At 42.4% G+C, this 288,358-nt stretch overlaps 4 protein-coding genes and 1 non-coding gene across 7 annotated transcripts in view; 1 reads left to right on the top strand and 4 right to left on the bottom strand.

Annotated features, from left to right (window-relative positions):
* Positions 1-36,661, bottom strand: part of HADHB (hydroxyacyl-CoA dehydrogenase trifunctional multienzyme complex subunit beta) — a 40,246-nt gene extending 3,585 nt beyond the window's left edge. Inside the window, exons 1-15 of one of the 2 annotated variants that reach the window (XM_004447548.5) lie at positions 36,527-36,661; positions 28,229-28,303; positions 28,074-28,118; positions 25,751-25,850; positions 22,597-22,641; positions 18,703-18,802; positions 14,491-14,578; positions 13,145-13,332; positions 12,545-12,725; positions 11,859-11,980; positions 8,843-8,922; positions 8,716-8,763; positions 7,802-7,889; positions 7,367-7,441; positions 6,790-6,954 (exon numbers count right to left, since the gene is read on the bottom strand). In XM_004447548.5, the coding sequence (XP_004447605.1) occupies positions 6,790-6,954; positions 7,367-7,441; positions 7,802-7,889; positions 8,716-8,763; positions 8,843-8,922; positions 11,859-11,980; positions 12,545-12,725; positions 13,145-13,332; positions 14,491-14,578; positions 18,703-18,802; positions 22,597-22,641; positions 25,751-25,850; positions 28,074-28,118; positions 28,229-28,295 (1,392 nt within the window). In that variant the 5' untranslated portion in view covers positions 28,296-28,303; positions 36,527-36,661. Of the gene's footprint in view, positions 1-6,789; positions 6,955-7,366; positions 7,442-7,801; positions 7,890-8,715; positions 8,764-8,842; positions 8,923-11,858; positions 11,981-12,544; positions 12,726-13,144; positions 13,333-14,490; positions 14,579-18,702; positions 18,803-22,596; positions 22,642-25,750; positions 25,851-28,073; positions 28,119-28,228; positions 28,304-30,021; positions 30,062-36,526 lie in introns of those variants that run through there. The other variant, XM_071211910.1, reaches the window with a different exon arrangement.
* A 205-nt stretch (positions 36,662-36,866) lies between these two features.
* On the top strand, positions 36,867-90,666 carry HADHA (hydroxyacyl-CoA dehydrogenase trifunctional multienzyme complex subunit alpha). 2 transcript variants are annotated; one of them, XM_004447547.5, is made up of 20 exons: positions 36,867-36,993; positions 43,051-43,092; positions 43,186-43,256; positions 44,454-44,587; positions 48,791-48,929; positions 50,609-50,728; positions 51,932-52,034; positions 61,849-61,971; positions 62,438-62,556; positions 64,885-64,941; positions 65,703-65,812; positions 70,690-70,824; positions 72,703-72,874; positions 84,703-84,789; positions 87,031-87,171; positions 87,617-87,685; positions 88,350-88,545; positions 89,226-89,340; positions 89,917-90,062; positions 90,149-90,666. In XM_004447547.5, exons 1-20 carry the CDS (start codon positions 36,927-36,929, stop codon positions 90,292-90,294), a joined length of 2,292 nt encoding a protein of 763 aa, XP_004447604.1. In that variant the 5' UTR covers positions 36,867-36,926; the 3' UTR covers positions 90,295-90,666. The 2 variants fall into 2 exon arrangements, with proteins under 2 accessions (XP_004447604.1, XP_023444702.1); XM_023588934.3 differs by lacking the exon at positions 44,454-44,587.
* On the bottom strand, positions 77,646-77,783 carry LOC111764296 (small nucleolar RNA SNORA70). Its single transcript, XR_002796944.1, has one exon. It is a non-coding gene; the product is annotated as a small nucleolar RNA SNORA70 (small nucleolar RNA).
* Positions 85,437-104,778, bottom strand: GAREM2 (GRB2 associated regulator of MAPK1 subtype 2). Its single transcript, XM_004447546.4, is given in 9 exon segments — positions 85,437-93,373; positions 93,376-94,004; positions 94,445-94,614; positions 95,436-95,521; positions 95,524-95,666; positions 95,668-96,398; positions 97,370-97,500; positions 101,904-102,044; positions 104,579-104,778. Coding segments are annotated over 9 exon segments (2,523 nt in total). The 5' UTR covers positions 104,691-104,778; the 3' UTR covers positions 85,437-92,993.
* Positions 104,779-136,643: 31,865 nt separating this feature from the next.
* On the bottom strand, positions 136,644-252,489 carry RAB10 (RAB10, member RAS oncogene family). Its single transcript, XM_004447549.4, has 6 exons — positions 251,687-252,489; positions 191,907-191,967; positions 157,121-157,259; positions 144,969-145,058; positions 143,823-143,924; positions 136,644-139,139 (listed from the first exon to the last, which is right to left on the bottom strand). Exons 1-6 carry the CDS (start codon positions 251,811-251,813, stop codon positions 139,056-139,058), a joined length of 603 nt encoding a protein of 200 aa, XP_004447606.1. The 5' UTR covers positions 251,814-252,489; the 3' UTR covers positions 136,644-139,055.
* Between the last annotated feature and the right edge of the window lie 35,869 nt (positions 252,490-288,358).

The raw sequence follows: 288,358 nt of genomic DNA, 5'->3' as shown, positions 1-288,358 counted from the left end.
GGGGAGGAAGGGGAGAGAAATTAAAAATAATAATAGGGAAGCAGACTTGGCCCAATGGATAAGGTGTCTGCCTACCACATGGAAGGTCTGTGGTTCAAACCCTGGGCCTCCCTGACCTGTGTGGAGCTGGCCTATGTGCAGTGCTGATATATGCAAGGAGTGCCATGCCACTCCTACACAGGGGTGCCCCCACGTAGGGGAGCCCCACGTGCAAGGAGTGCGCCCCATAAGGAGAGCTGCCCAACACGAAAGAAAGTGCAGCCTGCCCAAGAATGGCACCGCACACACGGCGAGTTGACACAACAAGATGATGCAACAAAAAGAAACACAGATTCGTGGTGCCACTGATAAGGATAGAAGTGGTCACAGAAGAATACACAGTGAATGGACAGAGAGAGCAGACAACTAGACAACTGGGGGTGGGGGAAGAGGGAAGGGGAGAGAAATAAATAAATAAATAAATCTTTAATAATAAATCTTAAAAAAAAAAAAAAAGAATGTTCTAATATGACTTCCGGGAAAATAGTGGACTAGAAAGACACGAGACTCTCTTTTCCTTCAGAAAAATAACTAGAGGACAGGCTGAAACATAGAAAAAGATCTTCTAGGGTTTAGGACACCAGGCAAAGGCTGAATACTGCCCAGAGGAGAGAGGGACAAAGGAGGGAAATCGGGACCATGGAACAGAGAGATGAAACCAGCCCCACACTAAAGACACTTCAGAATGCTACAGACAAAGGTGCCTCCACTTTCCTGGGGATCTACCACCCCAGGAAAGGGGAGAGAGAGGGACAGAGCCTAAGGCTGACTCAGCTTCTGACCCATAAATATGGCCTGCTGTGTCCTAGGAGCCCTTCCAGGCTGGGTCGGGCCATGCCATTGTTTGCCTTGGGAGCCAGCAAAGGGCTAAAGATATGCAACCCTCCCAATCTCTTTCTCTACTAACCCAGACTGATTGTTAAGGACTCAGGGGACCAGAAATATTTCCTAGTCAGGAAAAGGGAGAGGGCTGCCAGAGAAGGCTGGAGAATTTTCTCAGAGAAAGTTTGAATTACAAGGTTCCTAGCCTCCAGACAGAAAGCTCTATCACACTGATCCTGTCTGTGTTGCAACAGACTCAGACCAGGCATTGAACTGAGTGCTGTCAAAGAGCACCATCTGCTGGCAGACCAAGGAAGTGCATGTGAAAAAATTATAAATAGGAGAGGTTGTTCTGGCCTCTAATAGCATCCATTCCCAAGGCCCTAGGAAGCGAGTCTACAACCAATTACTGGGTCCAGTGCCTGGTTTTGAGCAACCAACAGGGACAACCCTAACAATCCAGGTTGAGCCAAGAATCAAAAAGCAATGGTAACACACAACCTCCGGCTACTAAATCCCTACAAGAGAGAAAGAAATTGAGCATCTGCATAAACTACATCCTAATCAGATGCCTAGAGATCAGCAAAAAAATTGAGCCATACTAAGAAAAAAGAAGACATGGCTCAAGAAAAGCTCATATCAAAGACCCAAAGATGCAGAATTTGAGAGAACTAATCAGTGAGATGCGCAAAATTTCCAAAATCAAATTAATGAGTTGAAAGACAATATGGTTAAAGAGATAAATGACATCAAGGAAAGACTGAGCGAACAAAAAGAATTTGAAATCCTGAACAGAAAATTAACAGAGCTCAGGGGATTGAAAGACACAATAGGTGGGATAAAAAACACATCAGAGGCATAAAACAGCAGACTCGAAATGATAGAAGAAAGAATGAGTGATATGAGGACAGAACAGCTAAAATTGAAGAGAGAAAAGAATGGAAAAAATTGAGCAGGGGCTCAGAGAGTTGAATGACAACATGAAATGCAGCAACATACATGTAGTAGGAATTCCAGAAGAAGAGAAGGGAAAAGGGGCAGAAAGAGTATTTGAGGAAATAATAGCTGAAAATTTCCCAACTCTTATGAAAGAAATGAACTTACATATCCAAGAAGTGCACTGTACCCCAATCAGAACAAATCCAAATAAACCTACTCTAAGACACATACTATTAGAATGTCAAATATCAAAGATAAAGAGAAAATTCTCAGAGCAGCAAGGGAGAAGCAAACCATCATGTACAAGGGACGTTCAGTAAGACTTAGCACAGATTTCTCTTCAGAAACCATGGAGGTGAGAAGACAGTGCAATGATATTAATACAATTTTAGGATACTGGAAAGAGAAAAACTGCCAGCCAAGAATTCTTTATTCAGCAAAATTGTCCTTCAAATATTAATATGAAGAGAAGTAAAAAATATTCACAAACAAACAGAAACTAAGAGAGTTTGCAAAAAAGAATCCACCTTTGCAGGAAATATTAAAGGAAGCCTTAGAACCTGAAAGAAAAAGACAGGAGAGGGAGGACTGGAGGAGAGTACAGAAAAAAGAATAGCAGAAAGGATAACCAAAAGAGGAAAAAGACAAAAATGTGAAATGACATTGAAAACCAAAAAATAAAATTGTGGAAGTAAATACTGCATTTACAGAAATATCATTGAATGTGAATGGATTAAACTCTCCAATCAAAGGATACAGGCTGACAGAATAGCTAAAAAAACATGAGTCATCCATATGCTGCTCAGAAGAAACTCTCCTTAGACCCAGGGATACAAAACAGCTGAAAGTCAAAGATCAAAAAGATACTTCACACAAATAGTAACCAAAAAAGAGCAGGGGTAGCTATACTAATATCAGACAAAACAGATTTTAAATGCAAAAAAGTTACAAGAAATACAGAAGGCCATTATATATTAAGAAAAAGGACCACCAGGAAGATATAATAGTCATAAATACCTATGCACCTAATCAGGGTGCCCCAAAATACATGAGACAAACTCTGGCAAAACTGAAGGGAGAAAAAGACATGTCTACAATAATCACTGGAGACTTCAACACCCCACTCACATCATTAGGTAGAATAACTGAACAGAAGATCAATAAGGAAACAGAGAACTTGAACAATATGATAAATAAGTTAGACCCAAGAGACATACATAGAATGCTGCATCCAAATTCAATGGGTTATACATTCTTCTCAAATGCCCGTGGATCTTTCTCCAGGATAGACCACATGTTAGGGCACAATGCAGCTCTCGATAAATATAGGCAGGAAAAAAGTAAATTCACAAATGTGTGGAGGCTGAACAACACACTCCTAAATAACCAGTGGGTCAAAGAAGAAATTGCAAGTGAAATCAGTAAATATATTGAGACAAATGAAAATGAGGACATGGCTTATCAAAACTTAAGGGATATAGCAAAGGCATTCTTAAGTGGGAAATTTATAGCCCTAAATGCCTATATTAAAAAAGAAATAAGAGCTAAACTCAAAGATTTAGTTGAACAACTAGATTAACTAAAAAAAGAATAGCCTACCAATCCCAAAGCAAGCAGAAGGAAAGAAATAATAAAGTTAGAACAGAAATAAATGAGACTGAGAACAAAAAAAAAAGGAGCAAAAATCAACAAAACCAAAAGCTGGTTCTTTGAGAGGATCAATAAAATTAACAAAACCCTAGCTAGACTAACAAAGAAAGAGAGAGAGAAGATGCAAATAAATACAACAAGACATGAAAAGGAGACATTACAACTGACCTCACAGAAATAAAAAGAATCGTAAGAGGATATTATGAGAAACTGTATGCCAATAAACTAGACAACATAGATGAAATAGACAAATTCCTAGAAATGCACAACCGACATACACTGATGCTACAAGAAATACAAGAACTTAACAAACCAATCACATTTTTAAAGAGATTGAATCTGTCATCAAAAATCTTCCAGCAAAGAAAAGTCCAGGGACAGATGACTTCATAGGTGAATTCCACCAACCATTTCAAAAAGAATTAATACCAATTCTGTTTAAAGTCTTCCAAAAAATTAAAGAGGAGGGAAAATTACCCAACACGTTTTATGAAGCCAACATCACCCTAATATCAAAGCCAGATAAAGGTACTACAAGAAAAGAAAATTACAGACCAATCTCTCTAATGAACATTGATGCAAAAATTCTCAACAAATTATTTGCAAATCGAATGCAACAACATATCAAAAGACTTAAATGTCATGACCAAGTGGGGTTTATTCCTGGTATACAAGAATGGTTCAACATAAAACACCACATTAACGAATTGAAGGAAACACATGATCATCTCAATCAATGCAGAAAAGATATTCAACAAAATCCTTTTTTTTTGATAAAAACATTTCAAAAGATAGGAATAGAAGGAAAATTCCTCAATATGATAAAAGGCACATATGAAAAACCCAGAGCCAACATCATACTCAATGGGAAAAGGTTGAAAGCTTTCCCTCTAAGATGTGGAACAAGACAAGGATGCCCACTGTCACCATTGTTATTCAATATTGTACTAGAAGTTCTGGGTAGGGCAATTAGACAAGAGAAAAAAAATCAAAGTCATCCAAACAGGAAAATAGGAAGTAAAACTCTATTTGCAGATGACATGATCCTGTACTTAGAAAATTCTGAAGTATCAATGACAAAGCTACTTGACTAATAAATGAGTTCATCAAAGTGACAGTATACAAAGATCAACATGCAAAAATCAGTAATGTTTTTGTACACTAGTATTGAACAATCTGAGGAGAAAATTAGCAGGAAAATTCCGTTTTCAATAGCAACAAAAAGACTCAAATACCTAGGAATTAATTTAACAAAAGAAGTACAGGACCTATACAGAAAACTACAAAACAATGCTAAAAGAAATTTAAAAAGACCTAAACAAACAGAAAGATATTCCATGTTCATGGATTGGAAGAATAAATACCATGAAGATGTCACTCTTATCCAAACTGATTTATAGATTCAACGCAATACCAATCAAAATCTCAACAACGTAATTTACAGAATTAGAAAAGGCAATTACCAAATTCATTTGGATGGGAAAGTGCACCTGAACAGCCAAAAACATTCTAAAAAATAAGAACAATGTGGAGGAATTACACTGCCTGATCTTGAAACATATTACAAAGCTACAGTGGTCAAAACAGCATGGTACTGGTATAAAGACAGACACATCGATCAGGAGAATAGAATTGAGAATACAGAAATAAGCCTTCACCTATACAGTCAACTGGTTTTTGACAAATCTATCTAGTTAATGTTAATGGAACAAAACAGTCTCTTCAACAAATGGTGCTGGGACAACTAGATATCTATAAACAAAAGAATGAAAGAGGACCCCTCTCTCACTCCCCATACAAGAAACGTGTAACTCAAAATTAATCAAAGATCTAAATATAAAAGCCAAGACCATAAAACTACTAGAAGAAAACGTAGAGAAAAATCTTCAAGACCTTGTAATAGGTGGTAGTTTCTTAGACCTTATACCCAAAGCACATGCAACAACGGGACCTCCTCAAAATTAAACACTTTTGCATCTCAAAGGACTTTGTCAAAAGGGTGAAAAGGCAGCCAACTCAATGGGAGAAAATATTTGGAAATCACATGTCCAATAAGGGTTTAATATCCAGAATATATAAAGAGATGTTACAACTCAACAATAAAAAGACAGATGACCCTATTAAAAAATGGGCAAGTCTTGAACAGATATTTGTCCAAAGAAGAAATACAAATGGCAAAAAAACACATGAAGAAATGCTCAGCATCACTAATGATTAGGGAAATGCAAATCAAAACTACAATGAAGGGGGAAGCGGACTTGACCCAGTGGTTAGGGCATCTGTCTACCACATGGGAGGTCCGCGGTTCAAACCCCGGGCCTCCTTGACCGGTGTGGAGCTTGCCCATGTGCAGTGCTGATGCGCGCAAGGAGTGCCCTGCCACGCAGGGGTACCCCCACGTAGGGGAACTCCACGTGCAAGGAGTGCACCCCGTAAGGAGAGCCACCCAGAGCAAAAAAAAAGGAAGTGCAGCCTGCCCAAGAATGGTGCCACACACATGGAGAGCTGCCACGACAAGATGACTCAACAAAAAGAAAACACACATTCCTGTGCCACTGACAACAACAGAAGCGGACAAAGAACACACAGCAAAATGGACACAGAGGACAGACAACTGGGGAGTGGGGAAGGGGAGAGAAATAAATAAAAATAAAATATAAAAAAACAAACTACAATGAGATATCATTTTGCACCTATCAGAATGGCCACTATTAAAAAAACAGAGAACTCCAAGTGTTGGAGGATGTAGAGAGATAGGAACACTTATTCACTGTTGGTGGGAATGCAGAATGGTACAGCCACCGTGGAGGACTGTTTGGCAGTTCCTAAAGAAGTTGAATATAGAGTTGTCACGTGACCCTGCAATACTCAGAACTGAGAGCAGTGACACAAATAGACATCTGCAAACTGAAGTTGATAGCGGCATTATTCATGATTGCCAAAAAGTTAGAAACAACTTAGGCATCCATCAACAGATGAATGGAGAAACAAATCATGGTCTATTCACACTATGGAATATTATGCACCTGTAAGAAGAAATGAAGTCGTAAAGCATATGATAACATGGATGAACCTGGAGGACATTATGTTGAGTGAAGCAAGCCAGACACAACAGGACAAATAGTGTATGACTGTATTACTATGAACCAAATATATTGTGTAGTATGTTGTATGATTCTAGTTTTAATTGTTTATATTTTCGATTATTAAATGTACAAAATAAAGTTAAAAAAAAAAAAGAATGTTCCAAAGCAAACTAAATCAAAGGTTCTTGAAATGACCTTCTTTAATTAAAACAAAAAACAAAAAACAAAAACCCACAAAGCTGTTGCGACGTACCTGCCCTCCAGCTGCACAGGCGGCCACAATGCCATACTGGCCTCCGTCCTTCCGTAACCTGTTGGCAGCGGCCATGACCAGCCGGCAGCCAGTGGCTCCAAACGGGTGTCCCAGGGACAGCGAACCACCCCAGTTGTTGAACTTCTCCAAAGGAGGCATTCCGACCTGGCTCCCACAAAGATAAAAACAAATATAAAGATGAGCTTCCTTAAGAAAACAATCAGGCCAGGCTTTTCGTAGTAGGAAGCAATGGAAAGAGAGGGTAGTTACAACTTTAGAAACACCACAAAGAATATTCTTACAAAAGACAGAAACTCTACGTTGATTCTGAAAGCCAGTGGCCTATTTTTCATCTAACGCCAGAATGAGAAGAACAAAAGACAATGTAGAGTTGTGCTTTGAATTTTGCTGAAGGATTTCCAGCAAATATAGTAAACTAAGAAAGAAATATATTTAATGAATCAGAATTCTTCATAAGAAGGAGAAGCTATTCTTTTCAAAGTCTCACTAACAAGGAACTAAGCTCCAATATTAATGTGCTTTGGGAATTCAAACATATTTTTCAACAGAAACCTACCTTGGTTTTCCTGCCCATGTAGTTTTGTGCAAACCAATCAGAATCCATGGCTTTAAAATTAGCCAAAATCTGACCCTAGAGGGAAAAATAATTCAATAAGAAACTTGTTATTAATGTATATCTTGGCTTTCTTTTAGGTAGGGGTTTGTCTAATTTCAGAGTTGAGCAAATCTTTCAATCAATTTCCAGAAGAAATGTGCTCATGAAACGATTTGGTACCTTTGCAGGGTCTCTAAGAACTATCCTCACAAGGTATGTCTTTCAACACCTGGTTCCCTCCCCTTGGATTCCTCCCAGCAATGTAGGTCAGTTACACTTAAAAGACAAAGTTCCACTCTATTTTATGCACGTTACAAGCCTTGCCTGGCTTTCCCACACACATGAACTACATTGTTGGATTATGACCCTCCAATAAGTGTCTTTAAAATGACTTACTGAGAAGGCTTCATGAAACTCAAAAGCATCAAGATCATTCATTGTTAATCCTGCCTTCTCTAGAACTTTTGGAGTAGCATATGTTGGTCTGAAAAGAAAAAATAAGAAATAACTTAAAACTTTAATTTTTCACCTAAGAGGTTCTTTGTATTCCCCAAACTGAGGTATCATAATGCCCCACGTTCATTTATTCATTCAGTGATTCTACTTTACAAATATTTATTAAGTGCTGGGGATGCAGTAGTGAATTGAGCAGACATGACCTCTGCCCTTAGGAAGTTTACATTCTAGAGTCAGGGAAAGAGATAATAAACAGGTAAACAAACAGACAAGATAGATGCAGATTGTGATCATCAATGTCAGGAGGAAATGAAACAGACAAGAACTGAGGGAGGTCTCTAAAGACAGGCTGGTCAGGGAAGGCTGCTTCCGGATGGCATTCACTCTAATACTGAAGGGTAAGGAGAAGCTAACAATGAGAAGAGCTGGAAGAACAGAGTTCAAGGGGCAAGGCCCACGAGAGGGACGGGCTGGTCTGAAGGGCAAATGGAGGCCAGTGAGGCCAGAGCCTTGAGGGTGAGGGTCTCGATGTTACGAGGCTTCTATCAAAGGCCAGCAAGAACATGGGGTAGCAGGTTATAGAGCAAAACGAAAAAATGCCTGTGACATCTTGATAAAGGTAAAACACAAAGTTCTACCTGCATATAATTATAAGTAAAAAGTTTAGGAAAAAGTAACCCCAAACTGTAAAATGATATACAAGCATCAAGGATTATTACTATTTTAACAAGAACTAAACAACCCAATTATGAACTCAGGGCTTCCTGTGCTTTAAAGGTGGTGTAATAAATGGGGGTAATCTAAGCAATATACACACTTTTGATTGTAGCCCAAGGATATATACTGTTACTTACCCAAGTAAAAGTTGATCTTTTGGATCCTGAGATACATACACAAAATCCCTAGGTGAAAAATAAAGTGGTTAGCTTCAGTAATAAAATATAGAAACCAGAAGCAATTCATTTGAATGTTTTGCTTTACCTCAAATAGGCCTTGGGCTTATACCCCAGGGCCAGAGCCTTTTCCTCAGCCATAATCAGCATTGCAGACGCACCGTCGGTCTGAAATGTTAACCAGAACAATAATGTTCAATTCTTGAACCTGTTGAAGGGCTTTCTACGGCCATCTTCTATATCCTGTTCTTGAATCTATCAACTAATTACACAGCAATTCAATATAACAAAACATTTCATTTTATCCATCCTTAAATCACAATTCAAACACATACACTGACACATATTTGGAGGAAGAGGGTAGAGGGGCTTGTTTAAAAAATACCATAATTATAAAAATAAAGAGACTAAGTAACTTAAGAAATATATGTTCATAATAAACTTAAACCAAAGTGTTTTGCTTTGGGGCCAGAATATGAAGTCTTTTAGGACTTAAAATGATCTAGCTTCTAACATCTGACTATCTAATTACCTCCCTAATTTCTACCTAAATAGATCCAATCCATTCATCTGTGCTATTTATCTATTACATTTTCTGGGCTGATTCTCAGCCACTTCCTGCCTGTGGTTGCTAGGTGATTTCTGTTTTATAAAGAAACCAAAGCTAGAAGAAGAAACAGGCAGGCAGCTCAGAGTATTAGAAATACCATCTTCCCTCTGCTTTTTCCCAGGTGGCAGTCTAGAAGGTGGGGTACAAAGAGTTACTATTGAAAGAAAATCCTTTACCATTACTTCAAAAGAAAGATTTTCAAAAAAAAGTAAAAATTCCAAAGGAAAGGGAATTACCCTGTACAGTTTGCAAATTCAAAATAATTTCTATCACATTCTATCGTATGCTCACAACTCAGCAACTCTGTGGCCACCTACAGGGTGGTTGTAGTTTGGAAACAGGTGAATGCACATAATAAAATGTTTATGGACATCATGCTATAGTACATTCAATGTGCCATTGTGCAGATGTGCAATGAATGTAGTGCAGTCACATGTTTCCAAAACGTGTCATGTGTGTCCTCAGATAATTTGTGTCTGATTTTCATTGAATAAACCTGCACCTTAAGTACACCCCATGAGAAGTAATCAAGGGAGTTCAGAGCTAGCCAGAGTGTAGCCCTTAACATCCAGTCCAGTTTTGGAAGTTATCTTCTAACCAGTCCTGCACCCACTCTGGCTTACTGGGGGTTAGACTGGGGGTGGTACAGCATTCTGTTCAAACCGCTCCAGGAACCCCTCCTCTAGCCCATCAAAGGCAGGCATTGATTAGCCACTTGCCATGGTCAAATACTTCAAGCCTTTGCTCATGTTTCCAGACTCTATGGCCACCTTATAAACACAAACCAAATCCCATTTCAAGTAACTCTAAGGTTGCAGGATTTTAAAAATAGAACCAAATTTTTATTATGCTGAATTCAGATTCAAATAAATGGTCATTGGCTATGATTTGACAATCTTTTTGTTAGACCTTTATTGCAAGGTTTTAAATATATATATAAAGTTTTATTTATTTATTTTTTAAAGATTTATTTATTTAATTCCCCCCCTTCCCCGGTTGTCTGTTCTCGGTGTCTATTTGCTGCATCTTGTTTCTTTGTCTGCTTCTGTTGTCGTCAGCGGCGCGGGAAGTGTGGGCGGCGCCATTCCTGGGCAGGCTGCACTTTCTTTCGCGCTGGGCGGCTCTCCTTACGGGGTGCACTCCTTGCACATGGGGCTCCCCTATGCAGGGGACACCCCTGTGTGGCACGGCACTCATTGCGCACATCAGCACTGTGCAAGGGCCAGCTCCACATGGGTCAAGGAGGCCTGGGGCTTGAACCGTGGGCCTCCCATGTGGTAGACGGATGCCCTAACCACTGGGCCAAGTCCGCTGCCTGCCTTCTTTTCCATGTTGTATACCACTCCCCAATTCATACCCTGTGCTCCAACCAAGCTATTGCCAGAGAGGTCCTTGCTCCCATACCTCCTTGGCAGTACATTTGCTGCTCCTTGTGGCCCTTTTTATCCTTCCTGAATTGGCCTTTTCTCTTCCTTTGCGACTTGCTACTCAAGTGTTCCCTCCTCTGAGAAGCTGCTCTGACTCCCCAAGCCTGGTCAGAGGCCCTCTATGTATCCTCCTCGACAGCCTGTGCTTCCATCCATCACAGCACTTTCTCACTCTATTACACTTGACTGTTCTTTTGATCTCCAGTGCCTAGCAGAGGCAACAAATGTTTTGACTGAGTAAGAGAACAGCGCTCTGTATTTGTACGGTGGCTGGGTTAGGTGGTTTCTAAGGTTTTAAAACGATGATGCTTCTGTTTTTTGTAATCCTACTTAATTAATTGTAGCTTATATGACTTAGCATTTTCCCCCCAACTCTTCCAGTTCTTTCCCCCACTCCAAATAGTAGCAGAATCCTTAGTTAAAACAGTAAGTCACTGTGACTGGTGACTGATCAGCAGATCTTGCACTAACCTGTTTTTCCAGAAGCCTGCGATGGCATCAGTCTTCCCCAAACTGCCTAAACACCCCTATATGGATAAGTCCTTCCCACCTTGCAGAAAACATGTTCCTTTAGGATCTGTTTCCTGACCTTTGGGTTCATTCATAATCCACTGCATTCCTTGGAAAGCAGCTCCCTCCTCCAGATGCATGTAAACATGCCCCATAAAAGACTGCCCTCCTCTGGCAGTGAGTGCAGATATCAGACCCGGAAAGCCATCTTTCCTCCCTGCCACCAAAGACGAGGACTAGGCCATGGCTAGGCTAGGGACTACCTCATCCTCCTGCCACCAACGATGAGGACCCCATGTCACCACCTAAATAAATGCTCATTACTCACCAGGCCAGATTTGTCTGAGTCTTTCTGTGGTCTGGCATATCCCTGTCAGTTTGGCAGGAAGCTGTTGCTTCACACAGCTCCTTGCCATAACTGGGACAAACATTATCTTTATCATATGCTCTTTTTTTTTATCGTATACTCTTTAAGCTTCAAATAAATCTATTTTAGGCTTTTCCATTGAAAATATACAAATATAAAAGTCAAGACTAAACACAAATATTATAGATACCAGGAAAGAAGAATTTGCAGCTGTCACAGTGCCATAGGGCTTGATGAAGGCAGGTTTTAGCTTGGCCATCTGCTCCAGTGAGGAAGGACGAATGCCATTATCTTTGGTAACTGTATCTTTTCCTATAAAAACACAGACTTTTTAACTCTAAAGAACTACAAGCATTAAGTATCATCTCTAGAGAAATGTGCCTTAAAAATTACAAGAACAAATGATACGTAAAATATACCTATTCACTAGGAAGGGTGCCTTTTAAGGTTTTCAAGGTAGTATAAATTTTAAATACTTAGGACAACTGGGAAATAATCTAAACGATTTAACAGAAAAAGAGGACGTGCTCTTTTCTTAAGGCATTTATTCTTCTTTGGCTATTTCTATCCAGAAGTCATTTGAGTCAGAAATTTACAAAATAGGCATGTACATAAAGAACTAAACTATATCAGGAAGTTCTATTAATAAAAGGAGCCCCGCGGCAACTTCTCTTTTCAAACGTTTACCTGTGGTAACAATAGAAATGGAAACCTGAGTCCACGTTGAAGCATGAAGGCTGAGTTTCTTGGGGAGAGAACCACATACTTGAAAAGGCAGTGAGGTTTTCTGAGTTTTAGGACCAACCCAGAGCTCCCTGCCGAGGATCACTGAGCACTCGCCTCTACAAAAAAAAAAAGCTGAGTGAACCGTTGTACCTGGAACTTTGAAGGGGACCACGTCAGAGAGGAGTCCTTCATCCTGCGCCTTCTTGGCCAGACTGTGGGACCGCAGTGCGTATTCATCCTGCTCCAGTCGGGAAACGGCAAAGGCTGCCGCAAGGCGGTCTGCAGAGTGGCCCATGGTCTCGCTGGTGGAGAACTCGGCCACGGCAGGGAGCTGGGGAAGGAGACGGGAGGATCGGAAGCAGTGACCAGGTGACACACGTTACACCTGTCGAGGGTTGTCCTGTGTTACTTGGAAAAGATAAGATCTGCTGCTGGTTTACAATCTCTCAGTCAAGATCAAGACCTGGATGATCCTGGTGAGCAGGATGTCTCTAAGGAGGCCTTACACATTCAAGTTCTCTGACCACTATATATACAAACACACACACACATGCATATATATATGTATGTATGTATGTATGTATCTTTTCTTTTTTTGCATCTTGGCCAAATAATTAGCCCCTACCTATAACTAAGAGAATCCACAACTATTTGAGTATCCCAGAGCCCAGAGTCCCATCTAATGTGAAAGCTCTGCAGAGAGATGCTTTGGAAACAGAAGTTTTATCTGTACAAGTTTACAAGTCTTACCTCAGGTGATAGAAAATTCAGTCGGAATTGAGAGAGTAAAGACAGGCGTTGACCCAGAGTCTTGGCCTTATTGAGATCAAGCATCATTTTCCTCATTTTCCTTGAATGACGAATAGGGACGTCGGACATTAGCTCCACACCACCCGCCACGACCACGTCGCACTGGCCAGAGGCAATCAAGCCGATACCTATAGGGCACAGGTGGGCCGTAGATTAACATCGTTTGCAGAAAATAACGTACTTTTGGTGATTTCAGCTTTTTGATTAAGAAGTTGTAAAATAGTTAGCATTGTACAACACCGGTGATTAAAATTTTCCATTTTCCCGAGGGAATAAGATAGAATGCTAAAAAATGGCTGAAAATACATTGTATATGTCAGAGAAAAACAAGCTTCATTCAGGCCACATGGACATCAACTTCTAGAAATACCCATGAGACCAACTCTCAAACAAATCACATTGTAAACCACAGAATATTTTGTACATTTCAAATGTCCCCAATTTTAATTTTCAGAAGTTTTTTTTCCCAAGGAAGAGAATTTTAACTTTGACTAAAATTTTTACTTATTTATATCACTCAGAGAAGTTCTAGCATTTGAGATGTCAGGCAGACTCCCTCCCTTTTTATGGCCACTAGCCAGTAGCAGCCTGTGGCTCTAACTGAGAGGAGGTCACCCGCTGCAGAGGGTGGAGGACACCCTGGTGGCTGGCTGCCTGTGGCATTGTCCCCTGATACCGGTGAGGTGGGCAGACTGCCCAGCCTGGCCTTGATGTCACAAAAAGAGCACCATTTGTGCATTCTCTCAGGCATCCTGTCTTTTCACACCAATGGCTGGTGTCACAAAATGTTCCACAATTTTGCTAAATGCCACTAATTGCAAAAATGTCGAGGATCTGGGGAGATAGTGAAGGAAAGAGACATACCCTACCTCAAGAGGTGATTTTTAACTATAGGAATGGGGAGGATCTTATTAGAATCACCTGCAGAGCAGATTTGAAACTATTCAGAACCCAGGTCCTGAAGTGCCCTCCCAGGGACACGCCCTCCTGGGACACGCCCTCCTACGGACATGCTGCAACCAGTGACTGTCCCTGCTGCAGCCAGTCACATTCCTGTTTGAGAAACATGTGAGTGACTGTGTTTCTTAGGCAGGGAGAGTGAGGAGAAGGTTGAAAACTGCTGTCAACAACCAAATTTTTTAAATGCTGTTTTATTTAAAAATAAAATACAAATTCAGAGATTTGTGCTAATCATTTAACTTCTGTTAAAAGATGAGCTTTATCTGAGCTCATAAAAGACAAAGGAAGCAAGGTAAGGTATCCCTTCTGCTTTCAGGCAAGCGTACCTGTGGTCATGGCTTGGTTGGAAGAGATGCAGGCCATGGTGACAGTGTGGGCAGGAGTCTTGTCGGAGAAGCCAGCTCCAAGGGCAGCCTTCAGGAAACACAGTGCACGGTCACTTATAAAGGAAATGCTGCAAGTAAATGCTGCTTTAAGCTCTCCTCTGTGTGGTGCATCAGGGAAGGGTTCAGCTCACTATTCTACATATATCTTGAAAATAAAATTAAGCTTAGTGCAAAAAGGGTTGACTGACTTTTAATGTAGCTATTAACTGACAGGCAGTCTGCAAAATTCCTGGCACCTTATTTCTTTTTTTTTAAACTTTATTTTGTACCTTTAATAATTGAAAATATAAACAATAATTTAAAAGAAAAAGAAAAACAGTTGAATAAAAATATACATCCCTCAATTAAATGTACTAAATACATATAAACATTTTTTAAAAATCATACAATATGTTACACAATATATTTGGTTCATAGTAATGCAATCGTACAGTATTTGTCCTTCTGTATCTGGCTTGCTTCACTCCACCCTATTTCTTATGTGGGATACAAGGCTGCAATGCTCTTCTATTTCACTTAATTTCTTAGCAGTGCAGAGACTTCAAGCATAGAAATATATAATTTGATTTCAACCTGTTTAGATTTTCACATAAACTAAGTAAAACCTGTTAAAGAAAGTTCATGGACTAATGAAATACCTTCTGGGGGTAGGATCCTTTCGCCCTGTGTCCTTGAAGTTGTAAGGCTGAGGAGTAAAGCAAACCTGAAAATAATCTCTCAAGAACTGATCACTTTATAAATAGAGTTTCCACTCAGGTGCCCATCCTGCCTTCTAGCATTTATCCTCACTGCCAGTTCATCTCTCTCACCAGGGACTATCTGTATTTCAGACAACTCAACATCAATTCAATGCAAAGTTGAATTGGAAAGCTTGTCAAATATGCAGGATCTCAAGTTGATGAAAGTAATTTTGGAAGACCACCTGAGCCACAAGTGATCTCTAATAAAAATGAGGATAAATGGAGCGGTGGCTCCCGTGGCCGCCTCTCTCCACCCCAGGTCACTGCCACCTCTACCACTTTTAGGCCCAGCTGCCTGAAGAGAAAAAGAGAAAAAGATAGAAAAAGAAAGAAAAAAAAAACAAAAACACTTTAAAATCTTAAAAAATAAGTTAGACCAGTAAACAACTGGCAAAGAGAAATCTGGCTGGGATGAAGATATAGTAGGTGCTTCCAAAGAGAATAATTTGAGAGGTCTTGAGATAACAGAGGTCAATAATTAATCTTGCAAATGTGGACTCTATATGATGGCGTGGTAAAAGTCAAACATGAAATGACAATACCTATTATTTTACTATACTATTTTTTTATATTATTATACTATACTATTATTTGTTGGGAAAATTATACTGTCAAAAGACAAACAAAACAGCCAATGCCTGATTCCATTTTTTTTTGATTACATAAAGAATTAGTGTATAGGTGCAATTATAAAATAGTTATTTTGTATCATTTAAATTTCACTTTTAAAATAAAGCTCCCAACTCTCTCCTCACTATTTACTATGAAATTCTGGTTCCCATTAAGGAGAATTCATTTTCAGTGGCCTTTTTCTGAAACTACTGAATTACCCTCAGAAAACAAGGCTCTTCTATAATCTGGTAAAATAAATATGTTGCCAAAGCCTGAAGTAGAGTAGTTGTTTTTTTTTTTTAAAAGATCTTTATTATTTATTTATTTATTTCTCTTCCCTCTCCCGCCACCCTGGTTGTCTATTCTCTCTATTTGCTGCGTCTTCTTTGTCCGCTTCTGTTGTTGTCAGCAGCACGGGAATCTGTGTTTCTTTTTGTTGCGTCATCTTGTGTCAGCTCTCCGTGTGGGCAGCACCATTCCTGGGCAGGCTGCACTTTCTTTCGCGCTGGGTGGCTCTCCTTACGGGGTGCACTCCTTGCGTGTGGGGCTCCCCTACGCGGGGGACACCCCTGCGTGGCACAGCACTCCTTGCACGCATCAGCACTGTGCATGGGCTAGCTCCACACAGGGCAAGGAGGCCCGGGGTTTGAACTGCGGACCTCCCATGTGGTAGATGGACGCCCTAACCGCTGGGCCAAGTCTGCTTCCCTAGAGTGTTTTTTAATTCATGCTTACCTTTACACTTAGACTATCTTTAGATGATTTACCATTCTCTATAGAAATAGCAATGTTTTATGGTAGTGTACATGCAACATGGCTGTGTGCTGGTCTTTCTTGATAAGCCATCAGTTAAGTACCCAACCTAAGCTTTATCTCTATAAAGCTTAGACAATGTGCTGAAAACTGTCTCCTGGCAACTGTATGTCGGCCTGTCAACGTACATTCTTTCACAAGGGAGTGAGAGGCAAGTCTTGGGGGCAAGGGAGCAGAGCTGTGTGGTGGAGCAAGGAGCATTCTGAGGTCACAACGGCCTGAGCTTTACAAGGTCCTCTCTAGTCACATTAACCTTGGCCCCACCTGACTTTCAGGACTGGAGGAACTTTAAATAGCAGGGGTTGCTGGTGACCCTTGTCTGCATGCTTCTACTTAGACTCTGAGTAGCTCTCAAGGCCAGCTTAGGCTCTCGCCCACAAAGGGGAGAGGAGGAAGAGGGCTCCTAGTTAAGCAAGAGAGCAGGGAAATATGCGGAGGTTCAGGAAACTCTTTAGGATCTCTTATTAACATTATCAGTAGACAAGAGGTCTGAAAGAAGTTTTTTAGCTGGCAGTTATGTTAGCTTTTAGGCCACAGTGAAACTTTAAAACTATGTTCTCAAATCTCCTCAACCCAGCCTCTCCCTGCAGCCCCTGCAAAAATTACCTGGAGCTCAACACAACTGGCCAGAGAGAGGGAATCTAACTCATGGCGATCAACAGCTGAGATTTGCATATGGATACAAAATTTCCAGAAAAAAATTTAAGGAAAATATTATAGTTTTAGTTTTGAGAGAGAAACAGAAACATGGAGAAAACAGAAACATTTAATATTTACTTTTTAGGTGCTCTTTTAAGTGTCATTTTGTTATTTTCAGAATATAAAAATGTATTAAGAGTAGCTTGATGTGCTTGTGAAAGTGTCACATTCAATACTTTTAGAAACGTAAAGATCCAGAGGAAAAGCAAAACAAAACAAAAAATTTCAGAGGGAAAAACTTCTTCCTGTTCTTAATGAATTCTATCCTGCCCCCCTAACAATGTACAGTCAATTTTTGTGGGTTTCGGTAATATCATGCCTTGGTAGTTTTGACACTTATTGATAGGCAGAAACTGGGGCAGAACCAGCACTTTCACCCGCTCACTGTTTCTTCTTTTTTGACTGACAGGGATGGAAGTTATCCCTTCACTGCAGCAACAGAACAGTAGACAAGCACAGACTGGAAACAAGGAAAAGATTTCCCAGCACGAAATGGGCTTGGGAGCCAACTTTAGCCAAATAATCACTTTTGAACTGAAACGAGGTCAGAAGATATGTTTGGACTATCTTTTGGACATCTGTAGACATGGCACAGAGATTTCAAGGCCTGTGGTGATCTAGGTTGCCAGTAAACACTCCATGGAACTGTGCCAACTAGGGCAAAGGGAAAGAACTTTTTTTAAAACCTGCCTTACGTGTCATCTAGTTGAGGGGAAAACAGTGAATGAAAGACTAACTCCAATTAAAAAATTCAAGTTATGAAATATGTTCTTTGCACAATATTGAAAATTTAAATTAATTATAGACACCACGAAGCCATATCAAGAGTAGCATCAATCACATTTTGCTGTAATATCTATTTTCCTAACACCAGAGGCAGCCAGATTAACATTTCCCAACCAGCTCAAATAATAGATACTACTTGATATGTAATTCCTTTAAATATTAAATCACATTCATTATTCAATATGAGTATATGTGTTCAGAGTCTAAAAAATCTAGTTCGATTTGAAGTGGTAAGACCAAAGCAAGCACAGGAAAGCATAAAAGCAGCCTCCTTCCTCCCCTTGTGGTTTTCATGCTAATGATGACGCTGCTTCCTACTGCATTAGCCTACATTGGGCAGGAGAGATGGTGAAGACTCTTAAGTACCATTTAAATTCTAAAATTACATATTAAGCCAAATGAAACTTTACTTAATGGATTTTAAAAGTAAATTCTATTGGTTGAAATTCACATGTATTCTCCTCTCAACCTTTTAAAGCAAGATAAAGTTTGTTTTACTCACCTCTCTAGCAACATTGCTTGTCTTTACTTCCTGAATAACTGTACCAAAGATGATATAATCAACAATTTCCTTTGGCACACTGGTCTGGTGCAACAAACCCCTGAGAGCAGAAATCCAATGCAAAGAAACATTTCACATATCAGACAATACTATATAGATCATCATATAAAACATTACACTTCTTTAAAAAGATTAGTCTTTAATTTAAACGGGTAGAGACTGTATCATTTCTTTAATTCCACAAGTTTTTGGCACTGTATCAAAATAAGAATTGAACAGGTGTCTACCAAGGTCAATAATTGATACTCTAACTGGCAAAAGTTAGAGATGCGAAGAAAAAAAAAAAGTTAGAGATGTGGAATCAGAAGTAATTTTGAATAGGATAAAAAAGATAAGTAAACATGTTCATGTCAGTAGGAACCAAAATTTTCAGTACAAAAAGAGAAAGAACATAAAAATCAAAGAAATGAAGTAAAATCCCAGATATGATCAATTTTAATTGGAAATATCAATATAAACACATGCTGTTAAATAATATCTATATTTATCTAATTCTGCCCAATGGTGGAAACTAGAACCAATAATGCCCCAGGAAGAATAAGTACAACTTACCCCCCCAGACTTGGTTTCTAAAAGTAATATTATGCCCTCTTAGAAAATAAGTGAGGCAGTAAAAATGGTACACGGGTGAAAACATTTGTCAGAACTCAAATCATACATTTAAAATCTGTCCATTTTATTGTATGTAAATTTTAGCTAAAGTAATAATAATATTGTATTATTAAAACTCAAAAGGAACACAAAAGCCATCTTGAGGGAGTTTCTGCAAGCTTTGAAAAAATGTCTAAACTTCGTTGTAATACAATGAAAAACTAAAAATCTGTACATCCCTATCATGAAAATAAGAAAGAAAGAAAAAAACAAACACCAATGGAAAGCTGTGCTTTACTGGAAAATGCTAGCTGACATAGTGTAGGGGAAATAATAAAATTAGAAAAATCACAAACTAACTGATTCAATCAATGCTAAAACCATTTGGTATAAGGTTTTCGGGGATCGATATTTGCATGGTGCTAAGGTATCACACACTTTACAGATTATTTAGTAATTGCAGAGGGAGAAAGGGACCTTTACAATCCAAAGATCTGACAGTCTGACCTTTGACCCAGAGGAGATCTAGCACAAACATCACCTGCCCCTGAATGTGATGCAATGTGAAGTACACTGCCTTACCCATCAAGCATTCTTGCCAAAAAATGTGTAACCTGAATCTAAGCAAGTCTCTAGACCTCACTTCCTGTATACAGGAAGATCAGAGGAGAGGAAAGAAACATATCATCATGAGAAAACACCCAGAATGAGGGACATTCTATAAAACTGCTGGCCTGGACTTTTCAAAAAGTCATTGTTCTGGGGGAAAAACAGAAAGAAAGTGTTCTAAATTAAGAGAGACTAAAAAGATATATTCATTTGTGATACGAATCTTGATTGGATCCTGGGTTAAAAAAACCTATTACAAAAATAAAAGACAGTCTTAGAATAATTGGGGGGATTTAAATATGAACTGGCTGTTAGAAGTTACGATAAAGTCACTGTCATTATCCTGGCTGTAATGATGGTAATGTAGTTAGCATAAGGTCCTTGTTCCTAGGGAATAAATGCTAGAGGGTTTAGGAATGAAGAGTCTTAATGTCAGCAACTAACTGTCAAATGGTTCAAACCATAGAGATATCGCAAACATGGCAAAATGGTAACCACTATTGGATATAGTGGAGAGGATTTAGGTGTTCGTTGTAGTATTCTTTTAATTTTATTGTACATTTGATATTTTTCAAAATGAAAAGTTGAGGAAACTTTTTTTCCCATTTGGTACATAATAAACAAAAACAAAAATCCACTGAACTTGCAAATTTCCAGTCTGGGACTGTATCAGAAACAAGAAAATAAGTTGACTTTGGGGAAAGACGAATTTTGATTTTTGTTATCCTGGACTTAAGGTGTCTTTAAAAAGGTCAAATTTAGGACTTGGGACTCTTCTACTTAAAATAAAAAAGGTTAAGATTTTTAAAATAAGCAAATTAATAGAGACAAAAAGTAGATTAGAGGTTACCAGGAACTAGGAAGAGAGCAGAATGAGGAGTTATTGCTTAATCGGTAGAGTTTCCATCTGGGGTCATATAAAAGCCTTTTTTTAATTTTTGAAAAAGTCTTGATAATGGATGGTGATGATGGTAGTTCAACATTGTGAATGTAATTACCACCACTGAAGTATATACTTAAAAATGGTTAAAATGGAAATTTTGTGTTTTATATATGTTACCACAATTTAAAAAATAGATGAGATTTTTAAGGGAAAGCATGCATACAGAGGAAAGCAAAGCTCTAAGGGCTGAAACTTGCAGAATATCCTTAAAAGGGAAAATGAGGAAGAGATTCAGTAAAAAAAAAAAATAGAGAAGAAACAGGAAGATGGGTGGAAAATCATAAAGGTGCAGCAAGTAAGAAGTCAAGTGAAGACAGTTTGGGGAAGCAGATGTGGCTCAAGTGATAGAGCTTCCACCTACCATATGAGAGGACCTGGGTTCAATCCCTGGGGCCTCCTGGTGAAAAAGGAGAGAAAAGAGTGCCCGTGCAGCAAGCCAGTATCTGTGCAAGTGCCTGCGTGGTAAGCCAGTACCCCACGCAAATGAGTCATGCAGCAAGATGATGACATATCGAGAGAGAGACAAGGGGAGAGTCAAGGTGAAGTGCAGCTGAAACCAGGAACTGAGGTGATACAATTGACAGGGAACCTCTCTACCCATCAGAGGTCTCCAGGATCGAATCTTAGAGAAGAGAAAATGAGAATAGAAGACAACACAGACAGCAAAAACAGCAGGGCGGGAGAAGAGGAAGGGGGGTAAATAAACAAATAAATCTTAAAAAAAAAAAGTTTTGAGTAGGGCTGACAGTGTGATAGTGTCAAATGCTATAGAGGCAAACAGACTGAAGTCTAAGAAAGATTGGTGCATTCAGTGATTACAAAGTCATTCATTATAAGAGATGCTTCTCTAACATGCTAACTTTGGAGGAATGGGAATGGAAACTGGATTATTATGAGATTGAGGAGAGTTAATGGATAATAAGGAAAGAGAACCAACTTCACTCATTCATGAAGTCTAGCAGGAAGAGAAGAAACAGAAGCAGAGCTGGAACGGGCAGAAAGATCAACGGAAAGGTTTTTTCATATTTTTTAATGTAATATTAAAAAAATGAATAAAGACCAAAAAAAAAAGAAAGGTTAAGAAAGGCACATTCATACCAACAAAAAAAAGGAAAGAAAATGACATGATGCCATACATGTTATTTCCATCACAGAAACAGCCACACATTTTATAACTTTCACCAAATGATTCATCCATCTCAATCTCATTTACCATGTCTAATTTTACATTTTTAATTGGTTTGTACATGAATCTCCAGGTTTCTCTCTAGGCTTCTTTCTAGATTAATATTTGCATAGTCTGTTTAGCTACCCTTGATGATAATTAAGATCCTGGGTAAGTCAATCATTAAACATATGAATTACGTTCAGGTTGGTCAATCTAGTCCTATATTGTTTACTGAAATCACTTATGGCTAGGTTACTCACTAAAAAATAATGTCATATCAAGAGATTTTATTGTTAAGCCTACAAAATAAAGATCACTGACATTCACCAGCTGCTTGAATTCAAGTAGATAAAAAGGAAGAATAAATGAATCTTGGAAAAGCTAATTAGTGTTTTTTCTCATCACATAAAAGTTAATATACCTTAAATATGGAAATTCTATTAATGATGCTATTTTAAGTGTAAACACTGGCGGAAAGTATCTTTATTGAAATAAGAACTCAAGTGAAACTATATTTACTTACGTAAGGGCTGCTCTAGCCAAGTCATGTGGCATCAGTTCTTTATATCTAGGGAAAGAAAACAAATAACTTAAGCTAAAAGCTTTAATAAAATATTTTTATTCTATCTGAAATACCCTTAAAGAGGTCATCTAACCAATGCAGCTAGAACTGCCCTTGATGGATTGCCAAGGCAATCCATCACTTCAAATGGACAAATAGTGAGACATTTACTGTCATCCTTAAAAATCTGGAAAGCCTTAACTCCTAATGCACTTACTAAGAACGTAACAAAGGGTTGCCCAATATCTTACTGTTCGGTATGACACATGCTAAATATTCTTTTAAAAACTAAATTCTAGCTTTGAAATTCTTTTTTTCATTTTATTTTTAAAAATTTATTTGTTTTATGATTTCCCAAGAGACCTGGGGAATTTATTAAGGCTTTTTTTAGGAAAGTACCAGAGATTGAACCCAGGACCTGGTACATGGGAGGCAGGTACTCAACCACTGAGCTACGCCCACCCTCCAAAGCATTCTTTTAAAAATTTTTACTTTGAAGTGATTGGAGACTTACAGAGGAATTAGAAAGCTAGAACAGAGTTTCTGTATGTCCTTTACCCAGCTTCTTCTAATGCTAGTATCTTACATAGTCATGATGCATTTATCAAAAAAAAAAAAAGAAACGAACACGGGCACAAAACCATTCACTAAACTAAATCTTCATTATTTAGATCTCATCAGTTCTTCCACTAAGTCCTTTTTTTCGTTCCTGGACACCATGTCGCACTTAAGCCTTAGGTCTCCTTAGTCTCCTCTACTCTGTGACAGTTTCTCAGCCTTCTCTTTTCTTTCATGACCTTGACACTTTTGTGACAAGGGGAAGTGACTTTCTCATCATATCATCTCAGGGAATACATGACATCAACATGCTGTGGTACTCATGATATTCATCAGATCAGTTAGTTAAAATGGCATCTCCGTTTTCTCCACTGTAAAGTTATTATTTTTCCCTCTGTAGTCAATCTGTTAGGAAAGTCACTAGGTCTGGCCCACAGTCGAGGGGAGGAGAATTAAGCTTTCCTCCTAGAGCAAGAAGTATCAAGAATTAGTGGACATATGTCAAGATCATCACAGCAATTAATAGATATTTGGAGGAAGATACTGAAGGCCATGCAAATATCCTTTATCTTAACATTTTGTCTACTAGTTTTATATATTTGTTAGATTCTGCTTGCAGCAAATTACTACTGTGATTCTAATGGTGATTTATTTATTTCCTCATTCTTCTGATTTGTCCTTTTCCCTCATTTACTTATTCCATCATTTATTTAAATCTCAATGGACTCGTGGATATTTATTTTAATCTTTAGATTTTCATCCAGTGCTATTGTAATTTTGGTATTTTTTTGTTCTAGCTTTGGTCACTGGGAGCTCTTTGAGGTTGGTTCCTGTGTCCTTTTGACATGCCCTCTCCCCCCCCCTTTTTTTAAAGGGATTCCTTAATTTTTGACACTACACAGTGCTCTAGGTTCATCTTGCATTTTCCCTGGCCCAGTTCTACAATCACCCAATCCTCTAAGAAGCCCTGGTTCCTTTTAATGAAGAATGATAGTAGAAACCAATACCTGGGTGTGACTCTTTTATTCATTTATTTTTTTAATGTCAGCAATAAATTCCCTTTATTTTTTAAGTCAAAGATTTGACCATTGGATTGAATAAGGAGATTCATTCTTTACATTTCTGAAAATTAAGACTTAAATTCAAAAATATTTTTATTTTCATTCTGGATCACAGAGGAATCATCAGTTTTCCAAATTTTTCCTAGGTAAAGCCATTTTCTTCACATTATAACATAATAATTTGGGGAAAAGTTGCATGTCAATTTAAAAATGCCCAAACCATAAATTATTTCTCATTTGACAATCTTTATTCCCATGTTCCTATACATGCCTCACATTCGCTTCGTGGGTCTCCTGAGTCCCACAGATGGTCTAGTCCTAGGAATGCTTCCCCAGTGCCCCCAACCTCTAAGAAGAACTTGGTCTTCCAAATAACACTCAAATTGAAAGCAAGCTTTCTTCAAATTAAACAGAAAAGATCTTTTTCCCCATAAATCTTCTATTTATAGAAGACTTATTTGCCACTTCAAAGACTGAACTGTTTCTTTCTGATAAACACTTCCCTCTATTCCTTTTTAGTAACTTTTATTCTTTATATGAATATTAGGTTAAAATACTTTTTAATCATTCTACCCCATTAACTCTCATTTCTTACATTACTCAAAGTTTTCTTCTTTTTCTCTGTGCCACTAAATTGCTTATGAGCTTTAATTCCTTCCAATCAGGATCTTGAGTTCAACTAAAATACAACAGCAACAACAAAAGGAGCAGACCTTACACTAATGTACTGAATAGCTCACAAACTTCATGCAAATATGAATTATCAAAGAACAATTTAGGCGAGGCGGATGTGGCTCAGGTGATTGGGCTTCTGTCTACCATATGGGAGGCCCTGCGTTTGATTCCCGGGGCCTCCTGGTGAAGGCAAGCTGGCCGTGCTGCTGCGGAGCTTGATGGCAAATAGTGAGCACAAACAACAAGGGGGGAGAGAATAAAAAAATGAAATAAAATAAATCCTTAAAAAAAAAAAAAGAACAATTTAGTTAATAACAAATTCTTGGGATTTTCAAGCTGGACTAGGATGATTCTTGCCCTATACACTTGGGATTGTGCGATGCTGGGGGTCTGGAGCAACCCTGCCAACTTCAAGTCTCATTATTCCCAGGAGGTCAAAGCAGTGGGTTACGGGTCCTTCAGAATGCCCACTGGCCCACATCCTTACTACTCAAACTTCTGAGGAGGTGAGAAATGAGGCGCTCCTTCCATATAAGTAAAGTCCCCCTCTGTTGGAAGCCAGCTATCTGGACCCGTACTAGGCTTTCAAAACAGCTGTTTCAAGCTACCACTACACTAGTCCTGTTCATGAGAAAGGATGAAAATCAAATTTTGCAATATTATTTCACTGCTTGCTTGACTTAGCTATGTTAAGTCCATGAAAATGCTATCCATAAATTAGTCCACTAACAGTTTCATTACTTAGTGAGTTAATTTACAAATTTCACTTTTAGAAGTGCTTTAAAAGAAGGAATAAATACCCACAACCGTTTCATACTTACAAAGTGCCTGAGAGTAAAAATGGAGTGCGAACACCATCTACCACCACGACATTCCTTACATTGGGCTTGGCTAAGGTCTTCTTCGATTTGGTCTGGGCGGCTTTAAGATAAAGTTCAAAGAACTATTCACTAGAATATATGAATTCAGATGTCTTTTTATATTTTTAAAGGTAGGTATTCTAAGAAGAATGACATGATTCAATGCCAAGTAGCATTTGCCATTTCCCACAGCCACTTTGATATTTTAAAAAAAGAAAGGCTAAGAAATTGACTAGCCTTTACAGCATTTAGAGGGAGTGTTTATCAGTTAGCCAATCCCAAGTTTTGGAGTTGGGAGGCGTCTTTGAGGTCATCTAGTCCAGTTTGCATGTTTGCAAATGAGAAAGTTTTTGCAGAGCAAGACCCAGAACCATAAATTTTAATCTCCAATTCAGGTTCTTATACTACATTGCTACTGTGTGCCCACAGCACTATGGAATATTAAACAGAATCCTTGAGAAAATTCTGATGTAGTTAGGAGCCAGCATGCACATGAAACATAGTAGGAATTGTGTGGGTGACTGTTGAATACATAATGAAAATTGAACATTATTTTTTAAATGTGGCTTTTACAAATAGTTGAGTTACTTTATAATATGCTAAATTTTTGCCCTAGAGGTAGTCATAGAAGTTCAGAGGCAGTAGGTACAGACAACTTTAGTTTTCAGAGAAGGTTTTACCAGGACGTGAAATCTGAGCTGGGCCCTGAGGGATAGGTAGGAATTAGATACAATTAAAATCAAAGCAGGCATGTGAAATATGAATATGGGTAAAACTGTGGGAAAAAAATCAAAGTAGACAAATAAAAGAAACACTCTATAACAACTATATAACAACTGCAATAAATATACATATAAAATACATGGCATAACCATTATTTCATCTGCTTTGATTACACATGCACACATTTTTAATCATCTAATCAGTCAAAACTGCCATCAAACACTTGCATTTCCTGTCCATCAGATGATTAAAAACATCAACAGATCCTTCAGCCTTCTATTCTAATTCCTCCATCCTAACAGCTTTGTAAGCAGGGATAGCCACATGAGCATCAAGATAAATAAGTTATAAATTACTGTAACTTAAAACCTGCATGGTACAGGCACACGCCTAATCTCTCCCCTCAAATCAGATGGTCACATTTCTTTGTCTTATCACGTGCCTTATTGTACCACTATCATGAAGGGTTAAGACAAATTACTTATGGGACACTGTATTGGACACTTGGGGATACAAAAATGCTCGTCTCACAGGGGCATGCAGTATAATTGAGGAGGCAGAAACAAACAAAACAATTAAAGAGCAGTATAAAGAAGAGCATTCTAAGTGCCAGATGTATGCTCTGCTACTAATGGCACTCAGAATGACCTTCTCCCAACTGTCTGGGATCAGATCTATCTGTGTGACTTTGCAAAGCAAACGCCTGGCTGAACATCGGAATTAGGGAAAAGGTGAAATGTGACACAAAGGAATTATTTTTTAGGAGCCTAATAGAAATCTACATTCTGGTTAGAATTTAGAGGTCATAGGAAATACATTTGTTACATGATACTATGCAAATTCTGATTAGGCAGCAAACCTCTGAGAATAAACTATAAAACGATAGAGGCTAACAAGACTAGAACTATTATATTTCTCTCTGAGATGAAGGTACTAAAGCGAAGGAAAGTAAAGTGACCACTTCAAGGCCACACTACCCAAAAGAGGTAGAGCTGGAACAGAGACCAGCTCTTCCAATCCTGGCAAGATGCTTTTTCCATTAGGCTATTACACAAGTAGGAATACTGGAATGAAACAAAAATTAGGAGTTACAAGTCATAAGAAGACATTCATCACTGGAAAAGCCTATCAGTAATTGCAAAGATAAAAGTACCATCTGGCTCAAAAATTGTGATACACTTATTGCTTATGTAGGTTCATGTAAATGATATATTTCAATAAAATTTTATAAAAAATTAACCAAAAGAGTGTTGGTAATCTAATAGTCTCCAGGACTGATAGCCAGGAAGTGAATAAACTGACCATCATGTTTCATGGAACCTCCACGACTCCATCAGGCTCCAAATCCCCTGGTGACATCCCCAAGCCTGACCCTATACCATGCAGGGTCATTATTGATTGACTCTACATCCTTTTAATTTGAAGCTAAAACTGATGTTTGTCTTGGTCACAAAAAGGGAAGAATCAGTAAATTAGTTTTGTTTTTGATTTATAGTTCATGAATGCAGAGACTGGAATCTGACGATTAAATTAAAAATGTTTATTTTATAAATTATTGTACCTGGGGTAGCTTGCAGCCGGGAGGAACAGCTCAGAGGTCTGATAGCTGGAAGACAAAATAAACTGGTTTACAAAAAGCAATACAATTCAATATTTGTATAAGATCTTTATAAAGTCAAACCCAATCTTTAAAAAGAAAGGAAAAATTAAACTTACAAAATTGGAAAGCCCATTTTGATATCGTGGGAAGAGTTTTTTTAGTATAAGTCAGGAAGGAATTCATTTTGAAATCTAAAAAGAAAAGAAAAATATATTTTGGGTTATTTGAACACTTTATAGCTTATACTGTAGCCTATCATCTCTGATAACCTCATCCATGGCTACTACAAAATACTATAAAATTTAATCTATTACCAACTATCCTCCCCCTAATAATATTACATTGTGCCAAACACTTTTCTAAGCATTATCACATCTAATCACAACAATCTGTAAAGTAGGCATTATCATTATTTGTAAGAGAGGCAAAAGGAAACTGAGGCACAAAGGGACTGAAAGGCTTGCTCAAAGACCCAAAGCTATACAGGGCAGAGCTGGGACTGTGCTAGCTACAGAGTTTGTGCTCTTCTCTACAAACAAAGGGGTAGACGTACTGCTGCATGATCATGAAATCACCAATTTTCTGATTTTTGAAGGTTATATTGTGATTATGTAGAATGCAGAGTGGGATGTTTGTATCTGAAGGAAATACAAACTAAACTATTCAGGGATGGGGAGGCAGCATGGCATCATCTTACTCTCAACAGGCACAGGAAAAAAAAGTTCTTTGTACTTGTAACTTTTTTATAAGCTTTATATTGTTTTAAAATTTTAAAAAATGAAAAATCTACATATAAAAATCAGTATGTATAACATGGTGAATCCTGTGATGGAAGATGGACTGTGACTAACAGAACAAATATGAGAACTTTCTCTCATGAACTATAAGAAATGTAAATGCCAATTCAGGGTGTTAATAATTGGGTGGGTTGGGGGTAAAATACATCAAATGTAAGATACGGGCTATAGTTAATAATACTAATATTTTGATGATGCACTTTCATAGTTTGTAACAAATGTTTCATACCAATGCAAGGTGTTGCTGGTGGGGTGGTGTGTGGGAGCCCTGTAGGATGATGTGCATGTTTGTGGAGCAAGTTCACACCTTTTACTCTACGCTTAGTAGTTACGTATGTTCTTGTAAGAATGATATACTTCAGTAAAATTTTTAAAAATGAGAATAGAAATATTTAAAATATATTAACCAACCCCTTCCAATTCCTAATAACTAGTTCCTAGGATTCAATAAGAAAAAATCCAGCAGACACAAAGGAAAGGATATGGACACACTGTTCACAGAAATGGAAATACAAATGGCTTTTAAATATATGAAAAGATGCTCAGCCTCACTCATTAGAGAAATGCCAATTAAAACCACACAGAGATACAATTTTGGACTGGGCAAACTGGCAAAGATATGCACTGTGTGGGTCGGAGTATGCCTGAAGAGGCTTTCTCATGTACGGCTGCTGAGAGCGCAATCCCTCTGGAAGGCAATTTGGCAGTTATCTGTCAAAACGACAACTGCACCTAACTTTTGGTCCAGCAATTCCATTCCATGATTATTACTTGCACACATGGGACATGACCTGTGTCAGCACTGTTTATAATAGTGAAAGATCAGAACAACCAGTGATAGGGGATTGGTTAAGAAAACCATGCTACACCCACTCAAGGAAGTATGCAGCTGTGACGATAAGATCATGATTATGTACCAGTATGGAACCATTTCTAAGCTACATTGTTAAGTGAAAGCAGCAAATTGCAAAATAGTGTGCACAGCATGCTGTCATGTTAGAGAGGAAAAGTAATATATACATTTCCTTCTATCTGTATCAAGTATCTCTGGAAATATAAATAAGATGTTAAAATAATATTGAGGGGTGTGGATGTGGCAAGAGGTTGAGCACCTGCCTCCCACACGGGAGGTCCCAGGTTCCGTTCCCAGTGCCTCCTGAAAAAAACAAAAACAAACAATAAACAAAACAAATGAAAAAACGAACTCAGGGAAGCCAGTGTGGCTCAGGGGTTGAGCGCTGGCTTCCCACATATGAGATCCAGGGTTCAATGGCCCCTGGTACCTCAAAAAATAAAACAAACGAAAAGAATTGGCTGGAAGAAAGTAAATTAGGCAACTAAAAGGACCAGTTTCCTAGTTAAATATAATTTCTTAATTTTTGAAACATGTTTTAACTTAAAAAAAAAAAAAAAAAGGATATTTTGAAAGATTTGCCTATGAAGGTCCTGGTAGCCAGCCTTGAAAAACATGTCCCCCAGAAAACAGTTCCTTCCATCTGCCCCATAAGATCTAAGCCCCTTCTCAGTCTAAAGCAGAGTGGGCATCACCATCCCCAAATCCTCAAGATTAAGGAATGAACAAACATACGTGGGAATGCAACCATGGATCAAAGTAGACTTATTATTGTAGTAATAGAACTTGTAACATTGATATAAAGATGGTGGCTACCAGAGGTTCTGAGGGGAGGGGAAGGAAAGAACAGGTGGAACAAAGGGCATTTTTAGGGTATTAGAATTGTTCTGCATGAGCCTGCAATGACAAATACAGTCCATTACACATTTTGTCAAAACCTATAAAATTGTACAGTGCAAAGTAGAAAACAAAATGTAAACTGTAGACCATGGTTGGTAGCAAGGCTTCTGTATTTGTTCATCAATTGTAACAAATGGACCACACTAATGTAAGATGTGATTAATAGGAGAAAATGTGAGAGGGAAAGTGTAGGGTATATGGGAACCCCCTATATTTTCAATGAACTTTTCTGTAGCCTAAAACTTCTTTAAAAATAAAATTTTAAAAAAAGTACCAATTCAATGCTCTGCAAAAAATAATTAGCCGATTATTAATCTTTTTCTAACAGTTACAACAGAAGAATCATTATTTGTTTTACAGGACTCCTTTTTCACAGCCCTATAAAGAAGCAAGGTTTAGTTTTTGTTTTTGCTTATTTGCTTGCTTTTAGGGTCTAGTTGATCTGACCTACAAAAGAACAAATGCATATAATCAAAAATGGAAACAAAATTCAGCAGAAGACAGGAGTATATTTACTGGATGAAAAATCTAAAGAGCCCTGAAAATTTCCATAGTGTGAGTTAGATACTGTGCTAACCGATAGCTACCTCCTAGAAAAAGCCTTTCTGGCCAGCTAATCTAAAATGGCCTCTCCCCATTATTCTCTATCTTCCCTACATGTATTTACAGTATATATCTTGTTTATTTGTGTACATGTTTGTTATATTTTCCTAACTAGGATTTAAGCTTCAAGAAGTCTGTTTTATCTACCATTAAGCTTTTCAGTACTTAACCCAGTATTGGGCACATAGCAGGAACTCAATAAACATTTATTGAATGAAAAGAAAAAAAACAAAACAACAACAAACAACTGGCCTCCAATAAGCCTCACCTCTTGGTAGTCACACCCTTATGTAGCCTTCTCCCACATTCTATCACAGTTGGTCTGGGTAACCAAAAGAATATGTCAGAAGTGATGGTATGTACCTTCTGAGATCACCCTATAAAAAGCACTGCAGCTTTTGTCTTGGCCTCTCTCTCATATCACTCTGGGGGAAGCCAGCTGCCATGTCACAAGCAGCCCTGTGAAGAGGCCCACGTGGTGAGGAATGGAAGCCACCTGCCAAAAACCATGTGCATGAGCTTGTGAGTGGATCCTCTAGTCCAGTCATGCTTTCAGGTGACAACAGCCCTGGCCAACACTTGACTGCAATCTCACTAGAAATTCTAAGTCAGAACAACCCAGTTTAGTTGCCTCCAGATTCCTGATCTTCATGAGAGATAATAAATATTGTTTTAAGCTGCTAAAACATGCCCATGAGATGGTTTCCAGAAGCTACTAATGATTCCATAAGAGTCTGGGATACAAAGTACCTGAAGTCAGGGCTTCTTAACTAGGGTCCATAGATGCCTGAGGAATCCATGGAAAGATGTCAGGGGGTCTGTGAGCTTGAACTGAAAAAAATCAACTCTAATTATCTTTATTTTCTCTGACCTCTGATATTGAGTGTCATGAAACTATCTGCTGTTACATTCTAAGAAAGAGTCTGTGGTTTTCACCTGACTGGCAAAGGGATCCATGGAACAAAAAAGGTTAAGAACGCCTGCATTAAGTAAACATCATACTGAAACAAAATTCATGAAAATAGTCAAGACATTTTGAAAAAAAGAAAGGGAGACTTTGCTCTAATAGATATCAAAACTTTCTATAAATAACAGATCTGATTTAACACTTAAAACATCTACACAGCAAAAATTACTAAAAATAAACTTAAAAGGCAAACAATAGAATGGGGGAAAATATTTACAATATGTAAAAAGACAAGAGTTAATACCCATTATCTAAAGAAAACTACAAATTATAGGAAAAAGAGAACCAATCTATAATGGAAGCTGTGGCTATCGCCCCAACATCCATTCTACCCCATTGTGTAATTGCCATATGGTTTACATGGGATTTAGCCCAGCCCAACTTCAGGATTTAAACCAATTAGAATAATGTAATTCTTTGCCAAAATCCCTGGTTCAGGTAATGAGGCCTAAACCAATCCATCAGTGCATAGTGTTTCCTTGATCACCAGTACTGATTTAGGGTGGACTAGTCAGTATGGCATTCAAGACTACTCCCTGGAACCTTGTGACACGAATCTTCTTTCCTTCTGAGGCTTGACACTGCTATAACAGTTTGCAAACATGAGGAAGCAAGCCTAAGGAGACAGCTGGCCCCAAAGGAGGACAGAGAAGAGAATTTCAGGGAAGGAAATGAGACCCCTGATCAAATCACACATTCCATCCAACCACTGTACTGTTCAGTTCTGTGAGCCAAGAAATCCCCTTTAATAATTTTCTGCTCTTGAACTGAAAGGCTCCTTTCTGATAGATGACTGAAAGGAAAAATGTACAAATAAGCAATTCATAGAAGAAATAAAAATGGCCAACAAACAAAATTAAAAATGCTCAACCTCAGAAAAAAAAATTTAAAAATTGAAACAAGGTATCATGTTTGGCTTATCACATTGCCAAAAAATAAAAAATATGGTTAATACCCAATTCTGGTAATAATGTTTCTAATTAAATAGAAACTTTTATATACAGTTGATAGAAGTGCAAACTGTTACAGCCTTTTTGAAAGGCAATTTGTAGTGATCTATCAAATTTTAAATTATGAATCTTTTAGCAGTTCTCTTATAAGCCTCTAACCTAAAGAAATACTCAAAATTGTATGGGTAGCACCATTTGTATATTGGAAGAGTGGAACTAATCTAAATGCACATCAATAAGAAATGGTTAAATAAATTATAGTGCAAACAGCATGGGACACTATTCAGCAGTTCAGAAAGAAAAATGCAACATAATGATACACAAACACATGGAAAGATGTACACAATACACATCAAATGAAAAAGCAAGCTGCAGAACAATATGTATAGTAAGACCCGATTTTGTGACAGAAAAAAAGAGAAAAGAAAGTTCACAGCTATGAGTCTGTATCCAGAAGAGATAGAGGGGCTTATATTTTGCATTCTTATGTTCTTTTATCTTTTTACAGTGAACATTTTTTATGTACAGCATAATTCTAGTTTTGTTATATATATAACAATATCCAAATGCATTAAAAATGTCCAGAAAAATACATAGCAAAATGTTAGTAGTTATCCAAGAATTATAGATGTATTTATTTTATATAGACTTTTGTATAGTTTTCTTTTTTTTTTTTTTTTTTTAAGGCCCAGGGATTAAACCCAGGACCTCATGTATGCAAAGCAGGTGCTTAAACTCTGTGCTACACCCACTCCCCTTTTTTATTTTGTGGGGTTGTTGTTGTTGAATTCCCCTTTAATAATTAAATTTCAAAAAGGACCGAGCAACCTACCCTCTGGGAGGCTGACCTTTATTACCATTTGCTATAAGCTTCAGAAAATGGAATTTTGACTCAAGGATATTTGGAGCATGGAAACTCCAAGGCAGGGTAGGCTTTGTAGAGTGTGGAACTATGGAAAGATGCATGAAGTTGCAGGCACCTGGGAGCAAGAAATTGAAGAAATAGCTAGGCAAGTTATGAAAGCAAGATGGGATGGCTCTAACAGTTCCCGGTTGTGGTGTAAAGGGTAAGAGCACAGACTGCCTGAGGACAAAAACTGGCTCCATCCTAGCAAGTTACTTGACCCTTCTCTGCCTTAGCAACCTAGCTAACTCCAGTTCTTACCTCATAGGTTTGGTGTAAAGATTAACTAAATTGTGTATCTCAGAACACTGCCTGAGACACAGAAAGGTTTACATGCTATTATTGCTATTACATGTTAGTACATATGTTATACTGCTATTCTTATATAAGTATTACATTACTATAGAATAACATACATTATGTATTACTATATTGCTACTATAGAATATATATTATATTGTTGTATTGCTTTTATTATTATTAGTGGATGAGATATAAATGTATTTAGTTCCTAATCTGTATAAGCCATTGTACTAAAGTACTGAGGATCAAAGAAACACAACATTTTTGCCCCAAAGGAGCTTACAAATTTGTTGAAAGTGTAAGGCCCAAAAAAGCCAAGAGGAGGGAAGCGGACTTGGCTCAACGGTTAGAGCATCTGCCTACCACATAGGAGGTCCACAGTTCAAACCCAGGGCCCCCTTAACCCATGTGGAACTGGCCCACATGCAGTGCTGATGTGAGCAAGGACTGCCCTGCCACACAGGGGTGTCCCCTTATAAGGGAGCCCCACATGCAAGGAGTGCACCCCATAAGGAGAGCCGCCCAGTGTGAAAGAAAGTTCAGCCTGCCCAGGAGTGGCGCTGCACACACAGAGAGCTGACATAGCAAGATGACGCAACAAAAAGAGACACAGATTGCTGGTGCCGCTAAAAACAATAGAAGCGGACATAGAAGAACACACAGTGAAAGGATACAGAGACAATTGGGGCAGGGGAGGGGAGAGAAATAAATTTAAAAAAAAAAGTCAAGATAAATCAGGGGCTGCCAAACTACAGTTGATGGGGTTCTAGCTTAGAACAATTTGTACATGTTTAAAGGGTTGTAAAACAAAACAAAGAAGAATATACAGAGACCTTTGAGGGCCTGCAAAGCCTAAACTATTTACTTTCCGCCCCCTTACAGAAGTTTACCACCCCTCATCTAAATAATTAGTGCTACATGGAATGTGGTGCTGAAGAGAGCATTATGTGGCCAGGAGGCAGACCTTGAACTGTAAAAATCTTTTCAAGTTGAAGAGCCTATGGAGGCCACCACAAATCCTTTTTGAAATTTCCTAGGAGGCGATCACCGGTCATCCAGTTTCTGCTCAAAGTGTTCACAGTGATAGGGGACTCTATTTGACCTGAGTTTTAAACAGAAACCTCCCTCTTTCTTTCCATACTCATTTCCGTCTCAATTTCCCTGCCATTTTCCCCCTGGCCCTTCTTGATTCCTCTCTTGCCCAACATCAATCTGGTGATGAGTGCGTTCAGGTTAATGAGACTCAGAGACTCAGATCCTGGCTTCTCCATCACCAGAAAATGTCTCTACTCTTCTTTGAGCTTCCCATACTTCATTTGGAAAATGGAAAAAAAATATACAAAGTTTAGGGTCGTCAGGATTAAAAGACACGGGATGAAAATGCCTGGAGCACAAGAGGCCCTCAAAATTACTTCCTTTTGGAAGGAATCGCTTTATTATTCACAGGGTTGTGGAGCATAAAAAGCTGCTGCCATGCAGCTCAGAGGTCTTGACTGGGAATTGGTAGACCTAGGTGCTAGTCCTATTTCTATCACCTGTGACCTTGAGTAAAACCACTCAGTCTAAGTTGGGGACTTCACTTTCCTCACTGATAAAGTGAAGAGGGGGAATGACCAGATGATATGCAGGTGCCCCCTAGATTTGAAAATTCCCCTGTACCCCTAGATCTCCAGGCAGGAGCGAAGAATGTCTCAGCTCCTCCCACACTCGAGTCCCCAAAAGTTACATGACCGAGCTCCATCCTTTAGAGGAGAAATCCGGGTAGACCCGGTGGTCCAGTTGTGAAGCTCTAAGGCCGATGACCTGGCTACAGGTAAACAATAAACACTTCAGAACAGCCCAGGGGTGTACACCGACACAAAGGATTCGCGGGGATAAGTTAAAAGATACAGGTGACACCGATGCTCACAGCTACAATGAGAAGGCTAGCCCAAGTTACTGCTCTGATGCTAGTCGTTCCCGGCACCGGACGCCTGGCCCGAGAAGCTGCCTTCCACTCCCCCGAATGCGAGGCTCCCAGGGAGGGGAGCCTTCTGGCCAGTGGCCACAGGCCCCGGCGCAGTCTATGGGAAAGGAAACGTGGCTCTCGCCCGGAGGGGAGGTCAAGCAGACAGCCGAGTGCAAAGCACCGTCTTACCTCAGCTCGCTTCTGCTCCGACTCCGGCTTCTAGCAAACTTCAGACCCAAGTGTCAAGACTCGGCCAGGCCAGGGGGCGGTCCTGCCTGAAAGGACCCCTTCCCCCAACACCCAGGGGACTTCGCGGGCCTCGCGGGCTGCCCGCCGGCTGCCTGACTGGAAGGCGCGGCTCTCCGCCCCCTCCTCGACGACCCTCCGTCTCCTGGAGGAGAAAGCAGCTTTTCCGCCCTGTCAGCCGGAAGCCGAGGGCAGGGCTGAGGCGCCGGCGGCAGCTCGGTACCTGGATTTTAGTCAGGCAGTACGGCGGGTTTCTGGCAGGGGTCAGGCTGTGAGAAGAAAAGTCCTCTGCGCAGCTCGCCTCACTTGCAGCTGTTTCCACTTTCGTCCTCTTCCGCTCAAGATGGTGGCTTCCCGGGCAATTGGCAGCCTTAGACGCTTCGCTGCCTCCAGGACTCTTCGCTCCCCAGGTGAGGCCTGGCGGAGGGCCCCGCAGCCCGGGGTAGAGCTCCTGCGGGGACCTGGGCGGCCCGGGAGCGGCGTCTCCCACGGACGGATTTCTCCCCGCCCCTGTCCGGGGCACCCAGTCCTCGCGATGGTCGCTGCCCTGGGACCCCGTCCCCTGCGTCCTTGTGAAGGGACTGTCGCTTCCTCTCCCACGATTCCGAGTGCCGCGGCGCTTCCAGGCCCCAGAACCCCTAAATCGGATTTCTGAGTCCTTCCCACCCCGGGCCTGGCATTTTCCTCCTGTCTCCGGTGCCGCACTTGTGGGCTCACGCCCTTCTTCGTAGACCTGGGTTCCAGAAGAAAGGGAACCCAGTCTGTCAGATAGTTGTGTCTTCACAGCACCTTGCCGGTAACCGGCCGTGCAGGTTACTGCCCCTCCGTTCTCCTTTGCTTCCAAACCACTTTTGTACCTATGACCACTTTTCAGTAGAGTTCGGCTGTTGCACAGAGCCATCAATCCCAGTGTAAACGTATAGTATGTACGGTGACTTTCAACGGGAGGTTCAACAGCTTGCTGGAAAACTTTTTTTTTTTTTTTTTTAATACTCAGATGTCTTGTAACTTAGAAAATACAGTGCTAGATAATTTAAAGTACGTTTTCTAATTTTGTTTTTGACGATTCCCAATCAGCCTGCATTAGCTATGTTGTCTTTTTAAACTGGAAGTGGAAGGGTTAAGAGGGATGATGCTAGAAACTGAGCATTCTCCCATCTCAAATCTGTAAGGTGAAAAGTGACTAGTTAAATTCTTAGTTATGTGAATGGTAAAATAATAGGAAATGTCATGTGAAGTAGAGACAAATACCTTAGTCCTTAGTACAGTACATGGTACATATTTAAACTTGATTCACTTCCCTAATCCCATCCCTTTCCTGGGGTTGAATTTTGATAAAAGCTCTTGGTTCTTACAACCAAATTAACGTTTTCCGATTTGAAATTTGTGTCAGCATAATCCATTTATCTCCACTGACAGTAGTCTTATGACATCTTGTAGTTATTGCCTTGAGCTAAATTACAAAGATGATTAAAATGTAGGCCAAAGGTTACCCTCTCTTTGGCTGGCACAGTAGATGTAGGCTAAGGTTCACCAAGCTGCTGTAAAGTGAGCTCTGCTGATTTGGGTTCCCAAAAAAACTTGCACTCAAGTTCATTTACTTTACTGTGGTTTGGAATTCTTTTTCAAATATATTTGTATATTTACTTATTTTCTGGGTTTTTGTATCTGTTGATTTAGAGGAGTTGTGTGTGCATGCATGCATACGTGCTTAGGCAGCAAAAAAAGGGCAAGCAGGTAAGCGTTGACATGGTTTAAACTGTTGGCTGTTGAGCACCAACCAGTTGTTTCAAATATTTGATCTTAAAATTGCATCCAAAAAAAAAAAGATAAATTCAAGAAAATTAAAGAAAATTGCATCCTCTGCACAAGCCCCCATTCTTGCTTTATTTTCTTTTCTTTGTTTAGTGACTTATCTTCCAACATTTATCTACATATTTATTGCTTCTTCTTGGTGTGTGTGTGTCAGTATTTATTTGCACCCCATCCCTCCCAATGTTCATTCTCAACATCTTTTCCCACTTTAATCCACCTTGCCCTGCTTTATTTAGAATTACCTGTTTGCTTGCCTCCCCTCCTACTGGAATTTTTACTACTTTATAGGCAACCTCCTTTTTATGCCAGGTCTATTTTTAGGAGGTACCAGGGATTGAACCCAGGACCTCATACATGGAAAGCAGGTACTCAACCACTGAGATACACCCTCTTCCCTCACCCTTTCATTTATCTCTACTAAGTAGGGACTGATTCTTCTCAGATGTCATTTTCCTTATTGCCCTAGAATGTAAGCTCCATAAAGACAGGGATTTTTGCCTTCTGGTTCTCTCCAAGTGCCTAGAACAGTGCATGACATGTGGTAGACCACAGTAGTTTTTTTTTGTTGAATGAATGACTATGAGTGCATGTTGAAAGAGATTACAGTTTAATTAGGAAAAACTACTGCAGATGCAAGGATTAGAGAACAAAGCAATAAATAGAGATCACAATGCAGGCACACAAGGGAAAATTTGTAGATTAGATTCTGAGGAATGGGAATCTGGGGAGTGGGTGTAGCTCAGTGATTGTGTGCCTGCTTCCCATGTACCAGGTCCCAGATTCAATCCCAGGTACCTCCTTTAAAAAAAAAAATCTGAAGAAAAGGCTTTGTGGAAGACGTTAGAGCAATGATAGAGAAACAAAGAAGGAAGAGTTGTAAATACAGATGACAGATTTCAAGTGATAGGCAGAGAAGGGAAGTATATCCTTAGTGAAGTAGAGGCACTGGAGACTGAGGCTATGGTGAGCTTTTCCTATCTTATTTACTGTAGTGTAGCACTTTGACTTACAGGTACTCTTACAGTCTTACTTCACTTTTATTTCTATCTTTATAAAACACCTGAAGTTCCCTATGAGACTTCTTTGTTCAGGTCATACAGTTGAACCCAAGTCTTTTGACTCTGAAGCCTTTTGTCTGTACTAGTGCTAGCAGGCCTGGCTTGGATTGCTTAAAGAAGAAATGCAGACAGAACTTGAGATCGTGCTAGTCTGATTCTGATGCCATCTGCAATGGTTGCTTTTTTTTCCCTCCTCAATAATATGTGGCATTGCCTTTCACACCAGTATAAAGCTGCTCTTTTCTGTGCTGCTTCTTACTTTCTCTTAAAGAACAGTGAGATGGAGAAAATGAGAGCCTTGGCTATTACTATTGATGGTCCTCCCCTGTCCCACACCATCACGTTGTGGTTCCGAAATGCCCATTTGTTTACTAACTACTTCAGAGTCACCTTTTAAAAAATACAGATTCTAAAGCCTGGCCCTCTTACTTACTGAATCTGTGGTTCTAGTTTAGGGCCCAGGAATTTATGGAATGTATTTTGAACCTCCCTGGCTGCTTCTTATGCCCAGCTGGGTTCTAGAGTAATTCCTTGCTCCTACTCTGGGAATCCCTATCCAACTGGATATATTGATAGTTTATTTGGTTCTGCTTTGGCCACATGTAATAGTTCCTAGCTTCAGAAAGGTCCTTATCTCCTGACCAAATAGAAGGCCACACTCAACTTGGAACTGAGTCTGGCTCCAAGATTTGTTTCTAAATCACATAAAAAGTATTTTGAGTAGAGTTGATATTGCTGTTTAAAATTGCATTTAGAATATACATTAAGTGACCAATGTGGTTTGATTTTATTTCCATCTTGTATTATAGTACATGCTAGGGCAAAGTCTTAGACCCTTGTTTGACATCTCCCAAATTCTGAACTAGATGAAGGAAGGGGATTTGGAAATGGAGAATAGGCATGGAGAAAGACAGTTAGTCACAGACTCATGGAAAAGCCTAGCTACTGAAAGATTGCTAGGAATTTTAACTTTTTTTCCCCCTTTTTTTAAGTAATCGCAAGAAACAAAACTGCTCCTACTCACTCTCTTATGTTAGGTGGGCACTAGAATTCCCCCGTATTCCTTATCTTCTACCCAGAATCCAGATTCTGAGACCCTCTTCTGGGCTTCTCTTGTGTAGTTTATGCTGATTATCTCTTTCCTGCACTGCCAGTGAGCCCGAAGCAGTGAAGAGAGAAAAGGGAAGGAGAGCAGCTGGTCTTTGTTGTACAAGGAGTAGGAGTGTAGACTTTTTCAGCTAGAAATGCTTGTGCATGACCCCACTTTAAAACGTTTTCTCTCTATTCTTCTTGACCCTTGTAAAAGCCCAGTGCTTCTAAGGATTGGACCCACAGCAAGCCAGTCAGAACGGCTAGGAGAGACAAGAGCTGGCGTAAGCGTGTAGAGCCTGGTGTACAGTGTTTCATGCCTGGTCAGGGATTGCCAGTTAGTTTTGCAGGTATTTCAGGTTTTTTGGGGGGTTTTTTTTGTTTGTTTTTATTTCAGGTTTTATAATTAGAACTATGAGACTGAAATTACTTTAACTTCTGCTTTAACCTCATTCTGATTTTATTGGTCCTACTCTTAGAAATAGATAGCAGATAAGGTGTTTATAGGGGAGTTTTAATGCTATAACCTACACTTTGAGCAACTTTAGTTGATGGATAGTTGTGTATATTCCTAACTTTAAAATAAAGTGAAGCAGAGAATGTTTCCTTAATAATAGCCTTTATTGCTCTTTGATTTTATTTTTTCTTAAGATTTACTTATTTCCCCTTCCTCCCCCATCTTAGTTGTCTGTTCTCCGTATCTATTTGCTGCATCTTCTTTGTCCGCTTCTGTTGTCAGCGGCACAGTAATCTGTGTTTCTTTTTGTTGAGTCATCTTGTTGTGTCAGCTCTCCGTGTGTGCAGCACCATTCTTGGGCAGGCTGCACTTTCTTTCACGCTGGGCGGCTCTCCTTATGGGGCGCACTCCTTGCACATGGGGCTCCCCTACGCGGGGGACACCCCTGTATGGCAGGGTACTCCTTGCATTCATCAGCACTGCGCATGGGCCAGCTGCACATGGGTCAAGGAGGCCCGGGGTTTGAACCATGGACCTCCCATGTGGTAGATGGATGCCCTAACCACTGGGCCAAGTCCGCTGCCTCCTTGATTTTATTTTTGATAACACTGTAAAGTTCTTCTCCAGAAAAATACCAGAGGATGTGGCTGGAGAAGATAGTTGGGATGTATCTGGAATACATTTGGACCTGACATTATAGATTGCTTTGTAGGTTACTTACTGCCTGGTATATTCGTTTTCCTATTGCTGCTGTAAAAAAAAAAAAATGCCCACAGACTTAGTATCTTAAAGAATACAAGTTTATTATCTTACAGTCCTATAAGATAGAAATCTGATGTGGGTTCCACTGGGCTAAAGTCAGAGTGTCACAGAATCACATTCCTTCTGGATGCTGGAGGGGAGAATCCATTTCCTTGCCTTTTCTAGCTTCTAGAGGCTGCCTGCAGTCTTTGGCTCATTCTTGGCATCCTCCTTCAAGGCTGGCAACACTGGGCGGAGTCCTTCTCACACTGCCTTCGTTCTGGTTTCCTTCTGCCTTCCCCTTTGCCCTTTGTGTGTACATTGGGCCCACCTGGATAATACAGGATAATCTCCCTATATTAAGGTCAGCTGATTAACATCCTTAATTCCACCCACAACTTAACTAATTCCCCTTTGCCATGTAGGCTAATATGTTTACACATTCCTGGAACTAGGACTTGGACATCTTTGCGAGGATGGAGAGGGCATTATTTTGCCTACCACACTTAGTATCGAAATAATTGTGTTGACCTTACAGTTGAAATGAAAAAGATATGGTAGTGGTGACAATAATGGCCTAGAACGCATTGTTCTGATCTTTATTTTTTAGTAAATTCTATTGTTACATATTACAGGTGCTGTAGAAATTCTACTTTGCAAAATAAGTTTTTCTTTTCCTCCCCCTACCCTGCTGTTTTTGCTGTGTCCATTCGCTGTGTGGTTTTCTGTATCTATTCTCTTTTTGTTTCCCCTTCTTATCTTTCTCCTCTAGAATTCACCAGGATTTGCTCCTGGGGACCTCTGATGTGGAGAGAGGTTCCCTGTTAATTGTGCCACCTCGGTTCCTAGTTTCTGCTGTGCTTCACCTTGACTCTCCCCTTTGTTTCTCTTTTGTGTTGTCATCATATGACTGCATGACTTACTTGCGCGGGCGCTGGCTCATTGCGTGGGTCCTTGGCTCACCGCGCAGGTCCTTGGCTCACTGCATGGTCCCTGGCTTGCTGTGTGGGCAGGAATTGGCTTACCACACGGGCAGTCACATGGGCACTCAGCTTGCCATGCGGGCACTCAACTCTCCACATAGGTACTCATGTGGACTCTAGGCTCACCATGTGGGTACTTGGCCACAGAGGCATTCGGCTCACCACGCGGGCACTGACTAGCTGCACAAGCACACTTTCTCTTCTTTTTCATCAGGAGGCCTCAGGGATTGAAACTGGGTCCTCCCGTGTGGTAGGCAGATGCCTTATCACTTGAGCCACATCCGCTTCCCTGCAAAATAATTTTAAAATACCATTTTCTTACAGGTTATGTTTGCCGTGACTTTACAGGATCCCCTGCTTCGATGGGTAAGTCTAATTTCTTTTTGACATGCTTATAAGGGTTTTTAGATTTAGTTGGCAATAAACACGTTTACAAATAAATTTTCCTTCTCTTTCTAGCCAGAACCCATATTAACTATGGAGTCAAAGGGGATGTGGCAGTTGTCCGAATTAACTCACCCAACTCAAAGGTACCTCATTTAACCTGCTGCAGTTTAGTTTTACTAACTACATTAATGAATCCAGTCCTCAAAGGGAAAGAAAGAAATCCACCTATCTAGTAATAATCTTATATGGACTTACAGGTTGGACCATTGAACTAGTTAGGGTTTAACAGATTGTCCAAGGAAGTCAGAATTCTGTAGCAGAGGAACAAGCTGTGTTTATAAGAATCACAACTTGCCTTCCCATCTTATAGAAGTTACAAAGTCTGCTTTCTTTATTATGTGTCTGACCTCGTGGTTATTCATAGTAAATTGGCTGGGTTAAATGTGGAAAGTTGGCTCTTAAGCTTCCTGAAGGATCTGATTGACTCAATGCAGTTCACATACTGAAAGTCAAGTTCTTTTGAAAGTGGAACTTCGTTTGTTTTTGGCAGCTTCTGGAAAGCATGCAGTATTAGTACAGTCTTTTGCCAAGAAGAGCTTTGTTGCAGGGACTTGTGATTTTCTCCCATCTAAAATTGGCACAAAGATTTGATACCTCAGAAATCTTGTAACTAGAGGCCTAGGTAAATAAAAAGATGACCTAGATGGAAGCAATTGACACCTCTTACAAATTAAGGAAAATAAGAGTCATTCCATTTTACTCAAGTAAATCTAGCATCCACTGATTGAAACATAAGTTGTTTTTTATTTTTCAGATTTTTTTTTTTAGTTGAGCATTTTTCCTGAACACAGAAATAATACAGGCCTATGGTGGGAAATGTTAAAACCACAAAAAAATTATAAAGAAGAAAATCATTCATAATTCAAACCCAATTTTAATACTTAATCCAGTTTCAACAAGTAATTTTTATAAAGTTAAGATCACACGGTATGTCTAATTTTGGTTCCTTTTTCCCCCTTGTTATACAATGTGTTTTCCATGCCAGTAAACATTTTCAGATTATTTATGGCCTGCATATGATTCAAACTCTTGAATATGACCCTGAATTCCTCCTTTGGCTTGTCCTAGTTTTCAAGGGAGGGGTACTTATAGCTGGCGAAAGCTGCCTGAACAGAAAGATGCTGGGTTTTTTGCTTTTTCTCTGCCTCTCTTTCCGTGCTTCTAACAGTCTGTTTTTGCTGGATAAACATATTTCCTATCAAAATGGCATTTGATGATGATACATACATCTGGTACTTTGAATTTAAACATTTAGATTTGTATGTATTTCCCTTTGACAGGTAAATACACTGAATAAAGAACTGCAGTCAGAGTTCTTAGAAGTAATGAATGAAATCTGGGCTAGTGATCAAATCAGAAGTGCTGTCCTGATCTCATCAAAGCCAGGCTGCTTTATTGCAGGTGCTGATATCAAGTAAGTTTTAGGAAATTTGAAGCCATCTTTTATCTTGGCCAGTAGTATATTTCTTAGGCTTAATAATTCCTCCTTAAGAAGGTAGAAAAAAATTCCCTGAAAGTTTTTTGTTGTTGTTGCTGTTTTCATGAGTATAATAAAGTTGATAAAATAGAGGGACTTGGTGCTTAAACCAGGTGGTACATATAATCTTTCCTTAAAGAATTTGAAATCAGTTCAAGGAGGAACTTAAGCAGAATATGTCAATAGCATAAAAAGTACTCTCAAATTAAATTAACAATGAGATGACATTTACCCATCAGACTAACAAACATTTAAAAGTCTGAAAATACTACGTGTTTAGCAAGAACTTGGAGAAATGAGAAAAGTAATATATTACTAGTAGGAATGCCAATTGTTACAGGCGCTTTGGAGAGTTATTTGGCAGCATTTAGTAAAATTGACAGTGCTGCACATATCATATGATATACTCTTGTAGGTAGGTAATAAACTAAAAAAAATCTCTTCCTTTGTTCATAAGGACTCATATCCAAGGATGTTCAGTCTAGGGTTTTTTTTTTTCCTGTTCCCCCCCTCCCCTCCTGGTTGTCTGCTCTCTGTGTCCATTTGCTGCGTGTTCTTCTGTGTCCACTTGGATTCTTGTCAGTGGCATCAGGAATCTATGTCTCTTTTTGTTGCATCATCTTGCTGTGACAGCTCTCCATGTGTACAGCGCCACTCCTGGGCAGGCTGCGCTTTTTTTTCCCCACCTGGACGGCTCTCCTTATGGGGCGCACTCCTTGTGCATGGGACTCCCCTATGCGGGGGACACCCCTGCGTGGCACGGCACTCCTTGCACACATCAGCACTGCGCGTGGGCCAGCTCACCAAACGGGCTCAAGGAGACCCTGGGTTTGAACCCTGGACCTCCCATGTGGTAGGCGGACACTCTTTATCAGTTGAGCCAAATCCACTTCCCAAGTCTAGTGTATTTTAAAATAATGAAGTTAAAGCAAACTAATTGTTAGTCAGTAGGGAAATGGTTAAGTAAAATATAGAATATTCACATGATAAAACACTGCAAAACATTAAAAGGAATTGACTAATCCACAACATAACAGTAGATCTCAATGTAACCTTAAGGTAAAAAAAAGCAAGTTGCAAAATGTTTCATAAAGTATATTTACAGATGTAAATATATATGGTTGGTCTGGAAGGATAAAAGTGGTTGCGTTGGGGGAAATGAAGTAGGTAGGACTGGAGGTGGTGCTCACAGACTAACAGTGTTTAAGGAGGGGAAGTGACATCCATTGTTAGTTTAACAGGTTAAAATGTTAACAGTTGTTAATTCTGTCAAAATATGGGTATTGGTCATTTTATTCTTTTTGCTTTAGGCAATGATAGCCAGCATTATGGGCTTAGTAGTTTGTACTAATGTTTTTAGTACTCATGTTTTTTAAAACTTGGATCCACATTGGGTGTCTTTTCTTGTTTATGTGCAGTGATTAGAAATTAATAGATTCTGGTTAGTTCATGTTTATTTTGCTGCTGCTTCACAGTTATTTGAACCTAGCAAGACACTAGCACCCTAGCAGTGGTTACCTGTGTCCTTAGGAAAACTCATGTAGCTTCTGTAAGGTGAGCTGAGCAACTCCCCATTTATAAAATGACAAAATATTTGTGATCCTTGGTCAAAGGTACAAAATCTAAACCTTAAATGTGTTCAGAAACAAAATTAAGTAGTAAATGAAGCAAACTGAAATTAAGGGACATTGAATACAATATTATTGTACAAAATTCTTTCAGTCATGAAATGATATATTTAAAGTTTTAAGTAGAGCCCCTTAAACAAATTGAAAACTTTTTTGGGGGGGCTGTCATTTTTTTTAAATCACTTAAAGTACAATTAACCATTTAAAAATGTAAAATTCAGTGGCATTTGGTGTATTTGCAGATGTTGTGCAACCCACCAGTTCTGTCTGTAATTTCAAAACCTCATCACCTCATGAAAACACCCTATATTCAATAAGTAATCATTCTTCATTGTCCCCTCCCCTCACATTCCCTGGTAACCTTTAATCTGTTTTCTGTTTCTATGGATTTGTCTCTTCTGGATATATCTTGTAACAGGAATCATACCACATGTCACCTTTTATGTCTGGCTTCTTTCACTTAGCGTAATGTTTTCAAGGTTCACCCAAATTGTAGCTTGTATCAGTACTTCATTCCTTTTTATTACCAAATAATAGCCATTTTATGGATATACCATAATTTGTTTATCCATTCATCCATTGAGGGACGTTTAGGTTTTTTGCACCTTTTGACTATTATGAATAATGCTGCTGTAAACATTCATATACAAGTTTCTGTGTAGACATATGCTTTCATTTCTCTTGGGTATATATACCTAAGAGGGATAATGTCATGTGTTTTGTTTGTTTGTTTTTTTAAAGATTTATTTTTTATTTATTTCTCTTCCCCCCCCCCCAGTTGTCTGCTCTCTGTGTCCATTCGCTGTGTGTTCTTTTGTGTCCGCTTGTATTCTTGTCAGCGGCACCCAGAATCTGTGTCTCGTTTTTGTTGGATCATCTTGCTGCGTCAGCTCTCCGTGTGTACGGCGTCATTCCTGGGCAAGCTGCACTTTTTTCACACTGGGCGGCTCTCCTTATGGGGCACACTCCTTGTGCGTGGGGCTCCCCTACGCAGGGGACACCCCTGTGTGGCAGGGCACCCCTTGTGCACATCAGCATTGCACGTGGGCCAGCTCCACATGGGTCAAGGAGGCCCAGGGTTTGAACCGTGGACCACCCATGTGGTAGGCGGATGCTCTAACCATTGGGCCAAATCCACTTCCCAATGTCATGCTTAACTTTTGGAAGAACGCAACAAACTGTTTTCCACAGCAGCTACACCATTTTTAATTTCCACCTGCAACGTATAAGGGTTCCGGTTTTTCCACATTCTCACTAACACTTATTTTCTGTTTTTTTTTTAATTGCAAAAAACGGTGTGGATGTGAAGTGGTGGTATATTGTTGTGGTTTTGATTTGCATTTCACTAATGGCTAATGATGTTGAGTTTAATGTGCTTATTGGTATATTTTCTTTGGAGAAAAGTCTATTCAAAGTCCTTTGCCCATTTTTTAATTGGGTTATCTGTCTTTTTGTTATGAGAGTTCTTTATAAAATATTCTGGATATTGAACACTTATCAGATACATGATTTCCAAATACTTTTTCCCACAATGTAGGTTGTCTTCACATTCTTGATAGTGTCCTTCTACATATGAAAGTTTTTCATTTTGATGTCATACAGTTTGTCAGTTTTTTTCTTTTATTGTTCATGCTTTTGATGTCAAATCTAAGAATCCACTGCCAAATCTGAGGTCATAAAGATTTATCCTTGTTTTCGTCTAAGAACTTTAGAGTTTTAGAGCTTATGTTTACATTATTTTTTGCTGTTATTTTGATTGCTGTTAAACGAATAAATACCTGATAGTGAAAATGTTTAATCTGATAAAGATAATATTTACCAGAAGATAATTTTCTCAGGCAAATAGTTTTGTAATAGATTTATTAGAACAGCAAAAATAAATTTTGGAACACTTGTTTTATGTTCTCTGGATCCAGAAATGTTAAGACTTTTTTAAGATTTTATTTTATTTCTTTCTTTCCCCTTCCCCCCATTGTGTGCTCTCTGTGTCCATTCACTATGTGTTCTTCTGCATCCACTTGCATTATCCTACAGCACTGGGAAACTGTGTCTCTTTTTTGTTGCATCATCTTGCTTTATCAGCTCTTGGTGTGTGCAGCTCCACTCCTGGGCGGGCTGCACTTTTTTCATGTGGGCAGCTCTCCTTGCAGGGCGCACATATTGCATGTGGGGCACCCCTACGCAGCACAGCACTCCTTGCGCATGGCAGCACTGTGCGTGGGCCAGCTTACCACATAGGTAAGGAGGCCCTGGGAATCGAACCTGGACCCTCCATATAGTAGACAGACGCTCTATAAGTTGAACCACATCTGCTTCCCACATTAAGACTCTTTATAGCAGTGATGTTGCTGATATTAGTGCTTATTCATATTTGAGGCAAAATCATCCTTAAACTTCTAAATATCAATTCCAAATATTGATAGATGATATATAGTGGATGAGTAATTCAACAAAGTAGGCTGTAGTTTCATCTTTACTTTTTTCTGTTTTCTACTTTTCATGAATACTTCAGCATGATAGCTGCTTGCAAGACCCCGCAAGAAGTAACATATTTATCGCAGGAAGGACAGAAAATGTTTGAGAAACTTGAGAAGTCCCCAAAACCTATTGTGGCTGCCATCAGTGGATCCTGCTTGGGAGGAGGACTTGAGGTATATATTATTCCAAAGTCAATGATGGGATTCATCAGCAGTAAACCTTTAGGTAGATATTCTTTCACTTGAGAAAAGTACTCAGAAGGGATTCAACTTTCTTTTTAGTTGTCAAACCTCTGGATAAGTTTTAATCTTTATTCTGTCACTAACTACCTGTATGGCACAGAGCAAGTGAACCATCGTGTCTGAAGCATATTTTCATTTATAAATTGAGACGGTCTTGCTAGATCTCTCCAGTCCCTTTCAGTTATTAAAAACCTGGTTTACGTTTGCAGGGCAAATATTCAGAAGTGATCATGCTCCTGAGCTACTTAAGTCTAGTTGGGACACATAGAACATAATATATGTTTAAGTATTTTGTGAATAGTAAAGATGAGAAATTATATAAGATTTGAGAGAAGAGATGCTCACTTGATAGAAACATGTAAAAAGGAAAGGGGGAAAGAAAGTAATATTTATTAAGCATTTATCATGTGTTAGGCTCTATGATGGTTAATTTCATGTGTTAGCTTGGCCAAGTTATGGTGTCCACTTGTTTGGTCAAGCAAATACTGTCCTAATTGTTACTGTGAGGGTATTTCATGGGTTTAAATCATTAGTCATTTGATTTCATCTATAGCTGACTACATCTACAGTTAACAAAGGAGATTGTCTTCAGCAATGAGAGAAGATTCAATCAGTTGAAGCCTTAAAGGGAGAACTGATTTTAGCAGTCAGAAAGAAGAATTTCTCTCTTTACTTCAGCCAATAAGCTTCTCCTGAGGAATTCATCAAAACCTTCATCAGAGTACCAACTTACGGCCTGCCCTACAGAATTCAGATTTGTCGATCCTCATAGTCATGTGAGCCACTTCCTATAATACATCTCATAATAAATTTGTGTCGTTTCTGTTTCCCTCAAGAACCCTAATACATGACTCTATACAAGACGTGTTCACATACATTAATTAAAGTATTAAGGTTTTCCAGAGAAACAGAACTGATGGGATTTGTATGTATGTATATACTGTGTATATATAATGTAATTATATATATTATAATGTGTATGTATGGGTATTAAGAGATTGACTACAAGGAAATGGCTCACATGACCACGGAGGCTGACAAGTCCAAATTCTGCAGGGCCACATGCAGGCTGGAAACTCAAACAAAGTTGATGTCAAAGTTCATAGTCCAAACTCCTCAGGGGAAGCCAGTCAACTAGAAATTCCAGCAAGAACCAATATTGAAGCTGAGGCACAAATTTTTCTGACTGCTAACCAGCAAAATTAAGGGAACCTGTGCCTGGCCTTAAAAGATGGACAGCATTCCACATCTGACATTATGAAAGCAAAGGCAAGGATAAGCAAAGCCTGTTAGAACACCATAAATAGACCAGCCTGTTTAGAATAAAAAGTGTCTATAGGACACAAGGCTTCTTAACCTGGGACCCAGATAAAATTGCATATGCTTCCATAGCTTTCATCGGATTTTTAAGGAGACCTGCAATACCAAAAAAGGTTAATAATTTAGGGGGAAAGTGTGAAATAAGACGAAAAAGGTAAACTGTGGAAAGCATCAAATGCCAGCCTAAAGACACATTTCTGCTTCATAAGTAATCTTTGGATCTTCACAAGTCCTAAAATGTTATAAAGTTACATTTTCTGACATTTTTATTTTCTTTCATTTGTTTGAAGCTTGCCATTTCATGCCAATACAGAATAGCAACAAAAGATAGAAAAACAGTATTAGGTACCCCTGAAGTTCTGCTGGGGATATTACCAGGAGCAGGAGGTACACAAAGGCTTCCCAAAATGGTGAGTTTAAGACCCCTTTTTGAAATGTATGCCACTTTAGATCTATTTCTTGTGCATAGTATGGGTAGTCATTGTAGAATTTGGAAACCAAATAATATGTAAGTATATAGGATCATTGACAAATTCCTGGTATTTTTTTGTTTCTTAAATTCCACAAAATTATTGATCTAGGTCCTTTATTAGATGCTGAAGAAGGATAAAGATAAGTAAGATACATGTCTTGCCTTTCTCAAGCTTATGGTTTAATTTGTTCCTTCTCTGCACAGTACCATCTTACCAGTTTTTCAAATCTATGGACCATAGTTCACGATAAATATACGAAACAGACCCTTTTACCCATTATCTGATTGGGGTGATCCCATTGCTGTTTTATATGGAGCCAAAAGAAGCCCGTCAGTCTTTTGAATTCTTAAGGAGAAGGGGAGGACAGTCATATTTGGAAGCTACAGAACAATCTTAATATAATGCTTGAGGGCCCACTGAACCTCATAACTTCTAGTGCTGTAGGTTCTTCAATGAAAATGAGGTTCAACAGAAATAACTCTGGAGGGAAGTTGATAAAAATGGGCATAGAAAATTAGTAATGTTTATGGTGTTAATTTTCTGATAATAAATTGTTTGCCTTCTTTCATTGGAATGTCAAGAGAGTTCATTGAGGGAATTAATAAGCCTATATATGTAGGAAATATTTGCTGAAGTTTTTTTTTAGCTCTAGTTAGTATTTGAATCTTGGTAGCCATTTCTCTAATAACCCACATGAGAAACCCTTGTTGAGTTCAATTTTCATTAAGCTTAAAATTCTGTCTAAAGGTATTGTCACAAGTTTTAGGTGTCTCAGAGTCTCCCATTAGTAATATACTTATGCAGAAATTTTAAATATTATATAAATGATAGGAAACTCAGAATGACAAATTTTTGATTTTAGGAAACATATCAATATAATTTTCCACCTTAGCAGTTCTTTAAGACAAGAGTGCTACTCATTGAGTTAAATGAAGAGGTAAAGACATTTTAGCTTCAGCTGGAGATTTCTAATCCCAAAACTTACTTATAAATGTATCATTGTATAAAATGTAATTTACTGATATATAGCATAAAAATCTGGTTTGACTTGTATCAAAATTTAATTTGCTCATTTTAATTACTTATAAACTGTAGCTATTACTCTGATTTTTTCTCTATACTCTGATCCTTGCTTGCTAGGTGGGTATGCCTGCTGCTTTTGACATGATGCTGACTGGTAGAAATATTCGTGCAGACAGAGCAAAGAAAATGGGACTAGTTGACCAATTGGTGGAACCCTTGGGTAAGTGTTAGCTCAGAATTGGGCTATATAAAGTTATTTTCTTGAGTTCATCTCTAGAATATTGCATAGAGTGAAACTTGAACTCTAAGAAATGAGTCATCCATTTAGGAAATGACACTTTCTAAAATAAATTATTCTCGAGAAGCGGATTTGGCTGAACGGATAGGGCATCCACCTACCACATTGGAGGTCGGGTTTGAACCCAGGGCCTCCTGACCCATGTGATGAGCAGGCCCACGCGCAGTGCTGATGTGCGCAAGGAGTGCCCTGCCACACAGGGGTGTTACCCGTGTAAGGGAGCCCCACACACAAGGAGTATACCCCATAAGGAGAGCCACCCAGTGCAAAAAAAAGTGCAGTCTGCCTAGGAGTGGCGCTGCACACACACAGAGCTGCTGCAGCAAGATGACGCAACCAAAAGAGACACAGATTCCCGGTGCCACTGACAATAATATAAGCAGACACAGAAGAACACACAGCGAATGGACACTGAGAGCAGACAACTGGGGAGGGTGGGGAAGGGGAGAGAAATAAAAAATAAATCTTAAAAATAAATTATTCTCAACATGATCTGAATTTGTGTTTTACATCAGAATCATGTTCATTACCCTTTTGCATTTTTAAAAATCATCATTATTGTGATGTCATTTACATAATAAATATACCAATTTTAAATGTACAGTTTGAGTTTTGAGCAATGTATATAGTTGTATAAATACCAACATTATCATAAGGTAGAACATTTCCATTATGTAGCTTTTTGCATCTTCATTTAGCATAATGCTTGAGATTCATCTGTGTTGTTGCATATGTTAGAAGTTTGTTCCTTATTACTGTTATTCCTTTGTGTAGCTATGTCATAATATGCTTATCCATCCACCAAATAATGGACATTTGATTTACTTCCGGTTTAGGACTTATAGCAGTTTGATATGGTTATGAATTCCAAAAATAGATATTGGATTATGTTTGTAATTTGGTTTGTACCTGGCTATGATTAAGTTATGATTAGGGCTTTTTTTTTTTTTTTTTTTTTTAAGATTTATTTATTTATTTAATTTCCCCCCCTCCCCTGGTTGTCTGTTCTTGGTGTCTATTTGCTGCATCTTGTTTCTTTGTCTGCTTTTGTTTCTTTGTCCGCTTCTGTTGTCGTCAGCGGCACAGGAAGTGTGGGTGGCGCCATTCCTGGGCAGGCTGCACTTTCTTTTCACGCTGGGCGGCTTTCCTCACGGGCGCACTCCTTGCGCGTGGGGGCTCCCCCACGCGGGGGACACCCTTGCGTGGCACGGCACTCCTTGCGTGCATCAGCACTGCGCATGGCCAGCTCCACACGGGTCAAGGAGGCCCGGGGTTTGAACCGTGGACCTCCCATATGGTAGACGGACGCCCTAACCACTGGGCCAAAGTCCGTTTCCCGATTAGGGCTTTGATTGGGCCACATCATTAGGGCATTGAGTTCCCACCCCTTGATGGGTTGGGACTCACAGATAAAAGGCATGGCAAAGGCCAGGGTTGAGGATTTTTGATGTTGGAGTTTGATGCTGAAGCCTTAAGCTGGAGCACCAGAAAGTGAGTACACAGAGGAAAGAGAAGCCAGCCCCAGGAAGGGAGGAACCCAGGAAGCCTGAACCCTTGCAGATGTTGGCACCATCTTGTTCCAACACGTGAAACTGGACTTTGGTGAGGGAAGTAACTTATGCTTTATGGTGTGGTATCTGTAAGCTCCTACCCCAAATAAATACTCTTTATAAAAACCAACCAATTTCTGGTGTTTTGCATCAGCACCCCTTTGACTGATACAGGGCTATTCTGGGTAAAGCTCCAATGAACATTCATCTACAAGTCTATATGTAGACATTTGTTTCATTACTTTTGGGTAAATATCCATTTTGTTGGATTGGATTGTTCATTTTCTTATTTGAGTTTTGAGAATTCTTTCTATATTGGGCAGACAAATCCTTCATCAGATATGTAATTTGCAAGTATTTTTTTCCAGTCTCTATTTAGTCTTTACATTCTCAAAGAGCAAAGGTTCTTAATTTTAATGGTCCAATTTATTACTTTTCTCTTTTATGGATAATGCTATTGGTGTTGTATATAAGGAATCTTTTTCTAATCTAAGAGCACATGTATTTTCTCCTACATTTTTCTTCTGGAAGTTTTGTAGTTTCAGCTCTTACATTTTGATTTGTGCTCCATTTCAAATTAATTTTTGTATGTGATGTGAGGTAAGGATTGAGAATTTTTTGTTTTGTTTGTTGCATAGGACTATCCAATTGCTCCAACACCACTTGTTGAAAAGACCGTTCTGTCACTATTGAATTACCTTGGCACCTAGGAGTCAGTACTTGGATTTCCTCTTTCCAAATATCTATGTCTTGTCTTTTTTTTTTTTAAGATTTATTTATTTATTTATTTCTCTCCCCTCCCCCTGCCCCTGTTGTCTGTTCTCTGTGTCTATTTGCTGCATGTTCTTCTTTGTCCGCGTCTGTTGTTGTCAGTGGCATGGGAATCTGTGTTTCTTTTTGTTGCGCCATCTTGTTGTGTCAGCTCTCCGTGTGTGTGGCGCCATTCCTGGGCAGGCTGCACTTTCTTTTGCACTGGGCGGCTCTCCTTATGGGGTGCACTCCTTGCGCATGGGGCTCCCCTATGCGGGAGACACCCCTGCGTGGCACAGCACTCCTTGCACGCATCAGCACTGCGCATGGGCCAGCTCTACACGGGTCAAGGAGGCCCGGGGTTTGAACCGCAGACCTCCCATGTGGTAGACGGATGCCCTAACCACTGGGCCAAGTCTGCTTCCCAATGTCTTTTCTTATGTTTCTTGATTACTGTGGTTTTATATTAAATCTCGAAATCAGATAGTGTAAGTTCTCCAATCTAGTTCTTCTCATACAAAATTGGTTCCTTTACATTTACATATAAATTTTAGAGTCTGCTTATCAGTATATACCAAAAGCCTGCTAGGATTTTGTTTGGAATTGCTTTGAATCAATATATCAGTTTTGGGAGAACTGACATGTTTAAAATAGTTAAGTCTTTCCTTCAATGAACATGGTATGGCTCTAAATAAGATCCTCTTTAATTTCTCTCAACATGGTTTTGTAGCTTATAATGAACAGATCTCACACACATAAATATTTCATAGTTTTAGGCCATTGTAATTTTTATTTTAATTTCTCATTATTAGTTGCTGGTATATAGAAATGTAGTTGATTTTTGTACATTGAACTTATATGATGTGCTGTGATTTTGCCAAACTCATTTTTAGTTCTGGTAGCTTTTTTGTAGAATCCTAAGAATTTTATACATAGATAATCATATTGTTTGCAAGTAAAGACAGTTTGATTTCTTCCTTTCAGTCTGTGTGCCATTTCCTTCTTTTTCTTGACTTACTATAATGGCTTAGACCTTTAGTAGAATATTGGGTAGAAGTGGTTAAAGCAGACATTGTTAACTTAATCTTGGAGGGAGAACATTCAGTGTTTCACCATTAATTAGGAAGGTCGATATGTCCTTTATTAACTTGAGGAAGTTCCCTTTTATTTATAGTTTGCCAAGAATGGATGTTGAATTATGTCAAATGCCTTTTTATCCCCCTCATCTGTTGAGATGATCATTAATTTTCTGCAATTGAACCAGCTTTACGTTCGTGGAATAAACTACACTTGGTCATGATGTATTATTTGTTTTGTATATTGCTGACTTAATCAGCTAAAATTTTGCTACAGGTTTTTGTGTCTGGTCATGAGGGATAAAGGTTTTAGGGATAATTTCTTTTCTTGCAATATTTTTGCTTTGTGTTGGTATCAGGGTGTATTAGACAGCTAAAGGAAAAGATCAGTTTACAAACATAATCCAGTGTTTCTTTTTGGAATTCATCAATGATATCAAACTGCTGCACTCTACCCTCTGAATTCCAAAAAGACACTATTGAAAAAAAAAACCCTTAAGTTAGCTACAATGCAAGTACTAAATCATACCACAGTCAATTTAAAGAAATGCAGTTTGTCCTGGGGCAAAGTCCTATCTGCTATAGACCTCTGAAACTTACAAAACAATTCATTTACTTGCAATATACAAATGGACAGAGAAAGGATAAAGATTTTCATTACAATAAGGAGAAATTGGGAGGGAAACATGAGTCACATGGGTTCTCTACAGTTCAGTAAACTTGCAGGGCATCCTCCATTTGATTTCAGTCTTAGAGTCATTCTTAAGATAATGGTTTCTTCTCCTTGGGGCCTAATGGGGCCCACCCTTTCCACATGCTTGCCCAACAGCCATTTTCTTGGTTCCATACTCATCAAGAATCTGGGTGTTGACCAAGCTCCAGACCTCTCCCTCCAAGAGTATTGGGGTGATTGCCACACCTTACGCAATCTTTGGATTAGAGTCTTAACCCCCCTAGTACAGTGATGTGAAGACATCATTCCCCCTAACCCTTGGCATACATACAGGCTCAACCCTCTCAGAGCAAGGAGTTGACCGCCTGGCCTCCCCTAATCTTTGGGGGACAGGTCCACCCCCTCAGACCTGTGGGGTGCTGACCTTAACCACCATAATCCTCAGGCAATGTGTTCCACCCTCTCTGTACCCTGGGGCAGCAAAACTCCCAGAACATCAGACTGGAACATCCACCTCTTCAACTGCTGGGGCAAACTCACTGTCTCTGTACCCATAGGTAGGGTTCTTCTTTTGGCCCAAGGTGATGTCCTAATTCCAGATCTCAGCTTCCATGGTTTTCCTTTTAAAGCTGTTTCTCCTTCATTCTCTCCTTTCCATGTTCTTTTTATTCCAGGCTGACAGTGGTTTTTTCATCCAGCTCTTTCAAAAACCTTGTTGGTTTAGCGTGCAGGAAGCAGGGGTCCAAGCCATCAGACAGTAAGACTTTCCACAAGTCTTTCCAACATAACTGCATCTTCAATCTTGATTTACCAGTTCCAAGTTTAGTTCAGTCCTCCAATTGGGCACTTTCATCTGAGAGCTTGATTTTCAGAGGCTTGGAATTTCCAGAATCAGTTTCTGTTTCCTTTGTGCCCAACAGTTCAGTCCTTAGTGTCTCTCCCTCGTCTAGCATTTTGCTATAAGCTGCAAGCAGAAGCCAAACTGCATTCTCCAGGTTTACTTTGGAAATTTCTTCAGCTAAATGCCCAGGGTCACCATTTTCAAATTCTGCCTTCCATAAAACATGAGGAGTTAATCTTGCTAAGTTCTCTGTAACTTTAAAACACAGATCGCCTTTCCTCCAATTTCCAAAAATAGTTTACTCATTTACTTTTAAGGCATCATAAAAAGTCTCTTTAGCATCCATAATGTTAGCAACAGTCTTTTCAAAGCGATCTAGGCCTTTTCCCTCAAGCGTCTCACAATTCCTCCAAAAAATACCCCTTACCCATTTATAAAACCATTCCAGCATTTCAGTAATTGCAAAAGCACTTCCCCACTCCTCGGTACCAAATTCTGTATAAGTCAGCCAAAGGGGTGCTGATGCAAAATACCAGAAATTGGTTGGCTTTTATAAAGGGTATTTATTTGGGATAGGAGCTTACAGATACCAGGCCATAAGCATAAGGTACTTCCCTCACCAAAGTATTTTCACATGTTGGAGCAAGATGGCCGCTGACGTCTGCCAGGGTTCAGGCTTCCTGGGTTCCTTTTGGCTCAGCTCCTGTTTTCTCCACAAGGTCAGTGTAGACGATGAGCCTCTCTAGGTGTTGCCTCTCCACAAGGTCAGCTGTAGACCATCAGGCAAACCGCTCTCTGTCTCTCCCTGGGGCTCCAGCTTCAGCATCAAACTCCAGCGTCAAAACTCCAACATTAAAAGCCCTAACTCTGTCCTTTGCCATGCCTTTTATCTGTCAGTGGTGGGGACTCAATGCCCTACTGGCACAAGAGGTTTACATAATTACTTAACCAAGTAAACCTATGAATCTAATATAATCTAATATGCCCAGAGAAAAAGATCAGTTTATAAACATAATCCAATGTTTGTTTTTGGAAGTCATCAATAATATCAAACTGCTACACAGGGTACTGCTAGCCTCATAATTGAGTTGGGAAATATTCCCTCCTCTTCAATTTTCCAGAAGATTTTGTGTAGATTTGGTATTATTTCTTCTTTAAATATTCGATAGAATTCACCAGTGAAATCTTATGGGTTTGGAATTTTCTTTGTTGGAAAGGTTTTTTCAGCTGTGAATTCAAATTTCCTTAATTAAAGGTGCTCTATTTCTTGAGTGAGCTTTAGTAGTTTGTCTTTCAAAGAATTTGTCCATTTAAATTTATTGGAATAAAGTTGTTTATAATACTTCCTCATTGTTCTTTTAATATGTTTATACTCTGTAAAATGTCTCTTCTTTCATTCTGGTTTTGGTAACTAGTGTCTTCTCTATTTTTGTCCCGATGAGTCTGGCCAGAAATTTATCAATTGTATTGATCTTTCCTAAGAACAAGCTTTTGGTTTCATTGACTTTCTCTGTGGTTTTTCTGTTTGCTATTTTATTGATTTCTTTCTTTCTGCTTCTTTTAGGTTTAATTTGTTCTTCCTTTTCTACTTCCTTAAGATTGAAGCTTAGGTCATTGATTTTAGGCCTTTTCTAATAAAAGCATTTAAAGCTACAAATTTCAGCATTGCTCTAGCTGCATATTTTAATAAGTTAGGTTTTCGTTTCCATGCAGGTCAAATTATTTTAAAATTTCCCTTGTGATTTTTTTTTCAATCCATGTGTAGTTAGAAATATATTGCTTAATTTCCAAATATTTGAGTTCGTTTCAGATTTCTTTCTGTTATTGATTCCTAGTTTAATGCTGTGATCAGAGATCATACTTTGTTTTACTTTAATCATTTTAAATTTATTAAGATTCATTTTATGGCCCAAAATATGCTATCTTGGTCAGTGTTCCCTGTGCCTACGTTAAAAAAGAAAATCTCAAAACATTTCTTTTGGTTTGGGCTTCATGTATTTTGAAGCTTTTTTATTAAATGCATACACATTTAGGATTGGGTTATGTTGTCTTCTTGGTAAACTGTCTCCTTTATTATGAAATGCTCATCTTTATCCCAGGTGATATTTCTTATTCTATTAATAAAACCACTCCAGCTTTCTTCTGCTTAGTGTTTGCAAGGTATATATTTTTGTATCCTTTTCTCTATCTGTATCTTTATATTTATACTGGGTCTTTATTATTATTATTATCATTATTATTCATCCTGACAATCTCTGCCTTTTAATTGCAATGTTTAGGCCTTTTCATTTAATGTATATAGACCAGTCAGAATTCAAACAGAAGCAGAACTAGCAGGAGACATATATTAGGAAATTTATTGCAAAGAATTGGTTTATGCTATTGTGGGGACTGGCAAAGCAATTCCAAAATCTGTGTGGCCAGCCATCGGGACGAGCAGGTTGAAACTCTCAGGTGTGGATGAAAGCTGCTGTCCAGAGGTGGAATTTTTTCTTCCTCAGGGAAACCTTAGCTCTGTTCTTAAGGATTTCAATTGATTAAATCAGACCCACGCAGATTATCTAGGGGACTTAACCAAGATCAAAGGACCATCACAGTATATATCTGTATCTATATAGTTAGGTTTAAATAAACCATGCTACTTATTTTCTATTTGTCTCATCTGTTTGTTCCTTTTTTCTTCTTCCTTTCCTATGTGTTAACCCTGGAAAGTATTTAGCCTACTCCTTAACAGTGGGTCTTTCCCCAGCCTCAGATGTACAGCAACACTCAGCCAAAGTTTGAGGGGACCCTTATGTAACTTATGTAACTCTCTAGCACTCTTTTTGTGTAGTAACTGCTCTCTAGTATCCTAGCTCACAAAATTCAGTTACTCTGGCCTCTCTGCAGAGTTGCATCATGACTTTCATGGGCCCTTTGTACTTTTGCCATTCAGAGATTTGGGACTTAGTTCTTTATCATCCTTACCCCACAGGTTCAAAATAGGACAGATTTTTTTAAGGGGAGATTGGTTTTGTATTTATTGCAGGCTACTCCCTTATGGGGATTTTGTCTCCTGAGCACCTCAATATTGCACAAGATTGCTTTTCTGATTTCAGCCACCTCCTCCTCTACTGTGGCTACTCCAAGACTTGATTGAGAGCCTGGTGGTTCTGTTTTCTCGGCCCTCTAAATTCTAGTCTTTTTTTTTTTTTAAAATACACGTACACACACATACATACACTCTCTCTTCCTTTCTCTCTCATTCACTTATTTTTAAAAATATTTATTTCTCTCCCCTTCCCCTCCCACCCCAGTTGTCTGTTCTCTGTGTCTATTTGCTGAGTCTTCTTTGTCTGCTTCTGTTGTCAGTGGCATGGGAATCTGTGTTTCTTTTATTGCATCATGTTGTTGTGTCAGCTCTCTGTGTGTGCGGCGCCATTCCTGGGCAGGCTGCACTTTCTTTCACGCTGGGCGGCTCTCCTTATGGGGCGCACTCCTTGCGCTTGGGGCTCCCCTACGCGGGGGACACCCCTGTGTGGCAGGGCACTCCTTGCGCGCATCAGCACCACACGGGTCAAGGAGGCCCAGAGTTTGAACTGGGGACCTCCCATGTGGGAGACAGACGCCCTAACCACTGGGCCAAGTCCGCCGCCTCTATTCTACTCTTTAGATTTCTTGTTTTTTTTTTTTTAGATTTTTAAAATTTATTTATTAAATTCCCTCCACTCCCCCAGTTGTCTGTTCTCTGTGTCTGTTTGCTGCGTCTTGTTTCTTTGTCCGCTTCTGTTGTCATCAGCGGCATGGGAAGTGTGGGCAGCACCATTCCTGGGCAGGCTACACTTTCTTTCGTGCTGGGCGGCTTTCCTTACGGGTGCACTCCTTGCGCGTGGGGCAGCACTCCTTGTGCGTGGGGCAGCACTCCTTGTGCGTGGGGCAGCACTCCTTGCGCGCATCAGCACTGCGCATGGGCCAGCTCCACACGGGTCAAGGAGGCCCGGGGTTTGAACCGCGGACCTCCCATGTGGTAGACGGACGCCCTAACCACAGGGCCAAGTCCATTTCCCTTTAGATTTCTTGAGCGAAACACTTTAGTCTCCTGCCTCAAGCAGATTCAGAATCTGGGAAATACCTTTACATATACATTGTATATTTGTTGCGGATCTCCTCCTCTGTAGCAGTGCTGTGTGTTCTAAACATCATGCACTGTGAGAGATTTCACTCTACTTTTCTGGCCCAGCCCCTCCAGTCTTCTCTACCACCTTAGAACTCCACGAATTTTCTATGGGGGAAACTGGCCTTGTATTTGGTTTCTTCTAGCTTCTAATCTGTTGATATATGACCACTAAACGCTCCAATAGTTTTACTTTCCCCTAGTAGCACCCTTCTTTTTGTGCAAAGTCTAGTCTGGCCCATTTCCAAAAGTATCACATGTACATGCCCAGGAAAGAAAATGGCAGCAATCATCAATTCACATTGGTGAGGCTCTTCTGTCTCTGGAATTTTAGTTCATCTAGTTCTTGTTGCTTCCACAGTTCCTCAGTGCCTTTAAAAATGAGATTTCTGGAATGTATTCATTTATTTCCATGTTACAGCAAGAGTATGGCCCTCATGAGATATACTCTATAACCTACTGAGAAGTGGAAGCCAGACACAGATGGGTTAAGACCTTGTTTTCTACCTAGAGGTTGTTGTTGCGTGTTGCTCAGTGTGACTTCCCTTCCTTGAATCCGTAGTTCTTGATCAGCCACTGCCAGTCACAAGTTTGAAATGGAAAGCTATGCTGAAAGTGGGTGCTAGAGCCTTTGGCTTGGGCATGCCCAGGTTTTGGCCTGGTTATCATTCCAGTCTCTTGTCATTTTTGCAGGACCAGGAGTAAAACCTCCAGAGGAACGGACAATTGAATACCTAGAAGAAGTTGCAGTGACTTTTGCCAAAGAACTGGCTGATAAAAAGATTTCTCCCAAGAGAGACAAGGGATTGATGGAAAGTGAGTCTCATTTTTAAAGAACAAAAGCAAAGCTTCTTTCCTGGGAATTTAATTTTTTTGCTAAAGATTGGAAATGAGGAAAAGGTAAATGTATTATTTATTCTGAGCTGAAAGGTAGCCGTAAGGGGCATGACAGCTCTACTCTGGGGTCAAGTTCTAAGCTTTAACGCTAGTGAGTTAAAACAATTCTTATAAAATTTTGGAAAATTCTAAACATTAATACAAAAGTCTAATAGTATAGTGTAATAAATGCTCATATATGCCCGTTATCCAGCTTTAATATTTATCAAGTAATGAAATCATTCTTAAAGAAGTGCTCAGGTTGAAGTTTAGATCAGCTGTACCAGAGTAAAGGGCACTTCTCTCAGATAGCTAGAATTATTGCATTTTATGAAGTTTACAGAACAAACCAACAAGGGAGGCTAGGCTTTTTCCAGTCAGCATCTGAAAGCATTTTACCTTACAGAACTGACGTCGTTTGCGATGACTATTCCATTTGTCAGGCAACAAATTTACAAAAAGGTGGAAGAAAAAGTACGAAAGCAGACCAAAGGCCTTTATCCTGCACCACTGAAAATAATTGATGTGAGTCTTTACCCCATATTCCCCACATTTCTCATGGTTCTTCTCTTCGTATAGAGTGAAACTATCTCCTGTGATGTGTATGTCAGTATTAAAGCTCTTAATTCTACTAAAATACTTACCAAAATTTGAGAAGAGTGTAGCAGGCTATGAGGGCTCATATAAAGTGATATATTTGGGGAAAATTAGTGCTAGACATATCCATTGGTTGATGGATTCATAACTTTCAGTTGTAAGCCAGGAAAGTAACCTAAGTCTCATCAGTAGAACAAGGCCAATGAGATGTTGAGTGTTAACTGAGAGATAGTTGAAACAAAACTTATGGCCATATTCTGTCCTTAGTTAAAACCATTATCAGTTTCTAAAGTGTCTCATAGACTTCACATTGATCTAATTATAAACAAGCTGTAATGGATATGGGGAAGTTCTGAAAGAGATCAAGAAGGAGATAGTTAAAATGATCACAGGGTTGAAAAAATTTTTGTGTAAAGGTGAACATTGAAACTTAGAACTCTTCAGTCTGGAAAGTCCAAGATTATGAACACATGGGGGAGCAGATATAGTTCGAGCAGTTGAGCACACAGATGGGACGTCCCGGTTTCAGTCCCTGGTGCCTCCTAAAAACAAAAACAAAAAGCAGACAAACGAAAAAAATAACCAGCTCGGAAGCTGATGTGGCTCAGTCATTGAAAACCAGCTTCCCACATAAGAGGTCCCAGGTTCAATCCCCAGTTCCAATACCAAAAAAAACAAAAAACAAAAAAACACCAAAGGATCAAATGCTTCAAAATTGAGAATAGTTCAGTCAACAAATATTTTTTGAGTAGAAGACACCTCAGTATATAAAATATGAAATGTGGTCCTCTCCTTGCTTTTGTGGGCTGAGGTTAGACACATATGTGTGGCAAGGCAGATAGCAGTTATGAGAGACATTATAAGGCAGCACAGGATTAATTGTCAGATAATTGGGATAGAGGGAATATTGCTAAATGTTCAGAGGAGGAAACAATCACTGTGAGCCAGATTGCTAAGGAAGAGCCTCCTGGGATTTGACTTGAGCCCTGAAGAATGTGTTCAGAATAGGTGAGGGGAAAGGATCGCCAGGTAGGGTAAATATATTTGAGCAAAGTCACAGAAACAGGAAAACGTGAGGCTTCTTCAAGAAACTAAATGCAAGACCAGTTTTCGTAGAGGGATAATGAGATGTCTGCAAAAAGGCAGATCAAAACTAGATTTTTAGAAGATTATCAGTACTGAATTGAGAAATTTGACCTTTGTCCTATATAGATTATAGAGAGCTGTTTTCATGGTAGTGCATAAAATGGATTAGATGAAGAGACAAATTTGACCAATGATTAGGAAGCTATTTTGGTAATTTGGGCTTGAGGTTCTAGTGAAACCTGAAATAAAGTAGTAAAAGTGAAAATATAAAGGTAGTAAGATACTTGCCAAAGAGAGAAGATGAATTAAATTTTAGATGTATTGACTTTTGGTTTTGTAAGAAATTCAAACAACAGTAGTTTGGACAGAGAAGACAGGGTTAGGGATGTAGGTCCATCTATTCATTTTTTGAAATTTGTCTTAAATTGACATGAATTGTGATGATTAAGTGCAGGATCATTTCTTTATCTTTTACATTTCCTATTGCTATCCAAATGTTATTTTTTTTTAAAAAGATTTATTTATTTATTTAATCCCCCCCCCCCCCCCCGGTTGTCTATTCTCTGTGTCTGTTTGCTGCATCTTGTTTCTTTGTTCGCTTGTGTTGTCATCAGCGGCACGGGAAGTGTGGGCAGCGCCATTCTTGGGCAGGCTGCACTTTCTTTTGCGCTGGGTGGCTCTCCTTACGGGGCGCACTCCTTGTGCGTGGGGCTCCCCTACGCAGGGGACACCCCTGCATGGCACGGCACTCCTTGCGCGCATTTGCCTACATTTGGAGAACAGAAGGGAAGCTGGAGGAGTAATTTAAGCAGGAGGGAAGGTGGTTAAGAGAAAAAGGTAAGCATGTTATACTCAGAAAGGGGTCATGACCCCTTTTTCTCTGACAAATAAGAGGATTCAGAGTTGGATATGGAGATAGGGTTTGAGCTTTAGAATACCTTTGTTCTTTTCTTCTTTTCATGCTAATTTACAGTTATGCTGGGCTTATCGGTAGCCCAGACTGGGAGAATTAAGTCAGTTTTCAGCAACCAGGCACTCAGTCCTCTTTTCTTTTTCACCGCAGTCTAGACTTTTGACTTACATTTTAAAGGCTAAGACGACTGTCATTTTATTCAACATTATTATACATCTTGCCAATCTATTCCAACACAAGTACTATATGTCTTTTAGGTGGTAAAGACTGGAATTGAGCAAGGGATTGAGGCTGGCTATCTCTCTGAATCTCAGGTAAAGTTATTTCCTTGCAATTTTTAATTATTTATTATATTATAGAAGAATCAAAAATCTAATACTGTGTATAAAGCTGAAAAAAGAGATAGTTTCCAAATCCTATAAAATATTTTCTTTTTCTTTCAGTAGTTATTGTTTCTTAGGATTAATCTGAGTGAACAGTAGGTGCTAAGAAGACCCTAGTAGTCTGCAGATGTTTGAAATTACCCTTATTTTTTAAAAATCTCCGAGCATCTTGACCCTGTTAAAACAGGATGTTAAGAATAGGTGTTTATGATAATGAGGATAGAACTAGAAATTGCAGGAGCAGAGTTACAATCCTTTCAAAATGAACTCACTGGGAGAAGTTTTTTGTCCTGCAGTTGGGCTGGTTTTGTTGTGATAAAATAAATACTATTAGTAGAAAAGTCTGTTCCTTTTTGGGACCTAGTGATGAGTCTTTGAATCCCAGACTCTTTTTTGGTGAGTTAGAAAACGAAAGCTATGGTAAAAGGTTACCACAGCTTCTTAATGTAGAGAACCCGAGAACTCTTATATCCAGAACCTGTTCCAAAGCAATAGTCAAAGTGCTACAGATGAAGAAGAGAGAAGGAAAGGCACCTGAGCAGGGCATGAGCTTCTGCAGCCCCGGCGCCTGCCCTCAGAGCAGCGAGGGCTTCTCAGTGTTCCCCCTGCTGCACGGAGAGACCTGAACTGAGGCAGTCCATGTCACCCAGGCTGGGAAGATCTACCTTCTCTTGTTCCTTTTTACTTTTCAGCAATTTGGAGACCTTGCAATGACCAAAGAATCAAAGGCCTTGGTGGGACTTTACCATGGTCAGGTCCTGTGCAAGAAGAATAAATTTGGAGCACCTCAGAAGGATGTTAAGTAAGTTAAACCTGCCTAGGAAGCCCTTGTGACTTTTACAGTGTGGCATAGCTTATAGATGCCTTTGAAAACCTACAGGGCTAGATTAATATCTTAATTCAGTCTTGCACTAAACCTCTTCTCTCCTCACCACAGTAGATCCCTTAATCCTACCAAGTACCTTGTGGCATTTTAAATTCTGCCAATTCTGAATGTTTTCTAAACCCCTCTTGTGGCTGCTATATTAAAGAAGGCTTTTGTCTTGCTGTCTTAGAAGTCTGGTTTAAGTCCCCTTCCTAAAATAAACAAGTATGTACTGTTTAATGATACTACCTAGCCCTGTGACTTGAGTTACCATCTCTGGGTGTTCACACTGCTTCCTCATGAAAAAACATAAGGCCTCACTGTAATTGTTAAAGTCTTATCCTTCTTTTAGCTTATAACCTAATAAGCCTTTGAGATTTTACTTGTCTGTCTCATGTCTGTTCTCTTCAGCCAACTGCCTAAATGGCTCTATTGCAGCTTAAGTTTAATAATGCCCCTAAACCTACCTTCTAGCTCAGTAGTTCTCAACCTAGGAGATTCTGTCCCCCACTTCCACCCCACCCCCAAGGCACATTTGGCAACGTCCGGAGACATATTTCGTTGTCACAGCTAGAGAGGGGGAGATGCTGTTGGCACCTAGTGAATAGAGAGGCCAGAGAAGCTGCTGCGCATGCTAGAATCCAAAGCACAGTCCTCAGAGCAAAGAATTTTCCTGCCCCAAATGGCTGTAGTGCTGAGGTCGAGAAACCCTCTTTTAGCTGAATCATTGTGAGACTAAAGTCCAAAGTAGAAGATAAGATGGATACATGGTCAGTACCTTGCATTCATTGATTGGCATAAATTACTTCCACATTGTAGTAAATTAATGGTGACCACTTAAATCTATATTTCTTCACCCATTCTGCAAAAATCAGATTAACAAGGAAAACACCCATTCTATTTATGCAGCATAAATAGAAGGCAGAGAATGCTGCTAAATGGTAATAGTGTAAAAGGGAAACTTTGTTGTGACAGGGAATAAAGGAAGCAAGAGAGAGAAAGCAATTAAGAGGTTCTGTAGAATTCTGCAGAACCACAACCCATAAGACAACCAAGTCCTACTCCTGCCCACCTCTCTATCCCCCACTTCTCCACATACAAAAATAATGCTGTCAGTTAAAGAAACTGTGCTTTACAACAGAAGAGGGTCCTCTTAAACGAACTCTCCTTAGCCACTCCAGATTCTTATTCTTATCAGCCAGCAACCCTTGCTGTTGTTCCAGGTGAGGATATGTACCAACTACACAAAAAAAGACAGGCAGGCACCAGCCATGTGCAGCTAATAGAAGTAGAAAAAAGGAAATGAGAATCAAAATACTTAAGCTTATGAAACTTCTCCCCCCTCCAAAAAAAACACAAAAAAACAAAAACCACAATGCAGAAGGAAACTGTAATGGAACACCCCCAAACTTAAATATCCTTAAACAGATGGAAAATTAAATATCATCTGTAGATAAAGAAAAAAAATACCTCTAAGGGAAAAAATTTTAATTCAGAACCAAATGGACAGAAAAACGAGGTGATAGAAAGTAAGAGTTGAGGGAAACGGATGTGGCTCAACCAACTGGGCTCTCATCTACCATATAGGAAATCCAGGGTTCGATGCCCAGGGCCTCCTGGTGAGGGCAAGCTGGCCCATGTGGTGAGCTGGCCTACACAGAGTGCCGGCCCATGCAGGAATGCCACCCTGCGCAGGAGTGCCACCCTCTAGGAATGCCACCCAGCACGGAAATGCCGCCCTGCACAGAAGTGCCAGCCAATGTGGAGAGCTGGTGCAGCAAGATGACACAACAAGAGACACAGGAGAGAGAAAATAAGAAGATGTAGCAGAACAGGGAGTTGAGGTGGTCCAAGAGAGTAATCGCCTCTCTCCACTCCAGAAGGTCCCAGGATTGGTTCCTGGAGCCGCCTAATGAGAATTCACGCAGATACAAAAGAACACATAACGAATGAACACAGGGAGCAGACAACAGGGGGGATGGGGGGTGTGGGGGGAGAAATAAATAAATCATAAAAAAACAAAAAACAAAAACAGAGTTGACCTAACTTGGGAAAGGAACTGAATAATAAGGTAACATCATCTTAGAAATGAAGGATAAAATATAAGGTGTAAGAATAGGCTGAAGTGAGGGATAGAAAGGAAGCCAGCGTAAAGGAAGCCTAGGGACCCAAGGCTGGAACAGCAGGAGAGGAGCTGGAGAGCAGGGGAAGGAAGGGGATCAGGTCATATGAGGCCTTATAGGTCAGGGGAAGAAATTTGGATATCCTTCTCTGTGTAAATGTACATTGGATTTTAAGCAGAGCAGTGACATGATTGGATGTGTATGTTTAAAAACATTGACTAGGTGAAGAATGGACTAATTCGCTTTTAATGGTGTTCAAGAAGAGCAGATGCCCCCACTTGACATAGATGTGCAATGGACACAACCAATCCAATGTCCACAGAGAAAATGTGGCATGGGTGTGGGAAGGGTGGCCATGGTGGCTGCTGGGTGCGGGGAATGGGAGGAAGAGATGAGATGGGGAGGCGTTTTCGGGATGTGGAGTTGTCCTGGATGGTGCTTCATGGTCAATAACGGGACATTGTAGATCCCCCCAGGGCCCACTGGATGGAACGTGGGAGAGTGTGGGCTATGATGTGGACCATTGACTATGGGGTGCAGTGATGCTCAGAGATGTACTTACCAGGTGCAACGGATGTGTCATGATGATGGGAGAGAGTGTTGCTATGGGGGGAGTGGGGGGTGGGGGGGTTGAATGGGACCTCATATTTTTTTAATGTAATATTTAAAAAAAAAAAAAAGAAGAGCTGATAGGTTAGGGGACGACTTACCCATTCTTCCATGTACCTCTGAAAGAGGTTGAGAAACCTAGCTGTGAGTGATACTGGGACAAATAGCAAATAACAAATAAAAATTTTGTTTTAAAAAAAAAATAGGTTGAACCAAAATTTAATGAAGAACATTGAAGACAGGGCATCCTCCTTCTGCTTGCTCACTTGCTTCCATCTCTCTAGGCCCCTTCTCTCTCTCCTTTACTGATAATTCTCCTTCCTTACCTGTTTTCTCTGTTTTAAAATTACATTTTATACAAATGATACATCCCTTTTCTCCTTCAAAAAAGCTATTATAAATGAGGTTACATATTTAATGATACTATTATGTGCTTATGGTTTAAATGTTTTAATATAAAAGGTATTGTAAGAATCTGTCACTTGCTCTTTTTAGTAGTGGTACAGCTCAGGTTTATATCAGTTAATTCATTCCTTTTAACTACTATATTAAACTATTGCCCAACTAATGGATTGGTAACTGCTGCCAACTTTTCATTAGGAACACTGAACAAGACCACTCCTCAAAGCATGTATTCTTGTACATACGCACGTTTCTCTACAGTAGATACTGAGAGGTAGGATTCCTATGTCAGAGAGTGATTTTTGGTTTTAGTAAATTTGTCTTCTGAAGTAGGGCAGAGTATACTTCCATCAGCCATGAATGAGAGAACCAATTTTATACAGCTGACTGAAACTTAAAATTTTGCCAATCCATTGGGGAGAAACTGTTTTGTTTTAATTTGTGTTTTCCAGAATATTAGGAAAGTTGAGCATCTTTACTGGCAATTCATTTTCCTCTGTTGTGAATTGCTTTATATCCCTTGCCCATTTTATTGGGTTGTTGTTTGTCTTTTTAAATTCATATGTTTGCTCTTCATAGTTCCCCTGTAGTCAGTCCTTTGTCTGCCATGTATGTTGCAAATTTCTTCCCATTTTATGGTTAATTTTGTGGCATCATTTGTAAAATAGAAATTTTTTATTTTGATGTGGTAAATGTATCAATCTTTTTTCAGTTCTTTATGTTTCTTCACCCCATTTTTTTCAGTCTTCTATTTAACACTCAACATATACATTTTAAAAATAAAAGTTATTAAAGTATATCTTTCATATATAAATGTACATAAACAATAAGTATATAGTAAAAGTTGCGAACTAACAAAACAAACTTGCATATCATCATGCAGGGCTCCCATACATTGCCCTACCACCAACACCTTGCACTGTTGTCACCACATAAACGTTTGTATTATTTTAAAGCATTTGGAAAATGCTCCCAGAACATGAAATTAGAATGTGGTTCTCTTTGAGTGGCCCTCAGAAAGCTTTGGATTTAATTAAGTAATGCACATAAAGCCCCTAGGGAATACTAAAGGGGTAAACCAAGTAGTCCTGACAAGGTCAAGAGGAGTTCAGGGGTGAAAAAGACTGGAATGTGTGTGTATGGGGTGTTTGAGGGAGGGTTAAAGTCTGGAAGCAAAGACCATCGAGGAGATTTTTGAACTGATGGAGGTGAGAGGTGGTAAAGGTAGAGTTTAGATTGGTAACTGAGAGGACAGAGAGAAGAAAAGAGCATATTTCAGTAGAAATCAAAGATGACTAGAAAATGGTAGAATGACTAAAAGTAGTTGGTAAAGGAGAGGTTAGTCTTTGGGCATATTACTGGAAGTTGGATTTAGTATGGAAACAAATAGTCACATTGACTGAAGCATAAATGAGTTTGTTTTCGGTGATCTCCAGACATGACTGAAGAGTAGTATAATTTTGTCTTCTTGGGTAGACCAATTCTTTTAGCCCAAATGGATTTTTGCATTTAACTGTTAAAATAAATCATTCATTAAAGTGTGCAAGTAAAGATTATTTTGAAACACCTTATCATGCTTGCCTTAGTTGTTTTTTTGGATGAGAACTTGGAAAATGTTCCTACTTTTCCTGAAATGAGTGAGAGTTGTTTACCAAAAGTCATTTCATCCTTTCCTTTCAGGCATCTAGCTATTCTTGGTGCAGGGCTGATGGGAGCCGGCATTGCCCAAGTCTCCGTGGATAAAGGGCTAAAGACTATACTTAAAGATGCTACAGTTGCCGGGCTAGGCAGAGGACAGCAACAAGTGTACAAAGGGTAAGCCTGCTCCCGGCCTTGTCTCTTCTTTGCCAGGGGTTAGATTGTTTTTGTTTGTTTTTCTCCCTCACAGGCTCCTTTTTCCTGAACCATACTATAGTTAAGCCAAGTTTCGGGTTGTTTTTTTTTTGTTTGTTTGTTTGTTTTTTAGAAACTCTAATTCCTTCTTTCACTTCACTTGTTACACATGTTATAGACCATAACATCTATGAAGTCTTTATAGTCTTTGAGTGTGGAAGGGAAAACTTTATCTGTTAGATATTTTTAAATGCCATTTACCTTACACTTTGGTATCAGATGACTTTCTCAAGTTTGTGAATTTTGGTACAGTTTCCAATTAGTTGCTTTATTGTTTTAGAATGCTCAAACAGTATAACTCTGTATGTCCCTTGAGAAGACTAAGAGATTACCACCGGAGGTATTTGTGAAGTGACTGCATGAATTTGGAGCTGGGGCCAGAACTCTGGAACCTTGATTCCTTGACTGGCCTTACTGTAGACAAGTAGTTAACTGGTTTGGTTCCACAGAGTCTGAGATTTTACAGACAATGTTTCCATCTTGCCTCTGAATTAAAGGGTGAAGAGCATTCTCCTTCCTCACTCCCTCCCTCCCAACCCCCCACCCCCAAACACATACACACACACACACACTGCCTATTTTACAGTGGGGACAGTTGGAGCAGCAGCTTGGCCATGGTGGGAATTGGTTTCAGCACAGTTCTTTCCTCAAATATAACGGACAAGCTGGCTGCTAAATAATAGCATTGCCCTGAGACTAGCATCTAGGGGTCACCAGGTAGCTTTTCACAGTCACCACCATGAGAAATTGCTGCTCTAAGATAGCCTCTTCCCTTTGACCTCCTTTGGGTACAACTGGGCCACGTTTCCCTTTTTCACCTCAAAAACATCATACTCTTCAGATACCCCACACCATACTGCTGACTCGAGACATATATCCTGTCTTGGAAACAGTTTCATTAGATAATTTAAAATGTTTTCCCCTGACAAGCATCTGGCTTGCTGACTGCTACTAGAGTCATCTGAAACCAAGTGAGTTGAACCTTTCCTTTTAAAACCTTAATTGAATGTTTCTTTGAACTTAACCTTGTTGCCTTTTTCTTTCAGTTAAGGAAATTAGGGGTTTAGTATCATTCTTCATTTGGGGGAAATCTCTAGGTCATTCTTTCTGAATGTGTGATCAGCATGAAACCTAAGAGAGCCTGTTTTCCTCAGCAATAAAAAATAATCAACATGTCCGAGTAGCAGGAATCCTTAGCTCCCTACAGAAAAGAGGAAACCTAAAGTTAATATTTTTATGTAATCAGTACTGTGTGCTACTAGGTGCTGTGTGGGAAGTGGATAGAGAATGTCAGAAATAATGCTTGGTCTCTATCTCTAAAAAATTACATCACAGAATGTAAGCAGGCTTTAAATCATGTGGTCAAGGACACCCATTGTCCATTACCCCTATTGTAGAAAGAGAATTACTAGAGCTGCCCTTACAGTATGCCATTCTGGTATTCATGTTATTTACTCCGCTTGGCAAATTCAACCGTTTTATGAGTTGATGCAGTTTGTATAAGTTACGCATATAGAAGCATCTTGTAGTGGAAAGCATATGGACTTTGGGGTCTACCTGACTTTGAAACCCAGTACCCTCCCTAAATAGCTACTTGATCACGAGTCCATCTGAGCCCTTTTGAGCAACTCAGCTCCCTCAAAATGAAGTAATATAATAAAGAAATTTAAATAAATAAATAAATTCTTAAAATGGAGTTACTTTCTCATAGCACATCATCTGGCCCATGGATACTCAATAATAAATGTTAGTTTCCTTTTCTTCCCATCTGAATAGGAGTGTGTTTTTTATTTTTCCTAGATTGAATGATAAAGTGAAGAAGAAAGCTCTAACATCATTTGAAAGGGACTCCATTTTCAGCAACTTGACTGGGCAGCTCGATTACCAGGGTTTTGAAAAGGCAGACATGGTGATTGAAGCTGTGTTTGAGGACCTTAGCCTCAAGCACAGAGTGCTAAAGGAAGTCGAAGTGGTAAGTAAGGGGCCTGCTCAGCCTGAATCCTGGTGCAGTGAGTGAAGGGCACTGAGACAGAGTGGTTTTAAAGAAACTATAGGAATTCGTAGTTCTTTTTTATAGAGCTATTTCCAAACGTAAGTTTTTCTGAGCCCACGCACACTGAATTTATTAAGGTCAACTCGAAGTACCAAGGCCATTTTAGGGGAAAGATCTTTCGGAGGTCCAACCTCCCATTAGCAATAAATTCCTTCTGACCTTTGCTTTCTTTGCAAGAGAGTTTTAAAGTTGAATCTGACTGACATGACAGACCTTCAAGGATTAAAAATGACCTTCCCTTTTTCCCCACAGAATTAAACAAAACTCATTCCTTTGACACTCTTCACAGGGCATTGTTTCTAGATCCCTTGCTGCCGTGGTTACCCTCGTCAGTACCTTTATCATGTCTCAGTGTTAGCCACACTTAGTGGCTTAAGACAACAGCTCTTTATTTTTTCACAGTTCTGCAGTTTGGACAGAGCTCAGAGGAGACAGTTGGGCCTTTACTCCACGTAGTGCAGTCTGGGGTCATCATGGAGGGGGCTCCCCCATGTGACCTCCCTCTACCCGAAGCCCTTGGCACTCAGGAGTCTAGATGGAGTTTCTCTACAGCGTGGCTGCTGCCTTCCAAAAGAGCAAAAACAAAAGCCCCTGGACTTCGTAAGGCTGGGCCTGGAACTGGCAGCATCCCTTTCGTGCATGCTGTTGGTCAGAGCAAGTCACAAAGCAGTCCAGGTTCAGGCGCAAGGGAAATAAACTCCGTCTCTGGACTGGAGGAAAGGCGTGTGCATACAAGGAGGCGGGAGACTGTTGCTAGCATCTTTGGAGATTTTGGGCTGCCCCTCAGAGGGTTTTGCCACTGACTTTAGGCACCCTATTGTTATTAATGCCCCTCACTGGCACCTCATGTTACACTTTTGACTAACTGAAATCATGTGATCTTCGTCACAAGTTTACTGCCAGGCAGGTCTTGCCATCAAGTGCCTGCACTGTTCTCTTCTCCCCTCTGTTCTTTTTTAAATCTTAATGCAGCACTTTACCTTTCTCTCTATTATAATTGGTCTTATTTTACACTCAGCTTTTTAGAGTGTTGAATGTATCCTGAACCTTGATTTTTTTCTCTGATGTTAAAGTTTTTACTGTCCCAGATAGGTGCAAATTCAACAAGGGTGCCTTCTATGTTTTTCATCCAAGCATCTGAATATAAACATGAATAAGTTGGGATTATGGACAAAATGCTGAGGCAGTCTGTATTAGAGACTGTACTATAGATTGATAAAGCTAATATTAATAGTTAATACTATTCATGCACTATAGATATAATTATAGTTGGTTTTACAGTTTGTCTAAAACACACTGTATAGGAGCTCTTCTATGTTTTATCTTACATGAGTTGCAAAAATCAAAAGGCTTTTGATGAACATGGAGGAATAGTGTCCTTGTTAATTTCTAGAATCAAAGAATTTCTGAAAGAACCAAGATTACTTTTGAGAATTGTGGTAAGAATAAAAAATATTTTGTATATTAATAAAATGCAAAAATATAGGCTTTTTGACATGGTTACAACAATAAAAACATTGTATAGAATGAGGGAATCATGCATTTTTATAAAAATTTTAGCAATGTATATTATTTAACACAAAATATCCAAGGTATCATTTCAACAAGTAACCAATATAAAAAAGTATTGAGGCATTTTAAAATTATTTTCTTCATACTAAGCCTTCATGTGCATGTGTGTGTATATATATATTATATATACATATACCCTTTTTTTTTTTTTAAAGTAGTTGTAAGGTTACAGAAAAATAGAGTTCCCATACACACCACTATTTCTAACACCCTGCATTAATGTGGTACCTTTGTTAAAATGGATGAAAGAATATTATAATAATTGTACTATTAACAGTAGTTCACAGTTGGCATTGGAGTACCCTGTTTCTCTGTACAGTCCTATGGTTTTGTGGTTGTTTTTGAATTTTTATTCTAGTAACATACATACAACTTTAAAAATTCCCATTTTTATGCATAAATGTATAATTGACTGCTTTTAATTATGTCCACTATGTTGTGCTACTATCACCATCATCCATTACCAAAATTTTTCGATCACCCCAAATAGAAACTCTGTACCAACTAGGCATTAAATCTCCATTCCCTACCCCTACCCTGGCCCTGGTAACCTATATTCTAGTATCTGACTCTTATGAATTTGCTTATTCTAATTATTTCATATCAGTGAGAGCATACAGTATACTTTTATGTCTGGCTTACTTCACTCAACATGACGTCTTCAAGGTTCCTCTGTTCACATGTATCAGTAATGTCTTCCTTTTTATGACTGAATATTTCATTTTATGTACATACTATACATTGTTAATCTGCTCATCAGTTGATGAACACTTGGGTTGCTTCCATCTTTTGGCAATTGTGAATAATGCCATTATGAATACAAATATACAAATATCTGTTCTAGTCCCTGCTTTTTTTTTCTAAAAGGATCATTTTGATCATGATTCCTTTTTTTTTTTTAAGATATATTTATTTATTTCACCCCCCTCCCTCCATTGTCTGCTCTCTGTGTCCATTTGCTGTGTGTTCTTCTGTGTCTGCTTATATTCTCATTAGGTGGCTTCAGGAACCGATCCTGGGACCTTCTGGAGTGGGAGAGAGGTGATCATTGTCTTAGGCCACCTCAGCTCCCTGATCTGCTGCATCTCATATTATCTCTCCTCTGTGTCTCTTTTTGTTGCATCATCTTGCTGTGCCAGCTCTTCATGTGGGCCAGCACTCCTGCGTGGGACAGTGTTCCGCCCAGGCCAGTACTGCGTGCAGGCCAGCACTCTGCATGAGCCAGCTTGCCTTCACCAGGAGGCCCTGGGCACCAAACCCTACCTCCTATATGGTAGACGGGAACCCAATTACTTGAGCCGTATCTGCTTCCCTCAAATCCCTGCTTTTAATTCTTGAGATATATACCTAGAAATGGGGTTGCCAGGACATGTGGTAATTCTGTACTTTCTGAGGAACTGCTAAACTGCCTTCCACAGTGTCTGCACCATGTTACATTCCCACCAACAATGAATGAGTGTTCCTATTTCTCCACGTCCTCTCCAACACTTGGGATTTTCCATTTTATTAATAGTAGCCATTCTAATGGGTGTGAGATAGTATCTCATTGTGATTTTGATTTGCATTTCCCAATCAGCCAATAATGTTGAGCATCTGTTTTAGTTTCCTCATTGCTAAAACAAATACCATGCAGTGGGTTGATTTAAACAATGGGAGTTAATTGGCTCACAGTTTTGAGGCTAGGAGAAATACAAATCAAGGCACCATCAGAGATGCTGTTACTTACACTCAAAATAACTTACTACCATCAATATCCATTTCCAAACTTTTATAATCAACCTAAATAGAAATTTTATACAAATTAAGCTTCAGGTCCACATTCTCTATCCCTGATAACCTGTATTCTAGATTCTGACTCTATGAGTTTGCTTATTATAATTAGTTCATATCAGTAAGATCATTCAATATTTGTCGTTTTTGTCTGGCTTATTTCACCCAGCATAAGGTTCTCCAGTTCATCCATGTTATTGCATGCATCACTACTCCATTCCTTTTTACAGCTGAATAATATTCCATTGTGTGTGCATATACCACATTTTGTTTATCTATTCCTCAGTTGATGGACACTTGTATTGCTTCCATCTTTTGGCAATTGTGACTAATGCTGCTGTGAACATCAGTGTGCAAATACCTGTTTGAGTCCCTGCTTTCAATTCTGGGTATACACGTAGTAGCAGAATTACCAGGTCACATGGTAGTTGTATATTTAACTTCCTGAGGAACAGCCAAACTGTCTTCCACAGTGGCTGCACCATATTACATTTCCACCAGCAGTGAGTGAGTGTTCTATTTCTCCATATCCTCTCCAGCACTTGTAGTTTTCTGTTTTTTTGGGTTTTTGTGTTTTGGTTTGGTTTGGGTTTTTTTGGTAGTAGCTATTCTAGTGGGTGTGAAATTGTGGATTTGATTTGGATTTCCCTTATAGCTTGTGATATTGAGCATCTTTTCATGTGCTTTTTAGCCATTTTTGTTTTGTTTTTCTTGTGCTATCTTTATCTGGTTTTTATATGAGGGTGATGTTGGCCTCATAGAATGGGTTAGGGAGTGTTCCCGCCTCTTCAATTTTTGAAAGAGTTTGAGTAGTATTGGTGTTAATTCTCCTTGGGTTGTTTGGTAAAATTCCCCTGTGAAGCCATCTGGTCCCAGGCTTTTCTTCGTTGGAGGGTTTTTTGTTTCGGTTTTTTTTTTTTAGATGGACAAGAAATCATTTATTGGAGGGTACAGGTCGGGTGAGGGCAGGGCTGTCAAAGCCCTCACAAGTGCAGGGCCCACCACTTGTCCAAGGGGCCACGATTGGGGATGTATTTCACCCCACAGCCATCTGGGATGAGGCGTTTCTCAACCACCATGTCTTCGAATTCATCAGCATTGAACTTGGTGAAGCCCCACTTCTTGGAGATGTGGATTTTCTGGCAGGGAACTTGAACTTGGCCCTGAGCAGCGCCTCAGTCACTTGCTCCTTGTTCTGAAGCTTGGTGCTAATGGACATGATGACCTGGCCGATGTGGACCTGGGCCACCATCCCCTGAAGCTTTCCAAAAGCACCTTGCATACCTGTCTGGAGCCTAGATTGGGGATGGCACAAGGTCACAGACAGGACCAGCAATAGGCAAGGAAGGACTGTCTCCAAGGTCCCTTATTAGGGCAACCCATACAGGCAACAGGGCACATACACTACCAAAGAGGCTGCTGTCTGCAGCCACTGCACATCGGGCCCCCACAAGGAGAGGGGGCCAGTCGGTTTAATTGGCTGCAGATGTTGGAGGGTTTTTAATTACTGATATTTTGATTACTGATATTTGATAACATTGTTGGTCTGTTGAGCTCTTGTTCTTTTTGAATCAGTGTAGGTAGTTTGTGTGTTTCTAGAATTTGTCCATTTCCTCTAAGTTATCTAATTTGTTGACATATACTTGTTTGTGGTTCCTTTTATAATCCTTTATTTCTGTGGGATCTGTAGTAATGTCCCTCCCTTTCATTTCCAGTGTTACTTATTTTTTTCTTCTCTCTCTCTTTATATATATATACTATATATATAATAAACTAATTTTAAAGAGGTTTTAGACTACAGAAATGTTAAATCAAAAGTATAAGGGATTCCCGTATATTCCACCCCGTCCCCCTCCCACATCTTCTCTATTGATAACATCATACAGTAGTGTGCTGTATTTGTTAAAATTGATGAATAAATATTGAAACCTTGTTACTAACTAAGGTCTATAGTTTACATTGTGGTTTACAATTAATTCCAATACCCTAAAAATGCCCTATGTACCACCTATTATTCTCTCCCCCTTCCCTCAGAATTTCTAGTAATTACTATCTTTATGTCAGTGCTACATGTTCTTCTGTTACGACAATATTAGTAAGTTTACTTCGTCCATGGTTGCATTCCTCCCTTATGTTTGTTCATTTCTCAGCCTTGACGATTTTGGGATGGTGATGTCCACTCTGCCTCAGATGGAGAGGGCCTTAAGTCTTATGGGACAGATGGAAGGAACTGTTTTGCTTGCAGTTGAAGATACTTTGTTTTTTGGGATGGGGTTGTCCATCATCATTTTTTTCATTATCCTGAGTGAGTCTGATGAACTAGAGGAGATAGTGGCTGCAGCTCTTCTGAGATTCAAGAGCTCAACCAGCATATGAACAGACCAAAGATTTAAGTCTCAGACATATATTTAAGTAGTTTAGTGCTAAATATAGGCTCAAATAAAGGAGGTAGAAGAATCATGTGTAGGAAAACCAAGAATGAGTCTCTGTTACATTGGGGAAAGGTAAGGTCCACTGACAGGGTGCTGATTTCATGAGGTTGTGTGCCTTGTCTGTAGAGTCCAGCTGGCTCTAGAGCTCCCAGGAGCACCCTCATTTGAAGCTTTGTTTACAGTGGCAGTTAACACCTGAGACATGCGTCAGTGTAACCTCTGGGATAAGCTTCTGACTCCTTTTGAAATCTCTTAGCCATAAAAACTCTTTCGTATTTAATGATTCCCCCTTTTAGTCAAGGTCTTTTTCCAGACACACTGCTGATTGGTGCTTGGTATTAAACCCTCAGTGCCGGGGAGGCTTATTCCCAGGAATCACGTCCCATACTGGGGATGGTGGAGGGATCGTGTGTTTATTTGCTGAATTTTGCTTAGAGAGAGGCCATGTTTGAATAACAAGGAGATTTTTCATGAGGTAACTCTTAGGCAATAGTTATTAAGATAAGTTTCAATTTTACAAGAATAAGGTTCATAGTTACGTGCATTAATATTGAGGGCTTGACATGCACAGTGCTGATGCGCACAGGGAGTGCTGTGCCACACAGGGGTGTCCCTCACATGGGGGAGCCCCATGCGCAAGGAGTGCACCCCGTAGGGAGAGCCACCCAGCGCGAAAGAAAGTGCAGCCTGCCCAGGAATGGCACCACACACACGGAGAGCTGACACAACAAGATGACGCAACAAAAAGAAACACAGATTCACAGAGAGCGACAGCTGGGGGGTTGGGTAGAAGGGGAGAGAAATAAATAAAAAATAAATCTTAAAAAAATATTGAGGGCTTGGCATATTGGTCTGTTATATTTTATTAGGCACTGCCTATTTATTCAAGAGATTCTTGCCCCTCTATTTGAGAACATAGCAGAACTCCCCAGGATATGTCCTTGCTCTTTTTTCCTTGTCAGTTTAGCAAAAGTGTGTCAATTTCATTGATGTTTTCAAAGAACAAACTTTTGGTTTTATTGATTATTATTTTATTATTGACTATTTCATTTATCTCTGTTCTGCTCTTATTTCTGTTACTTCCTTCCTTCTGCTGACTTTGGGTTTACTTTGCCCTTCTTTTCTTTGTTCCTCCAGGTGTGAGTTTTGGTCACTGACTTGAGATCTTTTTTTTTAGGTACTGGGGATTGAACCCAGTACCTCACATGTAGAAAACCGGCACTCAACCACTGAGCCTCATTGGCTCCTCTGAGTTGGTTTTTTTGATTGTTGTTTGTTTTTGTTCTTTTAGGAGGCACCTGGAACCGATTCTGGGACCTCCCATGTGGGAAGCATGTGCCCAACTGCTTGAGCCACCTCCATTCCCTCTTTCCTCTTTTTAAATGTAACCATTCAGAGCTTAAATTTTCCCTCAGCATTGCCCTTACTGCATTCCATAAGTTTCGATATAATATGTTTTTGTTTTCATTCACTTCATGATATTTCCTAATTTCTCTTGTGATTTGTGCCTTGATCCATTGGTTGGTTAAGATTACATGTTTAATTTCTGTATATTTGTGAGTTTTCAAGTTTTTGTTATTAATTTCTAGCTTCATTCCATTGTGATCAGAAAACATTCATTGTCTGATTTCAGTATTTTTTTATTTATTGAGACTTGTTTTGTGACCTAACGTATGGTCTATCCTGGAGAATGATCCATGTACACTAGAGAATAATGTGTATTCTTTTGTGGTTGGGTGAAGTGTTCTATATATGTCTCTTAGATCTGATTGGTTTAAGTATCATTCAAGTCTTATATTTCCTTACTGATCTTCTGTTTAGATGTTCTATTGTTGAAAGTGATTTATTGATACCTACTACTAATGTAGAATGGTCTCTCTCTCTCTCACATCTCTCAGTATTTGCTTCATGTATCTTGGACCTTTGCTGTTAGGGGCATATATGTTTATATGTCTTCTTGCTGAACTGACCCCTTTATGTGTACACAGTGACTTTCTTGGTCTCTCATAAGTTTTTGACATAAAGTATAGCCACCCCAGCTCTCTCTGGTTACTACTTGCATGGTATGCTTTTTTCCATCCTTTTCACTTTCAACCTGCTTGTCTTTGGATTTGAGTTGAGTCTCTCGTAAACAGCATATATTTGCGTCATGCTTTTTATCTATTCTGCCAATCTCTACCATTTTAGTTATATTGCAGGGCTTTCTTCTGCCATTTTGCTATTTGGTCTTTGTAAATCTTTACACCTTTTTTGACTTCACTTCTTCTGTTAATGCCTACTTTCATATTTGTTTGATTAAAAAATTTTTTATTATACTATTTTGAGTCCCTTCCCATTTGTTTCTGAATGTATTTTTCCTATATTTTCATTGTGGTTACTGTGAGACTAACATTTTACATCCTAAATCTGTAATAATCACCTTTAATTTGATACCAGCTTAGCTTCAAGAGCATATACATACTCTGTTCCCATAACCCTCTGTCCCCTTACCCTTTTTTTTTAATTCCCCCTTCCTTTGTGGCTTTTTGTGTGCTCTCTGCTATCTGTGTCCACTCACTGTGCGTTATTCTCTGTATTTATTTTTATTTATTTCCCCTCCCCACTTGAAGCTTGCTTGCTGTCTGCTCTCTGTGTCCATTCGCTGTATGCACTTCTGCGTTTTTGCTTGTCTTCCTTTTTGTTGCATCACCCTGCTGAGTCAGCTCTCTGCAGTACTTGCAGGCCAGCAGCACTCCAGGCTAGTGGCTCTCGGCAGTGCACAGGCGAACCTGCTTTCACAAGGAGGCCCCAGGATGTGAACTTAGGACCTCCCATATGGTAGATGGGAACTCAACTGATTGAGCTACAGCCGCTTCCCTGTCCCCTTACCTTTCTGTTGTATTTTTTACAAATTATATCCTTATACATGTTATATCCAAAACCATAGATTCACTATTAATCTTTTTTTAAGATTTATTTTTCCTCTCTTTATTGTTTACGCTCGCTTTCTGCTGTGTTTGTTCATTGTGTGCTCTCAACGTCTGTTCGTCTTCTTTTTAGGAGGCGCTGGGAACTGAACCCAGGACCTCCCATGTCGGAGGGAGGTGCCCGATCACCTGAGCCACCTGCACCTTCTGCTTGTTGTGTCTCTCATTGTGTTTCTTCATTGTATCTCCTTGTTGCATCATCCATTGTGTCAGCCACTGTCTTGCTCATCTTCTTTAGAAGATGAACCCTGGACCTCCCACATGGTAGGCAGGTGCCCAAGTGCTTGAGCCACATCTGTGTCCCCATTATTACTTTTCATGCCTTTGCATTTTAGAACCTGAGAGGAATAAAAAGTGGAGTTTACATACCAAAAAATAAAGTGTCACAGTCAGTACTGTAATTATAAATAACATTTATAATTACCCATATGATTAGCTGTTACTGGAGGTCTTGGTTCTTCAGTCCATTGTCTAGTGTCCTTTCTTTTCAGTCTGAAGAACTCCCTTTAGCATTACTTGTAGGGCAGCTCCCTCAGCTTTTGTTTTTCTGGGAGTGTCTTAATATCTCCCTCATGTTTGAAAGAAAATTTCACTGGATATGAAATTCTTAGTTTGAAATTGTTTTATTTTAGCACTTTTAATATTCATCCCACTGCCTTGTTGCTTGCATGGATTCTAATGAGAAATCAGCACTGAATCTTACTGGGTTTTCCTCAAACATAATCTGTTACTTTTCTCCCATAGCTTTCAGAACTCTCTCCTTGTTCTTGGTGTTAGTGTTTATTTACTATGTGTCTGGACCTGATTCTCTTTGAGTTTATCCTGTGCCTGTGTGGGGTTCGTTGGGCTTCTTGAATGTTATTTTCCTGTCTTTAGTAAATTTGGGAAGTTTTCTGCCATGTTTTAATATTCCTTCTGCCCCTTTCTCTTTTTCTTCTGATTCTGGGACTCCTGTCATATGTATACTGGTACACTTGATGTCCCACAGGTCTCTTAGGCTCTGTTCACCTTTTTTTATTTGTTCTGTTTTCTTTTTCTTCTTCAGCCTGAATCATTTGAATTGTCTTGTCATTGGGATCACTGATTTCATTTTTCTTCCTCCTCCAATCTGCTATTGAAATCCTCTAGGGAATTTTTTTGTTTTGCTTTGTTTTTCTCTCATTATTTTTTCTTTTTTTATTTTTTGTTTATTCTTTTTTTTTTAAAGATTCATTTCTGTCCATTTCTCTCCCCTTCCCCCCCACCCCAGTTGTCTGTTCTTTGTGTCTATTTGCTGCATCGTCTTCTTTGTCCGCTTCTGTTGTTGTCAGTGGCACAGGAATCTGTGTTTCTTTTTGTTGCATCACCTTGTTGTGTCAGCTCTCCCTGTGTGCGGCACCATTCCTGGGCAGGCTGCACTTTCTTTCACGCTAGGCGGCTCTCCTTACGGGGCGCACTCCTTGCGCATGGGGTTCCCCTGCGTGGCAGGGCACTTCTTGCACGCATCAGCACTGCGCATGGGCCAGCTCCACACGGGTCAAGGAGGCCCAGGGTTTGAACCGCGGACCTCCCATGTGGTAGGCGGATGCCCTAACCACTGGGCCAAGTCCGCTGCCCACGAGGATCATTTTTTAAAAGTCTTTGTATGGTATGTCTAAAGTCTGGTCCTCTTCATGGATGGTTTCTGAATTTTTATCTTGTTCCTTTGGATGGGCCATCATTTCCTATTTATTTCTTTGTCTTATAATCCTCTGATGCACACTGTACATTTTAATATGTTAAAGTGTTAACTGTGGAATATAATCCCTGAGCCATCTGTTCCTTAAGTTTATATCCAGCTAGTGAGATGAGAAAGGTTTCCTTGAATTCCAGGAGCTAACAAAAACAAGCCAAAGAGCACCTTTCACAGATTTTGCAACTTGATTCTGCTTTGGCAGCTGGTTTCCTTCAGAACTTAGCCCTCTTACCAAGATGAACCTTTGGTGAATGCGAAGTGCAGGGTCCTCTGTCTTGCCTGAGCCTGAGTGCAGAGCTGGAACCTGGTTTTTGTCCTGGGCTTGTGCTTGCTGGTGGCCTTAGGAATGCCGCAGTTACAGGCTGTAGGCATTCAAGTGTCCCCTCCTTTTTACACCTTCACCCTCTCTTAGGGGCTTTTTTGTATGCCTTAATGCAGATAGTCCTTTGCCTTGGGCTGCTTTGAAGTAATTGTTTCTTACAGTGGTTTAGCTGTCTTGTAAGCTGCTTCTTTGGTTTAGGGCAAATTCTGGAAGGGGTAACTGGAGACAAGTTTCCTGGTCAGTCTTTCTGGCTTCCACCAAATAAACTAGCACTGACATATGGGCACCTCTGTGTGCACATAGGGGAAATGGGCAGGGGCCCACAATCTGAGCACAGGCTGAGGGCACGGGGAGGGGGCTAGCAAGGGCCAAGAGCTTAGCCTACCATTTTCAGGCTGCTTTTTCATGATTTGGCACTAGCTCAGTTACTGCAACCCTTTCGTTGTTTTCCAGAGTTGAGAAAGATGGCTCTGCCATTTTTTGCTAGTTGTTCAAGGATTCTGTCGGAGGACAGCATTTTGGAGTGCCTTATGCCACCATTTTGGCAGAAGTTAAAACAGGCCAGTTCTGGCTTGTTTTTGTAAAGGTGAAGGGTGGGGGTGTCATACTTTCAGACTTGAGGACAGATCCAAACAAGAAGAGGGACTGACACCCAGGTTTGGTCTTGAAATGAATGAGACTTTGGTTCAAGGCTGTCTTTCCTGTGATTATCTTACCCAAGGTGTAGCCTCCAGTTCGTATCAGGTGACCTTATGATGGGCCCTAACAAGAGGAACCCTGAGAGTAGGGACGAGGACAGTGTCAGCACATTCACTCACCACCAAAGCCACTAAGTGGCCTGCATATCTACCATCTGAGCAGTTTTGGGAGAAAGGGTGGACTGGGCCCAGGTGTCTCGGTTGCCTGGCCCTGGAGCCTGCAGTCATGTCCCAGGTCTGTATGACACATTCTTAAATGTTTTCCCTCTGCAGTTGATTCCAGATCACTGTGTCTTTGCCAGTAACACATCTGCTCTCCCAATCAGAGAAATTGCTGCTGTCAGCAAAAGACCTGAGAAGGTAAGTTCTGAATACAGGGAAACCCTGAAATGTCTTATTGCTTTAGGCTCACTTCCTGAATGCTTAGACCCTGAGTGGGGGGAAGGGCTGGTGGAGATTACGAAGTGCAGTGGATGGGGGTGTTGTAGTCCCAAAAACCAGGCACAGAAAAGCCCAGTGTGCAATACAGGAATAAGTGAGGAACTACTAAAACATACCTTTAAGGGGGATTGGCATCCCTAATGGGTATTCTTTTTCAGGTTCAGACTATAAAACCTAGCTCCATCCTACAACCAGGCATTGAAGAATAAGCCCTAAAATAAAAAGGGTGTTCCAAAAAATGGCCTCTGCTACAGAGTAGATTCTAGTGAGTGTCTAAGACAGTCCATTCCAGATCCAGGAGTGGAGGCTCCGGGGGTGTGGTGGGAAGCTTTCACCATGGGTTCACTTAGACTTTCCATCCAGGACATGAAATGGTTGGGTGTAGAAACAATTTCAATGAGTATTTGGAATGATGCTTTGAAATGTGTCTCTGGGCTTCTAGCATCTACCAGAGTAATTAAGGGAAATGAAATCATTCAAGGAAGAATTAAAAAACACCGGACTTCTGGAGGATATCTAGTAACCAGCCAAAGGCAAGCAGGACACAAAAAAGACCTTTAAGCAGCTGAAACTGTTAATACAAAGTCCATGTATTAAAAACACAAAGTCTATTTATTCTTACTTGTCCAGGTTTGCTAATACAGGGTAATCTCCTTTCCTGGCACATAGCAGGTTAGAAGTGATATGGGGCCTCATGGAGGCAGGAAAAAAATCTTAGGGAGAAGTGGCAGCTGATAGTCAGCAGCATTGAAAATTGATAAAGGTGGGAAACGGACTTTGGCCCAGTGGTTAGGGCGTCCGTCTACCACATGGGAGGTCCGCGGTTCAAGCCCCGGGCCTCCTTGACCCGTGTGGAGCTGGCCCATGCGCAGTGCTGATGCGCGCAAGGAGTGCAGTGCCACACAGGGGTGTCCCCCGCGTAGGGGAGCCCCACGCGCAAGGAGTGCACCCGTAAGGAGAGCCGCCCAGCGCGAAGGAGGGAGCAGCCTGCCCAGGAATGGCGCTGCCCACACTTCCCGTGCCGCTGACGACAACAGAAGCGGACAAAGAAACAAGACGCAGCAAATGGACACAGAAAACAAACAACCGGGGGAGGGGAGGGGAATTAAATAAAATAAAAATAAAAAATCTTTTAAAAAAAAAAAAAAAGAAAATTGATAAAGGAGAAGCTGTTGTTCATTTGATGCTCACTTCTCAGTCTCCTCAGTGGAGTGGACCAAGCCTCCCACTTTGCAGTCCCAGCCTCCAGGTATCTTGGATATATAGCTTTAATCACCTGCTTGCCTAATATCATTCATAGAAAAGTAAGGCCAAAGGGTCACAAGTAGGGTGGCCACCCATCTCCGTTTGCCTAGCACTGAAGAATTCCCTGGGACCTCGGACCTTCAGTGCTATGGCAGGGAAGTCCCAGGCAATCCAGGATGAGTTGTACCTCAGGCACAACTTTCTTGAGCAGTGTAACCCCATTTTATTTAGTGATTACATGGGTGTATCTATGATTGTCAGAACTCATCAAACTGACCACTTTAAGATCTGTGCATTTTGTCAACCTACAAGTCATGGCAATAAAGGCTCATTCCTTCCACTCACGAGTACTGAGTCTGAGTCAGGCCCTACCTTTAAGTATTTTAGGTGTAAGTTTAAAAAAAAACAAGTGGGGGTTTAAAAGCAACTTTGGGTTGATAAGTTTATGTAACGTGTGACTTGTGTATTACATAATGGTAAGTGGGAAGGCTTTGGGGACGGGCAGGCCTGTGGTGGAATCCCACTCTCTCATTTCCTAACTGACCTTGCGCTACTCCTTGTACTTCCTGATGCTTTGGTCCTCATCTGGATAATGAGATGGTCCAGTTCACAGGGTTGTAACAGACCACATGTAAAGAATATATGGTAAATGTACTGAAGAACAGGTAGATGATTAGAATTCTATAAATGGTAGTATTATTAGCTATCCCTTTAGCTAAAGTGGGGAGAGAAAAGTCAAAACTACAATGATGAATTTAACTTCTTCCACAGTTGTATTGTGGAGACTCTTGTTAGTTTAATGAAGTGGTTCTCAAACTTCAGCATGCATCAGAATCGTCTGGGGCTGATTAAAACACAGCTCTCAGTTTCTGATTCACCTTCCTCAGTCTGCTTGGCTTGTTGTTCCCTTGCCAGGTGATTGGCATGCACTACTTCTCTCCTGTGGACAAGATGCAGCTGCTGGAGATTATCACAACTGAAAAGACATCTAAGGACACAACCGCTTCTGCTGTAGCAGTTGGTCTCAAGCAGGGGAAGGTCATCATTGTGGTTAAGGTGAGAAGCTGGCAACTGGGGCAGATTTTGAAAAGTTAAGACTCTTTATGCCTCTAGGCTCTTTCATAACTGGTCTGTGTTAACTATTCTGGGGTAAATATATACCAGCTTTTGATGTGTTTTTCCCCCTGGGTTGTCTATTGTATGGACAGTGGTATGACCCTGTGCAGCTACATTGGGATAGGAGTGGGGAGGGTCTGGATATGGCAGGGACCCCGTCGCTAACCCAGACCTCAGATGACCAGGAAACTCAATGCCATGCTGGTTGAGTCAAGCTCTGTTGCTCCTGGGAATAGCTTCCCTACAATTTAATGCTAAGCATTCTGATTGAGATTATAAATCACCTTAAATTTTGAAATGATATCTGGGAAATGGAGACTGGTTTCAGACTCAGATAGTACCAGCCACAGAAAGGCCCCTGAGCTCACGTTCTCTCCCTTGGCAGGATGGACCTGGCTTCTACACCACCAGGTGCCTTGCCCCCATGATGTCTGAAGTCATCCGGATTCTCCAGGTTGGTACTGCTCTCTGGAATGTTGGTGGCATTTTCCACTCCTGAAGTCCATCCACCAAACTGTTCATGGCAAGATGAGGAACAAGCTTCCCTCTCAATACTAACTCCAGAAGGCCCTTTTGTGCCTTCCCATTTCTGTATAGCAGTGAGAAGTCCTGGGGCTGATGCTGTACTGAAATGGGCTTACATTTAGTTCTGTTCCCTTAGCTTTCTCACTGTGCTCCCTAAGCCAGAGGACTCTCTCCAACCTCTTCTTTGCTGTCTGCTTCTGCCGCCCACAGAGCCCTCCAGTGCCATCTAGGCCATTTGCTGGCAGGAAAGGGGGTAGACCAGACAAGGGGATCACAATCTTGAGAACTAAGCCCCATCCGCCATGAAGCCAAGTTAGTATTGAGATTCAAAATGGAAAACAAGAAGGAACAATCCGTTCATCTCTAAACCTCGTTAAACTGCTATCGGCTAGGGAAGGCTCAAGCATTACGTGGGGTTCCCTTCTCTCTTTGGGCTCCCCTGAGTGTAAGAGTCCCAAGCCTGGTCCTGGCCAGGTGACACCCAGAAAGGAGGTGGGTTTTGTACCAGACTGTGACCAGAGGCAGCATTGGGAGCTCTCGTAGAGAGGATCTGAGATGGCCTTCCTCTGAGCTCCGTCTCATTCCTCATTCAGGAAGGAGTCGACCCCAAGAAACTGGATTCCCTGACCACAAGCTTTGGGTTTCCTGTGGGTGCTGCAACACTGGTGGATGAAGTTGGTGTGGATGTAGCTAAACATGTAGCCGAAGATCTCGGCAAAGCCTTTGGGGAGCGGTTTGGAGGTGGAAGCATAGAACTGGTGCAGCAGATGGTATCCAAGGGCTTCCTGGGTGAGTAGCCTCAAGGAAACCTAACTAGCACCATTAGTTACAAAGTTTTGAGCAGTTTCCTTAAACTAAAGAGCAATAGAAACCCCATATGGAAGAGAGACATAGAGGCCTAGACATAGAGGCCTCTGTCGTGGAAAATTTCCAAAATGACTTCATGAGAGCCTCCTCTTAGGCTGGGCCTGTAGGTTGTAGACAGAGGGCAGAACTCTGACCTGGGGCTCTGCCATCACCTGAAGCAAGCCATGCCAGACCAACAGGCATGCTTACCTTGCCCAAGATTTTTAATACATTTATGCTACTGAAGGCACAAGATTTAACATGGGGCCAGAGTAAAATCTCTAAATACCGAGAATGAGGCCCACCAAGAGGTGGCTTTCTCTCTTGGCAAAGTAGCAGCAGAAAACGACCTGGGCATCCTGGGGTCTGGTGCTGAATATCTGGACATTAAAACTCACCAGGTGCTGCCTTTCTCATCCAGACACACAAATTTCCAAGCTCCAGGAAACACCAGATCTTTTCTCCATCTCTGCCAACTCTTGTGACAGAGACTAGATTCCAGGGTGAGACATACAAAGTTAGGAATAGCCAGAAAGGCTTCAGCTTTATAGCAAACCAGCAGAGAAGAGAATTCTTGGGCCGAACTCTGCAAATTTGTAGCTTGTGATTATTGCTTCTTTCAGGTCGCAAGTCTGGGAAGGGCTTTTACGTCTACCAGGAGGGTGTGAAGAATAAGAATTTGAATTCTGACATGGATAGTATTTTGGCAAGTCTGAGGTTGACTCCTAAGTCTGATGTGTAAGTCGGTTTGGGTAGCTAATGGCTTCTCAGCTCAGAGCTTCTCAGTCCCTCTTGCATTTTCTGTTACGGTCACCGTACCTGAACAGGAAGAACCTTCCTGACACTGGTGTAGTACTTTACACTTCCGAGCCCCTTCACATACCGCCCTGCTTTCTAGCAGGCATCAGGTGAGAACTGCGGCCCAGCCTTGTTAAGACCCCTGCTCCAGCCTGCGCTGTGAGGGTCCCAGGAGCCCCGCTGGGAAGGCAGCTTGACCTAAGCCCCTTTCCCTTCCCCTCCCAGATATGTTATCACATGTAACTGACAGTTGCTAAAGTTTTGATTACCTACTCTGTGCCAGGCTCTTTCTGGGTGCTCACACGCAGGTTAATTAGGGCCAGGAGCCCACTGCCCTCTTTTTCCAAGGGAAAGGCTGGGATGCCTGGGCAGCATCGCTTCCACAGAGCTGGATGTGCAGTACAGGCTGTGCCTTGGGGCTCCACCAGCGCCAGCCCTCACTTCACGTTCTGCACCTGCAGCGCTTGCGTCCCTCCCTGTACTCTTCCTCCACCTAATGTCTCTTCCTGTCGGCAGCTCCTCTGACGAAGACATCCAATTCCGCCTGGTGACAAGATTTGTGAATGAGGCGATCCTGTGTCTGCAGGAAGGGATCTTGGCTACGCCTGCAGAAGGCGACATTGGAGCAGTCTTTGGGCTTGGCTTCCCCCCTTGTCTTGGAGGTCGGTCCTGCAAACTGAGAAGTTATCTTGCTTTACTTAGTGTTCCTGTTGCCATCTCCTCCGCTAAGTCCTGTTTCTCCACCTAGGGCCCTTCCGCTTTGCGGATCTGTACGGTGCTCAGAAGATTGTGGACCGGCTCAGGAAGTACGAGGCTGCCTACGGGAAACAGTTCACCCCATGCCAGCTGCTGATCGACCACGCTAACAACCCTAACAAGAAGTTTTACCAGTGAGCAGGTCTCGTGCCCTGCTCCGTAAGCTCACTAACCCGCAGCTCAGGCAGTGCTGGCCCTCCATGAGAGTGGCATCGAGATTTCTCCAAGGAACCAGAAGGAAACAAACTCTGACATCAGGCTTGCTCCTTGATCAAAGTGCCTTCAGCTGTGACCATCTTTCCCTCCTGTTGGAGTCCTGACTGTGAATTAGATTTTGCAGTCCATCTTGGAAAGCAGAACCCACTGAGCTCATGATTTCATGAGGCCCCAGGTGGCAGCATCTCTGGAGCCGTTTTTACTGCCTGTTCCTTCCTGGGAGGCTGGTGGTGGCGAGGGCGGTTCTGCACCCAGCCAAACATGGTAACAATAAAAGCCAACTCTTTATCAGCCTCTCTGCCTGCTTGGTCCTCTTTCCTGTCTTTGCCCTTCTGGTTTAAACTCCTCCTTCAAGGAACAAGCTGGAATAAAGCCCTGTACTTTGAGGTAAGACCCTGCTGGGAGAGCTCAAGGCAGCACCTTAAAAAAATGACCGTGATGATAGAAAGTGAAACTTTTTGAGCCCACACTGTTTAAATGCCACTTAACACACAATGCCTGCAGAGGTCAGCTGGAGCAGCTAAAATGTAACCAGTCTGGCAAGCCAGGAGGTGAAAGACTAGTCCCCAAAACTGGATTTCCTCACTGCACGGTTTTACCCAGGCATTTCCTTGCTGTGATTCTAGCTGGCACACACACGCCCCTTAGGGTGTTTGTGGGCATGTTGGAGTTGAGCAGAGGCAGTGATGCTGCCCTGATGTTGAAAATACCCCACACCTCATGGCTGCACGAGCGCACAGAGATGGGTGTAAGTCACCAGTTCCTGTGAGCAGTACAAGGGGGCCGACTCAGCCCCCACCGCCACTCCACCGTGGCTTTGACCCTTCCCTCCTCTCACCTCCCTGGTGTGGAAAGTTCCTGCCTGCATCCTGGCAGAAGCAGTGCCCAGTCTGAGTAAACAGTGCCAGGGGCTCCCGACTGGGTCTGGCAGAAGATTCCGCTGAATGTGTGCAGAATCATAATTCAAGTCCCATCACACTTTGTGCATTCTAAACTTGACTGTTTACTCCTGCCTGAGCTCCAGTGCTAGAACTTCAAATATTTCCCCGGTCCCAGCTCTGTTGCTGGGACTGGCAGGCAGGGAGCTTAACTCCGGCTCTGCTAAACAGTTGGTTGCTAGGAAGCCAGAACCTAAAACCAATTATCTCTGAGCTGGGTTTCCAGATGATCAGTCGAAGGCAGAGAACGATCCTCTGCACCAAAGTCCTTAGCTGGTTTCTAATGTGAGGGCCTGAGAGAGCCTTGAGGCAGGCATTTGGGCAGTGCCAGGATGTGCCATGCCTGTCACCCCCTGGCCCTCCAGAAGCAGAAAGAGAGCTGGCACCCAGAATTCCACTTGACCCCTTCTTCAGTGGTCTAGCATTTATTTCACTAGTCCATGAGGATTCATTAAACCATCTGCAAGAAGCCCGGGTGGGCAGCTCCGTCATTTCTGTGCTGCTCGTTCCTGCCCCCTTCCCTCGGAGGTCAGGAAGCCTGCTCCTGGCACGGGCACCCGTGCAGCTTTGCTACTCTTAAGCTAAAAACTGAGGAAATAAATAGCTAGGTAGACTAGGTAAGGCAGAGAGGAGACTGGCAGCCCTGGGCCCTCCCCCTCGGCGTGAGGGGAGAGCCGGTGTGTTCCTGGTTAGCTGAGATGGGGAAGGGCACGGGGGCAGGGGCGGGTGCACGGCAGACCCCATGCTCTCGAGTCAAGGGCCCTAAGACCTGCTTTGAAGCATGGGAGTTAAGTGCAGAAGGACTCAGCTCACTGAGGAGGGGAGAAGGTGGGTCTGGCCCAAGCCACTGTGTTCTTGCTCTCCCATCCATAACCACATGTGACAAAAACACAGGGAAGGACTGATGGCAGGGGACTAGCGAAGGTGGGAGCGGCTGAATGCCACCTCCCTCTAGAATCCAGGAGCAGCTGGGCTAAGGCTCCCTGCCCTCCTACTCCAAGACTCTGAACGCAGCCTGTCCGGAGGAATGACGAGTTACAGTGAGCTCAGCACAGGAGCCTCTGCCACCCAACCTGGGGAAGTAGATCAAGGGCAGAGCTGTGCCTTTCAAAGTTGTCACCCAGGGGCAAGGCTTGTGCTGATCCACCTGTGCTCAGGGCCAGGCACCTCAACCACAGTGGTCAGGGAAGGACAAGGGACATCCCAGAGATACAGAAATCAACCCCTTGGACTCTGGGGCAGCTCAGGCCAGAAGCCCACAGAGCCCAAAGGAGAGGGCACTTGAGGAATTTGTGCTCAATTAACGGACCATCCTCCTTCCTTTGTCTTGAACTTGACCCTGCACTTTTGAGAAGTGCAAGATGCCTGTGAAGTTCCACTACAGGGCGCGGGGAGGTTGGCAGCATCTGACCCCCTAGAGGGATCGGCCGATGCCTCCCCAGGTCCACTGGTGCCTCCCACCACTGCGCCATGTACACTGCGCACTAAAAAGGCAAAACGTCCCGTGCTCGGGGCTCTGGTCCCAGATGACCACGTCTCCTGGCTTCCCGCTGAGCGGCTGCCGGGCAGCCTCACTCTCGGCCCAGCCGCCTCCAGCGGCAGAAGTGCCCGCCTCTCAAGCACGCTGTCCCTGGGCAGAGCCTCCGTGCCAGCGCCCCAACTGGTCGGCCTGGGCTGGGCGATTCAGATCTTAGGCCGCCAGCCTTTGATGAACTGCATGATCTTCTTGACCTGCAGCTTGGTGAGACGGAAGTCGTCTGCCAGGATGTCCTCACTGAGCTGCACAAAGATGCTGCCATCGATGCGTTCTCGGGCAAAGAAGCTCACCACGTCCTCCGAGAGCCCGATGAAACGCAGACTGCGGGAGACCTCCTCCAGGGAGAGCGCAGATAGGTCAGCCGGGGGCTGCCAGGAAGCGTCCCGGCCTCCCCAGCTTGAGGCCCCGTCCCGGGGACTGGCAGGTGGCCCCTCGGGGCGCCCCTGGGGGAGGAAGAGTCGGGCCCCGCCTGCCTCGGGCCCCTGCAGGGCACCCGGTGACAGTGGGGTGGAGACCTGCCGCAGCCCAGCCCTTCAAGCTCAAAGGCCTTGGGGGGACCGAGTGGGGAGAGGCGGGCCCCAGATCCAGGTCCCCCCACAGCTCTGGGCTCCTGGTAGCGCAGCAGCTCGGGCTCTGGAGAACTGCCCTGCCTCAGCTCAAAGGGGGCAAAGGGCTCCAGGCCGGGCTCCTGCCATTCAGGGGAAGAGGAGGCGGGGGTGGGCACGGCGGCGTAGGCCTGGCCTGGCGAGGCCGGGCCCGGGGAATAGGCCGGGCAGGAGGCAGCCAGGGCCCCCGCGGTGGTGGTGGGCCCAGAAGAGGCGGCTGCGGGAGGGCCCGAGGGGTAGGCAGGCCCTGAAAAGGGGTTGAGCGTCCCAAAGGGAGCGAAGCGTTTCTGGGGGTGGGAGGCCTTGAGCAGAGGCGGGCAGCTCTGGTAGGTCTTGACTGGGGCGTCGGCCCCCAGGAGGGGGGCAGCTCGACTGCCCAGGGGCTCTGCGTGCGCCCGGGAGGCCTGGCTGGGCTGCGTGGTCGAGGGCGGGGGCCCCGGGGCCGGGCGGCTGGAGGACTCGCCCACCTTGCAGTCCCCCCAGGTGCATGGGTAGCAGTAGAGGGAGTACGCATCCGGGGACGGGGAGCCGCTGCCACTGCGGGAGCCCGCCCTGTGGGCAGAGAGACAGGTACACGGGGCGGGTGAGGCTGCGGGCAGGCCCCGCACCACGGCGCAGCAAGCCACCACCGACACGCAGAGGCCGCAGCCCTGGGCTCAGAGCGCTGGCCCCACCCCACGCCCCAAGGCCCGAGACCCCCCCAGTGCACTTGGTGAATTCTTCCAGCACCCCCCAACCCAGGTCAGAAAATAATCAGGGGGACAATTAAACTCAATGGAATTAAGTAAATATGTAAAATTACCTGGGGGTTCCCTGTCCTGCCCTCAAACCCCGTCTCGGTCTGCAGCGAGCCAGAGCAACGTTCCCACCCAGCCCTCACCCCCCAGGAAAGAAGCAGGCTTGAGCAGGAGCGGGCAGTGCAGGGGCCCCTGACCATGGCACACCCGCCCCTCCTGCCTTGGAAGGATCCGGGACCAAGAGAAGGGACTCACCCATCCTGGAGGCCAGAGGAGTAGTACGAGAGGCTGGAGCTGGGCGAGTGGGCAGGCTGCAGCTTGGGGAGGCGGGGGGGCACTGGGGGGCTGCCCGAGAGCCAGCCGCTGCCAGCGCCACCTCGGGGCGGCACAGGCGGGGCATTGAGCAGGCGGCACTCCTCCTTCACCTGCACGCAGAGGGCAGGCGGGGTCAGCGGGTGGCACAGGGCGGCGGCTGGCACTCCAGCCCTCCCTCTGCCAAGCAGCTGGGCCCCGGCCACCTTGCCCTGCACCCCAGCTGCTCCCTGGGGCCACCCCCACCCCTTCTAGCCTGCCGACCTAATTCTACTCGCCAAGAGCCCGCCTCCTTCAATCGTCTCTTCCCTGGGGAAGTTGTGAATGTTAAGAAAAAGAGTACAGACGCAGAGCACAGGTGATCAGGTAAGTGGAAGGGTCCCTCCAGGGAAAGGAGAGGAAGACAAGGAGCTGTCACTGGGTTCCCTTCCTTACAGGCCCAAACTCCCCAACGCCAACTCCAGGGGATAACAGGTGTCATGTGGCAGGGAACATGTCCTGTCCCAAGTGAGTTTGGGAAGTTCTGCGCCAAAGATAAACTGGTCCGGGCGGCCCTTTTTGGAGCCTTTCATGTACCAGTGCTCTGTGACCCCAAAGCCAGCAGAGCGGGGAGGGCTGGGAAAGACCGACATTCTCAAAACTTTTCGCACGACCTGCAGGAGCAGGACCCGGCTTCCGTGGAACCTTCTGGGTAACCCTGCTCTAGGCGCCTGAGTTCACTGGCGGCTCCGTCCCCACCACTCCCTGCTGTCCCCTGGTGCCCATGATGTCCGGCCCTCGGCACTCCCTCGCGTCCCCTCCCTCCGCCCACCCTGGGGTGCAAGTCCGGAGCCCCAGGGGACTGGCTTTCCCGGGCCACCCTTGGCCCCCGGCCGGGCAGCCGCCCTGGACGACGAGGAGCCCAGGGAACCGGGCGGCCACGGCGCTCACTCACCGCCTCGGACTTGGGGGGCACGGGCGGCGGCGGCGCCTCGGGCTCCGGGCGCGCCGGGCCCGCGGCCGCGAAGGACAGCAGGTCGGGCCCGGGGGCGGCCTGGCCCTGGGCTCGGCGAGGCCGCCGGCGGCCGGGCGCGCCCACAGCTCCTCGTAGGGGAGGTCGGCGGGCGCGCCGGCCCAGTCGGGGCTCACGTAGTCCTGGTCGCCGTCGGCGAGCGCGGGGGGCGCGCCGCGGCGCGGGCAGGCAGAGGCGCGCGCGGCGCGGGCTGGCGCCGTCGTCGGCGAGCTCAGGGGGCGCCTCGCGCACGGCCGTGGAGTACTCGTCGGGGTCGAAGCGCTCGCGGCAGTAGGAGGCGCTGTCGCGCAGCAGGCGCTCGACGCGCGGGTCGCCGGCCAGCAGCCCCTGCGGCAGCGCGAAGCGCGGTGTGTCGCGCAGCAGCAGGAAGTGCAGCGGCGCCGGGCCCTCGCGGCGCAGCGCCAGCCCCAGCACCACCGTCTTGGAGATGATGCTGACCAGCTGGTAGCGGTGGCCCTCGCGCACCGGGTGCAGGTCGTAGGGGTTGCGCGGCGGCCGGCTGGGCACCTGCACGTTCACGGGCAGCCGCACGCGCTCGATGATGGCGCGCACCGTGTGCTCGCCCTCCTGCATCTGCAGCTCCAGCGGGCTGCGCGTGCTGAAGCGGCCCTGGCACTGGAAGGGCAGGCTCAGGCTCTCGTTGGTGCGGTGGTTCATGCAGATGAGGCAGGGCATCTTGCCCCGGCCGGGCCCCGCGCCCCCGCCCGCCGCCCCGGCCAGCGCCCCGGCCCGGCCCAGCTTGCGCAGGAGCGTGGTGAAGCGCGAGCGCTCCTTGGGGCTCTTGGCGCACAGGATCTCCGCCTGGCCCATGAGCGTGAGCTCATCGCCCGCGTGCAGCGTGAAGTTGTACACTTCGCTGTCCTCGCTGAACTCGCCCGACACCACCTGGGGAGACAGGGCGCGGGGCCTGAGAAGCCGGGTGGCGGCGCGGGACTGGGGGCGGGGGAACCCACGTGCCATCCCAGAGAGGGCCCAGGGCAGTGCCCCCTAAATAACCTCACGTAGTAACTCCAACTCAGAAGAGCTACCTTAAGGATTAAATCGCTGAATACACGGACAGTAGGACAGTTATATATATATATATATATTTTTTTTTTTTTTTATTTTTATTTTTTTTGAGGGACCAGGCAGGGGATTGAACCCCTGACCTCATATATGGGAAGCCAGTGCTCAACCACTGAGTCACATGGGCTCCCGACTTGGTTTTTTCATTTGTTGCTATTTTGTGTTTTTGGTTTCAGGACATACCAGGGACCCAACCCGGCACCTCCCGTGTGGGAAGCAGGCTCTCAACCACTTGAGCCACATCCGCTACCCTGTAACATACTTTTTGAGATCATGCAATAAATGTCAACTTTTATTATCCATATCTTTCAAACTTGGATGACATCATGCCCCACCCATGCCTACCACCCAAGTAGCTAGGAGGGTGAAGAGGAATGAATTCACAGATACAAAGGGGGCTGCAAACACCGAAGAGTGAGCCGCACAGCACAGCACCACCCAATCTTGGAGACGGTGCTGGCGAGTCATTGGTGCCATATGCTTCCCCACAACCAGCTCCACTGGTGGGTACCAGGGCCGCTGGGATACAGCTCGGGTTGCCCTGAAAGGTGTCGGAATCGGGCCACCCTTCCACACACTTCCTCCTGCTTTGCCACCTCCCACGGGAAGCTCCTGGGACCAGGGGCCACACGCTTGTCTCTCCTGACCTGGTCTGATCGCCCAAGGTCCTCGAGGGACCATGAGGAGCCTCACTGGGCACACTCTCCCTCCTGGACCCTCCAACCAGAGTCAGGGCTGCCCCTGAAGCAGGGGGCGGGACGGGGGCAGCCTGCCTGGTTGCGGGGACTGACCTTGACACTGAAGGTGATGGCTTCCATCACAAAGATGCGGTCAGGGAAGGCGCTGGCCACCTCCTCCACGCTGCTGAAGTACCTCACTGGCTCCCGCACATCCCGAGCCTGCTCCAGGAGCTTGAACTTCCCTGCACAGGGGGAGCGCCGGCCGCTGGATGGACCCGCCTGCGGGAGCCTGGCTGCACCCAGGCACCCTCAGGGCTCCTACTTCTTGCTCTCCCCACCCTGCCCCCGGCAGGCAGTGGGCAGGCTGGCAATAGCATAGGGTGGAGGGGCTGGTTGCCCGGCTGGAGGCTCAGCACAGGGGGAAGCACGGGGCCCTAGCAGCTAGAGCACAGCCCTCGCCCCCTGGAAAGCTGGTGGGTGTGCTGGGAGGTTGGTGGCTGCCTACCCAGAGAAACTGCACACTGGTCCCCGGACACTGATCCTCGGCCACGAGTATGTGTGGCACGGGGGATGCTGGCTCCCACCTGTGGTGACCCTCTCTGGGTCTCTGCAGGGGTCGGGGCTGATGACCTTGGGCCCTGCCTGAATCTGGCACCCTGTGCAACCACCTGGAGCTGGTGGTCCACCCTGAGGCACTCACTGGCCAGTCCACAGGCTCAGTTCCAAGCCTTAGAGGCCCCGAGAGCAGCTGCTCTGGCCCCAGCTCTGTTCCCAGGCCCTGCTGACTCCACGTCCACTCCCAGAGGCCTCTGATCTGAGCCCAGCAGAGCCACCTCCCACCAATGAGGCCTTCCCAGCCTGCAGTCCAGGGCTGGGCACCCTGGCCAGCCGAGCAGAGGCCCCCAGCAGACACAGACTTTCTAGAAGGGATACCATCTGTGAGGCTGACACCTCTGCGTCAAACATCTCACCTCCCTGGCTGCACCCCTTTTACATGCTCGCCGGCAAGATTCAAACACAAGGCTGTGAACTGCCCTGGCATCTGGGCGGCCTCAGAGTTGGCACAGAAGGAAAAGAGTCTAGGGTAGGTGAAGGGATGATGGGTTGCGAGGTGACTCCAATTTCTTGTGTCCTCCTTGGGGCCACTTTAGACATAGTTTATTCACTTCTTTATTCCACAGACAGTTATGGAGTACCTACTATGTGCCAGATACTCTGCTAGGTCCCTCAGGGAAAAAATACAGTCCGCCCTCAAGAAAACCAAGATGCAGCAGGGAAGCAGTGAGTACCCAACAGTGGCAGGGGAGGCAGCAGACTCCTGGAAAAGGCAGGCTGGAGGATGGCTCGAGCGGGGAGAAACCTGCCTGGCAGGGCCGGAGCGGATGGCTGAGCTGCCCTTTAAGAACCAAAGGGATTTTAGAGAATGGGTCTTCCTGGTGGGAGAAAGGGCAGGAGCAGTGCCTGGAGGGGCCCGAGGGCTCACAGCAGCTGCCGCAGCCTGCAACGGGGTCGCAAAGGGCCTGGAATGCTGCGCTCAGGCCGCAGGCTTTATTCCTAGGAGGTGGAGCCCACTGGACTGTTTTGAGCAAGTAAACACTATGATTTAGGCTGAAAACCATAAAGATAACTGGGAGGCCAGTCAGGAAAACAATCCAGGGGTGAGACCCGGAGGAGACTGAGGGCAGTGACTGAGGAACAGCCAAAGGAACAGACGGAGAGTTCCTTGGAAGAGGGGAGGGAGGGGCGAGCGGGACACCCTCAGGCAGATCCTGGGAGGCCAGGTCAGGGCCCTCTGGGCGGTGCTGTGCTAGGGCGGGTGGGCCTGTGGGCGCAGAGCTCGGGGTGGCTGCGCAGGAGCAGATGGGGGTGTCAGCTCACAGGTGGTGGCTCCAGTGGCAGGCAGGTACGCTGGCCCAGGGAAGGGGACACAAAGAGGATGTTAACCCTCTGGGGATCCACTTGCCAGCAAAATGCCCACCCTGGACTTGTAGCTTGAGCAGGGGACTTTGCAGGCAGTGCTGGGAGCCCCCAAAGGCCGAGCTGGGGCCCTGACCGTGGAGGGTAGGAAGAGCAGAGGGGCCGGGGCGAGCTGACAGCGGCAGCGAGAGCAAGAAGAGAAACGCGAGGCCCAAGGCTACGGGAAGAGATGTGGGAAACACCCGGAGAAAGCTGGGCGGCGAGCCCCCCAGTCCTGCCCTACCCCCTGGGACCCCCATGGGAAGAAGCCCGAGCCTGTGCCACAGCCCGCGAGGGCAGGGAGGCTAAAACGGAGAGGGGGGGGCTGGGACTCAGAAAGCACGAGACTCAGGGCTGCTACCACCAGACAATGGACATCCCCCTTCCTCCCCCCTCTCCACAAACCCCCCAACACTTCCCCATGGGCCGGGAAGGGAGAGCGGCCGCCAGCAGCCAGGCGGGGAGCGGCCGGCGCCCCGGGGGGCGAGCGGAGCCGGGTCAGGGCTGGAGCCGGGGCGGATGTGGCGGGGAGGATCGATGTAACCATGGCACCCGGCCCCCACCCCGGCGCGGCCCGGAGCGCAGCGCCGGCCAGGACTGCGGGGGGAAGGGAGGGCGGCCCCCCGGGAGCCCGGCCCCGGCCCCTGGAAGCCCCGTCCTCTGCCCGGGCCCCGGGCGCTCCCACGCCTGCCGCGCGCTCGGGGCGCCCCTGAGCCCTTCCGGCTCTAGGGACCTGCCCCCCCCCCGCCCCCGCGCCCCGGCCCGGGCCCCCGGGGACACGGCCGCGCCTCCCCGGCGTCCTGGAAGGCAGGGGCAGGGCTGGCCTGTGCCCCGCCAGGACGCAGGGTGCGAGCGCGCGCTGGAGCCGGGCGCCCCCCGCCTCTGCCGCCCCGCGGGCCCCGCACGCCGGCCCGTTTTCCCATCTGCAAAGTGGAGGCCGGCACCCTCCCGCGGGACCCCGGGGGGCGCCCGCCGAGCACCCGGGGCCTCCTGAGGCCCCGAGGGCGGCCCCACCCCCACCCGCGGGCCGCGCCGCCGGCCCCCTCCCCCCGCCTGCGGGACGCGGCTCCCTCCGCGGTCCGCAGCCGGCCGGCCCCTCCTGCCCAGCGCCGTTATTAATTCATGAGCAGGAACTCAGAGCCTCGGAACCTGCCGGTCCCCTCCCCGTCCCAGACGACACCCCTGCAGGCCCGGCCAGCTGCCGCCCCGTCACCACCACCCTACCACGCACTCAGGGGCCCCAAAAGCGATGGAGGGAAAGGGCTGAGAGCCCGCGGCGCCCTAGTTGCCTAGGAGACCCCGTGCCTTGGTTTCCCTCTGTAAAAACGAATTTTCCTCTTCACAGCTTCACCCACACAGCTGAAAGGGCGCCGTCCCTTAAGCCCCGCTCCCTGGGAAAGGTGTTTTCCAGACTTTTTATTTTTTAGGCTGGGGATTGAACCTGGGACCTTATGTGCGGGAAGCCGGCGCTCAACCACTGAACCAGGTCAAGCTCCCCTGCCTTTCTTTGCTTTTCTACCCCAGGCTGGGGCTCCCTGGCTTGGGCAGATCCTTCCACTGGCTTCCAGGCCTGGGCAGGACCCCGGGGCAGAAAGCACACTTGAGTTTCCTCATCTTTTAAACTGGGGGCAGGGGGCAGGGTGGTACCAACCTCACAGGGTTGTGATAAAGCCTTGTGACTAAAGGCTTAGTCCTGCCTCTTTGGCTCCAGACAGAAGTGGGAGCCTCGAGGGTCCCCAGGTTTTGTCGTTTGCGCTGGAGGGGGAGAGGGGCGTGTTTAGAACAGGTCAGAACCCAAACCTGGCAAGCCCCGAAGGACTTTCCTTTCCTGAGAAGCCTCCTGAGAAGCTGCTGGAGGAAGAAATGAAAAGGCTCCCCCCAGGGGCAGGGGGCAGCACGTGCTCCCTGCACAGTGGCTGGGGGACCCCATGGCATCTCTGGGACAGAGGCCACCAGCCTTCCCATCCATCCCACGCAGGGGACACCAGCCTGGATGCCGGGCTCCAGCCCTGGCTCTGCCCCTTTCCTAGCTGTGTGGCGCTGGGCGGCCAGTCACTTTCCATCTTAGGCCCCCCCCCCCCCCCGCTGACCACCTGGACAGTGAAGGGCTGTGCTTTCTTTCCCGGCAGCAGAAGCCTTTCTTCAGACAAAATCTTATGCCAGGTGCCAACAGATACATAAAACAGACCAAAGCAGGTGCTTCAAGCAAAATACTTCAAAGCCTGAAATTTTAGCATTCACTCATAAAGTCAATCAATGAAAACAAGGACCTGTTTTGATTAATACAGAAGTTGCAGAAAACGGGACTCGAGCTGTCAGGCGCAGCCATACAACCAGCCTGAGCACCCAGTTTGTTTCTGTGTTTTGCTTGCACAATGTTGAGAAGATGTGGCAGGAGCCTCTGTTTGTGGGTCGGTATGAAACCCGTTAAGGAGACAGCACAAGGTCTCCAGGGGTAAGTTCGGATTTGTAGCAATATGAGTGTGTGGGGCTTTTTTTTTAATCATTAGTTTATAATCTACTTTAAAATAAAGCATCAAACAAGGGTGAGCCACCTTTCCAGAAACACTGCGGAGAAAAGAATGACCGCCCCCCCAAGCTGCGTGGCTTTGGCTCCGCATCCCTCGCCCATTGCCTGCAGCTCTAAGGCTGGGCACTGGCTGTGTCCCCAGGCCTTCCCCGGCCCCACCTGGGTACTGCAGGGGGATGTCGATCTTGGGCCCGATGACATAGTGACCCTCCTCCAGGGTGTGGGCTGTCACCGTCGTCCACTGGCGGCAGGAGTGGATGAGCAGGATGTCACGCTCACTGACGCCCTCGGCATATTCCCCTGGGAGAGGAAGAGGCCGTTAGCACAGGCCGGGTGGCCTCCTCCCCAAGACCCCGCGGGGGACAGCTCCCCGTGAGACCTGCCCAGGTCGGCATGGCTCGAGGGGCGGGCGGGCCGCCAGCAGAGCCCTCCCCCACCACGCCCCCGGAGCGCCCGCTGTCCCCGCACGGGCCTGCCCCTGCCCCTGCCCTTCTGAGCAGTTATGCCCGTGGGGAGGTGGGAGAGAAACGGGCAGGGAACGCGGGGCAAGCTGAGGCACTGAAGGACAGTCAGAGGGAAGCGGCCGACGCTGGCCAGGGGAGGAAGGGTGTGAACAGAGACACCTGAGCTGGGCCTGAGGTCCCGCAGAATTCGCAGTACCCCTGTTAGTGCCAGCCCAAGCATGGGAAGACCCTTTTGGGGGAGTGATGAGGGCCCCCATTGTGGGTACCAGCTGTGAGGGCTCCCCCAGACTACATGCACCTCAGAGGGGCTGATTGTCAGCCCTCCCCAGGGGGCACCCCTTCCTTGTCACCTGTTGCCACGGGCAGTCTCCTGCGTTCAGGGGACCTCAGGGGGAGGGGAGAAGCCCCGAAACCTCCAATCCACCTGGGAGAAGCTGCTCCTGCCCCCCCCCCTTGCTCCCAGGCCTTGGAACCCCAGCGATGGAGGGGGAAGGTATGGAGGAGGGGGTGTGTGGAGAGGGCCGATGGGGGGGCAGTCCTGGGGGAAGCAGCACTGGGCAGGGAGGGGCCGGAGGCTCCAACCCGGCCGCAGCAACGGTCTCCAGGGGAGCGGGGGTGGGGGGCTGGGGGTGGCCCCACGTCCCACCTCCTGGGTGCAGCTGGTGGCGGGGGGGGGGGGGGGGGGGGTTGGGGGGGGGGACGCCTCCTTCCCTGCCCCCTCTGGCAGCCCTTAATAAATTCCTGTCTCCTACCAGATAGGAAGCGGTTTCTACCCTGATGGCTTGGGTGTCTGTGTGTAGGAGTGGGGCGCAGGGCACACGCGGAGGGGACCTGAGCCTCCACCGCAGCGCCCCACCTGCGGAGCAGCGCCCCACCTGCGAGCACCTCCTCCTGAGCTCTCCTGAACCCAGTTCCCTTTCACGGGAACACAAGCCCCGCACACTGGCACACGCCCGCAGCCAGGGGTCACGGTGACCAGGAGTTGAGCCCTGCAGCCATCTGGCCCTCAGGGACAGCTCCTTGGAACCCCCGGGACACCTCAGCCCGTGGTCCCAGTAGCGGGCCCTTCCCAAACGCACGGCCACAGAGGGGCTGCCAAGCCACACGCTTTTCATCACTCTCACTCTGCTGGTGACCTCGGCCGCAGCCCCGTCAAGCCTGCCGCCCGCCCCCCTCCTTCCTTCAACCCATCCATCTTCGTTAGGCAGGAGCCCGCGGCCCAGTGGGGAGCCAAACGGGCCCGTTACAACGGGGTACAGAGTAGAAGTCGAGGCAGAGGAGCCACGGGGAGCCCAGGGACCCCCAGCGGGGCAGGTGCCAAGGAAGATGCGTGGGAAGCAGTGAGTCCTACAGGCTCGGGACCACACGCCGACGACGCGGTGGCGCTCCGGGGGCCCAGACGTGGGGCCGCCGGGGACCCCTGCCGGACCGCCGGGACTTGACCGCCCCCACGGAGCCCGCTCGCGGGCCCCGCCGGTGCCCACTGCGGCCACTGCCCGCCGCCGCGGGTGGCAGGGGCTGCCGGGCCCCGCGCAGCGCCGAGGAGCCGCCGGCCCCATTAGCATTCCGGGAAGCGAGTGTGCCAACGCGGGCCAAACCCCTATTCTTCTCGCACACAAAACCCCCGGCCTGGCTGCCAGCCCCGGCGCCCGCCCCTCCCCCAGCCCCGGAGCCCCCTCCCCTTCCCCCAAACGGTCCCCTCGCTCCGCTCAGCCCCCAGGCGTGCTCCCTTGGGCCCCCAGGCGCTGTCCCCTCAGCAGGGCGGCCCGGGCGGCCGGGGCCCGCGGGGACGTGGGAAAGGGCCGGGGACCCCGGGGGAGGGGGGGGGCGCGCCGGGCGACAGGGGCCGCTCCCTGGGGCCTCCCCCCGGAGGTGGCCTGCCCGCCCCCGAGGCCCCGGGGCTGCACCCCGGAACGCCCAGGGAGGTGCGGGAGGTCCCAAGAGGCGCGGAGGGCGGCCGGGGGGTGGCGGCGGTGGCAGGCGCACTCTGCTGCCCAGGAGATGCGGGAGGACGGAGGTGAGAGGCGGGAGACAAAGGGACGGAGCGGGCGCGGCCGCGGCCAGGGCCCTTGGGAGCGCCGGGGGACGGGGGTGCGCCGACGGGACGGGCGCGCCGGCTCGGCCGCGCTCCGGGCGCCAGCAGGCCCGGAGGACTCCGGCCCGGGTCGGCCCCGGCCGGGTCCCAGGGCCGCTGCGCGGGGCCCGGGAGGCGGCGGACGCTCGGCGGGTGGCCCCGGCTCGCCCGGGAAGGCGCGCGGGGAGCAGCGCCCGGGAGCCGGGAGGGCGAGCGCCGCGCCCGCGCGCGCCCGCCAGCCCCTGCCTGGAGGGCCCCGCTCTCCCCCGGGGTCCCCTCCCCGGCACCCCGGGTACCTGGCCCGAGGCAGGCGAGCGTGGGCAGGCGACAGCGGCTGACGATGAGGTCGAGCGGGAAGGCGCCCATGCTCCAGCGCAGGCCCGCCAGGCCGCCCGCCAGCTTCTCCATGGCATGGGGCGTCCCCGGGGCCGCCGGCGCGGGGCCCCCGACGGCCTGTCCCGCGCCCCTGGGCTCCCGCGCCCGCCGCGGCGCTCCCCGCCTGGCCGCCCCGCGGGGGCTGCGGGCGTCACGTGGGCCGCCCGGGCGCGGGGCGCGCCCCCTCCCCCGCCGCCCGCCCGCGGCCCCCGCCCCTCGCCCCACCCCCGGCCCGCGCCTCCCGCCGCCGCCAAGTCCCGCCCCCCCGCCGGCCTCCGCACCCCCCAGGGTCCAGGTGACCGCCGGTGACGGAGGGCCGCGGGCGCTTGCAAGGGAAGCCAAGTCCCCGCGCGCCACCTGCTGGGTCGTGGGGCGGGCGGGGCGGGGGGCGGCCGCCGCCTCCTCCCCGCCGAGGGGGTCCTCTCCCAGCCACCGCCCACCCGCACCCACCCGGCTCCCCCCAGCGGCGGCGCTGCCTCCCGCGGCTGAGACCCCGCCTCTGCGCGGGCGGGGAGCGACACTAGTGGGGCGCGGCCTCGCAGCCCCACTTCACTGGGGTGCACCCGGAGCCGCGGGGGTCACGGGGCAGCCCGGATTCGAACCCGCTGCGGACGCCGCCGCCCCGCCCCGGTCCCCGCCCCGGTCCCCGCCCCGCTGCGGAGCCCTGGACGCGCCCCAGGGCCTTCTTACCCGGTGTCCCCCACAGCCCCAGGACCCCGCGAGCCCCGCAGGCGCTGCGCCCGCACTGGGCGGTTGCTCGGGTTGCACAGGGGCCGCGGCGGGCTCCTCCAGGCGCTCGGCCGGGGCCCCTGGCCCTTCCGTCCCCCACTGTCCTCCTGCTGGCCCTGCCTTTTCTGCTCGCCTCACCCCCTTCTCCCAGCCTCTCGCGGCTCCCGGGTTCCCCTCTGGACACCCCTGCCCGAGCGGCAGGGTCCTCCGCCGCGTCGCCCGAGCCGGGCCCGAGTCCCCCCTTCGCCCTCAGTGTGCGGGCGGCGCCCTCTGCAGGCGGCCGGGGGGCTGCTGCAGCCTTGTCCCGGGCGGGGGACTGCGCGGTGGCCTAAGCCCCGCGCCGCGCCTTGGAGGGCTCCGTTTGGCCCTCGGCCCCGGGACCCTAGGGAAACCCCCATGCATAGACACCCCAAATCCACCCTTCCAAGGCGACTGCTGGCGTCATCTGATCTGACCCCCTCCGGGTTTCTCAAGTGGGGACATTTCAGCTCAGTCCCGCGTACCTTTCAAAGGAAGAAACGCAGCGCTCAAGAGCGCACGTGGCCTTACCTGACAGCAGGGGAGAAGCAGAGCCGGGACGGGCAGGCGGTGCCAGCTCCCTCCCGCCGGCCCGGCCGCCTACCCCCTGCCCGCGCCCCTCCACGGGCTCCCCGAAGTGGCTGGAAGCGCTGGGGGGTCCTGAGAGTGAGGGGGGAGACGGGAAGGAGGGCCGTGGCCGAAGGGGAGAAGGATGAACTGATAATGTAGGGGCGGAAGGAAGGAGGGAAAGAGGTGGAAAGAAGCCGGGGAAGGAAAAGGGGGCCTTGGGGTCACTTTTCTTTTCCCTCCTGGCAGGGTGTGTCTTGAGGAGGGTGACAATGTACTTTGTTTACACTGGGACACTTTTGAGAGTGAAGGGGGTGCCAGCTGGGACCACCTGTGTAAACCAATGCTCCGACAGCAGGTGTGACCCTGGGCTGGCCCGTTTGGCCACCCTGCCTCTGGGAGGCCCTCGGAGCCCTGCTGGACCTCAGTTCCAGCTGTGCCCCTGCCCCAAGTCATTCACGGACCCTTCCACGGCACTCACCTATCACAGTGGAGCTGCGTCTTCTTGCGTTTTCTATCCCAGCTAAGGACGTCACTTTTCACCTTGTCCTCCAGCCTGGGAACCTTCTGCCTGACCCTCACGTCGACGACTCACGAAGCCTCGGCAGTTCTGTCTCCACCACGGGTCCCGCTGTGTGGCCGTCCTCTCCAGCACCACTGCAGCCCTGCCTCAGTGCCTCGTCACATCTTCCTGCCTTGGTAGTTTATATCCAGAGCCCTGGAACCCTGGGTTTCGGCTGGGTCGGGGGCCAACGCATGTGTGAGGCAGGTCTGCCTAAGTAGACCTGGACCCGCTTCCCAACTCTTGTGGAAAGTTCCAGAAGCCTCTTAAACTTCTTAAACTCTTTAAGCTTCTTAAACCCTCGGGGAATCTTCTGGGACCTGACACACCCCTTGATTAGCTTAGGGCTCAGCAGCCCTGTAGGAAGGGACACGGCTTCAGCGGGGGTCAGAGATGCTCCCATCTTTCCTTGGATTCCTGAGGTTGCTGGAAGCAGCGGGGCGGAAAGGAGAGCCAGGAGAGCACGCTCTGCAGGGAGGCCGAGCTCAGCAGCTGGGCCTGGAAGTGAGGAGCCAGCAGGCCGAGGGGGGCCGAGGGGAACCCAGAGTCTGTGGGGGAGGGAAGGTCTGCGGAGCAGAGGAAAGAGCTGGGAGCCCAGCTGCTCTGTTGTGGGGTCCACCTCTGACAGGGTGGGTGGTGCAGAGTGGTTCCCTACTGCCTGGACGCAGCAAGATGACGCAACAAAAAGAGACACAGATTCCCGGTGCCGCTGATAAGGATAGAAGTGGTCACAGAAGAACACACAGTGAATAGACACAGAGAGCAGACAACTGGGGGGGGCGGTGATAAATAAAATAAATCTTAAAAAAAAATTCCACTCTATGGATGTACCACGTTTTGTTTATCTATTCATCCACTGATGGACACTTGGATTACTTCCATCTTTCGACTACTATAAATAATGCTGCTGTGAACATTGGTGTGAAAATATCTGTTCGAGTTCCTGCTTTCAATACTTTTGGGTATATAGCAAGTAGTGCGATTGCTGGGTCATACGGTAGCTCTATACTTAGCTTTCTAAGGAAGAGCCAGCTGATTTCCAATGGTTGCACCATTCTACAATGCCACCAGCAATGTATAAGGGTTCCTATTTTTCTTCATTCTCAAAAATACTTATTATTTTCTGTTTTTTAAATAATAGCCCTCCTAGCGGATGTGAACTGTTATCACATTGTGTTTTGATTTGCATTTCCCTGATAACCAGTGATGTTGAACATCTTTTGCTGTGCTATTGGCCATTTTTATCTTTAGAGAAATGTCTATTCAATTCCTTTGCCTGTTTTTTTGAATGAGTTGTCTTTTTGTTGGTGAGTTGAAGCAGTGTTTGATATATGCTAGATATGAGACCCTTATCAGATATATGGTTTGTAATTCTTTTCTTCCATTCTATAGGTTGTCTTTTGACTTTTTTGAGAGCATAATTTTCAGCACAAAAGTTTTCATTTCAATGTATCCAATTTATCTATTTTTGTTGTTACTGCTTGTACTTTTGGTGTCATATCTAATAAACTATTGCTTAATCTAAGCTTACAAAGATTTACTCCTATATTTTCTTCTAAGCATTTTATAGTTTTATCTTTTTTGTTTTGATCCATTTTGAGTTTATTTTCACATATGGTGTGAGGTAAGGATACAACTTTATTTTTTTGCATGTGGATATCCAGTTGTCCCACCATCATTTGTTGAAAAGATTATTCTTTCACTTTTAATTTCTTTTTTCTTTTTTAGTATTTATTTTATTTCATTTATTTCTTCTCCCCCCCCCACCCCGACGCTTGCTGCCTGCTCTCACTGTCGGCTGTCAGCTCTCCGTGAGCCAGCTTGCTTTACCAGGAGGCCCCAGAAATCAAACCAGGGCCTCCCATATGGTAGATGGGACCCCAATCACCTGAGCCACATCCACCTCCCCATATTTAATATTTTGGCACCCTTGTCAAAAATCAACTAGCCAAAGAGAGAATTCTGAAAGCAATGAGAAGCAACACTTCACATAGAAGGGAGACTCAGTAAGACTAAGTGCTGATTTCCCATCAGAAACGATGGAAGCAAGAAGGCAGTGGGGTGACATATTTAAAGTGTTGAAAGCAAAAAACAAAAGTGTTGAAAGCAAAACAGTTCTTCAAAAATGAGGAAAGAAACAGATAAACAGAAGCTGAGGGAGTTCACCACCACTAGACTAGCCCCACAAGAGGTGATACAGAGAGTTTTGCAGGTTGAAAAGAAAGGTGAATAGATCAAAGCCGCATGAGGAAATAAAGATCTCCTGTGAGGGTAATGACAGGAGTAAATATAAATGCCAGGACTATTGTATTTTTGGTTTGTTACTCCACTTTTTACTTCCCACAGGATCTGAAAGGCACATGGATAAAATGTTGAGAAATTCGTGCTTAGACTCATAATATATCAACGTAATTTGGGGCAAGTTCGACATAAAGGTGGGGGACAGAGGGGCATAGGAATGTAGTGTAATTAAGTTGGCAAACAAGACTGCTATAGATTTGGAATGCTAAATTTCAGCCCGAAAGTAACTACACAGAAAATGTTGGAGAATATGCAAGCTCACGGAGACAGAAATTAGAGTACAGGTTGCCAGAGGTTGGACAAAGGAAGAATGGGGAGTTCAAGCATGAGTATGGGGGTTCTATTTGGGGAGATGGGAAGGTTTTAGAAATGGATGGTGGTGACAATATTGTGGATGTGATTAATCCCTTTGAATTCTATGCTCGGGAGTGGTTGAGATGGGAAAATTTATGTTATGTATATGTTCCCTCAATTGAAAAAAAAAAAAAGAGCGAACTAAAGAGACAATGACAAATGCAATACATGGTCCTGGATAGGATTTAGCAAGAGAGGAGAAAAGGCTCAACAAGAGACATTATTGGGACAAATGAAAGTTCAATTTGGAGTCTAGACTGTAGGCTTTAACTTGATAACTACACTCAAGGTGGTTACATAAGTAGATATCCTTGTTCTTAGGAAATGTACTTGGCAGCATTAAATGTTCAAGAAGCACGGTGTAGACAATGTACACTCAAGTGTTCAGAAAATGGATGGATGGATGGATGGATGGATGGATGCTAGATAGCTGGGTAAAATGATACAGAAAATGTGGCAAAATATCAAAATTGGTGGATCTGGGTAGCTGGGGTTGAGTGGGGGCTTTGTTGGAGTTCTTTGTAGGGGATTGTATTCTTTTTGTAATTGTCCTGTTGGTTTGAAAATATTTTAATAAAAAGTTAAACAAGGGAAATGGACTTTGGCCCAGTGGTTAGGGCGTCCGTCTACCATATGGGAGGTCCGCGATTCAAACCCCGGGCCTCCTTGACCCGTGTGGAACTGGCCATGCGCAGCGCTGATGCGCGCAAGGAGTGCCGTGCCACGCAAGGGTGTCCCCCGCGTGGGGGAGCCCCACGCGCAAGGAGTGCGCCCGTGAGGAAAGCCGCCCAGCGTGAAAAGAAAGAGCAGCCTGCCCAGGAATGGCGCCGCCCACACTTCCCCTGCCGCTGACGACAACAGAAGCGGACAAAGAAACAAGACGCGCAAATAGACACCAAGAACAGACAACCAGGGGAGGGGGGGGAATTAAATAAATAAATAAATCTTTAAAAAAAAAAAAAAGTCAATGAAACAGATAAGTACTTTATAAAAAAAAAAAAGTTAAACAATTTGAATGATCATAAATGCCCTCTTGGAATGTTGAAACAAATCTTAGATATCTTATTATTTCACCTGTAGATACTTCAATATATTTAAAGATAGGCTAAAATATAGCCACAATAACATTATACAATTTTAAAAACAGTATTTTCTCAATATCAAAAAAGATTTAGGCAGGGTTCTTATTTCCCCAACTTGTACATTTCTTTTGAAAACCACAGTTGTTTATTTGAATCAGGGTCCCAATAAGGTCCCTACGTTTTTTTTTTTACTTGCAGTTATTTGTAGAAGTCATTGGATCATTTGCCCTGTAGTATTCCCCAGAGTCTGGATTTTATTGATTTGGTCCCTTTGAGCAGCTTACCTGTTGCTCTGTCCTCTGAATGTCGCTAACTTGGTAGAATATAGCAACTTGACTGAGATTCAGGTTGTTTTGTTCTTGGCATAACCCTGTCATCCTTGGAGGTGACGCTTCCTTCAGCAGGTGCACGATGTCACACGTCTCTTGGTGATGTCCGCAGCCGTTGCTGAGCTTTGTCTTCGTGTCTCTTCCCTTTACACCGTAGCCTAATGCCCCAGTGAGAGATAGATGCACCTCTCCGCAGGGCCACTCACCACTGCGAGAGAGAGTTTATCACATTGCATCAGAGTCATTTACTGGTGTCCTGCTGAACCGGCAACAGGACTCGCCTGGAAAGAAGGAATAGGGGAGACCCAGCCGGGACTGCCCCAGACTGCCCCACAGTGGGGCCTGTTGGGATTTCAATGCAAGGGGCGCAGAGCGCCAGGGTGGCTAGTTCTTAGGCATTTACCAGGGGAACTTACCGCAGCAGCAGCAGCGACAAGCAGCCAGCCTGGCCCGGAGTTTGCTCGGGGAAGCCTGCATCTCTGGTAACCGCCCCACAGGATATCTATGGCCGAGGGACAAAGGTAACTGGGTGCCAGAGGCTTGTGTGCAGGTATCAGGAAAATGTTTTGGTATGGGCTCTTTTTTTTCAAAACAAGATGCGCGCTCAGGGCAGGCAGCGTTCAAGGTTCGTTTACATTTTATTTAATTAATTTATTTATTTAAAAAAATTTTTAATTTTATTTATTTCTTCCCCCCTCCAAAGTCTGCTTTCTGTGTTCATTCACTGTGTGTTCTGTGCCCTCTGGCATTCTTGTCAGCGGCACTGGGCATTTGTGTCTCTTTTAGTTGCATCATCTTGGTGCATCAGCTCTCCGTGTGTGTGGCGCCACTCCTGGGCAGGCTGAGCACTTTTTGTGCCCAGTGGCTCTGCTTGCCAGGGTGCACTCCTTGCATGTGGGCTCCCCTACACGGGGACACCCCTGCGTGGCACGGCACTCCTTGCACACATCAGCACTGTGCATGGGCCAGCTCACCACACAGGTCAGGAGGCCCTGAATTTGAACCCTGGACCTCCCATGCGGTAGGCGGACACTCTATCAGTTGAGCCAAATCCGCTTCCCGCATTCAAGGTTTTAGCAGCCACTGCTTGGCGTGCTTGCAGGGAGTGACTGGACGGCGGCCTGAGGAGGGGGCAGGGCAGGTCCAGCCTTGGGCAGGAGATCATACACTAATGACCCTCCACCCCCACCCCGCTGAGCTCTGGCCCATAGCAGGCATCACAGATAAGGCTGGGAGGGTGACACTGGACAACTAATAGACGTGTTAGGTACGTATGGACTGGGTATGCACGTCACGTTACTTAACCCCTTTCCAGTGGAGGCAAAGCCAAATGTCAGATTTTCAGGAATTTTTCTAGGGCGTTGTTAAACACAGCAATTATTGAAACGTAAACTAGGAAAAGTTGAAAACCATCATAATAAACACTTTAACCCGTCCTCGCCTCATAGGGCTGCCAAGGAACTTCTGGAGGCCGCGAGGCCAACGTCTCGGCGTTAGCAGGCGGGCGCCCCCTGAGTGTCTCGTGCCCCTCTCCTGGTCTCTGGAGGGTCCGGCTGTCCCTGGCGTTGCACTTCTGTCACACATGGCCATCCACTCTCTGGGTCTCCTCTACTCCATCTATAGGACACAGTCACATTGGATAAAGGGTCACGCTACTCTGGGGTGACCTCGCTTAACTTGCCCAATGCTAGCTGTTTCCAGGTAGTCACATTGGGAGGTACTGGGAGCGAGGACTTTTACAATTCTTTTTTGGGGGACATAATTCGACCTATAACAAAACCCATCACTTTCTTATTACTTTATTACAGTTTACTAGTTTCTATGTTCTTGAGTCTGTGTCTATTGGATCCACGGTGGAAAAGCAGACGCTAGGCTGCATCTGCTCCTACCTCTGAGCCCAGGGAAGGCGCGTCGATAGCCTGAGATCAACCATGGAAATATTTACACCACGGACATTGTCAAGTGCTATGAAACAAGGCTCTGTGATTTTCCTGGAGAATGGTTGTAAGGCATTTACCAGCACATCACTGTCTCTCATTGTAAAATGGGGATAAAACTAGTACCCACTTCATGACATCACTGACATGAATATATGCAGAATATAACACACCTGGCACAGTGTCAGGAACACAGTTGAATAAGCGGTAGCCACAAATATTATTATTTGTATCCGCTAATTGCTTCTGGACTGGGCAGTTGAGGGCTGCTCTACTGTCACTGGACGTTTCAAAGGCAGAGGTACCGTAATACCCATTTAGAAACAATGCCTACAAAAGAGTTTTAATGATATGGAAAAATTCTCATGGTAGGGCATTCTGTGAAAAATATTGGAACGTGTCAGAAAAAGTTATAGCATGTCATGAACGAACAAATGAACTGTGAGAGAAGGAACAATCACAGGGAGCATGAGCTAGTGTTAAAAGTCTGGGTTGTGGAATAAGTGATGTCGTTTTTATACCTTCCAAAGTTTTGATACAGTGACGTGGCATTTATTTGGGAATTAAGACAAGCCATCAGACTTTTAAATGAGGGAATGGGCTCTGAGAGGTGAACATTCTGCAAGCACGCATCGCACTGTCCACCAGAGGGAGCCCGCGGGCCTCCCGGCGGAGCCAGTCCTGGCTGCAGGGAAGGCTGCAGAACCCTCCCTGGGAGAGGGGCTCGGGAGGTGGAGGCGACAGTGAATCCACCCCAGCAGGGTCCAGCAAGCTTGCCTCCTCGTTGCGTGGGTGCTGCCAGGACCACATACATGGGCACCGGGGACAGAGAGCTTCCCTCTTGCAATCTAAGTTTTCCATGACAAAAGGAATTCTACCTTCTTCAGGTCAAGTTTAGCTCTTTTTTACTTGTACTGAACAGACATAACTTTTTTATTTATTTGTACTTGCCTTTCATTTTATTCACAATCAGTAAGCAGTGCCCTTGGATATAGTTCCAACATTTTGTTCAAATTGTTTTCCATTCTCTCTCGGCTTTTTTTTTTCTGTATTCAGGACCAGACAACTATGATTTCAATAATATAATAAGCATTTGTCCAGTGAGCAGGCTCCAGCTCTACATTATTTGGACTCAGAAAGCTCTCAGTGTTGGCGCTGTGACTGCAGGGGCCAGCCAAAGAATGTGCAACAGAAATAGGTGCCAGTTATATCAGAATTCACAGGGAAGTGGACTTGGCCCAGTGGATAGGGCGTCTGCCTACCACATGGGAGGTCCACGGTTCAAACCCCGGGCCTCCTTGACCCGTGTGGAGCTCGCCCATGCACAGTGCTGATGTGCGCAAGGAGTGCCGTGCCACACAGGGGTGTCCCCCACGTAGGGGAGCCCCACGCGCAAGGAGTGTGCCCCGTAAGGAGAGCCGCCCAGAGCGAAAGAAAGTGCAGCCTGCCCAAGATTGGTGCCGCACACATGGAGAGCTGATACAACAAGATGATGCAGCAAAAAGAAACACAGATTCCCCGTGAAGTCGATAAGGATAGAAGTGGTCATAGAAGAACACAGCAAATGGACACAGAGAGCAGACAATAAAATAAAAAATAAAATTTTTTTTTAAAGTTTAAAGACACCCAAGTTACCCAGCATCAAGGTTCTTATTTAATCCGGGATGTTTAAGTGCCCCTGTAGAGGTTACCTGCTATTTCTTGTTGGGCAATTTGATAAATGTGTCAGCAGTCTTAAAAATGTGTCTGTCATTCAGGATGGATTAGGTCATGGTGGAATTACAAGCAACATCAAAATCTCAATGGCTTAAATGAACAAAGGTGTATTTCTCCTGCTCTATGCTCACTGTGGGTCAGTGGGGGGCTCTGACCGAAGTCATTTTTACTCCTGGAAGCCCAGGCTGATAGAGGAGCTACTATCTAGAACCTTCTTAGTCCTGTGGCAGAGGGACTGTAGCAGCCGGATTCCAAGAGACCAGAGAAGTTCAATCCTACAATGTGCCTGTAAGGAGGATTGGAAATGTTAGGGAACAGCTCTAGTGACTACTACAATATACTTTGTCTTTGACCCTCCCCCCCAAAAAATTAAGTTCTAGGAATTTATCTTGAGTGTATAATCATGAATTATTATCATACCCACTAGGATGGCTAGTGTGACAGTTTGGTATTGTTTATGAATTCCAAAAATAGATACTGAATTGTGTTTGTGAAAGATTTAACTACGTGATGTTGAGAAGATTGTCTATGAACAGTGAAATTCAGAAACAATGTAAGTGCTGAGCAACAGGAAAATGGTTATAAGACATCCATTTAATGAATATTGTACAGCTGGCAAAAAATGGCATTGCACTATAAGCAGATAACTTATTGCTTTATATAGAAGAGGCAAAAAAAAAATCCACAAGAAAACTGCCAGAACTGATGAACAAATTTAGCAAAGTTGAAGGTTACAAGATCAACACACAAAAGTCAGTTGTTTCTATACAACACCAAAGAATATGCTGAAATGAAAAAATTTTAAATCCATTCACAATAACCCATGAAAGAATAAAATGCCTAAGAATAAATTTTTAAAAGATTTTATTTATTTGCCCACACCCCCTTGTTGTTTGTGCTCACTATCTGCTCTCTGTGTCTGTTCATTGTGTGCTCTCTGTGTCTGCTCGTCTTCTTTTTAGGAGGCACCAAGAACTAAACATGGGACCTCCCATGTGGGAAGGAGGTGTCCAATCACTTGAGCCACCTCAGCTCCCTACTTGTGTCTCTCATTGTGTTTCCTTGTTGTGTCTCCTCATTACATCAGCTTACCACACCAGCCTGTCGCATTAACCTATCATATGAGACCACTGTCTTGCTCATATCCTTTAGGAGGCACTAGAAACTGAACCTGGGACTTCCCATGTATTAGGCAGATGCCCAACTGCTTGAGCCACATCCGCATCCCAAACTAAGGAGGTGAAGGATTTTTACACTAAAATCTACAAAATATTGCTAAAGAAATAAAAGAAGAGCTTAAAAAAAAAAAAAAAAAGACATCTGTAGCAGTTTGATATTATTGATGAATTCCAAAAAGAAATACTGGATTATGTTTGTAATCTGATCTGTACCGGGGCATGATTGAGTTATGATTAGGGCGAGGCGAAGAATAGAGTCAAGGGTTTCTGATGTTGGAGTTTCGATGTTAGAGTTTGATGCTGAAGTCTTAAGCTGAAGCCCCAGGAAGTCAGCTTGCAGAGGAAAGAGAAGCCAGCCCCAGGAAGAAAGAACCTTGAACCCAGAGAAAAGCAAGCCCCAGGAACGTAGGAACCCAGGAAGCCTGAACCTTCACAGATGTCGGCAGCCATCTTGCTCCAAGTAGACTTTGGTAAGGGAAATAACATATGCTTTATGGCCTGGTATCTGTAAGCTCCTACCCCGAATAAATACCCGTTATAAAAACCAACCAATTTCTGGTATTTTGCATCAGCACCCCGTTGGCTAACTAATACAACATCCCATGTTCATGGATAGGAAGTATTATTAAGATGCAAATATTACCCAAAGTGATTTACAGATTCAATGCAATTCTTATCAAAATTCTATCAACCCTTTTGGTAGAAATGGAAAAGCTGATCCTCAAATTCATATGGAATCACAAAGGGACCCAAATAGCCAAATCAACATTGCAAAGAAAGCAAAGTTGGTGGTCTCACACATCCCAATTTCAAAACTTACTACAAAGCCACAGTAATCAAAACAGTGTGGTACTAGTATAAAGACAGACATGTAGACCAATGGAATAAAATAGGGAGTTCAGAAATAATGCTTCACCTCTATGGTCAACTGATATTTGACAAAAGTACCAAGTACATTAATTGAAGGAAAGAACTTCTCTTCAACAAACAGTACTGGGAAAACTGGATATCTACATGCAAAATAATGAAATTAGACCTTCTACCTCACACACATATAAAAATTAGCTCTATATTGGCTTGAAAACACACACATAAGAAGTAAAACCATAAAACCCTGGAAGAAAACATAGGAAGAACCTTTATCACATTGGATTTGGTACTGATTTCTTAGATATGACACTAAAAGCATGAACAACAAAAGAATAAAATAGATAAAATGGTCTGTCAAAATTTAAAACTTTTGTTTTTCAAAGAACATCATCAAGAAAGTGAAGAGGAAACCTTCTATGATATATCTATGATATAACTATGATAAGGGTTTCATATCCAGAATATATAAAGAACTGCTACAACTCAACAACAAAAAAGACAAATAACCCAACCAAAAAAAATAGGTAAAGGAATTGAATAGACATTTCTCTAAAGAAGATATACAAATGGACGATAAGCACATGGAAAGATGCTCGCCATCACTGGTCATCAGGGAAATGCAAACCAAAATCACAATGAGTTAACACTTCACACCCCTAGGATGGCTAGTGTGGAAGTTTGGTATTGTTTATGAATTCCAAAAATAGATATTAGATTGTGTTTGTAAATTAGTCTGTTCCTTTGGATGTATTAGATTGTATTAGATTCAGAGGTTTCACTTTTACTTTATTAAATCAAGATTAGGGTTTTAAAAAAAATATTTTTCTACATTATAAGGAAACATTTCTACATTTATTTTTGTTTCTGCCCTTCCCCTTCCCCCGCCCTGCTGTTTTTGCGGTCTGTGTCCATTAGCTGTGTGATCTTCCATATCTATTTCTCATTTTGTCTTCTCTTCTCATTTTTTTGTCCTCTAGGACCCACCAGGATTTGATCCTGGGGACCTCTGATATAGAGAGTTTCCCCATCAGTTGTGCCACCTCTGTTCCTGGTCTCTGCAGCACTTCACCTTGACTCTCCTCCTTGTCTCTCTTTTGTTGCATCATCATCTTGCTGCATGCCTCACTTACACAGGCACTGGCTCACTGTACATACACTCGGCTTGTTGTGCGGGCACTCAGCTCACTACGCGGGCACTGGCTCACCACACAGGCACTCGGCTCACCACGTGGGCACTGGCTCATCACACAGGCACACATGTGGGCACTTGGCTCACTGCGTGGGCACTCGACTCACCATGTGGGCACTCGGCTCACCATGTAGGCATGCTTTCTCTTCTTCTTTTTCACCAGGAGGCTCCAGGGATCAATCCTAATTACTCCCATAGGGTAGGCAGAGGTCTTATCACTTGAGCCACATCTGCTTCCCAAGATTAGGGTTTTTATTTGACCACGTCATTAGGGCAACTTGGTTTGAGTCCCAACCTCCCCCTTTGTGGGCTATATAAATGGATGCTCAGTCAAAGACAGGGGAGTAAATACACAGAGAAGGAGAACACAGAGAGTTTAGTTCTGGCTGCTGCAGCCCTGGGGAGAGAGCCAAGCCATTCGCCTGATAGTTTGTGGCTAAAGAGACCAGAGCCCTGAACAGCAGAGAAAGCCCAGAAAGAAATGAGCCCCGGGGAGAGAGACAAGCCTTACGCCAGCCTATCGTTGAGATCAGAAGAAGCTGGGACCACGGAGCTTTAGGAGGCAGAAGAAGGCTGAACCCTCGTAGAGACTGGCAGCCATCTTGCTCCAACACATGGCAACAGACTTTGGTGAGGGAAAGAACTTACTCTTTATGACCTTGTGACTATAAGCTTCTACTCGAAATAAATACCCTTCATAAAAGTCAACAGATTTCTGGTACTTTACATCAGCACCCCTTTGACTAACTAATACAACTACCATTGAAAAACAAAACAAAACAGAAAATAAGTGTTGGCGAGGACGGGGAGAAACAGGAGGCCTAATACATTGCTGGTGGCACTGTAGAATGGTGCAGCCCCTGGAAACCAGTTTGGCTATTTCTTAAAAAAATTGAAAGGAGAATTACCATGTAACCTGGCAATCCCACTTCTAGATATACACCCCCAAAGAACTGAAAGCAGGGACTCAAACAGATCCTTGTGCGCCACCATTTATAGCAGCATCATTCACAATGGTTAAAGCAGATTGTTCCCACGTGCCCATCAAGGGATGAATAGATAAAATGAGATCTGCTGTGTACCCTCAAAGGACTATTACTCAGCCGTGAAAAGGAATGAAGTTCTAGTGCATGCTGCCACATAGATGAGCCTCAGCAACATCTTGAGGGAAACAAGCCAGCCACAAAAGGACAAGTATTGTCTGATCTCACTTATAGGAAATATCTAGAAGGAGTAAACTTCCTTTTTATAGGTTTATAGGTCACCAGTCAGGGTAGTAGGAGAGAGTCACTGCTTAATGGGTGAGTGGTTTCTGTTTGAGGTGATGAAAAAGAAGGGGTAATGGATGGTGGTGGTGGTAGAACAATATTGTGAATATAAATAATACCACTAAATTATACATTTGAATATGGTTTAAAAGGGAAATTTTGTGCTCTATATCAGTTAATACAATAAAAAGTTTTAAGAAAAAGAGTAGTAGCAATTATCTTAACCAGGATTGTTAAGATGAGTAATAATTTTGGATTATTGCCAAAGTGTTTAAAGCCCAGAATTAGACTTTATTGGACTATTTTTGAAAACAATGATTAGCTTGTATGTAAAAAAGACAAACCACCTCTCCTTTTAAAGATAAAGAAATGACTCTGTAAGCCACAAATCCAAGTTTAAGTCCTAGCCTTGTAAATGGAGACATGAAGCCCAACCAAAAATATTTTTGCAACACATTTAGTAAAAAGAGCACGTTAGAAAACTGTGTGATCTCACACACATGGATATAGATACAAAGGCTAAAGGAAACACACCAGCATTTTAACACGGTTCTGCCTCGGGAGTGGCATTGCCCTGTGTGTTATATTTGTTGTCTTCTTTTACTTGCTTGCTTATTTTCTGAAATGAGCAAGTGCCACATTTCCTATTTCCTCGTAATCAGGCTAAATAGGGTATCCAATGTTTTTGATTTGGGGGTGAAATCCCGGCAATCCCAGTTCCTCAGTGTTGGATATAAGGTTGGGAGCCTGCATTCTTAAAAAAAAAAAAAAGTCCGATTTTGCCTTAAACTCCCTTAAGTTGGATTCTGTTACTTATCCTCAGAGCCTTGCATTGGGAGAAGGCTTCGAATCCCTGACGGTCAAAGAGGAAAGAGTTGGATAACAGATTCTGAAAAAGGGCCCTATAAGGTTGAAGCAACAGAGGTCAAACCTGATCTTCCTTTAGGAACAATTTTGTAAGTAAGAGCACAACGTCCGACTTTATTATCATTCCAGTTTCCCCCAGCTTTATTGAGACGGAACTTACATTCCCCTTGCGAGGTGCACAGGGTGATGAGCTCTGGCGTTTGTTCACAGTGTGTACCCGCCGCTGCAAAACAGAGAACACTCCAGCTTCCCTGTGCCCTGTGCTGCTGGCTCCCCACCCCATCCCCGCAACGACTGGTCTGATTTCTTCCCTGTAGTTTTGCCTTTTCTAGAGTTTCATACAAATGGACTCGCACGGTGCACGGTCTTTTGTGTTTGACTTGTTTCACTTAGCATGACGGTTTTGATTATTTACCCCTATTGTTGAGGGTACAGGCGCTCCTTGGTCTGCAAATTTCTGACATGCATGAGTTTCACTTAGCAGCGTTTAGGGAAGTCACACTGGCACCTAACAGGTTTCACCTTCAGCACCTCGGCATATCAGCTGGAAGTAACTGCATCAAGTACAAGCCTGGCCGCCAGCTCTTCAGTCCGTAAGTCGCTGCGTCCATAACAGATGCTCATCGTTATGAGTGACCAACGACCCTTCTTTCCAAATCTGTGGGCGACTGGTCACCTACATTTGCTGTCTCTCCTTGGGTGGCCTCCTTGTCCCCCCGTATAAACCTAGGGGGCATTATCAAAATTCTATAACATAATGGAGCATCGAAAGAGGGCACTGGCCAACAAGGATTCAAGTGCAGCAAGGAAACTAAAAGGGGCGACCCTGGACGTGAAATTCAGCTCTGAACACATATGGAGTTATGAAGAAATCCTTGGCCGTGGGAACGCTGACACTGCCCACGTTTGAGGGACTTCAGATAAGCCACCTTAGTGAAGGCTGGACTTACGGACACAAATGAGGAAAGTGGAGTGAAGGAAAGAATGATGCCCCAGAGAAGGTGATACTGCACCCCCCCAAAAAAATCCATCATATTGACGGAACCCAAAGATATTTCACAATACTGAAAGCACAAAGGCTGAAATGTTGGAAGCTGATCCAAACTTAGAACGGATTGAACAATTGGCCAATGCGTAGAAAAACGTTTGCTTCCTATCATTAGTTACATGATGAGAAGGCAAGCCTTGTTCAACTACTCTTGAGATATCTGGTGTTTCTTTTTTACAAACAAATAAAGCACGAATTTTCAATATTTCTAATGTCTTAATTACAGTGTATTAAACATTCGTTTTACTTTTATTTCATGTCCCCAACAGTAATGTTTTAACAAATGTTTTTGAACGTCAGGAAATAATCATAATTTTCCCAATTGATTATTAAGATTGTTTTGCATGCTTTCAGCTTGCACAGTCTTTTCTACAGCTCCACCCTGTTGTGCAAAGCAGAGAACTGCCTTATTAATATTTTATGGCATTCCTTTTAATCCTTTAATGCTGAGGATATTCCACTATTTTTTTTTAACTCATTCGCCAGTTATGGGCATTTGGGCTGTTGCTGGTTTGTGGTTACGGTGAGTAAAAACACAATGATAATTGGCATACAAGTCTTAAGGGGATTTACCTCTGAGTAAACCTCTAAGACCATATGGCAAGTATACATTTAATTCTATAAGATACTGGCATGCTGTTTTGCAAATGGCTGTGCTGTTTTGTATTCTCGCTAGCAATACATGAGTTACTGCCATCTTTGTGACCATGCTATATAAAGGGTGTGTTAGCGCTATTTTAATGTGATTTTAATTTGCATTTCCCTGGTAACGAGTGATATCGAGCATCTTTCCATGTGCATTTTAGCTATTTGCATATCTTCTTTGGCAAAGTGTTCAAGTCATTTGCTCAAGTTTTCAAAGTTCTTAAATTTTTTTCTAGTGGTTACAGTTCTTTATACATTCTGGATACAAGCCTTTTGTAGATATATGTTTTGCAAATATTTTCTCCAAGTCTGGGGCTTTTTCATTTTTTAACTGGATCTTCTGTTGAGCAAATTTTAAAAATTATTTTAATAAAGTCCATGTTTAACAATTTATTCTTTCATGATTTAGGCTTGTTAAGTCAGGTTTCAAAAACCTTTGGATTGGGAAGCAGATTTGGCCCAATGGATACAGCGTCTGTCTACCACATGCGAGGTCCAGGGTTCAAACCCAGGGCCTCCTTGACCCGTGTGGAGCTGGCCCATGCACAGTGCTGATGCGTGCAAGGAGTGCCCTGCCACGCAGGGGTGTCCCCCGCGTAGGGGAGCCCCACATGCAAGGAGTGCACCCCGTAAGGAGAGCCGCCCAGCGCGAAAGGAAGTGCAGCCTGCCCAGGAATGGCGTCACACACACGGAGAGCTGATACAACAAGATGACGCAACGAAAAGAAACACAGATTCCCGTGCCACTGACAACAACAGAAGCGGACAAAGAAGATGCAGCAAATAGACACACAGAACAGACAACTGGGGGGGGGGGAGGGGGAAGGGAAGAGAAATAAATAAATTAATTTTTAAAAAGCACTGGTAATGGATGGTGGGGAGGGTAGTGAAAATTGTGAACACGATTGATCCCAGGGGATTGTGTGGTTGGAAGTGGTTGAGCCAAATCCACTTCCCAAGATAGAGGCTTTAGAGAGGCTCAAACGGGCACCGGCGCAGGCCCCTGTTCAAGTCCTCCCTTCCCTGGAGAAACCTTTCCACCTGTTTGTTCTGATAGATAAAGGGACAGCCTTGGGGGTTCTGACCCAAATCTGGGGAAGTCAAAGGAGACCTGTAGACTTCCTTTCCAAGATTTTGGATCCTGTCTCCAGGGGATGCCCCAGATGCATTCAAACTGTGGCAGCAACTGCTCTCCAGGTAGAAGAGAGCAGGAAGCTGGCTTTCAGGGGAGCCTTAGTTGTTAGGAACCCTCATCAGGTCAGAACTATCTGTCTCAGCAAGCAGGAAGGTGGTTCACTGATTCCCGAATTCGGAAGTATGAGGCTATCTTAATGGAAAAAATGACTTGGTATTGACAACAGACTATAGCCTAAACCCAGCCTCCTTCCTCTGGAAGGGATCTGGCCAAATGCAGGCTCCTGAGCTCGACTGTTCAGACCCGATTGAACATCAGACCCCAGTTCCAGTCTGACCTTGGGGACCTTCCCCTGCACTTGGGGAAAAAAATTATTCATAGATGGGTCCTCCAGGGTCCTGGAAGGAAGGAGGCACAATGGCTATGTAATTGTGGATGGACTAACTTGTGAGGTGAAAGAAGCTGACTGATTGCCCAATGACTGCTCAGCTCAAACTTGTGAATTGTATGCATTAAATTAAGCCCTCAGATTATTAGAGGAATGGATGGTACAGTCTACACGGACTCTAACTATGCCTTTGCAGCAGTCCATACCTTTGCAAAATTTGGGAAAAGAGGGGATTGATTAACAGCAAAGAAAAAGGGCTAGTCCACGGGGAATTAGTAAAACCAGTATTGGCCAGTCTACTTTTACCCAGGGAAATATCAGTGGTGCTGGGACACGGACACCAGAAAGGTCATCCATTTGAGGCAAAGGGCAATAGGTTCGTAGGTGAAGAGCCTAGAACAGCCTCCCTTAGACCCCCTTTGAGGCTGATGATCCTGATATCCTCCATTCCCGAAGAGTTCAGGGTCCCCACATTCTCTGAAAAGGAGGTGAAAGACATGATGCTATCAGAAAAAGGAGGCATCAGTATTGATTGGAGGCAGTTGCTGTACCTTCATCCCCAATAATACGGCCTCAGACAGGACTATCACTAAGGCCTTGCAAGGCTGAACAGCCTTATCTGAAGAGTTAGCAGAAAATTCTGGTATTGACAACCCACTCACGGGACGGTTAGAGAGCTGTTTTGGAAAATGGAAAGGAGTGGCCCTGTCTGTCCTGACTTCCCTTACCATTGTGGCTGGGGTACTCACAGCAGTTGGATGTTGCATCATGCCATGTGCCCGAGGGTTAGGTGAAAACCTCATTGAAATGGCCCTAACCAGATGCCCATTCAGTGCAAGCAAAACCACTTATACCCCCTTAAGGAGGAAGATCTCTGTGAGGAAGAACGTGAAGAGGCTCTTAGCAGATTTGAGAAACTAAATTGTGAAAACTAAGAGTCTAAAAGACCATGTGATAGCCAGGCCCTGAGCCTCAACAGACTTGCAACTCCTACACTCTGGTTTATTGGACTTACCCCACTCAGCTAATATGGAGGTGAAGAAGGTCAACCACCACACCAGGGAGCCAAGAGTGCCTACAGCTGCAAGCAGGAGAATTGCATCCAGCATACATGTGGAATCTAAGCCCCCTCTTGATCTAGAGGTGGAGTGGACAAAACCATTCTAAGGTCCACAGGATGGAGGAATAGAGTATGGATTAGCGTGGACTTATTGATATTCTATTCATGAACTATTGTGATTAGTAATCAAAGAAAATATGGCATTGGGGTGGAGAAAGTAGCCATGGTGGCTGCTGGGGGTAGGGAGTGGGAGGAAGAGATGTGATGTGGGGGCATTTTCGGGGGTTGGAGTTGTCCTGGGTGGTGCTGCAGAGACAGTTACTGGACATTGAATGTCTTCCCATGGCCCACTGGGTGGACTGTGGGAGAGTGTGGGCTATGGTGTGGACCATTGACCAGTGGTGCTCAGAGATGTATTCACCAAGTGCAATGAATGTCTCATGATGATGGAGGAGGTTGTTATTATGGGGGGAGGAGGGGGGTAAGGGGGGTGGAGGGTATATGGGCACCTCATGTTTTTTTAATGTAACATTTAAAAAATAAAGACCAAAAAAAATAAGAGTCTAAAAGAAAGAGGGGGGATTTGTAGGAAAGGGTTGAGCCTAATTTTCACAAAGGGGAAGGCAGAGCTGGCTCTGCCAGTTCAGGGAGGGAGGGAAAGGGGTTCTAGTGGGTTGGCATGCCAGGAATTTGAAAAGTGGCACCAAAACGAGGGGGGCCAATGGCGAGTGCTGGGGGCGGGTCAAAGAGAGAAGGGCCAATGGTGAGAAGTGGGGGTGGGGCCAAGAGTGAAAACAGTGCCAAATTTGAAAAGTGCGCCAGGAAAGCAGCGCCCGAGCCTGCCCAGCCCGCCACGGTGCAGGGAACACCGCTCCAGCAACTGAGAGTGGGATCTGCGGAATGTCGTTAGAGGATTCCGATAGGCTGTAAATCCCGAAGTACCCAATCAGTGGGGAGCAGGGGAAGGACCTACATGTTAGGTTTAGGGTATAAATGTCAGTGGTTCTTGCTGTTTGGTGCGCTGGCCATTTTATCCAGGTCCTGTGCCCATTCTTGCAAGATCATTAATAAAATTCTTTTCTCTTCCACAATGAGGTGAGCTTTTGTTTTCTTACAGGTGCAGTTTTCTTTCTAACATCACTGATGAATTCCAGCCATTGCTGCATAAACCACATCAAATCTACAGAACAAATGGTGTGTGTTCTTCAAAAATGTTCATTTCTTGAAAGACAAAGAAGAGCTGAGGAATGCAAATTAAAATGGACTATAAGGCATGGCAACTAAAGGCAATGCATGATCCTAGATTAAATCCCTGGAAAAGCTGCTGTAAAAGATAAAATTGAGATAATTTTTAAATTGGATGTGGTCTGCATATTATTATATCAATATTAAATTTCCTGAGTTTGAACTCTGTCTTTGTAAGAAGAGAATGCTCTTGTTCTGAGAAAATACATACTGAATTACGTATGGGCAAAGGGGCATGATGTCTGCAAATTACTTTCAAATGTTTCAGAAAAAATAAAAGAATAATATGTATTATCTAGTGAATCTAGGTGAAAACTATATGAAGTTTGTTGTCATATTCTTGCAACCTTTCTGTAGGTTGAATTTTTTTGAAATAAAGTTTAATTAAAAAATAAAGTTAGGGTGCTTCCATTTCTGGTAATGATTGAATAAGATCCTACCAGAGCAACCCTCCCACAGATAACAATCCTCCTTGATTAGACTCCTGCCTATACTCTGGACATAATAAAAATGAAGCTAAGTGAAGGCTGAGGAAAGTGTACTGCGGAGATGTTATGCATTTGTGTTGTCATGGCATGGTTTCTTGACAGATGAAGGTCACACAGTAGCTGACTATATATTAAACTTCCATCCAGGGAAGTTTTTATTTGCTTTTAAAAAAAATTTTTTTTTTGTTGGAAACTGTTTGTATGTCTTGACTTCAGCAGAGACTGATCTTCAACACACTGGCCTTTTAGCTGGTGAACCTTCAAGGGACAGCATTTTTAGGCCTTCTCTCTTGAGCCAGGTTTTGCAGAGAATTCCCTACTCTCCTGCCTGCGTAAAATATGTCTGGTTGCCAAAAATTATGGGAAAAGGAGACGAGGCTGGGAAGGAAGGAGCTGAGGAGCCCATCGCTCAAGGGGCAGGTGGATTCTCAGGTCTCAGTTCTATGGCTCACCTCTGCGTTTCCTGAGCTCAGTGTCCCCAAGCCCGGGGTCTCTGTAGTTCAGCTCCTGCACATAATAAGCCTCCAGGAGGGGTGGGGGCTTCCCCTGGCTGTGAAGGGCGGGGAGGGGCTCCTGGGATCCCACTATTTCCTAAACGGACCTTCGACCAGCCCCACTGCTAGCCCGTTGCCACATGCCTCAGTCGTTTATGGAACCTGGTGTCACACATTTTGGAATTCTTGAGGGAAAATACGCTCATTTTTTTGGCACCCCCGCCCCTTTGAAAACATTTAGGTTGTACATTCTGTTCTACCACACTTAGCACCTTTCCTGTTTTCCGTCTTCCTTTTCTTTTTAAGAATTTGTTGTTCAAGATGTGCAGAAATAAAGCTTTTCATTCTCACTTGCGGATGTCTCTTGCCTTTCTTTTGGTCGGTGGGGGCTTACGTTTTTATCGTTTGTATGGCTATGCTGACCATCAGTTCTTGATGATGGGCTCACAGACCCCCCATCTCAGGGGAGTTCCCCACCGCACACTGGAGAAGCGCAGTCCCAGAAATGCCCACAAGGGGGCGCGGCACCCTTTTATTTAATCTGTAGTTTCTCCCTACACATCCCTGCCCCAAGAGTTGGTGGGTTCTGAGTCAGATAATCCAGCCAAGGGGAACCACGGAGTCATCAAATATTTACATGGGCCTGAAGCTCATCTCCGAGGGCTTTTTGGTCCACCTCCTTTTAGAGACAAGGAAACAGAGATCCATAGACGTTAACTGATTTCTCCACGACCCAGAGAGCCAGCAGCAGTAAGCTTGGGCTTGGCTTTTAAAATTAAGTTAAAGTTTTAGTAAAGCTGCCTTCCAGGTAAAGTACAAAGTTGACTGCGTGAAGGTGGGCTGGGAAAAGGAGGCCCATGCACCTCCTGCAGAAAGCAGTGGAAGGAACGTCACCGATTCACTTCTGCTGTGACGCCCTCCAAGGAGGACAAGGGCCTTCGCTGCCCCCCAGGTGCTCACCATTTAACCCCAACCAGGGAAGCATGCAAGAAATGCCCAAGGCAAACACAGCTCAAGAGTGTTCCTTTCAGTTGGAGGAGGGAGAGGTGCCTCCCTGCCCAGGACTGGGGACAGCCTTGATGGTGGCATTTGAGCTGGGATTTGGAAACCCTTCTCAGACTGTGCCAGTCAGAACACTCACTGGGGGCTCTGATTTAACTGGATTCTAACTCAGTAAGACAAGAGGTGGGCCTCACGTCTAACCAGCGCCAGGCAACACAACGGCTGCTCATCTGAGGACCACACGCAGCAGCGCGCGTGGGGGGCACTGGTCCATGAACTTGGCTGCGCCCTTGAGTCACCCAGGGAGTTCGAACAACAACCAAAAAAACCCACTAAAGCCTGAGCCTCACCCCAGAAATTCTGTTTTTTATTGGGTTTGGTGGCACAAACTTGACAGGGGTATTTTTTTTTTAATTAATTAATTTATTCGTTTCTCTCACCTTCTATCCCCCGCCCCACCCTGGTTGTCTGTTCTCTGTGTCTATTTGCTGCGTCTTCTTTGTCCGCCTCTGTTGTTGTCAGCGGCATGGCAATCTGTGTTTCTTTTTGTTGCCTCATCTTGTGTCAGGTCTCCGTGTGGGTGGCACCATTCCTGGGCAGGCTGCACTCCCCAGGTGATTCCAACAGCAGCAAAGTTTGAGTGCCACTGGCATGCGGACATCTGTTACCCTTTTTGTGCATCCAGGGCCTGAATCCCGTACCAAAGGAGTTGGAACCCACCTCCCACTATTGAAGCTGAACACAAGAAATGCTCTCTGGGGCCACCCCCCGTGCACTCAGGCATGGGCACGCATGCTGGGTTTCACCAACTAACATAACCATCCCGACTCTGAACCAGAAGCTACTGCAACCAGGAAGCAGAGGCAGCAGAGCCCACCTGAGCAAGGGTTTGGGCACTGGTGGCCGCTAGAATGTTTCCAGACACAGCAGTGACAACCCCTGGGCCAGCAGGAACAATAGGGCTTTAGCAGGACCAACGCTGCAGCCTGATTTGGACACTGGTCTTGGCTACAGCTGCTAAGACTGGTTCTTTGGTCCTGGAGATCGTGAGCACCCTAATACTATTTTTAATAAACCCTGTTTGGTTAAATAGAATACAGATTTTTAAAAGCCATATAAAGCAAAGGTATAGATAGCTTAAGGATTGTTATCAGGCAAATGTTCTTGTAATCCAGCTCTGGGCCAGGAGATAGGATTTTGCTGTTCACCCCAGAATCCCTCCCTGTGCTCCCCTCGCAACCTGTTTTTTTTTGAAATTTTTTTAAAGATTTATTTATTTAATTCCCCCCCTCCCCCGGTTGTCTGTTCTCTGTGTCTGTTTGCTGCGTCTTGTTTCTTTGTCCGCTTCTGTTGTCGTCAGCGGCACGGGAAGTGTGTGCGGTGCCATTCCTGGGCAGGCTGCACTCTCTTTCGCGCTGGGCGGCTCTCCTTACGGGGTGCACTCCTTGCGCGTGGGGCTCCCCTACACGGGGGACACCCTGCGTGGCACGGCACTCCTTGCGCGCATCAGCACTGGGCGTGGGCCAGCTCCACACGGGTCAAGGAGGCCTGGGGTTTGAACCGTGGACCTCCCATGTGGTAGACAGACGCCCTAACCACTGGACCAAGTCCGTTTCCCCCCTCTCAACCTGTTAAGAGGTGCCTCGCCCTGACTTTTGGGGTAAAAAGTTGTTTCTTTACAGTAGATTACTGCTGTACATCCCTAAGCAATGCTATGGTTTAGTTTTGCCTGTTTTTCCCTGTTGTAGTCTTTAGTTAATTTACAATTTCTCTCTCTCGTTCACATCCTTGAAATTTTTTAAGATTTATTTTTTATTTATTTCTCTCCCCTCCCTCCCCCCCCAGTTGTCTGCTCTCTGTGTCCATTCGCTGTGTGTTCTTCTGTGTCCACTTGTATTCTTATCAGTGGCACCAGGAATCTGTGTTTCTTTTTGTTGCGTCATCTTGCTGCATCAGCTCTCCGTGTGTGCAGCGCCACTCCTGGGCAGGCTGACTGCTTTCAAGCGGGGTGGCTCTCCATACAGGGTGCACTCCTTGTGCGTGGAGCTCCCTTATGTGGGGGACACCCCTGCGTGGCACAGCACTCCTTGTGCGCATCAGTACTGCGCGTGGGCCAGTTTATCACATGGTCCAGGAGGCCCTGGGTTTGAACTCTGGATCTCCCTTGTGGTAGGCGAATGCTCTCTCCATTGAGCCAAATCTGTTTCCCCTTGAAATTTAATTGTTGGAAAGATTGGATTGATTTACCAGTCTGGATTTTGTTGACTGATGTATTTTGATGTTTCTCTCTCTTCAGATGTCCTATAAACCAGATGCTTACTCTGACTGAACTTTATATTTTTGGCATGGCCTCATCATGGTAAGCATTGCATTCATAAATGTCTGGGTGTCTCTATTTTCTGGATCTTTTGCAATGCTGGTAGCCACTGATGACCATTGCCTAGATATATTAATTCATTAGAGGTTGCAAAATAATTACCTCCAATCATTTCTTCATTTCTTGGAATACTTTTTTTTAAATAAATCAATTTTATTGATACATATTAATAAAGCACACAATTCATCCAAAGTGTACAATCAATGGTATGTGGTATAATCACATAGTTGTGCATTCATCACTTTAATCACTATTAGAGCATTTTCACTATTTCAATAATAATAAGCAAAAAACAGGCAAACAAACAAGAAAATTCTCCTCTCAATCTCTCCATTTTCCTGCTGTACATAGCTATTTCTGGCTATTCTTGCTCAATTATTTATTTATTTATTAAGCAGTTTGAGATATGATCAGATAGTATATGATCTATCCCCAACATAAAATCAATGGCTTTTAGTATAATCACAACGTTGGGCATCATCATCACAAAAATTTTAGAACCATTTCATTATTCCAAAAACAAAAACTCCACACCCCTTAGCTTGCCTTCCCTGGCCCTACATAACCACTAACCTAATTTCATCTTTATAAATTGATTTATATTTACATTTTCTATAAATGGAATCATACAATATGTTATACAATATACTTAGTTCATAGTAGCACAGTCATACAGCATTTATCCTTCGGTGTCTGGCTTGCTTCACTCAATGTAAGGTCCTCCAGGTTCATCCATGTTGTCATATGCTTTATGACTTCATTTCTTCTTACAGCTGAATAATATTCCATCGTGTGTGTACACCACAATTTGTTTATCCATTCATCGGGTGATGGACACTTGGGTTGTTTCTAACGTGAAAAACGCCGCTATGAACATAGGTGTGCAGATGTCTGTTCGTGTCACTGCTCTCAGTTCTTCTGGGTATATACCTAATAGCAGTACTGCAGGGGCACGTGGCAAATATATATTCAACTTTTTTAGGAACTGCCAAACAGTCCTCCACAGTGGATGTGCCATTCTGCATTCCCACCAACAGTGAATAAGTGTCCCCATCTCTCCACAATCTCTCCAACACTTGAAGTTCCCTGTCTTTTTAATAGTGGCCATTCTGATAGGTGTGAAATGATATTTCATTGTAGTTTTAATCTGCATTTCCCTAATCATTAGTGATGAACATTTTTTCCCATGTTTTTTTTTTCATTTGTATTTCTTCTTTGGACAAATGTCTATTCAAGTTTTCTGCCCATGTTTTTCATTGGGTCATTTGCCTCTTTATTTCTCAGTTGTAACATCTCATGTATCATGGACATTAAACCCTGACTGGACATGTGATTTCCAAATATTTTTTCCCATTGAGTTGGCTGACTTCTCATCCTTTTGACAAATTCCTGTGAGGTACTACATTTTGAAGAGGCCCCATTTATCTATTTTTTCTTTTGTTGTGTGTGGTCTGGGTACAAGGCCCAAGAAACCACCACCTACTACAATGTCTTTAAGATGTTTCCCTACGTTTTCTTCCAATAGTTTTATGGTCCTGGCTTTTATATTTAGGTCATCGATCCATTTTGAGTTGATTCTTATATTGGGATTCTTGTATTCTTTTGGTTATAGATATCCAGTTCTTCCAGCACCCTTCAAGAGACTGTTTTGTCCTGTTAACATGTACTTGGGTAGGTTTGTCAAAAACCAGTTGGTGTGGGGTGGGGAGTGGGGTGTATGGGAACCTTTTATGTTTTTTAACGTAACGTTTTACGTGAGCCATTTATCTTTAAAAATATATATATTAAAAAATAAATAAAAAAAAAAAAATTTGGCGATGGCTCTGGAATTCAGTGCCCTGCCAGTGGGCCCTACTTTGGAACTTGAGCTCCTGAGTGTGATGGAGGTGGACTCAGATGTGACCTCTCCACACATGCCTCTTCTGTCACTGTTACTGAACCTGTGGTTGGCGCTGGGGTTGGTGTATGCTCAGGAGACCTGAATCTCTGGACTGTCCAGGTGCCAGCTGGCCCCTGAGCCTCCGTAGAGTTGCAACACCTACTCTCTGGTTTGTTGGACTTACCCAGGTCAGCTAACAGAGAGGTGAAGATGGTCAACCACCCACCAGGGAACCAAGAGAGTCTACAACTGCAAGCAGGAGAATCCCATCCATCAGCCATGTGGGATCTAAACACTTCTCGATTTAGAGGTGGAGTGGACATCACCATCCCCGGGTCCTCAGGATGGAGGAATAAAATATGGATTAGAGAGGACTTACTGGTATTCTACTATAGAATTATTGTGACTCTAGCAATGGAAAAACTGTATCACTGATGTGGAGACAGTGGCCACGGGAGTTGCTGAGGGCAGGGAGAGGGCAGAAGGGTGATATGGGGGCATTTTCGGGACTTGGGAGTTGTCCTGAACGATATTGCAGGGACAGATGCAGGACATTGTATATCCTGTCATAACCCACTGAATGGACTGGGAGAGTGTAAACTACAATGTAAACTATAATCCATGCTGTGTAGCAGTGCTCCAAAATGTATTCATCAAACGCAAAGAACGTGCCACACTGATGAAAGAGGTTGATGATGTGGGAGGAGTGGAGTGGGGTGGCGAGTGGGGTATATGGGGACCTCTTATATTTTTTAATGTAACATTTTGTGTGATCTATTTATCTTTTTTTTTTTAAAAAAAAACTAGTTGGCTGTAGAGGTTAGGTTTATTTCTGGACTCTCAATTCTATTCTTGGAATACTTTTTTGATATACTTCACCTCATTTACTATTTACTTACCCAGTGGTAGTTTGCATAGGGAAGGCACTATAAAATTCTTGGTTCTTTTATTTACTGAAGACAGATCTTTCCCTTTCTCCTCCAGCAGTGACCAATTAGGGGTGCTGTGTGCGTGGCATCATTATGAATTCATGGATCTCAATATATTTGATGTGTTCAAATGATACTCTCTTTGGGCTTTATGTTGGCCAAGTCATACTGACTTGTCCTTAGTGGACTTGGAGGTTTTTTTTTTGTTTGATGTCACAAGATATTTCAGGTTCATCTTACACATTTCCTGCCACAAACTTGGAATCAGCCGTTTCTTCAAGAAGCCCTGTTTTTTTTTTAGTGGAGAAGTGCAACTTCATTGGGCCCAAACTGTAACAGATTCCTTAGAGCTTATTGTGGACCCTCTGCATTCACCTATTTGGAGTGTGCAAACGGCTGGCAGTTTCAGCCCACAGCTCTCGAATGGCTTGGAGAACCTTCGAGTACCTCATGCTTACTTTGGCGTTCTGGGATCCATCAGATGCCCACCCTAGTACTTCCCTGTGCTTTCTTTGCACACAGGCTATTAGGCAGCTCTTGCTTCTGAAAGAGGTTTGTCCCTACCTGCTTGCATTTGGGCGTCTGTGGGGATCTCACTGCACACGTTGTTCATGGAACTTGCTATCTTAGTTGCTGTTTCTAAAGAGGGGTGTGTGGAAAATAAAAGCATCCCACTGCCACTACTTTATCAGAATCCAAACTTAATATCTTTCTGATAAATATCCTTTTCTGCTTAAATTAGCCAATGTTGGCTTTTATGGTTTGCAGCTAAGTTTCAGAGCTGACACAGATGGATGTTAATTAAGTAAGGGAGTGGTGGAAGCAAAAAAATTTCCTGACTTAAGGTCTAAAAATAGCTGTGTCCCACTTTGGTGAGTTAAGGCTGTCAACAATGAGTTGGGACCTGGTTAGGGTCCCCAGTTGTTGGCTCAGGAGCCACTGCTTTATTCCCCTTCGGACACTGAGAAGCTCTGAACGCTGACAGGGCCTTGCTGTAGACACTGGGAGCCACCGGAGAGCGCGGAGCAGGAGTGGGGCATGAAGACTGACCTGCAGATCCGTACAAGATAGCGTAGAGGTGTGGGGGAGACCAACTCCAGGTGAGCAGTTAGGAACTAGGGCGGTGTCCAGAGCGGAGGTCCAAGTACCACAACTAGCGCAGGGGGAATTAAAGGACTGAAGGCCGGGAACTGAACGGTGCTAGGTGGCTGAAGAACGGGGCGGGGGCATCAGTGTTGGCGGTGCCAGGGCTTGGGTGACTGGGGTGGGGTGGGGAGTAAAAGCACTACCCCCTCTGCTACCCGGACATGTGGTGTCCAAAGCAAATGGGTCCTTTTCATTTAACACTAATAATTCACTAGAGAGCTTAATCTTAAATTGTCTGCTCTCTAGTTCCTCTCAAAAAACCAAGATGTTTCAGAATCAAATGAGAATATCCTTTTTTAAGCAATAAACTGGATGTTGATGGGAAGTCAGATCACCAAAAAGCTACCATAAACCTAGACTATTACTTCAGCTCTGTGCAGAAATGTCATCAATTTACAATTTAATCTTGCCTTTTACTGGGATTTAATAAGTGATCCTGGCATACAAGCAAATTATTGCATGTTATAAACCTGCATGGAAAATACTTCCGCTAAGTTCAGTGATTCTCAATGTTCATAGAAATGCCTGAGTTTTGCACTAGGAAAGCTTCTTTCCTTCCCAATACCTCGGGAACAGTGCCTCCCTGCTCCCTGCACTGCTTGCACTTGGTTTTAGCATGGCTCCACCCCTCTCCTGCGTGGCTCTAGTCATTATCAACGACTCCAAATCCCCCTGGAAGGGGGCATTAAGTCATATCCAATTGCCTTCCTTTCCCTCACGTTTGACGCAACCACTGATCCTCACTGTGGCAGCCAGTACTAGCAAAGTAGAGTCTCACAAGGTGAATGAGGAGAACTGTGAAAAGCCACTAACTCCTTGTTTACTTCTGGCCCAAAGTGGTTTAGACCAGGAGTAAATGCAGCAAATAACAAGGTGCTGATGGGTAATAATGCAGGTTTTATTTTATTTTATTTATTTATTTTTTTAAAAAGATTTATTTATTTATTTAATTTCCCCCCTCCCCTGGTTGTCTGTTCTTGGTGTCTGTTTGCTGCGTCTTGTTTCTTTGTCCGCTTCTGTTGTCGTCAGCGGCACGGGAAGTGTGGGCGGCGCCATTCCTGGGCAGGCTGCTCTTTCTTTTCACGCTGGGCGGCTTTCCTCACGGGCGCACTCCTTGCGCGTGGGGCTTCCCTGCGCGGGGGACACCCTTGCGTGGCACGGCACTCCTTGCGCGCATCAGCACTGCGCATGGCCAGCTCCACACGGGTCAAGGAGGCCCGGGGTTTGAACCGCGGACCTCCCATATGGTAGACGGACGCCCTAACCGCTGGGCCAAAGTCCGTTTCCCAATAATGCAGGTTTTAAAGGGAAAACGTAGTAAACTGAGCTAAGGTACTTTCCAAGGGCACTACTCTTTTAGAAGTTGCCAAGGTTAGGCCTGGTTTCAAAATCCAAAACCAAATAGCCATGGCACCTTAAGCAAATTAAACTGAGGCAGTTTCTTAAAAAAACCCCCACAGATATTAATGCCTACTTCACCAGGTTGGTGATGACAGAACACAAAGAATCTAGAACGCTGCCACAAGCAGGCACTGCACCTAGTAGGCTCCAAAGAAATACTTTCCCCTTCACAGTTCCCCTAATTGTAACCCCACATATCCTTCTACCATAGCTTTGACCAGAGCCTGTTCAATCCTGGGGTTAACACAACTTTCTAGGTGATCTCTAGAACCCTCAGTCTGTCCTCTCCCAACCCGTCCAGACTTGCTTTCCTCAAACACACTGTTCTCACCACTCGCAAGCGCCCACCACGCAGCCCGGCTGAACTTGGGGCTTGTCACAGGTGCGGCTCACTGCCGACTGGCCCTGGAGTCCCTGCTTAGAGGGCCCTCCTCTCTGCCCTGGACAACCAGTCTGCACACCCGAGAACCGATTCCCATCCTTCCTCCCTCAAAAAGCCATCTCAGGGGAGCAATGAGGCTAAACCGATTGGGCTCCCATCTGCCACAGGGGCAGCCCCAGGTTCGCTTCCCAGGGCCTCCTTGTGAAGGCAGGCTGGCCCGCGCCTGCGGAGAGCTGATGCAGCAATATGACACAACAAAGGGAGACAAGCAGACACAGAAGAACGCGCAGCAAATGGACACAGAGCAGACAGCAAGCAAGAGGCGGGGGGCGGGGGGAATAAATAAAAAACTAATCTTAAAAAAAGCCATCTCAGGGGAGCGATATGGCTCAAGTTACTGAGCACCTGCTTCCCAAACGTGGGAAGATTCAGTTCCAGTGCGTCCTAAAAGCAAAAAATAAAAAAAATGCAAGCAAGCAAACAAACAAAAAGCAACTCAGGGAAGCCTATATGGCTCAATGATTGAGTGACAACTTCCTACAAAAGAGGTCCCGGTTCAATCCCCAGCCCCAGTGCCTCTGAATGGATGACTGAATGAAGCAAGCCATCTCAGCTCTTGCCACCAACCCAACCTGCTCTCTTAACACTCCATTTAAAATCTGGATCACTATTCTCTTCTCTTGTATATATAATATGATGTTCATTTTGCTTTCTAAACTAGATCACAAATTCAAGAGCACAGAGACCATGTTCTATTTTCCCCAAACCAATCTCAAAAGCAAATTCCTAGGCCTCACGCTAAACATAGAAATCAGAAATAAGCCGGGGGGGGGGGGGGGGGGGATGACGACGATGACGACGATGACATGGACAATGAGATGAACCAGGGTTAAAATATTCCAAGTGATTCTTACCAACACTGAAGCTTGAGAAGACCTCTACATACCACCTTTCCAGGATAATCTTATCAACAAATGCTTATTTTTTTTTGCCAAGACTATATAGCCAAAGTTGTTGCTTAGAGTTCATGAAAAAAAGCTAGGAAATACTTCACATTTCTCAGTTAAAAGGACAGCCACTGCCAAAAGGAGGAATCATCCTTCAGGAACCCCAGGGCTATCAATTGACTTTGGCAAATTCCAGTGGTGGTGGGCTTGGGGTCGAGTAGGATCATAGCATCTCTTATTCGGGCAACAAGATGATTCTACTTTAGTGTTCAATGTTAATAGTTTTTATCTTCTTATAAAGTTTCTTACCAAAGACAGCTTAAAACCTCCCCAGTTTTCCATAAACTGAGAAGTTATTTCTCAATTTCCCCTAATATTTAGTTTACTATTTTGCATTTTCAGAAGCAATCCTCCATCTTCAACTTATAAATAAATGAAAACCAAACCACACAGTTGGAAATCAAGTTTTGTTTTTATATGAACAGAAGTAGACCATCTAGAAATATTTCAGTTTATTTAAATTGTTAAGTAGAATATGAAACCGAATTTGTAACTAGTACCAGAGAACGGACTTAACTGTTTGGTGTTTAATGAGAACAGCTTCTACACAGGATCCCAAGAGACGTACAGAAAAGGGGCAAAGCCCTAATATTAAGCAAATAAAACTCATGTTTCCAACAGATGATACAAAAATTTATACTCCATTTCCCTTTGTTTATATTTAGAAAGTGCAGATTTAACAAAAGGTAGCCATATCCCTTCTATGTACAGTGCCGATTATATTATGCAAACAAAACTGTCAGTCTGGTACCCCAAATCCCAGTGTTTAGCTCTCAAACCTTAAGTCACTGCATTTAATAAGGATTACGGAGAGTTGAAAACAAAAAAACTACTGCCACAATCCAGAGAAAGGGAAAACAACAAATTCATTGAAGTTAATCTAACAACAGTAGATTTAACCTTAAACTTTTTCAACTTAGTATTATTTTAGTGGAAAATTAGGAATTATTTGGCAATGCTGCTTTTTTACTAGTAGTAAACAATGATAAAGTCAAGTGAGGCAAAAACCTAAGAACGACAACCAGTGAGGCATATAAAATTGTTTTTAGGGCATTATCTGAAAGGTTCGTGGATTTTCAGAGCAGATATGTCCCTATGTTGTTTATGTGAGCCAAGAGGACATTAAAATGCTATCCACAACACAGAAGGTCTTTTCAATGGAAGCTGCTGTCCTAAACTCAGCCTCTGCTAGAAATGAATCATGCTATTCACAATTATTTCAACAAAGGTATCATCTTAGGATGCTAGCAGCATAGAGAACTTAACTTACCCTATCCTAATGATAGGCAATGAAGCAAAACAAGAAAACGAAGCAAAAAAGGGGCAGGGTTAGAGATAGCTAGAAATCTTATCTTTATATGGAAACAGCTTTTGTTGTCCTTTTTCCAACAAATCCATGGTAATATATGTTTCCCAAAAGCATGTGAAGATAGGACTTAAAATTAATAATATTCTAAAGTATTTCTAAATCTTAAGGCAAAGAAAACTTAACACTGAAAAAGTCTTCTTCAGAGGCCAAATCTTAACACATTTGGCAAACATTAGTAATTCCACTCCTCCTTCCTGCCTTAAAAAAAAATTAAAAAACCTTTTTTGGGCTACCAAACTGCTAGAGGAGTTGCCAAAAGAGACTACTCAAATTTAGGTTAAGAGATTTATTCTAGGAAAATGAATAGGATACTCGCTTAATTAGAAAGACAAACCACAACACCCTCCAAACACTAGTGCATGCAATTAACTCTTCCATTTCATAAACTCAATGGATAGACAGTAGGGGGACCAAGATGGAAGAAGAGGAACATAGAAGGAAAACAGCAAATGAGGAGACAGGAGACAGAAGTTTTAGGCAAAAGAGCAAACGAGTGGAAGACACCAATTTAACTGACATCTGTAGGCAGTTAGAATTATCTTTCAATTTACTTAGCAAGTTAAACCAGTGCTTTGTGTTAAATTTGACAAACCTATTTGGTTGCCCCTTTCATTTTTAAATAACTCATACCGTGGGATGGTGGGGGGAGGGAGAAGCAAATAAAGCAGCATGCAGGAAGAAGGGAAGCAAGGAAAAAGTGGCCAAGGAGAAGAAACGGTGGCAAGAACAGTTTCAAATATCAAGGCTACTTAAAATGAGACTCAGCAAACCAAAGTTACCATTTCTGCATAACCCTTTGTCCTCAGTTAACTACTTTGAAAATTATAGCCAAGCAAATCACAAACATTGTAAGTTTATGTTGGGATGATATGTCTCCTGCACATGCTTCCACCGAAACAAAAAAGGTAAAAACCAAAGAAGTTCCTTTCCACATAAGGCACAGGACAAAAGTAACCCCATTTACATATTCAAGGTGAAAATGAGTGTTTCCCTGGCTTTTTTGTTTCTTTTGCTATCGCATGTCTATAGATTATAGGGACTCAAGCACATTATCCATGACAGAAAATTCCACTGTTGTACAAAATAAAATTGTTAATTCTAACTTTTATTCTTATACAATTTGCAGAATAGAGTTGAAATGATTGCTATAGGTTTTAATGTTGATAAGAAGAACTGGACTATAATACAACTGAAATAGAGGTGAGCTGAGCAAGTACATTTAAAAATGGAAGTCACAGACATGATTTTTCTATACATTTTTTTGTTTGAAGAAAATATAAAGTCAGCAAGCAGTCACAGATGAAAGAACAAATAAGGTGGATTTAAGGTGAGGAATAAAAATATCTGTTTAGGGTTAAAAATGGATAGAGTGGTTTATTTTGCAGCAAGAAGAGAAAACCGGGTGGTGGATGGCAATTGCTGGAACAGGAGGACGCTCAGCAACATTTGCTCTTCCAGCCCGTCACGCCTCCTCCACTGCTGATATCTACATTTTCACTGTTGGGCTCTTTTACCGGGGTCTGGAACAAACACAAGGAAAGGAACCCGTGAAAAAGTGTTGCCATGGTTAAATCAAGATCCAAAAGAATTTCTCATAAAGGTCAATTTATGTAACAATGTAATTACAGTCACACAAGATATGTTTTTGACCCAACCAAAGTCAAGATCTGAAAGCTTCACTTTTTTGTGTGTGGGGATTGAACCCAGGGTATCGCATGTGGGAAGCCGACACTCAACCACTGAGTCACATAGGTGACACAGCTCCCCTGAGTGGTTTTTTTGTTTGTTTTGCTTATTGTTGTTGTTTACTTTAGAAGGCACCAGGGACGAAACCCCAGACCTCCCAAGTGGGAAGGAAGCGCTCAACTGCTTGAGCCACATCCACTCCCCTGAAAGCCTCAATTTTATCTTCATTTCACCTGTTTTCTCCAAGCTATGAAGTGTCTAGAGGTCTCCTGGCATCCTGTCAGAGCTTCTGAAATCTTCCCTATCCTAACTCTTACAAAGTTGTATGTCATATTAAAAATGGATATGAAAATAGAAAAATATTAATAGAAAAATATTAAGGGGATATACACTGAAAGGCTAACAATAGTAACCCTTAAGTGGTAGATTTGTGGGTGATTTTAATTTTTCTTCTTTGTATTATCCTATACCTTCCTAACATTCCTTTTAAAATGAGAACATACCACTTTAAATGGGCAGCCCCACAGTGTATTTTTTCTGTAGTGATGACTTACATACAGTAAAGTGCACAGATATTAGGTGTACGGCTGGCTGGATTTTTAGTGTAGAGCGTGAAACCACCAGCTCAAGACATGGAACATTATCAACACTCTGCAAGGCTCCCTCGTGCGCCTTTCCCGTCAGCACCACTCTCCCAAAGGTAACCAATATTCTGATTTCTATAACCATAGGTCAGTTTTTTCTGTTCTTGATCTTCATATACATGGAACTGTATTTTATGTAGCCTTTTTTCTGTCTGACTTCTTTTACTCAGTATCAGTCTGATTCATTCATGCTGTCCTGTGTAATAGCAATTCATTCATGAATGGAATTTCAAAAGCTAGAAAATAATTGGAAACATACTCTCTCACAGAAATACAAAGTTAGGGTCTTGTATAGCCCAAGGGGGTAGATTTAAATATTTTTAAAGCTCAGGCAGCCCAAGAGAAGCCTGCTTTACTAATAATGAGGTCCAATTTCTAGTTGCCCTTGAAGCTCACCTACCTACTCTCATTTGTCTTAAGGGATTTTTCTCTGATATTTTAGAACTGAAAAGTCATGCATTAAAAAAGTCCTTGTAGGCTTTCCTGACCAAGTGACTTTGCTACATAATAAAGATCTCTGAGGAAAAATATACAGAAGAACAGAAGAAGGAGGCACACAGCTCAACATCTAGCCCACAGCAGGAAAATATTTTGGTCGCAGAGGAAATTCATGCTGGGAATTTCCAGGTATGGGTCAGTTGTTAAAGACACTCGGTACTTTTAACTAGGGAGCTGCCTACGTTTATTCATTTAGCACCTCACTCAGAGTCTACCTTTTACAATTTAACTGAAATCTTTGAAACAGTCTCTCCAAAAAACGGTAAATATAGCTTATAGTGCAAAACATTTCAGAGTCAAAGTATTAATAAAGTTTAATAAGAAAAAGGACAATAATCAAATAGAAAAAACAGGCAAAGGGATAAACAAAAAACTTTACAGAAAAGGAAATGTGAGATTCTTAAACATATAAAAAGATGCTCAGCTTTACTTAGAAGAAATTAAATCTAGTTTTGTTTTTTTTAAACAGACTGGCAGACCTGAAAGTTTTTGTAATCTACTGTGTTGACCAGGATTTGTGCAGACACTCATTCTCATACCCTGTGCTAGTGGTAGTATAAATTGGTACAGCCAGCATGACAGAATTTGGCAGCATCTATCGAAATTATAAATGTACATAAATGCTTTTTGGCCATTTTTGGAGATCTTTCCCTCAAATACACTTGAACATGTACAAATCACCTCAATGTCCCTCACTGGAAGACTTGTTCAATTTTGATAAATTTATTCAAGGAAGAGCAGGCAATTACTTACAAAGTGACATTACTTTATTTGTATTAAGTGAAAAAGGCAAGGTGCCAGTTTGGGTATGTTTGTTGTTTACCTTATCTGTAAATGGGGGGTGGAAGGAGATATGGTCATGTTAACACATATTAATAACTAAGAAATAACAACACTGGTTATCTATGGTAAAGGAATGAGGAGACAGCAATTGAGGGCACTGAAGGAATGAGGTGGGAGACTTCTCTGTACTTTTACTCTTTTTTATTTTACATGTTAGAATCATATGAGAATCAATTACCTATTCAAATAATTAAGAAATATTTATATTGTTTTCATTCTAAAGTGAAATTTTCTTGTATAAAAGCAGGTGAGAAAGTACTGTGTAAGAGATTGCTAATTAGGAATCAATCTATTTCACATCTTGTGACGTAAAAAGGCTTGTTAATGTTTTAACCCATAACTATCATATCACAAAAATGTGTGCACACACGTGCATGCATAAATATGAAAAAAAAAAAACCTACATGGATACTACACTAGACAAAAAAATCTTTATTTAAATTCGTGTATCCATAACTGTAACCTTTAAAATATAATAAGGAAGATCTATCATACTGAAACACAGATTATATGTGATGATGTATAGAACCATTCAAAATAATGCCAAGACTGGTGAAGAGATCAAGGGACAAAGTGTAAGCAGAAAGAAATCAAGAAACTATGAGGAGATTATTAAAAAGCATGGATGAAAGAAGAGAGAGAGAGAGAAAGAAAGAAAAGTAAGTTATACAGACACAAGGGTAAGTTTTGTCATGGTGTTCACCTGGACTGTGTTGTATTAGAGTAATTTTTCACCTTGGCCCACAATCTCTGAAAAGACAACCATCTTCCACCAATAAAAAGAGCATATTTTCTATTACTTTTGTTCTCTTTATTAAAAAAAAGAATTTTTTTCTAAGGCAACTATTATTTTTCTATTCTTGTTTTTATTTTTATTCCTCAAAGGAGTATTTTAAAATAAAAAAATATTTTCTCAAGGAATTCTAATGGGGTTTGTCCATTTCAGAAAGAATGCTTTAAAATTTATAACATGAAAAATTATGTTAAAATTTCAAAATAAAACTGAAAAAGTACAAGCATCAGTGAGTGATTCTGTCCTGTGTTCCCTCCCTGAACCACTCCCTTGGAGCGCTCCCTACTTAACAGTCTGGTATACACCCCTCCATGTTTATTTGCTAAACATAACCGCGCACGCATGTACATGTATACTTAGCATCATATTATTATTATTCAGGTCATATTATACATTATAAGTTGCTTTTTTTTTCACTCAACAGATTATAGATATCTTTTATATTTATTTAATTGTTCAAAGCCTCTCTCATTCTCTGAAATTAAATGCCATTTTTTATCTCACTGGATTCTCAAGGATTCTCAAGGAAAACTTCACCTCCTGAAGCCTAATTTCTAAAACATGATATGCAGGATGTTGGCACTTGGAAGGGCACAACTTTTGATTCACAATCACATTGAATAGCAATAACTGAGGGCTGTTTTCCTAGTTTGAACATTCAATTGTAATTAACAGGTATCTACATTTCACTCAAAAAAAAATTAAGCGACTTGGTTTCAATTTTATTTAGTATGCACAGAACATTTTATTTACTTCAATGTAAATATCTAACTTAATTTCTTATAAATGCTCAGAAACTTTACTGGATTTATGTTTAATATACCACTTATACTACAAGGGCTTAGTTTTTAAAAAATATTGCTATTTCAAATATAAAGTTTACCTTAACCAGCATTATTCTCCTATATGATGTTCCCTTTCCTTTGGGATTTGTCAGATTTTCTCTTATTTGAATTTAATATACACAATAGAATGAACAGAGAATTCAGGATGTATTACCAGATCTATGCATTGTATCTAGCCATTTTGAGGGGAAATATGAAAATCAGACTTCCCAATTTTGTTACATGTTATTTGTAGAGGCAAGCTTGGGGATTTACAAATCTTAAACACAGAAAGAAGCCTGAGGTAAAATTAGTTCCACAAGATCCCATTTTCAACATATTTTTGTTTTCTTAACTTCACAGGCTGAAATAATGGCTAAAAATGAAATTTTGGGATGTGTTTATTCCATTTATTTAGTATATAATATATAGCTCATTTTCTGGCATGGCTGAGAATGAACTGTACAGAAAAATAGTGATTCTGTAGTAATAATTACATAACACATTCACTTCCCTATCTTAAATTTCCTTCTTAAGTCATCTGTGACAAAGCAAAGGACCAGTAATCACCTTAAGTGAAAACTGAGTGGGGAAATAAAAAGGAGAGCCACAACCCCTCACACAAGATAAAAAGTGTGAAAGCGAAGTATGAAATGGTGGGTGCTAAAATGAGGGGAGGAGCACAGAGTACTTACTAGCACCAACACCTAGACCTTGCAGCTGTCTGGACGGCTCCTCATTCCCCCTAGTTCCTTACTTTACTTTGGAGCATTAGATATTGGTAATGGCTTATAAACCTTTAGGAAAATACCATCCAAACCCAGATTTTGTAAGTAAACCCAATACTTTAGAAGTGACCAGAGGTTCAATTGAGCCACTGAGGCAATTTACCAGTAAGTAAAACTAGGCACTTACCTTTCGAAGGATATCTTCAGCTAATGTGAGGAACGCCTTTTCGATATTTATATTTGCTTTTGCACTAGTCTCAAAAAATCTAATACCATGCTCCCTTGCAATCTAGAATAAAAGCAAAATATCATAAAATTATCAAGTATGGGTTGCCAACTGATGACTTTAGCATCTGAGGGAAAAATGATTAATCTAAAGGCAGCGGTCTTGATTAGATTATATAAAACAAATAGATTATTTCAGTGGGTCAAGATAATAGGATTCTTTCCAAAAAGTGATCAAAACAATCCTCTTCCCACCTCAAGAGTTTATTTCAGATATTCTAAATCAGATATTTTACTCTGAGACAAACTTAGAAGAAGCACAAAGTGACTTTAGCAATATCTAATTTCTGCTTTGACACATGTTCCTGGCTGTCAAGCTTTGGAACCATACTACCTGAAATAACCCTTTCAAGTACAAAGTTAAGGGGAAGAGGAGAAGGGAGAATGAATTACTGATTTGTATTTTTTATACCTTTGTAGTTTAAAGGAGGCTAAAAATACTACTGTCACAAGTTTTATTCTCTCATACCTGTTAGGCACTGAAAAATTCACTCAAATAATAAACTGTTGGTTCCAACAGCACTAAAAAAGTATGAAAATAGCTCAGTGCACTCTGTCACCACCAGTGTAAAAACAATTGAGGGAAGCAGACTTGGCCCGGTGGATAGGGCGTCAGTCTACCACATGGGAGGTCCACGGTTCAAACCCCAGGCCTCCCTGACCCGTGTGGAGCTGGCCCATGTGCAGTGCTGATGTGCGCAAGGAGTGCCCTGCCACGCAGGGGTGCCCCGTGTAGGGGACCCCACGAGCAAGAAGCGTGTCCCATAAGGACAGCCGCCCAGCATGAAAGAAAGTGCAGCCTGCCCAAGAATGGCGCCGCACACACAGACAGCTGACACAGCAAGATGACACAACAAAAAAAAAAGAAACACAGATTCCCAGTGCCGCTGATAAGGACAGAACCGGTCACAGAAGAACACACAGTGAATGCACACAGAGAGCAGACAACTGGGAGGGAATAAAAATAAACCTTTAAAAAAAAAACAATTGAAAGCAATAGCCTCTTTAAACAAAGGACAGCATATCAGTTTCCTTTGGAACTTTTTACCTGTTCTCCTTTTCCTTTAGGCACAACTCTTTTATCGTCCATATCACACTTGTTTCCTAGTAACATTCTTTCCACATCTTCATTAGCATGCTACAAAAGAATAAAATTTTAATTTTACATATTACCATTAATTATGGCTTAATAATCGCTAAAACTAACTTTATTTTTCAATTTCGTTGTCATTTCTATAGTCAAAAGTTTTAATGCAGCCACCCTGAAACCACCCCATGCTAAGTCTATACAAATTCTTACACTGTCTAGAAAAAATAACACAATTACTAAGCCATATTTCTATCAAATATAATTTTACTCCTATAGGAAGCGGTCTAGTTTTTAGATATTTTATCACCAAAAGAGAGGATACAGGCAAAAGATATGAAACTGGAATCTCTTGTACATAATCTAGATTCAAGCAAAATCATGATTTTAGAAAATCTGTATTACCCTAGAGAAGAATTAAAAATCGCCCCCCTCACCTACTTTTTAAAAGAAGGTACCGGGGATTGAACCTGGGGCCTCGTATATGGGAAGCCAGCACTAAACCAGTGAGCTACACCCGCTCCCCTCACAGAGCCCTTAAAGTTGCAAGCTTGTGCCAGTCGCAAGCTTGGGCACAAGGAGCTCTCACACAGAAAAAAATCTGTTTAAACAAACAAACAAACAAATAGTTGCAGTTAAGTTATTCCAGCAGATCTAGGGAAGTCATAAAATGTGTTCTCGATGTAAAAAAATAATAATAATAAAGTTTGAGGGGCAAAAAAAAGGTGGGGGTAGGGATACTTTTTATGTAGAAGGAGATACTCTTAGAATCACAAACTTAAGAAAGAAAAGAAATTATTCAAAGCACTAAAAAGAAAATCTTCTCCTATTTAGGGGGTCAACGTTCTTACCTGAATTTAGTACCTCCTAAATTATGTTACTAAAAAGCAAAGGCGACTTGGCAAATACTCAGTATGAATCAGTAGTACACCAGGAGCTCCTCCTAATACTCCGCAATCTGCTGAAGAGCATGTCAGAGGCTTCAAGAACTCCCAGCAACTAGCTACAAAACTCTGTTGGCTATGTAAGTACATTTCTCTGGTAAGCTTCTTAATTCTCAAGGGATCCATGACCCCAAAAAAGGTACAGGCATCACTGCCCAGAGAGGTTCCCAGCCACTAACTGGACAATTTTCACAGTCATCTGAAATAATCTGCCAATACCCTGATCATTATCAGACACTGCAAGGTGCTAAGATGAGCCTCCATGATAGACAGTTCAGAGGAAAACTCATGTAAGTCCTTAGGCTTTGAAGGCCAATATTCCCTAACCAGGATTACTTATAAATTAAGGGGTTAAGTGGGCCAATGGAAAGAGACCAATAAATAAACGATCAATATAGTAAAAAAAGGGGTAAAATTATCTTAGACGTAAATTTGTGTCAAGGATTCTGAGGCCAGTGAAAAACAATTCATAAAGCTTTAGCAATTTAACTACAATTTACAACTCCCCCAACCCCATACCCCCCAAATCCATACCCACATAAAGTATTATTCACTAACATGAGGGAGTGGGCTCTAATACAGATTTCATAGTAAGCCTGAAGAAATAAGACCGAAGCACCCTGTCCTCCTGAAATCCTGCTTCAATGTCATCTTGGGAGCAGCACCACATAACTCGGTGGTAGTAACATCCTGTTGACAGAGTTTCCTTTGGGCCTGGGCACAAATGAACTTGACTAGACTGCCCCAGTCTCGCTGGACCATCCCCAAACTAAACCTTGGCTTCCTGTTAGGCTTAGGACCCTCTTATCAAAAGGGGACAGGGAAAGCTGTGATGACAGCAGATCGCACTGTCATTACAAATTTTAGCATTGATCAGGAAGGCGTTTTTCCATCTCAAATGTTCCTTTCTCGTTAGTATTAGCATGCACCTTTTTCCTTTGATGGGAAACTTGGAACCGCATTTGGATTGGCTGAAGGCAGATTATCACATATTTATTAATTTCCATTAGGAAAGTTAAAAGCTCTATTGCATTAATGATGTAGAGGAGGTGTGTACCTCTTAGTATGACTTACAGCCAAGAAAAAGGGTATTCCGCTTCCTAAAATGTGTTATAACATTACGAGGTCTTTAAAAAAAAATTATTTATTCCCCACTACCCCATTTTTGCACTTGCTATCTGCTCTGTGTCCATTCATTGTGTGTTCTTCTGTGTTTGCTTTAGGTGGCATCAGGAACGGATCCTGGGACTTTCCAGAATGGGAGAGAGGCAGTCAATCTCTTGTGCCACCTCAGCTCCTGGTCTGCTACATCTCTTATTGTCTTTCCTCTGTCTCTTTTTGTTGCATCATCTTGCCGTGCCAGCTCTCTGTGTGGCTCAGCACTGCATGTGGACCAGCCTGCCTTCACCAGGAGGCTCCAGGAATTGAACCCTGGACCTCCTATATGGTATATGGGAGCCCAATCACTTGAGTCACATTGGCTTCCCATTGTGAGGTCTTACTACAATTCTTCGCTATATCTCATGACTATTGAGAAATGCTTTTCAGAGTTACATTTTAGTAACACAGGGACTTTATACCTAAACTGGACTTCTTAATTATGTAAACCCCATCTATTCTTAAAAGGCTAAGTCTCAGACACAGAAACAATAGACTATTATACATCAAGCGACACATTTCTGTGTTCATTGAGCAATAACACATTTCTATTAATCTAGGAAATCTTCTGAGTTAATATTTTCTTGGCTTTAGATTTTTTCCCCCTAATCACTGTTCCTTTTACACAGTGCTAAAGTGATACTAATACTTAGCAAAAAAGCTAAGCTAAGAAAAGCACAGACCAAAAACAGCTGGAATATACGTCTCCGAATAACACATGCAAAAACTAAAAAAAAAAAGCCAAAACAGCATTAAACAAATCTTTACAGACAATAAATACCAAAAAAGATAAGGTAAAAGTAGGCTTCACTGCTGAAATAGGGGACCACTAAAATAGCTTTCAAAATACAGACAACTTCTCACGTTTTCTCAGGCCAACATGCATGTTAGAGACTCAACCTGTACTTCCAATCACACTAGGCAAAAACAAAGAGAGAGCTAGTCAGCCACACCAAACACTCATGCTCAAGAGCACACCCATCTCTATCCATACAAAACTACACATCCAGTGTGTCACTAACTTAAAAACTGGCTAATATCCCAAAGTACTATATAGAAAGATGCGTTTAGAGCAGGGTTTCTCAGCTTCAGCGCTAATGGCATTCTGGGCTAGATAATTCTGTGAATGGAGGTGGGGGTGGGGGGAGGGGGGAGGGATGTTGTCCTGTGGATTGTAGGATGTTTAGCAGCATCTCTCCTGACTTCCAGCCACTAGATGTCGATAGCATCCCCCTTGTTCCCAGTCCTAACAACCAAAAATATCTTCAAACATTGCCAAATGTCCCCTGGGGAATAAAATCAACCCCTGCTGAGAACCACTGCTTTAGTGCCCACCACTAAGTCAAATTAGAGGCTCCACATAACTCAAAAGGATGTTTAAGTTTCAATAATTAACCATGAAACAATTCAGAAGCCAAGGCACATTTCACAAACGTAAGCTTCAAAGTTGTTACGATGAACAAACACTAACAAGAGAACCTGTCAAACAACAAAAGTCCCCAAATTATAAAAACTGGTGCCAAAAGAACAACTTATAGGTTTAGAAAAAGAAGCTGAGCCGTGGATAAGATCTTTGGGCCAAAGCACCTTTCCCTAAATATCTTTTCAGCCAAGGTAGTTGTGTTCCCTGGACACCAAAAGTAATTTTATATTTGCTTTGCCTTAAATTTGAAGCCGTCTTTCTCTTTCTACCAACCCCATCCTTATCTGGATAGTTCCTACTCATCTCTTCAAGTCTCAGCTTTAATGTCATTCTTTTTTTTTTTTTTTTTTTAAAGATTTATTTATTTTATTTAATTTGCCCCCCTCCCCTGGTTGTCTGTTCTTGGTGTCTATTTGCTGCGTCTTGTTTCTTTGTCCGCTTCTGTTGTCGTCAGCGGCACGGGAAGTGTGGGCGGCGCCATTCCTGGGCAGGCTGCTCTTTCTTTTCACGCTGGGCGGCTTTCCTCACTGGCACACTCCTTGCGCGTGGGGCTCCCCCACGCGGGGGACACCCTTGCGTGGCACGGCACTCCTTGCGCGCATCAGCACTGCGCATGGCCAGCTCCACACGGGTCAAGGAGGCCCGGGGTTTGAACCGCGGACCTCCCATATGGTAGACGGACGCCCTAACCACTGGGCCAAAGTCCGTTTCCCTAATGTCATTCTTCTCACCTTCCAGATTATAAGTACTTTAAAACAAACAAAACACATTAACAAAGTGTTTTCTACTTCCTAATCTTTAACATCTGGTACGGGATCATTTATCTTGTTCATGCTGTACCCCTAACTCTCTGAATGAGCCCAATATAAAGTAGGAGCTCCAGAAATTTTGGTTGACTGGTGTGTTTTTTTAAGAAACGCATTCCATGGTTCAAGCCTTATAGAAACCAGTTTTATGCACACGTACAAGAAGATTATTTAGTTCTACGTTCTCAAGTGTTTTTCTGTATCATTTTATAATTCATATAATCTGAGCAGCATGGGACTGCTTGGGGGTGATTGTTCTGCCCATGCCCCCCCCCACACACAAATGTTGGCTATAAAAAATGATAGTATGAATCTTCAGGGCTTTTAATAAAACTGAGTTCTTTCAACTACCTCTCAGTGAAATAGCCATGAGTGAATGGCTTATTACTGAGCTAGCTCTATGGCTCCTAAAACATTTTACTATTCATATCTGTTAAAAGCACAATTAGATGAATTTTTAGCAGCACTGGTTTGTCTTTTCTAAGTTGCAGACTTTTTTTTCCCCCAAAGAAAATCGTACTTTGAACTCTAATACATACAAGAAACAAAAGGAGGTAGCTGCTTAAAAAGGAAGTGGGAGAAGCCAAAGTATGCCTGTCCAGACGTTCCACCTCACTCCTCATCACCAAGGAGAGCTTTGTAGCACCTTAAGAAACCCTAAACTGCTGTCCTTGAAGAAAATCTTCCCAGGGCAGTGCTCTTCAAAATTTACCGTACAGGCGGTGGACTTGGCCCAGTGGTTAGGGCGTCCGTCTACCACATGGGAGGTCCGCGGTTCAAACCCCGGGCCTCCTTGACCCGTGTGGAGCTGGCCCATGCGCAGTGCTGATGCGCGCAGGAGTGCCCTGCCACGCAGGGGTGTCCCCCGCGTAGGGGAGCCCCACGTGCAAGGAGTACGCCCCGTAAGGACAGCCACACAGCACGAACGAAAGTGCAGCCTGCCCAGGAATGGTGCCGCACACACAAAGAGCTGACACAACAAAAAGAAACACAGATTCCCATGCCGCTGACAACAACAACAGAAGTGGACAAAGATGACTTAGCAAATGGACACAGAGAACAGACAACCGGGGTGGAGGGGGAAGGGGAGAGAAATAAATAAATAAACCTTTTAAAAAATGTTACTGTACATACTAATCACCTAGAGATCTTGTCAAAGGCATATTCTTATTCAGGAAGTTTGGGATGGGGTCCCAAATTCTTATTACTGGGAAAACGGACTTTGGCCCAGTGGTTAGGGCGTCCGTCTACCATATGGGAGGTCCGCGGTTCAAACCCCGGGCCTCCTTGACCCGTGTGGAGCTGGCCTATGTGCAGTGCTGATGCGTGCAAGGAGTGCCGTGCCACGCAAGGGCGTCCCCCGCGTGGGGGAGCCCCACGCGCAAGGAGTGCGCCCGTGAGGAAAGCCGCCCAGCGTGAAAAGAAAGAGCAGCCTGCCCAGGAATGGCGCCGCCCACACTTCCCGTGCCGCTGACGACAACAGAAGCGGACAAAGAAACAAGACGCAGCAAACAGACACCAAGAACAGACAACCAGGGGAGGGGGGGGGAATTAAATAAATAAATAAATCTTAAAAACAAACAAACAAACAAACAAACAAACAAATTCTTATTACTAACAAACTCCCAGGAGATGCTGCTGGGTCCACCAATTTCTTTGGGAAGCAAGGACATAGGGCACCAAGTTTCACTGAAAGAACACCTTTACTTACATTTGACCCTTTGTTCTAACACATACATCTGAAATATATGAAATATCCTAAAGTTAGGTGATATGATGACTTATATCATTAACATGCTTTTAAATGTTAATGCCCTCCCCCCATTTGATCATTCAACTATATAACAATTTACAATATACCCACAAACAAGCCTCCCACTCCACTGCAAATTAATTTTATGTTGATTTGGGGAGAGTGGTACACATCACTCTTACCATCCTTTGGGTATTTTACTGCACTTTTATCAGGAGGAAGTGCAAGAAGTAAAACTGTTTAACTTGAAAAGCCTTTAACAAGTTAAGTTGTGAAAACATCTTAAGCTTTTTGGGTTGGAAATCAACCTGATCCGCAATGAAGCCATCACAGGTGAATCAAGATCCCAACATAATGAAAATGCCAAAATCATTTCAACCCTATGAGCACTAGACTGTGGTGGAATTATACTCATTATTGACCTGTAAGGAAGACAAACATTATTTCTTCATAAATTAAGAAGAAATTAAGGTATAAAGCAACGGTTCTCAAACCTTAGTGTGTATCAGAATCACGAGGATAGTTTCTTGAAACACAGATCGCCAGGCCCCTTCAAAGAAGACTGGGGTAGGACCTGATAATTTGCATTTCTCATAAATTTCCAGATGATGCTACTACTGATTTCTTCCAAAAGTGGTGGTTTAAAACAGTATCTCAAGAAGCTTATTGTGCAAAACACTGATTCCAAGAGTTGCTCCTTGATAAATAGTTTCATGGTGAAACATGTCAGCAAGTTTGATAAAAGCTACCTACCATAATTCCCTCTTGTATATTAGAACATGTAAAAGGCTCAGAAGTCCCACAAAGACAGACCTATTGAACTTATTTGTCCACAAAATCCTTTATGCCAAGTGGTACCCACTAGAGCACACTTTAGAAAACACAGAATTAAGACATTAAAAATGTATTTGATGTAAAAGACTCACCACTAAGTTATGTGTAAGAGGGCAACATAATCAGGAGGCTTATGCTTAATTTATATAGGCATTCTAGACCAGTCTCAAGTAGGCCTAAAACTAAAGAAGTCAATAATGCATGGCTGCCCCTTCCCCTCCACCCCCCCCCTTTTTAAGATGAGGTGCTTTGCAGATTGAGATTTTGAGGGGCTGCCGAGAGACAGATATTTAAAGTGTCAACAAATTCTAATGAGTAGATGATAGTACCAAAGACTACAAAGAGGTAGCCCCTCCTTCTCTACCAATGCTTTTCATGGGGCCTCCCTTGCCATGTCTATAGACTCCTACAACAGATGGGGTGAAACACATTTTGCATATGTATAAAATTCTCAAGACATAATCGGAGTTCCAAAGTCATTTTATACATTCTACCACAGTATATATTTTTTCCTATCACAGTATTTTATACACCACTAAGTGGTGGAAAAGTTGTTTTTAAAAATTCACTTATTCATTGAGAGGGCGGGAGGAGGAGAGGGAGGGGAGGAGGGGGGGAGGGGAAGTGGGAGGGGGAGAGGGAGATTAAGCAAGGTCACGCTCCTAAAAAGCAGCAAGACTAGGAATTCTAACTTAGCTATTGTCACTTCTCACCTCTCTAAATTATTCCATAGCACAGCAAACTTGTACTTGTCTCCTTTTGCAAAAAAAAAAAAAAAGTAAAACAAGGCATTAATTTGTTTTTTCTTAAACAACAGCTTTATTGAGGTACAATTCGCAATGCCATAAAATTCACCCTTTAAAAACAATTTAGTGGTTTTTCACATACTCACAAGTCTGGACAACCATTACCACTACCTAATTTCAGAATGTTTTTTATCATTCCCCCAAAATTCCCCCTTTCTCCCCACCTCCGGCCCTAGACAGCCACTAATTTTCCATCTCTAGGGACTGGCCTACTCTGAAAACTTCATAAAAACGGAATCATACATTATGTGATCTTTTGCATCGGGCTTATTTCTTTCATGTTTTCAAGGTTTGTCCATGCTACAGCAAGTTTTAGGGCTTATTTTTTAAATTTTTGGCTAAATAATATTCCATTATATGGATACAGCACATTTTATTTATCCATTATCAGATAGATGATGGACATATGGGTTGTTTCCACTTTTTGGCTATTATGAATAACGCTGCTATAAACAATTGTGTACAAGTTTATGTGTGGACATATATTTTTAATTCTCAGAACTGCCAAACTGTTTTCCAAAGTGGACATATTGCTTTGTAAATAAATAAAGAGAATGGGGAAAAAAAGAGCAATATATAAGGGTTTCTATTTCTCCACATTCTCAGCAACACTTGTTATTATCTGTACTTTTGATTATAACCACTCTAACTGGGTGTGAAGTAGTATCTCAACTGATTTTGATTTGAATTTACCTAATGACTAATGATGCAGAGCATATTTTCATGTGCTTATTATCTATTTGTAACTCTTTGGAGAAATGTCTATTCAGATCCTTTGCCAACTTTTTAATTGGGTTATCTTTTTATTGTCCAGTTGTAAGAGTCTTTATAAATACTATGTACATAAATCCCTTATCATATACCATGTGCAAATAACTTGTTACATCATGTGGTTTGTGTTTTCACTTTCTTGATGATGTCCTTTGAAGCACAAAAATTTTTAATATTGATGGAATTTTTTTTTCCTTTTACTGCTGTGCTTTTGATATATTTAAGTAACTACTGCCTAATCCAAGATCAAGAACATTAACCATTACATTTTTTCCTAAGACTTTTATAGCTTTAACACTGACATATATGTCTATGATCACACTGAATTTAATTTTTGTATATAGCATGAGGTAAGGATCCAAATTCCTTATTTTGTATGTGGATTACCTGCTGTCCCAGTACCATTTGTTGAAAAGACTATTCTTATCATTGAATTGTCCTGGCACCTTTGTTGAAAGCTAAGTGACCATAAATATAAGGGTTTATTCTGGACTCTCTAGTACCACACTGCCTTGATTTCTGTTTTTCAAGGTTGTTATGGCTAGTCTGAGTCCCTGTGTTGAGTTTCCATATTTATTTTACAATCATCTTGTCAATTTCTGCCCCTGACTTCCAAAAGGCAGTAGGGAGTTGACAGGAATTGCACTGAATCTGTAGATCACTTTCAGTAGTATTGCCATCTTAGCAACATTAGGGCTTCCAATACACAAACATGGGATGTCTTTCCATTTATTTAGGTCTTTAATTTCTTTCAACTACACTTTGTGGTTTCCAGTCTTGTATTTCTTTTATTAAATTTATTCTTAAGTATTTTATTCTTTTTGATGGCACTGTAAGTTGAATTTTCTTAATTTACCTTTTCAGATTGTTCACTACCAGTATACAGAAATGAAACTGATTTTTATATACTAATCTTGTTTCCTGCAAACTTGCTGAACTCACTTATTAGTTCTAATAGGATTTTTTTGTGCAGATTCCCTAGGATTTTGTATATACAAGTTCATACAAATAGAGAGAGTTTCACTTTCCAATCTGGATGCCTTAGTTTTCTTCTGGCTAAAACCTCCAGACAATCAGAGTGGCCAAAGCAGACATTCTTGTCATGTTCCTGATCTAGCAGGGTAACTTTTAAGTGGTTCACCATTAAATACAATGTTAGCTGGGGGGTTTTTGCAAATGTCTTTTTTCAGAATGAGGAATTTCCCTTCTAGTCCTTCTTTTTTTTAAGGTTTATTTATTTCATCCCCCCCCCCTCCCCTCCAAGATGGCTCCTTTGTCTGTCTGCTTGTCTTCTTTAGGAGGCACCAGGAACCAAACCCAGAACCTCCCCTGCGGGAGCAGTTGCCCAACTGCTTCAGCCACATCCGCTCCCCTCTAGTCCTATTATAAATGTTTTTTAATCATGAAAGGGTGTTGGGTTTTGTCAAATGTTTTTTCTATGGTTATTGAGATAATCATGTGGTTTTTGTCCTTTATTCAATTATGGCATTGATTAATTTCTTATGTTGGATTACTGCTGCATTCCTGGGATAAATCCCACTTGGTTATGGCATATAATCTTTTTTTTTTTTTTTAATGTTGCTGGAACAATTCAGCTTCTTTACATTCCATTAAAGTTTTAATTTCTACAACAAAGTAAAAATTAAAGCCAACCTCTTACATGTCAGAAAAACAGGATTTGCCTTTTAAATGGCTAGGTTTTCAGTATATCAGTTACTGCTGGAAACCTAAGCCAAGCTGCCTACCAAATCAAATATATAAATTGCTAAATAAACTTTTAATTACACACATTATTTGGCTGTACTATAAAATAAAGGCTATGAAAATCCAATCTAGAGCTCCCTTTCTACCCACATTTTTTCAAGATCTTTGTATCTTTGTTCATTAAATGATAAATAAAGGTTCCTACATGAATATTTATTGTAGCAATGGAAAGTAGTAATGAACCCTTAGGACTGCTACCATTGAAGTTATTATCCTTGGGTCTAATAAAGTTTAAGACTTAACCATGGGTGGCGGACTTGGCCCAGTGGTTAGGGCGTCCATCTACCACATGGGAAGTCTGCAGTTTAAACCTTGGGCCTCCTTGACCCGTGTGGAGCTGGCCCATGAGCAGTGCTGATGCGTGCAAGGAGTGCCCTACCATGCAGGGGTGTCCCCCACAGGGAGTGCGCCCCATAGGGAAAGCCGCCCAGCGGGACAGAGAGTGCAGCCTGCCTAGGAATGGTGCCGCCCACACTGAGAGCTGACACAGGATGACACAACAAAAAGAAACACAGATTCCCGTGCCGCTAACAACAATAGAAGCGGACAAAGAAGATGCAGCAAATAGACAAAGAGAACAGACAAGTGGGGTGGGGGAGAGGGGAGAGAAATAAATAAATAAATAAATCTTTAAAATAAAAAAAAAAGACTTAACCTTGATGTATCCAGCCAAAACTTGCTTTAAAGAGTAGGTTTTCCAAAGAGTACAATCAATGTTACTTCGCAGAATCACACAGTTGTACATTTAGCATTTGAATCATTATTATAGCATTTTCATTATTTCAATAATAATAATAAAAAACAGAGAAATGAACAAAAAATCCATCACTTCGCAATCTCTCTATGCTATCAAACCCACCCAGATGGGTCAAGAAAAAAAAAGAACTTGTGTTAACTTCACTCAAAGCCTAGACAGAAATAAGGCATGAAAAATAGTTGTAACAAGAGCCACTTGTGCTTCAGCACATAAAAAGACACTCTGGCATACAACTTTCTCTTACAAAAACTGACATGTTCACATGCAATAATAATTTGTTAGTATTTTTTTGTTTAAGTGTTTACTTATTAGAACACTACCTTTCTAAACGTCTAGAAGTAATAAGACATTTCTATAACTTAAAGATGAGTCTTAAACCATTGTTGAAAACTCAATCCAGTCATTCAACAAAAATGCACTGAGAAACAATCCATTTACAATTTACAGAGAGGAATTGTAAAACGACCGGTAGCTTCTATGAGGCCTTTTTATAAGATGGAGGTCAGAGTTTTTACATGATTTGCTAATTTGCTTGGATGGGTTTCAAAATAGATCTGCCCAAGTGTTAAGAAAACGGTAGGAAAAGAATTTAACATTAAGGGACACGGATGCGGCTCAAATGATTGGGCTTCCGCCTATCACATGGGAGGTCCTGTTGCCTCCTAGAGAAGACAACTTCACATGGTGGGCAGATGCGGCAAGCTGCCACAACAAGATGATGCAACAAAAGAGACACAAAGAGGAAATACAATGAGAGATATAACAAACCAGGGAGCTGAGGTGGCCCCGGTGATCTGAGTGCCTCTCTTTCACATGGGAGGTCCTGGGTTCAGTTCCCGGTGCCTCCTCAAAAGAAGACAAGAGACACAGAGAGCAGACAGGACTGCAAACAAGGTGGGGGGGTATAGATAAAATAAATCTTTAAAAAAAAAGTAACAAGTTTTAAAAAACACACATGCATTTTATCCATTTGCATATCTTCTTTGGAAAAAGTCTAATAGTACATTAAAGCCTAAAAATCAATTGGATTACATATTCTTCCCAACCAAACACACTCTGTGGGTTCTTGAAGGGTTTATACAATTTCCAGGTCTTACCTCATCTATGTTTCTAAGCCATTTGCTGATGTTTTCAAAACTTTTACCATTGGTGATGTCATATACTAGCATGATACCCATAGCTCCTCTGTAGTAGGAGGTTGTGATGGTGTGAAATCGCTCCTGGCCTGCTGTATCCCTGAAACAAACAATCAATAATTTGTATTAAGCATTTTGATAGTCCTACGTTCCACATAAAGGAAATAAAGCAATAGTAGTTTGGTAATACAGACACGATTAAAACCTACTAGATACAAATCAGAATGAGCAGTCATTTAATTTTCAAATGGTCAACAATTGTGGTTCTTCATAAATATGGGAGGAGGAAGCACCCATTTAGTCACAGGAAATTAGTGACCCACTCATACTGAGTGGAAACCTGGCAGAGAAAACAGTAGAAAGTGAGAAGTAAAACTCCTAAAAATTAATGAATGCCAGCAAGCACCATAAAAACCCTTGGAATTCAGTTTTATTTAGTGACTTAGTTCCATAATGTAAAAAAAAAAAACAAAACACAAAAAACATGGGATTTTTAGAACATTAATGACTACGATATAGACATATTTACTTTAGAATCATTTATAAAAAGTTGCCAAGATAACCTCATTTATAAATAACAAGACAACTTCTAAATAGGAATTATTTTCCATTATTCTTTAATGCTTTCAAATCAAAGTGTGAAATATATTTTGCTCCTCTAATTATCCATTCTTCTTTATATCTCCAATTTCTTCCTCTTTTATAGATACATTCTCATCAACATGCAAACATGTTTTAATATCTCCTATCTATTTACCAAAAAAAAAGAGGCAAAAAATAAACAAACAAAAAAACTCCACTCTCAACTCCATGTCTCCTCTGGCTAAATTTCATTTTTCTGTTCTCCTTCCTAACCAACTTTTTAAAAAATTTAAATCTGTATTCTAAAATAAGTATAGACTCACAGGAAGTTGCAAAAATAGTGGCCCTGTGTTCCCATCCAGGTTTCCCCAATGGTAACTTCCTACATAACTATAGTACAATAGCAAACCAGGACACTAAAACTTTACTACAACCTACAGACTTTATTTAGATTTCAACACAGTTTTACATGTGTCCATTTGGGTATGTTTACATATAATTCTCTGCAATTTTATCACATGTAACCACTACCACCACAAACAAGACAGATAACTGTTCCATTACCACAAAGGAACTTCCTTGTGTTACTCTTTGATAGTTGCACACCCTCAATCCCTCAATATCGAAACCCTTGGCCATTAATTTGCTTTCCATTTCTATAATTTTGTCATTTCCAGGATTTTATATAAATGGAATTGTGTACTTGTAGCCTTTAGGAACAGACCCTTCTCTTTTTACAGCATTATGCCCTTGAGAGCCATCCAAAATGTTGCTTGTATCCCTAATCCATTCCTTTTTATTGCTGAGGAGTATTCCATAGTATGGATATACCACACCACAGTTTTAATCATTCACCTGTTGAAGGACATAAAGGTTGTTTCCAGTTTTTGACTATTGCAAATAAAACGGCTATGAACATTCATGTACACATTTTTGCGTAAACTAAGTGTTGACTTCTCTGGAATAAATGCCCTGGAATGTTAATGTGGGGTCATATGGTAAGTATATGTTTATTTTTACTCCCCACCTTCTGTCTGTGTCCATTAGCTGTGTGATCTTCTGGGTTTGTTTCTTTTAGTCTTCTCTTCCTGTTTTCTCCTCTATGCTTCAGAAGATTCAATTTGGGGAACTCCGATGTGGGAGAAAGTTTCCCTATCACATGTGCCACATCAGTTCCTGGTTTCTGTTGCATCCTGCCTAGACTTTCCCCTGCATCTCTCTTTTGTTGGGTCATCATCTTGCTGCGTTGCTCCCTGCACAGGCCTGGCTTGCCATGCAGGCCTGGCACACCTTTACCAGGAGGTCCTGGGGATCAAACCCAGGTCCTCTCATATGGTAAACAGAAACCCAATTGCTTGGGCTACATCTGCTTCCCATGTTAAATTTATAAGAAACTGACAAACTCTTCCAAGTGATTGTACTACTTTACATTCCCACCAACAACGTATGAGATCCAGTTTCTTTGCATTTTCACCATCATTTGGTATCACTGTTATTTTTTATTTTAGCTGTTCTAATAGGCATGCTATCTTGTCTTTGTATTAATTTGTATTTCCCTAATGGCTAATGATACTGCACATCTTTTCATGTGCTTCTTTGCCTAGTAGCACAGTCTCTTTGGTGACATGTCTTTTTATGTCTTTTGCCTATTTTCTAATTGGACTGTTTATTTTTTTCTTTTTAACATGGAGCTTTGAGAGTTCTTATGTAAGTCCTTTGTAGGAAATATGGCTTGCAAGTAGTTTTTCCCAGTTTGTAGTTTGTCTCTACACTCTCTTGACAGAGTCCTTTGCAAAGCAAAAGATCTCAATTTTGTTGTAATTTGATTTACGGATTTTAAAAAATGGACTGTAGTCTAAGAATTCATCTAGTCCTAAGTCCTGAAGATTTTCTCCTACATTTTCTTCTAGAGTTCATGGTTTGTACTTTATTAAATTCATTATACATTTTTAGTTAATTTGGGTATAAGGTGTGAATTTTAAATGTTTTTATTTTTTGCTGATGGATGCCCAATTGTTCTAATACCATTTGTTGAAAAGACTGATCTCCCTTCACTGAATTGCTTTTGTACCTTTGTCAAAAATCAGTTGGCTGTACATATTTTTTTATAGATCAATTTTATTGATACAAATTAATAAAGCATACAATTCATCCAAAGTATACAAAATCAGTGGTACTTGGTATAATCACAAATTGTGCATCATTTCATTATTCAATAATAATAATAATAATAAACAAAAGCAAACTAATTAACAAGAAAATTCTTCACTTTTTCGATCTTACAGCAGGGCAAGCATAGAGAATTGGCTGTACTTTTGTCAGACTATTTCTGGGTTCTTTATTCTGTTGCACTGACCCATGTGTCTAAGCCTCTACCAATTCCATAGTTTACTCTAACTAAATTGTTAACAACTTTCGTAGTAGTGATTCTTTCTACTTTAATCTTCTTTTTCAAAATTGTCCTAGCTATTCTGGCCTTTCTATGTAAATCTTTGGATAAGCTTGTATACAATACATAAAATTTTTTTCCCCAGCAAAATCTTTAAAGAGTTATCTCTAGTTGCCATCTCCCCACATTCATTTCTCAACCAATTCCAATCAGACTACTAAAACTATTGCTACTATTCTAAAAATAAAGAAGCTATTAGAACTAATAAATGAATTCAGCAAAGTTGTGGAGTACAGATAGAACATGCAAAAATCATGGGTGTTTCTAGAAAAGAGCAATGAACAATCTGAAAAGGAAATAGAGAAAGCAAATCACAACAGCATCTATAAGAACAAAATATCCAGGAATAAATTTAGCCAAGGATGTCATAGACTAGTACACTGAAAATTAAAAAACATTGTTGCAAGAAATTAAATGGAAAGACATCCTGTATTCATGATTGGAAGATTAAATATTGTTAAGATGTCAATACTATCCAAAGCAATGTACAGATTCAACACAATCCTGATCAAAATTCCAGGAGCCTTTCTGCAGAAATGGAAAATCCAATTGTCAGGTACATATGGAGGAACTTTCGGGAAGATGGTGGACTAGAAAGACACGGAATTCTCTTTTCCTCCAGAAAAATAGCTAGAGGACAGGCAGAAACAGCTTGAAAAAAAAGATCTTCTAGGGTTTAGGACACTAGGAGAAGCTAGACACTGCCCAGAGGAGAGAGGGACAAAGGAAGGGAATCACAATGACAGAGCTATGAATTGAAACCTGCCGGCACCCTCCCACACTAAAGACACTTCAGAATTCTCAGGCCTTTGGGCCTGTGACTATAGACAAAGGGGGCTCCAAGGATCTACTACCCCAGGAAAGGGGATAGAGAGGAACACAGCCCAAGGCAGACAGACTCAGGTTCTGGCCCACAAATTTGGTCTGCTGTGTTCCACCAGCCTTTCTAGGCTGGGTGTGACTACACAGGGGTTTACCCCAGGAGCAGGCACAGAAGTGGAGAAATGCCACTCTTGCCATTTTCTTCCCTTCTGGCTGGGACTGATTGTTGAGGGGGAGACAGACGGGCACACCTGAAAGTTGACTCAGCTTTTGACTCACAAATTTGGTCTGCTCTGTCCGAGGAGCCCTTCTAGGCCCAGTGGGACCACATCATTATTTGTCCTGAGAGCTGGCAAGGGGCTAAAGATATACAACCCTCCCAAAGTTCTCTCTACTAACCCGGAATAATTGTTGAGGAGGCAAGTAGAAGTGTTTCCTACCTGGGAAAGGGGAAGCGGGTGTCAGAGAAAGATGATGAGCTGTCTTTGAGAAAGTTTACATTACAAGGCTCTTACCCCTCCAGGAAGGAAGCTCTATCACACTGATCCAGTCTGTGCTACAACAAACTCACTCAGAACAGGCACTGAACTGAAATCTGCCAAGAGTGCCATCTGCTGGCAGACCAAGGAAGTGCACTTGAAAAAGTTAAAATTAAAAGGCTTTTTAGATAGGGACAGTCCCAACAACCCAGGTAAGGCAAGAATCAAAGAGCAGAGGTAGCACACAGCCTCCAGCCAAATAATCCCTATAAAAGAGAAAGAAATCAAGCATGTGAGTAAACTACATTCTAATCAGATGCCTAGACATCAGTAAAAAATTACAAGACATACTAAGAAAATAGAAGCCATGGCCCAAGAAAATAAAAATATCAAAGCCTAAGAAAAGACACAGGATTTGGGAGAATTAACTAGTGAGATACACACTAATTTCCAAAATCAAATTAATGAGTTGAAAGACAATATAGTTGAAGAGATAAATGACTTCAAAAAGACACTTGAGTAGGGAAGCAGATTTGGCTCAACTGATAGAGCGTCTGCCTACCATATGGCAGGTCCATGGTTTAAACCCTAGGGCCTCCTGACCCATGTGGTGAGCTGGCCCATGTGCAGTGCTGACGCGCACAAGGAGTGCCCTGCCACACAGGGGTGTCCCCCACGTAGGGGAGCCCCATGTGCAAGGAGTACGCTCCATAAGGAGAGCCACCCCACATGAAAAAAGTGCAGCCTACCCAGGAGTCGCACCACATACACAGAGAGCTGATGCGGCAAGATGACGCAACAAGAAGAGATACAGATTCCTGGTGCTGCTGACAAAGAATACAAGTGGACACAGAAGAACACACAGCAAACGGACATAGAGAGCAGACAACTGGGGGGGGGGGGGCGTCTTTAAAAAAAAAAAGACACAAGTGAGTGCAATGAAGAATTTGAAATTCTAAACAGAAAAGTAAGAGTTCATGGAAATGAAAGACAAAATAGGTGAGATAAAAAACACATTTGAGGCATACAACAGCAGACTCAAAATGAAAGAAGAAAGAAGTGGTACTGAAGACAGGACAGCTGAAATTGAAGAGAGAAAAAATTGTAAAAAATTAAGCAGGGCCTCAGAGAATTTAATGACAACACAAAACACAACAACATACATGTCATGGGAGTTCCAGAAGGAGAAAGAAAGGGAAAAGGGGCAGAGAGAGTATCTGAGGAAATAGTAGCTGAAAATTTCCCAACTCTCACGAAAAAAATGATTTTACATGTCCAAGAAGTGCACCATACCCCATTCAGAATAAATTCGAACAGACCTACTCCAAGATACATACTACTCAGAATGTTAAATGTCAAAGATAAAAAGAAAATTCTCAGAGTAGCAAGGGAGAAGCAAGCCATCACACAGAAGGGACATCCAGTAACACTTAGCGTAGATTTCTTTTCAGAAACCATGGAGGCGAGAAGACAGTGGTATGTACCAATTAGGAGAGAAAAAGAAAAACTGCCAGGTGAGAATTCTTTATCGAGCAAAACTGTCCCTCAAATACAAAGGTGAGTATAAAATATTCACACACACACACAAAACACAGAAACTAAGAGTCTGCAAAAGAGAATTCACCTTTGCAGGAAATTTAGATTATATTAGAACCTGAAATAAAAAGACAGGAAAGAGAGGACTGGAGGAGAGTATAGAAGAAAGAATAGCAGAAAGGATAACCACTAGACTAAAAAGCCCAACAAAAATATGACATATGAAAACCAAAGAATAAAATGGTATTAGTAAACAGTGCACTTACAGTAATATCATTCAATGTGAATGGATTAAACTCCCCAATCAGAAGATACAGGCTGACAGAATGGATAAAAAGACAGGAGCCATCCCTATGCTGCTTACAAGAAACTCACCTTAGACTCAAGATACACAAACCAGCTAAAAGTGAAAGGTTAGAAAAAGATACTCCACACAAATAGTAAGCAAAAAAGAACAGGGGTAGTTATACTAATATAGGACAAAACAGACTTAAAGTGCAAGATAGTTATAAGAGATACAGAAGGCCATTATATATTAATAAAAGAACTGTGGCAGTTTGATGTTATTGATGAATTCCAAAAAGAAATACTGATTATATTTGTAAACTGGTTTGTCAGAGGACTCACTTTTACTTAATTAAATAATGATTAACTAACACCTCACTCACATCATTAAATAGAACTAGACAGAAGATCACCAAGGAAACAGAACATGAACAATATGATAAGTTAGACCTAACAAACATATACAGAACCCTGCATCCAAACTCAGTGGGTTATTCATTCTTCTCAAGTGCCCATGGATCTTTCTCCAGGAGGGACCACATGTTAGGGTACAATGCAGTTCGCAATAAATGTAAAAAGATTAAAATTATACAAAGTACCTTCCCAGATCATAATGCAATGAAACTGGAAATCAATAATAGACAGGAAAAAGGTGAATTTGCAAATGTGAGGAGAGTGAACAAAACACTCCTAAAAAACCAGTGGGTCAAAAAAGAAATTGCATGTGAAATCAGTAAATACACTGAGACAAATGAAAACTAGGACACTATTTAGCAAAATTTATGGGGAGAAGTGGCTGTGGCTAAAGCAACTGAGCTCCTGTTTATTATATGGAGGACTAGGTTCAATTCCTGAGACCTCCTAGCCTTAAAAAAAAAAAAAAAAAGGGGGGGCGGTTCCCCAGACCTACACAGTGAGGCGCAGGCCCGTGTGGCATGGAGAGAGGCGCTAGCCCCTGCACAGTGAAGCAACGTACCAAAAAGACAATGACACAACCAGTAGGAAAAAAGGAAAAAAACTTGTGGGATATAGCAAAGGCAGTCTTGAAAGGGAAAATTCTATCCCTAAATGCTTGTATTAAAAAAGAAGAGCTAAACTCAAAGATTTAACTGAACAACTAGAGAAACTAGAAAAAGAACAGCAAGCCAATCCCAAAGCAAGCAGAAGGAAAGAAATAATGAAGATTAGAGCAGAAATAATGAGATTGAGATCAATAACAACAAAAATATAGAAAAATCAAAAAAAACAAAAGCTGGTTCATTGAGAAGATCAATAAAATTGACAAACCCCTAGAGCTAGACAAAGAAGAAAGAAGATGCAAATAAATACAATCAGAAATGAAAGGGGGGAAGTTACAACTGACTCCACAGAAGTAAAACGAATCCTAAGAGGATATCATGAGAAGTTGTATGCCAACTAGACAACCTAGATGAAAAGGACAAATTTCTAGAAATACACAAACAACCTACACTGACACTACAAGAACTTAAAAAACCAATCATATTTAACGACATTGAATCCATCATCATATATCTCCCAGCAAAGAAAAGTCCAGGACCAGATGGCTTCACAGGAGTATACTACACCAAGCATTTCAAAAACAATTAACACCAATCCTGTTTAAACTTTTCCAACAAATTGAAGAGGAGGGAAAATTACCCAACACATTTTATGAAGCCAGCATCACCCCAATACCAAAGCCAGATAAAGACAGATACTACAAGAAAAGAAAATTATACACCAATCTCTCTAATGAGCAAAGATGCAAAAATTCTCAACAAAATATGTGAAAATCGAATACAAAAGCATATCAAAGAACTAATAAATCATGACCTAGTGGGATTTATTCCTGGTATGGGAGGCTGGTTGAACAAAAGAAAATCAACATAATACACCACATTAACAAACTGAAGGGAAAAAAACACATGATCATTTCAGTCTACAGAGAAAAGTCATTTGACAAAAATCCAGCATCTTTTTTTGATTAAAAAAAAACACCTCAAAATATAGGAAAAGAGACAGACAACCAGCAAGATGGCGGCAGAGTAAGGCGCTCCTAGAGTTAGTTCGTGCTACAGGGCAGTTACTAATCACCCAAAGCTATCTAAAGCACCTGGAGACAAGAAGAACGCCCTACAACATCCTTCAAAGAATTGGAGGAGACTGTCCTTCTGCAGAAAAGATTCACAAATAGTGCCCTCCAAGCCACAGAGGCCAGTGCCCATCCTCCATTGGAGGCACAAGCTGCCTCTGGAGCTATTTCACCGTTAGAATTGGAAGCTCCACTTCCCAAAAATGGGGGAGGAAGAAACTTTTGGCACCAACTTCAGCTACTGATTAGTAAATTCAGCAAGCTAAAGTATAATCCTAAAAACAACTAAAAGTTTGAACCTGTCCAAGTCAGAAAGAGGCCAGGAGCTGCCATTTTAACTCCACCACCGGCATGAGAGGGAAGCCAGGAAGACAGGCTTAATGAAAATCACAGTAAAGGTAAGGACCAGCTTCTCTCCATCCAGATCAGACTGCAGCTCTAGCATAAACCCCAACCCCACCTCTGGCAGGGAGGAAGCTGGGGGAACCTGTGCCAGCCTCCCTGTGAAAGTACAGGGCATGCTGCGAAGATTGGTTATCATACTCTGGCGGCACAAGCCACCTGGAGTTTTCCTGTGGCTGGAATTGGAAGTGCCATTTCCCAAAAACAGGGGAGGAAGAGACGGTTGGCCACTGACTTCAGCTATTGATTCGGCGGGCTGAAGTATAACCCTAAGAGCAGCTCAAGTTTGAACCTGTCCCTGTAGGAAAGTGGCAGGGACCCGCAATTTTGACTACCCCCCAGCAAGAGGGGAAGCCAGGCTGGCTGAAAATCACAGTGATGGTAGGGACTGGCCTCTCTCACCCAGATCGGCCTGTAGCCTAACCTAGGCTTCAGCCCCTCCTCTAGCAGGGAGGAAGCTGGTGAGCCCTGCACCAGCCTATCCAGCTAACTGCAGGTACATTTGGCTAGCACAGACTAAATAATCAGAAGTCTGCCGGGGCAACTGCGGTCATTCTAGCCCTGCACGGCATAGATTGCTACCCACACTTGTAGCTCCATTCCCACCCGAGGGAGGGGAGAAAGGGACGTGAAGCTTCACTGAGTCTCTCTGGGCAACTACAGTCTAGGCCTGCACACCTTGGATAATTACGCATGACTATGGCTCTGTTCCTACCCCTGGCAAAGGAGAAAGGTGGGAGAAGCTTCACTGGTCCCTGGGGCAATGAAGGCAACTTGAGCCTTCACAGCTTGCAGCACCAAGTGCATACATACTTAGCTCCTACTACACAACCAGCAAGAGAGAAAAGGGCAAGAAAGCCCTAAATTAAACAGAGAAATTTCACCCAGAATACATTCAGTAAGCCAGATGCCAAGACACCAACAAAAAATTACAATTCACAACAATAAACAGGAAGACACAGACCAGTTAAAGGAAGACAAGATAATCCTCCAGATGACATAAAGGAGTTGAGACAAGTAATCATAGCTGTTAAAATAAATCTTAACAAATTCAATGAGATTGCTAAAGATATTAAGTATATTAAGACGACACTGGGGGAAACGGACTTTGGCCCAGTGGTTAGGGTGTCCGTCTACCACATGGGAGGCCCGCGGTTCAAGCCCCGGGCCTCCTTGACCCATGTGGAGCTGGCCCATGCGCAGTGCTGATGTGCGCAAGGAGTGCCGTGTCACACAGGGGTGTCCCCCGCGTAGGGTAGCCCCACGCGCAAGGAGTGCACCCATAAGGAGAGCTGCCCAGCGCGAAGGAGGGAGCAGCCTGCTGAGGAATGGCGCCGCCCACACTTCCCGTGCTGCTGACAACAACAGAGGCGGACAAAGAAACAAGACGCAGCAAAAAGACACAGAAAACAGACAACCGGGGGAGGGGAGGGGAATTAAATAAATAAAAAAAATAAATCTTTAAAAAAAAAAAGACGACACTGGATGAGCACAAAGAACTTGAAAGCATATACAGAAAACTAGCAGTTCTTGTAGGAATGAAAGGTGCAATAAATGAAATTTAAAATACACTGGAATCATACAATGGCAGGTTTGAGGAGGCAGAAGAAGGGATTGGTGAGCTTTTGAAGAAGTGGCCTCTGAAAGCAAACATACAAAAGAACAGATGAATATAAGAATGGAAAAGGTTAGGGTGTCCGTCTTGGCCCAGTGGTTAGGGCATTCGTTTACCACATGGAAAGTCCGCGGTTCAAACCCGGGCCTCCTTGACCCGTGTGGAGCTGGCCCATACGCAGTGCTGATCCGCGCAACGAGTGCCGTGCCACGCTGGGGTGTCCCCCCATAGGGGAACCCCATGCGCAAGGAGTGTGCCCCGTAAGGAAAGCCACTCCGCATGAAAAAAGCGCAGCCTGCCCAGGTGTGGTAATGCACACATGGAGAGCTGACACAGCAAGATGACATAACAAAAAGAGACAAAGATTCCTAATGTCGCTGACAAGAATCTAAGCAGACACAGAGGAACATACAGCGAATGGACAAAGACAGCAGACAACGGGGTGGCGGGAAGGGGAGAGAAATATAAATAAATCTTAAAAAAAAAAATTCCATCCGCATTTTAAAAAATAAATGGAAAACATGATTATCAAATTTATTTGGAAGGGTAAGGGTTTCCAAACAGTCAGAAACATAAAAAGGAAAACACAGATCCCTGGTGCCGCTGATAAGGATAGAAGTGGTCACAGAAGAACACACAGCTAGCAAATGGACACAGAGAGCAGACAACTGGGGGAGAGAGAAATAAAAAGAAAAAAAAAAACAAAGTTTAAAAAAATAAATGAAATAAAAAATTTAAAGAAACAAAAGTTTTACTAATAAACTACTGATTCTTTCTTTAAAATACCACTCATATCTTATAGCATGAACAAAAATAGAGAAGTGGGGGTAGCAAGGCATGGATGGAGGAGGGTAAGGAAGCAACTGGCAAGTCAGGTGGTATTGGTAGGGTCTGGGTGAGCCTCAACAGCCATCTATCTCCTAGGCTGTTCCCTCATATGCACACAGTCCCCCAACCCCCAGCTCCTTTCAGCACTGCCACTCCCTAGGGAGAGGATGCTTCCTAGACCACTGTCCCTCACACACTCTAAGGGTCTTTGGAGAAGTCAGATACTACCAACCCCCAGACCTTAGACTACGGGTCAGGCATCCCCTAGATCCTTGGCTTCAGAGAGAATCTAGAATCCACAGTGAGAGGATGCTGACCTTCACTAGAATACATTTAAATAAACTTTTGACCATTCACAAGGAGGAAATGCAGCCACAGCTAGTCTAATACCCTAGTGAAAGTTGAAGACTATGTATGCAGTTGATATGTGCCAAAAGTAGTTTGATCTTTTCCTTCTAGTCCTAGGCTTACCTTTGCAATCAAGAAATCCACATTTTTCCTGGCAAAACCTTCTAGCTGTAACTGAAAACCTTTCTTTTTTTTTAAAAAAAAAAACAAACTTTTTAATCTTAGCATTTGTACATTGATGTCTCTGGCAGACTGCCCCTGCTACCAAAGGATCACCTTTTCCAGACGCTTCCCTGGCAAGGTCACAGGCAACAGCATTTGTGTGTGTGTGTGTGTGTGTTTTTAAAGATTTATTTATTTAATTCCCCCCCCCTCCCCTGGTTGTCTGTTCTTGGTGTCTATTTTGCTGCGTCTTGTTTCTTTGTCCGCTTCTGTTGTCGTCAGCGGCACGGGAAGTGTGGGCGGCGCCATTCCTGGGCAGGCTGCTCTTTCTTTTCACGCTGGGCGGCTTTCCTCACGGGCGCACTCCTTGCGCGTGAGGCTCCCCCATGCCAGGGACGCCCTTGCGTGGCACGGCACTCCTTGCGCGCATCAGCACTGCGCATGGCCAGCTCCACACGGGTCAAGGAGGCCCGGGGTTTGAACCGCGGACCTCCCCTGTGGTAGACGGACGCCCTAACCACTGGGCCAAAGTCCGTTTCCCAGGCAACAGCATTTTTGGCATTTCTATCTTCCCACTGAGATTAGAAAGCAACAGTTCAGATAGTGAACCTTGGATATTTTAAAGATAAAATAGAATAGGTAACTTGCTCATAGGGGGCAATGGACAAGTAAGATAAGTACAAATTGCTGATTTAAACTGAAATACAATGAGAAGACCAGCAGAGTTGGGTGCCATCTCTTCTGCAATGAGTGACCAATTTCCATTACTGTACTTACTACACTGGATTTCTGCCCTGCCCCCTCTCCCCCCAGATGGCTTACTCATCTATTTGCTTGAGTGTTTTTTGTTCATTTTTTTTTTTCCCCTTGTCTGCTTGTTGATTTTGCTCATTATCTTCTGTTTGATTTTTCTTTAGGAGGCACTGGGAACCAAACCCAGGACCTCCCATATGGGAAGTGGGCACTTGACTGCTTGAGCCACATCTACTCCCTGCTTGCTCATTTGTGGTTTTTTGTTCCTCGTCTGTTTGTTGTTTGCTCGTTATCTTGTTTTTTGTTGTTGTTGTCGTTGTTTGTTTTTTTGCTCCTTGTCTGCTCATTGTTTGTTTTTCTTCTTGGTAGGCATTGGGAATGGAACCTGGGACCTCCCATGTGGGAGGCGGGCACTCAACGGCTTGAGCCACATCTGCTCCCTTTTCTTTTTTTAATTAGAGAAGTTGTAGGTTTACAGAGAAATCATGCAGAAAACAGAGATCCCACCTTTTCCATTATTAATACCTTGCATTTGTGTGGTACATGTTACAACTGATGAAACATTATTATTATAATTGTACTATCATCTATTAGGGTTCCCTGCTTGTATTGTACAGTCCTAGCATTCTTTTAAAAACATTTTATTCTACAGTAATATATACATGACCTAAAATTTCGCCCTTTAACCACATTCACATGTATAATTCAGTGCTGTTATTTATTTTCACAATGTTGTGCTATCATCACCACAATCTATTACCATAACTTTTCCATCACCCCAAATAGAGACTCTACAATTTAAGCCTTAACTCCCCATTCCTTCACCCCAGTACCTGGTAATCTATATTCTAATTTCTGGCTCTATAAACTTGTCTATTCCAACTACAAGTGTTAGAGAGGATGAAGAGAGATAGGAACACTTATTCGCTATTGGCGGGAATGCAGAATGGTACAGCCACTGTGGAGGACTGTTTGGCAGTTCCTCAAGAAGTTGAATATAGACTTGACACATGACCCTTTAATACCACTTCTGGATATATACCCAGAAGAACTGACAGCAGTGACACGAATAGACATGTGCACCCCAATTTTCAGAGCAGCATTCACAATTTCAAAAGTTGCAAACCCAGATGTCCATTAACAGATGAATAGATAAACTGTGGTGTATTCACAAGATGGAATACTATGCAGCTGTAAGAAGAAATGAAGTCATAAAGCATGCAACAACATGGATGAACTTGGAGGACATTACGTTGAATGAAGCAAACCAGACACAAAAGGACAAACACTATGACTGCATTACTATGAACCAAATATAGTGTGTTAACATATTGTATGATTAAAAAAAATTTATATGTATCAAGTACATTTGAGAAATGTATATTTTTATTCAGCTGTGTTTTTTTAAATTGCTTTTATTTTCAATTATTAAAGTTTAAAAAAAAAATCACATGGAATGGCAAGGGGAAAAAATCATTTTCTTTTAAAAAATATATTTATTTATTTCTCCCCCACCCCTCATTTTTGTGCTCACTGTCTGCTTTCTTTGTCCATTTGCCGTGTGTTCTTCTGTGTCTGCTTGTCTTCTCTTTAGGTGGCACCAGGAACTGATCCTGCGACCTTCCGGAGTAGGAGAGAGATGCTCAATTTCTTGCACCACGCCTCAGCTCCCTAGTCTGCTGGGTCTCTTATTGCTTATTGTCTCTTCTCTGTGTCTCTTTGTTACATTATCTTGCTGCTCCAGCTCTCCATGCGGGCCAGCTTGCCTTCACCAGGAGGCCCCAGGAATCAAACCCTGGACCTCCTATCTGGTAGATGGGAGCCCAATCTCTTGAGCTACAGTCTCTTTCCTAAAATCATCTTGAAAAAGAACAACACACAGCTGGAAGACTTACTTTCCAATTTGAAAGCTTACAGAACTGACAATTCAGAAATAAACCCACACATCCATGGCCAAGTGATTTTTGACAAGTGTAGTTAATTCAACGGTAAAAGAAAAGTCTCTTCAACAAACAGTTGGGAAAAGCGAATATCCACATGTAAAGCAGTAAAACTGGATCTCCACACCTCACACCATATATAAAAGTTAACTCAAAATGGATCAATGGCCTAAATATAAAAGCTAAAACCATTAAACTCTTACAAGAAAACGTAGGGGAAAATCTTTAGAACTTTGTATGAGGTAACTGTTCTAGACATGCCACCAAAAGCATGAACAGAAGAAAAAAAAATAGGTAAAATGGACTTCCTCAGAATTAAAATATTTTGTGTATCAAAAGACATTATCAAAAAGTAGAAAGATAACTTATAAAATGGGATAAATTATTTGGAAATCATGTATGATAAAAGTTTAACATCCAGAATAAAAAGGAGCTCCAATGTCTCAACAACAAAATACAAACCCAGTTAAAAAATTGCCCAGGACCTGAATAGATACTTCTTCAAAGATATACAAATGGCCGATCAGCACATGAAAAGATGCCTGACATCGTTAGTCAGAGAAATGCAAAGGAAAACCACAATTCGATACACCTCACACCTACTAGGATGGCCATAATCAAAAGTCAGATAGTGGGGAGTAGATGAGGTTCAAGCAGTTGGGCACCTGCATGCCACATGGGGGGGGAGGGGGAGTCGTCCCCAAGTTCGGTTCCTGGTGCCTCCTAAAGATGTCTAGCAAGATAGTGAGCTGATATGATGGGCTGGTGTGGAGAGATAAGGCAACAAGGTGACACAATGAAGAGACACAAGGAGGAAAACACAATGAGTCACATCAGGGAACAGAGGTAGCTCAAGCAATTAGGCGCCTCCTAAAAAGACGATAAGCACACAGAGAGCAGAAATCAAGCATAAAACACCAGGAGGTGCGAGAAAATAAATTTTACAAATTAAAAAGAAAAAAATATTTTAAAAAATCAGGTATTAATAGTAATAAATGTTGACTCTGTGGAGAAAAGGGAGTCCTCATAAACTAATGGTGGTAGTGTAAAACGAAGCAGCTACTTTGGAAACAGCTGAGTAATTCTTCAGAACTACCGTATGATCCTGCTATTCCCATCTTAGGTATATACTCAAGGGAAATAAAACCACACATTTACCAAAAGACTTACATGTGAATATTTACAGAAACATTATTCATACAGCCCCAAAACTGAACAATCCAAATGTCTGTCAACTGATGGACAAATAAAATTCTATCTATCCACACAATGGATACAAACAAACAATAAAAAAAAGAAGTACTGACACATGCTACTATATGGAAAATCTTGAAAACATGATGTTAAACAAAAGATGCCAGTCACAATATTGTATGACTCCATTTAGATGAAATGTCCAGAATAGGAAAATCTAGAGAGACACAAAAATTAATGGTTGCCTTGGCTAATGGGGTGGGGTGGGGAGAGATGGGGAGTGTCCACTAATGAGTATGGGTTTCTTTTGAAATAGATTATATTTATGGTTATACAACTCTTGAATATACTTGTTTAAAACTGTATACTTTAAATGGGTGAGTTGCATGGTATGTGAATTATATCTCATAAAGCCATTACAAACAAACTAAAACTACCAGGGGAATGGATGTGGCTCAGGTGATAGGGCCTTCGTCTACCATATGGGAGGAGCCAGGTTCAATCTCTGGCACCTCCTGGTGAAAACGAAGAAAGAAAAATTGTGCCTGCATGGCAAGCCGAGTGCCCTCGTGGTGAGCCGCGCAGCAAGATTATGACGCAAAAGAGAGACAAAGGGGAAAGTCAAGGTGAAGCATAGCAGATGACCAGGAACTGAGGTAGTACAATTGATAGGGAAACTCTCTCCACATCAGAGGTCCCCAGGATCGAATCCTGGGGAATCCTAGAGGAGAAAGACAAGAGAAGAAAAGAGAAATAGATACAGAAGATCACCCAGCGAATAGATAGAGACAGCAAAAATGGAAGGGTGAGGGAGGCAGAGAAAAGCAAACAAGCAAACAAACATAACCAAGCTTTAAAAGAAAACAAAACAAACTTTCAAAGGTAACTCACCATAACCAGAATCAATTTTAAACTCCTTACCCTCTTAAATAGTTATACAGGATTTGCACATTTTATAGCACCTAAAATTTTTTTATTTAAAGATTTATTTCTCTCTCCACCCCCACTGTTTGTACCCACTATTTGCTCTCTGTCTGCTCATCTTCTTTAGGAGGCATGGGAACCCAACCCAGGACCTCCCATGTGGGAGATGGGTACCAACTGCTTGAGCCACATCCGCTCCCTCCAGCACCTGAAGTTTTGAAGTACTTCTTTCTCTGACCATTAGAGCCCTATTTCTTTCCTGTTCCCCAATTCACAAGCTTGTTCTCACTTCAGAGCCTCTGCACTATTATTCCAACTGACTGTACATGACCAGCTCCTCCTCACCTTCTAAATCTTCACTGCTAACTCATCAATGAGGCTGTCTCTGACCAGTGAATTTAAAGTCATCCAGTCTCTCTATTCCATCTTACTTTAATTCTCTGAAAAGCACTTACTACAAATTTATTTACTGTTTATTGTTTCTTACACCCTCTAAAATGGAAGTTCCATCAGATACTTGCCTGTTTTGTTCATTGAGGAATCCATAGCATCTACACAGTGAGCAGGCACTCAAATGTTCATTATGAGCCAAAGTGTCAGAACCTTACACCTTGAAGTTCTTTATTGAATTTTAGAATCAAGGAATTCCAATCTCTTTACCTTTAATTATATATATACATGCTTAAAACTATGAGTGGCCAGAAACACAATAGAATCAACAAATCCTGGTGTGCACTTAACATTTCCTTCCATTTATCAATTTACCCATCAATTCAAATATTTACTGTCTACTAAGTGCTGGTCACTATGTAAGAACACACATGGGTTGAGTGAGATCCAAGTTTATCCTCCGGTTCCATTTCTTCCTAGCTAGGTGACTCTGAAGCTACTTCATCTCCCTGTTTCTTAAAATTCTGTAACTTATTTATATTTGTAATAGACAACACCACAGCGATTTCTATCATAACATATACAAATATGCAATAATGTCACTATAGGTGACTCGAAATTTAATTTAGTGCTTCCAAGAGGTGATAACGCTCTAAGTCAAAACCGTCCTTGCAGATGCTCTATGGTATTATGAGCTCTCAACTGAATACTTGACTGCTCAAAGCTGCTTCACAAGAAAAACCCCAGCCTTGCCTGTAATTTGTTTCTGTATAAGGGTAAGATAAAATGGTTTATCATTTTGCCAGGTCAGAGACCTAATTAGACTTTTCAATTTTCTTAAGAAAATCTCAACTCTGACACTTGCTCATCTCATCTTCAAAGTATACAGATCTGGGAAGCGGACATGGCTCAAGTGGTAAAAGTGTCGGCCTACCATATAGAGGGTCTAGGATTCTATACCCGGGGCCTCCTGACCTGTGTGGTGAGCTGGCCCATGCTGAGTGCTGTTGCGCGCAAGGAGTGCCATGCCACGCAGGGGTGCTCCCCGCCTAGGGGAGCCCCATGCACAAGGAGAACGCTACGCAAGGAGAACTGCCCTGTGTGAAAAAAGCACAGCCTGCCCAGGAGTGGCGCTGCACACACGGAGAGCTGACGCAGCTAGATGATGCAACAAAAAAGAGATGCAATTTCCCAGTGCCACCTGATAATACAAGCGGACACAGAAGAACACACAGCAAATGGACAGAGAGAGCAGGCGGCGGGGGGGGGCGGGGGGGGGCTGTGGAATAAATGAAAGTAAATCTTTAAAAAAAAAACCAAAAACACAAAGTATACAGATCTGCCTGTTAAAGCAACTCAAAACCCTGTTTATACATTCAGCAAGTATTTATTGCGCAGATACTTATTCAGACACTATTCTCAGCACTGGTGGTACAGTAATAAATGGAATAAAAATTCCTGCGTTAATGGAGTTTACATTCTCCTGGGAGTAGACAATAAACAAATAAGTAAAACACTGAATTGGCTTACTAAGAACCATTACAAAAAACAACTTTATGAAATCTTTGTATTTTCTACAATCTGTTTTGACCCTTAAAAGAACTTTCTAACATACTGGGTAATTTCTCCATTCCCAAGAAGTTTAAAGGTAAATTTTACAAACTGAGCCTTACCACTGAATTGCCCTTTAGAGTTAATATGTTTATATCTTCCATATGTCTGACCCCCAATTTCATGTCTTATTTTTCATTGATCTCATCATGTATTTAGGTCCAATATGTCTTAAATCAGGTAAAATGATATATTTTTTCATGGAAAAACAAAGATTTTCTCAACATAGTACAAACAGCCTAGTTATTTTCCTAGTAAAAAGCATAAGTTAATTACTAATTCTATTCCCTTAGAAATGGGTTAAAATGTCCCACTTAAAATCCAGACTGGAAATGTTCTTATCCAAGACAAAGCATGTGGAGAACCTGGGCTACCAGCAGTGCCTAAAAGCTACAGTGTAGGAGGGCTAGAAGAGCTTCATTTCAATTCCTGCCTCCGTAGAAACCATGGAAGGAGGTCTCCCACAGCACTCCACTAGGGACAGCACGCACAGCACTCTCTAGCTACTGTATGCTTCCTCTTCCCCACTCATTTCACAGGACATCATTAGCTAACTATGGACACACCTCATAGTCAAATCTGTGACTAAATTTGCCACCAAGAAAAAATACACTATAACAGAGACTACTTAGCTAAACCCAAATGCAAAGAACCTAGAGAGGGAACTTTATATTATAATGCTGATAGGTTATGAAATATAAAATTAGAAGATTCTGAAATATTAATGGTTCCTCTGAACAGAAAAATAATCACTATTTATGTTAAGAGCATGTTTCTGATTTTGATTCTTGGCATATTACTCTACTCCCTCTATTTCCTTGTTTGTCTCCTCCATATTCCAAAATCTCCTAACCAATTATCCTCCCTTTTAATGAGTCTCCCCTCTTATTTTTTTTAAGCTTTCTATACTCCATTTTTAAATACTTTCCATCCACTTATACATTTATATTTTTCAACATGACTGTATCTGCCCCACAAAATGGCCTTTGTCCTTAACTCCCTGATTTCAAATTATCCTTTTCCTGGGTCCTACCCACCTGGGTTCTCATTTAAACCAGTCCCTGCCTGCTACGGCAATCAACAATTTACTTCAAATCTGGGAAAAGGGGCTTTGATTCACTATCTCTAGGCTAACAGGTGACCCTTTACCCAGGACTAAAAATATCACAGCTGCCTGTTCATCAGTCAAATTATTTTTAGGTTTGCAGGCTCACATACGGCCAGTCTAAATAGCAGCAGGTAGAATCTAATCAGCAAAAACAGGTGTTAAAATCTGAAGAGCAATTAAACACTGTACCTGTTTACAATGTCTTTTTGTGTCACCATAATACAAGTTTCTCAGGCCTGATTCAAAACCACTTGAAGTAATGAACTAAAGGCAGAGAATTTTTCTTACAAAAAATAATAGATACAGATAAAAGAAAGTGGTAAAATCCTCCCTTCTCCCAACTAACATATTATAAAAGAAATATGTTCGTAGGAACTAAAATAGCTTATCTCCTTAATTGCTAGGCCCACATGCAGGGTAGGTTAGGGGAGCTGTGTATTCTGGTTGCTATTATGATAGTTTATTTTTGTTATGGGCACTGAGAGCACTGGAACAGGCCAGAGACAACCTCAAACTTTTGTGGGGTTTTTTGGCAAGATAATGCATTTATTTCCTTCTTTATAAATTAGGATGTGAAAATTTTATGTTGAGTTTTACTTTAACAAGACTGGATTTGCTCATAGTATGTAGTTCTCCACAGCCAAAATTATGGTTATCTTCATTTTTTAAAGTTTCAAAAGTAAAAAGCCCATCTGCCTTCTCAGAGGTTACATTCTAGCAGTCACCAGAACAAACATGTAAACAGATATATAATCACAAATTGGGGTTAATGCTAGTAAAGTAAAGAAGGTGGAGTGATGGAGAATGGCGTAAGGAAGAGGAGGGAAGTAACCTAGAAGGAATGATCAGGGCATTCCTCTCTAGAGATGATGTTTAAGGTGAGAAGTGAGGTGTGAAGAGCAGTCTAACAAAGTCATTTGGTTAACAAATATTTTTTGAGCATCTGTATTTGCCAGGCTCTGTTCTAGGCGCTGGGGGTATAACCACTAAAAAGGGACAGATGGAGTCCCCACCCTCAAAAAGCTTATATTCTGGTGGACAATAATAATAAACACATTTTTAAAATATGGTTAAGTTCAGATATTGAAAACTACTATGACAGAGATAAATGTGACAGGACATTGAAAGGACTGGCCTGCTATAGGCAGTCACCATGCAAGGTCTCTCTCTAAGGATCACACTGAATTGAGAGAGAAGAATGAGAGGAAGGAGCAGGGCAAAAGATCTCAGGAAAAGCATTCCAAGGACAATTAAAAATAAAAAGGCCCTCAGATAGTAGCATGCTTGGCGTGCTCATGGGAGGGAAAAAAGGACATCATGGTTGAAGAATAGATGGTGAGAGGTGATGTCAGGGTTGGGCAGTAACCAGATTTTGGGAGTCTTAAATTTTTATTCCTGTTAAAATAGAAAGCCTCTGAAATGGAGTGGTACTTAAAATGCTCAGTTTAGCAATTTTGGGTGATGGCCAGGGTGGGGGGTAGAGGCTGGTGGCAAGATGCCAGGACAGGGCATGTATAAAGATCCTAAATTGGAAAAGAGCCTGCCAATGTCATGGAATTGAATGGACATCAAGTTGAAGTGGAAACTATAAATACCAGGGAGAAAAAACAGCACAGGATAATGTCAGAGAGGTGGGCAGGGGCCCATCCTGTAAACTGTGGTTAAAATTTGGATTTATAATTTGGACTTTTATTTGAAATGCAATGGAAAGTCAAAAGGGCTAAAAAATAGAGGAGAAGGAATGGCAACCACGATTTAATTTATATTTCAGAAAGGTTATTCTGGCTGTTATGTGGATAAAACATTGAAAGAAGGCAAAGGGAAAAGCAGAGGACATGTTAGGATGTTGGGCTTACTACAACAGTTCAAAGAAGAGGCTGTTGCAACAGTGGCTTGGATTATGAGGTAACAATGGAGATGGAGAACTGTAGATATATTTTGTAGACAAAGTATGTAGACCTATTTTGGAGATAAAATTAAAAGACCCTACTAACAAATTGGATGTAGGGGTAAGAAAAGAAGAAGAATAAAAAATGACTCCTGGGAAGAGGATGCAACTCAACCGACTAGGCTCCTGTCTACCATACAGGAGGTCCAGGGTTTGATTCCCGGGGCCTCCTAGTGAAGGCAAGCTGGCCCATGTGGAGTGCTGGTGCAGCAAGATGACGCAACAAAAAAAAGACACAGAGGCGAGACAATGAAAGATGCAGCAGACCAGGCATGGTGCAAGAGACTGAGCGCCTCTCCTCCAATCCAGAGGGTCAGAGGATTAGTTCTCGGTGCCACCTAAAGAGAAGACAAGCAGGCACAGAAGAACACACAGCGAATGGACACAGAAAGCAGACAGTGAGCACAAAAACAAGGGGGGGAGGGGATAAATAAATACATCTTGAAAAAAAAAAAAGGACTCCCGAGTACCTGGAACGAGCAAGTAAACAATCAAGCTAGTCAAAGTGGTACATCTAGCTCTGGGTGTCTGTGTTGATGTTAAAATCTGCTATTGATACAAGATACAGGTGTTGACAGTACAGATATTCCTGACTTGCCCCTTAAAAACAAAACAAAAAAGAAGAGTCAAACTTGAAATAACTCACTAAAATGTAGGTAGCAAAAGATACTAAGGTAGAAACTCTCAGGGGTTTTAGAAAACAGAGGTGATTCTCCATCAAGCAAACAAGCTAATTTTAGACCTAGAAACATAGGCCCTGGACACTGTGAGACCTACCCCCACCTTATGCAACAGACAAATTGGAAGATTCCTGGAAAGAAAGCAAGAAGTAAAAGATTATCGTGGAGTACAGGAAAACATGACAACGCTATGGCACAAACTGAAGAAGGTTTCAATTACAGAATAGGAATTTACATGCTGAAACAAGAATCTGAATACATCTATTTGGACTAGAGAGAGATAAAAATCACTATGATTTTTTAGTAGCAACTAGAGAAAAGCATTAAAGCTGAGGACAGAGGTTTGAATTTCAGTGTATCTTAAATTGTAAACAACGGGATTTTCATGCTGAAAGCCTTCTTGCATTACTGCTGTATATTCCAGATCTCTTAACCTGGAGATACATGGCTTTCTCCCTGGAATGTTAGCATACCAACTCAAGCAAAGAAACAGAATCAGCTGGCACAATGGAAATTTCTTAAAAACTATTAATTATAAATTTCAACAGTCATCAACTCCTAATCATCTTTACAGGAAAATGGATATTTCCAAGTAAATCAGTCAGTTGAATAAGTGAAAATATAGACTAAATCATAGTTTTCTTTGAAGTGTTTTACCTGAGACATGTTCTATTAAATGACTAAAAATTAAGTTCTAAATCAAAATTTATCATTTATTTGCCATACTTGAGTTTTATATGTACACTTTTCTAGATTAATTTTGAAGGTGAAGCTAGAGGACTTACTGTTCCAAAAGAGCAACTTTTGAGGAAGAGTCTCTTTAAAATAAGATTCTCTTCTAAAAACAAGTGTTAGTTACTTGTTACTAGCTTTCTGAAAGTTGCATACAGATTAAAATGATAGTAAGAGAGGGAAAAGGTATAAATTGACAAGTCAAGGAACAGAAGAAGGGAAAGTCTATGGAAGGGGAAAAGTAGGATGAATAATGCAGAATATATCTGATTTTGTGAACCTGGTGTCTGTTAAATAAACACTCACATATGCATATATGTGTATAATGAGTCACAATGTAAAATGTATCTCTCACTGCCAAAAATGTTTGAAGATTACTGGTTTAAAGTGTGCACACACAGAAGTAGATACAGCTGAGAGGAGAGCCAATCAGCATGGCAGAGCCTAGGACAGGCTTGGAACACAGACCACCATGTAGGGCCACCATCGGGCATAATGTGTGGGGCTAAAAAGAAAAAAAAGAGGGGGATGGGGACTGGTTGAAATTCATAATAGTTGACATCCTTTCCCTTGAGATCAGCTTTAATTAAGAGACAGACCATGAACCATACACTTCATTGGCTGAATTATTTTCCAGCTAAAGTAAGAAAAAATAAAAAATCAAGTGTATTATGCCTCAAAGAAGATCAAGAGTCTTGCAAAATACTTTATTTAAACTGCATTTAAATTTGCATTAAATTTTAAAGATGTTATGGATAAAGAATATAATTTCCGAGGGGGAGGCAAGATGGCGGCTGAGTGAACTTCCCGGTTACTAGCTCCTGGGGGGAATCGGCTGGGAGGCGTCGGAGACTCTTTGGGACCGGCTGTTTCGGGATTTTTCCTGGTCCGGAGGTGTCTGGACATCGATTTGGAGGGAAGGTAACAGAGAGGATCCATCTGTGAAATATACACGGAGATCCCAGCTACGTGTGGAGGATTCCCTCCTTGGGTAGGCGGAGCCGAGGCAGCTAGCACCGCGCGGAGCCCCGGCGGGCAGCTGCCAGGGTAGCCGAGTCCGGCCGAGCCCGGCTGAGCTCACCTGAGCCCAGCCGCGCCGCGAGCGGGAGAGCCGAGCCGCGCTGCGCCACGCCGGGTGGCGGGCGGGAAAGCCGAGCCCGGCCGAGCCCAGCCGAGCCCACCCGAGCGGCGGCGGGCGGTGGGTGGGGGACCGGAGCCCAGCTGAGCCCAGCCGAGCCTGGCGGCGGGGTTTCTGTTCTTTGTTTTTTTTTATTTTTTTTATTTTTTGTTGTTGTTCTTGTTCTTGTTGTTCTTTTTTTTTCAATCCTCGCTTTCTTGTACCCAATATTCTTCTTATACTATTTTACCTTAACAATACAATAGGTCCTACAGGAAATACCTCACATTTGCTGGGTTTCCTCACCCTCCACTGCCTCATTTCTCTGTGAATAGATTTAGCCTATCTACACTATCCCCTTTCCCCTACAACTTGATATCCTCCACCATCTGCTATCTCTCCTATATTCCATCTCCCTTTCTTTGATCCACAAAGTGTCTAACTCTTAATTTCTAATACCTTTGTTTAGTTTTCCATCTGGTATTCGTCCCTGAAACTATTACCTTTCTTTTCTCTTTCCCTCTCTCACAAAAACAATAGCCTCTTAGTACGTACCACATTCCTCCCATATTCAGTCGTCTACCTCATTATAGGTACTTTCCTACTACTATAACTCTACACAATTTACATGATCTAACCTCCATCCTCCCAGAACTCATATTGTTGCTTTGTAAACATATATCACCAATACTACTTCACACTTTTTCCTTCCTTACACAATTGACTTTCCCCAGCACTAATAATTTCCTTTAAAGTGAGCTTAACTAGCAATAAGAAATTGGAATAAGAAGAACAAAGTGACAAAGAGAAGATATAACACTTACGCAAAAACAACAGCTAATTAATCTCCAAGACTAGACAAAGAAGCTAAGGAACTGATTAAACCCGTCAAGAAAAAATGTTGACAAGACAGCAACAAAAATCTACAAACCAAACCAGTAATCAGGAAAACATGGCTGAATCCAATCAACAAACTGAAAATCAGGAAGGGGGGCAGGACTTCGCACAAGCAATGAAAGATCTCAGAACATTTATCACCGACAAATTTGATGAAGTAATGAAAGAGGTTAACAGCGTGAAGACAACACTTGGAGGGGAAATTGCAGACATGCGCAAAAAAATAACAGATATGATGGAAATGAACACCACAATTCAAGAAATCAAAAATACACTTGCAGCAAATATCAGGAGACTAGAAGAGGCAGAGCAGAGAATTAGTGATGTGGAAGACAGTGCATTGGAAATCAAAAAGATAGTAGAAGTGGTCAATAAAAAGGTAGAAAAAATCCAGATAGGACTTAGGGACCTGAATGATAACGCAAAACACTCAAACATACGTATTATAGGCATTCCAGAAGGAGAAGAGAAGGGAAAGGGGTCAGAAGGAGTGTTGCAGGAAATAATGAATGAAAACTTCCCAAATCTACTGAAAGAGACAGATGTACATATCCAAGAAGCACAGCGCACTCCACTGGTCATAAACCCCAACAGGCCCACCCCAAGACATATACTTGTCAAATTATCCAATGCTCAAGACAAAGAAAAAATTCTAAAAGCAGCAAGAGAAAAGAAAACCATCACATACAAGGGAAACTCCATAAGATTAAGTGCTGATTTCTCATCTGAAACGATGGAGGCAAGAAGGCAGTGGTATGATATAGTCAAGGTACTAAAGGAAAAAAATCTCCAACCAAGAATACTCTATCCAGCTAAACTAGCATTCAAAAATGATGGAGAGTTCAAAATATTCACAGATAAACAGAAACTGAAAGAGTATATCAACAAGAATCCTCCCCTTCAAGAAATTCTTAAGGGAATTCTGCAGGAAGAAAGGAAAAAACAGGACAGTCAGAGATGGAGGAGAGTGTAAAAGCAACAAGAAAGACAAAAATAGAAGGGGAAAATAAAATAATACAAACAAAATATAACAAACACAAATCCAACCAAAATATGGCTACCATAAATAACTCTCTAAACGTAATAACACTGAATGTCAACGGATTAAACTCACCTATCAAAAGATTCAGACTGGGACACTGGATAAGGAAATACGACCCATCTATATGCTGCCTACAAGAGACACATCTTAGACCCAGAGACTCATGGAGATTGAAAGTGAATGGCTGAAAAACAATCATACAAGCAAACAACAACCAAAAAAAGGCAGGAGTAGCTATATTAATATCAGACAAAATAGACTTTAAATGCGAAACAATTGTGAGAGACAAAGAAGGATACTATATTTTAGTGAAAGGGACAATTTGTCAAGAAGATCGAACAATCATAAATATTTATGCTCCTAACAAGGGCGCCTCTAAATATGTGAGGCAAACGCTGGAAAAACTAAGTGAAAGAATAGATGCATCTACAATTATAGTGGGGGATTTTAATACACCACTATCAACTCTGGACAGAACATCTCAAAAGAGAATCACTAAAGAAACAAAACATTTGAACAGTATATTAGAAGAGCTGGATCTAATAGACATATATAGATCATTACACCCAAACACAGCAGGATATACATTTTTCTCAAACGCACAATGGAACATTCTCCAAGATTGACCATATGCTAGGCCACAAAGAAAGGCTTAATGAATTCAGAAAGATCGAAATCATACAAAACAATATCTCTGACCACAGTGGAGTCAAGCTGGAAATTTGCAAGGGACAGAGACCCAGACTTCACACGACAATTTGGAAATTAAACAGCACACTCTTAGAAAAACAGTGGGTCAAAGAGGAAATCTCAAAAGAAATCAATGACTACCTTGAAACAAATGATAATGATAACACAACATACCAAAATTTATGGGATGCAGCAAAAGCGGTACTGAGAGGGAAATTTATAGCCATAAATTCATATATCAAAAAAGAAGAAAGAGCAGAAATTGAAGAATTAACTGCACATTTGAAGGAATTAGAAAAACAACAACAAAGTAACCCAACAGGAAGAAGAAGGAAGGAAATAACAAAGATAAGAGCAGAACTAAATGAAATAGAAAATAAGAAAGCACTTGAAAAAATAAACAAGACCAAGAGCTGGTTTTTTGAGAAGATCAACAAAATTGACAAACCTTTAGCGAGACTAACAAAGAAAAAAAGAGAAAAGATGCAAATACACAAAATAAGAAATGAGAAAGGTGAAATCACCACTGACCCCACAGAAATAAAGACTATCATAAGAGGATACTTTGAAAAACTATATTCCAACAAAAATGACAATTTAGAGGAAATGGACAAATTCCTAGAAATACATAAGCAGCCCATACTGACGAAAGAAGAAATTGATGATCTTAACAAACCAATCACAAGCAAAGAGATAGAATCAGTCATTAAAAATCTCCCAACTAAGAAGAGCCCAGGGCCAGACGGCTTCACAGGTGAATTCTACAAAACATTCCGGAAAGAACTAACACCAATCCTGGTGAAACTATTCCAAAAAATCGAAACAGAAGGAACACTGCCTAATTCCTTCTATGATGCCAACATTACCCTAGTACCAAAGCCAAACAAAGACACGACAAGAAAGGAAAATTACAGACCAATTTCTCTACTGAACCTAGACGCAAAAATACTTAACAAAATACTTCCTAATCGTATTCAACAACACATTAAACGAATTATACACCATGACCAAGTGGGATTTATTCCAGGTATGCAAGGATGGTTCAACATAAGAAAATCAATCAATGTAATACACCATATAAACAGATTGAGAGAAAAAAACCGCATATGATTATATCTATAGATGCAGAAAAGGCATTTGACAAAATACAGCACCCCTTCCTGATAAAAACACTCCAAAAGATCGGAATACAAGGAAACTTTTTGAACATGATAAAGAGTATATATGAAAAACCTAAAGCCAACATTGTTTACAATGGCGAAATCCTGAAATCCTTCCCTCTAAAATCAGGAACAAGACAAGGATGCCCATTGTCTCCGCTCCTATTTAACATTGTCTTGGAAGTACTGGCTCGAGCACTGAGACAAGAACAAGATATAAAAGGCATTCAAATTGGAAGGGAAGAAGTCAAAATTTCATTATTTGCAGATGACATGATCCTATATATAGAAAACCCTGAGAGATCTACAACAAAGCTCCTAGAACTCATAAATGAGTTTAGCAAAGTCACAGGTTATAAGATCAATGCGCAAAAATCAGTAGCATTTCTATACACCAATAATGAGCAAGATCAGGAGGAAATCAAGAAACAAATACCATTCACAATAGTAAATTAAAAAATCAAATACTTAGGAATAAATTTAACTAAAGAGGTAAAAAACTTATACATCGAGAACTATACAAGATTGTTCAAGGAAATCAAAGAAGACCTAAATGAATGGAAGAATATTCCCTGTTCATGGATAGGAAGACTGAATATTATTAAGATGTCTATCCTACCAAAACTGATCTACACATTCAATGCAATCCCAATAAAAATCAACACAGCCTTCTTTAAGGAACTAGAAAAACTAACTATGAAATTTATTTGGAATAAAAAGAGGCCCCGAATAGCCAAAGACATATTGAAAAAGAAAAACGGAATAGGAGGAATCACACTTCCTGACTTCAAAACATACTACAAAGCTACAGTAGTGAAAACAGCATGGTACTGGCATAAGGAGAGACACACAGACCAATGGAATCGAATTGAAAGTTCAGATATAGAACCTCATGTATATAGCCATATAATATTCGATAAAGCCACCAAACCCTCTCAACTGGGAGAGAATGGCCTATTCAACAAATGGTGCCTGGAGAACTGGATAGCTATATGTAGAAGAATGAAAGAGGATTACCATCTCACACCTTATACAAAGATCAACTCAAGATGGATCAAAGACCTAAATATAAGAGCCAAGACCATAAAGACCTTAGAAAGCAGTGTAGGGAAACATCTACAGGACCTTGTAATAGGAAATGGCTTCATGAATATCACACCAAAAGCACGAGCAGCAAAAGAACAAATAGATAAATGGGACTACCTCAAAATTAAAGCCTTCTGCACCTCAAAGGAGTTTGTCAAGAAAGTAAAAAGGGAACCCACACAATGGGAGAAAATATTTGGCAACCATATATCTGATAAGAGACTTATAACTTGCATATATAAAGAACTCATAGATCTCGAAAACAAAAAGATAAACAACCCATTTGAAAAATGGGAAAAAGATTTAAACAGACACTTCTCCAAAGAAGAAATACAAATGGCTAAAAAGCACATGAAAAAATGCTCCAAATCCCTAGCTATCAGGGAAATGCAAATCAAAACTACAATGAGATACCATCTTACTCCCATAAGATTGGCAGCCATGAAAAACACAGTAGAATACAAATGCTGGAGAGGATGTGAAGAAAGGGGAACACTCATCCATTGCTGGTGGGAATGCAGAAGGATCCAACCATTCTGGAGGACAGTTTGGCAGTTTCTCAAAAAATTATCCATAGATTTGCCATATGACCCAGCAATACCACTGCTGGGTATATACCCATCAGATCTGAAAACAAGGACACAAACCGATATATGTACACCAATGTTCATAGCAGCATTGTTCACCATCGCCAAAAGTTGGAATCAATCCAAAAGTCCATCAACAGATGAGTGGATCAATAAAATGTGGTATATACACACAATGGAATACTACTCAGCTGTAAGAACCAATACACTACAATCGCACGTGATAACATGGATGAACCTTGAGAATCTTATGTTGAGTGAAGCAACCCAGGCATTGAAGGACAAATACTATATGACCTCAATGATATGAAATAAGTTAACTGCCTCAGAGAGCTAGAGTCTGGAAAAGTGGCTTACTGGAAATCGGGGGGTGGAGGAAGGATGTGAGTTAATGTCTGTAGGGGTGGAATCTGTGATGAGCTGGGGGTAAATACGAGCACAAAGACGGGACAAAATGGGGGCAAGGGGTTACCTTCGGGTGGGGTTTTCTGGGTTTGAGGGGGGCTGGGGATGGGAAGAGGGGTAATATGGTCCAAGAAATAGGTGGGAGGGAGGGGCAACATACAAACATGGGAGAGTGCCAGAAGTTCATTGAGAACTAAATGTTGAGTAAAACGTATCAAAGTATAAGTAGGAGGGTTATCTGGTTAGGACGCTCAGGGGGTATGGTCTGATGCGGGAGGACTCCGGAGGGAATAGCTGAAGGCTCATTTTGCCAAGGTGGGTTCTACCATTGGGTGGGGTGGACCCATATCCTGGGGAAGACTAATGCCGTCGAATAGAGAGAACTGTATCTCTCGTGAGAAAGGACGGCTCCCAGGGCATTAGATTGGCAGGCGTTGTGGGCCCTAAGGGGAGGGGAAAATGGATGTGCAATGGATGGAACAAAGGTAAATAAGGGGGCAAAAGAGGAGTTATGTGAGAGTACACGAGGATGAATATAAAACAGCTAATATTACACCAAAAACATATAGGGGACGACAGACTAATAATGAAAACCATAAGACAAAACATAGGATAACTAAAAAATTTAGAAAACTGTACAACCTAAAGTATGGACCACATAGTAAGCACAAATGTTACTTTGTTTGAAAACTATAGTTTCGGAATCTGTACATCAGTTTCAGGAAATATGATATGAATAAGTTAAAAGATTATTGCTGTGGAAGGGAAAAGGTTTTATAGTGGATCTGGGGAAATACTGTATATTGTATATATGAATTTTGGTGATCTAAGACTCTTCTGAAGCTGACATTATGTTGGGATTCACTTTACGGGAAGTTTTGGATCACAGAGTGGTTCAACAATGGCAGCGGAGGAATACTGATATGGGATGTTATTGACAGGATATATATGGTTGACAGGGAGTTATACAGGGCATATGCCCAGGGTATATGGTAATGTCTATATATACTCATAGTGGAAACAATTAAAAACAACAGCTGGGGGGGTACTGGGCTCCTGGCCGGGGGGTCACTGTTGTGGGCCCTGGGAGAGCAGCGGCAATCCTCCAGGTGCAACGGCAAGAACCAGGAAGGAAGGAGGGCCCAACAGTGGGCTCTTGATACTAATGGCTACACTTTTGAGCCTATGCACCTGCAATAAGAACAAGGCCTAGAGTAGCATTGTGCCTGGGGGTTTCCTCCTGACAGCCTTCATGTTACTCAAATGTGGCCACTCTCACAGCCAAACTCAGCGTGTAGATGTGATGCATTCCCCCCAGCGTGGGACACGACACCCGGGGATGAGCCTCCCTGGCACCGAGGGATCACTACCACATACCAGCTGAAGAAGCAACTAGAAAATGACCTTGAATTAAAGATTCAATGCGGAACAGCAGAATATACCTATCTACATATAATAACATGACTTCGGGAAGCGGTTTGACCTAATGTAAGGGGGAAATGGAAAGGAGAAATGAGATTATAAGGCTGTGAGTCTCTAAAAAAGAGTCTGGAGGTTGTCAGAAGGAATACCCCTATGTACAACTGAACAGAGTCTAAGAGACAGATAAGGTAGATACAACCCCAGGTATTGGTTCTTTTGAGGGATAAAGAGACCCATGGGTTCTATGGTCATGGCAGAAGGGGTTCACTGCCATGACAGATGGCCCTTCTTTGGAGCTGGTGTTTCTGCGTGATGGAAATGGACTCAGAGGGGATCTCTTTTCACAAGACTTGCATGCTACTTTATTGGAATTGTAGTTGGTGCTGGGTTTAAGATATATGTAGGGGATTTGAATCTCTGGACTGATAATATGACACCCAGGCCCAGAGCCTCAACAGACTTCAGCTCCTACACTTTGACTTATTGGACTTACTCCACTCAGCTAACATGGAGTTGAAGAAGGTCAACCACCACAACATGGAGCCTAGAGTGTCTACAACTAGAAGCGGGAAGAGTGCATCCAGTACCCATGTGCAATCTAAGCCCTCACTTGACATAGGTGTGCAATGGACACAACCAATCCAATGTCCACAGAGAAAATGTGGAATGGGTGTGGGAACGGTAGCCATGGGGGCTGCTGGGTGTGGGGAACGGGAGGAAGAGATGAGATGTGGAGGCGTTTTCGGGACGTGGAGTTGTCCTGGATAGTGCTTCACGGACAATTACGGGACACTGTAGATCCCCCCAGGGCCCACTGGATGGAACGTGAGAGAGTCTGGGCTATGATGTGGACCATTGACTATGGGGTGCAGTGATGCTCAGAGATGAACTTACCAGGTGCAATGGATGTATCACGATGATGGGAGAGAGTGTTGCTGTGGGGGGAGTGGGGGGTGGGGTTGAATGGGACCTCATATATATTTTTTTAATGTAATTAAAAAATAATAATAATAATAAATAAATATTTAAAAAAAAAAAGAATATAATTTCCAATTATAAAGTCAGGTGAAAAAGGCATTCTGATTAAACATATCCTACTTCTAATTATTAGCTTCCTTGAAAGGGAATACCTAGCTTTTTGAAACTATCTACTTTTGGATTCTGGAACACTGTTCTCTCTCGATTCTCCTCCTAACTCCCCAACTATGATTTTGCAATCACTTTTGGTAACTTCCTCCTCTGTTTGTACCCTAAAATAAAAGGCTATTGGGCAGCTGTAGCTCAGTCGTTGAGTGCCTGCTTCCCATATATAAGGTCAGGCGTTTCATCCGTGGTACCTCCTTAAAATAAAATAAGCTATGCCTCTAATAATGACTGAAGTAAAGAATGCACATCTATTTGATTATACCGAATACCACTGATTGTACACTTCAGATGAACTGTATGCTTTATAAATACGTATCAATAAAACTGATTTTTTAAAGGAGAGAGAGAGAAAGAGACAGAGAGAGAGGGAGGGAGGGAGAGACGGAAAGCAAGCAAATAAGCAAGCAAGCAAGCAAGCAAGTTATTGTTAAGGTTCTCTCCTCATAAAGGGAGACCCCCAAATACTCAGCTATGATTTACTGAACATTAATTATGTGATGTGCTTTACATGCATCAGTCATCCTCATAATCATCTTATGATGTGTCCTATTATAATAAAATCCAAGATAATGTAAATTCAGATGTATCACAATTGTAGATTGGCAATGAGGAAAACAATAGTAACTAGAAGCGGTACAGCACTTAAGAATGCCACTCTGGAACCTATTGTGAACATGTTCGCATCCCATTTGCCACTTAGCTATGAGATCTTGGTTCAATCATTTTAAAATGCCTCTGTTATAAAGTAGGGATAATGCAAAAGAAAAAAAAAACACATGCCCATACAAAGATTTGAACAGGAAAGTTCATAGCAACCTTATTAGTAATAGCCCCAAACTAGAAATAATCCAAATGTTCATCAACAGGTGAGCAGGTGAACAGTGATAATACTAACAATGGAATACCACTCAGCAACAAGAAGTAATGAGTTACTGACACAAATAAAATTATTGACAAGTTTCAAAATAAGTATGCTGAGTAAAAGAAGCCAGACTCACCCACCTCACTTCACCACCTTCACCACCACCACCACCACCACCACCACCACCCAAAAAAAAGAGAAAGAAAAAGAACTTTATGATTTCATTAATATAAAGTATGGAGAAATGGAAACTAAAGTGACAAAGCAGATCAGTGGTTGCCTGGGACCAAGGGTAGAGAGGAAAGGGGGATGAGGTTGAGGAAACTTTTAAGGGTGATAGGTATGTTCATTACCTTGATTGTGGTGAGGCTTTCACAGATTATACACATGCCAAAACTTAACAAGCTGTACACTTAAAAATGTGCAGTTTATTTTATTTCAGTTATACCTCCATAAAGCTGTTTTAAAAAAGGAGTAACACGGGAAACGGACTTTGGCCCAGTGGTTAGGGCATCCGTCTACCACATGGGAGGCCCGCGGTTCAAACCCCGGGCCTCCTTGACCCGTGTGGAGCTGGCCCATGCGCAGTGCTGATGCGCGCAAGGAGTGCCCTGCCACACAGGGGTGTCCCCCGCGAAGGGGAGCCCCACGCGCAAGGAGTGCACCCGTAAGGAGAGCCGCCCAGCGCGAAAGAAAGTGCAGCCTGCCCAGGAATAGTGCCGCCCACACTTCCCGTGCCGTTGACGACAACAGAAGCAGACAAAGAAACAAGACACAGCAAAAAGACACAGAAAACAGACAACCGGGGGAGGGGAGGGGAATTAAATAAATAAAAATAAATCTTTAAAAAAAAAAAAGGAGTAACACAAACTTCATGGGGTCATTATGCGTATTTAATACACACAATGAATGTAAAATACTTAACATTCAAGAAAATTATTGCCATGATTTTAAATAGTATTAAGGAATTTTATTGTACTCCTATGCAGAAAAACCCTATACAAACTAATGAAAATGATGCCTGTAAAAAGTTATAAACACATTAAAGAATATAAACATTTTAACTTAAGACTCTCAAAGCAACAAAAGGATTATATTAACTTTTTATTTTGGGTGTTTCATGGCAAAGCATTGTGCGAGAGGCTTCACACACATTACTTCATACAATCCTTCTAACAATCCTTTAAAATAGGTGGTATACCTCCTTTTTACGTATGAAGATGTAAGAGGCTCACAAAGGGCATGTAACTTGTCCAAGTTCACATGGTAAATGGAAGAGGTAAAATAATCAGTCCAAACTCCATGGCAATTTTTTTTTTAGTTCAATGAAAGAAGGTCACCTGATTTTTAAGCCAGGTCTCACAGAATCTGAACAGGTGACAAGGAAGAATTTCAGTGCCAAACCTTCAGGAACCTGGCATTCCACTATAAAAAGTAAATCAGTATCACTTACCATATCTGTAGCTTGATCTTCTTTCCTTGTAATTCAACTGTTTTGATCTTAAAGTCTATTCCTATAACACAGAAAAAAAGTAAACTGTAACTGTGGCTCTGTGGTTGCTATTTTTAAATTAATTGGAGTAAAAATGCTTACATTTAAAATATTTGTCTATGTATCTTCAGTAAGTATACAATTCTGAGCAAATATCCAATTTTAAACCTGAATATAAGGTCTAGCCTGGCATGAGGAATAGTTATAGTTTCTACAAATTAGAAAATAAAAAAGTAAAATGTTAAAAATCTGTAAGAATAAAATAACATTTTCTATAGGAAAAAATACAAGCTCCACTAGACTGCAGAGCGAAAGAATACTTTCAAGGATAAAGAAGGTCATTTCATAAAGGGATAAGTTCATGAAGAACACATAAAAAATACTAAAGATGTTAAATTTAAGAATTATTTATGTTATCTAATGATGTAGAGCTTCAACATAAATGAAGCAAAAGTTAACAGAACTGCAAGGAGAAATAAGACAAATCTACAATTAATTACAGTTAGAAATTTCAATACTTCTTTCTCAATAAAGAGTACTGAAACATGCAAAGTATGTTCTCTGACCACAACTAAAACTGGAAATCAATAACAACAGAAAGATATCTGGAAAAACCCCTAAATATTTGGAAATTCATGGGTCAAAGGAGAAACTACAATGAAATTTTAAAAAATGTGAACTGAAGGAATATGAAAACATCAAAAATTTTTGAATGCAGCTAAAGAAGTGTTCAGAGTTAAATTTATAACAGTTTCCATTAGGAAATAAAACTGACAAACTCCAAGCATTTGTTTTATGTTTTAAAAGGAAGAAAATATCAAAAGAATACACATAAAGTCTGTAACTGCTAAAATGTGTGACAAAGGTCAGAAGTGCCGAGTCTTTAAAACTAAACCCCCATCCCCACCCCTCATGCCTTATTTGGCAAAGTAGAAAAAGTTACCAGAGAAAGGAACCTTCCAAACAAAAAGCCCATCCAGATAAAGGCATAGGCAACAAATAAAGCACCCCTAGAAGATTCAGGACATTACGTACGCAGGGATTCCAAACTCCATAACTGTAAGGTCTGACATGCATCCTTACCCTTTCTATATGAAAATTCTGAAACAACTGTGTGACTGGCTGCATCATCTTATGATAAATGATAAAAGCCCGTTTGGCTAGAGGGTACTAAATTGAATAAACAAAACAAAATGTAAAAGGAAAGAAAAGAAATATTTAGTAAATCTGCAGAGACATTTAATTATCCAATCCTGACAACAGAATTAACGCAATACACTGAAATTTATTCCACTACAAAGCTCCTAAAAATGTGACAAAGAACCTATCAGATATACTTTTAAGAAACTAAGAGAAATGCTTATGAACTAAAACCAAAAAGGATATTGAAAACCAGAGCAGATAAACAGAATTTAGTTACACCTTGGGGATAGGGACAGAGGATATGATATGAGTCTTCATAACCAAAGGACTTGAGTTATAACAGCCATATTCCAGCCATACTGGAGACAAAAGGAAAGGCCCTGGGCCTTACAAGGCAAAGCGGTGGGAACCAAGACCTCTGCCAAAACCTAGAAAAGACTACAGCTTTAGTGAAAGAGTGACCTAGAAAAAAAATGCTCCCTGGGCAAAATTAAGTAAATATATATAGTAATTTCAGAAATGTTAAAATAGGCCAGGAAGGTGAATAGAAATTATTAATAGGCAATGGGTGGGATCAATTTTTAGATTGAAAGACCTACCACTTACCAAGCATAATGAATAACATAAGATCCATACCAAGATACATCATCATGAAATTTCAGAAGAGCAGGATAAAGATAACAGCTTGCAGAGAAACAAATGAGACCACATTAAACAACCACGAAAAACAACACAACTCCTCAGACTTTTTAACAGCAACACCAGAATCCAGAAAAAAAAAAAAAAAAGGCAATGTACTGGGGCCGGGGACCCGTGACCTCATATGCTGGAAGCCTGCGCTCAATGACTAAGTCACATTGGCTTCCCGGAGTTAGTTTTATCATTCGTTTTGCTTGTTTTTTTCAGGAGGCACCAGCAATTGAAGCCAGGACCTCCCACGTGGCAGGCAGGTGTTCAATTGCTCGAGCTACATCTGCTCCCAGTGTCCTTTTGAAAATGGTTTCAACCTATATTCGTGTATCAAATGAGAGAGTAAAATAAAGGCATTTCCAATCATGAAAGATCTCAAAATCTTTAGCTCTCATGTAACCCAAGACAGTCACTAGGAGATTGATTTATCAAACCAAGAAAGAGGAAGAAATGAAATCAAGCAAACATAGGGTCTAAGAGAGTGAGGTAGAAGGCAAACTGGTCTAGAAAGCAACCAATTCAAAACAGAATGAGAAGAAAGTTCCACGAGGGATGCCTCTGGGGGGAGGTGGGAAAAACAGTAGGAGTGGCGGTAGGGGTGGCATTAACAGAATTTGTATGGAAAACAGAATTCAGAGGCATCTGACCATTCTGTTGTAGAGATGGGATAAAGCAGGGAAGGCACTTTGAAATATAGACAAATATAACAATGAAGGCAGTGTAAACTAAGAATAAGAATTGTCTAAGAAAGGAAATGCAATTATAGTACACTACTTGGTTTAGCAGTTAACAAAAGCTAGTGCTGTAACTATTTGAAAAGATGAAGGGAGAGGAGCTAGGAATGTCACATGGTATAAGAGTATTAAGTGCTCATCTTCCACAAGTGAGAACTTCTAATATTAATTTTTTAAAAGGTAAAAAGCATGTGACTAGGGAACATGGAGTTGAATAGCAGAAAAAAAGGACAAAAAAATGTTTGGGAAAGGTAACAAACCCATAGGTGTAAACAGGGCAAGAATTTATTGTAGTTACTGATGATGCTGTTGCTGTAACTGACCTTGTAGTATTAGCTGACTTTTAAAATTATTGACCTATTACATTAATAAAAATTAAAATTAGGTTAACAGAGGAGGGGGTATGCTCACAAATATATATATTCTCTCTACTACTTTAACAGCTCAACTTGATTGTCATTACTAATATTTTATAGCATAGTCCTAACCCATCTCTCCAGTCCCATTCCTTCCGGTCTTCCGCCTATAGTCATATTCCAATGACTTTTATAGCTCTGTACATTCTCCAAGTGAGTACCTTTACCACTCCAGCATGTACTTTTCCATACTCCCAAACATACACACCTAAGCATGGAAAAACCTGTAGTTAAGATAGAACAGAAAAGCTTTTGATCAAATTAGGAAGAACATTATCAATAGCTCAAGCAGCCAAGAGAAGCTACAAAAACCTACCCTACCCCCCTTTAAGATTCTGCCAGAAGAACACTCAGATTCTCCTACAGCACAGCTCAATTACTACAGACCAGAACAAATATAGGGTTTGATCCATCCAGTGATCTTTTTTAGGTTTTGCTTATACAAAAACACACTAGAGGAAATTCCCACTTTAACAGATTCATAGGACCTCAGCCCAAAAGTATTTCAATTTACCACAGTCTAATTAATTCATCAATTTTCAGTTGCTCAGGATCGAGAGAAGTAGTACCAAGCAACACCATTTGCCTTAACAATGTTGCAGAAGCACCATCAAGTGGCAACAGGATTAACTGCAACTTCTAGCCACTATGAGAACCAGTTTCCAATATGGACGTTAGTTCCTTTAGCAGAGCTATATGCAAAACATGAAAAAAGTTTCCTCTAAAGATCCTTTCATGTAATTAACAATAGCTTAGTTAACACTATGAGAAGTTACAACACGCTTATTAGCACTGTTCCAAGGCCTTTGCATGAAATAACTCATTAAACCCTCAGAACAATAATATTCTTTCCATTCTATGAAAGAGGAATAAAATAAAAATCAATAGCAACATTAGCATGAACACTAATTAACATTTACCAGATTGTTACTAATTATGCTAAGCACTTCCCATGCAACTTTCTCATTTAATACTCACAAAAATCCTCTGAGATAAATGAATATAGCCATTTTATAAAAGAGAATATTTGAGGTAATTTATTTAAGGTCACAGGGCAAACAGGTGGCAGAACCAGGACTCAGATCCTGTCCGATTTCAGACCATGAATGCACTAAGCCTACATTAAATTTCTTAACTCCACTAATTTCAATTTATGAAATGCCCGAGAGGGAGAATGTCCTTGGAAATGAAAAATTCCTGATGACAAAACCAAAGCCAGATTCAACTTCTGACAAAAACATAGTTAGATATAGTTGAGGGATGATAATACAAACATTTCCAGTACAATGTAATATATATGTTCCTCCTCCTCAAAAAAAACAAAACAAAAAACCTGTGTTCTGCAAAAATCACATGTCAAAATAAGCAGGTTTATGACAAGAATTAGGGTTGGGGCAGAACACTTATATGCAATTACATTCTGGGCACAAAAATACTATTACTATTAAAAAAGACATATTACAGTCTTAATAAAGAAACAACTATAGTAAATATAAATTTTGTCCTTAAAAAGATGAAAGCAGCTTGATGAAAAGGGATATAAGGAAGGGCTGAAACTACAGAATTATGAAGACAGGGGCAAAATATACAAAGATTGCATAGAACCTCAAAAACCTTCCTTGGCCAAACTCTGGCAAGGGCAAGAACGGGAGAAGAACTGGTATGTGCACATTTCTGTACTCCTCTGAGGCATATTCTGATCAGCTGTAGTAGTATATACCTGGCGACACAAAACATAATATGCTAGGGGTAAGGACATAAGACTCAACACACTGTCATTATTCTGATATCATTCTCTTATTTAGTAATTGTCTATGAGCTAATTCACTTTGCAGTAATATGTGTTCCAGCAGAATAAACCATACTTGTTATATATTCAGTATTGAACAAAGCAAAGTCCTTCTGCTGTAGACACTTACATTCCAGACAGGGGCACCCTCTCTGCCTCCCTGCCCCCCCCCCCAAAAAGTCAATAGTGATAAATAACATGAACAAGAATGGAAGGGGTAGCTATTTTATACAAGGCAGTCAGGGAATGTCTCACTGAAAGATGTCTGAGCAAAGACCACAAGGTGATGATGGAAAAAGCCATGTGAATATGTGGGGAGAGTATTAGAGGCGGAGAGAATTGGCAAGTGCAAAGGGTCTGAGGTGTAAATATGCTTAGCATGTTTAAGAAACATAAGGAGCTGAGGGGAGATAATTAAATCTTTTTAAAAAAGAAACATGGAGGGTTTTGAGTGGAGTGACTTCTCCATGAATATGGTATACTGCTCTCCCTTTATTTGGGTCTTCATTAAGTTTTCTAGCAATGTTTTATAGTGTTCATGTCTCACACATTTTGTTAAATTTATCCCTATTTATTTTCATTTTGGATGCTATTGTGTATATAGATACATTTTAAAACAAATCAATTTTATTGGTACATATTAATAAAGCATACAATTCATCCAAAGTGTACCATCCATGGTATTTATATATATTTTTTAAATGTTTCACTTCCAACTTTGTTGCTAAGTGTAGAAAGACAACTGACTTTTATATTCACTTACTAATTCCAGTTGCCTCTTTATTGGGGAGAGTAGATTGCATAGGATTATAAATGCAAATAATAATGTCATCTGCAATTAAGGCACTTTTACATCTTTCTTTCAAACCACTAAAATTCTTTTTCTTGCCTTATTATAGTAACTAGGATCTCTGATATCAAGCAATATAATGTTGCTTTATACTTGATCTCAGGGAGAAAGCCTTCACCATTAAGTATTGTGTTAACCATCATCATTTAGCAGGGATAGTACTTATATTCTTAGTTTCCTGGGCTATCATGGATTATATTCTGTTAGATGCTTTTTCTATGTCTATTAAGACGATCATATGAATTTCCTTCTTTATTCTGTTAAGGCAATTAATTACATTGGTTTCTGAATGTGAAATCAATCTTGAATTCCTGGAATAAAGCCCACTTGGTCAGTACATATATATTTTTTGTAAGTTCCTGGATTTGATTTGCTAATATTTTTTTGAGAATTCTTATGTACATGTTCATAAAAGACATGTCTAGGTTCACTAGAGATCTGGTTTTAGTATCCTACAAACTGAATTGGAAAGTGTGCCCTCTTCCTCTATTTACTGAAAAAGTACAAGAGTGGTATTATTTCTTCCTTAAAAACATTTGTTAGAATCCAATGATTAAGTGATCTAGGTCTTGGGTTTCTTTCAGGAAGATTTTAAATTAAGAATTTAATTTCTTTCATGAATTTAATTTCTTTCATATATACATCTACTGATTCTATCAATTAAGAAGAGAAGAAAGGAGCAAATGTGGCACAAGCTTCCCACATGGGAGGTCCTGGGTTGAGTTCCTGGTGCCTCCTAACAAACAAAACAAGCAAACAAATGAAAAAATCAACTCAGGGGAGCTGATGTGGCTCAGTAGTTGAGTGGCTGAGCACCAGATTCCCACATAGGAGGTTCCCAGGAGCAATCCTCGGCCGGTACCTTAAAAAAAAAAGGCAGAAAAAAGAAAGAGAAAAGAATGTTGATATATCCAACTACATAATTATGAATTGTCTATTTCTCCTTTCAGTTCCGTCAGTTTTTCTTACATGTTTTGAAAGTGTTACTAGGTACATATATATGAAAACTGTCCCCTTTGTCAGTATAAAAAGACCTCTCTATTACTGATAATATTTTCCTTGCTCTGAAATCTATGTTCTCTAATATTACTATAGCCATTCCAGCCTTTTTTTATGATTAGTAGATTTTTTATGATTAGTAGTTTATTAGATATGCCTAATTTAGTGTGGAGTTTTTTAGTGGTTGCTCTAGGATTTATGATACAACTTTTTTTACTTATCATGGTCTACCTTCAAATTGTATGATACAACATCTAGCATAATAATACCCTTACAGCAGTTTACTTCCATTTCTTCCCATCACTGTGCAATTATTGTCACACATTTTACTTCTACATGTTATAAACACTACGAAATATTAAATTATTGCTTTAAATTATCTTTGAAAGATACTAAAATGAGAAAAAAAGTATTTTCCATCTCCTACATATTTATCATTTATAGTCTTCTTCATTCCTTTGTGTAGAGGTGAGTTTCCATCTAGAATGATTTTTTCTTTCAGAACTTTTTTTTTTTTTTTAACATATCAGGGGCCAAGGATTGAAGCGGGACCTTGCTATATGGGAAGCTGGCACTCAACCACTGAACCACATCAGGTTCCCTGAGTTGGATTTATTGTTTGTTCTGTTTGTTTGGTTTTTTTTTCAGGAGACACCAGGAATCACACCCATGACCTCCCACGTGGGAGGTGGGTGCTCAACCGCTTGAGCCACATTTGCTCCCTCTTTCAGAACTTTTTCAAAAACATTATTTCACTATCTTCTGCTTTGTTTCTCTCTTTTTTTTAAAGAAACTATAGATTTTTAAAACTTGAAATAATTTTATAGAAAATTTATTTAAAAAAATAGTATAGAATTCACATATACTTTTCACCAAGTTTCTCTTAATGCTCATGTTATATAATCATAACAGTGGTAGAATGCAATTAACTAATCTACAGACCTAAGTCACCAGTTTTTCCAATAATGTCCTTTTTCTATTCAATGATCCAATCCAAGCACCCACACAGCATTTAGTTATGTTTCCTCCAATCTGTGACAGTTCCTCAGTCTTTCCTTGTCTTTCATTACCTTGATACTTTTGAAGAGATATTTCTGAAGGTATTTAATACAATCTCACTCAATTTATGCTGACATCTTCCCACAATTAGATTAAGGTTTTGCATTTTTGGCAAGACTACTACAGAATATCACAGATGTGATGTTTTCCCTTTTTCAGTGCATCATATAAGGGGGTACATAGAGTGAATATGTCTACTAGCAATTTGTACCTTAATGATTTGGTTAAGGTGGTTTCTCCACTGTCAGTTTACTGTTCTTCTCTGTTATTAAAAAATTTCTTGGAGAGAATACCTGGAGACTAAGTAAAATGTCATGGCTCTTATCATACTTTCACCCACTGATTTTTAGCGCCAATCAATGGATCTTGTCTGCAACAGTTATCACTGTGGTACTTGTCTAATGATAATTTTGTGTTGTTCTCACTCCTTTTATACTTAATAATTGGAATTCTTGCTTAAGGAAGATTTTCCCCTTCTGTCCCATATATTTATTCATTCATTAATTTTTTAGAGGATTTTTAAGAAATGTTTTTTATTCTACCCCCCAAGATGGTTCCCTCATCTGTTTGCTCACTGCTTTTGCTCATTGTCTGCTGTTTGTTTTTTCTTTAGGAGGCACCAGGGACCATGTGGGAGGCAGGCTCCCAAATGTTTGAGCCACATCTGCTCCCATTTATTAATATTTTATCACCAAAAAACTCACGGATATTTGTTCTATTTGCTATAATACAATGCTACCATTTTAAAATTCCAGCTTTGGCCGTTAGATACTCATTCAGGTTGCTTCCTATGTCCTTCTGACATGCCCACATCCTTTCCTGAAGGCTTCTTAGGTTTCCGGCACAAGATGTTCCAGGATCATCTGGTATCCTCCCTATCCCAGCTCTGGAATCAAACATTTCTCCAAAAAGCATCAGATAACCAGCATCTCCTGGGGAATTCAACAAGGACCTTCATCTGAGCCCCTGGCTGGTAGCCTGCCCTACAGAATTTGGACTTGTGCATCCCCACAGTCATGTGAAACAATTTTATAAAATCTCATACTATTTACAGATACCATCTGTCGGTTTTGTTTCCCTAGAGAACCCAGACTAATACACCATCCTTAGTAATTTTTGGTATATTTGAGAATCTAACAAAAACCATAGTCCCTCTACCTGTCCATTCTATCCTACACACACAAAATTTGATATAGAATTTTAGGAAGTTCACAGTCTCTGCCTCATAATATTCCAGAGGATTGTGATTTATAGTATTGGTGTATCATACTTTTATTCTTTCAAAGTTTTAGGGCCAACTTTTATTTACTGGAATTTATAAAGACTGGAATTAAAGTATTTGAGCCAAGGAAATTTTTTTTTCCTTCCTTTTTTGACCAAATGACACTTGATGACATACTGGCAGCTTGGCCATATAGACTGAAGAAACAAGGGTCAAAGTACTGTGTGTTTTGTCCCTGAGTTGTTTCCTAAATGGCCTTCTTTAACTATATAGTTGCTGAAAAGCAAATTATAATTTTACTATGCCAGATCTAGCCACCAATACTGATATTGAATTATACACACACACACACACACACACACACACACACACACACACACACACACACCTAATTCATACTTCTTTAACTGCTGTTAAAATATCTGGCATCCTCCTAGATTATTTACCCCTTAGAGTACAAACAGCTCTGACAGACCAAATATATGTAGATAAATATCACCTCGGAATTCATCCCAGTCCTTCTTACTGAGCAATAAACACCCACTGATTAAATAAAGGAGGTTGAGAGGGTAGGTGAAAAACGAGAAAATAGTAAAGGGCACTGTTTTAGAGTGCTTGATATTTAATTACCAACTTTCAAATTCAACAAAAAAAGGACACTTGATGGAGTTTTGTAACAAACATAAACAAGGAGTGAAAACTGTGGCAGCCACAAGAATCTAATCTCTTACTATCGAAAGCTTAACTGACCATGAGACCCCATTGCCATCCTCTGATATCCAGTTCCATTTCCAACATGGCCACCATTTGCCCCAAGGTCACCCTTCCCATGGGCAGTTTCCAACCTTTAACTAAGTACAATAGTGAGGACAATCACTTTTCTCTAACAGCTATCTTATTTGTAGCCCTGAAATTTAGGCAGTGGAGGACAAGAACAGAACTATAATGAAAGGAGAAACAAAAAGATCCCAGATGAATTTATTCATTCAACAAGCAGTTTTGAAAAGTTTTATTACCTGCCAAACCCTATAGGAGGGGCATTGCTATCTCAAGGAGCTTATAGTAGAATAAAGAATATTAAAAATGCAATGATAGGGAAGCAGATTTGACTCACCTGATAGAGTATCCACCTACAACATGGGAGGTCCAAGGTTCAAACCCAGGGCCTCCTGACTTGTATGGTGAGCTGGCCCACATGCACTGCTGATGTGCACAAGGAGTGCTGTGCCACACAGGGGTGTCCCCCGCATAGGGTGGCCCCATGTGCAAGGAGTGCGCCCCATAAGGAGAGCCGTCCCGCAAGAAAAAAGTGCAGCCTGCCCAAGAGTGGTGCCACACACATGGAGAGCTGGACACAGCAAGATGACACAACAAAAAGAGTCACAGATTCCCGATGCCGCTGACAATAATACAAGCAGACACAGACGAACACACAGTGAATGGACAGAGAGCATACAACTGGGGAGAGGAACAAGGGGAAATAAATAAATAAATCTTTTTTAAAAAATGCAATTATAGGGAAGTGTACGTGGTTCAAGTGATAAGGCCTCCGCCTACTATATGGGAGACCCCAGGTTCAATCCCTGGGGCCTTCTGGTGAAAAAGAAGAGAAAGCATGCCTACACAGTGAGCCAGTGTCCATGTGAGCGCTCGTGTGGCAAGCCAAGAGCCCGTGCAGTGAGCCAAGTACCTGCACAGTGAGCCAGTGCCCATGTGGCAAGCTGAGTGCCCACATGGTGAGCCGAGGACTCACGAGTGCCTGCGCAGCGAGTGCCTGCACAGCAAGCAGAGTGCCTGCATGATGAGCCAATGCCTGCACAAGTAAGTCACGCAACAAGATGATGATGCAACAAAAGACAGACGAAGGGGAGAGTTAAGGTGAAGCACAGCAGAGACCAGAAACTGAGGTGGTGCAATTGATGGGGAACCTCTCTCCATACCAGAAGTCCCCAGGATCGAATCCTGGTGAATCCTAGAGGAAAAAGACAAGAAGAGAAGACAAAAAGAGAAACAGATACAGAAGATGACACAGCGGATGGACACAAACAGCAAAAACAGCAGGGGAGGGGGAAAATGTTTTAAAAAAAAACCTCTGCTGTTTTCCTGTTTTTAAAAAAATGTAATTACAATAAAAAGTGGTGCAACAGAAAAAAGAAGGTAATATACAGGAACAATGGCAAGAAAACCTACTCTGGTCAGTGTGGTTGGTTAATAAACATTCCTAGCCAAAGATTCATTGAAAACTCAAATAGTTAACTATCAACTGCTTTCTCACATGTATGTGAATATGAACACATGGGTATGTATATCTGTGTTCAACACGTAAAGTTGAAACATGTCCATTTGGTGAAATGTTTTGACAATGAATGTACCTTACAGAGACCAAAAAATGTTTTTGTAATCAAGGTTGATATTCTTACATGTAACTGTATTTTGACCATAAACATTTCCCCTTGTGAAAGCATATCTTTTAAATTATATGAATGTCAGTAGAATATCATTTGATATACAATCAGTAAACATTTTACTAGATGTACCTAACTCACACCACCAGATCAAGCAATATATAGAGAGAGATTGTTGTGATGTCAATAAAAATTGAACCACACTGAAAGTTCAGAAATTTCGACGTGGCCCAAATATGTTAATTTATTAGACTGGCTTTTGCTGTAGCAGTGAACAGAGGTGGAGGTATGGGTGGGGAAAAAAAAGAAAAGTAATAAACAAGAAAGGCAGAAATATTGATCAGTAAAAATTACCACCTATAGATTTTTAAAAATAACTTTGAGATATAATTCATATATACCTGTTTAAAGTGTACAACTCAGTGTTTTAGTATAGTCACAAGACTGTGCAACGATCACCATTATTTAATTCCAGAACATTCTCATGCCGCCAAAAGTAATCCCACACCCATTAGAAGTTATTCCCTATTCCCTATTCCCCCAGCTTCTGGAAACCACTATTCTACTTTCTGTCTCTATCAATTTTCTTATTCTGTATACATTCTATAAATGCAATCATACAATATTGGCTAGTCCCCAATATCTACCCCAAAACTTTCATCCCTAGCTGCTCTGTTGCCCGAGAAGTTCAGTCCCATTTCCAACTCAGTTATCACCCTGCCTTTCACTGCAAAACTAGAACAAATAAGGAATTTTTTTTTTCCATCTGAAGGGTCCTAGACTACTGAAAACAAAGTATTCTATTAATAAACTTTGAAAACTAATTCCATTCCTAATCAAACAGAAAATAACAATTGTAATAATAAAGAAAGCATTAATTCCAGACCACTTGAAAGGAGCACCTTCATCTGCCCTTTACATTTCCCCACATGCACCATCCCACACTAAACACCCCATACTAAATGTTTCTGCTTAGTGTATTCCACAGCACTCTTACAGGAACTCTCCTATATGTAAAATCTGAGCCATAAGGTTGCACAAAAAAGCAAAAGTTGTAACAAAATGAAAATACTAATCAACAGGTGACTTCCTAGCATCCACCCCACCACACATAGACACTGTTGGCTTGTCTCTTAACAGACGTTTCAATAATGCAAACCTAACTACAAAGAGAAACTGCAAATCCAGTAAAACAAGCAGTAAAAAATGAGAGGGAGAACTGCTAAGCCACTGACGAATGAGGGGTAAACAGTCAACAGACACAAATAAGGATGATGGCACCAAAGAGATTAAAATTTTAAACTATGAACAAAGGGTTAAAACAGTCTCTTGAAAAAACTGATAAGGCTTTTTAATGACTCTCTATGTTCATAATAAAAAAAGTCAAAAGTGAGATTTAGGGATTTTATTCACACAAATGGGTCAGAATAATTATGCTAACTCTCCCAACACTGGATTCTCTTAGTGCTGAACAGTTTAACTGAGAATTAAAACCAGAACCTAAATTTTGTCAAGCACAAGGTAAAACGAACTTTCATTCATATGTTTTAATTTCATTTCTCAACAGGTTCCCATCATTTTTGCTTATTTTCCATTATTTGCTGGGAAAATCTATTCCTGGCTTTGAATGTATTCTCTTTAAGTGATTTTTCCTTCAATACCAATATTTCATGTATTACTCTAAAACCTTTCATTTGTATCTGTCTCTTCTACCAGATTATGAACTGAGTTAGGAGGGAACAGCTAGAAAGCAGTTGAATGAAACTATCCTAAACCATGTCATTTTAAAATTCCACTTTATACTATGCTTTACAAGTATACCACTCACATTTTCTAGGTCCTCAATTCCATAATCCTTTGTTTCCAACCCCAACTACATAACTTGATCAGAGGAAGCAGTTTAGAAATCTTGATGTCATCTCTGATTTGCCTTCATTCTGTTTCATAATCTAGACAGTTCTCAAATCTCACTGTTTTATCCAAAATACTCCTTATAAAGGTCTATTCTCCCTTCCCATGGAATCATCTCGTGCTTAGATTACCAATGGCCTCCCCAAAGCACTCTTTCTGATCCTCCCTTGTTTCATCCTGAATTCTCCCACCCTTCTAATATAATGATGACTTTCATCCTGTCACTTTCTTGCTTAAGCTTCTACTACACAAAGTCCAAACTCCTTTGCCAGTTTTTCACAGTACTCCATATAAACTGACCCTAGTCTGCACATTCAATCTGATTTCTTATTACTCATAAACATGTATCCTCCAATCCTCCTCTACATTCTAATCAACTCCCCCACTGCATTCTTCCTTTATTCATAGTGATACACCACCTGGAAAGCACTCCCTTATTCTTCCCAGACAGTCAAACCCTACCCATTTCTTACAGTTCTGCTCCTATTCTTTCATTTTTAGCCTTCTCAATAACACTTTAGCTCTCATCATTTCCTTCTGTGCAAAAACGAAGACTATTTTTGTCAAAAATATCAGAGTGCACTTAGAAACTGTTTTTTAACGCCTTGCTAGTATCAAGATGTAGAGAGAAAAAAAAAAGGATGTTGTAGAAAGTATAAATTATGAAAAACAAAAATCCATAAACCCTGAATAACACTACAATTTAGTATTATTCCTGAGACATTTAGGACTATCTTTTTTACTACAGAGGCTAAGATGCAGTTTTGCTGATGTGACTAGCTAAGGGTCTGCTACTAGTCACAGAAATACTAGCCTTAACCATGGGGTTCAGTGCAGAAACTACCACCATCACTACTAAAGTCAATGTGGGATATAAACATTCCAAAGCATCTCAAGGGTTTTTAGATGGAAAGAGACTCTATCAGACACTAAGACAATAAAATTAGATGAAATTAAATATATATGAGATTATAGAGAGGCATAAAAGCAATCGGAAAATCTGAAATTCAAACTGCCACTCAGAGGTACATGAGTAGTTAGTTCCCTAGCTATAGTGCACTGTATTCTGTCTTCAATGAAGAGAGAATTTGCATAACCCAATGTACTACTAACTGCACTGCCAAAAAAAAAACTTTTTTAAAATAAATATAAAGTTAAAGCATGTATAAGATAAAACAACCCCTTCTTTCCTCTGACTTTTTAGAAGTGTGTGGTGTCATTAAGTTCACTTAGCTTGTTTTAATTAAGCCTTGCCAACATAGTCTGAGAGAATGACTCAGCAAGACTCAACCCATGTGTTAACTAGAGTTAAGCAATTTATCACGAAGTTAAGCATATATTCCTCAAATATGCCCAATATATAGATAAAGAAAGAAGCTCAGAAGAGAAAGACTTGCTCGAACTCACAAAGCATATTAGCCATGATTAGAACCCTGACTTCTAACTCAATATTCTGTCTAATGTACTTGGCACCAAAAACTCAGTTCCCAATAAACATTAAAAGCTCATTTTCAGTCACTGATAGGCACTTTTACATAGAGTCCCTCATCAGACTCAGAGCTTTAAGAGCTCAATATTTAAAGACAGTTTAAAACATCTTTGGGGGGTGAAGCAGATGTGGCTCAAGCAATAGAGCTTCCGCCTATCATATGGGAGGACCTGTGTTCGATCCCTGGGGCTTCCCGGTGAAAAGGAAGAAGAGAAAGCATGCTCGCGTGGTGAGCCAGAACACGTGGAAGTGAGTCATGTAGTAAGATGATGCCATATCAAAAGAGAGACAAGAGGAAAATCAAGGTGAAACATAGCAGAAACCAGGAACAGAGGTGGCACAATTGACAGGGAACCTCTCTTCACATCAGAGGTCCCCAGGATTGAATCCTAGAGAAAAGAAAATGAGAAGAGAAGGCAACACACACAGCAAAAACAGCAGGGAGTGAGGAGGGGAAGGGGGAAAATAAATAAATCTTTAAAAAACAAAACAAAACCAAAAAAAACCATCTTTGGGGAAGAGGATATGGCTCAAGCGACTGGGCTTCTGCCTACCACATGGGAGGTCCTGGGTTCAGCTCCCAGTGTCTCCTGGAGAAGGCAAGCTGGTGGGGCAGGCAGGTGCAACAAGCTGCCACAACAAGATGACACAACAAACGCACACAATGAAAAATACAATGAGAGACACAACAAACCAGGGAGCTGAGGTGGCTCAGGTGATTGAGCGCTCTCTTCCACATAGGAGGTCTCAGGCTCTCTTTTCCCAACCTTTTCCAAATGCAAAGTAATTGGCATTTTCTTTTCAAGACAGCAAAAAGGGCATCAAGTATAACAAGAGGGGAAACAGATGTGGCTCAACCAACTGGGCTCCTGTCTACTATATAGAAGGTCCAGGGTTCAATGCCCAGGGCCTCCTGGTGAGGGCGAACTGTCCCACGCATGAGCTGGCCCACGCGGAGTACCAGCCCATGCAGGAATGTTGTCCCATGCAGGAGTGCCACCCTGCACATAAATGCCACTCAGCACAGGAAAGCTGCCCCGCACAGAGTGCCAGCTGACATGCACAACTGGCGCAGCAAGATGATGCAACAAGAGATACAGAGGAGAGAAAATAAGACGACATAGCATAACAGGAAGCAGAGGTGGTGCAAGAGAGTAATCGCCTGTCTCCCACCCCAGAAGGTCCCAGGATTGATTCTTGGATCTACCTAATGAGAATATAAGCAGACACAGAAGAACACAAAGCGAATGGACACAGAGAGCAGACAATGCAGGGAAGGGGTGGGTAGTAAATAAATCTTAAAAAAAAAAAGTATAAGAGGCAGCTAACTCCTTCTGATCTTGAGTAATGCTGAGAGAATGTTTGAGGGCTGCTGCCCCTACCAACTAAGTATGCAGTGTGGACAATGCCTCAGCCTACAGGATGCAAGAAACCATCAAAGGGAAGCGTACATGGCTCAAGCAGTTGGGTGCCCACCTACCACATGGGAGGTCCCCAGTTTAATTTCTAAAGACGACGAGCAAGACAACAGGCTGGCACGGCGAGCTGATGCAACAAGGACACACAAGGAGGAAATACAATGAGAGACACAAGCTGGGAGCAGAGGTTGCTTAAGAAATTGTGCACCTCCCTTCCATATGGGAGATCCCGGGTTCAATTCCCAATGCCTCTTAAAATGAAGAGCAGCACAGAGAGCTCACAATGAACAGAAAGCAGACGGTGAGCACAAACAATGGGGAAGGTGGGGAGTAAATAAGACTAAAAAAAAAAAGGAAGCCATCAGGCCACCAATCAGTGGGACTGGTGGGGAACAAGGAAAATTGTATGTATATGAGAAATATGTATGAGTGGTCCTTTATAGAGTATACAGAAATACTATAAATGCTTTTGTTACAGTGGTTTTATCGTGTATTATATGGTATATATCATCTATTCATACATTTTGCAATAAGCCCTTCAGACATCAATGCACTCAAGGAGTGCTTGTTTAATGAAAAATTAAGCACTGAATTTACATTTCTCAAGAAAGCTGGTGATGGACATTTACTTTTACACAAAAGTTTGTTGATATTTACCATCCACTATGGGAGCCATAGTGATAACAATGACATGAAGAATCAGAGTTTCATTCAAAAGGTAGGAATTACTCTAAGATTGTGCCTGAAACACAAACCGATATATGTACACCAATGTTCATAGCAGCATTGTTCACTATCGCCAAAAGTTGGAATCAATGCAAATGCCCATCAACAGACGAGTGGATCAATAAAATGTGGTATATACACACAATGGAATACTATTCGGCTGAAAGAACAAATACACTACAAGCACACGTGATAACATGGATGAATCTTGAGAACCTTATGTTGAATGAAGCAACCCAGGCATTGAAGGACAAATACTACATGACCTCAATGATATGAAATAAGCAAGCTGCCTCAGAGAGCTAGAGACTGGAAGATAGGCTTACAGGAAATCGGGGGGTGGAGGAAGGATGTGAGCCGACGTCTGCAGGGATGGAATCTATGATGAGCTGGCGGTAAGTATGAGCACAAAGAAGAGATAAAATGGGGGCAAGGGGTTGCCTTTGGGTGGGGCTTTGCGGGTCTGAGGGAGGTTGGGGATGGGCGGATGGGTAATATTGCCCACAAAATTGGGGGGAGGGAGGGGCAACGTACGAACATAGGAGAGTGTCAGGTGTTGGTTGAGAGTAAAATGCCGAGAAAATCGTATCAAAATATAATTAGGAGGGTTACCTGTTTAGGATGCTCAGAAGGGATGGCCTGATGCGGGACGGACTCCTGGGGAATGTCTGAATGCTCATTTTGCCAGGGTGGGTTGTACCATTGGGTAGAGACCCAAGAAGTGAGAGTTGGGGTGGTCCCACATCCTGGGGAGGACTAATGCCATCAAATAGAGAGAACTGTATCTCTCAAGAGAAAGGGTAGCTCCCAGGGCATTAGGGCAGTTGAGCAAGTCAGGCCCTAAACACTGTTGCAAGTATCTCTGGACGTGGCTCCTTGGGAAATGGAGATTGGCTGTCGCTGTGGGCCCCAAGGGGAGGGGAAAATGGATATTGAATGGATGGAACCAAGGTAAATGTGGGGGGCAAGAGAGGAGTTTCAAGAGAGTACACGAGGATGAATATAAAACATGTAATATTACACCAAAAACATACAGGGGACGACAGACTAATAATGGAAACCATAATGTAAAACATAGGATAACTAAAAAATTTAGAAAACTGTATATCCTAAAGTATGGACCACATTGTAAGCACAGATGTCACCTTGTTTGAAAGCTATTGTTTAGGAGTCTGTACATCAGTTTCAGTAAATATGATATGAATAAGTTAAAAGATTATCGCTGTGGAAGGGAAAAGGTTTTATGGTGGATGTGTGGGAGTACTGTATATTGTATATATGAATTACTGTGATCTAAGACTCTTGTGAAGAGAAGCTCAATATTCAGGAAAAAAGAAAAGAAAAAGACAGGATGTAGAAATTTTTCCAAATCAAAATGTACTCTAGATCTAACCTTTAAACTCATCGCTATATTCCATTTTACTAGTAAGGGAACCTGACATTATATTGGGATTCACTTTACAGGAAGTTTTGGATCACAGCGTGGTTCAACAATGACGGCGGAGGAATACTGGTATGGGATGTTATTAACAGGCTATATATGGTTGACAGGGAGTTATACAGAGCATATGTCCAGGGTGCATGGTAATGTTTAGATATACTCATGGTGGAAACAATTAAAAACAACAGCTGGGGGGGTACTGGGTTCCTGGCCGGGGGTGCTCTATCGTGGTCCCTAGGGGAGCAGCTGCAGTCCCCCGGGTGCAACGGTAAGAACCAGGAAGGAATGAGGGTCCAACAGTGGGCTCCTGATACTAATGGCTATGGCTTGTGAGCCTATACGCCTGCAATAAGAACAAGGCCTAGAGCAGCATTGTGCTTGGGAGTTTCCTCCTGACAGCCTTCATGTTACTAAAATGTGGCCAGTCTCGAAGCCAAACTCAGCATGTAGATGCAGTGCATTCCCCCCAGCGTGGGACATGACACCCGGGGATGAGCCTCCCTGGCACCGAGGGACCACTACCAAATGCCAGCTGAAGATGCAACTAGAAAATGACCTTGAATTAAAGGTTCAATGCGGATCAGCAGAATATCCCTGTCTACATATAATAACATGACTTTAAAATGTTGTTTGACCTAATGTAAGGGGGAAATGGAAAGGAGAAATGAGTTTATATGGCTACGAGTCTCTAAAAAAGAGTCTGAAGGTTGTCAGAAGGATTGCCCTTATGCACACCTGAGCAGAGTCTCAGAGACAGATAAAGTAGATACAACCCCAGGTACTGGTTCTTTTGAGGGATAAAGAGACCCACAGGTTCTATGGTCATGGCAGACGGGGTTCACTGCCATGTCAAATGGCCCTTCTTTGGAGCTGGTGTTTCTGCGTGATGGAACTGGACTCAGATGGGATCTCTTTTCACAAGACTTTCATACTTTACTGGAATTGTAGTTGGTGTTGGGGTTTAAGATATATTTAGGGGATTTGAATCTCTGGACAATATGATAGCCAGGCCCTGAGCCTCAACAGACTTCAGCTCCTACAGTCTGATTTATTGGACTTACCCCACTCAGCTAACATGGAGTTGAAGACGGTCAACCACCACACCATGGAGCCTAGAGTGCCTACAACTGAAAGCAGGAGGATTGCATCCAGTATCCATGTGGAATCTAAGCCCCCACTTGACATAGATGTGCAATGGGCACAACCAATCCAATGTCCACAGAGAAAATGTGGCATTGGTGTGGGAAGGGTGGCCATGGTGGCTGTTGGGTGCGGGGAATGGGAGGAAGAGATGAGATGGGGAGGCGTTTTCGGGACTTAGAGTTGTCCTGGGTGGTGCTTCATGGACAACTACAGGACACTGTAGATCCCCCCAGGGCCCACTGGATGGAACGTGGGAGAGTGTGGGCTATGATGTGGACCATTGACTATGGGGTGCAGCGATGCCCAGAGATGTACTTACCAGGTGCAATGGATGTGTCATGATGACGGGAGAGAGTGTTGCTGTAGGGGGAGTGGGGGGTGGGGGCGGTGGGGTTGAATGGGACCTCATGTTTTTGAATGTAATATTTTTTTAAAAAATGAATAAAAAATTTTTTTAAAAAAAGAAAAAAAAAGATTGTGCCTGAAGATGACAATACAAAACATGTAGCTAGCTATAAAAGATGCCTTTATATAACATTCTGAGTATGACTTATTTAGATCAAATGACTTTTAAATTAACTTTTCATTTTTTTCAATTCCAAGTTTCCTTGTCCACTCAAAAAAAACAAATAAAAAATTATTCCACTGTTGGCTTTATTAGGAGAATTTCACAAAAAGCTAATTTAAGCAACTTGTCTATTAGTATCATGAGATGCTTCAAATAAATCAATTAGGTTCATTCCATTAATGATTTTATTTCCTTCATCCAATTCATGGAATCAAAATAAAAGCTTTTAAAATTTGTTCTGTTTAAGGTCCAAACACTTGACATTACTGTGAATGTTACTACTACAAACTGTTAAAAAATATTTAAGAATGAAGACAGAATTTTTGTTTTAGCAATGATGAGAATGAAAATTGATGGAATACAGTGTCATGGTAAAAATAGTATTCTAAGCTAAAAGTAACTGTTACAAAAATATATATGAGAGAACTGGCTGTGGCTCAATCAACTGGGCTCCCGTCTACCACATGAGAGGCCCTGGGTTCATGTCCCAGGGCCTCCTTGTGAAGGCAGGCTGGCCCACGCCCACAGAGACCTGATGGCCTGCACCTGTAGAGAGCGGTCGCAGCAAGATGACGCAACAAAGGGAGACAAACAGACACAGAATGCACAGCAAATGGACACAGAGAGCAGATAGCAAGCAGGCTGCAAGGGGGGGAGAAATAAATAAATAATAAATCTTAAAAAAATATATATACACACACACACACACGGAATGGTTGTCGATGATGCATTGTTTATACTGCATATCAAAAAGCTATGCTTATATTAAATACCATTATTGTAAAACAAAAACAAAAACAAAACCTACACTATTCTACCAACTGAAAGACAAGCTTTAGATGTCAAAATTTAGAAATACACACAGTAATACATATGGAGAAATCATTCTGATCACACATTTTATAATTCAGTTACTGCTGAGTGAAATAAGCCAGACACAAAAGAACAAATATTTTTAAGATCTCACTGATAGAAAATAATTAGAATATGCAAATTCAGAGTCAGAATCTAGAATATAGGTTACCAGGGGCTGGGGTAGGAGTAGGGAAGGGGGAGTTAACACTAACTTCAGGGAAGCGGTTGTGACTCAACTGACAGAGCATCTGCCTACCACATAGGAGGTCCAGGGTTCAGTACCCAGGGCTTCCTGAACCGTGTGATGAGCTGGCCAAAGCACAGTGCTGCTGCACGTGAGGAGTACCATGCCATGCAGGGGTGTCCCCCGCATAGGGGAGCCCCACACACAAGGACTGCAGCCCACAAGGAGAGCTGCCATGCACAAAAAAAAACAGAGCCCACCCAGGAATGGCGCTGCACACATGAAGAGCTGACGCAGCAAGATGATACAACAAAAAAAGCAACACAGTTTCCCAGTGCCTCTTGACTAGAATGCAAGCGGACACAGAAGAACACACAGCAAATGGACACTGAGAGCAGACAACAGGGGGCAAGGGGAGAGAAATAAATAAAATAAAAACCTTTAAAAAAAAAAGACTTAAAAAAAAAATCCCACTAACTTGGCACAGAATTTCTGTTTAGAGTGACAAAAAGGTTTTGATAATGGAAAGTACTGATGGTAAAACATTATGAATATAATTAACACCACTGAATTGTGTTTTTGAATGTGGTTATAAGGGGTAATTTTAGGTTGTATATATGTTACTAGAATAAAATTTATAAAACTTTATTGAAGTACATCATTCATAGATGAACATCCATAAACAATAAGAATGTAGTAAAAGTTGTGACCTTACAAAACAAACATACATATCATCATAGAGCGCTCCCATACATCACCCCACCAACACCCTGAATTGCTGTGAAACATTTTTTGCGAACTATGAAAGAGCATAGTCACAATATTACTAACTATAATCCATATCTTATATTTGGTGTATTTTTCCCCCAACCCACCATATCATTAATACTCTGGATTAGTAATATATGTTATAGTTCATGAGAATGTTCTCATATTCTATTAACCACAGTCTATCTACCACCAATGGATTCCCTGTTCTAAACAGTTCCATGCTTTGTACAATCCATTCAAAGTGTACAGTCAATGGCTTTCATTTTCATCAGACTAGTGCTGTCATCACTTCAATCAATTTAAGAATATTTTCATTATCCCAAAAGGAAAAAATCCCTACCCTCTGTTACCTCCCTACTGTTGTCATTTAGAATTGATATATCTGGCCATTGCTGCAAAAATACTATAATATTACTGATTAACTATAATCCAAAAGTTACATAGTTGTAATTTTCCCATGTTATCACAATAGTCTTAACACCTTGTAAAAAATACATAGATTAAAAAAAACAAACATAGCACTGTACAAAGCTGTGAACCTTAATGTAAATTACGGCCTGTAGTTAATAGCATAATTGTAGGGAATGGAGATGCCTTAAGGGATTAGGTGCCTCCCTCCCACAATAGAGGTCCCAGGTTCAGTTCCCAGAACATACTAAAGAAACAAAGAAGATGAACAGATACAGCAAATGCAAACAAGGGGGTAGGGAGAGATAAAATAAATTTTTAAAAAAATAGTATAGGAAAGTGGACTTGGCTCAACAGAGCGTCCACCTACCACATGGGAGGTCCAGGGTTCAAAACCAGGGCCTCCTTGACCCGTGTGGAGCTGGCCCATGCGCAGTGCTGATGCGCACAAGGAGTGCAATGCCATGCAGAGGTGTCCCCCATGATGGGGAGCCCCATGCACAAGGAATGTGCCCCATAAGGAGAGCCACCCAGCATGAAAGAAAGTCCAGCCTGCCCAGGAGTGGAGCCACACACACGGAGAGCTGACACAGCAAGACGACACAACAAAGAGAGACACAGATTCCGGGTGCCGCTGACAAGAATAGACGCAGACACAGAAGCACACACAATGAATGGATACAGAGAGCAGACAACTGGGGGGAGAAATAAATAAATAAATCTTAAAAAAAATAGTATAATTGTAATAACATTGCTTCAATTGTAACAAAATAATGCAAAGCATTAACAACAGGGAAAACCATAAGGAGGGGCACAGGAAATACACTGTTGCATGATTTTTCTGTAAACCTACTTCTCTAATTTTAAAAAATGCATAAATAAAAAGAATGGCTGTAAATGAAAATACAACACACCTTTAGGTTAAACACTATTTCAGAAACAATTGGTGATTTGAAATCTTTTTCTAATGACTTAATGTACCTCGTTCTAATAGGGTATCCCAAAAAGGAAATTCATGACAATAGAAAAGAAAATAATTGAGGTACATGTTTTCTTGTAGTCTCTCTAATATTTCCCCTGCCGTCATAGGCGCTTCTTTTGGATATCTTGTACACTGATTTATTTTTAAGCAGTTTTATTGAGATATATTCACATACCATACAATCTATCCAAAGTGTATCATCAATGGCTTTTAGTATAAACACAATGTTGTACATTCATCAAGATGAAACTTTTAGAACCACTTCATTACTCCAAAAAGAAAAACTCCACACTGCTTAGCAGTTACCTCTCAATCCCACTATCCTTCCCCAGCCTTGCATAACCCCTCTGCTGATTTCATCTTTATAAATTTATATTTACATTTTATATAAATGGAACCTTACAACATGTAGTACTTTTCACTAGCATAATGTGGGTTTTTTTTGGCCTGATATTGACATCTTGTACCCACATTCACATTTCACATGTGGTTTTACTATACTATACAGTCCCATGTTGCATATTTTTGGCTTTCCTTTTAGTAATAAACATAACCTTATACTTTCCCTTTAAACCACTGGCATACCCATATAAGAGTACTGCTAGTTACAAACATCATGCTGGGCTTTTACCTTTCCTATTCATTTCCAAATATTAATACACACACTCTATCAATTCTGCACAAGTTAACCCTCATTTTTGCATTCTCTAACCTCATTCTATTTTCTAGTGACCCATATTCAAGTTATTAACTCCAAGAGATTACAAAATATATTTAGTTTACAGTACTTGTCCATTTTCTTTTTAAGATTTACTTTTTAATTTCTTACACCGACCCCGTTGTTTTGCGCTTGCTGTCTGCTCTCTGTTCATCTTTTTAGGCGCCAATGGGAATTGAACCCAGGACCTCCCATGTGGGAGGAAAGCACTCAATCACTTGAGCCACCTCCACTTCTGCTTGTTGAGTCCCTCACTGTGTTTCCTTGTGGTTATGCTTCACTGCATCATCTCACTGTGCCAGTCCACAGTGTCAGTCTGCGATCCTGCTCATCTTTAGGAGGCATGAGGAACCAAACCTGGGGTCTCCAATGTGATAGTCGGGTCACCAACTGCTTAAGCCACATCCGTTTTCAAATATTCACTTCTTTAAGAACTGCCAAACAGTCCTCCACAGTAACTGTACCATTCTACATTCCCACCAACAGTGAATATGCGTTCCTATCTCTCCACAGCCTCTCCAATACTTGTAGTTCTGTCTTTTTAATAGTAGCTATTCTAATAGGTGTGAAATGATATATTAATTGTACCTTTGATTTGCATTTCCCTAATTGCTAGTGATGTTGAATGTTTTTTCATGTGTGTGTTTTTTGGTTTTCTGTTTTTTGTTGTTGTTGTTTTTTTTAGCAATTTTTAGTTCTTCTTTAGACAAATGTCTCTTCAGGTCTTTTTCCCATATTTTAATTGGGTCATATATCTTTTTATTGTTGAGTTGTAGCATCAGCATACATGATTTCCACTTTTTTTTTTCAGTGAGCAGGCTGCCTTTGCACTCTCTTCACAAAGTACTTTGAGATGCAGAAGTATCTAATTTTGAGGAGGTCCCATTTATCTAATTTTTCTTTTGTTGCATGGGCTTTGCATTTAAGTTCCAGGAAACCACCTGTTTTAAGATTTATTTTATTTATTTATTTCTCCCCAACTCCTCATTCTTTGCATTCACTGTATCTGTTTGTCGTGTGCTGGTCTTCTCTTTTTAGGAGGTACCAGGAACCGAACCCAAGGCCTCCCATGTGGGAGGGAGATACCTAATCACCCGAACCACCTCTACTCCCTGCTTTGTTGTGTCTCTTACTGTGTTTCCTCACTAGGTCTCTTGGTTGCATTATCTCACTGCATCATCTTGTTGTGTCAGCTCACATCAGCCAATTGTACCAGCCTATTGTGTCAGCTTGCTGTCTTACGCATCTTCTCTAGGAGGGACTGGGAACCAAACTCAGACCTCCCATGTGGTAGGTGGGAGCTCAGTCACCTGATTCACATCTACTTTCCTACCACGAGGTTTTTAAGATGTTTCCCTGCATATTTTTCTAGTAGTTTTATGGTCCTGGCTTTTATATTTAAGTCTTTAATCCATTTTCAGTTGATTCTTCAATAGGATGTGAGACAGGAGTCCTCTTTCATTATTTCAGTTATGGATATCCAGTTCTCCCTGCACCACTGGTTGAAAAGACTGCTTTTTCCCATTAACATGGCTTGGGAAAGTTTGTCAAAAACCAGCTGGCTATAAAAAAAGAAAGAAAGGGAAAAAAAGCAGATGTCTGTACAGGTAAGGGTTTATTTCTGATTTTCAATTCTATTCCACTATCTTTATATCAATAGCATGCTGTTTTGACCTCTGCAGCTTTATTTGAAAGTCACACAGTGAAATTCCTCCCACGTCACTCTTCATTTTTAGAATGCTTTTGTCTAATTGTCTTTTCTATTTCTGTAACGTAGGCTATCGGAATTTTGACTGTTGTTGCATTGAACCTATTAATCAGTTTGGGTGGGAATGACATCTTCATGGTAACTCCAATCCATGAACGTAGGTTGTCTTTCCATTTGTTAAGGTCTTCACTGATTTCTTTTAGCATCATTTTGTAGTTTTCTGCATATAGATCTGTACTCCTTTCGTTAAACTGGTTCCTAGGTATTTGTTTGTTCAATACTAGTGTACAGAAACTACCAATTTTTGCATGTTGACCTTGTATCCTGTCACTTTGCTGAACTCATTTATTAGCTCAAGGAGCTTTACCAAAGACACTTCAGAGTTTTCTAAATATAGGAACATTTTATTCCCAAATATTGAGTTTTACTTCCTCTTTCCTATTTGGGTGCCTTTTTTCCCCTAGTCTAATTGCTATAGCTAGAACTTCTAGCACAATGTTGAGTAACAATGGTGACGGTAGGCATCCTTGTTTTGTTCCCGACCTTAAGAGGGAAGGCAGTGAACCTTTCACCTTTGAGTATGATGTTGGCTGTGGGTTTTTCATATATGCCTTTTATCATACGGAGGAATTTTCCTTCTATTCCTGTCTTCTGAAGTGTTTTTATCAAGAAAGGATGTTGGACTTTGTCAAATGCCTTTTCTGCATCAATTGAGGTGATCATGTAGCTTTTTTTCCTTTGTTAATGTGGTATATTACACTAATTGATTTTCTTATGTTGAACCACCTTTGCATACCAGGAATAAATCCCAGTCATGGTGCTTAAGTCTTTTGATATGCTGTTGGATTCTATCTGCAAGTATTTTGTTGAGAATTTTTGCATCTATGTTCATTAGAGAGATTGGTCTATAATTTTATTTCCTTGTCATTATCTAACTTGTTGGCTTCATAAAATCTATTGGGTAATTTTCCCTCCTCTTCAATTTTCTGGAAGAGTTTAAACAGGATTGGTGTTAATTCTTGAAATGCTTGTTAGAATTCACCTGTGAAGCCATCTGGTCCTGCACTTTCTTTTGTTGGGGATTTTTGATGACTGATTCAATCTCTTTACAATGTTATTGGTTAAGTCCTTTCATTTCTTGTAGAATCAGTGTAGGGTGTTTGTGCATTTCTAGGAATTTGTCCATTTCATCTAAGTTGTTTAATTTGTTGCATAACAGATTCTTGTAATATCCTCTCATGGTCCTTTTTATTTCTGTGGGATCAACCATAACTTCACCCCTTTCATTTCTGATTTTATTTGTATCTTCTCTCGTTTCTTTGTTAGTCTAGCTAAGGGTTTGTCAATTTTATTAATCTTCTTTTGGTTTTGTTGATTTTCTCTATTTTTTGTTCTCAATTTCATTTATTTCTGCTCTAATCTTTATTATTTCTTTTCTTCTGCTTGCTTTGGGACTGGTGTGCTATTCTTTTTCTAGTTTCTCTAGCTACTCAGTTAAATCTTTGATTTAGCTCTTCTTTTTTAATGTGTTCAGTGCTATAAATTTCCCTCTCAAGACTGCCTTTGTTGTATCCCATAAGTTTTGATAAGTTGTATTTTCGTTTTCATTTGTCTCAATGTATCTCGTGATTTCATTTGCAATTTCTTCTTTGACCCACAGATTATTTACGAGTGTGTTGTTCAGCCTCTACATATTTATGAACTTACCTCTTTCCCGTCAATTATTTATTTCCAGTTTCATTCCATCACGATCTGAGAAGGTGCTTTGTATTATTTCTATCTTTTTATACTTATTAAGACCTTTCTTGTGACCTAACATGCTGTCTATCCTGGAGAAAGATTCATGAAACTTGAGAAGAATGTATAACCCATTGAGTTTGCATGCAATGTTCTGCATATGTATGTTAGGTCTAACTCATTTATCATACTTTTCAAATTCTGTCTCCTTATTGATCTTCTGTCCACCTGTTCATCTAATGGTCTGAGTGGTATGTTAAAGTATCCGGCTATTATTGTAGAGATGTCTCTTTTTCCCTTCAGTTTCGCCAGAGTTTGCCACATGTATTTTGGGGCATCTGGTTAGGTGCATATAGGTATTTATGACCGTTATTTCTTCCTGGTGGATTGTCCCTTCTATTAATACAGAATAGCCTTATGTATCTCTTACAACTTTCTTGCATTTAAAGTCTGCTATGTCTGTTATTTGTAAAGCTACCCCTGCTCTTTTTTGGTTACTGTTTGCATGGAGTATATCTTTTTCCAACATTTTACTTTTAGCCTGTTTGTATCCCTGGGTCTAAAGTGAGTCTCTTGGGAAGTGGATGTGGCTCAAGTGATTGGGCTTCCATCTACCACATGGGAGGAACCTGGGTTTGACCCCTGGGGCCTTCTGGTAAAAACAGTGCCCGTGCAGTAAGCTGAGTGCCACACAGCAAAATGATGACGCAACAAGAGAGAGATGGGAGGGTCAAGGCGAGGTATAAGAGAAACCAGGAAGAGGTGACCCAAATGACAGGGAACCTCTCTTCACATGAGAGATCCCCAGGATTGAATCCTGGTGAATCCTAGAAGGGAAAAACGAAAAGTGAAGACAAAAAGAAAAACAGATACAGAAGATCACACAGCAAATGGACACAGATAGCAAAAACAAACAAAAAACAGCAGGGCAGGGGAGGAAAAATTTTTAAGAATCAAATCAATGTGAAAAAAGTGAGTCTCTTATAGACAGCAAATGGATGGCTCATGCTTTCTATTTTTTTTAAGTGAATTTTGTTAATACATATCAATAAAGCATACAATTCATCCAAAGTGTACAATCAATGGTATCTGGTATAATCACATAGCTGTGTCTTGGAGTAGGTCTATTCAGATTTATTCTAATTGGGGTATACCATACTTCTTGGACATGTAAGTTCATTTCTTTCATGACAGTTGGGAAATATTCAGCCATTATTTCCTCAAATACTCTTTCTGTCTCCGTTCCCTTCTCTTCTCCTGGAACTCCTATACATTTCATGTTATCATTCAACTCCCTGAGCCCCTGCTCAGTTTTTCTCTGTTTTTTTTTCTCTGTGTTCTTTTATCTCTTCAATTTCAGCTATTCTGCCTTCTATATCACTTATTCTTTCTTCTATCATTTTGAGTTTGCTGCTGTATGCCTATAATGTGTTTTGTTTTGAAGAACTGGAGCTGGGGATTGAACCCAGTATCTTGTATGTGGGAAGCCAGCACTCAAACACTTGAGCCACAGTCCCTCCCCTCTAATGTGTCTTTGATCTCATCTATTGTTTCTTTCATTTCCATGAGCTCAATTACTTTTCTATTCAGGTTTTCAAATTATTCTTTGTGCTAGAGCTCAGTGTTTTGTTTTTTTTTAAAGATTTTTTTATCCCCCGCCCCACCCCCCAAGCTGTCTGCTCTCTGTGTCCATTTGTTGTGTGTTCTTCTGTGATTGCTTCTATCCTTATCAGTGGCACCTGGAATCTGTGTTTCTTTTTGTTGCATCATCTTGCTGTGTCAGCTCTCCATGTGTGTGGCACCAATCTTGGGCAGGCTACACTTTCTTTCACACTGGGCGGCTCTCCTTAGGAGGCGCACTCCTTGAGTGTGGGGCTCCTTTATGCAGGGGACACCCCTGCATGGCACGGCACTCCTTGTGCGCATCAGCACTGCGCATGGGCCAGCTCCAGGCCCAGGGTTTGAACAGCAGACCTCCCATGAGGTAGGCGGACGCCCTGTCCGTTCGGCCAAGTCCACTTACCCTCAGTGTCTTCTTTATGTAGTTTATCTCTTTAGGGATATTGTCTTTCAACTCATTAATTTGATTTTGGGAAATTTTGTGCATCTCATTAAATAGTCTCAAATCGTGTATCTCTTCTAGGGCTTTGAAGTGGGGCTTTTCTTGGGCCATTTCTTCCATTTTCTTAGTATGGCTTGTAATTTGTTGCTGATGTCTAGGCATCTGATTAGGATGGTGAATCTACTCAGATGCTCAATTTCTCTTTCTTTCATAGGAATTTAGGGGCAGGATGCTGTGTTACTGCTACTCCTTGATTCCTGGTTCAACGTGTTCTGAGTCTTTAGGATTGTCCCTCTTGGTTGCTCAAACCTGGGCCCTGCACCAAGTAATGGGTTATAGACTTGCTTCCAAGCATTTGTGGGAGGGAGGCGCTAAAGGCCATTTCCTCATTTACTTATAATTTCCTCAGGTATACTTCCTTGGTCTGCCAGTAGATGATGCTCTGGCAGCCCTCTCAGTTCAAATCCTGGTCACAGAATGTCCGCTGCAACAGGAACCAGATCAGTATAATGAAGGTTCCTGCCTGGAGGCTGAGAGCCTAGTATTTCAAAGTTTCTCAGAGGCAATTCTCCAACCTTTGTTGGCAGTCCTCTTCCTTTTCCCACAAAGGAAATAATTCCATTCTCCTCTCCATCCTCAACAACCAGCCCTGCAGTAGAGAGGGAGACTGAAAAGGCCAGGTCTCTTTAGTCCCTTGCCCAAGGCAAACAATGGCACAGCCCTATCGGCCTGGAAGGGCTCGTGGGACATAGAAGACCAAATATGTGGGTCAAAAGCCAAAGCTGCTTTAAGCTGTGTCCCTCTCTCTTCCCTTTCCTGGGGAGGTGGATCCCTGGAGACCCCGTTGTCTATAGCTGCTAGCCCCAAGGCCTGAGAATTGAAAGGTGTCTATAGGATGGGGAGGATGCCATCACTATTCTTTTCCTTGCCCCTCTCTCCACTGGGTCGTTTCCAGCCTTCCCCTGGTGTCCTAAGCCCTAGAAGAATTTTTCAAGGCCTTTTCTGCCTGTCTTCTAGGTATTTTTCTGGGATAGAAGAGAGTCTTATGTCTTTCTAGTCTGCCATCTTCCCAGAAGTACAACAGACTGGTTTTTATCTACTCAAATTATTTTAAAAAATAACTATTTCTTAAAAATTATATCTGTATTCATATTTATGTACTCTCATATTAGCTGCATCTTTCTCTAATGTCATGTTCCATGCATTTTTCTGAAAAAACTTTTATTTCCAACATGTCTTCCACAAGGCCTGCATAATTTTATATTCCTAACAATAATGTATGTGTACTCCTATTTTCTGTATTTTTAAATAGCTATTCTGGTAGTTTTTAGTTTGAGAATCTTCTGTAGCCTTTCAAATTGTATTTTATGTTTATATTTTAAATAGGAAATCGTTGACATTTTCAACTGGCACTTTTCTGTTAGTAGACTTTTTTTTTTTTTAGATTTAATTATTTATGTATCACCCTCCCCCTTTCCCCTCCTCCCGCCCTGCCTTTTTTGTTGTGTGTTGTCTTCTCATTTTCTCTCCTCTAGGATTCACCAGGATTCAATCCTGGGAACCTCTGATGTGGAGAGAGGCTCCCTGTCAATTGCTCCACCTCAGTTCCTGGTTTCTACTGCACTTCACCTTGACTCTTCTCTTGTGTCTCTTTTGATGCGTCATCATCTTGCTGCATGACTCACTTGCACGGGGCACTGGCTCACCGTGCAAGTACTCACGCAGGCACTAGCTCACCATGCGGGCACTCACAAAGGCACTGGCTTGCCGTGCAGGCATGCTTTCTCTTCCTCTTTTTCACCAGGATGCCCGAGGGATTGGACCCAGGTCCTCCCATATGGAAGGTGGAAGCTCTAGCACTTGAGCCACATCTGCTTCCCTGTTAGTACACTTTTTATTTTTCATTAATTGCAATTTGCCGGACTTTAAAACCTGAACATTTTTTAGAACTTGAAGTCACTGAATACCTACTACTTTAAACTGATTTTTTAAAATGCAACCAAAATTTTAAAAACTCATTTATCAGTAAGGCTGATTCACAAATGGTTCTTTAAAGGCTCAACATTTCCAAAACACAAGTGATAACATGCCACAGAGAAAAATCATGTGCCATTCATATGTATAAAAAGGCTACAGGGGACTGGTTGTAGCTCAGTGGTTGCATATCTGCTTCCCACATACAAGACCCTAGTTTCAATCCCCAGTACTACCTAAAAAAATAAAAAATAAATTTAATTAATTAAAAAATAAAAATAAAAAGGCTACAGTATGTCTTCAAGGTTCATCTATGTTGTCACCTGCACTAGAACTTCATTTCTTCTTTTACAGTTTAATATAATAATATTACATTGCATGTAAACACCACATTTTGTTTATCATCTGTTGATGGGCATTCAGGTTGCTTCCATCCTTTGACAAGTGCAAATACTGCTGCTAGAACATTGGTGCGCAGATATCTGTTCAAGTCCTTGACTTTAATTCTTTTGGATATATACCAAGAAGTATTTGCCAGGTCATATATGGTAATTCTATATTTAACTTTCTGACAAATCACCAAACTATTTTCCACAGGGGCTGTACCATTTTATATTCCTACCAAGAATGTATGTGCATTGTTATTTTCTGTTTGTTTTTTTTTTTTACGATTTATTTATTTATTTATTTTCCCCCCCTCCCCTGGTTGTCTGTTCTTGGTGTCTATTTGCTGCATCTTGTTTCTTTGTCCGCTTCTGTTGTCGTCAGCGGCACAGGAAGTGTGGGCGGCACCATTCCTGGGCAGGCTGTACTTTCTTTTCACGCTGGGCGGCTTTCCTCATGGGCGCACTCCTTGCGCGTGGGGCTCCCCCACGCGGGGGACACCCCTGCGTGGCAGGGCACTCCTTGCGCGCATCAGCACTGCGCATGGTCAGCTCCACACGGGTCAAGGAGGCCCGGGGTTTGAACCGCGGACCTCCCATATGGTAGACGGACGCCCTAACCACTGGGCCAAAGTCCGTTTCCCTGTTTTTTAAATAGCCATTTTGGTAGGTGTGAAGTGGCTTTGACTTGTATTTCCCTGATGGCTAATGACATGGAACATTTTTTCATACATTTATTGGCTATTTGTATACTACTTCGGAGAAATGTCTATTCAAGTCTTTTGCCCATTTTTTAATGGGGTTGTCTTTTTGTTGAGTTATAGAAGTTCTTTATAAATTCTGGATATAAACCTTTATCAAATATATGGCCTTTCCCATTCTGTAGATTGTCTTTTTACTTTATTGATAAAGTCCTTTGATGTACAAAAGTTTTTAATTTTGATTAAGTCCCATTTATTGATTTTTTCTCTTTTGTTGTTTGTGCTTTTGGTGTAGTCTAAGAAACCACTGCCTAACAAAAGGTACTGAAGATGTTTCCCTATGTTTTCTTCTAGGACTTTACAGTTTTATTTCTTATATTTAGGTCTTTGATTCATTTTGAGTTAATTTTTATATATAAGGAAACGGATGGGGCTCAACCAATTGGGCTCCCGTCTACCATATAGGAGATCCAGGGTTCGATGTCCAGAGCCTCCTGGTGAGGGCAAGCTGGCCCATGCAGCAAACTGGCCCACATGGAGTGCCAGCCCATGCGGGAATGCCGCCCCACGCAGGAGTGCTGCCCTGCATGGGAATGCTGCCCAGTGCAGGAGAGCTGCCCTGCACAGGAGTTCCAGCTGACGTGGAGAGCTGGCACAGCAAGATAACACAAGAGACACAGAGGAGAGAAAATAAAAAGATGTAGCAGAATAGGGAGATAAGGTGGCACAAAAGAGTAATCACCTCTCTCCCACTCCAGAAAGTCCCAGGATTGGCTCCCGGAGCTACCTAATGAGAATACAAGCAGACACAGAAGAACACACAGTAAATGGACACAGCAGACAACAGGGGGAATGGGGCAGGGGTAGAAATAAACCTTTAAAGAAGTTTTTTTAATATATATATAGTTTGAGGCAGGGATCCACATTCATTCTTTTGCAAATTGCTATCCAGTTCTCCCAACACCTTTTGTTGAAGGGACTATTCTTTCCCCACTGAGTGGACCTGCACCCTTGTCAAAGATCAACTGGCCAAGGGTGTGAGGGCTGTTTTCTGAACTCTCAATCCGATTCCATGCACAAATACCACACTGTAATGATAACTGTGGTTTTGTAATAAGTTTTAAAGTCAGAGGGTCTGTCTTCCAACTTTCTTCTTTTTCAAGATGGTTTTCCTATTTGGGCTGCTTACCCATTCATATGAATTTGATCCATGGGTTTTCCATAATCGTGTGCTATTTTATAGTAGGGCAGACAGGGTAAACCTCACTGATAAAAAATGATACTTGTGCAGAAATCCGGAAGAAGTGAGGGGATAAGTCATCCAAGTACCTAGCAAAAATGGCTGCAGACAGACAAATACAAAACTCCTGAGGCAGGTGTATGCTTAGCAAGTTCAAAGAGCAAGGAAGATGGATTGTTGAAGGGTGGGCAAAACAAAGTAAATTAGAAATAAGAGACAAGATCAAAGAGTTATTAGGACACCAAAAATCACAGAGCCTTACATGCTCTTTCTAAGTGAGATAGAAAGTCACTGCAAGTTTCTGAGAAGATTGGCATGATATTAATTACATTTTAAATTAATCATTGCCCATGCCTTGTGAAGAAGGGACTGTAGAGGACAAGAAAGGAAGCAAGGAGATCAGTTAAGAAGGTACTACAATAATCCAAACAAGGTGATGGTGCCATGCACCAGGTTGGTAGCAATGGAGATAGTGAGAAGTGGGGGAGATTCCAAAGGTGGCATCAAAAGAATAGGTTATGATCATCCCACACAGCAGTGAGTGGGCGGATCATCGCTAAGAAGTGCGCCCGCTACCTCTCCCTTTTATAAAAATGTTGCTAAGGCAGGACCACCACCGAAATACTGGCCCTCTTCAGCCAGACACCAGCATGACGGACCCGCCTGGTGAGAGCGATGGGCTAATGGCAGGACCGGAAGCTTCGCAATGTACCATGGGAGCCCTTGGAGCTTGGCGACCCTCCCGCCCTAGAGCCCCGCGACAGGGAGTGTGCGCATGCGAGCTGGGAGGGGGCGCCCAAGGCCCCTTTCCTGCAACAGAGTAGAGAAGATGGGGCGTCCCGAGTGCGCTCAGGCTCAGAGAGAAGGCCAGGCCTACTCTGTGGGAGCCGCCATAGCCATCGCTCTGCAAAACAACCTATACTACCAAAAGAGCACTCGGGATTTTGGAAGGGGAAACACCTGTAATTCCACAACTGATATATGACTCACTCTGAATTTGGGGGTACAGGTCTACCCTAAAGCACAGTATTCTCAAATTGCTTATATAACATTGGGTATTGTTCATTTTGTTCTTGATCATCGCTGTCCAAAAATCAATAGGTCATTTTTCTGTGACTTTCCTCTGACTCCACTGCTACTGTTTTACCTATGGCATTTACTGAATTAGCATATTTTTTGTAGTACATTTATTTAATGCATAGATATTTTCAATATGGTCACAAAAATGTATTTATTTGAATATCATTTGTGATAAGTTTGACTTAAGACATTTTACAATCTGGACCCAGAAACTAGACACTGGCATTGTCCTTGGCCCTCTAGTGGAATTGTTTAAGTAGTGTCCATGAAAATGGAATGGAATAAAATTGACATTTAGTAATTTAAAAAAAAAAAAAAAGAATAGGTTATGGAAGCGGACTTGGCCCAGTGGTTAGGGCGTCCGTCTACCACATCGGAGGTCCGCAGTTCAAACCCTAGGCCTCCTTGACCCGTGTGGAGCTGGCCCATGAGCAGTGCTGATGCACGCAAGGAGTGCCCTGCCACGCAGGGGTGTCCCCTGCATAGGGAAGCCCCACACTGCAAGGAGTGCACCCCATAAGGAGAGCCGCCCAGCGCGAAAGAAAGTGCAGCCTGCCCAGGAATGGCGCCACACACACGGAGAGCTGACACAACAAGATGACACAACAAAAGAAACACAGATTCCCGTGCCGCCAACAACAGAAGCAGACAAAGACGATGATGCAACGAATAGACACAGAGAACAACCGGGGTAGAGGGGTAGGGGGGAAAGGGAAGAGAAATAAATAAATCTTAAAAAAAAAAAAAAACAAAAAACGAATAGGTTAGGGAAGCGACAGTGGCTCAATCAGTTGGGCTCCCGTCTACCATACGGGAGGCCCTGGGTTCGCGTCCCGGAGCCTCCTTGTGAAGGCAGGCTCACCCGCATGGTGCAGAGAGCCGTCCAGCCTGCAAGAGCTGTGGAGAGTCGACTCAGCAAGGTAACACAACAAAAAAAAGAGAGACAAGCAAAAACACAGAAAAGCACACAGCAAACGGACACAGAGAGCAAAGAGCAAGCAAGCCGCAAGGGGCAGAAGGGAAAATAAATAAATAAATACAGACACAGAAGAATGCACAGAGAATGGACACAGGGAGCAGACAGCACGCAAAAAGCCACAAAGGGCGGGGGGGGGGGGCAGATAAAAAAAGAAAAGAATAGGTTAACGTGGGATATCAGAAAAAGAGATGTCAAGGATAACTTCAAGGTTTCTGGTCTTCTTAATAAAGATCCCAAGTCCTGTACTAATTTTCACTTACATTATTCCATTTAACCCAATCGGTTTTGCAAGGTAGGCATCATTAGCCACATACAACCCCCCAAGAGGTTCACAGTGATTAAATAATTTGCCTGAAGTTACACAAATGGTAAAAGAGATTTTAATTAATCCATGTTCTTTTCACTACACTATTGCCCCTAACTCTCCAGTCACTGCTTCCTAATTTCCTTGTTGGATTCCTATCCTGTCTATACCTTAAGTGTTGGTACTACTCCTTAGTTTTGGGAGGTCTTATCACTCCACACTGTGAGTCTTATACACCATTATGGCTTCACTATCTGGACCCAATTCCACTCCTAACCTCCCAGGCCCGGATATACAAATTCTTCTGAACATACTGACCTAGATAGCCTAAAGGTACATAAATGAACTCAACAAGTTAAAAACTTATTACCTTGTGTAGCAGTTTGATCTTACTGATGAATTCCAAAAAGAAATATTGGATTGCTTGTAAACTGATCTATTCCTCTGGGTATATTAGATTATATTGGATTCAGAGGTTTGCTTAAGTAATCACGTAAACCTCTTGTGCCAGTAGGGCATTGAGTCCCCACCCTTTGGTGAGCGGGGGGGACTCACAGATAAAAGGCATGGCAAAGGACATAGTTGGGGGCTTTTAACGTTGGAATTTTGATGTTGGAGTTTGATGCTAAAGCTGGAGCTCCAGCGAGAGAGACTGAGCCATTCGCCTGATAGTCTACAGCTGACCTTGTGGAGAAAACAGAGGAGCTGAGCCCAGAGGAACCCAGGAAGCCTGAACCCTCGCAGATGTCAGCAGCCATCTTGCACCAACATGTGGAAATAGACTTTGGTGAGGGAATTAACTTACGCTTTATAGACTGGTGTCTGTAAGCTCCTACCCCAAATAAATATCCTTTATAAAAACCAACCAATATCTGGTATTTTGCAGCAGCACCCCTTTGGCTGACTAATACACCTGGTCTTTGAGATCTACTCCTCCTCATGTATTCCCTAAATTAATGGCACCAATTCACCTAACCGGTGGCAGCACCAGAAACACGTGGCAGAGATCTAATCTACCCACTCATTCCCCTATCTACATGGTGAAGTAAAACACACTCCCAGATCACTCAAAGCCCTTCACAGTTGCCATCGTAGTTTCCTAAACACTAGAACCAATGCTCCAGGCACCACAAGATTGACCACTGAAATAAACACCAAGTAATTCCTTACTTCCATGCCTTTTTTCATGTTTCCCAACCTGTGTCTCAAATACCTTTCCCCGACCCAGATTCATCATCCAAAGGCCCCTGTAGTCTAGAAAGACTTCCTAGAATAAGTGACATCTGATTAGAGAAGGGATGACATACTAAGGGGCACAATAAGAACATCTTGAAATAGTTTGAAATAGTAACTAGAAGCTTCAAAGGAAAAACTAGAGGAATATATTTAAAAATGTACTTGAAAAATGCTGGTATGACTAGAAACTGAAACTCTGAGAACCAAAGCGTTATTTCATTAGCAGCCTCCTCACTGCCTTCTGAACACGAGCTACTGTATTTTATAGAGATGAGAGCAGGCCTGCCACCTCAATGATGTGTTCTAAGATTCAGGGCAGAATCTAGACAGTGATCTTTATTATGGCATTATTTCTAAAAATTTTGATGAAGGAATCTACATGTCCAACAGCAAGTTTTTCTTGGCAAATAACTATTTATATAATGTGTTTACTTTTTGTATGATCTATATATCTTTAAAAAAGAGAGACAATCCAAAAAAAAAATTAAAAAAAAAATTGTGTACTTAATAGTACCATCTTGGTTTTCAAACTTTAACTTGCACCAAAAGCACCTAGAGGGATCTGTTAAAACAATTGGTTGGGCCCTACCCAAGGAGTTTCTAATTCAATAGGTCAGAAGTGGAACCCAAGAATCTACACTGGTTTCCAGGTGATGCTGATGCTGCTGGCTTTGGAATCACTGTCTTCACAGGTCACTAAAACTTCACATTGCCTAAAAAATGCATCATTCTTTGCCATCTTTTAAGAAAATCAATGAACCACAGACTGTTCAAATTACTCAATGGTTGAGGAAGGCCAACAAAAACTTTAACTGACAAATTGCAAGGAGATGAACCATTCCATGGTGCATTTCAAAATCTACATAATGTACGCAACACAAGCAAGCATACCGAATAGTGCTAAGAAGATGATGTGTTTTACAGAAGAGTCAAGAACAAATTAACAAAAATACAGTACTATTACTCTTGATATGATATCAGCTATTATGCTTAAGGTTAATATTCAACTTCCAAAGTGTGTAACAAAAATTTTTTACCAATTCTTTTTCCCGTCACTCATTCCCATCAATCAACAAATAAACCCACCAGAGGCAGATGATAAAACAAACTGCGTTTGAGAATACAGTTCTCTAAAAAGTTCTCACTCAACTGGGGAAATTTATTTAGCTCTAAGAATGTTCATCTCAGCATTTTTTGGGGGGGAAGGGGTTATTTATTTCATTAGAGAAGTTGAGACCTTACAAAACAATCAAGCATAATGTACAGAATTTCTGCCCACCAGCATCTTACATTGTTGTGAAACACTTGTTACAGATTATAAATATAAAAGAATACAATCTATTACCACTAACTATGGTCCATAGAATACACTTGGCATATTTTTTCTATATACCCCCTATTATTAACACTATGTATTAGTATTATACATGTATTATAGTTCATGAGAGAACATTCTCATATTTGCACTGTTAACCACAGTACATCTTCCACCACATGGTTAACTGTGTTATACAGTCCAATGCGTGTACATTCTATCCAAAATGTACATTAAGTGGCTCTCATGTTCAAATGGATAATTTTTTTAAATTAATTTATTGAAGTATATGATTCATACATAAACATACATAAACAATAAGTGTATAATAATAGTTGTGAACTTACAAAACAAACATATATATAACATCATACAGGATTCTCATAACTCACCCTACCACTATAATAACTTGTATTGTTGTTAAACCTTTTTAATGTTTAAAGAGCATTGTTAAAATAGTACTACTAACCAAAGTACTTTTCCCCCAAACAACCCTATTATCTTTATATCCTATATATACAACATACATAAACAATTAAGTATATAGTAAAAGTTGTGAACTTACAAAGCAAATATGCATAACATCATAGAAGGGTCCCATACATCAACCCTCTACCAACACCTTGCATTGTCGTGAGATGTTTGTTACAAATTATGAAAGAATATTGTCAAAATCTTACTACTAATCATAGTCCTTATCATACATTTGGTTTTTTCCCCAACCCACCCTATTATTATTTTTTAAATATATTTTTTATGACAGAAGTTGTATTATAAAACAATCATGCACATGTGCAGAATTCCCAAACAACACCCCTTCATCAACATACCACACTGCGGTGGAACATGTGCTACAGGAGAGATAATATCATCTGATTGTTACCATGTCCATAGTATATATTTGGCTCACATTTTCCATACTGCCTCATTACCAACACAGTACATCTTTCACATAGATACAAGAATATTATATTGTTACTACTAACCACAGTCCATAGGTCACTCCAGCTGTATTTTTCCCATGCTTCTCCACATTCCCATCACCCTGCAGTAGTGATACACATTTGCTTTAGCTCACAAAGGACACTCTTGCATCTCTACCATCAACCACAATTCTCATTCATCTCTTGGTTTACTGTGCTATTCAGTTCCTAGATTATTCGCTAGCATTCTGTAAATTGGCATTTACATACCTAGAATACCCTTTTCAGTCACATTCCCATTTATAAACTAGCTGTTATTCATTGTGTGTTACCATCCACCCTATTTCCATACTTTTACAGTAAAGCTAATTAAAACTTTTATATACATTAAACATCAGCAGTCTACTTTGTCCTCCTATCTCCTTTAAGATTCCACCACCTACCATGAGGTCTTGAAGATACTTTCCTAAAATTTCTTCTAGAAGTTCTATGTTTCCGGTTTTTACTTTTAGGTTTTTGATCCATTTTGAGTTAATTTTTGGATAAGGTGTGAGACAGGGGTCCTCTTTCCTTCTTTTGGCAATGGATATTCAATTCTTTCAGAACCATTTGTTGAATGGATTTTTCTGCCCGAGCTGTGTGAGTCTGACAGGTTAGTGAAAAAATCACTTGACCATACATGTGAGGGTCTGTTTCTGAACCATCAATTTGGTTCCATTGATCTACTGCGTCTGTCTTTAGGCCAGCACCATGCTGTTTTTACCACTATAGCTAGGTAATAAGATTTAAAGTCTGGAGATGAGGGTTCGCTTTTCTTCTTATGATGTTTCTGGCTATTCAGGACCCCTTACCCTTCCAAATAAATTTGATGATCATGTTTTCAATTTTTTCTTTAATGCTGGTAGAATTTTTATCTGGATTGCAATGAATCTATATATCAATTTGAGTAGAATTGACATCTTAATGATATTTAGTCTTCCAATCTAAATAACTGGAAGATAATCTTCCAGTTATTTAGGCCTTTTAAAATTTCTTTTAACACTGAGTTGCAGTTTTCTGAATACAAGTACTTTATATCATTGGTTAAGTTTACTCCTGATCATTTGAATTTTCTCTGTCATATTTTATTTTCACCACTTTTGACAATTTTAGTTACTTTTATTGATATAATTTCATATCTAGACTCTCTTCCAGGCCTCTCTCTCCTGTCTTTTCTTTTCAGTCTCTAGCACACGCTTTAGTGTTTCCTGAAAATCTAGTCTCTTGCCTAGAAGTTCTCTCAGTTTTGGTTTATCTGTGAATATTCTAATCTCACCGTCATTTTTGTTAAGTTTTTTTTTTTTTTTCTTTTTTTTAGGAGGCACTGGAGATCAAACCCAAGACCTCGTACATGGGAAGCCGGCACTCAACCACTTGAGCTACATCTGCTCCCCTCACCCTCATTTTTGAAAGACAGTCTTGCTGGATGTAAGATTCTTGGCTGCAAGTTTTTCTCTTGTAGTATCTTAAATATATCAGACCACCGTCTTCTTGCCTCCATGGTTTCTGGTGAGAAATCAAGCACTTAATCTTACTGGATATCCCTTATATGTTATGTATTGCTTTTCTCTTGCTGTTCTCAGATTTCTTTGTCTTTAGCATTTGACATGCTGATTAGTATGTGTCTCAGAGTTGGTTTATTAGGATTTTTTCTGATGGGAGTACATTGTTGTTCTTGGACATGGATATCTACGTCCTTCAATAGGGGTGGGAAATTTTCTACCATTATTTCTTCAAATATTCCTTCTGCTCCTTTTCCCTTCTCTTCTCCTTCTGGGACGCCCGACATGTACATTAGTATGCCTTTTGCTGTCATTTAGTTCCCTGAGACCCTGTCCAATTTTTTCCATTCTTTTCTTCATCTGTTCTTTTGTATGTTCACTCTCAGAGGCCATTTCTTCAAGTTCTCAAATCTGCTATTATATGATTCCAATACTTTTAAAATTTCGTTTATTGCACCTTTCATTCCCATAAGATCTGTTATTTTTCTATGTATGCTTTCAAATTCTTCTTTGTGTTCATCCAGTGTCTTCTTAATATCCTTAATCTCTTTAGCCATCTCATTGAATTTATTAAGGAGATTTGTTTGAACATCTATGATTAGTTGTCTCAACTCCTTTCTGTCATCTGGAGGGGCTTATCTTGTTCCTTTAACTGGGCCATCGCTTCCTGTTTCTTGGTGTGGATTGTAATTTTTTGTTGGTATCTTCACATCTGGCTTTCTAGAGTATTTATTCTGGGTGCAGTTTTTCTCTTTAGTTTAGGGCTTCTTGCCCTTTCTCCCTTGCTGGTTGTGCAGTAGGAGCCAAGCATGTAGTTGGTACTGTAACCTGTGGAGGTTCAAGCTGCCCTCATTGCGCCTGGGAACAATGAAGCTTCTTCCAACTTTCTCCTTTGCCAGGGGTAGGGACAGAGTCACAGCTGTGTGGAATAATCCAAGTGATACAAGCCTAGACTGTAGCTACCCAGAGAGACTGAAGAAGCATCACATCCCTTTCTTCCCTGCCTGTGGTAGGGATGGAGCTGCATGTGTGGGCAGCAATCTATGCAGTGTGGGTCCAAGATGACCGCAGTTGCCCTGGAAGACCTCCAATTTTTTATCTGTGCCAGCCAAAGTTAACTGCAGTTACCTGGATAGGCTGGTGCAGGGCCCACCAGCCTCCTCCCTGCCAGAGGTAGGGCTGAAGCCTCAGGTAAGGCTGCAGGCCGATCTGGGTGAAAGAAACTGGTTCCTACCATCCTTGTGATTTTCAGTCAGCCCGGCTTGCCCTCAAGCTGAGGGCCGAGTCAAAATGGCGGCCCCCAGCCTCTTTCCAACTTGGGCTGATTCACACTCCTGCTATTCACAGGGTTATACCTTAGCCATCCGAGTCTACCAATCAGTAGCCAAAATCGGTGGCCACCTATCTCTTCCTCCCGTTTTTGGGAAATGGAGCTCCCAATTCCAGCCACAGAATAGCTCCTGGGGCAGGTCGTGCCGCCAGAGTAGGATAATTACTGGCCTCCGCAGCTTGGCCGGTAATTTCCCAGACAGGCTGGTGCAGGTCCCTGCAGTTTCCTGCCTGCTGGAGGTGGCACTTGGGCCTAGGCTGGAGCTGCAATCTGACCTGGATGGAAAGAAGTCGGTCCCCACCAACACTGGGATTTTCAGTCCGCCCCCCTTCCCTTCGTGTCAGGAACAGAGTTAAGATGGCAGCTTCTAGCCTCTTTCTGACTTGGACAGGCTCAAACTTTAGCTGTTCTCAGGATTATACTTTAGGCCTCTGAATTTACTCATCAGTAGCTGAAGTTGGTGCCCAACCATCTCTTCCTCTCCAGTTTTTGGGAAGTGGAGCTTTCAATTCCAGCCGTGGAACAGCTCCAGAGGTGGCTTGTGCCTCCAGTGGAGAATGGGCACCAGCCTCCATGGCGTGGAGTGCTCTACGAGTCTTTTCTGCAGATGGGCCGTCTCCTCCTTCCATTCCTTCAAAGATGTTGTGGGATGCTCTTCTGGCCTCCTGGAGCCCCCAAACAGGTGCTTCAGCTAGCTCCAGAGAGCTCTGGGTGTTTACTAACTGCCCTGTAATAGGAGCTGACTTTAGGAGCTCCTTACTCCGCCACCATCTTGCTGGTTCTCCTCACCTGGATAATTTTAAACTCACTAAGTTCACCAAAATTCAACAGAAGACCAGGAAAGAAGGCAAAATATTTAAAGAAATAGTCCAATCAGCAGAAACAATTTTCATGATGCTAAAGAGAAGTATTAGAAGGGTAGAAATTGTTCAGAGTACTTTGACTCTGAACAAAGTACTGAAATTGTAAACTGACCTTAATTAAATCACCACCAGAATTTGAAATCATCATCAAACAGGAAGACCATGCCAGGCAGGAGAGTTCATATATACATAGAACCTTGTTATAACAACAATACCTATTAAAAAACATAACCCAGAAAAAGGTCAAAATCAGCTTACCAGAGCATGTGTTAAGAGACTACAGAAGAAAATTTAAGGGAAATTTTTAAGAAACATAAGGAAACTTAAAGAGGGAAGTCATGATATAGTCTAAAAATCAGTTATACCAGAGATTTTTTTTATCCCCCCCCCCCTTGCATCTTGCTTGCTGTCTGCTCTGTGTCCATTTGCTGTGCATTCTTCTGTGTGTCTGTATTTTTATTTTATTTCCCTTCTCCCCCTTGAGGCTTGCTTGCTGTCTGCTCTCTGTGTCTAGTCGCTGCACGCTCTTCTGTGTTTTTACTCATCTCCCTTTTTGTTGTGTCACCTTGCTGAGTCAGCTCTCTGCAGCACTTGCGGGCAGGCGGTTCTCCATGGTGTGCAGGCAACCCTGCCTTCACAAGAGGTCCCAGAATGCAAACCCAGGGCCTCCCATATGCAGGAACCCAACTGATTTGAGTCACTGCCACCTCCCCAGTTACACCAGATTTTATCAGATTAATATTGAAATTATTTTTATTCCTCTAAGCACACACTAAATCATTCGCCATGAATAGTCCCACAAAATAAGACAGTTCGCATGTTGTTTAATTTACACTTACCTATATATTACTACTTAATATTCTATTAGAATATTTTATTGTATAAAGATAAACAACTGCTCAAAACTGTCTTATGATCCAAAAAGCCCACTATTCTTCTGAAGGAGGCAAATTAAGAGCACGGCTGGGAAACAGATGTGGCTCAAGCAGATGGGCTCCCATCTACCATATAGGAGATCCAGGGTTTGATACCCAGGGCCTCCTGGTGAAGACAAGCTGGCCCATGCAGCGAGCTGGCCCATGCGGAATGCCAGTCTGCACAGGGGTGCCGCTCTATGTTCAGGAGTGCTAGCCAACGTGGAGAGGTGATGCAGCAAGATGATGCAACAAAAAGAGAAACAGAGGAAAGACAGTAAGAGACTTAGCATACCAGGAAACAGAGGCGGTACAAGAGAATGATTCCCTCTCTCATTCCAGAAGTTCCCAGGGAACCTGGTTCCCAGAGCCGCCTACTGAGAATACAAGCAGACACAGAAGAACACAAAGCAAATGGACAGAGAGAACAGACAATGGAGGGAGGGGGGAGAAATAAATGAATGAATGAAAGAGCGAGCATGGCTACCTTCCCAAAGTCCATCTTAACGTTAGATATAAGACAATTTCACTACTATGCAATTTATGGCTCCAAATTCACATGTCTTGTGTGACCCTTTCTGAATTCACTTCATACAAAGAGATTACTTCTTTAAAAGTATCATTCAATATGGAAAAAACCTTTTATATACCACCAAAACTTGCTTGCTCACATTTCAAAGCATAACTCTCCAATAATTCTATTTCTTGAGAGTTGGTAAGTAAATCTTTTTTTTTTTAAAGATTTATTTACTTCTACCCCCCACTCCCCGCCTGGTTCTCTGCTGTGTCCTGTGTCCATTCTCTGTGTGTTCTTCTGTGTCTGCTTGTACTCTCATCAGACGGTACTGGGGCTCTGTCCCTTTTTGTTGCGCCATCTTGCTGCGTCAGCTCTCTGTGTGGCACCACTCCCCGATGGGCTGTGGTTTCACGTAAGATGGCTCTCCTTGTGCAGGGGCCACTTCTTTCGCGTGTGTGTGTGGGGGCACCCTTATGCAGGGGCATCCCTACATGGGCCAGCAGTCCTTGCACACAGCAGCACTATATGTAGGCCAGCTCACCACTTGAGCTAGGAGGCCCTCAGTATCGAACGCGTGGACCTCCTATATGGTAGGCAGATGCTCTATCTGTTGAGCCACATCCACTTCCCAATGAATAAATCTTAAATTTACCTTACCCAGGGACTCATAATTCTGTTTGGACTAAATTCACTCTCAGGCTTCGCCTTTCCATTGATGCATCTCCCAGTTTTTAAAAATGAACCCTTTCAAATATAATAGATCACTAATCCAGAGGCTTGTAGGAGATAATTATTCCACTTAAACTCTGATTATATTTAAAGTACCAAAACGCAGTCATTTTTAATTCTCTACACTTAAGTCTTGTAGGATTTTTTATCGTGTTTTTAAATTTTTTTTGTTGTTCTATACTTAAGTTTCTTAGGAAACTATTAAATCTCTAAGGATCTAACTTTCTTCCCTTTATAAAGACTATTTCTTCTCATTAATCATAATCGTAAATTCACAAATCTAAAACTGCATGGTATAGTAATACAATCTTTAATCTTCATTTAGTTTTCTAGTCTCATCCCTGGATATCTAACTATCTGGTGTCATTCCCATTGGCTGGACACATTTCCTGCACAATAGCATAAGTTTGCTCCTTCTGGGGTTAAAAATCAAAGTCGATAAGATGCTAAGAAAAGGCAAGTTTGTTTGTGGCTTTAATTTTCCAATTAGTGAATATACACTGTATTTATTTATTTTTATGTAGACTATTCCCTTATTAACTTTTATTTACAAATCCTGTTTTAAATCCAATAGCACAACATACTCAAACTATCTTGAGAGATAAAAGCAAATGTAGTCAGGGGGGTGGCAGGTATATGGGAACCTCTTATATTTTTTGAATATAACATTTAAAAAATAAATAAAGAGAAGAAATAAATAAAACCAAATAAAGATACTATGAAAAAAGAAAATTACAGATGAATTAAAAAAGGAAAAAAAAAAGCAAATGTAGCCAAATGTTGACAGTTGGTAAATTGAATAAAGAGGATCACTGTAAAATTATCTTAACTTTTCTGTGGGTTTGAAAATTTTCAAAAGAGAAAAATCTTAAAACCTTATTCCTCTAGGTAAAGAGTTAATGTTTGAACAATAATTTTGATATTCTATTTACTCTGCACAGCATTTTTGCCCATTTATATGTTAAGTATATCCATCTATACCAAAATATGCAAAAAGACACTACTCAATTTTAAAAAATCACACTCACCCGTTATTATCTAATTTATGGAAGGCAAAAGCATTATTTTTTGTAACACTAAGAAGTGGATGTGGCTCTACAGAAAGAGCATCCACCTACCATACAAGAGGTCCAAAAGTTCGATACCCAGGGTCTCCTGGCTCATGTGGTGAGCTGGCCCACGTGCAGCACTGCTGCGTGCAAGGAGTGCCGGCCCACAGAGGGATGCCCCCGTCTAAAAGTGCCCTCCATATAAGAAGTGACCCTTGCACAATGAAGAGCTGCCCTACATGAAACTGCAGCCGGCCCAGGAGTGGTGCCATACACACGGAGAGGTGACACAGTGTGCGTAAGGGTTAAGTTTAATTTTCAAAAAGAGACGCTGGAGCCGGCTCCACTGTTCGAAGAGGGAGGGTAGGGGTTCCAGGGGTTTTGGTGCACCAAGAATTTGAAAAGTGGCACCGAAATGAGGGCCAATGGTGAGGGCTGGGGGTGGGGCCAGAGCAGGGAGAGCCAATGGTGAGTGCTGGGGGCGGAGCCAGTAGTGAAAGCAGCGCCAAATTTGGAAAGTGCGCCAGGGGTGAAAGCAGTGCTGAGCCCACCCAGCTGCGGGAGTGTAGGGAACGCTGGAGTGCGGAACCAGAGTGGGAACCCTCTAAGTCCGTTAGATCTCTCCAATAGGCTGTAACCCCTGAAGTACCCAATCAGTGGGGAACAGGGGAGGGAACTGCGTGTTAGGTTTAGGTTATAAATATCACTGTTTCTTGCTGTTTGGCCCCCCGGCCACTTTATCCAGGTCAAGCACCTGTTCTTGCAAGATCTTTAATAAAATTCTTTTCTCCTCCACAATCAGGTTAGCTTTTGTTTGCTTATAGGTGCAGCTTTCTTTCTAACCCTCAGGAAGATGACACAACAAAAAGAGACACAGATGCCCAGTGCCGCCTGATGAGAATACAAGCAGACATAGAAAAATACACAGCAAATGGACAGAGAGAGCAGTTGGGGGTGGGGGGTGGGAAATAAATAAGTAAATCTTAAAAAAAAAAGAGTATATAGACTTTGAATAACTCAATATTCACATGTTGTAAGCACAAATGTTTACTAAATTTCAAACCAGCAAAAAACGAATTAGATAACTTATTATTCAATGCCAAGTACTGTAATGATCCACTTCAATCCTCTGACAGACTGTGAATTTGCTGACTCACTTGTTCAGTATCCTATAAAATAGTATACGCAAGAGTGTAAGACTGAAATTTAAGACTATAATCATTCTTTGTTCAAAAAGCAGAAACTCCTTTTCTCAAGTATATCAAACAAGAATTATAAATTAAAGTTGCCTCTTTTAAATGCCACTATTCTAAATGACAGCAGAAGTACTTTAATTCCCTACCACATTCATCTAACTATTCTAAATAACAAAAATCTCAGTATTTTGAGGATGAATATTTACAAAATCAGTAGCAAAATCTCATTCATTCCTAACTCTATTGGATGTTAGGAGTTATAAAGTGGTTGGGGTAAAAATTCATTTGGAGTCAAAAGTTACTTCAAATTCCAGTTAAGATAGTGGAGACTTTCCTGCCCTCTCTTCTCCAAAGTCACACCAAAGCAATAAGGAAAAATAAAAAAATTCCACCTTCATTCAATGTAACTCTAACCACAATATACAAAGGCAAAGAAACTTATAATCTCAGGGCCTGCTGAAGAATATACCAATGAAAAGCAAGTCAATTCAGAACCATGAAAAGGCTTATTAGCAATATGAGGTACCAGGTCCAGGCAGAAATTGAGGGCATGATTAGAAGCCTACGTAAGTACACCTTCAAGACCCTATCTCCATCTCATACAGCAGGTATTACCACTCTAGGCCAAGCAGGAGTCAAAAGGTTTATCTCCAGAAAGCCTGAAACAGATACACCCTGAAGGCGAGAACATATGGCTCAACAGAATGTGGGGGTTAGAACTCAGACTAAAACTAGGGAGATTAAAAAATACTTATAAAAATTAAAACTAAAACTAACCTCCACCCACCCACAAAAGTCCCTTTAAGATATTCAGTTTCAAAACCAAAAGCAGCCAGACATACCCCTCCCAGGGAGGATACGTGATAGTATTTCTCTGGAAAAACCAAATGAACTCCAGAAACAATACCTACAGATCTTGTCTGGGTGCTTCCCCAGTAAAAAAAAAAAAAAGTGTTCACTGTTCCATCACCCTGTAGCAGACCCCACCACTTAAAAGCTTCACGCATGCTTACAGAGCTTGCAAATATTTTTCTAATGACACATTCTTAATTATGAATGTACAGACTGAAATTGCCAGTCATCTGAGGAAGGTCTCTAAAGTAAAATATAATTCAAAATAGTTGGAAAAATAATTTGATGGAAAAAGAAAGGAAATAGAAGAAAACAACAAAGAAGCTAATCTCTAAGAAGAGAAGATAATGTATTCATGAAACAAAAATAGGATGCTTTAAGTATTTTTAAAAAAGGAATAGAGAGCAAGAAAAATTTCTAGAAATTAAAAATAGGAGGAAAAAAGCCAAGAAAACTTTCAAGAATTGAAGGACCTGAAAAAGTCCACCAAGTACCCAGAACAACGGATTTATAAAAAAGAAAAAAGATTTTTTTGAAAGCCTAAAATCTTACAAACTAGACAAGAATCAGAAGAGTATCAGACTTGTTAGCGACATCAAAAGCTAGAAGACAATGGAACAACGCCTTAAAAATCCCAAGAGAAACCCGTTTTTCAACCTACACTTCTATGCCCCATCAAACACTGAACATAAGGAAAGAAAATTAAAACATCGTTAAACATTCCAAGTCTCAAAAAATTTACTTTGCTAAGCACTCTTTTCACCAGAAGCTACTAGATGATGATACAAGGCAGTAAATCAACCAAGAAGACATAGCAAAAAGCAGAGGGTCACACATGAGAGAGGGAATTCCCAAGGGAATAACTGCAACTAGCCTTGTTAACAACCAGTCCATTATGGAAGCAGGAAGGAGAAAAGATCTAGCAGGGTTTTTTCCCCAGTGCGGGGGGAGGGACGAACACACACAAAAGATGAACTCTTGATGGTTTACCTGTTTTGAAACTCACTTTGAGGTACTACTGGAAGATGCAGGAAGACTTAACAACGGGTAAAAAAAAACCTAATCAAATAAAGGAAAGGGAATTTTTAACTTTGCAGAAAAGAAATATAGTCAAAGTAGACTATGGCTCAATGGGACATATTTACATGTGTACATAATGTAATCACTGGATATCAATTCAACAGAAAACTGGGATACATTGTGGGTTGGGATTATAAAAGGACAAATTTCTTATCTAAGAGAAATTTAATGATTCAAGGCAGTTATATAAGCGTATCATTTAAAAATACAGATGTATATAATAGAAGAATTAGTGGAGGCCTCTGGAGAGCAAGACTGGAGGTAGAAAGAGACGAGATTTTTTAAATCATAAAACTTTTAGCAGTATTTTATTTTAAATGTATATGTATCATGGATAAAATTAAAAATTAATTTCAGAAAGCACAGTGTAAACTGTAACAGTGAATCACTAAGTCAAATTTTACTCCTTTAGAGTCACAGAGATTCTCTGAAACTTTCTGAACATCTATATCTTCTGACTTATGAAATTAAAAACCTACGCTTCAGCATATTGTGCTGGAGCAACTGGATATCCATAAGCAAAAAAGAAAAGAAACCTAGACCTAAACCTCAAGCTCATATCTTATACAAAAAAAGATCATAGGTTCATTTGTAAAACAAAAATCCATAAAACTTTTATGAAAAAACACAGGGGAAAACTTTAGGATCTAGGACTAGACAAAGAGCTCTTAAACACTAAAAGCATGATCCATAAAAAGGAAATCTGATAAAATGGACTTCATCAAAAACACATGCTCTGTGAAAGCACAGGGAAAGAGAATGAAAGGCAAGCTACAGACCAAGAGAAAAATATTTGCAAACTATATATCCAAAAGAAGGACTAGTACCTAGAATGTATAAGGAACTCTCAAAACTCAAAAGCAGGGAAGCGAAAGTGGCTCAAGCGAAAGGACTTCCACTTATGAAATGGAAGGTCCTGCTGCCTACTGGAGAAGGCAAGCTGGCAGGGTGGGCAATGAGCTGAAGCAACAAGATGAAACAACAAAAGAGACACAAAGAGGAAAAAACAATGAGAGCACAACAAACCAGGGAGGTGAGGTGGCTCAGGTGACTGAGTGCCTCTCTTCCACATGGGAGGTCCCAGGCTCTGCTCTCAGTGCCTCCTAAAGAGACGTAGAGCAGACACAGAGCACCTAGCAAATGGACACAGAGAGCAGACAGTGACTGCAAACAATGGGGGGGAAGGGAGTAAATAAAATAAATCTTAAAAAAAAACAAAAAAAAAACTCAACAGTAAAAACCAAACAATCCAATTAGAAAATGGGGGAAAACAAAAACAAAAACCCCAGCCACTCCATCAAAGAGGATATAGAGAGAACAAGAGCACCTGAAGACATTTTTCAACAGCACTGGCGTTCAGGGAAATGCAAACTAAAACCACAATGAGGCCACCGACTTGGCCCAGTGGTTAGGGCATCCATCTAGCACATGGGAGGTCCGCGGTTCAAACCCCGGGCCTCCTTGACCCGTGTGGAGCTGGCCCACGCAACGCTGATGCGCGCAAGGAGTGCCCTGCCACGCAGGGGTGTCTCCCGCGTAGAGGAGCCCCACGCACAAGGAGTAGGCCCTGTAAGGAGAGCCGCCCAGCGCCAGAGAAAGTACAGCCTGCCTAAGAATGGCGCTGCCCACACGGAGAAATGACACAAGATGCTGCTGCAAAAAGAAACACAGATTCCCGTGCTGCTGACAACAACAGAAGCAGACAAAGAAGACACAGCAAATAGACACAGAGAACAGACAACTGGGGTGGGGGGCAAAGGGAGAAAAATACATCAATAAATAAACAGTAAAAAAAAAAAAACCTTAAAAAAAAGAAAGCAGTAGCAGAATGCTTACATTGAAAAAAAAAAAAAAAAACACAATGAGATAATCACTACATACCTACCAGAAGAACTCAAATACAAATAGTGACAACAACAAAAAACATACAATTACCATGTGACCCTGACCCAGGAATTGTATTTGTGGACATTTATGCCAGAGGAGTAATAATAACTTGTACACAAATGTTCACAGCAGATTATTTGTAATAGCCAAAAACCCAAATCAGCTAACATGTCCTTCAATGGGTAAATGGGTAAGCAAACTGTGATATAAAGACATACTGTGATATAAAGACATAGCACTGAATACTACTCAGCAATAAAAAAGACTCGAGAGAAGCAGACGTGGCTCAACAGGTAGAGCGACCACCTAACATATGGAAGGGCCCAGGGTTCGAGGCCCAGGACCTCCTGACCTGTGTGGTCATGCGCAGAGCTGCCACGTGCAAGGAGTGCTGTGCCATTCAGGGTGCCCCCGTGTGGGGGTGCCCCATGCACAAGGAGTGTGCCCTGCAAGGAAAGTCACCCCATGTGAAAAAAGTGCAGCCCACCCAGGAGTGGCGCTGCACACACGGAGAGCTGACGCAGCAAGATGATGCAACAAAAGAGACGCAGTTTCCCGGTGCCACCAAGGGTGCAAGTGTACACAGAAGAACACACAGCCAATGGACACAAAGAGTAGACAAGGGGAAGGGGGAGAAATAAACAAAAATAAATCTTAAAAAAAAAAAAAGGTCTTGATACACACAACTTGGATGACTCTCCAGGGAATTATGCTGAGTAGGGAAAAAAGCCAATTCCAAAAGTTTACATACTGTATGGTTCCATTTAAATACCATTTGTGAAATGACAAAATTTTTAGAGGACAAAGTAGTGGTTACCAGGGTTTGGAGGGGAGGAATGCAGGGGTGAGGGGACAGATGTATTGTTACAAAACAACATGATGGATCCTTGGGGCCTTGGACCTGTTCAGTGTCTTGACTAATCAGTGCCTTGTATGGTAGGTACATGAACCTACACGGGTTATACAGAACTGAATTCACATGAACACACAAATGAGTCTAAATAAAACTGGGTTGAAGTCTAAGTAAGATTGGTGTATTGCACCAAAGCCACTATCCCTGTTGTGATATCATACTATAGTTTCACAAAATGTTACCATCGGGAAAAACTGGGCAAAGTGTACAAGGGATCCCTCTGTATTATTTCTTAGAACCATACATGTGAATCTACAGTTATCTCAATAAAAATTTCAATTAAAAAAGTCTGTATAAGCACTGCAACTGATATGAAAGAAACAAATCAACATTTCCTCTGTTCTGATTTTGAGACATTGTGCTTTTTTGGGTCTCCAAAATAATGGTTTTTCCATTTTCTGTTTTACAACCTTGGATGTTCTATTTTTCACACTGGAAACATCATGGGTTGCTCTTTTCCTTAAAAACACTATTTCTCATTCTGGAAAGAGGGATAAACACCAAGCCTTTACTTTTGATTGTAACCCAAAAGACATGTAAAGAAATTTTTTTCTCATTTCATATCTCCCTTTAGAATGAGTTTTCTTAATCACAATTTTATTCTAATCAATTTTATTCAAATTCCTTTTCTAATAAGCCAGATTTAAAGAACTTATTAGATCAACCCTGTGACAGTTTGAAATTCTTTTGTGAATCTCAGAAGGAGAAAGATAATGTTTTTAACTACAGTTATCCCTTCCACATTGTGACTTTCCCCACTGCAGTTTCAATATACTGCAGGTCAGCAGAAGAAATTTAATGGGAACTTTTTTTGGAGTTTTGCAGAAGCCTCAAATGATACACAAAGGCCAGGAGATGATAGAAAAATTTAGAAACTCAAAAATGCATAAAATATATGTATAGTATTGCATAATTCTTAACCCAAATCTTACAATAAGGTACTGTAAACACCCCATAAAGAAAAAGAAAAAAATTCAGCCTTCTTCTCTGGTACAAAGAGACGGCCAAATAATTCCCCCCCGGCCCCTCCCCTTGCCGTTTCTGCTGTCCATTTGCTGTTTGATCTTCTGAATCTATTTCTCTTTTTGTCTTCTCGTTTTTTCTCCTCTAGGATTCACCAGGATTCAATCCTGGGGTTCTCTGATATGAAGAGAGGTTCCTCGTCCCCTGCACCACCTCAGTTCCTGGTTTCTGCTACACTTCACCTCGACTCTCCCCTTCATCTCTCTCTTGTTGCATCATCATCTTGCTGTGTAACTCACCTGTGCAAGCACTTGGCTCACCACAGGGACAGTGGCTCACCACATGGGCACTGGCTCGCTGTGCAGGCACACTTTCTCTTTTTCTTTTTTTACCAGGAGGCCCCAGTGATCGAACCCAGGTCCTCCCATATGGCAGGCAGAAGCCCTATCACTTGAGCTACATCCGCTTTCTGGGCCAAAAAAATTTACGCATATTTTCCAGATCGCAGGAGCACCATGCCCCTAACCCTCTCAGTGTGAAAGGGATAACTGAAATCCATTCCTGTGGGTGTGGCATCCTTTGATTGCATTAGATTCACTTTAGACCACCTGATTAGAATGTTTTTGACTGGCTATGTCAGTGAGGCATGAGCCAGCTTGGGTCTCCATCCTTTTGGTGGGTCTGCTATAACAGCGACAAAGAGAAGAGGTAAAGGAAAAGGGAGCTCTCCCATTTTAACCCAGCCTCGGGACAGGGAGGACTCCAGGTTCTCCTACAGCTGCAAAAAGGCAGAGAAACCGCAAGAAACTGAGAGAGGAAGCCTGGAAAGAGACAAGCCCTACTCTTAGTTGCCCACAACTGAGCTCTAGGAAATAGAAGATTCTGAAGGGAAAGGTAGAGGCCTGGGCAGAGACTGCTGGCCATCTTGCTTCACCACATGGCTATATGCCAGAATCACCAGCAGCTGACTCTGGTAAGAAAGCATCTTTAATGAAGACATACCTTGATTTGGGCATTTCATGGCTCAGAACTGTAAGCTTTTACCCTATATAAAATTCCCATTATAAAAGTCAACCCATTTCTGGTACTTTGCATTGGCAGCCCTGTGGCAAAGTGAGACAACCCCCAATTATTCACCATTTAAAGAAACCAAATCCATTTCATTTACAAGAGTTTTATCAGTCTTATGGGTTCAGACAATTTGTTCTTTAACCTAAACACCCTTGTACCTTCTTCATACTCTTCCTTTATGACTTAACCATCTCCACAAGCATTTCTCACGTGCAAATCTCTTTAGCTACTCATACAATTTGTATTCTGTGCTAAATAATGGTCTTTTATTTGTATATCAACACTAAACAAGCCTTCGCTTCTATTGATCAGAGCTGCTACCACATCAATGCCTGGGTAACCTTGTACTACAACAGGTTGAAACAGGCTGCCAGTATTTCTGCTTATCAGTCGTTCCCTTTTACAAACCAAACAGGATTATTAGTATTTCCTTTGCCACACCCTGCACACCATTACACCGTAATCCTTGAAAAGTATTTCTAACACCATTGGATCTATAGTGGTAGGTTCCAGGTTTGCAGAGGACAAATAGCCTGAACAAAACTCTTGAGACATGTTACTTCCTCACTCCGACCCACTCCCCCAAAAAAACTACCTTTCAAATTGAATACTGATGAAAAGTTATCCTAGCATTAATTTTTTTTTTTCAAAAAAAAAAGAGGGAGAGAAAAATGATATGAACAGGATTGGATCTGGATTCTAGTCAAAACTTCTTCACTAATTAGCCATATAATCTTCTGGAAGTTACTTTACCTCACCAGTCTGTTTCCTCTTCAAATTCTTTGTAGGATTCTTTCCTGTACTAACATTCTGTGAGTCTAACATTCCAAGGAGGAAAGATATACACGACAGGAAGACAAACCTATCTTCAGTATCTAAAAGTAACAGACCAGTGATACTCAGGCATACTCAAGAATACAGAGGATCCCCCTCCCTAACTGACACCACTTAACAGGAGCTACCACCTGGAAAAGGAAGGCACCATCTATGATGAAATACTTTTAGAGAGCAAGGTCAAGTTTAATCAATCCTAAAATGATAGAAAGTTTTATCATTTTATCAATCCTAAAATGATAAGAAATTTCTGAGGCACTTTGGCATCCCCACATCACAGGCCAGCCATTTAATTTGACAAAGATTCTGCTCACTTCTCCAAAAAGCAGCCTCTTCAGATACAATAGACTAAGCTCAGTTGGAATAGCCAATCTACTCTTCCAAAGCCTAACAGAAGCACAACACTCAGAAAGACAACAAAAAAGATGCACTGTACCTCTCCAAGGGGCAAGAGCCTTTACCAATTTAATTTCTTGCAGAGCCCAGAGACTCCATTCCCCAACAGAAGACATTCCATTCCCCCACAGAAGACATCCCATATGGAAGAAGTAGTAAGAAGTCTAGATGTGGAGAGAGGATTAATGGACAACTAATCCAACAGAAATGGCCCACTAAAAATGTGTGCTTTGGGGACAAGCCCATGTAACTACCATATCACTAATGCGTAATGCTTTCCTGAACTCATTCCACCATGAGGGTCATGGGGAAATCAACCACTGAAATCTAATCATCCCAAACCCAGTAGTTTTCTTTACCAACTAGTTTCAAACAATCTTTGAATTCTGAAGACATGTCTTGCCCTAAAATTACTCTACTAGACAAACAGCTAATAGTCTTAAGTAGGTCTGATCCCAATCTAGTTCATATAACTCTTAGGTAAAAAGGAAAATATTAAAAATATTAAAATGGAAATTAACCCTAATCCTGTATTACAGGATCCTAATTGTACTACCTGGCTGCCTGCCTACCTTCATTCATTATTGATTCATTAATTAAATGGAAGGACTCTTGTAGGTGTTTATCATGTATCAGCAAAAAACTAACCATCTCTGTCCTTGTACAACTTATATTTAAGTGCCTTGGATTTACTTTGAGATTGGTTGAGTGTGAAACACACCAGTAATCTAGTTTTGCAACTTCGCAATTAACCTGACCATAAGAAACAGCATACATAACCTCTGACATAGAAACTGAAAGTGTAGGGAAAATATTTCCATGTAGTAGTCTGTGAGAGCACTGTAAGCAAGCCCTATAAGCCTATAAAGATTCTTTCTTGAAAGAGTCAATAGCAGGAGCAGATGTGGCTCAAGGAGTTGAATGCCTGCTTCCTACATAGGAGGTCCCAAGTTCAGTTCCACTGCCTGCTAAAAAAGAAAAGAAAATAACAAACAACAAGCAAAACAAATGAGAAAACTAACTCAGGGGAGCTGATGTGGCTCGTAGTTGAGCACTGGCTTCCCACATGAGGCCTCTGGTACCTCAAAAAAAAAAGGTCAATAGGCAAAAAACAACTAAAATGACTGTGCCTGAGAAAGCGAGGGCCAGTCTTATTCCAGCAGTATGGCCCTTCTAAACACCCTCAAGAAAATAACTTCCATACAAACCTCAGGATGTTCTAACAATCAAGTGACAAATCACAAACTTCACTAGCATTTATATTTAAGAATGCTCTAAATTTTTAAAAAACCCTAGTCAACCGATAGAATGAAAAATGCACATTAGTCAACTGTCTAGTAATTGTCACAAATGTTTAGACAAGCACTTCCCAATATGGTGGCCACTAGCCACATGTGGCTACTGAACAATTGATATGTGGCTAATCTAAATTGAGATGAGGTGTAATTATTTTTTTAAAAATCAAGAAAAAAGAATGTAAAACAGCTCAATAATTTTTTATCTTGCTTCAATAGTAAAAAGATAACATTTTATATATACTGAGCTAAAATGTTATTAAAATTAATTCCCCTTTTACTTTTCTAAGTAAACAATTGCAAATTATATATGTGGCTCACAGTATATTTCTTTTGCACAGTACTTGTTTAACACAATAGTAGACTTCTAAACTCACACACAGAGCTAATAATGTGTTCCAGTGGTACTCAGAATGTTATACTTACGTCTTAACTTTCTCTGCTTAAATTGTTCAACATCTATCAGAATAGCAAACATATCAAACATATTTTTGTGTCAAAATATGAAAGTTTCAAAGTCTAAAGTGAGATTCTTTAACTGAGCACCAACAACACATGTGCAGGACCACGGCGTGCAAGGCATTCCAATGCATAAAGGATCTTGTTGTGCCACCTTCGGCAGCAGAAGGGACTTATATTCTCCATCTAGCCACTGCACTCCTACGTATGCCTGGCACCAGATGAAGTGCTTTACTCTCACTGACCCATAAAATCCTCCAACCACTCTATATGGTAAGTACTATTATTAACACAATTTAAAGAAGAAACTGAGGAGGAGGTTAACCTGCCCCAAGCCCCAGTTAGTAACCTGTGGAACCAGGATTCCAACCCAGGAGGCCTGATCCCAAATCACCACACATTTCCCAAGTAAAAGCACCACACGGAAAGATTATGCCGTTACTGTAGAGAATTGGGTTTCAGCTGTGGGTGTAACTCCATTACAAAAAGATGAGAGTAGATGGAATTAGCTCTTGGCATCCTGTTCGTCACACCCCCTCTTCTCGACAGCAACGGTTCAAAGCTGACCACTCGAATTAAATCCCTGATCTTACTTCAGGCTTGTTTAATACTTTTCAAGAAAGGCCTTATCCCACCCCTCTGGGACAAATTCCTATTAGTCCTTCAAGGCTTCATCTTAGACCCCAGTCTTCCCCAAGCAAACCTGTCCACTTTTGAACTCTGCAAGTCTGAGGCTAGTCACCTTTCCTCCCTAAACTTATCCCAACATTTGCATACTCTATTGTGATTGCCCTCAAGGGATCCATTGTGTTTGCCACTTATATCCTCAAAGCCTACAATAGGGCCTAGCATTAGGCGCCAATAAATACTGGCTGGCCGGTCTAACCACCTGCCCTATCCAGCTACAGCTATAACCGGAATATTTACAGCAAACTTATTGCAAGGAAGTGCCAACCCACAAGGCAGAGAACAAGTTCTACGTTTCACGAAATCTGGCAGATTGAGAGAAGAGTATGATACTCTGGATATGATGATGAGGATAATTCCCGCCCCCCCCCCCAAAAAAAGGTGAGTAAAACCAAAATCTATTTAAAATCATTTGCCCTGTTTAATTTCAGTATAATAGGACTTGCTGAAAATGAATTAAGTGGCTGATAAATATTTGTCATAAGAAATCCAAATCAATGATTTCAGTGATGCTATATATTGTTCGAAATAAGTTTAATTTTGACAATTCTCAGAGTTCCAGATGACTGCAGTTGCTTTTTAAAATAGTCTCAATATAAAACCAGTTGGCCTTAAAAATGGGTTTCATTGCACTGCCCCAGTACTGAATGAGGGAGACAGAGGCACCCATGTGTCCCTTAAGGAATGTATTGTGTGTGAAAAAGAATGGGCTCCACATACAACTCATTCAGCCCAATTACTGTTAACGTCACTCAATCTTCCAACTAGAGTCAGATGGTACTTTCCTAGAGCCTTTCCTTTTCTTAAACGGGAAACCGATTAAAAAGGTCAATCTTTACCTCTTACTTCCACATTAATTCTGAAACACGAGGTGAAAGTACAAGTCTTTAGGGCTATGACTGGCAATATACTTTCCTGTAAATTCTAAATTTTCCTGTAAAGTTAAAACGGGAGAACTTAACTTCATTCCGTTGGGTGTGAAGACAAAAACTGATCATATACCTCCTTAGATCACTGCTTCTACTGTTGCCAGAGAGTCCCACCCCAAGCACCAAGAGCCTCCGATTGTTTGACACATCAATGGATTTAGTCAACGGGCGGCAACTCCCTCTTTCCCCTCTAATTTGCTTTCATTATTCTTCACACAAACCTTCAAGTTTACTCTAAGTTTGGACGATATGGAGTCTTCTCTCTGCCCAAAGTATAAATTCAGGCCTTTACTTAAAGACTAGACTGTTTCATCCCACCCAGGAAAACAGATCCCTCACCTATGTCATCCATCTAAGTAACTTCACACAAATATGGAAAAACCACTCTATTCGCCTAAAAAAAAAAGCATTCTGGAACGTCGTTAAAATGCTGCATATTTTGTAACAGCGGGTACTGAGCAGAGCGGAAGACTTGAATGTAAAAGGCCGGATGGAAAGCACGGGCCGACCCCGCCCCAGAGAGCTCAATGCCGATTCAAACAGTAACTTGGGTCTGTCGCTTAGAATCGGGATCACCTAAACAAAGGCGCACATTACGGGAAGCAAGATGTCTGGAGTAAAAGGAACGGTTTGCAGCTACAGAACCCGTACACCATCCTCCCACGAGTCTTACCTATGGTGGAAATAAAGGTGGTATTGAAGGCATCATCCGAAAATCGAAAAAGGACGCAGGTCTTCCCCACTCCCGAGTCCCCGATCAGGAGCAGCTTGAAAAGCAGATCGTATGTCTTCTTCGCCATTGGGAGGAGCGGCTCAGGCTCTGGCCGCCGGCGGCCCCAGGGGATCGGTCCCTTTCACTACGGCCAACTCCTCGCTCGGGCGTTCTCAGGCCAGAGGACCGGGGAAGCGTGGGAAAAACGAGGGCTCGAGAGGGCGCGGGCGACCTATGAACCGCTTCGTCGAGGAAGCCCCGACGGTGGCGGCGTCCGGTGCCTCCGAGGGCGGCGACCGCAGCTCCTCAGCCTCTCCCAGCCGCTCCGCCCGGTTCCGGGGAGTCGGTCGGGACAAGATGGCCTCCCCTCCCCCCTCAGGTTGCTCGGCCGGGACGCTCCCACGGGCGAGCGAGCAAGCTCTGCCGTCGAGGGAGCGCGGCGGACGTGGGGACAGTCTCGCTCCCGAGCGGACACCCCGAGCCAGAACGCGGCGATGGCAGCGAAAGAGGACCCTGAGCCGCCAAGCTCAGCTACATAGCCACAGGAAGACAAGCCGCCCCGGCCAGAGCCACCTTTCCCCCGTGCCCTCTCACGCCAGCGTGCGCGCAGCCTGAGACGCACGCAAGGACGTACGCCCGCCCTTCCTCACGCCCCGGCCCTGCGGTCCGCCTCTGCGCACGCGCGCAGGAGGGCGTGGGGGCGCGCGGGGGCGGGGAGCGGCGCGCTCGGGTTTCCAAGCTTCTGTCTGAGACCGCGCAGAGACGAGGGAGGGGCGGAGCGAGAGAGGGCGAGGCCGCGGACGCCTTCCCTGCGGCCTCCTGATAGGTTGCGCGGTGTTTTGGGCACGCCCCGCGGGGAGGTGCTGCCTAGGGATTGCGCAGGCGCAGCACGAGGGAGTAGGCTCTCGTCCCCCTCCTACCCACCCCACCCCGCCTTTTCGCCCCGGGGTCGCCCTCTGGACTGGGCGAGGTTGGCCCTCTTCTGTCTTGGGTGTCGAGCTGAGGTTTTTGGCAGCCAGAGGCTGGGGTGTCCGGGTGTTCCCTTGTAGGCGTGATTGTAAACTAGGGGAAAGGGAGCGCCCTGGGTCATTGAATGGCTTCTTGGCTAAAAGGCGACGCATGCTGGAGGCCGTCGCTCGTGGGGTGGTCGTGACAGGGGACTTCAGAGCTGCGTCTGGGTGTACTTAAGGAGCGGGAGTCGGCGAGCTGGAAGCAGGAGTTCGAAATGGGATATTTGGCCCCCTGCTCAGGCTGGGATGATGTAATCGGCCTTTCTGGGCGAGATGAGGAGGGAAGAGGGAAGAGGAACACTGGTCACTGGGAGGCCCTCCCTGCGGAGTGAAGCTTGGGGGCCGTGCTCTGCGCCGAGAACCCGCTCCAGGCCTTTGCGGTCCTGGCGGAATCCCGGAGAGCCCGGGAGCTTCCTGCCAAGGAGGCGGGGCCCTCTCTCTCCCTGCCTCCAAAATCGAGGCACCGGTGTGAAATAGTGAAGAGTGGTGCACTTCCCTTTCATAAATCATACCCCCTCATACCGTCTGTCTTATTTACACCTCCCTTTTCTCTTCCTCCTTCCTGTCCTTGAAATACCCCTAATTCTGCCCTTTCTCACTTCTGCTTCGTTCTGCCAAAGCACACCCAGGATAGGACGGCGACGGAGTCGCGGCTGGTGGGCTGGTTCAACCTGATAAAGTAGAAGTCCTAGGATTTCTGAAAGCAAAATATGTTCATGTCTTTGGTATGCAAGTAAAATTAATCTTTGAGGCAGTTAGCGTAACCCTATTTCAGGCACCATTCTTTAAAGACTTGTCTCGCTTTCTTCCATCATTCCTTCCCAACTGGCCCTAAGGCTTCATTACTGACGTTACTTCTTTTCCACAATACATCTCATCCTTCATTTCATTTCTTTGATTACCCTTCTTAGTCCTGTCACTTAAACCTTCGTACCGTCTATTAATCATTCTTCCTCCAGTGGGAACGTCCATTATGATAATACCAACCGGTCTAAAATAAGCAAGCTATGCTCATCACAAAATGAGTTATGGTCGGGGCTTCACAGGTTTGTTAACTTTAGAGTCATAACGTTGAACACTTCAGAAAATAAATTGTTCGGTGTTCGTTGGGCCCTTCCTTCCTTTCAAAATAAGTTCTATTAACTTAAGTCCCAAAGTTGTAAAGCATTTAGAAACCTTACTTTTTATTTTTTAATGTAGTGAGCCTAGTTTAGAGAGTAATACCACCGCATAAATTTTGGGAATAGTAGCTAAAAACAAAAGTAAAAACTTCACATTTTGGCCCATGGTTTTGTCAGAACCTTTTCCTCAGGGACCCCATATTCTGAAACTATAGAATTGCATTTATCAGCAATTTTTATTGTGTGTCAGGATCATAGAATTTTAGATGTACTGATCTTTTAAATCATTATTCAAACCCCCCCGCAGGATTTACAGATAAGGACAGACTGAGGCTCAGGTTAAGCTCTGACCAGAAATAATAGTGTTAGTGGTAGAGTTCGACCTATATGAGCAGGGAAAAGGGAAGAAAATCTCCACAGGCCATTGCATGAAGACAAGAACTGTGAGGCTCATTGGGTAGATAACGCTTGGCTTATGTTAATGGCATGACTTGATGAGACTCAGTCGGTAGTTACGGTTGATGGCATGAGGCCCAAGCATCAAGCTGTACCTCTGCCACCAAAGCCTCAAGTGATCAAGGCATGGGTGATGTAGAAAAAAGAAAAAGATGGAGATCTGTGTAGGCCTCAAAGATAAACCTAGAGTTGTAAAGTAATATTCGATCAGAATTGAAACATAGTGAAAGAAAATGCCAATCTATTTAGTAGCTTAGGGTTTATGCCTCTTTCAGAATTGCTCTATATTTAGTCCAAACTTTTGTAAGCAAAGAAAACAAAAAGATATATTCTTATGTTTGTACTATTAATGAAGCTATTATTTCTGTATTTTTCTAGAAATCACACTAACCAGCTCATGACTCCAGTCCACTTAAGCTCTCAGGACCTGCTCCCACAGCTTTCAAGAAATCTAACTCAAAAGATATTGACCCAAGTTCATCTTTGCACTACTCCTCTATATTGTTTTGTCCAGTTTCTGTGCCTGAGTTCTTGCTCTTTTAGTCCCTGGGCTTGCTCTCCCTGTTTTCCCTAAGAATGGAGTTTTTCCCTTAACTGAGCCCCACTGCCGTTACAGCAACCCCTCTTATTTCCTCTCTTCACACCCAGTCTTCCTGCTCAGACTTCCGCTAGGAAGGACTTTGTTAGACCTTCCTGATGCCAAATATGGATTGCCTGGAGGCTATCACTGTCTTTATGGCCAGAGGCTGTCAATTCTCTGCTGAGCTAGCTTATCTTGACTTAATCTGACCTCTGGTTAGGGAATTTGTCCCCTGTATCTTCCCCAACCCATTCAATGCGTTAGTTCTAATCTCCTGCCAGGGATGCTCCAGTTCTAGAATGCTGGCCTCTTCAGCCTGGCAGCATCTAAGGAGCTCCAGGTGCTGGCCGTGAGTTTTACTCCCCATCCTGGTTTACACACACCGTTTTCCAGACAAGCTGACTAGTCTTCTTCCCCACAGTTAATGTGTGTATATCTTCCAAGTTGCATATTTAATGTGGTTCTATGTGAAATGCACCTTCTCCAGCTTAAATACCTCAGCCTATCTTCACCAGCACCCTCACCAAGCCAGAAGTAGATCTCTTTTTTTAAAAAAAAAGGGGAAGTGGATGTGACTCAAGTGATTGGGCTCCCATCTGCCATATGGGAGGTCCCAGGTTCAGTTCCCATGGCCTCCTTGTAAAGGTCAGCTGGCCCACGTGGTGAGCTGATCAACAAAAAAGTAGACCCAGAGGAAAGACAATGAGAGACACAACAAACCAGAGAGCTGAGGTGACTCAGGAGATTGAGCGCCTCTCTCCCACGTCAGAAGGTCCCAGGATTGGTTCCCAGTGCCTCCTAAAGAGGAGAAGACAAGCAGACACAGAAGAACACACAGCGAATGGACACTGAGCAGACAGCGAGCGCAAGAGGCAAGGGGGGCGGGAACAAGTAAAATAAATCTTTAAAAAATTAAATAAAAAACCAACTACTTTTCCTTCTTTTCATTAATAAATAATAATAAAATATTGCTCCAAAGCTATCTTTCTTTTCACTTCTTTTGCATTTTCCTTTTTTTTTTTCCTCAATATTTTGAAGATTTCTCCAAAATAGTATTGTTTTCCAGGAGAAAAGTGTGAATCACCCTCGAGTTTCATTTGCTTTTCCTTCAATAAATATATTTTGGTGTTCTGGTCTATTCAAGAAACTGTGCTAAATGATGCATGGCCTTCAAGGAGATTCCAATTTGAGCCAATAAGATATATATACAAATTTCTTCCATAGAACGTAGAAAGCATGTCTTAAGAGATGTCTAAATAAAAGGCTTCACACCATGGACTCCAGCAAATGACACCTGACTCTTCTCACCAATGTTGGGACAATTTTCCAACTCAGTGGCTAAAAGCATGGGCTTTGAGTCTGTTCAAAGGTTTTGGTTCTGTCACTTTGTTGAAAAGAGACCTTGTGGAAGTTCTCCAGCCTCTCTAAACCTGGCTCCTTGCTTGTGTAATGGGAACAAAATAGAAACTACCATAGGGTTGTGTGAGGTTAAATGAGACACAGTATTTGGCCTTTAGTTAATGCTTAGAAATGTTATTCCCACCACAACAGCTGAGGAAACTTTTTCCATTTGAGGACCATTGGCTTGGGGAAAAAAGTAAATCTAGAGGGACATAACTTATTTTGAGACATGAAAAGCATTCTATTAATCTATAAGAAATATCCTAGAAGGGAAAGAGCTTCCATTAAATTCATCTTCACAACCTTATGTTTCTTCTAAAGTAATTACAAGGGAGCAGTGGTTGAGTGCCAGCTTCCTGCATACGAGGTCCTGGGTTCAATCCCTGGCCCAGGTACTGTAAAAAAAGAAAAATAAATTTAAAAACTAAAGTAATTAAAAATCAAATAGAATCCTGACCATTCTAGGAACTGCCTGTTTTCATGCTAAAATGTAAATAGGTAGGTTAACCTCTTCTTTAATGTCTAAGGGAAAAAAGAAAAAAAATCATCCAAAGCAAAAGGATGTTTATCTCTTTTCTAATTATTGGTTGGCTATTCAACTATTTATAAAATTAATAAATACTCAATTCATGCTACTTAGAAAATGGAGAGCACCAAGAAATAAACAAACACAGTGGTAATCCTTTAACCAGAAGATGTATATAGAAACTCCTGGATGTGCCACTGGAAAACACAGCTAGCAGGCACATTTCCTGAGGCAGAGGAACCTGTTTTTTTTTTTTATGGTGGCAGGGCTCAGAGTCTGAAGAGCAAAGAGGGCTTTAGCTAAAGTGACAGAGCAGCAGAGAGCATAAGGTTTGGCAACGTGGCCTTCACGAGAAGGCTGGAAAAAGTAGTAGAAGCACCAAAAGAGAAAATACTTTCTGTAGGCAGAAAGTTGGCAAAATGAGGGAAGCGAGCTCAGGGAAGGACTTGGAACCAAAATGGAAGAGAAACTAATTCGGCCTTGGATTTGCTCTAGAAAATACAGTCCTCAAGTGTCAAGACCTGATGAGGGGTCAGCAGATGGGGCCTGAGCTGTTGGATGCCCTCCTGCCAAATGGGAGGTCCCGGGTTCTGTTCCAAGTGCCTCCTAGAGAAGACAAGCAAGACAGCAAGCTGACACGATGGACTGGCACAGCAAGCTGAGGCAACAAGATGACACAACAAAATGACCCAGTGAGGAAACACAAGGAGAGACACAGCAAACAGGGAGCAGATGTGGCCCTGGTGATTGGTATCTCCTTTCCACATGGGAGGTCCCAGGTTTGGATTCCGGTTCCTCTTTAAAAAGAAAACGAGCAGACAGCAAGTGCAAACAATGAGAGGGGCAGAAATAAATAAATAAACATTTAAAAAAAGACTGGATGAGGGAAGAAGATGTGGCTCAAATAGTTGGGCATCTGCCTACCACATGGGAATTCCCGGGTTCAGTTCCCCGGTGCCTCCTAGAGAAGACAAGTTGACGTGATGGGCTGGTGCAGCAAGCTGACGCAATGAAGAGACACAAGGAGGAAACATAATGAGAGGCACAACAAGCGGGAACAGAGGTGGCTCAAGCCATTGGGTGCCGCCCTCACACATGGAAGGCCACAGGTTCAGTTCTCAGGGCCTCCTAAAAAGAAGACAAGCACATAATGAACAGGCACAGAGTGCAGACAGCGAGTGTAAACAATGGGGGTGGGGGTATGGGAATAAATAATATAATTTTTTTTTATTAAAAAAAAAAAGACCCTGATGAAAATAAATCAGACTTAAAAGACAATGACAGGGAAGTAGATGTGGCTTAGATGATTGAGCTCCTGCCTACCACATGGGAGTTCCCTGATTCAGTTTCCGGTGTCTCCTAAAGAAAACAGCAAGCTGGTATGATGGACAGGCGTGGTAAGCTGACACAACAAGAGACACAAGAAGAAAACCATAATGAGAGACATAACAAAGCAGGGAACAGAGGTGGCTCAAGCAATTAGGCGCCTCCCTCCCACATTGGAAGTCCTGGGTTCAGTTCCTGGTGCCTCCCAAAGAAACAAGGAAGACAAACAGACACAGCAAGTGCAAACAAGGGGGTGGGGAGAAATAAATAACTAAAGTAAATCTTAAAAAAGATAATGACACTGACCTATTGTAAAAAAAAAAAAAAAAAAAAAACATACAGTGGCAAGAGGACAGTGCTTTAACCTATGCCAAGCCAAGAAATGTAAAGCTACACACATGTGAGGTGAATTCTTAGACTCATTGCATGATATAATGGAGTCACAGGGCCCCACTCTTGAACCCAGTTCTAATTTACTTTAGTTAGTGACCTTAGGCAATTACTCTAAACTTCAGTTTCCTCCTCTGGAAAATGGGGTTATATGTGGCTACCAAATAGATCTGTTGTGTGAAGATTAAATATTCCATGCAAAGAACCTGGCAGAGGGCTAACAATTCATTAAATATTGATTCTCCTCCCCCTACATGATGGTAAACCCCGAGGGGAGACCACTGTTGTATCTCCTATAATCCTGAGGCAGGCTAGATTAGGGATAAAACGAATCTGCGAACTGGCAGAATAACCAAGACCATGAAAGCAGGTGGCCATGGTAACACTCTCTGTGGGAAAGGCCTTACAAGATGGTTTATGGAAGCGTCTCGCAAGAATTCCCCATTGAGAACGGGATTTCCTCCAGAATCAAAAAATAGTCCCATATATTCTCAAGGAGCCTTATCATTGGGCCCTCCCAGGGGATTGATAGGTAGGGTAACCAATCAAAACGGCAAACTGCTGGGACTCCTCCCCCATCATTAGTAAAAGGGCAGAATAATTTAGTGGAAGTTAAATCGGCCCTTTTTCCTTTTTTCCTATCCCTGTTCTGGCCCTGTTGTTACCTTTTTCTCTCCCTGCCTGGATAAGCATGCAAGTAAACCTGGAGACTTGTAGTCTATAAATCAGCCCTTTTTAACCTCTTTTCAGCCCTTTTCCTCTCTCTACTGGGGACCCATAATATGTTATTTTCTCCCATTTCTTTTCTCTCAGTTCCTTAATAAATTACTGGCCTAACTGAACTGGCTTGCACTTGAAATTCATTTTTTGGTCGTGGAACCAAGAACCTAGAAAAAATTCAGCAACAATACCTAGCCCAGTATTTTCCATGTAGTGGGGGCTCAATAAATACGAAATTGAATTATGTCTGCATGAGAAGAAATCTTAGAAGTATTTAGGCTAATTCCCTGTTCCATGCAGAAATGCCTAAACCAACAAATGACCTGTCCAGCCTCTGGGTGAACACTTCTAGTGAGCTTGCTGATGCCAAGAGGACTGATTGCAGAGCTGGGTATTTCCAACAGAAAAGTGTTCCACATACGAGCCCAAGTCAGCTCCCCTGTAACTAGGGCCAATTTTTAAAAGTCTGTCCTCTGGAGCAACACAGAATAAGCCTTTCTCCCCTTTCACATTACAGCTCTTCAATTATTTGGAGATAAAGTTAGTGTTTCCCTCTAAGCTGCTCTTCATAGAAGATGGTTCTCAGATACCTATCACCACCAGCACCCTGAAGGGAGGCACCCGTAATTGAACTCTGGACTTGAGTTGGGGTCATAACTTTGTGAAAATGGCAGGCTGCCACTAGCAGGTTACAGAGATAAGGACCAATTAGGACACTCCTCAAGACCTGATTGAGAAGAAACCACCTTCCACATCAACCGTGCCTCATAAACATTCTTTTTTTTTTTTTAAAGATTTATTTATTTGTTTGTTTGTTTCTCTCCCCTTCTCCCCTCCCACCCCACATTGTCTGCTCTCTGTGTCCATTCACTGTGTGTTCTTCTGTGTCTGCTTGCATTCTTGTCAGCGGCGCCGGGAATCTGTGTCTCTTTTTGTTGTGCCATCTTGCTGCATCAGCTCTCCGTGTGTGTGCCACCGCTCCTGGGCAGGCTGCATTTTTTTTGTGTGGGGCAGCTCTCCTTGCAGGGGCTCCCCTACGTGGGGGACACCACTGCATGGCACAGCACCCCTTGCATGCATAAGCACTGTGCATGGGCCAGCTCACCATATGGGTCAGGAGGCCCTGGGTTTGAGCCCTGGACCTCCCATATGGTAGGTGGACACTCTTTCAGTTGAGCCAAATCCACTTCCCAACATTCTTAACTTACTTAAGCTATTTAATAAATATGATAAAGGCTACATCTTACATATGCAAATTTAAAATAGACTAAAAGAAAGGAACAGGCAATTCACAAAAGTATATGCAATAGTATGTGAAGAAAGGCTCAAATTCACCAGTAGTCAGAGAAATACAGATTAAAACAATAAGATAACATTCCTACCCATCAGAATGGCAAAAATTAGAAAGACGAACGATAGCAAGTGTTGATGACGGTGTAGAAAGATAAAAGCTCTCATTCAAAGTTGGTGGAGGGGAGCAATGTGGCTCAGTGGTTGAGTGTCAGCTTCCCACATAAAAGGTCCTGGGTTCAATCCCCGCCCCCTGGTACCTCAAAAAACAAATAAAAACTATTAGCATAAAGTTTATTTTATGGGAAGCAGATGTGGCTCAACTGATAGAGCATCTGCCTACCATATAGGAGGTCCAGGGTTCGATACCCAGGGCCTCCTGGCCCATGTGGTGAGCTGGCCCATGCGCAGTGCTGCCACATGCAAGGAGTGCCATGCCATGCAGAGATGCCCCCCATGTAGGGGTGCCCCACATGCAAGGAGTGCGCCTTGCAAAGAGAGCTGCCCCGCATGAAAAGAACAGCTTGCCTAGGAGTGGTACCGCACACACAGAAAGCTAACGCAACAAGATGACACAACAAAAGGAGACACAGATTCCTGGTGCTGCCTGACAAGAATGCAAGTGGACACAGAACACACAGCGAATCAACACAGAGAGCAGACAATGGGGCGGGGGAAGGGGAGATAAATAAATAAATAAATAAATAAATAAATAAATAAATAAATAAATCTTTTAAAAAACAACAACAACAAAGTTGGTGGGAGTGTAATCTGGTCCAACCACCTCGAAAAGCTGTCAGGCAATATTTAATAAAACGATCAGCCTAACTGTGGCCCAACAATACCATCCTGGGTGCATCTCAAATAAATTCTCACACAGATTCATCTGGCTTTATTGAAGTGTCCATTACTAGGGGAATGAGTAAGTAAAATATGGCAGATGAATGCAGAATTGAGTCCAGATCACAAAGTATGGGCCTGAGTTTGAAAATGGGCTAGCATGACAATGTAGCCCCAGGTCAAGGTTATTACCACTTCAACTTACTAATAAACTAGCAAACAAGGAAAACAAAAAAACACCACTTACCTACTGTCTCCCAGAGACATCCCCAAATTCTGTTCAGTGCAGCCCATTCAAAGAGAGAAAACCAATCTAATCAGTTTGGAATTGGGACTAAGTTTTTCTAGGATTATGTTTGGGGAGATGCCAGTCAGCATTCACATGTCTACTTTCCACCACATAAGAAAATTATTTGTTGCACCATTAGGCCTATAGCAGGCCTGCCATGGCCTGTAGTGTCACTACAGAAAGCTGCTATAGAATACCGTGTACCAATAAGAAGCTACCAACTCACTGCGCATTCAGCATCAGAGAGAACTCTTGAAAATAAAATGAGAGACAAAGGAAAACAGAAAATGATCTATAATACAGTGTCACTCGTAAATAAAAAACACAGAAAATCACACTTTACATTTTATGATATTTCACACATATTTAATATGATATTTCACACATATCACACATATTTTATGATATTTCACACATATTTCACACATATTTAACATATCAGAGAGGAAACCTATAGAGAAGGTGGGCAATAAGAGAAGAAGGGGATGTGACAGTTTGATATTATTTATGAACTCCAAAAAGAGATATAGATTATGTTTTTAAACTGGTCTGTTCCTCTGGGTGTGATACCCCTTGGACTGACTAATACAGAATTTGGTACAGAGAAGTGGGATAGTGCTTTTGCAATTAACAAAATGCTGGAATGGTTTTATAAATGCGTAAGGGGTATTTTTTGGAGGAATTGTGAGATGCTTGATAGAAAAGGCCTAGGTTGCTTTGAAGAGACTGTTGATAGGAATATGGATGCTAAAGAGACTTCTGATGAGACCTTAGAAGTAATTGATGAAACTATTCTTGGAATTTGGAGGAAAGGTGATCCATATTTCAAAATCACAGAGAGCTTAGCAAGATAAACTCTTAATGTTTTATGGAAGGCAGAATTTGAAAATGGCAAGCCTGGGCATTTAGCTGAAGAGCTTTCCAAAGTAAGCTTGGAGAATGCAGCTTGGCTTCTCCTTGCAGCTTATAGCAAAATGCTAGACGAAAGAGATAAGCCAAGAACTGAATTGTTGGCACAAAGAAAACAGAAACTGATTCCGGAAATTCCAAGCCTCTGGAAATCAAGCCCCCACATAATAGTGCCCCATTTGAGGAATTGACTAAACATGGAACTTGTAAATCAGGATTGGAAATGCAGGTATCCAGGAAAGACTTGTTGAAAGTCTTACTGTCTGATACTTTGGACTCCTGCTTCCTGCATGCTAAACCAACAAGCTTTTTGTGAGAACTGTATGAACAAAGCCACTGTCAGCCTGGACTATAAGGGACTTCGGAGGGAAAGTTGGAAGGGAAAAAGGCTTTAAGAGGAAAAACACAGAAGCTGAGATCTGGAATTAAGGCATCTCCTTGGGCCAAGAGAGGAACCCCACCCAGAGGGTGTACAGAGAGGGTGAGTTTGCTGCAGCATTGGAAGAGGGTAGAGCACATTCCCCAAGGGTTGGGGAGAGTAAGGTCAACAACCCATAGGTCTGAGAGGGGTGGGCCTGTCTCCAGTGGATTAGGGAAAGCCAGGACACCAACCCCTTGCTCTGAGAGGGTTGGGTCTATAGGACAGAGATTAGGGAGAATGTTGCCTCCCCCCTCACAGTACTAAGGGGTTGAGACTCTACCCCAGAGATTGGAGAAAGGGTAGCCATCACCCCAATGTTCTTGGAGAGTGAGGTTTGGATGAGAGTGAAACCAAGAAAATGGCTGTTGAGCAAGTCTGTGGAAAGGGTGGGCCCCCAAAAGGCCATTATCTGTCCCTTTGTATATTGGAAGCGGATAAATTGTTTTTTTCGGAGGTCTACAGCCAGGTGGGACTTTGCCCCAAGACAAACTGTATTTCTATAAACTGATTGCAATCTGATTTTGTACTTAGCATTGCTACTGAAATAAGGTCTTTTGAATATTGTAATGTCTTTTTGGAATTCAGAGGGTGGAGTGTGGCAGTTTGATATTATTTATGAATTCCAAAAAGAGATACAGATTATGTTTGTAAACTGGTCTGTTCCTCTGGGCGTGATACCCCTTTGGCTGACTAATACAGGGGAAAATAGGAAAGGAAATAAAAGGAGAGGGAATTGCACAGACTAGCAATATCAGTGTTCGGTGTGCTAGGAAGTGAAGAATATGACCGACTCTATGTTCTGCATCCCAGATCTAAATTTTTAAACAACATGGTAGTGAGGAGAGGTTTAAATTGTGCATAAAGTTGGAGGAAATTGATAGCGATACTCCTTATAGATATCAGAAAACTAACAAAGTAGGAAAAAAAATGTTTTGTTTGGTTTGATATAAAGAATACAGATTCTGCTGTTTGCTATTTACACCTAATTGCCACAGAGCATCACAACAGTTAGCAAATTTTAAAATGTGTGGTAGATTTATTTGGTCACATTCATTTATTCACGGCAGTTCAGACTTCATGTAGTTGTGTGCCCCAGAAGTTTGGTGCTCACCTCTCAGCTCTTGTTCTGCCCTGCCTGGTTCCAGCTTTCTGGAATAAGCACCCAGTCATTTGCATGGTGCCCCACCTCTTTCCTGGAGCCAGAGAGAGAGCGCGTAGAGGCACAGGGTATCAAAAGCCCTCCCGCTGCATATCAATTAAGTTAGACACTCCTAAGCAGTCGGTCATCCCCACTGTCGAAAACTCTCTCAGCAGGAAGCCATGTCTTTGCCCATGCAGCTGGTGAACCCAGGGTTCTACTCACTACCTTCTGCCCTGCCTCAAGGGCTACTAGTGTCCCCAAGGCAAGCCTGTCCTGTTTCTCTGACAGCAGTGGGGCGCCTAGTTTCTTTGCCTTGTTCCTACCAGTGCCATCCCCCCACCTCAAAGTCACACTCACTTTCCTGTGTACTGGGCATTTGCCAGGTCTTTGGCTGCCCAGCATCGAACCCCCTTCCTTTGACAAACTCTCCACCATGAGTTTTAGTGCAAAGCCCTCCTCCCACTATATTCCCTTTCCCAGCACGGCTCCCCCACCCCACCCTACCCCCAAACACATGGGGACATGGACCTGAGCCTGACCAATCAGAAACACCAGCCCCTAACCTGGACTCAGGGGCTAATGCCACCAAGAAGCAGGCATAGTGAAGGATGTCTTGAGAGGACAGTGACAATGTAGCAGCAGCAGCAGCAGCCCTTGGTTTCTGGGGCACCTGTGGGCACTAAATGGTACCCCGAGTCCAGGGCTCTGGTGTTCAGCGGTGGCAGTGGTGGCCTCACAGTTTAGCCTCTATAAGCTGCATTTATGACCTTTTTCTGTCCCCAACTCCAGAGCCTCATTCTCTAGACTTCCCAGTAATCCTGAGAGCTTTCCAAAAGCCTTTCAATAAATATATTTTCTGTTTCTATATGCTAAAGTCAGTTGTTGTTGCAACCGAGAACCCTGATTGACACATTTTTTTCCCCCTTAGAGGTAGGAACTTGAACTTGGGACCTCACACATACTAAGAAGGCCCTCAACCACTGAGCTACACCTACTCCCCAGTGACAGTTCTTGCTGACAGAACTCCTAGGGTGACTCCAATTTTGCCTGACATTCCCACCATGTCCACTTACCCTTTGCCATCTTCTGCTGACCTTGCCACTTGGACCTGCTGCACCTCTGCTCAACCTTGGCCCCCATCTGCCAGTCTTTGACCTTCTTTCCGGTGTCCCCCTACCCCCTACCTGGACAGCTGGGTGGTCATTCCCCGCAGTGCCATGATGTCAGCCGTAGGCCTGGTCTTGGCAGAGGAGAGACCTCAGACAGTAGATCTCGCCAGGAGGAAAGAAGGGTTCAGCCAGAGAGATGGGAGGGCAGGAGAGACCAACTTTTCCTTTTTCAAATATTTCACCTAATAACATGAGCTTTCATTTATTGAGCTCCTACGTTGGGCTGGTGCTTTATATGTGTGACCTCACAATTGTACTTTGAGGTAGAGACTATTATAATTCCCATTTTCAGTTGAGGAAACAAGGGTTTAAAAAAGAGGGATAGAATGGGATGGTGCCTGCAATCTCCTTCAAAATAATAGGGGGTGAGTGGGGTGTAGATGAAGCAAGATTAGCCATGGGCTAATTGTTCAAACAGGATAATGGGTATATGAAGTTTCCTTATATATAATTTGTGTATATCTGAAATTTTCTATAATTAATTTTTTTTTTTTTTTGCTAAGGAACTCTATCAAAATCATAAATAAGTGATAAAGTTTATCTTTGTCTTGCTCTCCTTTAAGTTCTACTATGGATTCCTAGCAAAGTGCCTAAAAAGATCTAAGAGGGAAGTAGATGTAGCTCAGCGGTTGAGTGCCTGCTTCTCATGTAAGAGGTTTTGGGTTCAATGCCCCAGACCTAAAGGAAAAAAAAAGATCTAAGAAGAAAAGAATAGTGATCTGCGGAGGGCTCAATGAGGATTCAGGGGCCTCTTCGCTAATCTCTGCTCCTGTTTTCCAGGTACATCGCAGGAAGTGTCCAGATATTAATAACTCTTGCCAGGGCCTCCTTATAAAGAACATCCCTGGTTTTCTCGGCCGCCTTCTGAGTAGGTGCGAAGCAGCCCGGTAGAGTCTTTGGCAGCCACGGTGTTCCAAAAACACCCGAGCAACAGCTGTGCTGGCGTCACCTGACTCGCCAGTCCCTGAGTCAGCGCCACTCCCCTACCAGCCTCCCCGGCCGAGCCAGATCCGACTCGCCCTTCCCAGGCCGGCTGGAACTGGTCGAGCAGGCCCTGCCCCGTCCCAGCATCCTCCTGGGGGGGCAGCTTCCGGCTCAGGTGCTCTCACCTGGGGTGCCCCGGTCATCCAGAAGAGCAGCCTCGGGCCTGACACTGGGGCCCTGAAGGGAACCAGAAGTCCCCCTGCGAGCCCTGGGGGACCCGGGCCGGCTCTGGAGTCCCTCCCTGCCCCCAGCATCTCCTGCCACCTGCCAAGAGACGTCTTCCTTCTCGGGGCGACTCGGCAGGGCTCAAGGCCGGAAGAAATGGCCGAATTGTAGGTCTGTGTCTCTGTGGAGAAACTCTCATGGGTTCTCTCATCACGCCTTTTTTTTTTTTTTTTTTTTTGGTCTAGACAAGAAGCGACAGCGAGTGCTGACGTGGCATATTCCCCCGGCGTTGGCGCAGACCCAGCCTGGCATGGCGATTGGAGGAGACAGGCTCTGACGTCAGCCCTGATCCCGGCCCGCTCCAGGCCGGCCCGGTGTGAAGCCCTGGCTCTTAGGTGTGTAGGACCCCTAGAGCTTCAGTTTTGGTCACCTGTGGAGTCCGAAGATACCAGGAAAGGAGTAGAAGAGTTACCTGGCAGGGTTGTTGTGAGGGTCAGATTTAGTAGGTGCTCCATAAACTCCGGTTTCCTTCACCTTCTCTTAGGATCGGCTCCTGCCCAGAGAGCACTGATACCAAAGCTTTGGGGCCTGGGACTGAGCGCTGCCACAGCTCTTGTTCCTGGGCATTTGCACCAACCGTCCCTTTTTTTTTTTTAAGATTTTTTTTTCTCTCACCTTCCCCGCCAAACACTCCCCCCCCCACCCACCCACCCCCCCACCCCCGTCGTCTGCTCTCTGTGTCCATTCCCTGTGTGTTCTTCTGTGTCCGCTTGTATTCACTGTGCGTTCTTCTGTGTCCGCTTGTATTCGCTGTGCGTTCTTCTGTGTCTGCTTGTATTCTTGTCAGTGGCACCGGGAATCTGTGTCTCCTTTTGTTGTGTCATTTTGCTGCATCAGCTCTCCTTGTGTGCGGCGCCATTCCTGGGCAGGCTGCGCTTTTTTCTCACTGGGTGGCTCTCCTTACAGGGAGGACTCCTTGCGCGTGGGGCTCCCCTACACACGGGGGACACCCTTGCATGGTACAGCAGTCCTTGTGCACATCAGCACTGCACATGGGCCAGCTCATCACACGGGTCAGGAGGCCCTGGGTTTGAACCCTGGACCTCCCATGTGGTAGGCAGACACTCTATCTGTTGAGCCAAATCTGCTTCCCCTAACCGTCCCATTGATTCCCACATGGACCAGTTATTTTCTGATTATCTGCCAGTTCTAAGACCCATCACCCCACTCTCCTGGCTCCTCTTGATTTGAACCTGAGCACTTGGCTCCCCACACACTGTTAAGACCTAATTATTTCAGGATACTCTTTTGTAAACTATACTATCTGTCCCTGACCTTCCCCTGCTCCTAACATGACCTCTTTCCCATCTTTCTTTTTTTTAAGATTTATTTATTTATCCCCCCACCCCCTCGTTTTGCACTCACTGTCTGCGCTCTGTCTCCATTTGCTGTGGGTTCTTCTGTCTGCTTGTTTTCTCTTTAGGCAGCACTGGAAACTGATCCTGGGACTTTCTGGAGAGGGAGAGAGGCACTCAGTCTCTTGTGCCACCTCAGCTCCCTGGTCTGCTGCATCTCGTATTGACTCTCCCCTGTGTCTCTTTTCGTTGCGTCATCTTGCTGCGCCAGATCTCTGCACGGGCCAGTACACCGCGTGGGCCAGCACTCCATTTGGGCCAGCTCTCTGGTCAGGCTAGCTCACTACATAGGCCAGCTAATCTTCACCAGGAGGCCCCAGGACTCAAGCCCTGTGCCTCCTACATGGTAGACGGGAGCCCAATTGCTTGAGCCACATCTGCTTCCCTTTTCCATCTTTTTTGAGCCTCAAAATTCCTGAATGCATGTGCTTAGGGCCCCTTCTCCCAAGACCCTCTGCTGTGCATAACCATTGTCTAAGGACGCACTGCCTTAAGTGTCCTGCACCCAAATGGTCAGCTAGCTCACACTCCCTTTTCCCCTCCCTGCTCTCTGATCAGGGAGGGGTGTTACAGCTTTCTTACCAGGATTAGGGTTTCTCCAAGTGCTCTGGGTTTTCAGGGTCTCTCTTAAAGTATGGGAGTCATACTCGGGCACATTTGAAGCAGAATGTGGTGGTAAGGATGAAAACATCACCTGATGCAACCATGTGCTGCAACCATGTCATGTAACCCCAGTGTCTATTGGGACTTTGGCAACTGTGTAACAATGTTGACCCTTTTGGGTTTGAAAATCCTGGGCCTTTTTCACAAATTGCAGACCTCTCCCACATTTTGTACTATGACAGCTGATTTTATAAAGTCCAAGTTTAGTATTACATCTATTTATCTCTACTAAATATTATTTTGTTATTAAGATTATTTTGGTGCTCCAACAAATAAATTGCAAGGAGAAAAGAGTCAGAGGGACAACTTGTAAATGAAAAGAAAGTTAAATGGACTTAACTATTGCAGTGTGTGGACCTTGTTTGGATCCTGATTTAAATAAACGAAAAACAATTTTTTTGTGTATCTGGGAAACAATTGGGACAATTGGAAATTTGAAAAATAGGTATTTCATGATGTTAAAGAATTATTGGAAAACAAGTTCATAGAGTTATAAACTAGAATATAAATTCCCAGGGGTGGGGGTGGGGTGGAGAATGGGGAGTTAATGGTGAATGTGTATATTTGTCTACACAAATGTCTATTTCGGTTGATGGAAAAGTTTTGGTAATGGGTGTTAGTGATGGTAGCGCAACATTGTGAACATAATTAACACCACTGAATTATATATTTGAATGTGGTTAAAGGGGGACATTTTAGGTTGTATATATGTTACTAGAATAAAAGTTAAAAGAAAAAAACGACTGTACAACATAAATGTGAACCCTATTATAAACAATGGACTATAGTTAGTACAATTATAAAAATGTTCTTTCATGACTTGTAACAAATATACCATATTAATGCAAGGTGTTAAAAAACAGGGTGGTAGATGGGAACTCTGTATTTGATGCATGGTTTTTCTGTAAACCTACAACTTCTCTAATAAAAAAAAGTTAAGAATTACTGGAGTTTCATTTGAGGTATGATCTAAAAAGCATGATTTCTTTTTTTAAAATATTTTTTTATTTATTTTTAAAAGATATGTAGATCATAGTGATTTCTGTATCCATGTCTAAGTAGTTAGTAAACAGGTTGACTGGTCAGGATTATCAGTTCTTTGTAGCCCCACCAAGATCCACAGGTTGACTCATTAGTGAGTCTTCTTTGGAAATGTCTGGTCAATAAACTGTGACTCCACCTAACTCAGTTATTCAGTCTTTGTTTACCAAGATATCATGAAAGACTTGTCAAGTGTCTTGCTAAAATCAAAATGCAAAATCCCAAGCATTTTTCTGATCTGCCACTTAGGCAATTTATTATTATTTTTTAATGAAAAGTTTTGATCCATTTGGTTTTTTTTTTAAAGATTTATTTTTATTTCTCTCCCCTTCCCCCCCCCCCCCAGTTGTCTGTTCTCTGTGTCCATTTGCTGTGTGTTCTTTTTGTCCACTTCTGTTGTCAGCAGCACGGGAATCTGTGTCTCTTTTTGTTGCGTCATCTTGCTGCATCAACTCTCTGTGTGTGCGGCGCCATTCCTGGGCAGGCTGCACTTTCTTTCACACTGGGTGGCTCTCCTTACGGGGCGCACTTCTTGCACATGGGGCTCCCCTACGCGGGGGACACCCGTGCGTGGCAGGGCACTCCTTGCGAACATCAGCACTGCGCATGGGCCAGCTCTACACGGGTCAAGGAGGCCCAGGGTTTGAACCGCGGACCTCCCATGTGGTAGACAGACGCCCTAACCACTGGGCCAAGTTCACTTCCCGGTCCATTTGTTCTAAGTAAATTAATCTTGGTTCCAAGCAATCCCCTTTCTTCTCCAAAACACACAAAGATCACTGGTTTTAATATCTAATTTTGGAAATTCTAGCATTAACACTAACTCACTATCATAATGCCTGGCCATCGAGAGTATTGCATTCCCACACATACAACCTAGGCCAAGCCAGTCAATTTAAACCTGGATTTTTGCCGGGAAAGCCATTTGCTTGCAGTGCTAAATTGGAAAGTTGTAAGCCTGTAGCCAAGGTGGCCATTTTGCTATCCCTTGGAGAAACTCTGCCTGAGAATGAAATCAACACAGAAGAAAGCAGAGTTGAGGGATGGGAAAAAAGGTATTATGTCATTTGAGCCTCTAGATTTAGTTATGCCTAAAGCCAACAAACCCTTGTAATTTTCAACTATGTGAGTCAATTCATTTTATAATCTGCTTAAACCCGTTTAAACCAGATTTCTGTCACTTGCGAAAGAAGTCCTAAATAATACAGTATACACTTTGTAGGTAGAGAATGGACTGCATAATTTAATATGTTCTATTTTCATGGATCATATTATGTATGCAACATTATTATTTTTTAAAGATTTGTTTGTTTATTCCACCACACACACCCCCGCCACTGTTTTGGGCTCGCTGTCTGCTGTCTGCTCTCTGTGTGTTCTGTGTGTCTGCTTGTCTTCTCTTTAGGTGGCACTGGGAACCGGTCCTGGGACCTTCCAGAGTGGAGAGAGGTGCTCAATCTCTTGCACGACCTCATCTCCCTGGTCTGCCGCATCTCTTATTGTCTCTCCTCTGTGTCTCTTTCTGTTGCATCATCTTGCTGTGCCAGCTCTCTATGAGGACCAGCACTCCTGCACAGGCCAGCTGTCCTGTGTGGGCCAGCACTCTACAGGAGTGGGCCAGTTCTCTGCTCAGGCCAGCTTGCCATGCAGGTCAGCTTGCCTTTCACCAGGAGGCCCTGGATCTAACCCTGGATCTCCTATATGGTAGACCAATTTCTTAAGCCACATCTGTTTCCCTAAGCAACATTATTTTTTATAAAAGCTTTATTGAGCATAATTCATATACCATAAAAGTCACCCCTTTAAAGTCTACAGTGTTTTTTTAACATATTAACAGGTTATGCAACTATCACTACTACCCTATTTTAGAACATTTTTATCATACCAAAAAGAAATCTCGTATGCATTTTTAGTCACATTACATACCCTCTTCCCCCAAGCCCTGGTAACTGCGAATCTACTTGCCGTCTCTATGGGTTTGCCTATTCTAGATAATTCATATGATTGAAACCATACAATATGTTGTCTTTTATAACTGGTTTTTTCAGTTAGCAAAATATTTCCAAAGTTTGTGCAGATGGTAGGACAAATCTGTACTTCATTCCTTTTAATGGCTGAATAATATTCCATTGTATGGAAAGACCACATTTTATCCATCCAATCAGTTGATGGTCATTTGGGTTGTTTCTATTTTTTGGTTATTATGAATAATTGTGCTATGAGCATTCATGTATAAGTTTTAGTGCAGATATATGTTTTCAATTTTCTTGGTTATACCTAGTAGTGAAATTGCTGGATCACATGGTAACTGCATATTCAACTGTTTGAGGAATTGCCAAACTATCTTCCAAAGCATATGAAGAAATGCATGAGGATTCCACTTTTTCCACATTTTTTGGCAACACTTGTTATTGTCTATCTTTTTAATTTTAGTTATCCCAGTGGATATGAAGTGATGCTCACTATGGTTTTGATTTTCATTCCCCTAATCTTAATGATATATTGAGCATCTTTTATGTGCTTATTGACTATTGACTATTTGTATATCTTGTTTGGAGAAATGTCTATTCTAATCCTTTGCCCATTTTTAATTAGTTATTTGTCTTTTTACTGTTGATTTGTAAGAGTTTTTATGTATTCTGGATACAAGTCCCTTATCAGATATATGACTAGTAAATATTTTTTCCTCATTGGTGAGTTGTCTTATCACTGTCTCAAAGGTGCCCACTGAAGCACAAACGCTTTTAATTTTGATAGAGTCCAATTTAGCGCTCTTTTTTTTTTTTTTTTTTTGCTTGTGCTTTTGGTGTCACAGCTAAGAAATAAATTGCCTAATCCAAGGTCATCAAAATTTACTCTTATGTTTCCTTCTAAGATTTTTATAATTTAGCTCTATGATCCATTCTGAGTTAATTTTTGTATATGGTTTGAGGTAGGGGTCCACCTTTATTGTTGGCATGTGGATATCCAGTTTTCCCAGCGCCATTTATTGAAAAGACTACTCTTTATCCCATTGCTGCAACATTATTTTTGTAAACATTTTACTTAGGTTAATATTAAGGTGAGTTTACATTCACTGAGCACACCCCAATTACTACGGGCAGGAATGTTGCACGCTAGGGACTCGGGGTGTGATTTTTTTGTAAGTGATTAAACATATGACTCTAGAATATGTTAAGTGTGTGCACAATGATGCCCAAAGGTTGGTGTATCACTATCATTTGCAGGAATTAAAAAAAAAAAAAAAGGATTCCCAAGTCCCACCCCAACCTACTGCATGAGAATCTCCCAGCAACAGTCTGTCTCTTCCACATATAGAATCATAGAACATTAGAGATAGAAGAGCCCATAAAGGTCACCCAATTCACATCTTCATTTTTAAATTGGTAATATAACCAGAAGATGATTGGCCTTTGCTCACTCCCGGGTTTATTTCAGGCCAGACTGAACACTTTGTTTGCATTTCCCCAAGATGTTCAAATCCAAAAGTATTTGTGACTAATGAGATTTTACTGAAAGCTTCATGGGAGTATGGAGAAGAGGCTTACATCTTAATGTAAGAGATTACTTTTTTTTTTTAAGATTTATTCATTTTATTTTATTTTATTTTTATTTTATTTCTCTCCCTTTCCTCCCCCACCCCCATTGTCTGCTCTCTTGTGTCTATTCGCTATGTGTTCTTCTGCATCCGCTTGCATGCTCAGTGGCACCGGGAATCTGTGTCTCTTTTTGTTGCATCACCTTGCTGTATCAGCTCTCTGTATGTGTGGTGCCATTCCTGGGCAGCTCTCCTTGCAGGCACACTCCTGTGTGTGGGGCTTCCCTGCATGGGGGGCATGGCCCAGCACTCCTTGAGCACATCAGCACTGCACGTGGGCCAGCTCACCACACGGGCCAGGAGGCCCTGGATTTGAACCCTGGACCTCCTATATGGTAGGTGGACACTCTATCAGTTGAGCCACATCCACTTCCCAAGAGGATTACATCTTAATTCAATTCCTCCATTTGACTAGCCACACCTGTTCACCCTCCAAAATCTTCCTCCTTTGCTGCTACATTGTCAGGTCTCCTCTTTTCATCCTTTCCCCTCACAACTCCTGAGATGCCCCTTTATTTCCCCCAAACTATTCAGTTGGTCCCAAGTTTATATACCCCACTCAACAAAACAAAAGCACAATGGTTACCTCAAAAAAACTATTTTTCAAGAATGTTCTTTGGGAAATGGGGCGAGTGTCTCATTCTATGGTAATAGAGCCCCAACAATAAAAGCAATTATTTCTTGAAGGCTGATTTAGAGCCGTACACTAGGATGAGTCCCTGACACATGACCCAGCAGGGTAAAATGACTGACTCAATGTGTGTATTTCATTACTGGCAAATCTGGTATAGAACTTTAATTATAAGGGTGAAATCACAACTTCTGAGCCAGTTACACTCATCTTCTTCAACTTCTTCAGCCTAACAGCTTTGAGGGATAGATGGAAAAGGGACATTATTTCCATTTCCAAAGATAGGGAAAGAGGGGTACAGTGACAGTGACTTCGCAACTCAGGTAGTGAAAAGTCTTGATCTGGAGTCTAGGGTCGTTTATCTTTGGCAGAATATATGTGAAATGGTTGCAGAACTCTCCTTGGGAAGCCACAATGGAAAATATAAGCAAGAAGGGACACCGTGTAATCTTGGCCACTGTACCACGAGGTCAAGCCCAGAGGGCTGACGCATTATGTCGGCTCACGAACACTGAGAAGGGGGAGCAGAGAAGACACAGCTTCCGAGTTCCTCCCACAGTGACAGGAAAGAGGTTGGTCAGCATTGGGCAAGGCAGGATCTTGTTGGGCAAGGGATGTCTGTGCCCATGTGAGAAAATATGACTCATCAGGCGCCGCAGCTTAGTGACATGGTCTCTTGAGCTCTTCCGTGTCCCCTTCATCCAACTCTGTATTTACCAAGTAACTCTTGGATGTCCTTGTGATTTCTGAAGTTTACCTTCCCACAGGGTAAAGAATGTGCTGATTGGGGTTTCTTCAGGCCTATTGTCTATTATACTTGACAGCATGAATGGATAATGCTGCATCTGGTTTCTCCCTCGTGGGTTTGGCTTAGAGTGAGTTCATTCATTGAACCTTAATTCAATAAATATTTGCATCTACGTGCCAGCCACTGGTGCAAGCCCTGTGACACAAGTCTGATAAGATCCCTACCCCCATGAAGCACGCATGCTACTGAGGGAGTGACATAATAAAAACACGCACACACACAAATGAAATGAAATGAAATAAAATAAAATAAATTAAAAAATAAGAGAGATCATTTCAAGCTGTGATACTCTACCCCTTGGGTTACAGAGTTCCTTCCTCCAGGCTCGGCTAAGCCCCAGGTTCTATGACCCGCCACCTCCCATCTTCACCCCAAGACTAAAGAGGCTCTAGCCCGATCTCAGCAGATTCAGCCTCCGATTTCCAGCCTAAAGTGGGCCTTGCGAGGCTGCGTTCCAGGAACCAGATGTAAGACTCAGCACCCCGTCATTATCGCAGACCTAACCCCTGCACTTCAGTCTTGTTTCCTGGACCTGAGTCTGGGATTTGTTAATCTCGTCCATTCACTCATTCAACAGGTACTTTCTGAACTCCTACTGTGTGCCAGACCTTGTGTTTGGTGCTGGGGATTCAGAAGAGAATAAGGCATCATCCTTGCCCTGCCGTTTGCAGTTATAAGAAACTTGTATAAATAATTCCTGCTTGTCCTGTTTGCTGGGAGAGAGGTAAATGCAGGGTGCTTGTGAGTACAGAAGAGACACCCCTAAGTCATCGTGGAGAAAGGCGAGGTCAGGGAAGGGTTTCCTTAGGAGGAAATGTTTAAACTGTTTTTTTTTTTTTCTCTAGTAACTTCTGTGTTTTTCTTCACAAAAATAACACATGGACGTTGAAACTTTAGGAAACACATACACACATACACCATACCTACACCTATAAACCCACCATCGGTAACAATTTGTGTGCATCTTCTAGTGTCTACCTTTTTTTTTAAGCATGTTTTTTTTTCTCCCCTGAGTTGGGGCTCCCTCATCTGTTCGCTCATTTTGTTTTTGTTTTTGTTTGGTTTTTTCTTGCTCTTTGCTAGTTGTTTTGCTCCTCGTCTGTTCATTGTCTGTTTGTTTTTCTTTAGGAGGCTCCGGGAACCAAACCTGGGACCTCCCGTGTGGGAGGTAGGCACTCAAATGCTTGAGCCACCTCTGTTCCCTGCTTGTTTTGGTTTTTGTTTATCTGCTCGTTGGTTTTTCCGTTTTTGTTTTGTTTTGTCTTTGCTCATTGTCTGCTTGTTGTTTGTTTGTCTTCTTTAAGAGGCACCAGGAACTGAACCTGGGACCTTCCACGTGGGAGGCAGGTGCTCAACCAGTTGAGCCACGTCTGCTCCCTGTCTTTACCATTTGAGCTTAGTTCTAAAGAATTCCCTTGCCATGTCTTTAGGTTGGACTCTTTAAAAACCAGATGTAGCGTATGAAGGCACAAAGATATATTTGTTCACTTGTATATATTTTGTTCACTTGTATTTTGCTGACACCTAGTCGAGACATGGCAGATAGAGTTGCTCAACATATATTTAACGGGAGGGGAAAAAGGAGAAAGATGTGATGGAAAGATGAGTCTTTGAATAAGAAAGGCCTAGCATCTGCAAGATCATGCTAGACCTCGGCCTCTCGTCAGCACCGGTGTGAGCTGTAAAGACCGACGTGCAAGCCCTTCTGGGAGGAAGGTGTCAGAGGTAAGAGGGAGGCTTCTGACTGGCCAGACATGAAGGCAGAGCAGGCTCCACCTGATGTCTGAGGCGGCCCATTCGATGCGGGTTGCTCTGGGCCGCTCACAGCAACTCCTGCCACTGCGTGGAGAAGTTGGCATGGAGACCCAGAGTTATTCATTATATAAGTGCCATTTGGGAGGGTGTGGGAAGGAAAGAGGTTTGGTGCCTCTTTGCTGTGCCTCAGGTGACTGGGTGGGGTTTCTCCTCAGGAAGAAGGAAAGGTTTTAAGTAGACTTACCCAGAGCCACCAGGTACGGTGGTTCAAACGGCGCTTGGCACAAGCGCAACACGCAACGCTAGGCGTAGGCCACCCTGAATGAGAGTGGGCAGCTGTGGGAATTCCAGGCCTCCTGGCTAGAGCAAGCCCCACTCCATAACCCCCCCACCTGCACACGCAGCTGTGTGCAGGCTTGAGAGCGTGTGCTGGCACACTCGCTGGCACACTTCCCCGTGCACAGCCATGTCCTGTCTCAGATGCACAGAGGGGTCCCCTGCTCCTGAGGTCTCTTCTCTCACCACCTGCTGCTGTCAGAGGCCCAACTTCTAGCACCCACCCCTTCTCCCATGCTAAGCCTGGCACAGTCACTCACCTGGCGCACTGGGGGAGGGGGGAAGTTGTGTTGGGCACAGGGTGGCACTGGGTTCTGTGTGAGAAGGCAAGGGCATGAGAGCGCCTGAGCACAGCCAAGGCTGCCGCCTGCCAGAGTCTGGAAAGCTCTCTGGGCCAAGCCAAGGAGTTGAGCTGCTCTGTGCCACTGCTCAGGATGTGCAAAAAAATATACTAATGGGGAAGCAAATGTGGCTCAAGCAATTGAGTTCCTGTCTGCCATATGGGAGGTCCAGGGTTCAATTCCCGGGGCCTCCTGGTGAAGGCAAGCTGGCCTGTGTGGTGAGCTGGCCTGAGCAGAGAGCTAGCCCGTGCAGGAGTGCTGGCCTGAGTGAAGAGCTGGCACAGAAAGATGATGCAACAAAAAGAGACACAGAGGAGAGACAATAAGAGACACAGCAGACCAGGGAGCTGAGCGGGTACAAGAGATTGGGCGCCTCTCTCCCACTCTGGAAGGTCCCAGGATCGGGTCCCTGTGCCACCTAAAGAGAAGACAAGCAGACACACAGAACACACAGCAAATGGACACAGAAAGCAGACAATAAGGGGGGATGGGGTAGAGAGAAATAAATAACTAAATAAATCTTTAAGAAAAAAAAAACATATACATATACACTAACTGGTTAAAAAGACTTTTTTAACTTGAGGTGGGGGACACTTTTCCCAACCTGGCTCCCCCCCATTCCCCACCCCCTCCTTGGTGTAGTTTTCTTCCTGTTTCTTTTTCTTGGGTTTGGTTGAGCTTAGGCTTGTGGGTTTATAGTTTTTATCAAATGTGGAAATTTTTTCAGCCATTATTTCTTCAAATGATTTTTCCATCCTCTCTGCTACCCCACCCTCTCTTTCTAGTACTCCAGGCACATACATGTGAATTATCAGAGAACAGAACTGACAGAATAATCATATTAAGAGATTACTTATAGGAATTGGCTCACACAACCGTGGGAATTGGCAAGTCTGAATTCTGTAGGGCAGGCCATGAGTTCCCCAGGAGAAGTGGGCTGGCTGAAGTAAAGACAGAATTTTTCTTTCTTTCTTTCTCTTTTTTTAAAAGATTTATTTATTTCTCTCCCCTTCCCCCTCCCCTCCTCAGTTATCTGCTCTTTGTGTCCATTCACTGTGTGTTCTTCTGTGTTCGCTTCTATTCTTGTCAGTGGCCCAGGAATCTGTGTCTCTTTCTGTCCGGTCATCTTGCTGTGTCAGCTCTCCATGTGCACGGCGCCACTCAAGGCAAACTGGACTTTCTTTCACATGGGGCGGCTCTATTATGGGGTGCATTCCTTGTGCGTGGGGCTCCCCTATGCGGGGGACACCCCTGCGTGGCACGGCACTCCTTGCGTGCATCAGCACTGAGCATGGGCCAGCTCCACACGGGTCAAGGAGGCCCGGGGTTTGAACCGCGGACCTCCCATGTGGTAGGTGGACGATCTATCTTTTGAAACAAGTCCGCTTCCCCAGAGTTTTTCTTTCTGACTTCTGAATTAATCAGTTCTCCATGTAAGGCCTTCAACTGATGGGAGGAGGCTTCTCTCATTGCTGAAGTCCATCTTCTTGGTTGATTATAGAAGTGATCAGCCATCAATGCAATCAACTAACAATTTTAATCCACAAGATGTCCTCACAGTGACAATCAGGACAGTGCTTGCTTGACCATAACCTGGTCAAGTTGACACAGGAACTTAGCTATGACAGTGTGTAAGGCTGCTTAATATTGTATCACAGGTCACTGATGTCCTGTTCATTTTGCTTTTTTTTTTTAAGATTTATTTTTATTTATTTCTTTCCCCTTTCCCCCCCACCCCCTCCCCCACTGTCTGCTCTCTGTGTCCATTTGCAGCGTGTTCTTCTGTGTCCGCTTCTATTCTTGTCAGTGGCACCAGGAATCTGTGTCTCTTTTTGTTGCGTCATCTTGCTGCATCAGCTCTCCGTGTGTGTGGCGCCATTCCTGGGCAGGCTGCACTTTCTTTTGCGCTGGGCAGCTCTCCTTGCTGGGTGCACTCCTTGCAAGTGGGGCTCCCCTACATGGGGACACCCCTGCGTGGCTCTGCACTCCTTGTGCACATCAGCACTGTGCATGGGCCAGCTCCACACGGGTCAAGGAGGCCCTGGGTTTGAACCCTGGACCTCCCATGTGGTAGGCGGACACTCTCTCCGTTGAGCCAAGTCTGCTTCCCTGTTCGTTTTGCTTTGAAGCTTGCTTATGTGGGTCCAGAACAGCCCTTAGACTAGGGAAAATTTGATCTGACCACTGAGGAAATGTCATTCTGAGAACTCTATGCCCAGTCTGTTGTGAAGGCTTCCCATGCTGGCTAGTGGGAACACAAGAGCTTCCCAGTCTTGTGCAAGCTCCAGTGACTGTTCTATCTATTCCTCTTTCAGTGCTCCTTTCCCCACTGGCAATATTTTTTCACACATGTGCCCTGATAGGTACCCAAACCAAGATTCAAGGGGACTCCTGTAGATATCCAGCGTGCTTGCACTCCCTTTCCCTCTCTCTCCCCCTCTTTCCCCACCCCTCTCTGTCTTTCTCCTCTCTAGTATTCTGTTCCCACAAATCCCAGCCACCTTGGCCTCTGTGAACTGTCTCCTTAGTTCAGAAAGACTGTGTGCTAGGATCTGTTCAGGCGTCTTCTGCCTGTGCTGTAGCCGGGAAACTGTCTTCAGGCAGTGAGCTGGGACACTTGTAGGACTCATCTCATTTCTTTCAGGGGTCACTGTCTGGTGCTACCTGTTGACCAATGTCTTAAAATCACTGTTTCATATGTTTTTGTTCAATTTTTAAAATTAAAGCAGGATAAATCCAACCTCTGTTCCTCCATCATGGCCCAAAATATAAATTACCTGTATTCTTTTAAGTAACCTCTTTTTTAAAAAAAGGTTTATTTATTTATTCCCACTCTCCCCCCTCCCTGGTTGTTTTTATGCTCACTCTCTTCTTTCTGTGTCCATTCACTGCTTCATTTGCTGTGTGTTCTTCTGTATCTGCTTTTCTTCTCCTTAAGAGGCACTGGGAACCTATCCCAGGACTTACCGGAGTGGGAGAGAGGCGCTAGCGTCCTGGTCTGCTGCATCTCTTATTGTCTCTCTTCTGTGTCTTTCTGTTGTGTCATCTTGTTGCACCAGCTTGCCATACAGGCCAGCTCTCTGTGAAGTCCAGCACTCCCGTGTGGGCCAGCACTCCGTGTGGGCCAGCACTCCCGCGTGGGCCAGCACTCCATGTGGGCCAGCACTCCCGCATGGGCCAGCACTCCCGCGTGGGCCAGCACTCTGTGTGGGCCAGCACTCCCGCGTGGGCCAGCACTCCATGTGGGCCAGCACTCCGTGTGGGCCAGCACTCCCGCATGGGCCAGCACTCTGTGTGGGCCAGTTTGGTTTCATTAGGAGGCCCCGGGAATGGAACCATGGACCTCCTATATGGTAGACAGGAGCTCAGTCGCTTGAGCCACCTCTGCTTCCCATAAGTAATCATTTTTATTGCTCATAACAGACATATAGCAAAGTGCTCAAATCCTAACTGTACAGCTCAATAAATGTTCACAAAATGAGCACACTTGTATAATCTCTCCCCAGAGTAATAAATGGAACATTACTAGCACCCCACAAATTCCCCTTGTGCTCCTGTCCAGTCACTACCCGTCCCCCAGGGTAACCACTACTCTAACTTTTAACTTCATATGCAAGTTGTACCTGTTTTTGAACTTTCTATAAATGAAATCATGTAGTATGCACCTTTTTGTCTAGCTTCTTTCATGCAACGTTATGTTCGTCAGATACATCCATGTTGTTTGTGAAGAAATAATTAATTCATTTTCATTGCTGTGAAATATTCTACTGTATGATATATACCACAATTATTCCTCTATTATACTATCGATGGGCATTTGGGCTGTTTCCAGTTTGGGGCTGTTATGAATAGTGCTGCTAAGATCATTTTTTGCACATTTTTGTGCACATAAGTATGTACTAGGTCATAGGCTATGCATTGCTTCTACTTTAACACATTCTTTCAAATAGCTTTCCAAAGTACTTATAGCAATTTACACTCCCACTTACGTGTGAGAGTTTCAAGTGCTCCGTATCTTCACCAACACATATTAGGTCTTTTTCATTTTTGTCATTCTGTTGGATTCTACTTACCTTGCCTTTTTATAACCATCCCACAGTCATAACCAAACTACCAGGCTGAATGAGCTAACAGTGCGCCAGCGTGAGACCCCTGTGTGTAAGGTGTTTCTTCCCAATGGCTTTGAGCATTTCCAAAAGCATTTGATTGTTACCTTCATTGTATCAACATTATGTGAGCAGAATTTGAAAACGAAGAGTTAGATGATTCGCTTGGTGGAGAGAAGGTAACGGAGGGCGTTCTCGGCAGAGGAAGTCATATGTGGAAAGTAAGGAAATCATAAAAGGACCTGGTTCAGGGCTGCCTTGTACAATTGGCATGATCTTTATTGCTCTTCACTCCTTTGTCTGTGGAAACGGCACCTCTTGGAACTGTGTCATGTCCAAGTCTGCGAAGCGTACACAGCAGCCATGCCTGTCATGGTCAAGGTTAGTAAGAAATTTGGTGCAACCGGAGGTCAGTCTAAAAGCCCATCCCCACCCACCTCTACCCCTGCTAGATGAGGGATTGCATAAGCTTCCGCCTCCTGGATCCTTCACTCTTCTGAGCCAACAGGCTGTCACTGAACTGGGGCTGAGGTGAAACTCAAGCCAGGAAGGAGAAATGCTGAGCAAGCTCGGGCTTGTCCTGCTACACAACTCTCTTCTCAACAAGTTGAGGAACCAACACCCTGTCCTTCCTCTATCTTGGGCTTCCTCTCTTGCTTGCAACCTCAGCACACTCCCCTCTGACTGGGAAAACTGGGTAAACCTGGATGGGAAGCTGTGCCCCACCTACCTAACCCAAGATTGGTGTTACCAAATCACCAAGGGTGCTTTCTGAGGGCATGAGAAAGTGAAAGGCAAGTCCATGGCATATCCAAGGGAAGAGTATCCCTGTGAAAGAAAGAGCCCCTTTGGGTTGACTCTCTTTGTCTCTAAGCCCTCATTCCACTTTGTATGTGTGTGTGTCTCGTGTGCTTTTAAGAGCTTTAAATGGTTGAGGTAGGACCCTCGTGCTGGGCTTGAAGGGACTACCGGCTGTCTGTCTGGAAGGGTTGGGTCTCTAAAAAGGTGAGGTACATATTCAAGCCCTGCCTTCCTCCCAGCGACATGGGTAAAAGGTGCATTCCTTAGAAACTGGGACTGATGGGAGGGTCCCAAGGAGAGGAGAAGCAGAAATCTTTCTTGGTTCTGGCTACAAAGAGGGTAGCTCTGGAGAAATGGGTGGTAAGGTGGCACCTCACCAGGGAGGAGACAAAAGCTAGGACAAAGCTGGGAATAAGGGGCGTATATTTCATGAAACTAGATATCCATGGAAGGTTCGTGAGCCCCAGGACTAAGTTATCTATGGTATGAATGGAAACTTTCCAATTTAGCTTTTTGGCTTATTATTATTATTATTTTTAACAAGGTCAACTTTTAAATCAACCAACAGTGGGGGATATACTGCACATTTAAAATGTGTCCAACAGCGACTGCAGAGGCTGAGGAGTAAGTAGCCTCTGGAGATATGAGCCCCTAATCCCTGCAACCTGTAAACGCCACCTTACTTGAAAGAAGGGATTTTGCAGATGTGTTTAAGAATCTTGAGATGGGGAGATTATCTGGGATTATCTGGGTGGGCCCCCAGTGCTATCTATGCCTCATTATAAGAGGGAGACAGAGGGAGATTTGACCACACAAAGGGGAGAAGGCAACGTGAAGACGGAGGCAGAGAGTGGAGTAGAAGCAGCCGCCAGTTAAGGAAGGGTGACGTCATCAGAAGTCGATGAGGGAGATTCTCCCCTGGAGCCTCCGGGGGAGTGGGCTCCTGCCAGCACCTTGAGTTTGACTTTGAGCTACTGATTCCAGACCTGGGGCCTCCTGCACTGCGAGAGAATACATTTCTGTGGTTTTAAGCCTCTGTGTTTATGGTCATCTGTTACAGCAGCCATAGGGGATTGATAGGAATAGGAGCCCCGAAGAGTAGAGAACTGGGAGGGGACAGGGGTTCCTGCCTCAAGGAGGCCATTGACTGACTAGACAGAGGGAGCAACGCACGTGAACCGTGGGGAACGGCTAAGTAACAGTACAACTGATGGGATTTTTGTTTCTAATTGAGACCAAAATTAAAATGAACATGAACGCCTCAAGCAGACACCCACTGGCCAGTAGCAAGAGTGTTATGCATCCCAGGAGGACAAGAGGAGCTACCCTGGGACTCAGAATTCTTTCTAGTTCATCCGTAAATGTTGACGACCTTTGTGCGAACTGTCAAATCAACTGTAATAGTTTTTTTTTTTAAATCAAAGAAACAAGGACAATAAAGAACATATCTAATTAAATGCTAATTTATGTGATCCAAATAAATGCCGAGCAGGCCCACAGGCACCCAGGAGATTCTAGGTGCTGGATAAGACCCAACTTTTATTAGAAGGGGAGGGGGCTGAAGGAAGAGGAGGCTTTGGACAAACAAATGAAGGGCACGCTGGACAGTGTGGGAAAAAAGCAAAACAATTGTCATCTTTGAAATGACTTCCATTTCTGTAGGTAAATCTATAGAGACAAAGTAGATTAGAGGTTACCAGGGATTGAGGGGGAGAGGGAGTGGGGCGTTACTGTTTAATGGGTACTGAGTTTCAGTTTGGGGTAATGAAACATTTCGGTAATGGATGGTGGCCATGGTCACACGATGTGCATAAAATTAATGCTACAGAACTATACATTAAAAAGTGGTTAAAAAGGCAAATTTTATGTTATAAATATTTTACCACAATAAAACTTTAAAAAAAAATCACTTCCACTTCTAAGGTTCTTTAAGGTTTATCAGAGAACCTTCATAGCTCTGGTCGTTTTTGATCTTCACAGCAGCCTTGAGCATTTGGCAGGATGTCGATGGCCAGTCACAAGGAATGTGAGAGCTGTTTTTACAAACAAATCAATTTTATTGATACATATTAATAAAGCATACAATTCATCCAAAGTGTACAATCAATGGTGTCTGTTATAATCACATGGTTATGCATTCATCACTTCAATCATTATTAGAGCATTTTCATTCTTTCCATAATAATAATAATAATAAACAAAAGCCAGACAAACAAAAAAATTCTTCACCTCTCTCTCTATATTTCCCCTACTGTACATAGCTGATATTTCGGGCTATTCTTGCACATTTATTGATTGATTAAGCAGTTTTATTGAGATATATTGACATACCATATGATCGATCCAAAGTGTATGATCAATAGCTTTTAGTAATATCACAATGTTGTGCATTCATCACCACAAAAAATTTTTAGAGCAATTTCATTACTCCAAAAATAAAAACTCCATACCCCTTAGCAGTCCTTTCCCAAACCAGCATAACCACTAATCTAATTTCATCTTTATAAATTGATTCATATTTACATTTTATATAAATGGAATCATACATTATGTAGTACTTTGTGTCTGGTTTCTTTCACTTAGCATAATGATTTTTTTGATCTGATATTAACATAATGTAGTGCTAACATACATTTGTTCAGTTTCAAAGAAAAACGGTCTTATATATGCAATTTTACCCATATTCGTATTTCACATGTGATTTGACTATACTATACAGTCCCATGTTACATTTTTTTAGATTTCCTTTTAGTAATAGACATGGCCTTAGTAGCTGTGATTTTTGCTTGCTTGGTATCCCTTCCTCCATCTTCTTCAACCAGCACCCTGCTTTTCCTTGGGGAAGCATCTCTTTACTCTAGGACCAACCAAGGGTCTGGCTCCACTGCTGCCCCTAGGGTAGGCATAGCCAGGCCCCAGCCCACCACTGGCCATGGAAGCTCAGGGATGGGCATGTGACCCAAGTGTGCCAGTGAGACTCACATCTGGAACTTTTGCTGGAATGAGTGGGAATAGGAAGAAAGCCGGCACAGAAGAAAGCAGAGCTCAGAGATCAACTCCTGGTGACATTGTTTGGGTCTTTAGATCTAGATGTACCCAGACTTATCCTGGGATTTTTCCGTGAGATGAACCATTATATTTCCTTCTTTATTGGCTCTTGTTTGAATTTGGTTTCTGTTACTTGCTACCCAGTGAGTTCTGGATTCAGAAAGCTTAGACTACATATAGTTATTTATTAAAGAAGTTGTGAGTTTAGAAAGCAATCATGGGGAAGTGGATGTGGCTCAACTGATAGAGTGTCCATCTACCATATGGAGGGTCCAGGGTTCGATTTCCAGGAACTCCTGACCCGTGTGGTAAACTGGCCCACGTGCAGTGCTGCCGCGGGCAAGGAGTGCCGTACCATGCAGGGGCGCCCCCACGTGGGGGTCCCCCACGCCCAAGGAGTGCGCCCCACAAGGAGAGCTGCCCTGTGTGAAAAAAGCACAGCCTACCCAGGAGTGGCACCACAGAAAGCTGACACAGCAAGATAACGCAACAAAAAGAGACACAGATTCCCGGTGCTGCTGACAAGAATACAAGTGGACACAGAAGAACACACAGTGAATGGCCACAGAGAGCAGACAATGGGGGTGAAGGGAAGAGAAATAAAATAAATCTTTAAAAAAAAAAAGAAAGCAATCATGCATAACATGTAGGAGTCCCATACACTACCCCACTACCAATACCTTGCTTTGTTGTGGAACATTGGTTACAATTGATAAAAGAACATCTAAGTAGAACTATAGACCAATAGTCCATAACTAATACTAGGTGTATTTTCCCCATAAACCACCCTATTATTAACACCATATATTAATATCGTACAATTGTTATAGTTCATGAAAGAATGGTCTCATATTTGTATGATTAACCACAGTCCATCATCCACCACAGCGTTTATTGTGTTATACAGTCCCATTAGACAACATATTTTAATTCAGAGAGCTAATAAATGACAGAGAGGGGCCTAGAATACCGACTTTCCAGTTTCTGATCCAGTGTTCCTAGTCTAAGTGTTTCTACTAGAGTGAAGGTGATGTGGGAGAGGATTACTAAGCATGGCGGGCCAGACCAATGGGGCCTGACTGAAAGATAGGTTGGGGAAATTAGACTAGGAAGCCAAGAGCCTCAGAAGGCTCTATTTTTTTTTTTAATGTTACATTAAAAAAATATGAGGTTCCCATATACCTCCCACCCCCCTCACCCCCCTCCTCCTACATCAACAGCCTCTTTCGTCGTTGTTGCACACTCATTGCATTTGGTGAATACATCTTGGGGCACTGCTGCACCACATGGATAATGGTTTACATTGCAGTCTACACTCTCCCCCAGTCCACCAGTGGGCCATGCCAAGACATACAATGTCCAGCATCTGTCCCTGCAGTACCACCACCCAGGACAACTCCAAGTCCTGAAAATGCCCCCACATCATATCTCTTTTTCCCTCTCCCTACCCTCAGCAGCTACTGTGGCCACTTTTTCCACCTCAATGCTACAGTTTTTTCCATTACTGAACACAATAGTCCCATAGTAGAATATCAGTAAGTCCACTCTAATCCATACTCTATTCCTCCATCCCGCCGACTCTGGGATGGTTATGTCCACTTCACCTCTATATCGAGAGGGGGCTTAGATTCCACCTGGATGATGGATGCAATTCTCCTGCTTGCACTTGTGGGCACTCTTGGCTCCCTGGTGTGGTGGTTGACCTTCAGAAGGCTCTTGAACAGTAGAAAAGAGGTATTCAGAGAAGACAATGGGAACTGGCAGCCTTCAGTTTCTTCACATGAGGGATGGTTATAGCCCCACCTGGGCTCTCCTTGAATTAGATATATATGGTTTGTACACTCTTCTGAGGAGATATAATTCATAATTTTGAAAAATGAAAGAGAACTAATGTTGTGACGGTGGTACGCAGAACGGGCTGGAGAAGAGAGACCCTGGAACTGGAGAGGTAGAAAGGAAGCTGGTGCAGAGACAGAGGCTAGGGTAAGGGATGTGGGGGTGGGGATGCATTTAGAGGCACTCCATTGCTGAAAGAGGGCGTGAGTAAACTAGAACCCCAAAGCTGCTGCTGTTGACTGACAGGGCAGTGGAGAGTGAGAGAGCCGACTGGGGGTGCTCAGGGGGCTGTGGTTATGCTTTGAATTTGTTCCAAAGGGGAGGTTCAAGCTGCAGGTCCAGAGTGTCATCTGGTTGCAAGCACAGAAGCCTCCTCAAGCTAGCTCAGGGCAGGGACCGGGACAGCCAGAAATGGAAGCATCTGGTCTTTTCCGCGTCTGCGGGTCATTTTCTCCCGCTTCCTCACAGGGAGGGCAGGCGTGACAGATGCCGGAGGTCCCCCGGAATTCAGAGGGGAGGTAGGTCACTGTGCAGGACGCACCAGCTGGAAAGGGTTTCCAAAATGTCTAGAAGCGGTGAACGCAGTCAAGTAGGACCCGAATGGCCACAGGTCCTGGTGTGGGCAAGTTGGAGGGTCTGTGGTCAAGGAAAGCAAGAGAGAAGAGAGGCTGATTCTAGTTTAGAGATGGAAAGTATCAAAGTCAAGGTCTGAGATGGGGCAAGGGTGAGAATGTAAGAAGACCTTGCTGGGGGACGGGAATTCCTTACAGGACTCCTTTCAGATCCCAAATAGGATCCCTCGCCCCCCACCCCCCATGCCACCCCTTCACGCTCCCCAACTGCCTCTTCTCCTTCACTTCAACCTCCTTAAGAGCTGCCCGTGCTCCCTTGCTCTGGCACTCCCCCACCACGGCACCTGGCCTGCTCTGCCAGCACGCTTTAGAAATACTTTGCCAACATCACCAAGGATTTCTTGTTCTATCCAGGCCACAGACGGTCTTCAGTTCTAATCTCGCTTCATTCATTTATTGTTCATTCATTCATTTATTCAACAACATTTATTCACTAAGTGCCAACTCCTTGCCTGATGCTGGGGATATGATATTGACCAAGATCAATGAGACAGGGGTTCTCGTAAAGATAATGTGAACTTCTTCCAAACCACCACACACACACACACACACACACACACACACACGGGAACACTTGTACATGTACCCATGCACCCTTGTGCAGGCACGTGCACTTGCTTTTTCTGTTTCCCTCCTCCCCAGTGCCTCTGACTTGGGACCCAGCTGCCACCCACTTGGACACACTGGCAAGGAAGTTGAGCTGAGAGCCCAAGGAAGCTCAGGAGGAAGAGGGGGCAGACGGTCTGGAGGGGGCAGCCCAGGATGTACTGGCCGCTTGCTAGTGTGGAACCCCGAGTGGCAGGCACCCAGGGGAGAAGGGCCCGCTGCCAGGACTTTGGGTTCTGGGCCATTTCAGGCAGTTCCCAAGGCCTGGCCCTTCCCAG

The sequence above is a fragment of the Dasypus novemcinctus genome, chromosome 25 (genome assembly GCF_030445035.2).
Source record: "Dasypus novemcinctus isolate mDasNov1 chromosome 25, mDasNov1.1.hap2, whole genome shotgun sequence".
NCBI classification, from domain to species: domain Eukaryota; kingdom Metazoa; phylum Chordata; class Mammalia; order Cingulata; family Dasypodidae; genus Dasypus; species Dasypus novemcinctus.
This window is presented reverse-complemented; position numbering and strand designations above follow the sequence as displayed.

Bases quoted from the DNA above. Each gene is read 5' to 3' on its own strand.
- HADHA (XM_004447547.5), top strand. From the start codon at position 36,927: ATGGTGGCTTCCCGGGCAATTGGCAGCCTTAGACGCTTCGCTGCCTCC. The intron at 43,093-43,185 runs GTAAGTCTAATT...TTCTCTTTCTAG, and splicing joins AGGATCCCCTGCTTCGATGG to CCAGAACCCATATTAACTAT. The intron at 84,790-87,030 runs GTAAGTTCTGAA...TTCCCTTGCCAG, and splicing joins TCAGCAAAAGACCTGAGAAG to GTGATTGGCATGCACTACTT.
- RAB10 (XM_004447549.4), bottom strand. From the start codon at position 251,813: ATGGCGAAGAAGACATACGATCTGCTTTTCAAGCTGCTCCTGATCGGG. The intron at 191,968-251,686 runs GTAAGACTCGTG...TCTGTGTTATAG, and splicing joins CACCTTTATTTCCACCATAG to GAATAGACTTTAAGATCAAA. The intron at 143,925-144,968 runs GTAAAAAGTTCC...CTTTTATTCTAG, and splicing joins CTAAAGGAAAAGGAGAACAG to ATTGCAAGGGAGCATGGTAT.